The sequence below is a fragment of the Bos javanicus genome, chromosome 26 (genome assembly GCF_032452875.1).
Source record: "Bos javanicus breed banteng chromosome 26, ARS-OSU_banteng_1.0, whole genome shotgun sequence".
In the NCBI taxonomy this organism is placed as follows: domain Eukaryota; kingdom Metazoa; phylum Chordata; class Mammalia; order Artiodactyla; family Bovidae; genus Bos; species Bos javanicus.
The window spans coordinates 49,410,957-49,699,314 of NC_083893.1; the positions used below are offsets into that span (position 1 = coordinate 49,410,957).

General features: G+C 51.1%; 1 protein-coding gene and 1 long non-coding RNA gene across 2 annotated transcripts; one reads left to right on the top strand and one right to left on the bottom strand.

The window, feature by feature from the left end:
- Window positions 1-31,238: 31,238 nt before the first annotated feature.
- Window positions 31,239-34,744, top strand: LOC133239566 (uncharacterized). Its single transcript, XR_009733887.1, has 4 exons — window positions 31,239-32,533; window positions 32,627-32,924; window positions 33,365-33,577; window positions 34,384-34,744. It is a non-coding gene; the product is annotated as an uncharacterized LOC133239566 (long non-coding RNA).
- Window positions 34,745-43,177: 8,433 nt separating this feature from the next.
- On the bottom strand, window positions 43,178-239,412 carry TCERG1L (transcription elongation regulator 1 like). Its single transcript, XM_061403870.1, has 12 exons — window positions 239,065-239,412; window positions 236,859-237,005; window positions 235,963-236,143; window positions 198,676-198,861; window positions 108,441-108,532; window positions 104,173-104,261; window positions 95,235-95,389; window positions 82,198-82,267; window positions 65,882-66,017; window positions 53,294-53,383; window positions 48,076-48,194; window positions 43,178-43,339 (listed from the first exon to the last, which is right to left on the bottom strand). The coding sequence occupies exons 1-12, from the start codon at window positions 239,410-239,412 to the stop codon at window positions 43,183-43,185; spliced, it is 1,770 nt and encodes a 589-aa protein (XP_061259854.1). The 3' UTR covers window positions 43,178-43,182.
- Window positions 239,413-288,358: the final 48,946 nt, after the last annotated feature.

The following is a 288,358-nucleotide window of genomic DNA, read 5'->3' on the forward strand; positions in this document are numbered from 1 at the left end:
CTTCAGTGGCAGGAAGAGACCATTGGGAGGGCTCCCCAGTAACAGTGCTATGGGTTTCACAGACCCGGAACCACTCATCTGACGGGTAATAAGTAGCTCAGCTGGGGTGGGGGACGGGGTGGGCGCAGGCACAGGATGGAGCTCCTGGCAGTGAGACCAGTGAGAACGGGCGACTTGCCCAGAGACTCCACGGCCACGTGGTGAGGAGGCCGGCCAGTGCTGGGAAAGGCCTGCCTCCTGCCTCCTCTGTGTCTGTCTTCCTCTCTGGGGGGTGCCATCCCGGGAAGGTGCCCCCACGGCATCTGAGACCCAGAGGAGACCCAAGGGCAGTACGTTCCTAAAAGGGGCTTGGAGGGGAGGGGACAGACGGGAGAGCATCTGCCTTGAGCAGCAGGATGTAGCGCCCAGTGGAGGGCCACCCACTCGTCAGGAACGGAGCCCACAGCTCGCCCAGCGCAGCAATCACGCCGCACCGACGGGCGAGGTGGTGAAGGGCGGGTGTGGGCGCACGGCTCCTGAAACACGCGTGCGCAGTCTCTTCATTCATGTCCAATTCTCTGCAACGCCGTGGACTGTAGCCCGCCAGGCTGCTCTGCCCATGGGATTTCCCAGGTGAGAATGCTGGCGTGGGTTGCTATTTCCTTCTCTGGGGGGTCTTTCTGACCCAGGGATTAAACCTGCATTTCTTACGTCTTCTACATTGGCAGATGGGCTCTTTATCACCAGCGCCACTTTAAAAACAAAGTCTATTAATTTAAAAAACCTTGAACAAATGAAAAACTGACCGAATGTATTTAAGAACTTTAGAGTCTGTTTCTGATCCAAGAAGAAAAGAAGGAAGGAAGGAAGGAAAGAAAGTTCATACTCAGTAAGAGCGCAGGAAGGGACTTGTATTCTAGAGGGACGGTACCCTCGCAGTACAGATAGAGGTTGATAGCACAGATGTAAATATAATATATAGATACACATATATTATGTACATCTAAAATTTATTTTGATATGGGTTATAAAAGGGACCATAAGTAGAGAAAGGCTATGAATTTCAATGAATAAACCAAACAAAAAATAAATGGAGTAAGGAAAAATGTACTATAAAACCTAAGTTATATGATTTTGGTAGATAAACAGTATTTTTTCCTGGGTGCTAAAATAGAACTCCGGGAGTTGGTGATGGACAGGGAGGCCTGGCGTGCTGCGATTCATGGGGTCGCAAAGAGTCGGACACGACTGAGTGACTGAACTGACTAACTGCTAAAATACTTCATAGACTTTGACCGTGTAGTCTCACCTCTAGGACAATATTTAATCCAGATTATTTAAAAGTGAAAATGAAAGTTTTCCCAAATGTCCAGCCAAAAAGAAAACAGTTCAGTAAATTATTCTACTTTGTTGGAAAGGAAAATTATGGTCGTTGAAATTATGCTTTACAGGTTTTGATAACAAGCTTATTATTATAGTAAGTGAAAAATATATTTTAAAGCAAGGTCTTTCAATGTGACCTCAAATCTATGGAAAACTAAACAAATGGAGGCCCAGGGTCAGAGGAGCCTGCAGGTTTGAGGTCATGACAGAAACGGGCTCTGGGAGCCCCACAGAACCTCCCGAGCCCCTTCCCAGCTTGCTCGTCTTGTCCCAAAGCCCGGGGAGGGACCCTGCCAGGTGGTCACATGTTCACGTGTTTTTAATAAAGGGTGTAAATCTCTGCCAGTCTTCCCCTCGTGTGTATTGCCAGGATCCAGCTATGGAAGAGCTAAGTTTAATGAGACATATTTGCTGGGTTATAGTCAGCTTCTCGGAGAAGGCAATGGCACCCCACTCCAGTACTCTTGCCTGGAAAATCCCATGGATGGGGGAACCTGGTGGGCTGCCGTCTATGGGGTCACACAGAGTCGGACACGACTGGAGTGACTTAGCAGCAGCAGCAGTCAGCTTCTGTCCGGGCGTAGCGGTGGCTTCAAGGCAGCCCGTCCTGCTCACCATGCTGACTCCTCAGGTGTGGGGACGTCAAGATAAAGGGTTAGTCTTCTAGGCCTTGTGAACAAGTGCATGGGCCCCACGCTGGAAGGATGCAGTTAGCAAAGGAGGAAAAAGGGTGGAAATCTGTCGAGCCAGAAGCTGGTCTGGGGGACGTTTCCCCAACCATCACATGGGTAAACTCTAAGAGGAGAACCAAGTCCTCTTAAAAGGAAAGTTTGCCTTCTCAGGTTAAACTCAGTGGCTGAGCACATGTAATTAAAAACATGCCATGGGAGCTTCCTTGCACTGGTGCAGTGGTTAAGAATCTGCCTTGCAATACACGGGACTTAGGTTCAATCCCTGGTCCAGGAAGATCCCACGTGCTGCTGGGCAACTAAGCCGGTGCCCTGGAGCTGTGAGCCCAAGCTCTGCAGAGCCCCGCACCCGGCCACTGGAGAGTCTCTGCGGCGCAGCAGAAGTCCCAAGCGCTGCAACCAAGACACGGCCAAATAAACAAATAAAGCAACTAAGTTTTAAAAATCACATATACAAATGTGTCATAGATATATATCTTCTCTCTGGATGGATAGATGGAGGGATAGACTGAATTCTGTCTGGATACATATTCTATGTCAAATAGTTTCAATATAAACAATTACGTGTATAGTAGATAGATGTGTATATGTATATATTGAGGAGGAAATGGCAACCCACTCCAGTATTCTTGCCTGGAAAATTCCATGGACAGAGGAGCCCGGAGGGCTACAGTCCATGGGTTGCAAAGAGTCAGACACAGCTGAGCGACTGAGCGCATATGTAGGAAAGTATGTACAATTACTCTGACTGAAATTCCATGGAATATAACTTATCCAGATTCCTACTCTACATGGCACACAATCAGCAGCGCTCCCTAAACCCCCGTTACCATCCCCGTGTACTGCTCTCACAGGCTCACATAAACCCACCGGGAAACACTTGCATTCTCTGCTCAAACAACAGGAGAGGTTTACATCAGAGAAGATGCAACTTATACCGCATGAATCAATCAACGACAAGCTGGTGAACAAGCACTGACAACTCAGGGACTGCGTGAGATGAGTGGCTGCCCCGGACATTCAAATGCCCTGAATTATTGGGGTTTATACATGAGAGAAATCTAATGAGATTTTCCCAAATTTGACCACAGTCTTAAATGTACATGACATTTCCAGGAAGTTGGGAAGCTGAAAGAAATTGTCTAAACTATCAATTGAAAAGAAAAGAGAGGGAAAAAAAAAAAGTTTGATCTACCATGCTAAAGGAAAGTGACTCATTTGTCTATTCTATGTAGAAAATATTTTGCAAGATCATGTTAAATTAAGAATCATTGAATTTCCAGGAAGTTGGGAAGCTGAAAAAAATTGTCTAAACTATCAATTGAAAAGAAAAGAGAGGAAAAAAAAAAGTTTGATCTACCATGCTAAAGGAAAGTGACTCATTTGTCTATTCTATGTAGAAAATATTTTGCAAGATCATGTTACATTAAGAATCATTGAAGAGTCCACAGATTCATTTTGATATTTGGCAAAACTAATACAATTATGTAAAGTTTAAAAATAAAAAAAAATTTAAAAAAAAATCAAAAGGATTATATGAATGTCAGGCAGCTAATACATGATTTGGGTGGAGGGAGATTTGTGAGGCTTCTGGCCTTGATCATTATTTACAGGTTTTGTAATTGGTGATTTATCTTGTCATTATACATATGTATTTTGTATCTAACTTACATTTGTCATTTCATTGTCTTCCTCAAAGATTTTTCTTTCCCCTCGCATCAGCAGTGCCTAGTAGGTGATGAAACAGTCAGGAAAAGACGCCTCTCTCCCTAGGGAGTTAAACGAGAGGACACGTGACTTGGATAAAGTGAGCTGTTGTTGGTCCAGACCAGGTGGACAGACGTGAAGGTGAGCAGGAAGTGTTGGAAGAGAAAGAAGAAGGAGCTGGAACCGCTTGCCCAGATGAGGTCCAAGAGGGGAGCTGGGATCCGGACGTGTGATCAGAATGACGTGCACCAGGGCAGAGGTTAGGGCCGGGTCTCAGTGATGCCAGGCTCCGTGGTGACTCTGGACGTTGGGGGGCTCGTGTGTAGAGGCAATGGTATTGGAGATAGGACCGGGGTTAGGATGGCTTGTGCACAGGGACCTACGCCGCCTTGGATGCAGGTCGGAATTATGGCCAAGAAGGACATCATTGTCCAAAAGCCAAGGTATCTGGGAGGCCAGGAGGAAGTCACATGGCAGAAAAGGAAGAGGAAAACTTTTCTCAAGGGAACAGAAGACTTGAAAGAAAAACAGTGTTTTGATGCTCTTGTTTTATGAAGAAAAATGGCATGTTGCCTGGAGGTGAAATGAACACTCTCTCCTACTCTGAACCTACAGCAGCAGGAAGGATCCCAGGAGAAGCTTGGTGTTCAAGTCACATCCTTCCCACCCTGTTCCAGTCTCAGCCATATCAGCAGTGGACAGTGGGCACCATGTGAACAGCTGGAAGGCTGACTGCTCAGACCGCCCCCTGAGCTCCGTGAGCACTGGGGGAGCCTAGAGTCAGGGCTGCAGAGGATGGAGGCCCCCTCGGAATAGCTCATCCTGAAAGTGAAAGCCCAGCAGATGGGCTGTTTACACACACACACACACAGGGGCCAGCTCTTCTAGGCCTGACCCTTTCTTCAGGAAAGATCAAAATCCAAATATCCTCCCCTTACTGTGGCCACGGCGATGATGCTGGAGATACTGCCCATCAACATATAACGAAGCCTGCATAGCCATTCTCATGGCTCCCTGCCTTCATCTGCTCAAAAGAAAAGACACATCACCTCTTAACGGGGAGGTAGGAAGTCTCCACACTAAAGGGTAAACTCCCTTCTCTGAGACTTCACTTTGTATCTGCTCTACTGGAAAGAACTGCCTCTTTGCTCAGTGAATGGATGAAGGGTTTCCATCTGTCCGCCCCCACGGTGCAGGGGGTACGAAACCCCTGTAGCGTCACAAATGGGCTAATGAGCCTGCTCTGCCTCCAGGCTGCACCCCACAGAGTTAATGCTGTCAGAGGCGGGGCACCCTTCAGTGGCTCCGCGGGTGCAGGGGGACGATGACTGGGGACAAGGACAGTATTTTTCAATTACTCATCCCCTGTGTGTGCTTCCCTGCGCTGTCTGGGTGCCTGGTCCCCCTCTCCACACCCTTCCACTGTTTCTTCCTCTAAAGTCTCTCTTGGTCTGATTCTCCAAAGAAAAATAAAAACACTACAATACAATACAGTAAAGTTCTGTGCAATGAGGCAAGCTACGAATACACTTTTTAACATTTTTCTGACAGCCACATTAAAAAAAATGAAACAGGCAAAATGGATTCCAATAGCATTTTATTTAACTCAGCATATCAAAAATACTACTGTTAAAACATGTTGTTGCTGTTCAGTTGCTAAGTCGTGTCCAGCTCTTTGTGACCCTGTGGACTGCAGCACGCAAGGCTTCCCTGTCCTCCACTATTACTCGAGCTTGCTTAAACTTATGTCCATTGACTCAGTGATGCCATCCATCCATCTCATCCTCTGTCGTCCCCTTCTCCTCCTACCCTCAATCTTTCCCAGCATCAGGATCTTTTCCAATGAGTCAGTTCTTCACATTGGTGACCCAAGTATTGGAGCTTCAGCTTCAGCATCAGTCCTTTCAATGAATATTCAGGATTGGTTTCCTTTAGGATTGACAAGTTTGGTCTCTTTACAGTCCAAGAGATTCTCAAAAGTCTTCTCCAGCCCCACAGTTCAAAAACATCAATTCTTCAGTGCTCAGCTTTCTTTATGGTCCAACTTTCATTCCATGCATGACTTCTGGAGAAACCATAGCTTCGACTATGGGCCTTTGTCAGCAAAGTGATGTCTCTCCTTTTAAATACGCTGCTTTTCATTTCCTGCCTGCTGTTACGCTCCACAGTGATTTTGGAACCCAAGAAAATAAAATCTGTCACTGCTTCCAATTTTCCTCCTTCTATTTGCCATGAAGTGATGGGACCAGATGCCATGATCAAAGAACATGCAATCAATATAATAATTATTAATGAAACACTTCTTATTTTTTTTCATATGAAGTCTTTGAACTCCAGCACACGTTTCAAACCTGCAGCACGTCTCAGTCTTGCTCAGCCCTAGTTCAAGGGCTTGGCAGCCTCACAGGCCTCAGGCATACTCATCACAGCCCTCTGCTCAAGAACTTCCCCGACTTGCTGTGTCCTCTGTGGCTTGTAGAGTCGATCACTCGGGTTAAATCCTGCCACAGCTCCTCTTGGCTACCTTGGGAAAGCTGCTTCGCATCTCTGAGGACAGTTTCCTTATCTGTAAGAATACCATGACACCAGTATGCAGCCTGTGGCCCTGATGTGGCATGGCCCTCATCTCGTAGGAGGCGCTGAGTCTGGGCTCCCCAAGCCCGTTGTGGGACTGCGGGGCTGCTCCAACCACAGCCGCGGGTTTGAAAGCAGCTCTTCTGCACTTTTCTTGTTTGCCCATTCCTGTTCCCAGCTAACCTTAAAAGAATCTAGTTACAGGAATGAGATCACGGGGCCACTTAACCTAACTCCTGACGGATGCGCCACTGGACACACACCATGCCCTGCTTAACCTGTTGATTCTTTTCCTAGATTGAAGGAAGTGAGAATGCAGAATTAATAAAGCTTTTGTCAGCAATGACCTTTAAGTGCTTATTAATAAAATAGTAAGTACTAATTTTCTATTTTTCAAGAATGAGTTGCCATCCTCCATGGGGGCTATACTGATATCACTGACCACATAAAAAGCTGAAGACAGGAATCTCTGAAAAGCATCAGCTACTACCTCAAAATTTATTTTCAGAATACTGCCCCCAAATAAGGATTTAACACTTTCAGCTGCACATTGTGTTTTTATACAACTCTGTGTGGTACGACTTTTTATCTAAATCAAATATCTGTTCTTCTCAGTTAATTTCACTTATTTTATATTACACAAGGACTTCCCTTGTGGGTCAGTTGGTAAAGAATCTGCTTGCAATGCAGGAGACCTGGGTTCGATTCCTGGGTAGGGAAGATCCCCTGGAGAAGGAAATGGCAACCCACTCCAGTGTTCTTGCCTGGAGAATCCCATGGACAGAGGAACCTGGAGGACTGCACAGTCCAGGAGGTGGAAAAGAGTCAGACACGACTGAGTGACTAACACACACACGTTATACATGATTCTGGGCATATACCAAAAACAAAGAGAAGCGTATACCAAAAATAAGGAGAAGGCTCTGTGGATTGACTCTGTAAACAAGCAAAAAATGAGCAGAGAATCAAGTAAAGAAAGACTAGCTGTCCACCCAGCAGTCCCCTTAGCAATCCTGTAGGCAGACCATGTGGGCAAGACAACCTCTGAAGACAGACCGTGAGAGGCCAGCAAGTCTGAGTGGAAATGATGCGGAATCCTCCTTCCTGATGGTTTTCTGAGGTTCTTTCTCCTCCTTTGCTTTAAAAGCCGTCCTCATGGCCAAGCAGGATCTTGGGAGCTGGTTTGGGACACAAGCCTGCCTTCTCCCCAGGCTTGCCGGCTCCCTGAATGAAGCTACCTTTCCCTTCCACCAACTTTGCCTCTTGAGTTTTGGCTTTCTGAGCAGGGTTGACAAAAAACAGTCACAACTTAAAAGGTGAATGTTGTTTTATTCAGTGGTGATTTTTAGGACGTTGAGCTTGGGAAACAGCTCTCCCCTGAAAGAGCTGTTCTGAGGAAGTGAGGGGAGGAGCCAGGTTATGTAGAAGTTTTCAGCAAAGGGCAGGTAATCTTAACATCAAAAGATGATTGTGAATTTAAGAAAAACTGACACCCCAAGTTAAGGAATTTAGTGCGTTTCTTTGCCTGGGAACGTCCGAGGATCTGGGTTCTCTGAAGTCACTCCTTTCACAGGCATCTCCGCTCTGCGGGGCCGGCATCCTGCGTCTGTCACCTCCTGAGTTCCTCAGTGCTCACAGTAGGGAGTGGCTGCAGCCTAAAGTTGCCTGATCGCAGGCGCAGGCACCCCTCTCCTCTCTCAGTTCCCTTAGGGCTCGCGGGTTCACATGGAGAGCCTGAGCCCCTGATGACTGTGCCACACTTGCTCACGATGTGGCAGGAATAGCCTCTCTCTAACCAACTAGCAGCCCAACCTGAACCTGAGTTTGGCAGCAGTTTGTGGGTGTGTCTGGGGGTCGAGACTCCAGGACAGACCTCATCCGTCCACCCCAGGCCACTGAACACCATCACACCCCCCATGACTGACCCCCTGGCACCCCTCCCCCGTCTGCTCTCACGCCCCATCAAGCCGGTCCTCTCCCCTCCTGCCACACCCCTCTCTCCTGACCTTCTTCTCAGCCTAGTGAATTCCCACAATTTCTCTTCTCATTGAGGATTTCACTGAACCCTCCTAAAACCAAGTTCCCTTGCTGAGCGTCTGATTAACCTCTCTATCGAAAACTATGCCCTTTCCTGTCCTGCTCCTGTTCTCCTACAGATTGAGGAGTACAAAGGAAACGGGATGAAACCAGGCAGGTCCCTGTGGGCTTCCCGGGCACAAAGCCCCTCCTTGTCCCTGCTTCCTGTTTGTAGAAAAGGCTATAGTCCCCCAGGCTTTCCCTGGGTAACAAAGGGCAGACTAGAGCACTTACAAAACTGGAAGTGTGAGGGTGCAGGCGCAAAGGAGAAGCAGTCACACCGCAACAGCAAGGACAGCAGCTCAGCAGTAGCAGCCCCAGTGCTTCCTGGAGGGGTTCCCGCGACAACCCGACATGTGTCTTTTGAGCAGTGGCTGCCCGCCCTCCTTGCTTGACACCTGCCGTAAAGGCTAACTTCCCGTCCCACAACCCCACGTCAGGTTTGGGAAGGATTGCCAAGTTCTATTAACATATGTTTCAGAGTCTGGCGGATTCCATGTTACAAATTAAGAATGACTGAATGAGTGATGTGCATAGGACTTGGAATACTCGTGCTTGCATTTATCATTTAGGAAGAATGTTCTTGACTCAGCCTCTCAGTCGTCACGAAACACAGGAATCCAAGCAGCTGCGACGCTGGAGACAGAGCGGTCGCTGGTGCAACACAGCTGTGCAGCTCTGGTGTGTGCAGGTCAGTGCAGACCCCGCAGGGCACAGCCCCTGGCAAGACTGCCTTCACCCCCGACGCCAGCTGCTAGCCCACCAGGTCTCCTGCGCTGCCAGCCAACTGGCTACACACCTGAGGTTTCATGATCCTCTCACTTTCAATAATTCACTAGAATGACTCAGAAAACTCCAGAAAGCCGTACACTTATGATTCAGTTTTATTATAGAGGAAACAAATCAGAACCAGCCACGTGAAGAGACTGCAGGAGAGGGACACGATTTTCCTCTACCCTTCCAGGTCCTGGCTGGTCTAGTGATTAAACTGGCATGAGACAGGTTAACAGGAGAAAAATCAAGCAAAAGTTTAACAGCATTTAACATGGGAGAGACCCAGGAAGACCAGGTAAGGCCTCAAAATGGACAAAGCCCTCACATTAAACACCATCTTCAGACAAAACAAAAGGGGACTCTGAGGGCAGTGTTTGGGACTTCAAAGAGGGGACGAAGGCAATTGATGTGGAGACAAAAAAAAAAAAAAAAAGGTTTCTGTGTCCCATTGTCTCTCCAAGGCCCAGTAAATATTTGTTTATCAGACTTTTGCTTTTCTAGGAGTTATCTAGTTAGCATAAGCTCAGATGTGGTCTCTGTACCCACCATGAATAACAAAGACATCTACTCCTATCAGTCAGGAAACCCAAAGGGTTTAGAAGCTCCCTCCCAGCACCTGGGGACAAAGGCTAGATGCATTATTTATTATGCATGTCAGTTATTCAAAATGCATTGGAAATGCAGTTCTTGTTCACTGCCATTTCTAGTAAATCAAGAATTATTACCATCTCAGTTCTCTCTAAAATTATGAAATAAACGTTTTACAAGGGCGCACACATTTCGCATGCATTCAGAGAGCGTTCCCCAAGTGTCCGGGAGGACAGAGCTCCCATATGGTGAGAGAGGGCGAGAATGTCCCATAAGGTGAGAGAGGGCGAGAATGTCCCATAAGGTGAGAGAGGGCGAGAATGTTGCATCAGTTCAGTAGATGGAGATAAGGAGGGCGGGGATTCACACATGCAGTTGTTGAAAACACAAAACAATCATTACGGTATAAAAATTTTGGCAATGGAAAGAGAATTTTGAGCCTAAGGATAATTTTTCAAGTTGTCTACATTGATACCCAGTGACTAAGCGTCGCTTCACAGGTAACAAAGTGGCATTTCCCATAAATTAGTAAGATGAGGAGCCCTGAGGTCCCTGCTACTATTTTGTTTCACTGTGACCATATCACAAGAAAGGCAAAGCAAGAAGACTTTGTGCCGGAAACCTGCAGTTTTCCCCCAGAATTACTGCAGTTTAGAGTCTTGATTTTCTGTTAAAGTGGAAAGTTGCATTTAAAAAAAAAAAAAAAAAAAAACCCTCCATTACTTAGAGGCTTCCTGGCAAGGGAGGAAATTTCAGACTTATGACCTTGATGATTTAATTAACCTGTGAAATGTCTAAGTGCCTCCAGGACCTCCTTTATTTTTATCCTAAGGCCTCTATCAAACCACTTTCGGCATGAAACTCTAGTTTCTGTGGCACAACCCTTCCCGATTTATAACTTTGGCTTTTGAGAGAAAATAAGTAAAGCACTTTCCTGAAGTTCTTCTGGACTTGAGTTCCACTTTAAAGGAAGCTTTCTCGCTGCGTGAATATCCTTCAGAAGAAGAAACCAGTTCTGCACCTAAGGTGTGCTGGGGTGCGTACACCTTATGTGGAATTTTTATAAACTGCAATGTCAAGTAATCTCATCAAATAATCTCAAATGTGGCTTCATTTCTAAGCATGGGATGTATCTGGGCAGAGTGGTTGCAGGAAGGGGGACCCCTTCCAGGGCCCGAGAGAGTGCGCCTGTCCCACACTCAGAAAGGAATTGTCCAAGGAGACATGCGAGCTGACAAAGCATGAGACTTTATAGGGAAGGGCGCCCAGGCGGAGAGCAGGAGGCCAGGGGAGTCTAGGAGGTTTGCTCTCCACGTGGCACGCTGTCCTGAGTTTTGTGGTGATGGGGTTAGTTTCTGGGTTGTCTCTGGTCAGTCCTCTTACTTGGCCCATAGTTGGTCTGGATTCCAGCGTGAAGGACTCTGGGAGATTGGCAGGACATGTGAAGGGCTGGTGTCTCCTCCCCTCCTGGCCCGTCCTGAATTCTCCCAGTTGTTGGTGGCAGCACCGTGTTCCTTATCTGGACCTCCTGTCGTGTGACAGCTTGGCAAGTGGTCATCACTGGGCATGGCCCGGGCAGGGGGTTTCGGTCAACAGTTCCCTAACAGAATCAGGTAAAATACCAGTGATCACCACCGTGTTACGGCCTCTCTTCATCTTTACCTCCAGCCACGAGAATTCAAACAAAAACAAAACTGTTTTGCTATTATTGATGGTTTTCTTCAACATTTCTTTTGAAATAACTGAGATCAGGAAAGACAGACAGGCACAGCAAAGAGGAAGTGAGCGTGGGATTTACTTTTGTCTCTGAGCGGAGCGGAGGTGGAAAGGCATGGAGCTTCTCACCTGTGTCGAGCGGGAGTCAAAGGGCTCAGACTGCTCGTTGCGTGTGTCAGTAGCTGAGTCGTGTCTGATTCTTTGCTGCTTCATGAACTGTAATCCACCAGGCTCCATGGAATTCTCGGGGCAAGAATACAGGAGTGGGTTGCCATTCCCTTCTGCAGGGGATCTTCCTGACCCACGGATTGAACCTGGGTCTCCTGAACTGCAGGCAGCTTCTTTACTGTCTGAGCCTCCAGGGAAGCCGGCTGACACATTGAGCGGCGGTTTGTTTCCGCACATCTGCAGAAGGACGTCCAAGAAGATGGGCCATTTCAGAGGAGCACTGCTCTCTTGTGAAAATCTTGTAATTTAAGCAAAGCTCAAATCAGGCCCAAAACAAAAAACTTGCCTTGAAACTTGCCTTGAAACACCCTGCAAGGCTGCTCATCTTCTGACAAGTGGAAGAAGCCACAGAGGAGCGGGGAGCCATGCAAAACCCGGTCCTGGGAGAAGCCCGGCTTGTGGCTTCGAGCGGGCAGGGGAAGAGAGGCAGCTTCTCTGAGTGGTGCCGCCCTTTGCCCAGCGGCTGGGGTTTCATGTGACGCCCCCAGGCAGGTGTGCCATCCTGAGACGCCCAGGTGACTCCACTGGCTTTCCACTGTGCCCACTTGTTACCAAACACAAGTTCACGTGCCAAGAAGCACGGTGAGGCCAAACTGAAATGGCCGAGTCTGGAGCAAAGTTTTACTGCAGGGCCAGGCAAGGGCCGTGGGCGACTCATGCTTCAGAAACCCTCATTCCCTGATGGCTCGGGAGTGGCGGAAGCGTTCACAGACAAAATCTGGGGTGAGGGCTGGAAGCCTGTGTAACTTTCCTGATCCTTCAGTGGTAAAGCCACAGGGCCATTGTACGGGGATCTTGTCCTCAGCCTGGACTTACCTTCCAGGTGGGAGGCCTCAGTTCCTGCAGAAGAACTCAAAGATACCCTTACATACATCCCTTGACGAAGAACCAGGACCCTGCGTTAATCACTGCACGACTGTTTCCTGACTATTCCTCCTTGTCTCTGTACCCCCTCCCTTCCCTGATTAGCAGCTGTTTGAAGCTGCCCTTTGGAACTCAGGGAAGGCCTGGGAGGCTGCATGAAGCCTGTTTCCTACAAACAAGAAATGAGGGACGCGGAAAGGATTTGTACCCGGAGGGCGCTGCCGGCTTCACTCTCTGCTGTCACAGGATCCGTGTGCAGGCTGTCCTTGTCTTCCAGCCCCTGATTCTTTTTAAAACTTCAAAGGGTGAACCATATCTTTGAAATTGTGGGAAGTTTTCCTTCCTGGAGTAAGTCTGACTGTAATACAAGTCTTAGTATTCAGTACACAGGGAGGACGCCTCCCGCGTCTGGCAACCCATCTGGCTGGGCTGCTTTCGTGTCAGAAGAAGCTCCACACGCCCTCCTGCCTCCTCGCCTTCCCAATCAGGCTGCTCTCAAACACCATCAATAATCTAGAAAGTGTCTCGTCTACGACCACGGGATTTATCAAATTCATAAGAGACAGGCTTGAATTACTGCCTTTCAAGAGATTTTTGTCAAGAAGTGGAAGTAGGTTGTAAGATTTCTCTGCACAGAAATCCTTGTGCCGTTCAGAGTCTGCTCTCAAGCGCTCACTTGAACTTTGCACACACACTTGGCCTTGCGGGAGACGGAGAAGGGCTGGTCTGGGGACAGTTGGCAGGGGAGGTGTAATTCACTGCTCGGCCCGCTCAGCGAGTTCTGCTGACATACGGGCAGGTAAGCAATGTGATTAAAAGCTGTCAGCATCTTGAGTGCGGCTGTGAAGACTTCTGTGGAACAGAGGCTTATCCTGCTTCAGGAACATCAGGGCTGCCCCTCCCGGATCTCTGCAGACAAAAGTCCGGAAGAAAAGAGTGAAAGTGTCTTCCCATTTCTCTTTGAAAAGGAATCTGGGGCTTCTCCCGGCAAGATGGAGAGGATGAACGTTTCCGTGTGCATCTCGCTGAGTCTGCTGCGACCCGGCTGCGTGCATGCTGCTGATGCAGGTAGATTGCGCCCATGCAGGGCGCGTGGATGGTGAGCCTGCGCCTCGGGGCCTGCAGAACAGCCAGTGCTGCAGGCGTCCAGGTCACCTCTGCCTCGTGCATCCAGGCTTGGGACGGAAGAAGCTGGCGGGGGAGCCTAGATGTCCCCCCACATGGCTGCAATGAGCCCCTGGCACCCCACCAGGGTGGTCTCAGAGCCAAGCAGGAAGGCAGCTCTTCCTCTCACGGGGCTGTACCAGGAACTGCCCTCTCCCCTCTCCGGCGTGTTGTCAGTGGAGATGCGGTGCTTTGAGTTTAGAGCAAGTTCACGCCCCAAGGCCCAGGAGTCTTGATTAAAAGTGTCACTCAGCCCCCGCTGCTCCGTGCCCCCGTCGCCTTGCCTAGTGAGGTTGCTCAACTCCCCGAGACATTGATTGACATCAGTCCTGCTTTGAAAATGACCAGCTGTGAAATATCAAAGCTAGAGAGCTTCCCTCTGGGTGACAGTGTTCCAGCCAGGGCCTCTCCTACAAGGGAGGCATCTCTCCAAGTTTTGCACAGGGGCCTCCAGACCCAAAGACCACCACCCACCCCACCCCACCGCCCTCCATCTGGCAGAGCTCTGATAGCTCCCTGTGCTGCCTGTGGGCGTGAACAGGCAGCTTCGGTTCTGGTCTTGGGACGAAGTTCCAGGAGGCCTCGTTTGTTTTCTGGGCTCCCAAGACCAGCGTCGGCAGTCCTGGCAGGGGCATTTCAGGTTACAAAACACTCTCCCACGCACCCCCTGAATTCGTCTTGCTGGGACTCCATCCACTCTGCACTGGCAGAGACCCGTGTTCTTGCCCCCTGGCCCCACGGCTGGCCACCCCTCCCCTGATCCGTCCCATCCTTTGGGGGTCGCCGCAGGCAGCCTCCCTCTTCCCAGGGGCTGGGGTGGGTGTCCTCAGGGAAGCAGGGCCTCTCCTCCTCCTCTGAAGGCGCCCCGCCCCTGGGGAGAGCCCAAGGCAAATCCAGCAGAGGGCCAGAGTGTGGGTACCCAGGGGGTGGGGCGTGGATCGGGGCCCCCTTTCCCTCCTGACCTGTCCTCGGAAGATTCCAGGAGCCCCCTCTGCCCCCGGCAGACAATGCTTCATTGCTAAGGAGAAGAATAAAGAAACCAAAATTGTGTTTCGATCATAAACATAAAATAAAATGAATAACAATAAACCACGAAAGGAAAAAAAGCAGACTGGAAAATTAAGATCTATAAATGCGCAATGATGTACGATGAGAAGCTCTTTAGTCAATAGAGAGCAGAACAGACTGTTGGGACTTTGCAGGAGGCTGAGCCCAGAGGAGAGGCTTTCCGTGGTAACTCTGCGGTTTGGAAACTCAAGCTGCCTAGCTCAGCTGTTAGTGGCAGATTCAGCTTTTTATGGAAAGGACTCTGGTTTTGTCATTACTGTCATTTTTAGCAAGTGATGCACACATGTAAGAAAGTATAAAGAAAAGGCATATTTTAAAGAAATATATTTTAAAGACCTGTAATGCCGTAACCCAAGGGTAAGCACTGTTAAATTCATCTGCATGTTCTGCTGGGCTTATGCACATAGATTTACATAATTGAAATTATACTGCATGTGCAATTTTATATCCTGATTTTTTTCAACTTCATATTGTGCAGTAAAATTTTTTACATGTCGTTGACAATTTTCAAGAAGCATTTTCATGATAGTACATTTATCTGTTGTGTGATCTCAGTTCAGTTCAGTCGCTCAGTTGTGTCTGACTCTTTGCTACTCCATGGACTGCAGCATGCCAGGTTTCTCTGACCATCACCAACACCCAGAGCTTACTCAAACTCATGTCCATTGAGTTGATGATGCCATCCAACCATCTCATCCTCTGTTGACCCCTTCTCCTCCAGCCTTCAGTCTTTCCCAGCATCAGGGTCTTTTCCAATGAGTCAGTTCTTGACATCAGGTGGCCAAAGTATTGGAGTTTAAGCTTCAATATCAGTCCTTCCAATGAATATTCAGGACTGATTTCCTTTAGGATGGACTGGTTGGATCTCCTTGCAGTCCAAGGGACTCTCAAGAGTCTTCTCCAATACCACAGTTCAAAAGCATCAATTCTTTGGTGATCAGCTTTCTTTATAGTCCAACTCTCACATCCATACATGACCACTGGAAAAACCATAGCCTTGACTAGGTGGACCTTTGTTGGTAAAGTAATGTCTCTGCTTTTGAATATGTTGTCTAGGTTGGTCATAACTTTTCTTCCAAGGAGTAAGCGTCTTTTAATTTTATGGCTGCAGTCACTATCTGCAGTGATTTTGAAGCCCCAAAAAATAAAGTCTGACACTGTTTCCACTGTTTCCCCATCTATTTCCCATGAAGTGATGGGACCAGATGGCATGATCTTAGTTTTTTGAATGTTGAACTTTAAGCCAGCTTTTTCACTCTCCTCTTTTTCTTTCATCAAGAGGCTTTTTAGTTCCTCTTCACTTTCTGCCATGAGGGTGGTATCATCGGCATATCTGAGGTTATTGATATTTCTCCCAGCAATCTTGATTCCAGCTTGTGCTTCCTCCAGCCCAGCGTTTCTCATGATGTACTCTGCACATAAGTTAAATAAGTAGGGTGACAATATACAGCTTTGACTTACTCCTTTCCTGATTTGGAACCAGTCTGTTGTTCCATGTCCAGTTCTAACTGTTGCTTCCTGACCTGCACACAGATTTCTCAGGAGGCAGGTCAGGTGGTTGGGTATTCCCATCCCTAGTGCAATATAATTATTCCCTATGGCTGCACATAAGATTTTTGCATTTTTTCACTATTATAGATAATATTAATTTGAGCACCTTTATGAAAAAGCCTTTGGTGGTCAATTTGGTGACTATTTCTTGGAAACAAATGCTAAGGAAAGGAATTACCGAGTCAAATTATGTGAGTCAAAAAAGAATATGCCAGTTAGTTCTTACGTGACAGAAGCAAGCTGACGGTATTCTTCCCTGATAGGCAATAACTATTGTCACTATTTTTAAACTTTTCTAATTTAGTGAGGAACAAATATCTCACCACTGTGATAAATTGTCTGTCCCTAATCACCAGCGAATTTGAATAATTTTTAAGTCGCCTTATCAATAATCTCCTTGTAAATAATCTGCTCATTTCCTTCAACCACTTTTCAATTAAGGAAAACAAAAGAAAGACTATTAATTTCTCTAGAGTTTTTGTCACTTAGGAAGTTAACTCTTTGTTTGGCATATTTGTAGCCATCCTCTTCCCTAACTCCTGCCCCTCAGTTATAAACCCACTCTATGCTTTTCAAATAATGTTTTGAATATTTGTTTAGCCATATCCAGAAGAAAATCATCTTCTTATGATTTCTCTTAACGTTTACAAGCTTCAAAGAAAAAAAGAAACATCAAACAAGAAATTCCACTCCTTCAGATATCAGGTAATAGTTTCCTCCATTTGCCCCCCTTCTCTGCACTGCATTCTTGAATTTATTTTTGGTGTAATCCTGAACGGTAAGCACCCAGAGCCCCCTCCCTCGCCCTTTATTTTTCAGAATAAGAACTGCCTTGGTAGATCGCATGGACCAGCTGTCTCTCCCTGCCTGATCAGCAGTGGCTCCCTGATTAAACAGGAACTCAAAGCCAGTCGGGTCCATCTGTGAAAAGCCCTTCCTGTTTCTCTGATCTCTGCCTTCTTCCAAACACATCCTGCTATTCCAGTTTCTACAGGATTACAGCATCTGAATGCTCCAAAATGGCCCCAGCTGTTCTCACCTGCTCATTACTCAAATGCATTTCTCTGAATAACAGAGTGTAAGCCACTGTGAGGTGGGCCGGCAGCTGAGAAACCAGCGTGCTGCCCCTCCCCTTCACAGGATTTGCATTTTTACAATCCCCTGCAATCCCATGGGGTGGAATGCCAGAGCAAAGAGGCCTGGGGCCACCTAGCCCAGGTCCTAAAGTATTCCCCACTCCAGGGAGGATTCTGGCACCCCGCCTGCCCCCTGCCCTGACCCCCCAGGGTCCCCACCCTTAGGGATTCTCATGTGACCCTCAAGGACTTCCCCCCAAAAGACCTGAGTCCTCCAGGGCCACAGGGAGCAAGTCACAGGGAGCAAGCCTGCATGAGCAGAGTCCTGAGTCTATGGGCCAAGTCACAGGGAGCAAGCCTGCATGGGGAGAGTCCTGAGTCTATGCGCCAAGTGTGAACACAGCCTCCAGGGCAGGGCCTCTCAGGAGGCAGGCGCTCTCGGACCACTTTTTCTCCTTGGATCTATCTCCTAAGGATGGTGTGTCCTAAAGTGACGCCTTCTAAGGACCAGACCATAGCTTTAGCATCTTTATTCAGACCGTGCATTGTATATGTCCCCATAAGGAAGCTGGGCTGGGGAAATTTCATTTCTGATACAGAAGGTGGCAGGAATTGACTGTAAGCAGGTGAAGACATTTGAGGAAATAATAACCTCTAAGGATCCTGGAAGTGTGCATTTTCATCAGGGAACCCTGCGGGCACTCCCTTAAAAAGTCAGAGTGAAAAGCACACTTCATCTGTGTGCGTCTTCCAGTAATAACATGATAAAGTCTGTGACTATTGGAAAGACAGACAAAGCTGTTAAAAAAAAAAAAAAAGGAAAACAGACTATATCCTGCATACATTTTAAAATCAATTCATAAAATGAAGATTCAGGATTGACCAGTGATTATTCCACGAACAATTTTTCTTGAAAGTTTTAAAAGCTGACATTCTGAGAGGAACACAGAAATCAGAGGGCTTCTTTGCCATCGTGTGTAAGCAACTGAAAACAACACAGCACTCGACTTTCAACTCCACGGGACAAGGGCTGCGACTCTCCTCCAGCCTGCTGTCCCTGGTTCCAGATGCTGACTTTGCTGTTGTTCAATTGCTAGGTCATGTCTGACTCTCTCTGACCCCGTGGACTGCAGGACTCCAAGCTCCTGTGTCATCCACCGTCTCCTGAAGTTTGCTCATACTCACGTCCATAGAGTCAGTGATGCCATCTCACCCTCTGTCATCCCCTTCTCCTCCTGTCTTCCGTCTTTTCCAGCATTAGGGTCTTTTCCAGTGAGTCGGCTCTTGGCATCAGGCGACCAAAGTATTGGAGCTTCAGGTTCAGCTAGTCAGGCACAGACCACGTGCTTGATAAACATCGCTGAATGGGTAGGAAGCAGCGTCCTGGCAGCCTTCAGCTTGCCGTTGACAGGACTCTCCAATCTGCGACTTGGCGTCTCCAGCAGGGGAAAGGGAGCGGAGTGCTCGCTGTTTCAGTCTGATGATGCCGGAGCCCATCCCAGCCCCACGTCGACCTCCAGCCCCAGGAACACTTGGGGTGGCAGGCCCGGCTTTCCGGGCCCCTCCCTACAGACAAGGCACAGGGGAGTGTGGGAAGAGCGCTTTGCTGGGACATGCGGTCAGTGGGAGACTGGGGTGACAGCTGGCTTCGTGGAGTGGTGGCCCCTACAGGGTCTGGAGTTCTAGCTTGGAATCTGTGGCGCCTCCGAGCCACCCCTGGGACTCCAGCAAGGCGAGCCCCTGACAGGTGGCCGCTGTGGGTCCTGCCCCTTTCCCGCTCGGACCCCAAGTGCCGGGGGCTGTGCTTCAGCTGCAGGGCCAAGGTCTGCTCTGAGGAGGAGCTCCCCGCCAGGTTTTTGCTGGATGGGAACCGTGGTCAGACGTAGGGTGGTGCTTCCTGAAAGTTCTCCTAGAAGCTTGGCCCCCAGGGCAGCAGCACGGGGTGAGTGCCCTGGGGACCAGCTCTCGGGAACCTCCCACTCAAATACCAGCACTGCTTCCAGAACACTGGCTCCAGAAGGGGGTGCCAGCCACGAAATAAAAACCAGCATATTCACCAAACCGAGAAATTAGTATAGCGTTTTTCCCATTGAACTTATATATACATGCACATTTTTAAAATTAAGGTATACTTGGTGTATGATATTATTGAAGTTTCAGATGCACAGTGGAATTTTTAAAGGTTATATTCCATTTACAGGTATTATAAAATGTTAACTATATTACCTGTGAGGTACAATTCATCCTTGTTGCTTATTTATTTCTTCTGTATTTATTTTTTTATGGAAGCATAGTTGATTTACAATGTTATGCTAGTGTTAGGTATACAACAAAATGAATTAGCCGTATGTGTGTGTGTGCGTGTGAGTCTGCGTGCGTGTGTGTATGTGCGCGCGCGTGCACGCACACGTGTGTGTGTGCGTGAGTATGTGTGCATGTGTGTGTGTGTGTGTGTGTGTATCCTTTTTCAGACTCTTTTCCCACACAGGTTATTACAAAGTACCGAGTACAGTCTCTTGTGCTCTTCGGTAGGTCCTGTGGTTGATCTGTTTATTACACAGCTTTTAAAAGAACTTGGCCCTGAGCCATCAGTGCAATCAGCTGGTGCTCAAACTCGCTGGGCACAATAGGTGCTCATCTAGTGCCTGATTTGCTGAGTGTTGAGGGGCTCAGCATACATGGCTGCTTCCTCTCACAAGAAGTTCTCACAGCAACTGGGCCTCTCCCACCGTAACGAGCCTGGCTGCCACGGACAAGGGCCACTCTGCACGTACGGTCTCTGCTCCTGCAATTCCCTTCTTCCTCTGCCGGTCAGCCCAAGTCCTGAACGCTCAGCTCCAGTATAGGCCCACGTCTCAGAGGCTGCAGAGAAGGGGAAGCAGATACAGTGATCCTCCCTGGATTTCACCCTGTGTTTCCAAGGACACACCGTTTGGAGACAGCCTTGCGTGAACCTTCATATTTGATGTGTGACTTCTACAAACCCGAAGGCCAGTTCCTGATTAAAGCAGCAGCAGCAAAGATGCTCAGGTAGGCAGGAATCAATGCGAACATCCTTGACGTGATAAAATGTCTCTCAGTCTCAAAGCCAAGCTGGTTCCTGAAAAGAAATACCGTGAGGCTCCAGGCTCACCATCTCTGTGTCTCTTGGCAGCAGGAGCCACAGCAACCATGCAGGAGAAAGCAAGGCAGGGACAAGGGAGCCTTCCTGTCTGTGGCTAAGTGCCTCCATAGCGAATCCAGGAGACCGAGGACAAAGCCAGCGGCACTAAAGCAAACCTACACGCACAAGCAAGGCAAATTCACTATCAGGTATAAAATTAGCATAATAACAAGCAGCTTTTGTGTGTGCAAACAATGACCACATAGAGGGGATGGTGGATTAGAGAACACCATTTAAACAGAATAAAAAGACAAGATTAGGAAGAATAAACTTAACAAAACTGTGGACTCATATGAAGAAATCTTTCAAATACCCTTCAGAAATAAAACTAGACTTGCCTCAATAGAAAGTCATGCTCTCTTTTCAGTTCTGTTCATTCAGTCATTCATTCATTCATGTCCGACTCTTTGCAAGCCCATGGACTGCAGCACGCCAGGCCTCCCTGTCCATCACCAACTCCTGGAGCTTACTCATACTCATGTCCATTGAGTCAGTGATGCCATCCAACCAACTCATCCTCTGTTGTCCCCTTCTCTTCCCACCTTCCATCTTTCCCAGCATCAGGGTCTTTTCCAATGAGTCAGTTCTTCACAACAGGTGACCAAAGTGTTGGAGTTTCAGCTTCAGCATCAGTCCTTCCAGTGAATATTCAAGACTGATTTCCTTTAGGATGGACTGGTTGGATCTCCTTGCAGTCCAAGGGACTCTCAAGAGTTCTCCAACACCACAGTTCTAAAGCATCAATTCTTTGGCACTCAGCTTTCTTCACAGTCCAACTCTCACATCCATACATGACCACTGGGAAAACCATAGCCTTGACTACACGGACCTTTGTTGGCAAAGTAATGTCTCTGCTCTTTAATATGCTATCTAGGTTGGTCATAGCTTTTCTTCTAAGGAGCAAGCGTCTTTTAATTTCATGGCTGCAGTCACCATCTGCAGTGATTTTGGAGCCCCCCAAAATAAAGTCTCTCCCTGTTTCCATTGTTTCACCATCTATTTTCCATGAAGTGATGGGACTGGATGCCATAATCTTAGTTTTCTGAATGTTGAACTTTAAGCCAGCTTTTTCACTCTCCTCTTTTTCTTTCATCAAGAGGCTCTTTAGTTCTTCATCTCTTTCTGCCATAAGGATGGTGTCATCTGCATATCTAAGGTTATTGATATTTCTCCTGGCAATCTGGATTCCAGCTTGTACTTCATCTAGTCCCACATTTCACATGATGTACTCTGCATATAAGTTAAATAAGCAGGGTGACAATATACAGTTTTGACGTACTCCTTTCCCGATTTGGAACAAGTCTGTTGTTGTTCCATTAGAACTGTTCCAGTTCTAACTGTTGCTTCCTGACTTGCATACAGATTTCTCAGGAGGCAGATCAGGTGGTCTGGTATCCTCACCTCTTGAAGAACTTTCCACAATTTGTTGTGATGCACACAATCAAAGGCTTTGACATAGTCAATAAAGCAGAAGTAGATGTTTTTCTGGAACTCTGTTTTTCCGATGAGCCAGTGGATGCTGGCAATTTGCTCTCTGATTCCTCTGCCTTTTCTAAATCCAGCTTGACCATCTGCAAGTTCACAGTTCACCAACTGTTGTCGCCTTGGTTGGAGAATTCTGAGCATTACTTTGCTAGTGTGTGAGTTGATTACAATTGTGTGGTAGTTTGAACATTCTTTGGCGTTGCCTTTCTTTGGGATTGGAATGGAAATTGACCTTTTCCAGTCCTGCAGCCACTGCTGAGCTTTCCAAATTTGCTGGCATATTGAGTACAGCACTTTCACAACATCATCTTTTAGGATTTGAAATAGCTCGACTGGAATTCAATCACCTCGTCTAGCTTTGTTCGTAGCGATGCTTTCTAAGGCCCACGTGACTTCGTTCCAGGATGTCTGGTTCTAGGTGAATGATCATGATTATCTGGGTCATTAAGATCTTTTCTGTATAGTTCTTCTGTGTATTCTTGCTACCTCTTCTTAGTATCTTCTGCCTCTGTTAGGTCCATACCATTTCTGTCCTTTATCGAGCCCATCTTTGCATGAAATGTTCCCTTGGTATCTCTCATTTTCTTGAAGAGATCTCTAGTCTTTCCGATTCTATTGTTTTCCTCTACTTCTTGGCACTGATCACTGAGGGAGGCTTCTGATCTCTCCTTGCTATTCTGTGGAACTCTGCATCAGATGGGTAAATCTTTCCTTTTCTCTCTGGCCTTTAGCTTCTCTTCTTTTCTCAGCTATTTTTAAGGCCTCCTCTGACAGCCATTTTGCATTTCTTTTTCTTAGGGACGTTCTTGATCGCTGCCTCCTGTACAATGTCATGAACCTCTGTCCATAGTTCATCAGGCACTCTGTCTATCAGATCTAATCCCTTGAATCTACTTGTCACTTCTACTGTATAATTATAAGGGATTTGATTTAGGTCATACCTGAATGGCCTAGGGGTTTTCCCTACTTTCTTCAATTTAAGTCTGAATTTGGCAATAAGGAGTTCATGATCTGAGCCACAGTCAGCACCCGGTCTTGTTTTTGCTGACTTTATGGAGCTTCTCCATCTCTGTCTGCAAAGGATATAATCAATCTGATTTCGATATTGACCATCTGGTGATGTCCACGTGTAGAGTCTTCTCTTGTGTTGTTGGAAGAAGGTGTTTGCTATGACCAGTGCGTTCTCTTGGCAAAACTCTGTTAGCCTTTTCCCTGCTTCATCTGTACTCCAAGACCAAATTAGCCTTTCCTCCAGGTATTTCTTGACTTCCTACTTTTGCATTCGAGTCCCTTATAATGCAAAAGACGTCTTTTGGGGATGTTAGTTCTAGAAGGTCTTGTAGGTCATCATACAACCGTAAGCTTCAGCTACTTCAGCATTACTGGTCAGGGCATAGACTTGGATTACTGTGATATTGAATGGTTTCCCTTGGAAACGAACAGATCATTCTGTCTTTTTTGAGACTGCATCCAAGTATTGCATTTTGGACTCTTCTGTTAACTATGATGGCTACTCCTTTTCTTCTAAAGGGATTCTTGCCCACAGTAGTAGATAAAATGGTCATATGAGTTAAATTCACCTTCCAATCAATTTTAGTTTGCTGATTCCTAAAATGTCGGTGTTCACTCTTGCCATCTCCTGTTTGACCACTTCCGATTTGCCCTGACTCGTGGACCTAACATTGCAGATTCCTATAGTATTTCTCTTTACAGCATCAGAACTTACTTCCATTACCAGTCACATCCACAACTGGGTGTTGTTTTTGCTTTAGCTCCATCCTTTCATTCTTTCTGGAGTTATTTCTCCACTGATCTCCAGTAGCATATTGGGCACCTACTGACCATTGGGCACCTACTGACCTGGGGTTTATCTTTCAGTGTCCTATCTTTTTGCCTTTCATACTGTTCATGGGATTCTCCAGGCAGGATTACTGAAGTGGTTTGCCATTCCCTTCTCCAGGGGATCACTTTTTGTCAGAACTCTCCACCATGACCCGTCTTGGGTGGCCCTACAAGGCATGGCTCATAGTTTCATTGAGTCAGACAAGGCTGTGGTCCATGTGATCAGTTTGGTTAGTTTCCTGTGACTGTGGCTTTCAGTCTGCCTGCCCTCTGATGGAGAAGGATAAGCAGCTTATGGAAGCTTCCTGATGGGAAAGACTGACTGAGAGGGAAACTGGGTCTTGTTCTGATGGGCGGGGCCATGCTCAGTAAATTTTTAATCCAGTTTTCTGTTGAAGGGTGGGGCTGTGTTCCCTCCCTGTATTTGACCTGAGGCCAGACTGTGGTGGAGGTAATGGGGACCTCCTTCCAAAGGCCCCATGATGCACTGCTGCACTCAGTGCCCCGACCCTGCATCAGGCCACCGCTGACCACGCCTCCACCAGAGGCTCTTGGACACTCATGGGCAGGTCTGGGTCAGTCTCCTGTGGGGTCACTGCTCCTTTATCCCGGGTCCTGGTGCACACGAGATTCTGTTTGTGCCCTCCAGAGTCAGTTTCCCTGGCCCTGTGGAAGTTCTGGCAGCTCTGGGAGGCCAGGCCTCTCAGGTTAATGTATACATTTCCTGAGATGCCAGTGAAAATGCTAGTAAGTTTACTTTGCTGAAACCAAACACATAGATTCCAAATTTCATATGGAAGCGAATGCAAAAGACTTTATAAAAAATTAAAAGAAAAACAATGAAGGGAGACGTATTAGATATTAAAAATATGATAATGTCTCTGACTAAAATAGTATAATATTGGGAAATGAATCAACAGACCACAGAAGAAAATAGAAACCCATAAATAAACCCAATTATATGTGGGAATTGAGCATGTTTTAAAGAGACTATCTGTCAAATCTTTAGGAAGAAGATACATGTTGCTTAGTGGTATTATGGACTTGACTGCCACTGGGAGAATTAGGCCATCAGTGTTCATCATAACACAGCTCAGATAGCTCTGAAGATAAAAATAGATATATGCAAATATTAGGAGAGAGCAGGGCTGAACTTCTTTTTAACCCAGAGGTGAGAAAAAGGTTTTCAATTTGGAACTCAAAATTTAAAGCAACACGACGAAAGACTGACAAGCCCGATGGCGTGCTTTTTAAGTCGCACGGTACAAGTCCTCCCCAGTGAGTTCAAGACGAACAGCGAGCTGTGAGAACGTATGTGCTCGTGAAGAAGGGTCATACGTTAAAGCTATGCGTTGATGCCTTTCCTCGCCTCTCCAAGTAGCACAAATCCAGGAACTTGAAAAGACTCCCGTTGGCAGGTAGGGAGAGGAAGACCCCTTCCCCACTGCTAGTCCAAGTACCAAAGGCTACTTCCCTGTGGAGGAGAGCTAAACTAAATGTCTAAGAAAATGTGTAACTATACACTCTGGCCTCAAGGTGCACTTCAAGGAGTGCCCTCAAAGATGAACTCCCCTTCGCCCACATTTACTGGGCGGCATCGGGCCCTCTGTGGGCCACAGTGGTCCTGCTGCTGGGTGGTCGGGAAACAGCAGAAATGACCGGGGGCCTCTCTATCATAGGGGGCAGGACCTGTTTCACTTACACCTCCTTCAAACTGGAGTACAGCTGATTAGGTAGTGCTAGTGGTAAAGACCCTGCCCGACGATGCAGGAGACTTAGAGTCTTGGGTTCAGGCCCTGGGTCAGGAAGATCCCCTGGAGGAGGAAATGGCAACCCTCTCCAGTATCCTTGCCTCGGAAATCCCATGGATAGAGACTCGTGGGCCACAGTCCATGGGTCATAAAGAGCTGGATGCGACTGAGTGGGTGCCCAACCTATAGCTGATTCACACTGAGTGTCAGCCCAGGTGTATAGAACAGTGAGTCAGATATATATGGATACATACATGCACACATAGATTATATATTCTTTTCCAGATTCTTTTCTGTTATCAGTTCAGTTCAGTTCAGTCGCTCAGTCGCGTCTGACTCTTTGCGACCCCATGAATCGCAGCATGCCAGGCCTCCCTGTCCATCACCAACTCCCGGAGTTCACTCAGACTCACATCCATCCAGTCAGTGATGCCATCCAGCCATCTCATCCTCTGTCGTCCCCTTCTCCTCCTGCCCCCAATCCCTCCCAGCATCAGAGTCTTTTCCAATGAGCCAACTCTTCACATGAGGTGGCCAAAGTACTGGAGTTTCAGCTTTAGCATCATCTCTTCCAAAGAAATCCCAGGGCTGATCTCCTTCAGAATGGACTGGTTGGATGTCCTTGCAGTCCAAGGGACTCTCAAGAGTCTTCTCCAATACCACAGTTCAAAAGCATCAATTCTTTGGCGCTCAGCCTTCTTCACAGTCCAACTCTCACATCCATACATGACCACTGGGAAAACCATAGCCTTGACTACATGGACCTTTGTTGGCAAAGTGATGTCTCTGCTTTTCAATATGCTATCTAGGTTGGTTATAACTTTTCTTCCAAGGAGCAAACGTCTTTTAATTTCATGGCTGCAGTCACCATCTGCAGTGATTTTGGAGCCCCCAAAAATAAAGTCTGACATTGTTTCCACTGTTTCCCCATCTATTTCCCATGAAGTGATGGGACCAGATGCCATGATCTTCATTTTCTGAATGTTGAGCTTTAAGCCAACTTTTTCACTCTCCTCTTTCACCTTCATCAAGAGGCTTTTTAGTCCCTCTTCACTTTCTGCCATAAGGGTGGTGTCATCTGCATATCTGAGGTTATTGATATTTCTCCCAGCAATCTTGATTCCAGCTTGTGCTTCTTCCAGCCCAGCATTTCTCATGATGTACTCTGCATAGAAGTTAAATAAGCAGGGTGACAATATACAGCCTTGATGTACTCCTTTTCCTATTTGGAACCAGTCTGTTGTTCCATGTCCAGTTCTAACTGTTGCTTCCTGACCTGTATACAAATTTCTCAAGAGGCAGGTCAGGTCGACTGGTATTCCCATCTCTTTCAGAATTTTCCACAGTTTATTGTGATCCACACAGTCAAAGGCTTTGGCATAGTCAATAAAGCAGAAATAGATGTTTTTCTGGAACTCTCTTGCTTTTTCCATGATCCAGCGGATGTTGGCAGTTTGGTCTCTGGTTCCTCTGCCTTTTCTAAAACCAGCTTGAACATCTGGAAGTTCACGGTTCATGTACTGCTGAAGCCTGGCTTGGAGAATTTTGAGCATTACTTTGCTAGCATGTGAGATGCGTGCAATTGTGCAGTAGTTTGAGCATTCTTTGGCATTGCCTTTCTTTGGGATTGGAATTAAAACTGACCTTTTCCAGTCCTGTGGCCACTGCTGAGTTTTCCAAATTTGCTGGCATATTGAGTGCAGCACTTTATCTAAATACTGAGTATATTTCTCTGTGGTTACAGTAGGTCCTCGTTGGTTATTTTATATATTGCTGTTGTTTTTTAGTTGCTAATTTACGTCTGACTCTTTGCAGCCCCATAGACTGTAGCCCGCCAGACTCCTCTGTCCATGGGATTTCCCAGACAAGAATACTGGAATGAGTTGCCATTTCCTTCTCCAGGGGATCAATCTTCCCAACCCAGGGGTCAAATCTGCATCTCCTGCATTGGCAGGCGGGTTCTTTGCACTGAGCCACCAGGGATCTATTATATACAGTAGCAGTGTAAGCTCCTACTTTACTCCTCCCCCTACCATCCCTTTCCTCTCTGGTAACCATGTTGTTTTCTGGGACTGTAAGTAAAAATGAAGTGCAAAAAATAGTGTACAATCACTTATTTTGTTACAGAAAGAAGCCCAGGAAGATGAACTGTATGGTGTGGATGGAAATACGGTGAAGGGACAGAACTGAGCCTGAGGGTCCTCTAATTAATGTTTTATGATTTTAATTTTGAGCCATGTAAATATTTTCCATATTAAAAAATGAAATTAATTAAGAAAGGGGAAGTAATAGTGAATTCAAACAGAACTATATGGTCCCAAGCACGCATCAAATTTATAACAAACAGCTCCCAGAAAAATAATTCAAAGATCTTTTAAATAGAGCACCCCGTCTACCCTTTGTGGGATATATTTTGAGAACAATAAAAAAATGTTATGAATTTTAGTTAGGCTTATCGTTGACCATGGCAATGAGGTAGTAATCACTAAATGACATGTGTGTTGGAGGAGAAAGTGGATGAGTAAGTATTTGGTTGAGGACGCTGGGAAGGCAAGTTCTCACCACTGGAGAAGGGAAGGAAAATGGAAGTGGCAGAGGGTGCAGGAGAAAACTGCGATGCTGGTTTTGAAAGAGTCATGTCAGCATAAACCTTTGATCTTAAAGATATACATTCTTTTTAAAATCTAAAAATAAAATTTCATGCACCTGTAATGTAATTGTGTGCATATATGTGTGATGTGTGTGCAGATATGTGCATGTATATGTCATTTTCTGTATCCACTCAGTAAAAGAATCTGCATCTTTGGAGTCTGGTGGAAGCAGAGTGGTTCATGAACCTAGGACATCTCAATGTCTCGAAAATAAAGCAGAACACAAAGGCGAAGGACTGCACAGCAGAAGGACTCGGACGCCCCCCTCCAGGGCCTCCTGCTGGCCACAGGCAAGCCATCTGAGCGTCCCATACTGGAGACAGTGGGTGATAAGTCATTGAAAAACCTATCTGTACAGATGAATGTAAGAGAGAAAGGAGCAGAAAGGAACGTTTTTCTTTACCGATAGTAGCACATACGTTCCATTATTTTGCCACCTGTGGCGTGATGGTTCCCTAAGTGAAGAGTCGTGACCATGGAGGGTGGAGCCAGGTGTCCACACAGACTCAGCACCACCGAGTACATTCCCACAGACACTGCACACCCAGGGGCCAGTAAGGGAGCAAGGGCCGCCATGTGCCTGCTGCCCGGAAGCAGTGGGAAGACACCTCCGCAGAGTCCTGGGCAGAAATGCCATCCCATGGTTAGCCACATGGCACAGTCCTATAACCCCAAGGGCCGGCACTGGCCTGCCAGTGAACCACAGTCTTGGAAAACGAAGACAACGCAGGGAAGTGGACGGAGGGCAGCTCTGGATTTCTAAATGTCCAGAGGGACGTGACTGAACTAGTGAGTGACACAGACTGCATCCTGGGGGAGAAAACATGTAACACATTTTTATAAATAGAGGAGACTCAGATATGGACGTGAGCTGACCACTGTGAGCTAGTGTCGAGTTAATGTCAAAGCACTCTAGGTGTGACAGCGGTGTTCTGCTTAGGTGGGCAGGAGTCCTCACTCTTTGGAGACTCATGCTGAAGACTTTACGGGTAAAATGCCAGGATGTCTCAGACTCACTGAGACATAATTTATGAATAGAAAAAAAAGTGTGTGTGTATAGCTGTGTGTGTGACTGTAGGTGTACACACGTAGAGAGAGAGCACAGATATGACAAGCCGCTAAAATGTATGAATTTGAAAAATGTAGGAGTGTTTGTTTTACAAATTTTAAACTTTTTTTTTGAAGGTTTCAAAATTTAAAACTAGAAGCTGGGTAACAGAATAATTCTACGTGCTCAAAGCTAGCTGATTTCTTTAGTGACTAATATGAAAGGTGAGTCAGAACTGATTCTGGTTGGAAAAGAAAGACTCTCTCAGAAAAGCAAGTGTCTCAGCCCACGACTGGACAGGGACTGGAACTGCTCCCGGGCCCCTGGGGACCTGAAGTCGGAGGGCTCCGGGCATGGGGTGGCGGCCGTGTCCCCCTCCAGTCCTGGGCAGACCTTCCAGGGACTGGAACTGCTCCAGGGCCCCTGGGGACCTGAAATCGGAGGGGCTCTGGGCATGGGGTGGCGGCCGTGCCCTCCTCCAGTCCTGGGCAGACCTTCCTGGGCCCTGCCCGCCCCGTCCTGCCTGCCTGATTTGTCTTCCATGTCCAGTGATTCATCAAAAACAACACCCTTCCTTAAGCTGTATCCTCAAATCAGGCTTGTAAAATTGTTCAGCTCGAAATCTGCAAGCCCACGATTGCATTTATACAACAGCTACACAATGTCCGATGTTTATGAGCTCATTACAAAATGTTTTTATAGCAAAATAAAATTCATATATTGAAAGGAATCGATGTCTTTAATAATTTCTGTGCCCAAATCATCTCACACTTGCATCTCCCAGTGGACACAAGGTGCGCTGGGTCTCGAGCTGCGTGAACCCTCATCCTCCGTCCTCCCCCACCCCATGGTCCGCAGAGCACCGGCATTGCCCTGGGGCTGACTGCCGTTCCATCCCGCATTCCGGGGGTGGACGGAAGGCCCACCGCGTGGCGCTCCTCTGCTCCCCTTTCCACGCACACACATGTGCGCACAAGTGAGTCCTTGCCCCAGAGTGCTCTTGCTCGTAAGTTGCATGCTTAGCCCACGTAGCTCAGACCATGCAGCATCCCTGCCCCGTCCGTGCTTCTAGGGCGTGAGACCTCAGCACACCCCAGCCCCACAGTCCCAGGGACAGTGGTCCCCTCGGCCGGCAGGGGCCCACACAGCTCTCGCTGCCCCTTCCCTAAGCACCCCTCCGCCCACCCTGGCCTGGTCTCCATGGCTGCCCTCCTCTTGAAGCCACACCCGGGAAACTGCGGTCCAGGTAACTGAGAGAAGCGGAGCAAAATCACTGGTGGGGCTTGTGGCCACAGGCACGAGTCCCTGAGTGTGACAAGCCAGCCATGCCGGGAATGGGCCTGGCCCTCAGGAGAGACCCCGTGCGTGACATTCCAGGGAAGGGCCTTAGGCCCTGCTGGACATACGCTTGGCCCTGGTCTCAGCCCCCAGGGACCCTGGTGTCGGGCAGGCGTGGCAGGTGTCCCTATAAAAGGGGCTGCTGTGACCCCTCCAGGGAAGGCTCCAGGTCATCAACACAGGAGGGGAGAGCCCAGAGACACAGACGTTTCCAACCAGAACCCAGGCGGCTCTGCAGGGTCGGGGCCCGAGCTCACTCCTGCACAGGAGCCCCGCCTTCAGGTCACTCCCCTGCCCACCCGGGCGTCACTGCCTGCTCAAGCAGACCCCCAGCTCCCCTCCTCAGGTTTCCGCAGCCCACGTCAGTCCCACTGACCCTGGGATACCTGAGCACTTCCTCACTGCGTCCCTCATCACAGAGAGGGAGCCCTCAAGTCACCTCCACGAAGGGCCCTGGAGCCAGAGCCGCATACCCCCGGCAGCCCCTCAAGCCCCGGGGCTGGACCCAGGGATGGGGGGATGTGCTGTGCTCAGAGCAGGGCTGGGTCCCTCTGGGGGAGCCGGCAAGCACCGGCTGCAGAGGGCCTGCCCTCCCCCGCCCCTCAGAACACAGGCTCTAGGTCCTGGTTTGGGGCCATGTGCTTGTCCTGGATTTCTGTGTTGAGTCTGAACAGGGAAGTTCTAAATGCTTCTCATAAAAAAAAGCCCCGTCTTCCAGTTAATCAATGTTTTGTCCAACAGCTCTGCTGAGACCATCAATAAACTTCTGAAGATGTAAATTGTGTCCTGATCTCATTATTGGGCCTTCATCACAAGGTATACGGTGAGCAACTGATTCTGAGCTCAAGAAACAGCAGGACGGTTGGCTGACCTTGCGTGGTGGTGGGGGGCTAGGCCCTTGAAGACCGAGGGGACCCGGCTGGACCCAGGAGGCTGGACGCACATGGATACAAGCCGTTTCTGTCCCTTTTGAAGTGTGTCGTCCCAGAGACAAGCACTAGGTGGAACCAGGCTGGGGCCACACCCAGCTGTCACCTCCATGGTGACACAGCGCCAGGCAGCCCAAGCAACAGAGGCACAGTAAAATGAAAAGGAGCATGGAACCAGCCAGAGGGCGCAGCGGCCGAGCTGCTGGCTTCCCACCGGCCTGCAGAGGAGAGGCGCGTGGGTCGAGGTGGCCTGGGGCTGGCCATCGCCCAGCTGCAGGAGGCCAGGGCGGGGCCTTGCTGGGCATCCCTGTCTTACGTCACAGTCACAGGGCGGGGCCTCCCTGCTCTGGGCCAGGCTGCGCAGGAGCCGGGGCCCAGCTAGTGCCGGAGCCTCTGGGTCACCACCTGACCCCCTGGTGCTGACTCATGGGCAGCCTGAAGTCTGGTCTGGACGGGGAGGGGCACCTAGGGGACCCACAGTAGTGTCTAGGGCTCCCAACACGAGGCTTGGGTGCTTGGGGGTCGTTCTTCTGTCTCCACTCTTCCACATGTTTGAAAATGTGCATCTTTACGTGTTTTAAAGACCTTGATTCATTCCAGGGCACCATCTCACAGAAGCTCATCTGCGTTTTGTTGCTCAGCAACAAGGAAGGGCAAAAGTGAGGACGTGTACGGGCTTCACCTTTGCTTCTTCTGCTGGGGAGTCCGTCCTCATCCCCTCCCGGGACCTGAGGCTCCCCAGCCGGGTCCCCAGCCGTCCCTCCATCTAGTTCAGCCCATCCCTGCTGCCAGGAGGCTACGTGCTACTCACCATGTGGCCACAGCCTGGCTCCTTCCCTGGCTCCATCAGCTCCTGGGCTGGGCAACCAAGATGAGGCCAGAGCCCATGGTAAACGCGGTTCAGTCAAGGCCCCAGCCCGTGGTCACCAGCATGACCCGATCTGGCCATGACCCCTGCCCTGCCACCTTTGCTCCCAAACAGCAGCTCTCTGTTAAGCGCCAGGACTGCTGAGAAGGTGAGTGATCCTTGAAATATGCATCAAGGTGCCAAGAGGCTACGCCAGGCTCAGAGCATTCACCAAGGCCTCCGCAGCCACTGCATTCACACCCTGGTCATTCTGCCAGAGGCTGGGAACAGCAGGGCCCCTGGAGAAGGAGGCGAGGAAATGACGGAATCCTAACCCTCACCCCCAGGTGGAGAATCGGATACCACAGAGCAGGCGAGACTGACCGGCTGCTGCTGCCTGCCGCTGCCTGCCAGGCTGAGCCGGGCGGAGAAGGTGGTGCTGCAGGGTTTGCGGGGCAGGGGATGGCAGGGACACCCACCTCCCTGCTGCCACCGACCCCACATGCTCAGAGACCCTTTAAAAAGCCCCCCTGCACCTGGCTGGTTATCTCAGCCTGTGACCGAAAGGTACATTTAAATCCCAAATATTTTCATGTGAATTTGTCTTTAGACTTAATACTAAAAACTCAAATGATCATGGAAATGAACACATAGCTGAGAGGCTGTTTTTTTTTTTTTTTCTGGAGATATTTTCATTATTTGATAAGGATTTAAATGGATCTTAACTACCTCCCCAGACAGTTCTTTTTAAATGTTTTAATTTTAAGACCTTCCTGGCTTCATACATTATATGGTGCATAATCAGGTTATATATTCTCTAGCCTAACTTTGCCTGAATAATAAGAAAATGGGATTATAATAATACCTCTGCAGGGGCGGTTAAACACAGCGAACGTGATGCATTGCTCATGTCCACCACCTGCAGAGGCCCCGGGTCCCGGCCAGGCCCAGTGCAGCCCAGACTCCAGAGCCCATGCCCCGTGAGAAGGACTTCTTGGGGGCACAAGACCCCGTGCCTGTGGCATCGGCCTGCTGTCTGCACGTGTGACCCCCCACCTGGCAGCCCCCCGGGAGATGGGAACTGAGGTGAGGTGGCAGAAGAATTGAATCTGGCCTCCCAAGAGTATGGGGCCAGCCCCAGCTCACTGATTGCCCGCCAGCCATCTCTGGCCTCCAGCTCTGTTTCAAACAAGTGTGAGCATCAGTGAAGTCTGGGGGGCCTGTGAGGTTGGGTGTGGCCTGGGTCTGCTGCCCTGGGCAAGTGCCTTCTCTCTGAGCCCCAGAAGGCATAAGAGCAGGATTCTGAGAGCCATGTGGGCTGCTCAGTGGGGAAGGAGGGTGGAGGAGGGGGTATAGAGAAGGAGGTTCAGGGGAAGGGGCTGAGATACAGGAGCGCCAGGCTCTGGGCCCGGCGTGGTCACAGGAAGCTCTCTCTCCCTGGCAGCCACTCCCATCCTGACCGTGGGGGCCATGTGGAAACATGGCTGAATGCCCAGGTCCTCCAGGCAGAGGCTGTGCTCCAGTCCCCGCCCCAGCGCCCTCTCTCTGACTCAGTCTGTCCGTCTATAAAATGGGACGATAACCTTGACCGGCTCCTGGTGCATGTGAGGCTCACAGGAGTGCCCCGCGTGAAGCAGAGAGACGCCTGGGGCAGGGGTCCTGACAGGACACCCAGGGTCATTGCTGCCTCCGGCTCCTTGACCCTCTGGACCCTGCCGCGCTCTATCAGCCAGGCCCCTGTCTCACTCCTGCCTTCCTGCCAATCCAGGTTCTGGAAGCAGGGCTGGCCCTGCCCCTTCATCCCCAGAATGTAACAGGCCCTGGCACTTGGTGGGGACGCAGCATCTTCTTTGACAAATTACGTGTGGGACCCAGTTTTCCACCGTCCACAGCTAGAGACGATGGAGGTGGCAGATCTGGGCAGCCAGAGACCCCTGGACAAGGCTCTCCCAAGCCGGTGACCCCAGAATTGCTGTCCTGACCTCTCAAGAGCTGCCTCAGCTGCCAGAGCTCAAGGTCTCAGGAATCAGCACCAGGAAGGCTTCACCGTGAGCAGCCCAGGTCCCTCTGCCTCCTGGGCCCCCGGCAATGCGGATGCAATCACAGAGGCCTCGCAGGCCCCTGTATGGGTGTACATTTCTAAACTAGGGTGTAAGTTGCCAAGTGATGATGCATGTGGCAAGAAATATTTATTATGTGCAGGACCGTCGTAAATATTCCTTTTATATCCTAAATAAAACCTAAAAATCCTGAGCGTTTTGTGGGCCTCTTTTATGTCTTCCTATTACAGCCCTGGTCCTGTGATTTAGCCAAAATTTAGTGGCTGTGAACATGAGCTACTGTGGGGCTCCCTCTGACCAGGGCAGCTGGTACCCAGAGCCATTCCACCACCTTTGTCCTGCTGGGGCCGGCGTCTGCTTGGCCCCCAACAGTTGCGCAGGGCTCTCTGACCTGAGCTTCCAGAACTCCCAGAGGACTGACGATGTACCCATGCAGAGTCCTCCAAAGGCTGCCCAGGGCGGGGCGAGACGGGCGGAGGACCAGCCTGCAAGGCGGGCACACACCTTGCCGACGACTTCAGTGAGGGCAGCACCGCTGGCGTGAGGCCCTCCCACCGTGGGCAGTGTTCCTGAGCACTTGGAGGACGGAGTTTGGAACAAGGGGATGGCAGCCCTCATGAAAATTCTTCACAAGCAGTGGCAGGAACTCGGCCAGAAGGCCGCTGGGGTAGCCAGAAGAGTGGTCCCTACTGGGGCTAACCTGTGTATGAGACCCTCTGCCGTCCTTGGGGCGACGAGGATTTCCCAGATCACACCAGCCTGGAGGAAATCCAGGATCCTAAGGCGAAATGGAAAAATAAGGCCCCTCTGGGTTAGACTCATCTGCTAACACAGGTGTCCCTACATCATCCCCTCATCCCCACTCCCTCCGATGATTTGGGCCATTTCTAAAAGCATGGCTCTGGTTTGAGAGCGGGTCCTGGGAAGGTTGCTCACCCCTGGTGTTCGGGCTGCGTCCTGAAGCCCTAGGCATGATGGAGAAGGAGCCGTAATTCCCGGAGGGAATTCTGCACGTGCCCAGCTTTCAGGCTATCCTCTCTGTGCCCAAAGCAAAGTGTCTATGCTGGGGTTGAAGAGCAGGAGTTGTAAAGTCATCTGATTGCAAACTTGTCTGTGTTGCAGAAGATGTCTCAGAGCAGAGGAGCAGCTGTCTTCATCTGCCGTTTGCAGGCTGAGGTGCCCAGGTTGAGATCATCTGGGCGAGGTGCCTGGGCTGGAAGGAATCGGTCATCTCTGGACTGTCCATCCAGCGCTGCAAATTCACACCTAGCTGACACAAACTGCATCCGAAAACCCAGAGCCTGTGTGCTGAGCAAACAGGGAAACATGCACAGCTAATCAGCTTCCCAGTTCCTGAATGATCCACAGGGAAGTGGAGGGGACTGAGGAGCTGCCAGCTGGTGTCTCCCAGGCCAGGGACTCAGTCTGTTTCAAATCGCACCTTCCCTGTCCTGGGGTAAGAAGTCACTCACATCCCAGCCATCCGGACCTGAGCCTCGGGATAGGAGGCAGGGTCCAGCCCTGATGAGAATGTCCCCGTGGCTGGACCCGTGTCAGACGTGAGCTGGACTCAGTGTAACACCTCAGAGATGAGATGGGAGCCAGGACCGATTAGATCTGATTCCAACCAGATGGAGGGCTTCGTGCTCCTAAACAGGGGGTGTGAGGATGGGAGAAAATGGGGCGCATGCGACGGTGCCGAGTCAGCTGCCGTCCAGGGTGGAGGCTGGGCCAGATGACCTTGATGTCCAGGGCGCCTGGGGGAGGCTGCCCCTCACAGGGTAAACGTGCAGCTCTCCCCCTGCGGCTGCCCTACAGAGGTGCCCTCTGCTCCCCACTCCTGCCTCATCCCCACAGGAACCTCGACCCTGCAGGTCCCCCACCTCCAGCCACTCTGGGGTGCTGGTTCCACTGAGCCCGTGCTCCTGGACATGCCCGCCCTGTGCCCGCCCGGCCCCACCGTCCCCTGCTCTCACCGGTGCACCCTCCTGGGCCTCCGTCCCAGCCCTGCCCGCTTGTGACCCCACACACTGACCGGGTCATTCCTTGTCCCTTTCGGGGCCTCTGCCTTCTCTGCTCCAGCATGAAGTTACCAGAAGGCAGGGCCACGTCCCTCCGTTTCCTGCCTGGAAACTCAAATGAATGAATGAGACCATCTGACAATACGACCTGACTCTCCAGGGACCCACACGAAACAGACTCTGGAGAAGCCTCCTGGGTCCACCCACTGATTCAGGCTCTCAGTGTGCTTGTGCCCCAGGTGTCCGAGCTGAGGCCCGGTTCTGATACATCAGACACACCCTCGAGGACCACTGATGCTGGGGCGGGACGCTGCGGGCAGTTCCCCAGGCCAACCTCGCTCCCCATCCCTGCCCTCTGAGCCTCTGCTGAGCTGGCCCCTCCTCCCCGCCCCTCCCTTCCCCACTCCCTCCTCCCCTCCTCTCCCCCTCCTCCCCAACCCTCTCCCTCCTCCCCAACCCTCTCCCTCCTCCCCCACCCCCCCTCGCCCTCTCCTGCAGCTCCTGGCTCTGCATTAACTGCTCCATCGTGGGCTGACCCTCCTACCGACCTGAGAGCTTCTGCTGGAGTTTCCTTCCCGCAGGGCCTGGTCTGAAGACACAGAGAAGACGGCGAAAGCCCACGAGTGAAGGAAGGCTGACTGCTTTCAGCCGTGGCAGCCAGATTCTATGTGCCCTGAGGGGTGGGGGCCAGGGAGGGAGTGGTTTGGAGCAAGTTTCCGGAGTCAGATGGACATCTGGGCAAGTCCCGCCTGCGTCAGTCTGGGCGCCTTTGGGCAGGTTGCTCACCCCTCCAGAGCTGAGGTTCCCAGTGAACGGAGGATGGTAGCAGAACCCAGCCCAGAGGGTGCCGAGAGGTCCCATGAGGCCCCCGCTGGCAGCCGGCAGGGAGCGGCGTCTGTGACATCAGCCACCAGGGTCAGCGTGTCCCATCATGTGCCCTGGTCACTTGGACTGAGAAGCATGTCCTGGGTACCGAGTCACCCTGAGCTGCGGTGGCTCAGAACAAGGGCACTTCCTGCTCTGCTCATAGCCTGCGACGTGGGTGGGCTGGGGTCTGCTTTCCTTAGGGGTCGGCTGCTGCCTCCATAAGGTTGGGAGCCAGAAGCACGGCCCCCAGGTGGGGCCCACGACTGGGACGCCTGCACCCGGCTTTTCCACGTTGACAGGGCTTCCAAACAGCCCGGTGGCTCCCAGGGAGGGCTTCCAAACCTGGAGGAGTCACGAGAGGCCCCATCCCGTCCCGTCCTGGCCTGGCCAGTCACAGCACGAAGTCCGTCACACTCTGATGCTGGAGGCGGGCGCAGACCCCTACCCAAACCCCACCCGCTGCAGAGTGTCAGTAAGGTGAGCACGAGGGCTGTGTGTGTGTGTGTGTGTGTGTGTGTGTCGGGGGAGGGAAGGGCCATTTTTGGGACACAACTTGCCACAGAACCACACTGGAGTAAAGACAGGGCATTAAAGCTGCCGCGTGCCGGACCAGGGAACAAAGGACGGTGTAGCCACGTGGTGCCGCCACCCGGACGGGGAGCCCGGCGGGAACGCAGGACAGAAGCAGGGTGCCTGCGTCCAGCCATCGGCCCCTGCAGCCACCCACCCACCTCCACCCCCAGGCACCCTGAGGACACTCAGGGCAGGAAACACAGGATGCCAGCCCCAGAGAGCCCAGGCAGGGTCAGAGGAACAAGTTCAGTGAGCCCCGACCCTCGCGTCTTCCCATACGCATCTCTGAATCAGCAGCAGTCTTTCCAAGTTCCGACCACCCAGTCATCTGTTGTAAGAACTCTTACGTGCGTGCGTGAGTGCTAAATCACTTCAGTCGTGCCCTACTCTTTGTGACCCCATGGACTGTAGCCCACCAGGTTGCTCTGTCCATGGGGTTTCCCTGGCAAGAATGCTGCACTGGGTTGCCATTTCCTTCTCCAGGGGATCTTCCCAATCCAGGGATCGAACCTGTGTCTCCTGCATTGCAGGCGGATTCTTTACCGTCTGAACCACCAGGGAAGCCCTTCACAGAAATGACCCCCTTCGAAATCGTTATTTCATTATCTTGGCAGACATTTCATGAATCATCAGGAGACTTTAATCTGGTTGACACTTCAAAAACTTTATCAGGAAAATATAAAGTTCACAAATTTGGCAAAAAAAAAAAAAAAAAGACACATGAACAATTTTCTCTCACTATTGTTGATGAACTGTTTGAAGCAGATCATCCAAATGAAGCATCAGTGAAGACAAAAACATTTAGTGACAAAGTGAGTACTCAGCAGATCCGGGGTGAGAAATCTGCCATCACTTACATATAAGAGCAACCAGGAGTGAAGCCGCTCGGGCTTGTCATTCTGGCTCCTGTCGGCAGGCGGTCCAAAGCTCCACGCTGTCTCACTGCTCCGGGGTCCAGGCCCCCCGCCTGTCTTCTGAGGACCCTCCTGCAGAGTCGGGGGCCCCAAGGCGGGAGATCAAAAGGGCAGAGTTCTCCAGGGGACGTCTGCCCTGGGCGAGAGGTTCCAAGAGGCTGAGGAAATGGGGCCCATGGCATTACCAAGAAGGACTTGAAGACCACCAGGTAGAGAGGAAGAAGGGTCACTGATGGCCCAGGGGTCACAGGCAGCACCCACCTGTAGGTGCCGTGTAGCAGGGTAGCAGGGGAAGAGGGGTCCGGAGGACGGGTTCTCATCTGGGTGACGCTGGGGCAAAAGCAAGGGGAGGTGTGGGGTGACGGGGACCAGGACCAGGGCCCTGGAGCTCAGGGGCACGAGGAGGGGCTCAGTCAAAGGATCGGGGACAGAAAGGGACCAGGACCAGAGCCCTGGAGCTCAGGGGCACGAGGAGGGGCTCAGTCAAAGGATCGGGGACAGAAAGGGACCAGGACCAGAGCCCTGGAGCTCAGGGGCACGAGGAGGGGTTCAGTCAAAGGATCGGGGACAGAAAGAGCCCCCCTTTCTTCTAGCTCCTGTCTGTCCTGTGACTGAGAGACGCGCTCACAGCCTCCAGGTGAGCTTTGTAAGAGCAGGTGCAGGTGAGGTTCGCTCTTTGTCCTCTACGCCTCACCCGTTCTCCCACCTGCACCCCTGCCTCTGGCGACCGCCATTCGGTGGTTAGCTTCCTGCTAATGTATCGCAGCTTAGAAGTCCCACTGAGTTAACCTCAGCGATGCTAGCGGCATTTAAAATGGATGTGAAATGCGCAAAAATTAAAGGAAGCTATCGTTTAAAAGAAATCTTAGTCTATTATATTTTTACAGCATCCATATATGCAGACATCTAAAAAATATTGATGGTTTCTGCAGCCCGGAAAAGGAGCAAGCGTTTGAAATGCAGTCCATGTACAAAGATAAACCAGCTTTTCTCAAACTTGTGTTTCTCCTGAGGCCTTGTCTGATTAGGCCCTGGGTGCCTTGCCCCTCCTGTGACAAACTGATTGATAAGTGACAGATGTGAATCTAGATGTAGCTATAATCAGAAATTATCTATCCATCTTCAACTATAAATCATTTAATTTTTTTACATTCAACATCACGATTACATGAACTAAAAGGTAAGTTCCCCAATGCTTGGGTGAAAAGCAAAAATGTCTAGATTTTTCTGCAGGGTGTTGGGGAACCTGTGTCTTTCTAAGCACTAAGTTATGTATAATTTAAACTTTTAGTCAATATCCCTTTAGTGATTAATTTGTAACAAAGTCAATAGAATATGCAAAAAAGCAGAACCAAAATGCTGGATTCTGCCCGTGGGGACCAGACTGTCCAGACTCAGAAGCTGGGAAGTGGGAGTAAGGATTCCCTGGGTGGGTCACTGAGCTTAGTAATGAGGGGGCCCCCTCACCTCCCCTTCGTGGTGATGGGGAGAGTCAGCCTAAGAAGACAACCCCACAGCCCAGCCTCTCAGGACTCTGTCCCTCTGGTGGCACCATGTCAGAGCTGACCAGTGCTTCATCAAGCCAGCTGCTCCCAGGGTATGAGGCTCCTGGTCGCTCCAGGGAATCTGGTGGGTGTGAACCCATTGCTGCAACTACTCTCCCAGCAAAAGTGTTCCTTGGTCAAGAGAACTTTCTATGGGAAGCCAGGACGACAAGTCCTTCTGCGAGAGCATGGACTGTGATGATGGTGGAGGCGCTTTGGGCAGGCAGGGGGATTGATATCTGAGGGACTCATTTATTCAAGAGGAGAAAGTGCTGCCCCAGTAACAGAGAGGATCCCCCTGATCAGCCTGGAAAGGCACCGCAGTGAGGACAGAGCCACCTCTCACGGCAGCAGCTACTCCATGCTGACCCGCAGGTTGCTGAACGTACAGGAGTCCCACCCCGGCATCATGGTCTCTCTGCAGGCCGGACCACTGAGCGAGGATCTGGGGAAGGACAGGGCTGACTGCCGCAGGGCCGCCCACCTGGCCCTCCTGGGGTTGGAAGCTCTTTGTAAAGCTCACGGGGCACCAGTGCCTGCAGGCTCTTCAGTGACCTCTCCATCACCTGTCACCCCCGCCGCTGACACCGCATCAACCCCAGCCTGCAGAGCGGCGTGGTTCCTGCCTTGGGCTGGAAAGACAGGTTCTAGAACTGTTGTTCTGAGCAGTCTCAAGCTCCCCCACAGAGAGACCCTCCTCCTCTGGGGCTTTCGGGGGTCTCTCCTGACCCTGGCTATGATGGGCCAGGGGCTGCTCACGTCTGGAGCCAGCAGCTGCACCTTCTAGGTGGTGAGCAGGGTGGTGAGAGGCAGACCGCGGGCGGAGAGCGTCCAGAAGGGGCGTGGGTTCCCTCCCACCTCCAGACCGGCTCAGGCCCCAGCTTGGCTGCAGTCATCCATTTTAAATGAAACACTGCCAGGCACATCCAGTGTCGCGCTGGGGGATCAGACGACAGTTTACAGAGGGCAATCAGGCTGCAGACGTTTGTGTGAAGAACGTGGAAACAGCAGGAGCAGGGAGCAGCCATCCCCCACACCCCACACCCCAGGCTCAGAGAAGCATCTCTGGAACGTGCCTCTCATGAGTGCAGAGATGCAGACCCTGACGGACAGGGCACAGCTGGCTGAGCAAACGCCAGAGAAGCCAATGGGAGCAGCTGGACAGCCACCCCCTAGGGTGCCGGGCCGTCCCTGTGGCCATGTCTCCTGAGACGCACTCCGCTCAAACCCAACCAGAGATGGCGCGTTGGGGACGCTCTGGCTGCCCAGCTCTCAGGGGCTGGTGCTCAGGTGGTTGCCCCCAGCCCCTCATCAGAGCCAGAAGCAAGCAGCTGGCTTGGCAGATGGATCCTTGCTGCTGATGGCAGGAGAGGGCTCCAGCTTCCTAGAAATCCCAGGGGTTCCCCGGGAGCTCCTACATTTCCCAGTTCCCTCCTAATACATTCAGCAAAGTGTTCTTTCTCAGGAATTGTCTGACGAGAAAGAAGTTACGTGGGAGACATTGCCAGGGTTGTGCTGGGGACAAAGACAGGCTATCTGAATAGATACTTCATAAACCTGAAATCAATAAACAGATGCTCAATAATTCACAGAATGCGATTAATTAGGAGGTTTTATCAAATATGATTCCACCTGGGACTGGTAGCTTGAAAAGCAAGACTTCCTTTTGAGTAGTCCTTTCACAGCCCTTACAGGCAATCACAGATGCTTTTATGAATCTTTTGAAATAGAGTATCTTTAAGTAAAAGTGTTAGTCGCTCAGTTGTGTCTGACTCTTTGTGACCCCATGGACTATAGCCCACCAGGCTCCTCTATCCATGGGATTCTCCAGGCAAGAATACTGGAGTGGGTTGCCATTTCCTTCTCCAGGAGATCTTCCTGAGCCAGGGGTCGAACCTGGGTGTCCTGCACTACAGGCGGGTTTTCTACCATCTGAGCCACCAGGGAAGCCACAATTTTTGTTGCTTAAGATTGGAAGTCTAAGCCACAAGATACACTGGTTTAAAATATTTATTAATTCAAAAAAATTTAAAATTTTTTTATACAAAGATGGTGAGAAAAATCTCATGCAAACTCTGGGCATACAAGAAAAATAACTCAAATATTCATAAGATGATTTTGTACAAAATAATTCTTTTTTAAGGAGGACCTCCCACAGACAGTGCAGCCCCCTTCTCCAGGCCCAACACTCCCCGGGGAGAGGGTGGGCCATCACCCTTCGACCTGCAGGTGGTCCGTGGTCCATGTGTCTGATGGTCACAGGTGTCACTGCGATGATGAACAGCCTATGCTACTACTCAGAAAACTAGACTGAGACCCGGGACCCGAGTCGGGGAGTCCCAACACCATGGAACTCCTGAGGGATGGAAGGAACTCACACAGGTTTCCAGAAAAGTTTCGGATAATTGGCTCGACTGATGAAAACACCTTGAGGGGGTTAGAGTCGGTGCCTCTTTCCGCTGAGGTGCAAACCTGCGGCAGACTTAGAGTCTGTCTATATTACAAGAAATCTGCATAAGTAAAACACTTCAGGGAGCGACATATCATGGCAATAAGAAATGCGTCAAACTCAGAAGGCTGTACCAAAGGGAGCTTCAATATGAAACAGTAATCCTGGGAGAATGAAGCCCACGGCCCCGCGGGCTCCCGCCCCCACGCCTCCTCCGCCTCCGCCCTGACGCTCGGAGCCCAGCCTGATCGCTCCTCACACTCTCATCTCATCTTCCGGAGCCTGAGTCTGTTTTCCTTGTCCCGCTTCTTGAGAATAAGGATGAACTGGTTGAAAAAATGCTCCTGGTCCTTCCGCTTTTGGACGAGTCGAAACCTCTGATCCCGGCCGTACTTCTCAGCAAACTCCTTAAATGTGGTCCTGGAAGACAAAAGGCATCCTGAGGGCTTTCCTGGAGGAGAGCGGCTCCTGGGGCTCTGAGCACCTCCTTCCTGAGCCCAGGGTCCCAGGAGCAGGACGCTCGGCAGGTGGATGGGCAGAGGGAACGGCCACTGGGCCTCCGACACCACCTGCCTGCTCCCCATACTGGGCATCACTTCCCACAGGCCCGGCCGAAGCCCGAGCCACGTTAACTCACACAGGTGCCCGTCTCTGCACCCGGCCGCCCTCTGGGCCCGAGCCTGGCTTCGCGTCCCTCCTGGGCCCCGTCACTCCGAGCCCCCGGCGCCCACAGGCACTTCTCCGGCCACACACGTCTTCTTGCTCCCTGTGCTCTCAGCACACTCCTGCTTGCCTTGGGCTTTGCATATGCTGTTCCATCCCCTGGCACACCCTTCCCTCCTTTCCCCACTCATCCTTCAGAGCTCTCTCCTCACTAGAAGTGAGCAGCGGGACATTTCCTGCCACATCAGTAAACAAAGGATGTCACAGGCACCAGCGATTGCAGCCCCCACGGACAGTGAGCTCAGGAAGGAAAGAACCCCTGCCAGCTGGCAGCCACCAGACAGCAGCCACTCCCCACGGCGAGTCCCGAGAAGCTCGGGACGTGGAAACACAGGACCCTGGCCCCAGACAGCCAAGGTGCAGATCAAAGGATCGGCTTCCGGGAACCCAGGCTCTAGCACCTTCCCATGCACAGAGAGGCTCCCTCTCACAGCCCTCACCACAGATGTCATCTTGAAGAGCCTCAGTCGTGCGACTCAACTGGCCTCTCCCTGCGAGTGGAAGCGCGTTACCTGCTTTGTTTCTATGGAGCCTCTTGACGGTCTAAGCCCAGTGGCATGTGCTTAGCACCCGAATACTGACTCACTGAACCTGTGATCGCCAGGTCAGGGAGGCACCTGTAAGGAGCTCAGAGATCCCAGCCAGGCCAGGCCTGAGGGGCCAGGGAAGCTCACAGGGCGGGAGTGGATGCAGCCTTGCAGGGACAAGTGGAACCTCGGCCAGGACCTGGTCCCTAGAGCTGCCTCTCCTCCCAGCTATGAGCTTGAAGCCAAGGGTTTTGACAGCTCCAGGGGGCAGGGGCCCTGGGTAGCTGGGTGCCTGGACATTGGCTATCTGCCTCCTGCCTGGGACTCCTGCAAGAGCTGTACCTGGAGCTGCAGGAAGGGCCCAGAGTGTGTGAGAAACTCACGCACCCTGTGCTGGGGGAGACCTCTTCCTCCAGTTTCTCTTTGCGGACAATTTCATTTTTTATTGCAGAGATTTCATTGTTGCATTGAATTCTTATAACTTAACGTGCTATGCTCAGTCTATCAGTCGTGTCCGACTCTTTGCGACCCCCTGGACTGTGTAGCCCACCAGGCTCCTCTGTTCATGGGGGTTCTCTAGGCAAGAATACTGGAATGGGTTGCCAAGTCCTCCGCCAAGTGATCTTCCCAACCCAGGAATCGAACCCAGGTCTCCCACATTGCAGGCAGATTCTTTACCTTTAATACATGAATAACAAGATTATATTGACACGGCGGTTAAGAGACAAGACCAATAATTAGTAGACCCTTATTGGCTTCCCCAGTAAAGAATCTGCCTGCAATGCAGGAGACACAGGAGGTGCAGGTCAGGAAGATCCCTTGGAGAAGGAAATGGCAACCCGTCCAGTATTCTTGCCTGGGAAGTCCCGTGGCAGAGATGGGCTGCATTGCACGGGGTGGGAAAGTCAGACGTGACTAAGCTGCGACAACTGTGACTGTGTCTCACTAACAAGGTGTCTCACACCTTCCTCGAGCACTCGGGTTCTCCGGGAATGTTCCAGAACCCCGCTTGCTCCCAGGCTTCCTAGACAGAAAGCACTTCTCTCTGGTTGCCAGCATTCTCCCTTCTTGCTTTCCCTCCCTCCCTTCCTCCCTCCATTCCTTCCATGATTTCACAATTGCCTGGTCCTGGACTAACACACTTATTTATACTTCCATCACCCGTCTGCATGAGGAAAGTGAGGCGCTGAGTCACGGGGTGCTTGTCATCTTGGGGTGTCTAGAGGGAGCCTGAGCATTTTCAATAGGGGGCTGGGTAGAGACCCTTCTAGAGAAATCCTATTTCGGGCACCTCTGAAAAGAAGCATCCCTGAAAAGAAAAACGAATCAAAACTCTGTGAGCTGTTAGCCATCTCGAGGGGGCAGCCTGCCTTACTGTTGACCCTGGTGGACAGTCCAGTGAGCCTGAGGAAGTTCTCTGAGCAACTAGCACTGCGGCTTCCTTTCCCTGGCAGGGACTTGGCTGTCCACAGAAGGAGGAGGCTGATCCGGCCAGAGTGCTGGTCCCACAGCCCACAGGGATGTTCCCCCGAGGCTCCTCTCCCTGCCCCCAGACCCTGAGAGCTGGGCAGGGCTGGGAGCGGGCCCTGGACTATCCATGTGGTCAGGATGGGAGCCAGGATGATGGAAGGTGTCACCAAGGGTCCTCGGGACGCCTGCGCTGGGCCAGAGGGCAGCAGCAAGAACGGCCTGCTGCCGCTAGGACACCTGTGAATGGCAGGAAGAGAACGTGAAGAGGATCTGGAAAGGGTTTGAAACGTCCCAGAATTGGCTGCCTGTGAAACGCAAGCCAGCTTTGTAATTACAAAAGTATTGTATGCCCAGTGTACACTTCTAAAAAGTGGCAGGAATTAGATCTAATTTCAACAAAGAGTATATCCATTTATAGCACTGATTTTCCTTCTCTCTGTGTGTGTGATCTTCCTAATTGTCAAATACAGCCTGAATGCTTCTCCTTTGCATTCATGATATGTTCACGGTACGGGGAGACACACTGGCTTATGGTTAGCATCTTGGCAGTGGATGGACAGACACCATGAGCTAACTGTCCTTGAGGCCAGCGCAGTGGTAAGGACGAGAGTCTGAAGGACCTGCCGGGCACTTCGCGTCTTGCCTGGTCTGCCCCACACGCCGTCCTCCTGGAGGCCAGTGAAGCAGGGCAACTCATCCCCTCAGATGGAGACACGTGAGCTGTGAAGGTCCAGGGCCTGACCCAGGGCCAGGACCAAGGATGGGCAAGGCTGCTCTGCACTGATGCAGGAGCTCCAGAACCAACCCCCGACCCGGGGTCACTGACTAGGATGGTGGGGCCATGATGGGGCAAATCCATGGCCTGAACCCAGCGTTCCCGTAGAAAACCGCAATTTACAAATCATTAGACCCACATTTACTTTTCAAGGTTAGCATTTGGCGATGGGGCTAATTCACTCAGGAAGTACCTACCCTCTAAACAGCTGAGAAGTTTTCTGAGGACCCATAGTGAAGTGAAAATGTTAGTCACTCAGTCGTGTCTGACTCTTTGTGACCCCATGGACTGTAGCCCACCAGGTTCCTCTGTCCATGGAATTCGCCAGGCAAGAATACTGGAGTGGGTAGCCCTTTCCTTCTCCAGGGGATCTTTCTGACCCAGGGATCGAACCCGGGTATCCTGCATTGCAGGCAGATTCTTTACCATCTGAGGCACCAGGGGAGGGCTATATAACCAATACAAAATCACATTATCCAATTATTGACCAAGTGAGTTAGCCAGTTACTGGTCAAAATGTAGATGCCAACATCTGCACAGAAAGCAAATGTCAATTAATGCCCAATTAAATATGATCTGCTGCTGCTACTGCTGCTAAGTCGCTTCAGTCGTGTCCGACTCTGTGCGACCCCATAGGCGGCAGCCCACCAGCTCCCCAGTCCCTGGGATTCTCCAGGCAAGAACACTGGAGTGGGTTGCCATTTCCTTCTCCAATGCATGAAAGTGACACGTGAAAGTGAAGTTGCTCAGTTGTGTCCGACTCCTAGTGACCCCATGGACTGCAGCCTACCAGGCTCCTCCATCCATGGGATTTTCCAGGCAAGAGTACTGGAGTGGGGTGCCATTGCTTTCTCCTTAAGCACTATTAAAAATGTACACTATCAGCATTATTATTAAAAATAAAAATGCACAAATGTCCATTAAAAAATAATGTCCTAATTGAAAATTAGGACAAATCAAAATTAATCATTTTTTACTCATAAAATTTATAATTTTATAATTAAAAGTAGTATATGCACGTTAATTTTTAAATGTCAGTCAATTAAAGTTAATTTTGAGAAGAGTTAAGTTTATGCATTATTTTATTTCTAACATCATTTTCATATCAGCTTGTTTTATTTCTCAGACATAATGCCTGATTATCTTAGGTGAATTTGATGGCCAAGTTCACTCCTCCCTTTGGCCCGTGTAGGACCATCTTCATATTACACTCTGGACAGCTGCCCAGGAGTGTGGAACCCAGGCTGGTGGAGTTTATTTTACTGTTGTATGTTATTTTGGATTTTCACTCTCATATCATTTGATCAGGACTTAGACCAATCTAATGAGGGCTGACCTATTGATGAGTTATTTTGGCCTTGGAGTCTGGGCTGCTGACAGGTTGAAAACCATCATGCAGGGTGGACAAAATGGCCAGGGTGCCCTTGGTCAGCAGACAGCACCCCCATTGCCGGGTGCTGCGAGGTAGGAAGCACCTCGAAGCAGGGCTGCGAGGTCCATTCATGAACAGCATAGGGAGAAGTCCTTCCTTCTCCAAAATTACATGCTCGACGGAACACAGGTCACCGGATGTAACCCACACTGATTTTAAAACATCCTCTCACAAAATGCAGTAAATTTCCAGCCCCAGAAATTGCCTGATGTTAACTCTCTCTCCATACCTGGGTGACAGTTTGGATTCCTCTAGAAGCTTTTTGAATTCTTCTTTGGCTAGCAGCAATTTGCTTTTCTTTTCCTTGTATTCTTCTTTTATTCTTGTCTTGACGAACTGCTCAAATATCTTAAGACACACACAAAAGAGAAGTATTACAAGACTGCACATCAGAAGTGAAATCTCGGGCTTCGCACCCAACAGGAAAACAGCGAGGATCTGAGCTAAGCCTGTCTTTTTCACAGCTGCTGGAGCTACAAGCCAGAGCCTTCCATCACGGTCTCTCCATGACACTGAGTGTGTTCACAGTCACACCTGCTCTCCCAGAGACCAGTGCGCTCCGTCTGCAGGTGCGATCTGCGGTCAAACACTGAGTCAGCTTGCTTAGAAATCCCTGGAATGACTCAGGGGTGCTCTCTAGAGGCAGTGGGGGCAGAGGGCAGTTTAGAAACCCAGCTCCAGGGCCTCAGTATCTCTCTTTGGAACGCCTGGAGCTTCCCTTACCGTGTGAGTTTTCTCACCAACTCTCACATCCCAGCCAGCAGTACCACGACACAGGAGAGTATGCAATTTGTTCTAGCAATCCCCAGGGCAACGTAACTGGCATTTGAGTCTCCAAAATGACTTTGAACTTGTGAAAAGAAAGTCAACCCAGCATCTCTCACTTCCCCACCTTGAGGCTCCCAGAAGCCCCTTGTGAAGGGGGGCCTGGTTCCCCAGGATTCCTGCAGATGAGGTGAGCCTCTCCTGGGTGTTATGGAAATGCCCAGTGAGGAGCCCTGACCCTTGGGTCTTGCACTCCCACCCCCGGCTTGATGAGAAGTGGGCCTGAAGGCTCCCTCAACAGGGAAACCTGCCCCTTCACCTAAAAGGCCATGGGCATCATCTGGTAGGCAAATCCACCCACAACTTTGGGGAGGTTTCTCTCAGGAACCAGCAGCTGACATAACACAATGCCATCAGGGACTCCCTCTTTGCAGCAGTGCCTGGAGTGAGCCTCGCTTGCTTGGATTAAGGCTGCTCCCTGTCGTAATATCAGAAAATTGTCAGTTGCAGACGAGGGCCAAAGGAGGTGGAGACAGCTGTGTCATTCCCAGTGCTCTCCAAGCTTCAAGGTCATTAAAAGGAGGATATACTAGAGGTCATTTAGACGGGTTGTTCAGTTCAGTTCAGTTGCTCAGTCGTGTCCGACTCTTCGACTCCATGGAGTACAGCACACCAGGCCTCCCTGTCCATCACCAGCTCCCAGAGTTTAGTCAAACTCATGTCCACTGAGTCAGTGATGTCATCCAACCATCTCATCCTCTGTCATCCCCTTCTCCTCCTGCCTTCAATCTTTCCCAGCATCAGGGTCTTTTCCAATGAGTAACCTCTTCACATCAGGTGGCCAAAGTATTGGAGTTTCAGCTTTAGCATCAGTCCTTCCAATGAATATTCAGGACTGATTTCCTTTAGGATGGACTGGTTGGAGCTCTTTGCAGTCCAAGGGACCCTAAGAGTCTTCTCCAACACCACAGTTCGAAAGCACCAATTCTTAGGCGCTCAGCTTTCTTATTAGTCCAACTCTCACGTCCATACATTACTACTGGAAAAAACCATAGCTTTGATTAGATGGACTTTGTTGGCAAAGTAAGGTCTCTGCTTTTGAATATGCTATCTAGGTAGGTCATAGCTTTTCTTCCAAGGAGCAAGCGTCTTTTAATTTCATGGCTGTAGTCACTATATGCAGTGATTTTGGAGCCCCCCAAAATAAAGTCTCTCACTGTTTCCATTATTTCCCCATCTATTTGCCATGAACTTCTGGATGTTCAAGCTGGATTTAGAAAAGGCAGAGGTACCAGAGATCAAATTGCCAACATCAGTTGGATCATCAAAAAAGCAAGAGAGTTCCAGAAAAACATCTACTTTTGCTTTATTGACCACACCAAAGTGTTTGACTGTGTGGATCGCAGCAAACTGTGGAAAATTCTTAAAGAGTACCAGACTACCTGACCTGTCTCCTGAGAAACCTGTATGCAGGTCAAGAAGCAACAGTTAGAACTGGACATGCAACAACAGACTGGTTCCAAATCGGGAAAGGAGTACGTCAGGGCTGCATATTGTCACCCTGCTTATTTAACTTATATGCAGAGTACATCATGCGAAATGTCAGGCTGGATGAAGCACAAGCTGGAATCAAGGTTGCCAGGAGAAATACCAATAACCTCAGATATGCAGATGACAACACCCTTATGGCAGAAAGTGAAGAAGGACTAAAGAACCTCTTGATGAAAGTGAAAGAGGAGAGTGAAAAAGCTGGCTTAAAACTCAACATTCAGAAAACAAAGATATGGCTTCTGGTCCCATCACTGCATGGGAAATTTAGATGTGTATGTGGACATAAATAAAAAAGACTAATAAAAGCTCACATTGGGTCCTATTAGGCCAATAAATAGCAATTGTGTGCCAACCCAATCAGTGGCCTTTGCAGATCCTGGAATTTGAACCAAGAGTTCAGTGAGTCTCCTGTGCTCTTCCCAAGGATCCTCCTGAGGACACAGAGCCGGAAGTGACCACATGGTCAGTCACAGCCCCCATTGTTCCCCGGGCAGAGTGTGTCTCCTTGGCTCTGCCTGATGGCTTCAGATTCCATTGCAGTCCTGGCAGCCTTTGTGGGACTATAAATCCAAAATGCTTCTCACCTCCAGAAGAATCATCAGCGAAATAAAATATTCACGAACAGGACTTAGATGGAGAGGGTGCATATACGTATCAAGGCAAATGGTAACGTGAGCTCTCCAGTTCTTTAACAATTTCAGCTAATAAAAAAGGTGAATGCAGGGTTATTATCCAAATACAAGCGTGGGGCTCCATCATTAGTCAGAGTTTTGCTCTATTAATTTTAAATCTGGATAGACACCCTGGCTGGCAGTGGTCAGAGCTGTGAGAAAGACCTGCTTCTCTGTCTGCCTGGAACCATTTATCCCTCTAATCAGATTCTGCTCTCTCCGCTGCCTTTGCTCTTGTGCTTTATTTACGCCGCTATAATTTAATGTAACAGGTTTTTTTTCCTCCTGTTTAACAAATTACACTAGTCTTATTCAAAGTGGGGCATGACTTTTTAAAAGACAGACCACTGGCCATTATCCTGTCATGGTGTGTTTCGGTGAAATAAGATGGATTGCCATTTGTTGCCATAGAAACAGTTCTGACACGCGCTCCCCAGAGCCCTGCTCTCTGTCAGGCCCCTTCACCACTCCCCTGCAGCCGCCCGAAGAGGGATGGATGCAACGAGCACACTGAGCCTTGGCTTTTGCCGCGAAACACTAAGGGACAGTGGGTCCCCGCAGAGTCCAGGACCGCTGCTTCCAGCCAGATCCATTCATAAAGAGGACCGTGTTTTCTGAATGGGCCCAAATACCGTCTCCTTCATCAGCTCTGCTTCAGCTCTGTGCCTCTGAGAAATGACAATATGCCGCTTTGCCGGGAGGTGGGTCTCTCTGACGGTGCCGGGTTCCCTCTGAGGCTCTCTGGTGCTGAAGGACGTCAGCTATGGGGAGCTGGCCTCCTCCTCCTCCTCACGGGGCTCGGGGACCACACTGTGGGATGAGCCCCTCCTGTGTGCCGTGTGAACATTGGAGGGCCCGATGTGCCCCCTGGTGATTTCACAGATACCTGTGAGCTCCACGCAAAGGGTGGACTCGGCGTGAGCTGACCGTTCATCTAGTCTGTCTGTCCGCCCCCGGTGCATCCTGGCACCCAAGCCCCTCCTGTCGGAGCCTGCCTCTCTGACCAGGGCTGCGGGATTCCAGCCCAGCTGCTCCTGAGGGTGCTTCTCGTATCATGACCACCCCTCCAGACTCAAGACGGCAGGCAGGAGTCCCCACTCAGCCGGGGAGCCCAGTCCATCCAGCAAGCAAACAGGCCCTGAGCACCCTGCCTTCTGAGAGACAGGTAAACATCAAACCATCAGCGGAGGAGAGTCTTACTTCTTCAGCTTCCTTTAAGGGGCTGATGGCCTCTGAAAACATCCATGGACTGGAGGCAACAGCGTTGACCTCGACGGTCAGTGAGACGCCATTGGCAGCTGTGCTGAGTGTTATCATTTATGGCTTAAAGTGATCCTGTCACCAAATTAAACGAGCTCCTCACCATATGTGGTCATGGTTGGAGAGTAAGCTTTCTGATTTCTAATACTGCAACAAAAGGGGGTGATGTTACCAATGATTAAAGTCGCCCGGTTTTCTCAGCTGAGGGGAAAATAGATATAAAACGCCCAGACTCCAAGTAAGCCCCTCCCCGAGTGCCTTCTCTTGAGCCCCTGGTCTGCACCCTAAGGGAACTTCATGAGCTGATGATAGAATTGAAAACAAAGCCGCACTTTCTGTCCTCCTGGCTCCGGCTTTCCAGGACCCCGCATCTGAAATCAGACGGATGCTTCTGATGGCCCGTGATGCCAGCTCCCTCCCTGAGAGGGCCCTCGAGGGGCTTCTGCTTCCCGGGGTGGCTCCCGGTCACCCACTCTCCACAGGCATCCCCTCTGCACTCGGAAGTCTGGGGGAGAAGCCCGGTTGGGATGGAACCAGAGATGCAGAAGCAGAACCGGAATCCTTCTGGAACTTCTCTCAGGGCCCTTCTTGGCTGTATGTGCTCTGGGAGCCACAGACGTCAGCAGAGCTGTGAGAATTCAGGCCTCCCCACCGGCCCGCACAGCCATCCGTCTGTCTGTCTAACCCTGGAAGCGGCTGTGGCTCCCTGATGGGACTGGTCGGCACGCCAGGGTAGACTCCTACCAGGTACTCATTTAAAATGACCTCCAGGCCAGCTACCTGCAACCCATTCTTGCATTTCTGGGGATCTGTTTTCTAGAGGCGTCCATCCTTTACTTCTGTTCCTGTGTTCCCTGGACCTCTCCTACATCACTGTTCTTACACTGGATCTTAAGTTTTTTAATACAGTCATCTAGGATATGGTTAACACGTCCCCAAACTGAGTTTTTACCTTCGAATATGAGTATTGTCTCTGGGGGTCATGACCAGACATTTCGCCAAGAGCAGGAACAAGGGTAAGCCCCCTCTGCACCCAGGGCACTTTCCCTTCACAGCTCACAGGCTAGCACTCAACCTCACAGCTTCCCCACAGACACAGCGAGGACACCAGGCACCCGCTCGTCCACAGAAACCTCTGGACGGAGCATCAGTTCAAAGCCTCATCTCTCGAGTCTGTCAGCGTGCCTCCCACCACCTTACCTGTTTCCGCTCCTCCGAGTTCAGCAGGAGATAGCGTGGATCAAACACAATTTTGTGTAATTCTTTCTCCCAGGTAGAAAACGCTGACACCTGAAGAAAGATATTCAATAGAGTTGCTTTTAACATCTAATGCTGAGCCTGAGTCACAACGAACTGGTCGATGGTGAGAAACAGCCCTCAGGAACCACGGGTTTGGGGACGCAGCGGCGTTTAAAAGTGTTTGACTTGTCAAACTTTTAAGAAAATCAATTTTTCGAGCATAAGAAAATTTAATTTCTAGACTCATGACACTATGTCTTCCCTGGATATCTTCCAGGACCAAGTGCCCTGATCTAAAGCCCTGATTGTATCTGTGAGTCTGAGACATTCTCAAATGTCACATCTTGAGAAGAGAAATTATACTTGTAAGAATTTTCAGGATGCCACAGGCCTTAACGGAGGGCAGCGTCTTGTAATTAGTCAGAATTTGGCATAATTTTAATTGATTTTTAATCCACATTTAAACCTTTTTCAGGTAGGTAGCTTTTTAACCAAACTACCTTATCTTATAGCAGCTTAGATTTACACAAAACTTGCGAGAACACGATGAAGTCAGCCTCCAGCCCACCCCCGGCTTACTGTCTCGCGGACATCGCAGCACGACTGTTAACAGGAGTCTGCGCCTTACTCAGTTTCTTTAGTCTTTGCCTAATTATTTTTCTGTCCTGGGATCCCCCCAGGGCACACACCACACGGACTCTCACATCTCCTCGGGCTCTCAGGGGTGACACAGCTTCTCACTCTCCTTGGTCTGGATGACCTTGACAGCTCTGAGGGGAGCCAGTCAGGTGTTCCATGAGATGCCCCTCTGCTGGGTTTTGTCCCAGCTTTTCTCACGGTTCCACTGTGGGTTTGGGGAGGAAGACCCCAGAGGAACGTGTGCTTCCTGTCAAGGTCCATACTGCCGACGTGATGCACCACAGCTGGTGCTGACGCTGGCCGCCTGGCCGGGGTCTCTCTTCTCTGCATCTCTTTTTCCCTGAGTCGTGCTGTCCCCTTCGGAGGCGGTCTCTGTGTGCCTGTCCCGCTGTCGCTCGGTCGCGTCTGACTCTGTGGCCCCGTGGACTGCAACACTCCAGGTTTCCCTGTCCTTCCTTATCTCCCAGAGCTGCTCCAACTCGTGTCCATTGAGTCGATGATGCCACTTGAGGGGCCTGACCCACCTCCTGATACGGAAGAATCTGTACAAGTGCCTTGGAATCCTTCTGGGTGGGGATTTATCCATTCTCCCACATTCACTTCTTAGTTCAGCCATCTGTTTGTGTCAGTTTAAACTCATGGATATGTACTTCACGCTTGGGGTTGGAATCTAATCTGACTGCTGGTTTGTGCTCAGATTGCTCCAGGTTGGCTGTTGTTGGCCTCCCGTGTCCCGGGAGCGTATCCCCACTGTTCCGTTTTCTGGGCCCTTGAAGATGCTCCAGGATGATCTCCTATCTCTCCTGCGTTGGCCCTAGAATCAGCATTCTCTGAGAAGCCCTGGTCCCTCTTATCGGAGAAGGTGTTGGGACTTGAGATCCAGGTGAGCAGCTCATTGCTGCTGAGAGGTTGCGACTTCCAGATTCTTAGCTGATGGGGCAGTAAAACTTTTAAGTCATCCAAAAATAATTTATTCACTTAAAAACATTGACTAAATATTGGCTATGTCTTAGGCCCCTTGCTGGGCGCTATGGGTTCAGAGAAAATAAATCAAGGCCACTGACCTTGAGAGGTTGGTGGGGGGTGAGACAGAAAGTGAATTCAGGATCTCCTGGGGGCATGAGTGTCCTTCTGGGTACAAAGAGATGTGCCCAGGAGCCAAAGGCACAGAGAAGGGCCCCCATCGGCCTGGGGGGAGCTGTCTCCAGGGCGGTGGTGTCGGGACCTGGCCCATGGAGGGGCCTGGGAGGGTGTGCAGCAAGGGCTGTTGGTGGTGCGGAGGCCAGGCTCCGGGGACTGCGGGAATGTGGGGGTCTCAGGGGGATGTAGGAGGCTGTGCAGAGCTGGGAAGAAGTGGGAGAGACGGCCTGAGTGGATGTGGGGACACTCGCCGGCCTCCTCAGGAACCAGGGGTTTGTTCTGAGAGTAATGGGAAAAGCCAGATGCGATGTGCGCCCAGGGGCCCGGGCCAGGGATGGACTCAGCGCAGTGGAGAGGAGAAGCTGATGGGCAGGTTTCACAAACAAGGCCCACCCGCTCCTACTTCTGAGCAGGTTACAGTATGGCTGGTAGAAATACTATTTCGATAGACATGGGCTTTGCTTGGAATGGGCTTCCCTTGTGGCTCAGCTGGTAAAGAATCCTCCTGCAATGCAGGAGATCTGAATTCCATCCCTGGGTTGGGAAAATGCCCTGGAGAAGGGAAAGGCTACCCACTCCAGTATTCTGGTCTGGAGAAGTCCATGGACTATACAGTCCATGGGGTCACAAAGAGTCAGACATGGCTGAGCAACTTTCACTTGCTTGGAACATTGTAAAGATTTTCTAAATTTACTGTTTCTGTATTCAATAATAAAAATAAAAATTCTTTTTAAAACTCATGAGCTCTTTTATGGGCAGGGTGAACCAAGCTCCACCCAGGGATCTTTCTCAATTGATTAAGAACATGGTGAAGTATTGACATGTCATGGCTGGGTGAGGGGGTGGGGGGGACTCCAGAAGAACATCAGGGCAGAATGGTCCCTCTGTTTGGCTAGAGCTGATGCTTGACCATGTGAGCATTAAGGTGGACATGAGAGAAGGGATGGTCACCTTCAATTCAGCCCAGTCAGATGGGGTCAGTCCATCACACAGAGCCCTGAAAACCCCTTCAAGGTTCCAGCTCTGTACAAAAGGCAGGTGATTATTAAGAACTGGTATCACATAACTGACTCCACGAGTGTGATGAGAATTTTTGGAGTTCTAGATACAAACAAACTAAACTCAAAAATATATACATATATATATATATATATATATATATATAGAGAGAGAGAGAGAGAGAGAGAGAGAGAGAGATATCATCCCTGGCTCCAAAGGAAATTAGGAAATTACAATCTATATACAAGGCAAGGAGATCAAACCAGTCATTCCTAAAGGAAATCAACCCTGATTATTCATTGGAAGGACTGATGTTGAAGCTGAAGCTCCAACGCTTTGGTCACCTGATGTGAAGAGTCAACTCCTTGGAAAAGCCCCTGATGCTGGGAAAGATTGAGGGCGGAAGGAGAAGGGGGCAATAGTGGATGAGACAGTTGGAGGGCGTCACCGACTCAAAGGACACGAACTTGGGCAAACTCTGGGAGATAGTGAGGGACAGGGAGGCCTGGCATGGCGCAGTCCATGGGGTCAGAGTCGGACACGACTTATACATGCCTGAGCAACTGAACAACATGCAAGGAAGAAGAGTCATTTCCACAAAGACTAATTTGTGATGAGAAGACAGACGTCGTCACGTAACCTGACAGCCATGCCAGCGCATGCTCTGACGTGCGGAGGAGGGTGCAGTGCTGGGGAGGGCAGCCCGGGCACAGGGCCCGTGACTGAGGCTGGAGCCGATGGGCAGGCTGGACAGTCAAGTGTGAAACGGGGTGTGGCAGTGCCTGCAGGGGGGCACAGCCTTGTCCACCAGACCCACTCTTCCCAAAGGACCCTGATGACTGTTGCTGCCTCAACCATGAGACTCACTCCTGATGGAAGACCACCCTCCCCAGGCCTGCATCTCTGCAGGCATGTCCTGGTACGCTTATTCTGTGGGACAGGGCCAAGGCCTCCCCTTTCTTGCTGCAGGCCAGTGGGGAGCCATTCTCCGCTCCCAGGAGTCCCCAAATTCCCTGTCGTGGCCCCTTCTGCAACAGGGCACCTTACTGGAAACCGGTGGGAGAATCTCTATATAGGAGGCCTCATCTTACGTAACATACTATCATAGCATCACAGGGGAACGTCTCCGTCCTATTCGCAGGCCAGCCCCCTCAAGGGACGGGGTCATTTGGGATGGGTGTCCCGGGGTGGGAGTCCTGGGACCACTGTCGGGATGTGCCCACGCAGCAGGTCCCTGAGACGAATGCACCCTCTTGCCTCCAACATGGCCTTCATTCTCCACCTTGGTCTTCATCCCTCATCTGTCTAACAGACCTCCCTTTGATACTATGGCATTTCACATGTGTTTTGGTCCTGGATAGTGGGATTCTTCAGCCCATTTTAGACCCTCTCCTGTGGAAGTCAGTCCTTCCCTGCAGCCTGGCTGGGTCTGGGGTGGTTCCGTCTCCCCTCCTGGGCTGTGTTCTGTGATGTTCACATCATCTCCTGACAGTCGGCAACATACTCCCAGAAGCATCTGAACACCTCAGGGTGCTGACGCCGGGTGACACCCTGCCACGGGCGAAGGTCGGTGCTCCGTGCTGGTGCGAGGGCGTGTGGACGTGGCCCACGCCGCCAGGTTAGGGCTCTGGCTAGCGCTCACACACGTCTTTATTTGACGTCCCCCTGGAGCACATCCTGGAGTATCGCCATCGTTTGGGAACCAGGAGAGCTCAGGCAGCGGTCCCCTGGGCTGGGCTGGTGGCCAGGCCCTTCCTTCCTCCCAGCATCCTGCCAGCAGACTCTCCCCCGCCCCGACTCATCCTTAGTGTCTGAACTGTGCTCCCTGCCATTTCTACAAGGGCCGACACCAGAGCTTGTGGTTCAGAACAGGCACAGGGAAGGAGCCGCCGCGTGGACCCTGGCGGGGGAGCAGTCCCCAGGCTAAGACCACGGCTCCACATCGTGGAACGGGGTCCACCCCTACCGGGGGTCAGGGGCCACCGCCTGCCTGCCTGGCAGAGGTGCCCTCCTGGCTCTCCACCTCCAGCCCCCAGCCTGGTCCCAACACCACCACCTCTGTCAGCAGCGCACTCCACGCCTCCCCTCCCTGCAGGGCTGCCCTCAGCCCCCCCACCCAGCCCTGACCCTGAAGGTCGGGTGTGCACACGCGCCCTGTCTGCCCACCCTCCCTTCCTCTGGGCCTCTGCTCCGTCCTCCTTGCTGCCTGCGGCTCTGCGGATGACAGACGGCGTGTTCCTTGCAATTAGCACTCACACCATTACCCTCTTCATCCAATTTCCTGGAACGCACAGCTGTGTCTTCTATTTCTGGCTCTGGAGTTCCTGACAATTCAAGGCAGCTCCAGGCGGGCAGACCACAGGATGCAGCAAGCAGGCCATGCTCTGAGCTCAGCCTGCCCAGACGCAGGATCGTCTTGACGTTTGGGAGGTAATTCCAGGCATACAGGCCACCGACGCGGGGAAGGAGACGGGCTGAGGGTGATGCAGGAGAGAGCAGGTCCCCGGAGCCACCCCTCAGGGGAACCCTGGAGGAGCACATAGGACCTGCCGGGGCCCGCCTGCGATTCATCCAATCACGGGGCAGGAAGCGGGGGGTTTCCTCCTGACCCACCCCTCCCTGGTGCAGTGTTGCCCCTGGCAATGCTCCAACCTTAAATTTAGAGGGAATGGTCAGCCTGTGGAGAGGTCTCGTGAGCCAGGTGACCCCCAGGTGAATCCCGAAATGACAGAGGGGTTGGTGCCCGCCCCCAGACTCTGGGACTTGTTGACTTCTACCCCATCTCCAAACTAGACAGCATATTCAAAAGCAGAGACATTACTTTGCCAACAAAGGTCCGTCTAGTCAAGGCTATGGTTTTTCCTATGGTCATGTATGGATGTGAGAGTTGGACTGTGAAGAAGGCTGAGCGCTGAAGACTTGATGCTTTTGAACTGTGGTGTTGGAGAAGACTCTTGAGAGTCCCTTGGACTGCAAGGAGATCCAGTCCTGGATGTTCAGTGGAGGGACTGATGCTGAAGCTGAAACTCCAGTACTTTGGCCCCGTCATGCGACGAGTTGACTCATTGGAAAAGACTCTGATGCTGGGAGGGATTGGGGGCAGGAGGAGAAGGGGACGACAGAGGATGAGATGGCTGGATGGCGTCACTGACTCAATGGACGTGAGTCTGAGTGAACTTCGGAAGATGGTGTGCTGCGATTCATGGGGTCGTAAAGAGTCGGACACGACTGAGTGACTGAACTGACTGACTCACCCCATCTCCCAGTGCTCAGAGTGTTCTACCACTTTCTGTATTATGTGTGTATGTGTGTGTGTGTATTTTGATCAGTAAATAAAATCTTGCACTGTTATTCCACAGTATCTCACCTAACTTGGTTTTCACACTACGGCTAGTTATACTCCCATCTTAAGCTTAGAGTGGGTGGTCCATGTGCCCCGCCCCTTGGGTCATCTTCTTGTTAGACCGCTGTCTAATCACTAACAGAGAGGTGACCACAGTAATATCTGCGGAGTGGAATCACCAAAAGCTGTGGCAGTTAATTCAGGAAAGAACCACAGCACAAAAGCTGAGAGAAAACACAAATCAAAGGGAAGGAACCATGAGATTCAAAAAATAATAAGTAGTAAATATTTATACTTCTTACTATTCAGTGGTGGTGGAATGTGCTGAGAAAACAAATTTTCAGGAACTTTCAAACACTGCTGGGAGAATACACTGTGTGAAAACAACTTTTTCCAAAACAATTTGATAACACAGGTCAGATGTTGACGGCACGCAGGAAGCAACCCCCCACACACATAAACCAACATTCATGCATCAGTATGGTCATCGGAATACTATTTAAACTAGCCAAATTGGGCAGAGACTAAATGAATGAAAATGAGGGCGCTTTGAATGGACAATGAACTGACAATTATATCCTCATCAAAAATGTTTCCAAAGGTTTATAATAATATTTTAAAACTGCTTCAAAGGAGAAAATAGTATACAAATGTATAAATTAGGTTGAACCTTATCAAATTACCTATCTTTTAAAAACAAATGGGACTTCCCTGGCTGTCCAGTGGTGAAGAATCTGCCTGCCAATGCAGGGGACACGGGTTTGATCCCTGGTCAGGGAAGACGGCGCGTGCCGAGGAGCAGCGAAGCCCCACAGTGCCACAGCGGCTCAGCCTGAGCTCTAGAGCCCTCAAACCGCAAGTACTGAGGCCCCCGGCACCCTAGAGCCTGTGCTCTGCAACGAGAGGGGCCGCGTGATAAGCAGCCTCGCACCGCGGCTAGAGAAAGCCTGCAGGCAGTGAAGGCCCAGCACAGCCGAGTTAATAGACAAATAAATAAAACATTGGTTCAGCCACGTTTAACCACGGTTCAATCCTGGTTATACTATATAACTATACCGTATGATATGTATTGTACTATATAATACGAATGTTTGATTTTGCTATTGCCTTAAAATCTGTTTCTAGGATAAAAAGACTAGAAGGAAAGGGATGCATTGATGGCAATAACTCTGTCTTAGGACTTCAGGTGATTTTCATTTCTGTTCTTTGAATTTTGCATCTTTCCTATAAAGAACGTGCACTCCTTTGATGGCACAATCTTATTTTATTAGTGGCATGTGCCTGGTGAGACTTTGAAGAGCTGCCATAGGAACACGAAACGGGTAAGCTTCCTAAGGAGCAAGGATCCGTCTCATGGGGAAGCTCCTGCCAGTCTCCAGGACTCCAGAGCCACGACTCAGGCGCTTTGCCTCCAGTGCCATCTCAACCCGGATGTATACCTGCACATGAGGGGGACCGAGCCCTTCCCCGAGTCCTGGCCCAGCGGCCACTACAGCTTCAGGCAACACCACCTACGCATCTGGGCAGAGGGGCACTAGACGCCAGCCAGGGGGAGGTGCTCCTGTCCCCCACCTGGGAGAAGGGAGAAGGCACGGCCGCCGCGCTGGCAGGAGGGCACCAGGGGAAGAGCCTCTCCTCATCTGGGCTGCCTTTGCACCAACAACTCAGCGCAGAGAGAGAGCCCTGTGGCTCAGCCAGGACGGGTGTGTGGATTGTGAATTCCTCTTTCCAACACAGACTCAGATGCAAAGTCCAGGGGTCTCAGCTGCAGGGCTGGCTACTGTGCCAGTCAGTATCCCCAAGGCTGCCGCAGCTGCAAAGCTGGCCAGGGTTCCCCTGCAGAGGGGCCCGACAGTGTCTGAATGAAAATTCAAGGTTATGGAAGAGTCTTTCTTTCCCGGCCTCTGGGAAAGCCACTTCCCAAGGGCTATTTTGCAGAAGGAAGAGACCCTCGATAAAATGTCTCTAATGCATTTATCTAAATAGACAGGGTTAAATTAATCAGCTGCTACTCAATTAATCCTGCCCTTTATAGACTGAAGTTTAAAGAGAGCCCTATTGTGGTTTATACTAGTGAAAGCAGATAAAAACAAAACCTTCCACCTACATATTACAAAACCACAAAACCGAAGGCCTTTCCCCAAGCCAAAATCCCCACAGCACACCCTAAACCATGCCCTTTTTAAACTGCTGGAAATCCACATACCTAGCTCCCTCTTTCTATAAGCACATGAATCTCTGAGCTGAAGCATTGAACAAATGCAATAAAAATTCTTATTAATCACTCAGTCTATGAAAAAGGTGACCTTTTTCAGCCTCATTTTTAAGCAACTAGAAATCTGATGGGCTTAGCCATCAAAGCCTCTTGAGCATGGGTAACTCATAAAATCTGCCGACATACTTTATAAAGTCAAGAGTCATAAATGCGGGCATTGCTTTATGACATCAGCAGTACATTCAGATTGGTCTTCTCTATTCATGAGGGGTATGTGGGCTTCTTCTGAAATCCTTGTAAGATGAGGGTCTCAGCTTCACCCCCGTCTCTGTCTCCTGGGAAAACCCAGAGTACTGGGGCTCCCGTTTCCACATTGTTTTTGCTGATTCTCATACGTGAATATATCTAAGAACCAAGGCTGGATGGAATCAGCTCAATGAGACAAGAATGCACTGAACACACCCTTAGTAAAATCGCTCAGCTGAGGGCTCTGGGGTGCATCAGAGACCACGTAGACTCAGTGTCCTTGGGAGGGCGGGGTGGGGTCTCCAGCAGTCCTCACCCTCCAAGTGGCTTAATATCACGCTGTGCGAGTAAGCTGGGCATGGGTGGTTTCCAAAACACAGAGGTGGAAACCTAGGCATTGATGAGATGAAGGCTGCATATGTTTCTCAAATGCTCACGGTGCCGTCCCTTCTCTGGGAATTCTCAGTTAATTCCACTGGGGCCGACTGGCTGGGTTCATTCAGACCTCGGAATTGTGACTATTTCTGCACTATCCTTGCCAACAGAAGAGGCATGGTGGCAACACTCAGGCGCTTCCACCCTTGTGGTCTGCAGAGAAGAATCCTCTTCTTGGCGACTTTGTGGGGAGAGAAGCCTGCTTTATCATGAGTGATGTCTTATCCTGCAAATGCTTTGGGGCCATATGAGTGGAGGAGAAGGAAACAGGAAGAACAGCTGCTCCAGGAGATACACCCCTCCTCCAGGCTCCATGGGCCTACTCTCTGATCAGCGCAGGGACGGCCCAGGGCACACGCAGCAGGACCAGGGCTTGGACGTGAAGGGAATCCCGGGAGGTCCCTGAGCGGCCCTGGGAGCCAGTGCCTGGATCCGGGCTCGAGGAGCCCAGTGGGGCATCAGAGCGTCCCCTGCCTCCAGGACCCAGCACCACGACTCGGCAACGAGGAAGGCACACTGAGCGGCCGTGAGGCACACGTGTCAGCCAGGGAGTGGGGAGGCCGGGCTCGGAGGGCCCCCCGGGAAAGAGACCTCATGCCAAGGTGCAAGGAGGGCAGGGCGAGTGAGACAGCTCAGGGCCCAGGCCGGCGGTGACACAGGGCACGAGCCTCCAGGACCCTGAGGCTGGCCTGATGGCTGCGCAGCAAGCAGCCTCTTCAGGTGGCAGTGACGGCGTCTAAACCCAGCCAGCTCCATCCTCCTGGAGCACCTGGGACTTGATGGCGGACCCACTTCTCCAGCATAGGAGCAGCGGGCCGGGGCGGCCAGAGCTGGGCACTCTGGCCTGTGTTCCTGGCCTCCTCTCTTTAGCCAGGGGGAGAGGTCACGTCTTTGCTGTTGACATGGGGAGGCTGAGAATAGGGCAGTGAGGGCCGAGCAGGGAGTGAGGGGAGGGCTCGGGGGAGCCCTGCCCATCAGCCATGTGGGGTCTGTGGTGGGCCCGGTAGGGAGTACACACCACACACAGACACACACGTGTATACACTCACAGCACACACACACACAGACACACGTATACACACTCACAGAACACAGAGAGAGACACACATGTGTATACACTCACAGAACAAACAGAGAGACACACATATACACTCACGGCACACAGACACACACGTGTACACACTCACAGCACACACACACACACGTATACACTCACAGAACACACACGGAGATGCACATATACACTCATGGCACACAGACACACACGTGTACACACAGCACACACACACAGAGACACACGCATGTACACTCACAAAACACACAGAGGGACACACCTATACACTCATGGCACACAGACACACATGTGTATACACTCATAGCACACACACACAAGTATACACTCACATAACACACAGAGAGATGCACATATACACTCATGGCACACAGACACACACATGTATACACTCACAGTACACACACAAAAACACCCACAGACACACACGTGTATACACTCAGAGCACATATACACACACATATATACACTCACAGAACACACAAGAGAGACATGCATATACACTCACGACACACAGATAGACACATGTATACACTCACAGAACACACACGTGTATATATTCATAGCACACATATATACACTCACAGAACACACAGAGAGATACACACAGACACACATATGTGTACACTCATAGCACACACACACAGAGACACACGCATGTACACTCACAGAACACACAGAGAGACATGCATATACACTCACGGCACACAGACACACACGTGTACACACAGCACACACAGACACAGACACACACACATATACACTCACAGAACACACAGAGGGACACACACACTCATGGCACACAGACACACACATGTATACATTCACAGCACACACACACAAACACCCACAGACACACACGTGTATACACTCAGAGCACATATACACACACATATATACACTCACAGAACTCACAAGAGAGACATACACATATGCTCACGACACACAGATAGACACGTGTATACACTCACAGCACACACACGTATATACACTCACAGAACACACAGAGAGATATACACACACGTGTGTGTACACTCACAGCACACACACACGCACCTCTACACACACACCTCTACACACAGCACACACACACACACACACACACAAAGATACATCCCTCACAAGAGCATCAGCTGCTTCCAAGGCCATCCCATCCTACAGGATTTTGTGATGAAATCACCTCTACATCTTGAAAGAAAGAAGAAAGTTGCATGGGAAGGGATTCTATATTTGGCAAAACTAATACAATTATGTAAAGTTTAAAAAATAAAAAAAATTAAATTAAAAAAACAGCATTTTAACCTGGTAAATATAACTCTTAAAATCATGTTTTTTAAGAGGCTGCCCTCCGCCCACATCGGGAACGGGTCCTGTGCGTGTGAGTTCATGTGCCCCTAGGCGTCCTCATGACTTCACACTAAACACACGGCATTGCCACTCAGATCACAAGCCTGCTTCTCCTCCAGGTCCTCGCGCCAAGGGCTGTATTTTACTTTTGAGTGTGTCTCCAGACAGATAAAGCGACGCACACATTAAAATTCATGGTGCAGAGGAGACGAGGGGCCCCTCGGAGGGCGGCTGAGATAATCTCCTTCTCCTAGTTCTTCAAGAGCTCACACCGGCTCAGCTCCGGGGAGCCTGTGGGCCCCACCTGCCCAGGTGCCAGCCCTGCTCAGACTCTCCCCAGGGGAGTCAGGGTCTCCACAGACCACCCTCCCCTCGGTTCTCAGCTGCACCTGCTCTGGGAGGGGCCTCCCAGGAGGCAGCCTGCCCTGGGTGCTGCCTGCAGAGGGAATTTGCTTTTGCATTGCCAAGGCCACTTACAGTGTTCATAATAATTATCATTACACACCAGCTCCCATCACTGCCTTCTGCGTTCGGGCTCATCCTACGAAGAAACCCAACTGGGCTGAACTACTGTATCAGGCTCATTTTATACCCAAAAGCCAAACCAGGAAATAAAAGTCATTGGAAGGAGATTCAATTATAAAATGCATGTCCCCCTTCAATTCAAAGGTGATTCAGAAGTCAACAACCATGAAGACATCCCACCTGCACGAAACCCACTGGGCTGACCCAGAGGGGTGCGAGCCCCTCCCTGAGTGAGGTCACCGCAAGGGTGTGTCTCGTGGAGGGCTGGACGTCAGAAGCTGGCTGGGCTCCTGCAGGAAGGCCATTGACACCAACCAGCGCTGCACCCTGCGTCCCCTCCGGGAGACCCACATCTGCTCACCTCTCAGCTGCATCCGTGGACAGGTGGCAAGAACTGCCCTGTGACGCATCGCACCCCCCAAAGCCTCGCCCCCTCCTAGGACTGGTCCCTTTGCGTGTCTTTTGGCCCCTGAATGTCCTGCACGCAGCCTATCTACAGCTCGGTGAGGAAGGGGACATGGTCCTGGGGGGGCGATGGCCAGTTCGCCCCCCACCCCCGCCGAGGCAGCCACGGTGGGGCCCCCTTACCCCTCTCTCCAGAAGCATGTCTCGGAAGTGGGTCGCTCGCTCCTCCAGCGGCAGAAGGATCTGGGGCAGGGGTGTCTTGGCGCCCACGTCCTGTCTCTCCGCCTCCTCGGCACTGGGACTCACGTGGCCTTCCGTCCTTCGGGGCACAAGATACAGAGAGTCAACTGAGACTTTGGAGACCCACCTGATTCTCACTGTGACCTTTCAAAGCCCTCCGGGCCCCTGGAAGGAGCAGAGTCTTTGAACACTTTGCAAAGCACAGCTCAGATGAGACTTGGCTCTTGGGATACAAACTGCTTTGCTGCGTTTGGGGCAGAAAGTGGAGACCAAAGCCCCGACAGGACAGCACGGCCGGAGGGAGACCTCGGTGGGGCCTGAGGGTTGAGAGCGCTCAGAACGGCCTGGGAAGGAGGCCGAGCGGCCCCGAGGCTTCCCCGCCAGCGGCCACTGCCACCTGAGCGGACGGAGCCAATCTGTCACTTGGACCAGTCACTGCATCTTGAACCTGGTTCCACTTTGGCTTTTAGAGATGACTTGACTTTGAACAAAGGCATGGAAGACAGTCATGGGGAAATTATTCTATCTACACCCAGAGGGCAGAAAGCACTGTCTGGGGGTTTAGCCCAAAAGGGAGGATTTAGTGACGGCAGTGAGACAGGACCACACCCTGGGGACTCTGCAAAGGACAGGGAGAGCTAGGTGACCGTGAGCCCAGGGGTGGCCACAGGGAGGAAGCAGGACCCAGCGTGGGCACGGCCAGGGGCCAGGCAGGGCGGCCCAGAGGAAGGAGCGAGAGCCCCCTTTTGTGAATCAGCGACCCGGTAGCTCGCATCCTTTGTCTGACTGCCCATCTGACGGGGGTCCTCGTGGTTCTACTCCTCGTACTGGAAGCACCTGGAAACCTCCCTCTACCACAATGCTCGCTGCTGGAAGAAAGCATCTGACCAAACACACACTGTTACTCCCACCTCCTTCCCTCCTGCTCCCTGACACGGCCCTGCCTGGGAGTGGTCCGCCCAGCACCTCATCCTCAACCAACCGCCTCCCGTCTCCTAAGGTGCCGACTGGACCCCTGCTGCCCAAAAGGCATCCCGGCTCTGACACCCAGACCCCTCTGTGGGTGCAGCCACAAAATTAAAGGACGCTCCTTGCAAGGTAATCTATGACAAACCTAGACAACATATTAAAGAGCAGAGACATCACATTATTGACAAAGGTCTGCATAGTCAAAGATAGGCTTTTTCTAGTGGTCATGTATGGGTGTGAGAGGTGGACCATAAAGAAGGCTGAGCGCCAAAGAACTGATGCTTTTGAACTGTGGTGTTGGAGAAGACTCTTGAGAGTCCCTTGGACTGCAAGGAGATCCAACCAGTCCACCCTCAAGGAAATCAGTCCTGAATATTCATTGAAAGGACTGATGCTGAAGCTGAAACTCCAATACTTTGGCCACCTGATGCAGAGAGCTGACTCATTAGAAAAGACTCAGATGCTGGGAAAGATCAAAAGCGGGAGAAGGGGGTGACAGAGGATGAGATGGTTGGATGGCATCACCGACTCAATGGATGAGTTTGAGCAAGCTCCAGGAGATGGTGAAGGACAGGGAAGCCTGGTGTGCTGCAGTCCATGGGGTCACACAGAGTTGGACAACCTAGTGACTGAACAACAACTCCCCCACCCTCCAGGACCAGGATTGCAGGCAGTGATGTCAACAGGCCAGTGCAACTCTGATGAGAGGCCCTTTCCCGGAAGTCCTAAAGAGAAGTGCGCTGGGAAGCACCATGACTTCCTCGCATCCTGGGTGCTCACAGGTCCAGAACAGCGGGACACGTGCATTTCAAAAGCCCGCTGCACCCCAGGAATTGCGGGGAGAGAGGCACGCACACCATGCACGTCCGGGTTTCCTGATGTAGGTCGCGATCAGGGCTCCCCAGGTGGTCTGCTGCCGGGGGGCCTGTGGCAGCGTCTGCAGACATTTGTGGTTGTCACCACTCGGAAGGTGCTCCCAGCACGTAGGAACAGAGGCCAGGGCAATGCACAGGAGGCTCTGGGCATGTCTCTGTCCCCGCATTTGGGAGGAGGAGACAACCATCCAGGTCACGGGTGCTGCGTGCTAAGTCGCTTCAGTCATGCCCAACTCTTTGTGACCCTATGGACCATAGCCCAGCAGGCTCCTCTGTCTGTGGGGTTCTCCAGGCAAGAATACTGAAGTGGGTGACCATGCCCTCCTTCAGGGGATCTTCCCAACCCAGGAATCAAACTCGAGTCTCTTACGTCGCCTGCATTGGCAGGTGGGTTCTTTCCCACTGGTGCCACCTGGGAAGCTCCATTAAGTCATACAGTCATTTAACTACCCAGCCAGGGCAGTCTCACCCCCTGACACCCACCAAGGCTGCAGCTTCTCCAGCTCTGACCAGGGTGCCGTGAAGACACGCAGGTTAGCAGTTTGGGATTTGCTAGGGGCGTGGAATGTATATAGCATGTGCTACATCTGACAAGGGTTGCCACGCATCAGGGTTATAATGTGGATTAATCCAACCTCACACAGAATGTGCAAAGAAAAACAACCTGCTTGCTCAGCCCATTAGGGAATCTTATTTATAAACCAACAATTTCAGAACTTACATTCTTCGCTTCTTATGCCATTATGTGGAATTTTGAAAAAAGAAAATTGCCAGTGGATTTGCCATTGTATCACACTCCAAAGGGTATAATTAGGATTTCTTTGTAATAAATTTTCATTAGTTAAAAATAGAAGTGTGGAAACAAGTCTTGCATTGTTTTAACTCGAAACAAGACTAATAGGAACATGTGATGATTGCGGATTACAGCTTTTTCCACGAAGTATTTTGTTCAGAACCACTGGACGCCTTCCAGACCGCAAAGCAATCGGTTCAATTAGAGTCAATCAAAAGCAAAGCAAACTTGGCTAAAAATATTTTTTACATCCTAAGTCTGAAAAGCTTGGTACTAAAAGTAAATCCTAATACTGAAAAATAGAGTAAAGTCAACATCATACGGAGGGTGAGAGGCGTTGCCCCCAGGGGCCCGGCTGGGTACCCGGGCCCTGGGGTGGCTGTGCGGATGGGGACCACTGCAGGGCCGGGGTGTCCTCGCTGCGAGGGGAGGGGCATGTCCCCTGCCTCCTGCACCCCCTTGGGAGACAGGGGGCCAAGCCCCGCCCTGAGCTCTGCCCCTTCCTGCTCCCATTCTGCCCCTCCCCCAGAACCGCCTCTGAGCTCCAGCAGCTGAACCGCTCATGAGACATGTGTCAGGGCTTTCTGACCCTGCCCCTGAGCCCAGGACAGCACAGGCTTCCGGTGGATGCTCGAGACCAGACGCAGTACAGCAGGATTCCAGAGGCAGCAAGTTCTTTGTCAGACGACGGACTTTCCTGTGTTTATCTGGTGTGGAGGTACTCGGGCCACTGGCCTTGGTACTTCTGTCCCTGCCTGGAGGCCAGTTCTTGGACCCACAGACTCGCCTTTTCTGCCTCCTGCATGGTTCAGCATGGCCATTCTGGGGTTGGAATGGTCACCTTGGCGAAGAAATTATGGCCACAGACCAGCTGCCTGTTACAGTTCAAAGGAAAGTGTTTTTTGTTTTTGATTTTGTTTTCACTGTCCAGTCTATGAGGGGAGGTGAGGAGAGAGAGAAGGAAGAAAAGAAGGGAGGAGGGGCGGAGAGAGGGCGGGAGAGGTTGACTCAGAAGGCGGCGATCTTCGCAGCAGCCGATAGTGGAGGGTGCGCTTCTCCAGATCTAAGGCCCCTCCCACCGACTCAGCATGCACGCCTGCCGCATGGGGCAGGTGAGGGGAACACGCTGGACCACGTCTTTGGAAAAACAGTTTGAACAGGAAGATCCCGACACGCCTCCATCTGTGATGCTAACGTGAGCCTGTTTTTCAGTCCTGTTGAAATATTTAAACATCTTGATTCTGCCATCAGTTTATTAGCTCTGTCTCCCAATTTTGCAGTCCCCATAGATGTGATAAGCCGGCCTCCTGCACCTCTGTCCAATTTGTTCATAAAAATGTACAGCAGGAAATGCCAAAAGCAGATGCTTCTGGCGGGTCCCACCAGCCTCTCCCTGCAGGTGACAACCTCCCTTTCCTGATGCTGATGAGCAGGGGCAGGATGGCCACCGTGCCCACCAAGAGGTCTGGAAAGCCCTGGCTGGCAGGAACTGTGTCTACTCCTGCCACAGCCATCATCTGGGGCTTGTTGCTCCGAGACCCAAAGGGTTAAGGGTGGCGTGTCCTGCGGCTCCTGCTGCCCAAAACCCTGACTCGCTCCTCTGCCCCTCCTCGTGCCCAGCCAGCGGGTCCACCAGGGTGGGGTCCAGGTCCCTGGCAGCTGACATGAGTTCCCTGCCAGGGCATGGAACTTGGACATGTGGTTATTTATCCTCAAGATCCCGAGGAGCTGAGATCCATAGGCTTGCATCTTCCTAAATGATTCCTGGACATAAAACAACTCCTGAATGCCTATTTCCTTGGCGTGCTTTTTATGATTATTCATTATTCCAGGTGGGGCACCAGATGCCAGATGCCGCCTGAGGCGAAGGACAGAGATAAGGAGCACAGCGCGGCCCAGAGACCCTGCAGCCCCATCAGAGGACGCCTGATACTTGCTGAAAACACGGTCAAACCCTCTCCTCCCACTTTACTTGCACCTCATTTAGTCCTTCTCACAACCCTTTGAGGCTCATTTTACAGCTGGGAGAACTTAAATGAGGCATGTAAGTTCCTCAGCACAATGACAGGTCTGAAAACAGTGATGGTGATGGTGACAAAGCTGATGGTGGTGATGGTGACGAAGCTGATGGTGGTGACGACGGTGGTGATGTTGTGATGGTGACGTTGATGGTGATGTGATGGTGATGGTGTGATGTTGTGATGGTGATGATGGTGTTGATGCCGATGGTGATGGTCTTCATGATGATGGTGATGCTGCTGGTGGTGGTTATGATGGTGTTGGTGGTGGTGGTGGTGGTGGTGATGGTGATGCAGCTGATGGTGGTGATGGTGACGAAGATGGTGGTGACGATGGTGGTGATGGTGATGGTGGTACTGATGTTGATGATGGTGACGTTGATGGTGATGTGATGGTGATGGTAGTTATGTTGGTGTTGATGGTGGTGGTGGCGGTGGTGATGGTGAGGATGGCGGTGACACGACAGTGACAATCACGGTGATGACAGTCGTGGTGATACTTCTCCTTCATTGTCTCTGGCGCCTCTGACGATCCCCACCAACCCTTCCCCAGGCTGGGTTCCAGCCTTCTGTTCAGCCGGATGACATCTCATCTTTTATTTAATTTAATCGATGGGAGAGTCTGTTCTTTCCTCTGGCAAAGAGGGCTAGGAATTTATCATCAAAATGCTGCCAGGCTGTAACTCCGGTGTGAGACATGATATAAAATTCTGCAGGAATCAAAGTTTCTGTGAATCTCTGCCTTGTGGGGCCTCAGACACTCTGTCATGTGGCTTGTAACAAATGGTCTTCGGATGAGGCCAACTTGGAAAGATCTGTGTTCTCTAGTTTTTAGCCTCGCTGTTGTAGCGTAGGAGGGTGCCTTTGGCTGCTGTCAGAAGACTGGGCCATCAGTCAGGTGGTCTCCAGGCCCCCGGCTGGGCTGGGGTGCAGGGCACCAGCTCAGCTGGCACTGCCCACCTACGTGGAGGTCCAGACTCAAAGCCAACGCTGGCATTGAGGAGGATGCCCCCCCAGGATGGAGTCATGGCCCAGGGTACATCCGGGCTCTCACCCCAATCAGGGAGCCATGGGAGCTGAGCAGGAAGTGCTGTCCCCAGCCCAATAGAGCAGCCCTGCTCCACAGTGTGCAGGGACAGGACTCTGACACGGGAGAGATGGGGCCATGACACGGGCAGAGATGGGGCTCTAAGATGGGCAGAGATGGGGCTATAAGATGAGCAGAGATGGGGCTCTAAGATGGGCAGAGATGGGGCTACAAGATGAGCAGAGATGGGGCTCTAAGATGGCAGGGATAGGGCTCTAAGATGGGCAGAGATGGGGCTCTAAGATGGGCAGGGACGAGGTTCCAGGATGGGCAGAGACGAGGCCCTGACATGGGCAGGGACACAGAACCCCCTGGAGGAGAAGGCTGAGGCCTCCAGGCTGTGGCCTGGGCTGTTTCAGACCTCAGGTACTCCTCCAGCCAGAGTTCACTGCCCTCTGCTCTGTCTGACTGCTGACCGCTGACTGCCTGGCTAACCCCCTCATGCCCGCCCCTGCCCTGCTCCCCTCAGCCCTGCTCGTCCTGCCCTGGCCCCACCCCCAACCCTCGATGCTGTGACACCTGCCCGGGAGGGGCTCTGGGGGTTACGGAGCTCCTCTCTGCTCTCTGGAGGCCAAGCAGCCCTTCCACGGGGGTGACCACACTCACCCAGCCTTTCTGTCCACATGCTCAGAGCGCTGTGAACCAGGAGTCACGCGGGTGGAGGGAGGGGATGAGGAAGTGAGCAGACCCCCCCATGACCCCCGCCTCCCTGAAGCCCGGTCAGCGTGGGCCTTGGGAGGGATGGAGGGGTGCCAGCTGCAGGCACGCTTGGTCTCGGAGGCCAGCGTTCCTTCCTGGGGAGGCTGCCTGGGAAGGCGTGTCTCCGTGCCAGAAGGTGGCCCCTCTGGGGTGTGGAGGAGCCCCTGTGAGCACCAAGAGCAGGCTCCCCAGGTCCAGAGACAGGCGACCGTGCTGCTGGAGAAGGCCCGACCCCACATCTGCCCCCAGCCCGACTCTGCGGGTGCTACATGGTCGTCTTAAGGGCTCGTCAGCTAAAGCTGAGAGGACTCCCTGGAGATTAAAGGTCCTCAGGCGGGTCCCGGACCCTGTGCAGCCGCCTCCCTCGTCTGGGGACTCGCACTGGCAGCCTCAGTGCACCAGCGATGTCCCCCAACAGGTGACAGGAGACACTGCCAGGCCAGCAGCGTCCGCCCCACAGTGCCTTTGGAGGCCGTTTCTAGCCGCATCCGTGAGGTCACCACGCTCTCAGCCCTGAGAAGCGGCCGGGGGGCCCTCAGCCTGAGGGCTTGGGGTGCATCTCACAGAGGCTGCTGCGTCGCTTCTGTCCCAACAACAGCGAAACCCAGACCACCCTCCCGCCCCCGCTGGCTGCAGCCAGAGTCACCTTCAGGGGCCCTGGAGGACACGTGACGACCTGATCGCATCTGTCATATAACACACGATGCTTAGGGCTGCCTGTCCTGAGGCTCAAGACCAAACAGACCTCCTGACATGAAATGCAGCGAAGGATAATTTTTAACCTATCCGAGTCCTCACACAGAAGTAGGCAGAGCTGTGAGAACAAGAAGCCTGCAGTGTCCTCACAAATTACGGGGCGAGGGGTCCCCAGAACTTACACTGTGAGCAGGGCACCAAGGACCCTCAGGGCGTTTGCAGCCGCCCAGAGAAGCTGAGAGGAGCCAGAGGCCCATCCCAGGGCCGTGACCCCAGGAGCCTGTGATGCCCTGGACGGAGGAGCAGCCGCTGGCTGTGGCCTCTGAGAGCGGGGACACTGAAGCTGGAGGCGCCTCTGGGCTACTGACTGCGAAGGGGCCAAGGTGACGCACGGGGGTCAGTGAGCAGGGTGCCCCTTGCAGGATAAAAACAGGGATGAACTCAGAGAAACAGACGCAAGGATAATCTTAACACTCCTTAGATAAGATACCAAGGAAAGGGGAGAGGCGGTCCGGGGAACGTGAGGAAGCAGAGGGCACAGTCACACCGCGCGGTGGCACGAGAGCAGGCGCCAGGACCCAGAGCCAGCAAGGCCGTCCTGGGTCTCCATCCTCCTGCAGCCACTCCAGTCCACCTGGAGCTGCAGCGATGGTCACCGTCTGGCCCCACATCAGGTCACTCCAGTCCACCTGGAGCTGCAGCGATGGTCACCGTCTGGCCCCACATCAGGTCACTCCAGTCCACCTGGGGCTGCAGCGACGGTCACCGTCTGGCCCCACATCAGGTCACTCCAGTCCACCTGGAGCTGCAGCGACGGTCACCGTCTGGCCCCACATCAGGTCACTCCAGTCCACCTGGAGCTGCAGCGACGGTCACCGTCTGGCCCCACATCAGGCCACTCCAGTCCACCTGGAGCTGCAGCGACGGTCACCGTCTGGCCCCACATCAGGCCACTCCAGTCCACCTGGAGCTGCAGCGATGGTCACCGTCTGGCCCCACATCAGGTCACTCCAGTCCACCTGGAGCTGCAGCGACGGTCACCGTCTGGCCCCACATCAGGCCACTCCAGTCCACCTGGAGCTGCAGCGATGGTCACCGTCTGGCCCCACATCAGGTCACTCCAGTCCACCTGGGGCTGCAGCCACGGTCACCGTCTGGCCCCACATCAGGTCAGCAAGAGAACAGGAGGAGAACACAGCCTAGACGAGCACACAGGCAGAAGAAGCGGGAAGACAGCCCCAAGCTCCTATGAAACTTTACCTGATTCTTTGAACAGGAGCTAAAGTTTTCAAAGAAGATGGTGGATGCTATGAAATAGCAGCACGTATCAGAACAGACAAATTCAGTGGGAAACGGGACATTGGACCAAAGAAAGATAGGAAAGACATCCCAGAGATCCAAGAAATTGGAAATAAAAGGGGACGAAACACTTTGGGGGCCAAGCAGTGTACTTGGCGTCACCAATATGGAAACTCAAAGCAATGAAATAGAACAAACATTAAAAAATAGTTCAAGGAAAATATCTTTACATAGAAAAGATGCACACCTACATTTTGAAAAAGTGCACATCCTACCTGATAACTACCCAAGAATCACCAAGACAGAGACACACTCTGTCTCTTAAAGGCTAAAATTAAAAACGAAGATGGATTGAAACATACCAACTATGTGTAGATCTAGGAATTGATAATGAATCTGTCATTGCTGGAGAATGGTGCTAGAGAAACGACACAGTATTTTGAGAATCAGTATTACAGGGAGTGAGTGATGAGTGAAAGTCGCTCGGTCATGTCTGACTCTTTTTGACCCCATGGACTGTAGCCCGTCAGGGTCTTCTGTCCATGGAATTCTCCAGGCAAGAATACTGCAGTGGGCTGCCATTTTGTTCTCCAAAAATTAAAGGGAAGGAATCAATAATTTACTTTGGGTATTCTGTTTGAAGTACACCCCCAGGGAACCAAATGGTTTATGAAGGTATGTTTTGCTTTATAAAAGTTGTCAAGGTACTAAATGCAAATGAGATAATATAATTGAAACATTAGCGTGAAAAAGTCCTTTTAGAAAGAAAGGATGAGGGCAAGTCACCTGCTCACATCACAGAAGACAGAGGATCAGACATCAGATGCCTCTTGACAGAAGGAACTCAATACTACCGTGAAGGATTCTTGCCCAAATACTTATCAAACTCAAACTCATACAGCCTCCAGATCTGCTAGAGAGTTGCAGAACCTACCAGGTCAGAAGAACCAGTTACAGCACACCTTGGAGATCCAGTGATATCCACAAGCCAAGGTCCAGACTGTGGGAGATTCCACAGTTAAGAAGAAATTCTGATGTCTTTAAAAACAAATGAAAAAAAAAAAAAAAGCTGGAGCAAAAGGGAACAAACCTACAGATTAAAATAAATTTAGGAGAGAGTCACGGAGAGCTGTGTACAAACAATCTTGACTTGAGAAATAAAGTTTTCAAATAAAACAGTCAAGGAAATCTGAGCAATGTCTGAGAAGCTCTTTGATAACAGTGAGCTGTTTGGTAATATGTGTCGTTTATTTTTTAGGTGTGACTATGATTGCTGTTAAAATGTCTTTATAGTTTCGGCATGTGTCCTGATATATTTACAATAGCTGGGGTTTGCTTCAAACTATTCCGAGTTGAGGGGTAATGAGAACTAAAGGTGATCAATACTGGCCTTGAGATAGTTGTTGAAACTGGGAAATGTGTATCTGGGAGGGTTAAATAGCCTGTTCCATTGTCACATAGAACTTTTCCATAGTAAAAGGTTAAAAATGGGCAAACAAACTTCCTCACTGGGCGTTTGGGGCCATTTGCTCTGTGCTGGGCCTTTCCCCGCGAGTGTCTAACGGCTAGATGGACTCAGAGCCACGGACTGGCCCCGCCCATCATCTGAGGATGTTTGCTGTAGTAGGAATCCTGGCGGCCGGGCCTGTTGGCTGTGCGGGCTGCCTTTCCCCTCCGCTCCCGGGTCTCTCCAGCCCCTCCCGGCGCTGAGAGTACGTCTCCCATTGTGCTCCAGCCAGACACCCTCCCTCCTTCCCTTTGCAGCAGCAAAGGCCACCTCCTCTACCTGCCTCGTGAAGCTGAGCGCACGTTCCAGCAGGAGGCATCACAGACTTGAACAGAACTGAATTATGAATTTATAGTTTAAGGGACTTCCCTGGTGGCTCAGGCGGTAAAGTGTGTGCCTGCAATGCAGGAGACCCGGGTTCAATCCCTGGGTCAGGAAGATCTCCTGGAGAAGGAAATGACAACCCACTTCTGTATTCTTGCCTGGAAAATCCCAATGACGGAGGAGCCTGGTGGGCTACAGAACATGGGGTTGCAAAGAGTTGGACACGACTGAGCGACTTCAGTTTCTTTTTTTTCAAACCATGAATTACCATAAAGAGCGGAAATACATTCTTCCTCATGGGAGATGAGAGGAGAGACTCTCCTAGATGACTGCACACTTACTACTCCAGGAGCATTTGGGTGTGCTCTTGACTGCTGAATGGAGCCCCCGAAGAAGAAGATTCTGCAGCAGACACCCCCCATCCCGGTCCTGCAAGGGCAGACAAACCTGCCTTCATCTCAGAGCCACGCGTCTGCTGCCAGAAAGCAAGGGCCCCGGGAACGTCCCGCCACTCTCGTCGTGTCTGCTACAGGGGGATTCACGATAACCGCTGAAGGCCAAGTGCTTACTGAACGCCAGGGTCAAAGGCGGGAAGAGGCAGGCTGAGATCTGATAAAGGACCAGTGAAGAAGCCCCAAGGTCAAGAGCTCTATTAGAACTGATTCCAGAGTGCAGTGGTCTCCTGGTGGCCAGATTTCAGCGTTACCTCCATGAGGGTGAAAGCTTCACAGAAACTGGGAGCAGAACTTGATCCATTCACTCAAACTCCAAGAAACGACACCTGCTGTAGTGAGCCAGGGGGTGATGCGTGGGTCTCAGGATTTATGCTGACATCTGGTCTCCCTCTCAGAAAGCCACAAGTTTCATAATCTTTTTCAGGGAGGAAATAAATGCCAGGGAATATTGATGCTTCGATCTGAAAGAACAAACTAAAATCTCATGGCAAGTGACCTACGTGCACACAATCTTCTCGTAGCCAGGCATCCATGGAGTGTCCGTCGGCCCAGGTAGGAGGCCCCGAAGACTCAGGGCGCAGGCTATTCACAAAACTGCAAGGCTCTCGAGAGAAACAACTGGTTGACTAGACTCATGACCTGTGTACAAGGTAGGAGCTCGAGATGCTTGTGTGCACAGTTGTGTCTGACTCTTTGTGACCCCATGGACTGTAGCCCGCCAGCCTCCTCTGTCCTTGGGATTCTTCAGGCAAGAATACTGGAGTGGGTAGCTCTGCCCTTCTCCAGGGGATCTTCCAGATCCAGGGATCGAAGCTGAGTCTCCTGCATTACAGGTAGGTCAGCATAGGAAAGTGGATATTAAGTCATTGTCCATGCAAGTCTGAGGCCACAAAAAGATGCACGTGTCCCATCAATCTGATTCTGAAGAAAACCAGACTCCACACTCGCATTGGAGTGCAGCTCATTCTCTTGTTTTCTTGGGTGTTTTAAAGATATAGTTTTACAGCAATCTTAATTTGGAGTCACGTGTTTTCTGGCACTACCTCATAGCATGCAGAGAAGCCATGCTCGCACATTCTCAGTAGCTAATTTTTGGGGGATTCTGGAAACTCATGTATGTGGAAGTGAAAGGGCTCAACTCGTGGTTCGTATGAAGACAGGGTTCAGCACACTGACCCCTCCTCACTGCCCACACTCGCTGACCATAGCCCTTGCACTGGGGTGGGGTGCGGGCAGCATAAACATATACTTTGTCGGAGTATAAAAAAAGTGTTTCCTTTTCTCTCACGCAGTTGACTCTCTCTAGGTGTGGGCTTGATTTGGGGACAGACTCAGGGGTAGTGGCTGCGAAGCCTCCAGACACTAAATTATTTTGTCTTGTCCTGTCTTTTGGGTGATGGTGTTGCTTCTTTCAACCTAGACAGAGGCTCTCTGACCCAGAGTAGGATGCAGAATTGCAGCTCAGTCCAGGGGACATGCTTTGAGTGTGCCTTGGCCATCTTGGTTTGTGAAGAGGAGCATAATGGAGGGTATATTTGGGGAAAACAGAAAAATGCCCCCAGGAGAACTTCTTGCTAATTTCACCCTCTTCAGTCTCCAGATACAGCTGTAGATGATCCCATGGAAGCGCCTGTTTGATGTCAAGGTTTTACTCTACAAGGTCAACTTCTTACCTCCAAGGCCATCAACTGGGTGTCCTCAAAGTTCACCGCAATAAACAATGTTCTGGGATTCCCTGGTGGCCCAGAGGTTAAGCATTTGTCTGCCAGTGCAGAAGCCTCGGGTCAACGCCTGGTCCGGGAAGACCCCTCATGCAGGAGAACAACCAAGCCTGTGCACCAGCTCCTGAGCCTGTGCTCCAGAGTCTGGGAGCTGCAGCTTCTGAAGCCCATGAGCCTAGAGCCTGTGCCCCACAACAAGAGGAGCCACTGCAATGAGAAGCCCACACACAGCTAGAGAGGAGCCCCACTAACCGCAAGTAGAGAAAGTCCGTGTGCAGCAGTGAAGACCCAGCGCAGCCAACAACACATAAGTAGATAAATTTAAAGAAAAGAATAATGTTTCCAGCCGAGATTTCTTTGGGTCACTTATAGTAAAACACTTCTATACCAAATGGCATAAAAACATAAATAAATTTCTAAAGCTGTGGGGCCAATGATATTTGAAAACTCACAAGAGCAATTTCACCCTGTCCTGCTATGGAAAACCATTAATTTAGCAGGAATCCCTTGGCTCAGCAACTGGCAAAACCCGGCACATGGAAAAGGGGCTGTGAGACATGCATGCCGCCGGCAATTTCTTCTCTAACACGTTTTGTGGATAATCTCACTCTAGTTTTTAAACCAAATGGCACACTTTTGCTGAATCCTTCAAATAATTCTACTCAATTATTTGAAATAAATTCTAAGTTCTTTAAATAGTGCATTTGAAAAACAGGTCTGAACTATAAAAAAACCGTCAGGTGGGAAACCAGCAGAACCTCCAGGGCGCTGCACACAAAGGGGAGAGGCAAACAATCAATTTCCCGGTCCCAGGGACGCGTGCAATTGTGCAGCACAAACACCTCCCATGAAACAGTAAATAACAAGCTGTCTGGAACGGCACTCACCAGTAGCTGAAAATATTTGGGTAATTTGAAAGCTTGTCACTATGACATATTTCTCTTCCCAGGGAATGTTAGGAAAAGTATCATTTGGATCTGAATTATAGACACAGCTGATTTAATCCCATTTGCATAATAATGTCCAAAATGCATATGAACGGGCCAGGATGTACCAAGGATGCAGGGAGCAGGCAGCAGCATTCAAAACCTGCCTCGTACTTTAGAGGCCAGGATATGGCAGCTGCAGTCATACTTGGCAGGAGCATTTACGTGCTTTTTGATAAGAGAAATTACATCACACATACAAAAGGAAGGTCAAATGGACTGATTCCGGCAGGTTCTCTGGAGCCTGGCCTATTACTAGTTAGGACAGCATCTGCTACATAAAAACGCACAAAAGCAGATAGACGCTTGAGGAGTCCTTGGGTGTATGGCAATGACCTTCCTCAAAGGCACAAAGAGGCCAAGAGGATGCCAGTGTCAGCCCGCCTGTGACGAGCTCTGAGCCAAGGAGCAGGCCCGGTGGGGAGGGAGCTTCAGGAAAAGCCCCACAAGGGCGAAACTTCACCCAGAGTGAGCGCAGTTTGTGTAAAACGGCCCAGAAGTGAAGGATCAGGACTGTCAGAACATTCCAGATCCTGAGTCCAGCCCACAATATTCACTGAAGCCTTTTCCTCCCGAATCTCAGAGGCAGAACAGAGCAGAGTGACCCGGGGAGTGAGCCCTGAATTGCAGAGGGAACCGGGTGTCTGGGCACTGTCCTCACACACGGAACCTGTGGGCCCAGCGGGCTTGGAGACCCACAGTTGCTGAAACTCCATGAAAACACCTGTGATGGCTTCAAAGTCAGTGCTCAGTCATGGAAAAAGTCACTGAGATGATGAAAACAGAGATGAATGCTTTGACGCTACTTAAAAGCCAAGTGTGCAGAATCTGGGGCCAGTCCCATAGACAAATGAAGAGAACTGGACGATGCGGGAGGACTGCCCAGTTCCCTGGGGCTCAGTGAGTCTTCCCTCCCGCGAAAGTTTAAAAACATCCCATAACGGCTAGATTGCTATTTCTCTTGTGCCTCAGGAAGCTTGTCTTGTTTTTAAAATTATATGCATTTATTCAAGATCACAGAGACTGACGCAGCTGCCGCAGGGTCTGAGCGCAGCAATAAAGCGATCACAATTTGATTCCTGTCCCGAGCCCTTGACGCCAGCGAAGGTGCTTGGTGTCCGTCCTCTGTGGCCTCTGCCACCCCTAAAGTGACTGTTTAAGGACAGGACCTGGGGGCGCGAGAGCACAGAGGCCTGTGGGGAGGTTGGGGTCAGCCCTGCCCCAGCGCCGCAGAAAGTCCAGCCAAGCCGCAGCCCCTGATCTCCGTCAGCTGGAGAAGCAAGCCCTGCCTCCCACCCGGGCTGCCCCCTGGACCAGTGGAGGGCACCGCTTACCCTGCCCTGGACTGCTCTCACAACCTTCTGGCGCGTCTGCTTGGCATCAGTTAAAGTGACCATAAACCCATACTTGGTCAGCAAAATCATTCTGAGGGGTGCTCGTGGGAAAAGGCCAAAGATACCGCAACAAAAGGAACATGGGCTCTTTGTTATTTAGCCACCCAGTCGTGTCCAACTCTGTGACCCCGTGGACTGTAGCCCCCCGGGCTCCTCTGTCCAGGGGGTTCTCCAGGCAAGAATACTGGGGCGGGTTGCCACTTCCTTCTCCAGGGGATCTTCCTGACCCAGGGATTGAACCCGTGTCTGTCTCTGTTTGACAGGCAGTTTCTTTCCACTGAGTCCCCAGGGAAGCCCCAGTTGCGTGGGTTTGTGGCTACTCGGGCCGCCATCAGAGCCCAGCCCTGACCCCAGGCTGCTGGCCCTCTTCCCCAACAGGGGTGCCCTCTCTGCCCCCCTCTCCCACCGTCCTTCCCCAGGAAACCGCAGGGCAAGGACAGAAGAGCTGAGAATGGGCACCGCCTCCGGGGCGAGATCACATCTCCCTTCATTGCTGCGCACGCCTGTTGCTGGAAAAGTCTTACCCCACCTAGGGCACAGTTTAAAAAAGAAGACACGCAGTGCCAACACCCTGACCTCTGCTCTGGGACTCCTGCCGCTGGCCTGGGGTGCCCCCGACGGGAGCGGGCGCTTGGACCCCTGGAACAGGACTGGATGTGCCGCTGGGCGGGACGCGGCCCACTCTGCAGGGTCATCGGCACCACGTCTGCTCAGGAAGTGGCTTGCGGTCCCTTTCGACGCCCCTCATCCTCCCTGCCCCGTGCCTTTCATCCACCTGCCCTTCCAGGAACTCAGACTCACAGACCTCGAATTTTACCCCTTTGCCTGGAAGTGAGTAGGGAAGGGCCACAGACTGGCCTTCCAGGAGGGCTAAAGGGGGAACAGCCACCCCTGGCTTGAGGGGAGGCCGATCTCCTCCCTTCTGTGCTGTGCCTGCAACGGGTCGTAAAGAGCAAACTTGGGCGAGAACGTGTTCTCCGGGCGCCACTGTGGGTCATTGGTCCTCACCCAGGCGTCAGCCGCCTCACTGATGACACGTCTGATTTGAGTTGAGAATCAACCTGAATGGAGTTACTGAATGGAGACCTGGTGGAGTTACTTTGCCCAAAGTCTCGAAGCCGGCAAGCCACAGAGCCAGACCTCTGAGCCAGAGCTGCAGGAGCCCCGGCCCACCCCTCACCCAGCACACGGCCCCACACGGCACCTCGATGGCTCCGTCCACTCCTCAGGGCCCCGGAAGCAAGGCCAGGGCTGAGCATGGGCCCAGGGAGGCCGCGGAGGGAGGTGCCGTCCAGTGTAGACTCGGGGCTCCCAGAGTGGCTGGGATCCCCCACCCTCTCTTTGGGGTTGAACCCGTTCCTGGCTCAGTCAACAGAGTCAAAATGATACTTTTCTTTCTCAAGGAAAGACGCACAGGGAAGGGCGTGGTCACCTACCGATTCCTCTTGGTTTTCACATCTGGGTCTTCCCTGCTGTCTTCAGAGCTCGATCCATCGCTGGGCTCGGCTGAAAGAAAGTCAGGTTGGTACGGTCAATACAGAGCTCGCAGCTTTGGCAAGCCACCAGGAAGCACCTCTTCCAGCAGGCTCAGCTTGAAATTAGGAAAACAGATTTCCCTTAAAGATGGACCTCAGTCCTATAACTATGCTACTGGGCTTCCCTTAAAGACGGACCCCTGTCCTGTAACTATAATAACTATCCTAGGGGGCGTCCCTTAAAGATGGGCCTCCATCCTATAACTGCACACTCCTTCCATACTTCAGCAGGAGAGAAATCTGTGCTGCTCTTGTGCACAGAAAAGTCATCTCTAGCTGCTGGCCGTGGAGAGGCTGTCAGACCCTCCAGAAGGGTGGGCGAGGGAGTGCATCCACCTGACCCCACCCCTCGCAGGACACGGGCCTGGACCGGCCCTTCTGTCCAAGCTGCCTCCGCATCCCTGGGCTTGAACTGCAGACCCAGGCTCCCCCTCTGACTCCTGCAGTGAAGGACCCGGGTTCTCTGCACACAGCCTGTGGACCGCTGCTGTCTACGTGTCTACTTTCTAAGAGCCAGATTGGTTTTGAAGTCAGGTCCCCTCCTTACACTCTGAAGAGGCTGGCCCTGTAAATGTTTGATGAGCTTTCGGAATGAAAAAGTAAAAAGGTTCTTGGGTGTTTCATATTTGTCTCCAAAAGGAAAGAGGAAAAATGAGTATAAAGATGGTTCCAGAGCGTTATTATTTCGGTCCTGACAGGCTGAACGATGCCCAGACACTCCCTGGCATCACAACTGCCTGCTCGCCTGCTTTTCATTCTGCGTTTGTCGTCCCAGGAAGCAGCCTTCACGGAAACTCGTCCCTGGCGGGCCCAGGGACAGGGCTGGACCACTGCCCCCACCGCAAGGCTCGAACCCACGTCCTTCCTGAGGAGGCTCTGTAACAAGCTCGTAACGAATGTGATGTTTATGGGGAAATGTGAATATCCTCGACGGAAAAGCCCTCCACTCCTTTTCTTTTCATAAAACCCAACAGTCCTCCATGCGCACTGACTGCAATCCCAATAATGCCTCCAGCTCCGGCCCCAGCTATTCTCTGGCTGGCTCTCAGTGCCTGGTGTGGGGCTGAAACAAGACGAGGAGATGTGGGTCACACCCTAGAGGCACCCAGCGAGCCCAGTCCACCCAGCCTCTGGGTTCTGGCGGCCTCTTCCCGCCAATGGCTTGTCCACACCAGACCCTGCCCTGCCCAGCGTGGCACAGTCAGGGGACCCAGGAGACTTCCCTGGCGGGCGCCTGAGCCCAAAGCAGGGCCCCCCAGCCCTGGCACCAGGGACATGCGGGCTGGACGACAGGCCGTCCTGTGCCCTGCAGGGTGCTGAGTGGCATCCCTGGTCTCCACCTCCGGATGCCTGGTGTCCCTGCCAGTACTGACAAGCACAAGTCTCCAGAAACCACCCAAACTCCCCCCAGGAGACAGAGCGTCCTAGCCCCCGGCCCTGTTGAGAACCAGGGGTCTAGAGAAAGACCCTCGCGAGAGCAAAGCTAACAGGAGGGGAGGGGCCCGCTCCTTCTCACCCACACTCTCTACCCACACTCCCGTCTGTGGCCCCCCAGTCACATAATTCAATGACAAAGACAACGCACACGTCATATGAATGCACAGCAAAACAAACGGCCAACCAACCAGTCGAAGGGTTCAATTTCTCTCATAATTACAGAAATGCCAGTGGACACAATGAATGGTTTTAGAAGCTTAAGGTTGGGTGATCTACAGTGCTCATGAGAGTAGCAGAATCTATCAGCAGGCGTGTGAACTGGCCCATCTTTTTGGAGGAAGATTTAGCAATATCTGTCACAATGTGAAATGCATGTACCTTTTGAACTGGTAATTCCAATACTATGAATTTATACAATGAAAGTACTCACAAATGCTCCTGAGATAAGTATATGCGTACGAAGGTATTCTTATCAGTATTCTGTGTGTGCATGAAAAACCAGTGACCTGGAAGTCCACCAACTGGAAAGACCTGGTGGAGATGTCGGAGTCCAGTCAAGGTGGGCACGGGTGCGAAGGGAAGGGCTCAGAACTCGTGCATGCACACGTGCTCAGTCGCTCTAGTCATGTCTGACTCTGCGACCCCATGAGCTGTAGCCCACCAGGCTCCTCTGTCCATGGGGTTCTCTGGGCAAGAGTACTGGAGTGGGTTGCCATGCCCTCCTCCAGGGATCTTCTCAACCCAGGGAGTGAACCAGGATCTCTTGCATTACACGCAGATTTCTTTACCACTGCTGCAAACTGGGAAGATAGCCATAGTGATGAGAAGCAGAAAGCGGAGCAAGTCAATTCCTCAGCCGTTCTATTAAAAGCACGCATACACACAAACATCTGCCTGTCTTCACAATACATTGTTTTGTGCATTTAACGGGCAAGGAAGGGCACGTCCATTTGTGAAAAGGTGGAGTGAACAGGATAGTTGAAGCAGGTAGTCAGAGGTCTTCTTAGTCTGAGAGAATCACGTCTTCCATTCCTTTACAACGGCTGCCCTCATCCAGGGCCAGGTGAGCAGGGGAGTGTGAAGCACTGGTTTCTGAAGCAAACTGCTTTGAGAAGTGCTATTCCGGTCTCTCCTACGTCCTGGGCCTCGAAGGCAGAGACAGGACACAACCGCTTTATCAGCACCGATTCAGGGGCATCTAGAAACCTGAACAAGCCTTGGCCCTGCCCATCCAGCAAACTGAAGGTGAGTGTTTACAAAGCATCATTACAGAGCGTTACGGATCCCTGTGGGGCCTGCACGCTGGGCTCTGGAACCTTCCTTCCCATCATAGTTCAGTTCAGTTCAGTCACTTAGCATGTCTGACTCTTTGCGACCCCATGGACTGCAGCACGCCAGGCCTCCCTGTCCATCACCAACTCCCAGAGTTTACTCAAACTCGTGTCTATTGAGTCAGTGATGCCATCCAACTATCTCATCCTCTGTTGTCCCCTTCTCCTCCTGCCCCCAATCTTTCCCAGCATCAGGGTCTTTTCAAATGAGTCAATTCTTCGCATCAGGTAGCCAAAGTGTTGCAACTTCAGCTTCAGCATCAGTCCTTCCAATGAATATTGAGGGTTGATTTCCTTTGAGATTGACTGGTTGGATCTCTTTGCAGTCCAAGGGACTTTCAAGAGTCTTCTCCAACACCACACTTCAAAAGCATCAATTCTTTGGCGCTCAGCTTTCTTTATAGTCCACCTCTCACATCCATACATCCATACATCCTACTGGAAAAGCCATAGCTTTGACTAGATGGACCTTTGTTGGCAAAGTACTGTCTCTGCTTTTTAGTAAGCTGTCTAGGTTGGTCATAACTTTTCTTCCAAGGAGCAAGCATCTTTTAATTTCATGCTGCAGTCACCATCTGCAGTGAATTTGGAGCCCCCCAAAATAAAGTCTGTCACTGTTTCCACTGTTTCTCCATCTATTTGCCATGAAGTAATGGGACCATATGCCATGATCTTAGTTTTCTGAATGTTTAACTTTAAGCCATTTTTTTCACTCTCCTCCTTCACTTTCATCAAGATGCTCTTTAGTTCTTCACTTTCTACCATGATGGTGGTGTCATCTGCATATCTGAGGTTATTGAGATTTCTCCTGGTAATCTTGATTCCAGCTTGTGCTTCATCTAGCCCAGCACTTCTCATGATGTACTCTGCATAGAAGCTAAATAAGCAGGGTGACAATATACTGCCTTGACGTACTCCTTTCCCTATTTGGAACCAGTCTGTTGTTCCATGTCCAGTTCTAACTGTTGCTTCCTGACCTGCATACATATTTCTCAAGAGGCAGGTCAGGTGGTCTGGTATTCCATCTCTTGAAGAATTTTCAACAGTTTGTTGTGATCCACACAGTCAAAGGCTTTGGTGCAGTCAATAAAGCAGAAATAGATGTTTTTCTGGAACCCTGTTGCTTTTTCTATGATCCAACGGATGTTGGCAATTTGATCTCTGGTTCCTCTGCCTTTTCTAAATTCAGCTTGAACATCTGGCAGTTCACAGTTCATGTACTGTTGAAGTCTGGCTTGGAGAATTTTGAGCATTACTTTGCTAGCGTGTGAAATGAATGCATTGTGCGGTAGTTTGAGCATTCTTTGGCATTGCCTTTCTTTGGGATTGGAATGAAAAGTGATCTTTTCCAGTCCTGTGGCCACTGTTGAGTTTTCCAAATTTGCTGGCATATTGACTGCAGCACTTTCACAGCATCATCTTTTAGGATTTTAAATAGCTCAACTGGAATTCCATCACCTCCACTAGCTTTGTTCATAGTGATGTTTCCTAAGGCCTACTTGACCTCACATTCTAGGTGAGTGATCACACCATTGTGTTTATCTGGGTTGTGAAGATCTTTTTTGTATAGTTCTTCTGCATATTCTTGCCACCTCTTCTTAATATCTTCTGCTTCTGTTAGGTCCATTCCATTTCTGTCCTTTATTGTGCCCATCTTTGCATCACAGGGTACCTGGTAAATTCTGTCAGTGAGGGATTCTCTGCAGGGATGACCTGTCTACACTTACCTGCTTTATGCTGGGTCCTGTTACAAGGGCTAATCAGAGTGGGTGCCAATCTGATAATGGCGTTAACAAACAAGAAGCCTGGTTCATTCTTTGTGCGGAGGAGGCGCGGATGAGGCCACCAGCTGGTGTCAGGGTGTGGACGGAACACAGGGCAGGTGATGGCCAGGGTTCCTCCCAAAGAGGGGCCAGGTGATCTGCATGGAGAGATACCCTCTCGCCCGCCAGAATCCTTGTGGATGAGCGGTGATGCTCATCCTTGACTCTGTGGAACAACCAGCATCTGCATTGTCAGCGGTCCCAGGTCTGGCCAAGCACCGGCCACCTGGCCCCCTGTGGCGTGGAGAGTGATGCGTTGTTCCTGGGCAAACAGCACTTGGAAAGTGACCCTTTCACAGGTCACAGCTGTGTTTACTCACAGGCACGGCTTCATGCCCTTCTTGGTGAAATGAAAGTCATCGTCAGTGTATATCTGCCTTGAATAAAAACGGCTGAAATGTTTACAGTTCAACTGAAGCCAAGTGACATCCTGCCAAGTCTATCACGGGTTGGGACAAAGCAGGGTGGAAGTGCCTGGCTCCCCGAACCCAACTTTTCTGTGTCAAGCAGGAAGCAAAATGCTTACCAGAGCCCTTTTTAATCTAATGCGCATAAGACATCTGGCCAGGCTGGCCCTCCTTAGATCTGGAGTCAGACTCTCCACGGTGCAAATCCCTGGTCCCCCGCTCGATAGGAGTGTGACCTTGAGCAGGCCAAATGGTCTGCTTTCTTTAATTCCCTCTACTGTCAAAATAGGCATAAAGACAGAAGATTGCAGACCAATGGCCTCCAAAGAGGTCCACACCCAAACCCTGGAAAAGAAAGTGAAGGTGAAAGTCGCTCAGTCATGCCTGACTCTTTGTGACCTCATGGACTACACAGTCCATGGAATTCTCTGGGCCAGAATACTGGAGTGGGTAGCCTTTCCCTTCTCCAGGGGATCTTCCCGATCCAGGGATCAAACCCAGGTCTCCCACATAGCAGGTGGATTCTTTACCATCTGAGTCACAAGGGAAGCCCAAGAATACTGGAGTAGGTAGCCTTTCCCTTCTCCAGTGGATCTTCTCAACCAGGAATCGAACCCAGGTCTCCTGCATTGCAGGCGGCTTCATTACCAGCGGAGCCACTGTGAATGTCTTAGGTTGCATGGCAGGGGTGAAGGCTCCTAACCAGCCTTGGGGCTCCAGAAACCAGATGCCTCTTGGACTGGAAGACACAGGAAGTGAGTTATGCCTGAGAGCCTCCAGAAAGAAGCAACTCAGACCCACCAGGGAGACTTCAGTCGGGCTTCTGACCTCCGGGACTGGAAAGCAGCAAGTTGGTGTTGGTTCAAGCTACTAAACTTGTGATCATCTGTTACAGCAGCAACAGGGAGCTGATATGGGTGGTGACCAGCTCCTGGGGAGGTGGCAGGCATGGAGGAACCAAGAGGTCCCTTTCCCCCCAGGGCGCCCCCCCTCCTCCTGCCTAGGCAAGCCCCCTGCCCTACCCCACAGCAGCACCCTGTCCACCTTAGCCTCTGGGAGGTGCCCACGGGAGACAGAAGGCAGGGGAAAGAGGCTGGGAGATCGTCCTCCGCCTTGTCTGCCTCCCCACCCTAGAGGACAGACTCACAGGCGTTTTATCTGATCACCCTCTGGTACATCCTACCAGACTGCACCAAACCCCCGGCAGAAGGGATGGGATCCCCATCCTGAATGGGGCAGGTGATGAGGCAGCAGGGGCCAGAAGGCAGGAAAATTTCTACTGTGGACCAAAAGAGGTCACCTGCCATTTCAGGAAACAAAGAACGTTGCCTGCTAACAAGCCATCAGTCACGGCCCTGACGCTGAGCCTTGAGGGGACTTCAGGGCAGAGAAAAGCAGGGCACCGGTCCTCGATAGTGAAGGTGTGCGTCTCAGGAGAGATGTCGCTGAGTCCGACTCTTGCACCTTCCCGCACACAGAAAAGCACAAATCGTTTACTTGAGATGTCTGTTTTTTGTGATTAGCTGTAGTCTTTTGGGTTCAATTAAATTTTTTTTCCTAAGGAAGAACCCCTGTATATCCTGGCTCCTCCCTTATCTCTGGAGAAGGAAATGGCAACCCACTCCAATATTCTTGCCTGAAGAATCCCGTGGACAGAGGAGCCTGGCTGGCTACAGTCCCTGGGGTCCCAAGAGTTGGACACAACTTAGTAACTAAACCACCACCACCTCCTCCCTCACCTTGGTCACCCACAAACTGGCACCTGCCGTCCACCTCTACAAGGGTTACATCAGGCTCTGCTGCACCTGCCAACCTTCAACACCCCTGGAAGGAGCTCAGGGTGGAGAGCGGGAGCCAGGCTCTCTGTGCTCTGAAGAAACTGGCAGGACAGGTGTTCAGGCAGCTGGATATTTTCAGGAGCTGATTTTATGAGCCCAGTTCTTGTACCTCCTCATATCTATAAAAGCACCAAAATCCTTCATGGTGATGACTGCCCCTCGTGACTAGCAGTAACCCTCATGAGACTAGTAGAAATCTTCTGCAAAAATATGTGTCTGATTGCATGGACTCCCCCTTCACCAAAATCACATATATACTGACCCGCCCCCGACTCATCGGAGCTGTCTCTCAGAGCTAGCTACCCGAGATGCTGCCTCCCAGGCTGCAGTCTTCATTTCACCACAAATAAAACTTGACTCACAACTCTCACATGGCGCTTTTTTTTTTTCTGTTTTAAGTCAACACCGTTTGGAGCAGCTCCTCAGAGTGATCTGAGAGGCTCTCTCCCTGGCTACAGTCCTCAGTGAGGTCCCCGAATAAAACGTATCTCACGACTTTTCATTTCACTTCAGTCTCCACTACCCATTGCCCTGAAGAGAGGTCGTTGGTGCTTCAGGTAAACACGGGTGGCAGAACTGAGCCTCTAAGAGATTTGGGAAATGCTGAAGCTGGAGGGAAGACAAACGTGAGTGGGGCGTCCTCACCAAGGAAGAGCCTGTAGCAGCCCCGAATGTCAGGACACGGAGCGGACACGGCGTGAAGGCTGCTCCTTCTCACTTCGCAGTTCAACAGGCATTATTCCCAACTAGCAGCCTGTCTGCTAGAGCCGTAAAAGTCCGGATGCACTGGAGGATGATTAGGAAATAATTCAGGCCTTTAGCTAAACCTCTCAGCAAGGAAAACAGAATGGAGAAAAGGGGGCCTTTTCTTTATCTGTTGAAAGGTTTAGCCCTTCTGGCAGTTCTGCACCCTTTTCCCATAGTTGCCTGACAATATTAACTCCTCCTTCCATGCTGATATTCCTAGTATGCACACAAAATACACACACACACACACCCCTCCAAACCTACTGCAGTTAAATGTGGCAGAAAGTGAAAGTGTGAAAGTCGCTCTGTCCTGTCTGACTCTTTGCGATCCTATGGACTATACAGTCCATGGAATTCTCCAGGCCAGAATGCTGGAGTAGGTAGCCGTTCTGTTCTCCAGGAGATCTTCCCAACCCAGGGATCGAACCCAGGTCTCCGACACTGCAGGGGGATTCTTTAGCAGCTGAGCCACCAGGGAAGTATTTTGTCAAATTCTACTTGCCTCTTGAAAAATAATGAATATCAATTGGAATGCTTAATGGTTCCATTTCAGACAAGAAACAGGTTTTAATATTTAAATCTATAATGACTCATAGCCCAACACAATGTGAAAAACAAAATTCTATACCAAGGACAGTCTTCCCTAGAGCTGATTCTTATAATAATTAGGGTCAGAACATTAGATGAGTCATGACAGGTGATCAGCCAGGGAAAAATTCACCTTGCTCGTGGCCTGAGGTCAGCAACTCTGCCTGCTCATTGCTAATTAGTCTTCCAGAAATACTTCCTGTCCTGTTTTGCTGCAAACAGAATAATTTCAGTGAGTGGATCTTAGGAAATTACAAGTTATCCATTTAAATGTCAATTCCTGCTCTGCAACCTGAAGTTGAGAACGGAGGTCATTTGCATGTCTTTAAGATGCAGGTTAAAGACTTTTAAGACGGCTTAAGGCAGCTCTTCCTCTTTTAATAAGAGTAAGTAAGGTTAAAGCTCATTTTGTAGCTGCTTGTAAATTTATGATCACACATCTATCTGGATAGAGTGGTTCAGGGGCCACCATTACACTGGTCAGACAAAAATGGCTTGATGTGTTAAGCCTATAAGAGTCGGGTATTTCCAGCTGTGTTTGTTAGATTTAAGGCTCCATTCTCCACCTTTTTAAGTGCAAAATGAGATTCAGGCCAGCAGAGTGAAATGAAGCCCTGATCTATGACCCAGATAATTCAGGTCCTTGTTGTAATTAATTATACAAGGAGGCCATTGGACAGACCTCTGAGCCAGTAAAAGCCTCAGGGTTACTGGTCAGTGGGGATGCTGAGGAGGGCCAGCTGGGCAGGAGGCAGGCCTTCCTGGTGCCTGGCAGCTGATTCCCCCTGCTCTGCCTCTGTGCCTGCACCAGGCCAGCCTTCCCTGGCTCCAACGACTTCCGGTTTGGAGCTTCAGGATCAGAATCGATTTTTGCTCACATAAACTCTTCACTTTTCTAACATGCTTGTTAATCTTCTAATACTGTCCTCCACCTCAGAAGCCTGGAAAGGGCAGAGGACTCGGGGTGGGGGAGGACCCTGCTCACCCCTCTGCTCTCGTAGCCCTGGCTCAACTTGGTCCAGGGCAGAAAAACAGGTGACCAACTGTGTCCTGACTGCTAACAAGTTCCATCCTTTCTCATCCCTGCCAGGCCTCCGAAAAATAAAGAAACAGCACCCAATTATCTCTGAGAATGCAAGCTGCAGGAAGGAGCGAGGAGACTGCCCCCATTGTTTGCAAGTAAGTATCCCCGTGACAAGCTGCACCTGAATGTCCTCCAGGGATTGGCAGGTCTCGGGACACCAGCCCCACAGGTGGTGACGGTGAGGACGTTGGGTGCCGGGTGTCTGTGTGTGAGGGGTTTTGGTTCAAGCCTTCATTCAGCACGCAAAGCATCTTTTCAGATAATGGATGCCTCAGTCAAAGGAGGGAGCAAATTCACAGCCCAGTTCTCGCTGTCCCTGAGAACAGCTTGTGTTACAGACTGAGATCTGCATCTGGAACATTCGCTTCTCAGAGTCAGCCGGCTCGAGCTGATGCTCTGGGGGTGCACTCATTATCTTACGAGAGGGGAATGTACCGAGAAACGGAACACTCCCTGCCACACCAGGAAACAAGGATGCCACGGTCGCCAGTGACCACAGCCCTCCAGCGTGAGCCGGTGAGCCGTGAGGGCACTCAGGAAGGAGAATACGGCACCTAGCAGCCGTCAGAAGACTCCCGCTGCCCACGGTAAGCCCCAGAGGAACTCAGGGTGTGAAAATGCAGGGCACTGGCCCCAGACAAGCCGAAGTGCATACGGAAGGAATGATTTCACCGAGCCCACACTCTCGCACTTTCCCATACATGGAAAGGCACTAAATTCCTTACTTTGGGATATCTGGTTTTCTTTAGCAAACAATAATCTTTGGGTGTTCAGACTACCTGACCTTTGCTGTAAAACGTCTATGGAACCTGGCTTGCTCAGAATACTTCTCTCAAGGTCACTTGAGATGCTGTCTCCTGGGCTTGAAGTCCTAAAAATGTCTGCCAAATAAGACTTAACTCTCAACTTGCAGGTGGGGTGTACTTTCTCAGTTGATGGAGTTATGGGTATCCATCACTCCATCTCAGCAGACTGCTGCCAGCTTTGCAAGAGCAACCTGTCCATGTCCGTTAGCACTGATCAAAATGTTGACGAAGCTTTTAAGACACTTTCTCCTAAAGTTCCATTCAAATGCTTCTGGATCCAGCACAGGCTGATCTGTGTTATCTGGGTTAGCATCACTTGAGATGGGCTCAAAAATACTCAAAAACCACTCCAAAGCTAAAGCAAACACTCAATCCAGAGGTCAAGATTCCATTTCCCGGCCTTTCAGCCAAGCTCTGCGGGTCAGTCAGGGAAAACTGTGATCTCAAGATCTCAGTGAAGCCAAGACTGTTTCAACCCACGTGCTCAGGGAGTGCACCGTTCCCAACACAACTGATAAAAAATGTATAAGACCTAATCGGCAGATCCTTTCTGAACACATGGAAGTGTTCTGCTCTGGCTCTCGGGAAAATGAGATTTGCTGGGGCAGCTTCTGAACAGCTATCTCTCTGCCACGCATTGGATTCCTCTGCAGCTGGGAAGGATCTTTTCCCTTCTCCACATGCACTTTAGGTGAATTCAAGCACCCTTCAAACAAAGAGTGGATGGACTTCCTACAAAGCTCTGGAATGGGTGCATGATGGAGAAGGTTCAGTGCAGTTCAGTTCAGTCACTCAGTCATGTCCGACTCTCTACGACCCCGTGAATCGCAGCACGCCAGGCCTCCCTGTCCATCACCAACTCCCAGAGTTCACTCAGACTCACGTCTATCAAGTCAGTGATGCCATCCAGCCATCTCATCCTCTGCCGTCCCCTTCTCCTCCTGCCCCCAATCTCTCCCAGCATCAGAGTCTTTTCCAATGAGTCAACTCGTCGCATGAGGGGGCCAAAGTACTGGAGTTTCAACTTTAGCATCATTCCTTCCAAAGAAATCCCAGGGCTGATCTCCTTCAGAATGGACTGGTTGGATCTCCTTGCAGTCCAAGGGACTCTCAAGAGTCTTCTCCAACACCACAGTTCAAAAGCATCAATTCTTCGGTGCTCAGCCTTCTTCACAGTCCAACTCTCACATCCATACATGACCACAGGAAAAACCATAGCCTTGACTAGACGGACCTTTGTTGGCAAAGTAAGGTCTCTGCTTTTGAATATGCTATCTAGGTTGGTCATAACTTTCCTTCCGAGGAGTAAGCATCTTTTAATTTCATGGTTACATGTTACCAATTATGACATGTAGTCTCAAGAAGCAGTCTTACAACATCTGGAGCAAAAACCAAATGATGGGGAAAAAAAGAGCAAAGAAACTGTTGCAGTAAAAAGGGAAAAAAAGGAATGGGTTTTTTTCTTTAACTTCCCTTGTGACTCAGACTAAAGAACCCGGCTGCAATGTGGGAGACCTGGCCTCAATCCTGGGTTGGGAAGGTCCCCTGGAGAAGAGAATGGCTACCTACTCCAGTATTCTGGCCTGGAGAATTTCATGGACAGAGGAGCCTGACAGGCTACAGTCCATGGGGTTGCAAAGAGTCAGACAGGACTTAAAGACTTTCACCTTTCCTGAGAATAAAGAAGATAAGGAGAACAGTGAGTAGCCTGAACATTTCTAGTTATTATTTTTTTTTTTACTTTAACTGCTTCTAACTCTGCATGTCTATAACTAAGTTTGCTTTTCTGCCCCTAACTCTGCAGGAGCTACACTTCACACCTATTTCCTTTGACCCAATGCTAAATACATCCTGTGTCTGGTGTTTACCCTCAGGACACCCTTCCCCCTGTAGTCACATATCAGAAAGAAGGCTGCGGCCCAGGGGGCTGACAGAGGCGGTTGCTGGGCTGCTGGCACTGGCCTGTGACCGTCTTTGAAACAATGCAAGAGGGGGAAATCAAGACCCTAACAGCTTTGTTCGTCTTCACTGACTCCTGACTGTGAGCCCTCATCTTACATAAGCCCCTAGACTCCTCATGACGCAAAGGGCTGCTTCAATGGAAAAGACTGATGCTGGGAAAGATTGAGAGCAGGAGGAGAAGCGGGTGACAGAGGATGAGATGGGTGGATGGCATCACTGACTCAATGGACATGAATTTGAGCAAGCTCCGGGAGATGGTGATGGACAGCGAAGCCTGGCGCCTGCAGTCCATGGGCTCACAAAGAGCTGGACACGACTGAGAGACTGAACAAGACTCCCCGTGGATGGGGACACAGTTCTGGAGGCCTGAGCCTGCTGTCTTCCCCTCTCAGCCAGGTGAGAATTAAAGCCACCTTTGTATCTCCTCCAAACTCTCTGTATTTTTCCTTTGGCTTCGGTGGGCAGAGAAGGCCAAGATTCTGGCCAGCAACAGAACTAGCACATCAAAGCGATCGCCACGGATGAGTTTACCTGGTGAGACTGCTTTGCATTTTCTAGAATGCTTAACGAATACCCATTAATTTGATAATAGAAAACAACTTTTTAAGAGAGAAGGTTAAATGCAGGCTAATATCTGAGCTGGAAAGGAAGCTCCCGGTGGCTGAAGGATAACCTTCTCTGGGTTTGTAAATTTACGCAATGCAAAGAGAAAGCCAGAACCAATCCCGTGGAAGGATCAAAGTTTCTGCAGAAAGTGCCATAAAAACTTAATGACTAAATTCTGAAACAGGGAGCACGAGTCCTTCAAAATCAACTGCCAGCACAACTGGGCATTGTGCTCTCCTCTCCCACTCAGGGATGTATAGCCTAGACTCTCCTACAGGTGGGTGCCCAGGTCCCGGCTGTCTTAGTTACTTGCTGCCGCCTCCAGCTTGCGCTTGTGCGGAGGGTCTTCGATGATCCTGTTGAGGTCCCCGCGGTTCCTCAAGTCCATCGGCTTCTCCCAGACGGACAACTGCATCGTCGGGTTGAAGAAGAAAACTCGGTCATCACCCGTCCAGACCACACACCTGTGCAAATCGAGAAACTGCTCTTAGTCTCTCTGAGAGGCATGCATCAAAAGACCATAGTGTGTGTTCTAAGTCGATCAGTCATGTCTGATTGTCTGTGATCCCATGGCCTGTAGCCTGACAGGCTCCTCTGTCCATGGGATTCTCCAGGCAAGAAAACTGGGGTGGGTTGCCATGCCCTCCTCCAGGGGAGCTTCCTGACCCAGGGATCAAACCCGAGTCTCTTATGTTTCCTGCATTCGCAGACAGGTTAGTGCAGGCATGCATCCAAACCCAAAATGCCCTTGGGGCTGAAATCCACACATTCACAAAAGTAGTATTTTACAAAGTATGAATAATAATAGCGATGTCTGGCTTTTCAGGGTGATTCTCAGATGTTTCTCATACATCCTCTCATTCTATTCATAGGCAGACAGCAACCTGACCTTCCTTCTACTGGTAAGGACAGCAAAGTTCAGACATGAGAGGCTCAACTGGGTCCCAGGAGGTCTGAGCTCTTCCCAAAGGCCAGCTCTCCTTTCAGTTGGATTCCCACTCTGGCTTTGGGTCCAAGGACCAGGTAACACAGACCTTGGTTCCCAGTAAACTTCCCCGATTGGACGGTGACTGAGCAACAGGGTTCATGGAGCCACACGGAGGCCACAGCCCATCCCTCTCCAGCTGAGAACCAGCAACCCGGCTGCTGGAATCAGCAACCTCAGCCCTGTTGAGGTGTCCCGCTTTGCTTTCAGAAGAGCAAAGAATTAGCTTTGCATTTTCATATGGAGGAAACGAAAATCTCCAAAAGGAATAATATGCAATTTTAAGACTTCATCTCTGTGAAAGTTTATCAGAGAGAAGGAAAGATAGCAAAGGAGAAATAGTGAAGAAAAGAAAAACAAAGGAAAGGAAGAGCTCCCTTTCCGCGGAGTGAGTCTGCAGTGTGGGAACGCACACGGGAATTCAGACACGGCCTCAGTGTGTCCCAGCAACACAGCCGGTCGAGGTCACCGGAGCGGCCTCAGGCTGTCCTGTGACCAGTCTCGTGATGGTGCAGAGAAATGAGCTCTGTCCTGCCTCTGGTCTGGCCCTTCCAGAAGATTCTTCTGGGGTTAGGCCTCTCCCCTCCCGTGACCTCAGCATCCTACAGTGACCTCTGAGGGCCCGGGAAGCTCCAGGACTCTCCCCAGGCTCCTCAGAAGCTGCAGGAATGGGCAGGACTAGTCCTCGTGGACTGAAGCCCTCTGGTCATTGATTTCTTGAGGGATCAGGGACACTTCTGGGCACTTGCCGGCCTCCTGAGCACCAGCTCCTGCCTTACCATCAGACACACCTGGTTGCCTGCCCCCTTTCTGGATCCAGGCAGCACACACCAGTCTGCTTCCCACAGAGAAAATCACCCCCACCCTTGAGCCTCTGTGCTCAGACCAGCTGGCCACTTCCCGTGGGCCAGACAGAGGCTCAGTGCAGGGGCTAGCCTCACGTTCTGAAACTCTGTGCAGACCAGATCCCTACGTAGAAATGACTTTTAGATGGTCTGTCTGATTTACTCCGCAGCCAGGCAGGGTTCATGGGAGTGGTGAGCCAAATAACGACCCCAAAGAGGTCTACATCCTACTCCCAAGAACCTATGAATGTTACCTTACAGGGCAAAAGGGACCTCTCAGATGTGATTAAGTTCCTGTCTTGAGATGCAGGGAGTAGGCTGGGCTGTCCAGGCAAGTTTAGTGTCATCAGAAGGGTCCTCATAAGGGAAGAGGGAGGCTGGGAGTCAGAGTGAGAGAAGGGGATGGGAGGATGGAAGCAGAAGACAGACAGACAGACACACACACAGGATGGGTGGAGACAGAGGTCAGAGGATGCGCCACTCTGGCCTTGATGTTGGAGGAAGTGGCTGTGGATGCCAGTGTCTCTAGAAGCTGGAAAGTCTAGAGCAGTCTCCCCTGAGCCTTGGGAGGGAATCAGCCCCCTCCTCCCCACCTGGATTCAGCCCCGTGGGGTTGGATTCTGACCTCCAGAGCTGTGAGATGTGAGTTTCCACAGGTTGACGACCAGTAGACCTCACCCCTGACCCCTCCCCATCCTGGGCGCCAGCACCAGGGTCTGCATCTGGCCAGCAGCAACCTACACCCTCACACTGTATAGGCCCCTGCTGGCCTGGTCATCCAGGTAGAAGGCCATGACCTGGCTTCTCGGTGGATGCACCATCCAGCTCTAGGCCTGCCCTTGACCTTCAGGTGACCTTGAGAGCTGCCCTCACCCTCCGTGATCTCCGTTCCATCATCTGTGTGGGGGGGGGCCTGCGATGGACATTTGTGTTATTCTAACATGCCCGTCACTGCGGGAAAGCTGAGGCAAACATGAGGGTCAGCCTTTACTAGAGACTGGATGACAGGCCAACAAGGGCTAGGCCTGAGGGGCAGGACTGGCGAGCTGGACAAGGACCTGCCCAATGCACGGGTCTGCCTGCCACCCCCAGCGGGCCCCGACAGGGCACAGGTGACCTCTCGTGGGAGGAAGCTGCCTGCCTGCCTGCCGGTGCAGAAGTCCTCTGGCTTAGGAAGCTTTCACTGTGTATAAAGCTGCAGGTAATTATGCTGTTCTGTACATTATGTACAATTCTGCCACTGTGAGTCTCGCACAGAATTCTGGGCCAGCAGGGACCATAAACCCTGCCAGGAGCACAGCCCCTTCCCTCTCAGATGCTCTGCAGGGTGACGGAGTGCCTCCTGCCGGGTCTGGGGGCTGCGCTCCTGGCAACACTCAGCATGTGTTCTTAGCACCACAGTAGCCCACCTGGGTTATCTGCGCACCAGGGGGTGGGGTGGGGGGAGGTTTGCCTGGTGTGAATGCAGGCTGTTTGCAGCTTCAGCTAGATCAGAATGCAGGCGATGTCGAGTAAGAAGCCAGCAGACCCTCAGCAGTGCAGAGGGTGAAGCCCAGTCCTGGGCACCCTCTAACACGGAGGGCATCCACCTGTCTGGTCTGGTGCACGCAGGCGGCTGGTCACTGCCCACACACAGGCTTCTAAAGCCTTCTTTGGCCAGGCTGCAGCTGGAAAAAGAGCTCCAAGACCAAAGCTCCTGGCAGCGAGTAGGTTGGTTTGTGACAGTCGCGATGATGTCTTTTCACTGTCTGACTGCGCTTGGCCTGAGTGGGAAAGTCCAGATGCAGCTTTGACTCACTGCGCCCTTGTCTATCTATTTACAAATTTAGGAGCTGCTGTGTGACCCCGGGACCCCTGATGGCATCTGCAGTACAATGAACCTTTACAGCAGATACACCGGACAGGTACAGGTGTTCTGGCAGGACGTCATCCTGTGCTCAGCACCCCTCCACCCATACACATGCACACACTCTTGTGTGTGCACACACATGCACACACATACATTCACACGTATGCACACACACACTTGTGCATAAAGGCACATGCACACACACTCACACTTGTGCACGCACACACGTGCATTGACACACAGCATATACACTTGTGTGTGCACACACGAGTACACACTTGTGCATAGATGCACATGCACACACACTCACATGTGTGCACCCACACATGCATCCCCACACGTGCATACACAAGTGTGCACGCACACACAAGCACACCAGTGATCTGGGCGCCACAGCCCCACCCCCAGTGGCCTCAGCATCATGGCTGCCTGGTCTGTCCCCTCCCCCAGAGTCACTGGGGGCACTGAGGAGCCCAGGGGCGTGGAGCCCTGCCTTCCAGGATGGCTTTGCCTCTGTGTGTCTCAGCACCTCAGGCAGTGATCTCACTGCTGTGGACTCGGTGTCCTCATTTATAAAAGCAAGCTGGTGGACGCAGGTCTAGTCCCAGATGATTTCTTAAGTCCCTTCTAACTTCTACTCTATCTTCTATTCTTTTCTGTTAATTTTCCAGCTTTGTCCAGGACCCCAGGCATGGTCATACTAATGCCCTTCCGTGCGGATCAACCTTATGGGCAGGGACACTGTCCCCAGCTCCTGAGCTAGTCTGTCCTGGGCTCTGGGTAGCTGTGCTCAGAGGTTGACTGCTGCACCTGGAGACCGTGCCTGCCCTGGGATTGCTTCCCGTAGCAGCCCGGTGGGGTCAAGTGCGTGGGGCAAACCCTCGGTGATTGGCCTCCTGCTGAGACCACATCCTTTTAGCCCAGCCCTTCCCCCCAACCACCACACCCCGGCCGCCTTCCTCTGCCCCTTTCCTGGAACCACTCCTCAGTACCTCCGGGCTCTGGGAGCTCTGTCCTAAGTGCTGCTTCTGTGGACCCTGACCTAAAGGGGAGGAAGGATGGAGTAGAATCTAAACTTCAGGAGAGTTTCCGACAGCGAGAGGCAGGCGGTGTCTGTGCAGGACACGCAGCCTCACCTCCTCCTTAAAGACCGCACTTTGGGGTTTTCAAAGACGAGACCTGGTCCCACCAAACTTGGCACCATCAGGGCTACAGCGACTGAAGGGCCCGGGGAGTGATGAGTTCCCTGAGAAAGCGGGTCAGCGAGGGTATGCCCACATGAGAAAGTCTGGGGCGTGTGCATCCACCCCCAGGGGACGGGACACTTCAGCCAGAATTACCGAGGGGCTGGCAGCCTCGATCACAGAGGCAGGGAGGGGCTCATGCTCCCGTGGGCGCAGAGAGGGGTGCAGAGGTAGCCCCCTGCCAGCACCCCAAAGGCTGTGTGAGGCCAGCCTCAGCCAACCCATCTCCCCACTCTCGGAGGTGTCCTGGGGTCCTAGAGCCGTGATTCTGCCTGGCCTGAAAAAGTTCTGGATGACACGTGAAGTGGGGCCCGGGGGAATAAGAAGCAGCTGGAAGCAGGTGAGTGATGCTGTCGCAGCCCCTGGTGGGGTGGGGGGCCCTAAGCCGTGCTCCTGGTGGGCGAAGAGTGGAGGGGTTTCAGCCTCCAGCCCCGGTAGCTGCTGACAGCCATCACCTCCCTGGACGCTGGCTGAGGGCAGACCGTGCACCTGGGCATGTATCCTTCGCAAGAAGTGGATACACTCAGACGCAAAGACACGTGGGCTCCAAAAGATCCCCCTGACGGGAGGCCCAGTCAGACTCAGGTCATCATCCCACTGAGCTCCTGGGCTCCTTCCCCTCTGGCTCCAAGCCCGGCTGTTAAGAAAGAAGCTGCACGACTTGGTTCTCCCCAGATGCGGGACGGGTCTGTGCTGTAGGTTTGCTGCCTCTGGGTCGCGCTGATTCCGTCGGAACCGGGAGCCACGAAGACAGATGGTCACACCACACCCTTCTCTCGGAGAGACCCAGTGCCCAGACCGCCGTGCGGGGAGCAGCCCAGCCCCCACTGCCACCACCACCCAGCCTCTCCAGTGACGGGAGAGCGGAGCCAATTAGAGACTTAATGGAGGGTTATTACCCTGGAGACAGAGGAGTGACAACAATTAACAGGCACAGGCTCATCCAGAACAAAGAGCCCGCTTCCTGTGCCACAGGGGCGCCTGCGCAACTGAAGCAAAGAGCTGGCGGCAGGTAAACAACGTGATCCCCCAGGAGAAATCTGCCCACTGGTCACGCCTGGTCTCCACCGGACCGAGCCAGCTGTGTGATGCAGAATTAATTTCACGTATCGTTTATGCACATTTTAAGTAATACATATACATTCCTCTGGCTTAATCACAATGTATGATTCTGGATGGCTGCCATGTTCCCTCTCCTCTTTAACTGTCCCCAAATCCCAGAGGGTACAATTAGCGTGCCAGAGTTAGTTAAGTCTGGTACAAAACATCCACGCTTAGCAGCCTTAGAACACGAAGACCCGTTTTAGCAAATGGAAATGGGGACTGCTGGCTTGCCGTACAAAATGATCCCCCCATTGACTTCACACAGCACACCCCAGCGTTCATGGCTCTGCAAGGGGCAAGATATTTCCGCTCCTCTCTCCAAGCATCCAGCTCAGCCCAGCGGGGAAGGGCTCCGTGCCTCACCCCCTCTCCCGCACGCGGGAAGGCACACCCAGGTCCCTCTGTCCTCCGGGCACTTGTCCCGAGTGCGCTGTCCCAGGAGCAGAGTCCCGTCTGCAGGGTGGACCCGTGCGCCCTGGGTCACAGCCACAGGGCTGAGGTCTCTGACCCCAGAAGGCAGCACCTCTGTGTGCTCTGTTCTCTGCCCCCTTCGCCGTTCTGCCCACCTTTGTCCCCGGGAAGGGGCTGACCTGGGAGAACTGAGAAGCCCCGGCCCCACGGGGCAGGTCGGGTGAGGCACTGTGGGGCCTGCAGACAAGAAGATTCAGGGAAAAGAGGGTGGAAACAGCTCTCCCCTCTTCCTCCTGGGACATGGTGGTATATGCTCAGAAATGCGTATCTGGTTATGGCCTCATTCTGCACAGAGCTCCTGGGTTTCTGGCCGACCTCTGATGTGAGAGCAAGCCTCCCGTGGGCAGGAAGCGAAGCAAACACCTTCTGGGCAACTCCACCTGGACCACGGGCCGGGGCATCCAGGGGCACTTGCCTTCTTGGACAGTCACGGTGCCACCTACTCTGTTGTGACCTCCGTCAGAGTCCAGCTTCGTCACGGCAAGGGCTTCTGACCACAGGGACCCCCAAGCACCTGCTGCCCTGCCCATCGTTATGAGGGCCAGAGCAGGGGGCCCTTCAGGAGCGGGCCTGGAGCTGGGCCAGCGGGGGCCTCTGTGGAGAGGCCGCCCGTCCAGGGGTGAACAGGCAGATCTGAGACGTGAGGGGGCTCAGCACACGGCTGTGACATGTGGACCATCGTGCCGTGCACGCCTCCCAGCTCCTTGGCAGCCTTGCCAGCGCCTCGGGTCACCCCAGCTTCTGACAGCACCCGGGGGCCTGCGGGGTCCCGGGGTTCACGTCTCGCAGACCCGGTCCCCTGCCCCCGTCTCCCTGCCTCGCGGGTAGGGGGACACCCCCGCAGGTTCCTGCTTCTCTGAGAGCTAACGGCAGCAGGCGCCCGCGCGTTCTCCATCTGCGTGAGCTCTCACACGCGGGGGTTAGGACCCCAGGATCCCACGGAGCATTCTGCCCTCAAACACAGCGTCACCGAGAAGTTGAAACCACAGCCCTGGAAGTCTCTACGGCTCAAGGTCAGGTCTCCTACCCAATTATAAGCCCCAGGGCAGCATCAAGTCCAGTGTGACAGGGTCACACACCTCGCTGAATTTACTGCAACCCCTCATATGATTTGCAGTCAAGTGTGCTTGCCTTAGAAACACACGCGAGAGACTTTGGTTCCAGAAGACCCCAGACAGCATCTCTGGCATCATAAAAAAAAATAATAGTTTAAATCTGTTTTGTCCCCCATTCAGTTACTGGCACCAAGCTCCTAAAACCCTTTTAATTAGCTGAGCGACTGGGGCATCGTTTTTACTCCTAAGGAGCACCCCTGACCTCATGTGAGTTCAGACTGATGACATGGTGACTGATACGCCTCCATGTGTGACCATGGAGGGTGGGGGCTGGTCCCAGAAAGACTGACCACGTGATCAGAGGGTTGGTTTTCTGGCCCCACCGCCAGCCTCCAGGAGCAGGGAGGACAAGCCTAGTAATAAGGCATTCAGAAAACTTCCTTTGGGTTCAGAGGGCTGCAGTGTGCTGACCTCGCTAATGTCCTGGGCGGGTGGCAACCCCAGGAGGGCGTGGGGCCTGGAGACCCCCGCCCTGCTGCCTGCCCTTACCTCTTTGCCATCCAGCTGTCCCTGGGCTGCTGCCTGTATAATACAGATGTCATCACAAGTGAATCAATCACTCTCCTAAGTCCTGTGAGTCGTTCTAGCAAATTTTCAAACCTGACGGGAGGTTGTGGGAGCCCGGGACTCGCAATAAGCTGGGGAGACGTGCAGGGGCAGGGGGCTGGGACTCAGCCCTTGGCCCGTGGGGTCTGCGCTAACCCGGGAGCTGGCATCAGACCCGACTTGAATGGCAGGACACTCTCAGCACTGGAAACACTGCATCGTTAGGTGTCACCATCGGGGGCCCCGGACCTGTGAGGCGTCCCCAGCTCACCGAGCACTAGAGCTGAAGGGTGGGAGGCCCTTGGGTGCCCGTGACACCAACCACTGAGCAGAGAAGGAGAGGGGGCCCCGTCTGTCGAGTTAAGAGCAGGGCTTCCCTCAGTAAGCAGATGGCCAGGGCAGGACCGATGCTGGGATCCACTCGGGACATCACACAGGGCAGACGCCACACCCGGGGACCGCGGTCGGCTGCCGCTGCTACCTCGACGGACCTTAGGTGGCTCTGTTCCTGTTCTCTAAATTAGCTGTTCCTCCCAACCGTATCCTGCAGTCTAATCTGCAGGCTTTAAAACTAATTTTACTATAATAACCTTTTTTTTTCTGATTCTAAATTACTCCATTATAAAAGGACATTTTTGAAAACCAGAGTCGGCGGCTCCCTCGCGGAGGGCGCTTTGAGGGTTGAGGCGCGGAGAACGGGAATCCTCACAGGGCAGCCACAAAGAGCAGGCACGTCTTTAATTAACAGCTCCTCGGTTACACTTTTCCTGGAGTCCACGGAAAGGCCTTTGAAGCGCAAGGCGTGCCGCCGACTCTCCAGACACGGCCTTGCTCAGATCAATACACAACGGCCTTCCTACTTTAATGCATATTTGCAAATATATTGGAGCAGGATAACTTATCACTTAAATGCTGTTTTTCTTTTGACAGATGGTGACAACGGTGTGGAACTCTACCCGCCAGGAGCTGCAAATTGCTTTGTGTAAAACAGCATTACCCACAGGGCATGCATTTCTCTTTGGTGGAGACAGCAAGCGCTGGGTCAGGCAGGGCTGTCTCCCTGACCCCCCGGGCCCAGGGTGTCTTACCAGGGGGACCCCGGCACCGGGGTGGAGGCCACGGGCCTCGTGCCTTTGGGCGCACCATCCTCGCTGGCCACCAGGATTGACGGAGGCTCCTGTGAATAGAGAACAGGAAAGCACTTTAAAACAAACGGAACACTCCTCTTCAATTAGAGGCAACCAAGTAAAGACTAACTGGTCTCCTGCAGACAGGCCTGCCCACAGCGGCTGTCAGGCAATGACCGGCTCAGCAGAACCAGCGCGCAGGCCTGGGGGTCACGAGAGCCTTTAGAATTCACAGCACGAGTGACGGTGTTGTGCGACCTAGACTAGGGCCTCCCTGTAATTATCCCAAATTGGCTTGGCTGCCTGCTTCTGCAGAGACAGACACAGGCAGAGCAGCTGAGAGCTCGCTTCTGAACGGCCCGACTCGTCTCTGGAGACAGGCTCACGGGGCCCCCGAGCCCAGCCTCCAGTGGTGGAAACCCTCCGAGCAGTGAGGGCCCCGGGAGGCTGGGCTGGGCTGGCCCAGCTGGTCCCTGGCAGGCAGGGGAAGTGACAAGCCCGTGTCCATGCAGTGTCCTGTCACCCCAAGGACACCCCCCCATTTCTGGAGTGTCCACCTGGGGGCAGAGTTCATGGCCTGTTTCACAGGGTGCAGCTGACTGTGATACAGTGGGGTCTCTGTCTTCATGTAGAAAAGAATGTCTGAACATGATATCCCCTAGAAGAAAATGAAGATTTATTTCCTAAAGTTAAAAAAAGAAACTTCAGCTAGGACACCTGACCATTGCTTATTATGGATAGAATCTGGACAGAATTAAAAGTTTTTCTGAGATCAGAAAACATAGGCAATTATAGCACCAAACATAAACGTGAATCCAAGACTCAGATTGGCCTCTTTAGCTACGCGAATATACAAAAGACACTGGATTTTGTTAAGCAAAGGGAAAGTGAAAAGCGAAAGTGTTAGTCACTCAGTTGTGTCCAGCTCTTTGTGACCCCATGGACTGTAGCCCACCAGGCTCATCTGTTCATGGGATTCTCCAGGCAAGAATACTGGAGCGGGTAGTCATCCCCTTCTCCAGTGGATCTACCCCACCCACAGATTGAACCCAGGTCTCCTGCATTGCAGGCAGATTCTTTACCATCTGAGCCACCAGGGAAGCCCTTAAACAAAAGGAAACAGAACCAAACTCCTAATGGTAGAACTGAAAAATTACCATGAGAAAATTATTTTAAGAAGTCAGTGCTATCTCAAATTTTGAGCAGCTCTAAGAGAAAAATGGGAGAAGGCGATGGCACCCCACTCCAGTACTCTTGCCTGGAAAATCCCATGGATGGAGAAGCCTGGTGGGCTGGAGTCCATGGGGTCACGAAGAGTCGGACACGACTGAGCAACTTCACTTTCAGTTTCATGCATTGGAGGAGGAAATGGCAACCCACTCCAGTGTTCTTGCCTGGAGAATCCCAGGGACAGGGGAGCCTGGTGGGAGGCCGTCTATGGGGTCGCACAGAGTCAGACACGACTGAAGCGACTTAGCAGCAGCAGCAGCAAGAGAAAAATGAAACCACAGTGAGCACAGTAAATTCTAGTGGCAAAGAAACATTTCTTTCCTTCTACCACCTGTTTCCAATATTTTAATCTCAAATTTAGAATGATATAATAAGGACCGCATTTTCTTTCTCTCGAAAAATCGGTAAGATTACAAGGTCCTAGTGCATTATTCCAAACAGCAACCAGGTTCCGAGCTGAGAATGTTCAGTTCAGTTCAGTTGCTCAGTCGTTTCTGACTTTTTGCGACCCCATGAGCCGCAGCACGCCAGGCCTCCCTGTCCATCACCAACTCCCGGAGTTCACCCAGACCCACGTCCATTGGGCAACTAAAGCTCTAGACTCATTTAGAAAAAACTAAATGTCATCCTGAAAGCTGAGATTCTTTTTCTACCACCATCAGCGTCAGCGCTTTATGAGGTAGTGTGGGTAAGGACCTGGTTAGCCGGCTGTCTGAATGATGAAACACGCAGGACGCCAAGGCTCCCTGCCTTGTGGGGCACCGCTGATGGGCAGCCGCGCGAGGACAGGGCCGTTGCACCGAAAGCCCAGACGCTTGTCCAGGGGCCCCTGAGGGCCACACTGGGACTACAGCTCATTCCCACCTCCCAGCTTCCTTTCGAACAGTTGTTAGCGAGGAAAGTGCTGAGTCACAACAGCACTGAAACGTAAGATTCAAATATAGTTAAAAGATCACCAGGGTCTATCTACACCGGTGCGATAAACCCCAAAGAAGTCACTTAAAACTACAGTAAAATCACAGGCAGTGACGTGAGGCCTCCTCCTGCTCACGCCCTAGCAGGGCCCACGTCACCAGGAGTGAACAGCCAGTGTCAGCAGAGCCGGCCAGAGGACGAGCAGGGAGGCCTGGGATGCAAAGGTCAGTGGACCAGGCCCAGAGTGGCCACTGGGAACCCCATTCACTAAACGTTAGATAAGTAAGATCCAGGATTTGAGGGGTGGTCTCTTGCACACTCGACCATCCTGGTCTCTTACTGGGCTCTGCCCGGTGCCCTTCATTCATTGTGACAGGTAATTACACGGAATAAATGGTTTGTAATTTATGTGATTATTCCTAACTTCACGAACAACTTTATTTTAGAATTTTGGGGTAGAAGAAAATGTCTTAGTTTCCTATGAGAAACTAAGTTCAGGATAAATAATGAACATAACAGGGTGTATTCAGAAACAGTTGTGTTAAAAATATAAGGGTATATTGAGACCAGAGATTATATTACTAATCCAATTAGGAAAACGAGGGGAGATTTTCATTACGAAGCTAATTGAACAATGAAACCCAATGAGAAGCCTCTGAGTAGTAGATTCCCCCTGATAATTTTTTCAGGGAAATATGGTGGGACATGATTTGTGATAGAGACTAACACTTAAATTCGGCGATGCTGGGATTCTCCACTGCTAATTACCAAGGTCGTCTTCTGGTGCAGCACGGTGGTTATGATTTCCTGTTGGTGATAAAAATGGCTAATCATGGCATAAAATTCCCCTCCGCACTGAAGTAATAAAAGTGAATTAGACGCACAGAGCGCAGAGATAAAGAAAGTAGTTAAAGCAGAAGAGAGACGATCTGTTTAATAAATATGTAATTCTGGCGTGGATGTTCGTCTCATAGAGAGAAATCCTTCATCAGGAAGCAAGAGATTGATTTGCACTGTTGTTCATGATTCATTTGCACCATCTAGCCCCAGCACTAATGATGGAGAGGATGGTGGGGACCCCAGGTGAGGACGCCCAGGGATGTCGCTAACGGGGAACGGGCTGGACAACCGCAGGAACGGGGGCACTGACGGGCCGAGGTGGAGCGAAGGCTGATAACAGCATGGGAAGAGAGAGTGTTCACACAATCCTGGGGCAGACCCGAGGCCACCGGCGTGTCCGACGGGGCAGACCCGAGGCCACCGGCGTGTCCCATGGATCAGACCCGAGGCCACCGGCGTGTCCGACGGGTCAGACCCGAGGCCACCGGCGTGTCCGACGGGGCAGACCCGAGGCCACCGGGGTGTCCCATGGATCAGACCCGAGGCCACCGGCGTGTCCGACGGGGCAGACCCGAGGCCACCGGCGTGTCCGACGGGTCAGACCCGAGGCCACCGGCGTGTCCCATGGATCAGACCCGAGGCCACCAGCGTGTCCCATGGATCAGACCCAAGGCCACCAGGGTGTCTGATGGTCAGAGCATGTTATATGCCATTTGTGACTGTCAAAGGCAGCAGAAAAAGTTGAGTTCTTGGTTATTCATGGGAAAAGAAATGCACTCAACATGCTCTTGGTCAATCTACAAAATGCCTCTTTATTGGGAAAGACCTGAGATTCTGTGTTCAGAAAACACAGGCGTGCACTGGTTTTCCTGTAACAGTGAAAGCAAGTGCAGATCACAGCTTCGCCCAAGCGGTGTCCAACTGCACAGACTGGCCTCCTGTGTGTACACGCCTTCTGAGACGGGGGGACGGTACACGTGAGAATCCAGGGTTACCACCCAAGCCCCTCTGAGTACAGCCTGCCAGTGAGCTCCGGACTGGACACAGACGGGAAGGCCAGGCTGCTCCTGCTTGGCTCCCAGACGCCCTTTCCTTCTGCTGGGTTCTGCAGCGGTCCAGCTGGCAGTGGCCTGGTACCACAGGGGGACTGCAAAGTGCCCCTGCTGAGAGGTGGGAAATGGGTAGAAGTGTGTGCGGGCCCCCAGGGCCCCCAGCCAGGGGTTTTGCATCTCGCAGCCACCTACCTTGTCCTCTCCTTCCCCCGCCGGGCTCTTCCTCTCTGCGTGCAGCACCAGGGCTGGTGGGCAGGGCGCTCGGCTGCGCTCTCTGCTTTTATCTGTGGGACCAAAACAACCATCGTTAGCGTCCGTTTGTCACATCAGTTTGTAAAACCGGAAAGGGACAAAGAGCAGCCTCGGGAATGCTAAGTGGTGGCACATACAGTGCGTCTCGCAGGAGGCTGTGCCATCCGCACTTCTGACCACGCTGTGCTGACTGAGTCTCCACCAGGGCTTTGTGTCCAGTCTGGCAACCCCATCTGAGCCTGCACAGCACTGGCCATGGAGCGGTTGGCCACGCACGCTGGACCAGGCCATGTGGGCCACGATGGACAGGACCCAGGCCTCTTTGACAAGGACCAGGGGCCAGTGTGGGCGGCAGAGCCAGCAGGCTCTATCAGCGGCTGTGATGGCCACCCTGGTCCCCAATCCCAAGCAGGAATGAGTCCATGCTGGTCACACCCTGGTTATCATTGTTCGTCAGTCACTGACGCAGGCTCTGGCTCCAGAGGCAGCCTTCTCAGTGCTTCGACTGTGCAGACAGTAACTGTCTGATGGAGGAAGTGGAAAGTGCCAAAATCCTGAGGCTGGATATGATAACAGTTAGGCTTCATCTTATTCTAAGACATTGTGTAGCCTCAGATGTCTGTAGGCAGTGATGGGCGGCAAGGTTAACCATGTGGTTAGGACCAAGGATGAGTGGAAACTCCAAGCCACCCAACCACAAACCAGCCTCACAAAGAGATACATCCACCGAGGGGACCCTGCAAGGATCCATAAAGTGTTGCGTGACCTGGAGCTCCATCTGTGCAACACGTCTGGGGGGATCCCCGGGGTGGTTCCTGCCCAGTAGGATGGAGGAAAGAAGGACACAGGGGATTGATGTGTGTGTGTGTGTGTGTTTGCGCGTGCACATGTGTGCACGCGCATTTGTGTGTGCACGTGTGTGCATGTGCGCACGTGTGTGCACGTGTGCATACATGTGTGTGTGTGCGCACACACGTGTGCGTGCACGTGTGTGCATGTGTGCACATGTGTGCTTGTGTGTGCATGTGTGTGTGCACGCGCATGTGTGTATATATGTGTGTACGCGCATGTGTGAGTGTGCTTGGGCTTGGCTCCAGCATGGAGCCCGGCCGTGGTGGCCACAGTGGCATCAATACTCGCCCCTAGTGGCTGCAGAGCTGGGTCCGGGCTCCGGGGCAGCCTTTCCAGAGCCCTGGGTGAGGAAGCACCTCCCTGCGGACACTAACAGCTCAACTCAGAGCTGCCTCGGGGCCCTCAGGTCAGCTCTGGACCCGGACCAAACATCCAGTCCGCACAGAGGAGCTTCATCTGGACAAGGCAAAAGCAGGCGGGAGCCAGCCACGAGGCCTGGCCTCTGTCTGTCACAGGCAGGGCCGGATGGACAGAGGTGGCCCTGGGCACAGCCAGGCCCCTTGTCCGTGACATCATTCTGAAGGGCGGCCGGGCCTGCGGGCTCTGCCCCAGGGCCTGCTGGCTGGTCCTGGCTGCTCGGGAGCCCTGAGCTCAGGCTGGGAGCAAACAGACCAAGTGTGGCCCCAGGACCTCGTGGGCCTCCTGCTGCCCTCGCATCTCCACACTGAGTGTGTCTGGAGCCTAGACAGCACTCTCCATTCGCACATGGGCGGCCAGTGCCAACCACTCGCCTCCCAGGCCGCCGGGACCACCACCCAGAGGCCTGCCTCAGGCCTGGAGACACCACCTACAGGGCCATTTCACCCCCGGACAGGGGGAAGGCGCTCCCAGCTCCTCACTGGACCATAAACCCAGTCTGAGTCAATAGACCACATTTCACACCATGCTCCGTCCTGGAAGGCAGTGGGCCTTTACTTCATCATCCTTCATGGTGATGAGCAGAGCCCCCCGGGCAGCTTCCAGAACCTATGAGAATAAGCCCGCTTCTCGTCAAGACGAAGGGCTGTGTGGGGCCAGGAGGCTGGCTCCAGATGGGACAGTCCTGACCACCCACTTCCTGTGTCTATGAAACAGATCATGCCACCCACAAAAGACAGAGGAGCCGATAGAGGGGGTGATGTAGGAAGATGGTCACTAACTGGGTGACACTGGAGCTCTGCTTGAAAAATCAGAGGAAGAGACGAGAGCAGCCCAGGGAACAGAATCCCACGGGGAGGGTTTCATCATGAAGTCCCGCGGCTGTGTCCCCCACATGTTATGCTATGGTGGGACCACGTGTCCGAGTTAACATAGGCCTCATCATTGCCCACGGCAGGGCCACCCGGCCCATACTGCCTCCTGTGGCTGCTTATTCCTCTCCTCCACGTGGGGACCCTTCAGGACTGCAGACCCCAGAGTTCTACCTGCTGGCAGCTCCCAGCAACAAGATGCTCCTCTGTGGGTGGAAAGAGCCATAAAGTCCCACTGGGTCAACAGTACATTCTCAATGCCCTGGCCCCAGGCCTCCCACAGGCGCTGACAGATAACGCAGTCAAGAGTCAGGGAGCCCCGGCAGCTTCAGTTCAGGCCCCGATCCCACCGGCCACAGGCTCTGTACGAGGCTGGGGCGGGTTTGCAGGAGGCGTTCAGGGGGCAGCCCTGGAATCCAGAAGTTCTCGCTGCTGTAGCTGAGGCACAGAGTGGGGAGCTGGAGCCCAGGGTGGGCAGACGGGGGTTGCAATGACGTCTGGGTGCAGGTGACCTCAGAAAGACGTCTGCACCAGGCAGAAATGTGCAAGCGCCTGCGCTGGGGGAACCACCGAGGAGACGGCCGTGGAAAGCAGCGTCCGGAGACCCCACCAGAGCAGCTCTCCTGAGGAGAGGAGCCGGGAACACGGCGCTCTGCCTTACCCTGGAGATCTCAGCTGGAGAACCTCCCCAGAGCCTCCCAAAGGACCTGGGGCCCTCGACCCCTGCTCTGCAAAGGAGGTCAGAGAACAGGAAGCAGCTGAACGCCCCCCAAGGACCCCCAGCAAGGCCCCAGGAAGGAAGAGGAGAGCTTGAACTTGCAAGGAGATGGAACGGTCTGGTTACGAGCCAGGGCTCTGATTTCCAATTGCAGGGCCGGGCAGCTTCCAGGGGCCTGAGGCATGAACAGCAATGAGCAGATGGCTGTTCACCACCTAAGCACATGGTCTCGGTCCCTTGCCAGACTGCAGGGGTCATTCCAGGATGGGGGTGTGTGCTGACATGGGGGGAGAGGGGTTGGGGGGCTTCAGAGAGAAAACAAAGCGATCAGGTATCCCTGAAACGTGAGGAGCAGATTCTCGTCTCGGGCCGATAATGCACGCTGTAAAAAGCGTGCGAGGAAGCTGATACCATCCGCGCTCATCACAACGTCATTCTCAGTGACCGCGGTCTTGCTCACGTGAGTTCCCTCGCTACCTGAGAAAGTATTCCTTTTTCATTTATTGAAAACACTTGATCCTTGTAAAGAAATTGGTTCTTCAAGTCCAGCATTTGGGCTGCATGCCTGGCGTTGGTCACAGGACGGCTTCTTCGAGAACACGGTCCTGATCATCACTCTAAAGCCCCCTCGCTGCATGGCTGGGCCGGGGCCCAGAGCCCCCTGTAAAGCCTGCGTCTCCCCGTTCATCCTGAAGGGCTGATGTGATGGCTCCCCAAGGGCCACTCCAGCCCCTCTGACCTGCTTCACCCCCTTGCGCTTCGACCTCTCCACAAACCCGATGGTGTAGCCATCAAACACCCCCTCGGGTGTCAAAGAAAACTAGTTTATGGAGGGAAATCAACAAGTCATAAGACCCTGACGAGCTTAGGGGTGCCCAAGATACATTTCCACGCTGCGAGGGAGGCAGGGTGGTCCTATCTTCAGGGCAGTTGGTCTATTGATCCAGCTCAGCTCTGAGTTTGAAGAGCCCTCAGACTGTCTGCAGTTCGCTTTTCCTCCCAGCAGGGCTGAGCAACAAGAAGGCCTGGGCAGGTTGCATGGAAGCCAGGAAGGAGAGTGTCTGCGTGAGAACCACCACGAGATGCATGACACACGCATTCAGTCCTTGTACAGAACCCAGCACAACCCGGGCTGCGTGTGGGGACAAGTGGGGAGGAGAAGCGTGAGAAGTGAGACGCACCTCAGCACGCTGCAGGAGGACTTCCCTGGCAGTCCAGTGGTTGAGACTCTGTGCTTCCAATGCAGGGGACTCCAGTTTGACCCCTGCCTGGGGACCTAAGATCTTACATGCCACATGGCTAGGCCCAAAGATCAGAGGAAAAAAAGACCTTTTTAAAAAAAGAATGAAACAAAAAGAAAAAATACTGCGGGAGTTGATGATGGTGACGGCAGGGGATACACAGCAGCCCTGAGAAGGTAGACAGTGGCGGTAGCTTGTCCGATCCTTCTCATGGGCAAGATAGCTCAGCAGTCGATCAACCTCGCCTCCCTGAAAGGAGAGCCAGGTGGGGTCCCTGTGCCCTCAGCTGAGCTCGGGGCCACCAGCACGTCACCTGTTGCTCAGTAGTCCCCTCGAAGCCACCTGTTCCCTTAGAGGACCAGAGACGTAAGGACTCAGAGGTGTCCGCCAGAACCTAGCATCAGGCCTCAGACCAAAGACGGCTGACGTGTCAGCAGTGGGACAGTGACGTAGCTGGCACTTCAGCCGAAGCTGCTTCTACTGGATAAAGCACGGGATTCTTTTAAACATTTAAAGGTCGATCTTTTAATTTCTAAAATGAAGAAACACTGCAGACAAGTCAGAATTGTCTAACTTACCAAAAATATATGAGAGTATGTCAGCCTCTTCTAATTCAAAAGGTGATTCTGAAGTTGAATCTCATTTTAATCCAACACACTTTGTCCTCTCTTGGTCTCAGTTTCCTCAAGTGTGTGTGTGTGTGTGTGTGTGTGTGTGTGTGTGGTGAGTCACTCAGTCGTGTCCAACTCTTGGCGACCCCATGGACTATAGCCCACCAGGCTCCTCTGTCCATGGGATTCTCCAGGCAGGAATACTAGAGTGGGTTGCCATTTCCTCCTCCAGAGAGTCTTCCTGACCCAGGGATGGAACCCGGGTCTCCTGCATTGCTGCCAGATTCTGGGATTCTGAAAGTCAACAGGACAACTGGAACTGTCTGCGGAATATCACAAGAAACAGAAGAGCCAGCTGGGAACTCGGTTTCTTGCTGGGGAGAAAGGAAGTGGATTAACCCCAAGGAGGAGAACGAAGGAGGCAATTGACCTTTTCTGTCCTGAAAACCAGGAGTGGCTTCTGATGGGTTGTTCCCTGGAAACCAGCCTCCTCTGACCCATTTGCAATCAGTGGGGAATCTCCATTAGACCGAGGGGGCCCTGATCTACAGGTGGTCTACACTGTACGACCCTGGCAGTGACTTCCTGGGGTGCCCGTGAAGTTGCAGGGGGCACCAGGATGGCTTGAGTTCCCTGGTTGTTGCAGAAACGGGCCTTGGTGGGAAGGGTGACAAAGCCTGTGCACACGCTGAACCCCACATGCACGCCAGCCTCCGCCTGCAGAGGCTGGTCCCTGCTGCGGGGGCTGTGCTTGGAAACAGAGGTGAGCGCCACTCCTGGAGAAGCCTCTGCAGGACGTGGGCTGCCAGACGGCAATCCCGGCATCACGGGGCCCCAGCTTTTGTGGTTGCCACAATCTAGAGACCCCACTTCCATACACGAGCGTTCTCACCTCCGAGCACCAACAGTGCATCACCCGCTCAGGAAAACGTCTTAAGGAAAATTATGAATGGAGTTCTAATCTTGAATCCTGTCTCCCTGTAACCATCATCTTAAAAACAATTGCAATGCTTAAGCAGAGTGGAAACAATCACCTCATTTTATACCAAAGTAACTCAGACAAGAGAAGCCGTTTTTCAGGTTGCAAAATTAACCATTGGGGAGGGCCAAAATTATCTGCCAATTTTAGGGGCATTGTACTCCTTTGAAGAACGTGATAATAAAATAAAGGGAGAGATGTGACTCGTGCTGAAGAAGCTAACAGGGACGCCCAGGTCTGCTGTGTGTGGCCCTGAAAGAGGCTGGAGGGGCGCTGAGCCTCAGGTCTCCCCTCCGGGAAGCCACGGCCCCTGGGGACCTGGCTTAAGCCCAGCAGTCCTGCCGCCCAGGTGGCGCCTTCGCGAGAGCTGCAGGCCCTGGGCGACCTCAGAGGCAGGAGAGACGCAGAGATATCCCAGGGACGGAGAGCCGGCCAACAGGAGCACGGTGGGAGGCAGGCAGGGTGCTGGGCTGGCCTGTGCGAGGGCAGGGGCTGCAAGCGGGCAGAGCGAGCACGTCCCTCCAGCCCCATTGTTCCTCAAGTTGCCCCCTTGGGAGCCCTGAGGGTTTCCCGGCTCAGACCCTGGAAGGAGGAGGCGGAGGCTGAACTCCTGGGACCCCGTCTTCCAGGGCAGACTTCCAGGCTGCCGGTCAGTGTGGCCGGGTGCAGACCTGGCCAAGGCCAGGGTCCCAGGGATCCCGTCCTTCTGTTCCTTTCCTCAGGCCCGCATATTGGGGTCACCACAGAGGGGCCGACACAGCCAGAGACCTGCGGCTGCGAGTCAAATCCCGGGGGCCCTGGGAGCCTAGCAGGGGACGTCCACCACCAACACGGTCAGCGGACACGACGGCATCTCAACGCCTCACCGAGGACACAGCAACTGAGCAAGCCGCGGGCCACGCGCCCGTGACAAGGGTCCCGGCATGGGCTGCAGTTGGTCAGTTTTCCCCGAGAGCCCGGAGCAAACTGGGGGTACGGGACAGACACGGGCCAGCAGAGGCTCCCGAGTGACGCTCTCAAGCCCTCTCAGGGGCCAGCAGGGCGGCCTGAGGCCAGGACCCCAGGCTCTGGACAGAGCCGAGGCTCCAAAGGTCAGTGGATGCGGCCTGCGGCTGCGGGAACCCGCTTTAGGCACACAAGCGTTCCGCCCCGCAGCAAAGGCTGGCCAAGGCCTCCCCGCCTCTGCTGTAACTGAAGATCATTTTCAGGTAAGTGGCAAATCATTTCTGAGTCCGCCTGCATTTTTCATAGGCGGTGATTTCTCAGAGTTGACAAGCTGCAGAGAGAATTCATTTTCTAACCCGTTAGTAACACCCTGGGTTTCCCTTTGCAGGAACAAAGGGTTTTAAAACACTCAGGAGAACCTAGCTTCCTCCACAGAAAGGGTCACAGCACAGCCACGTGGCCCCCCTCCCGTAACCCGACTGTCTCCTCTCCCGCAAAGCGACAGCACGGAGCCTGTCTCCACCCCCAGACCCCAGCCAGGACCCCAGACCAGCACTTCCGGATCCTGCCGCTGGCCTGGCTGACGTAACAGGGGTCTGATGTCACCAGCGGGCAGGAGGGCGTGGACAGGACGGGCCGTCCTCAGCGGACTCCTAGAGCCTGAGGCACCCAGCGCTCTTGTGAAGGCAGGCTGCCTTAGACCATGGGCAGCCACGTTACCTGACGGCATCACTGACTCGATGGGCATGAGTTTGAGCAAACTCCGGGAGCTGGTGATGGACAGGGAGGCCTGGCGTGCTGCAGTCCATGGGGTCACAAGGAGTCGGACACGAATGAGCGACTGAACTGACTGACCGACTAAGCCGTGTTAGAACGGAGATGAAGATGAGAGGAACCGCCCGCAGCTCCGTGAGCTGTTGGACTTCGATGGTCAGCGCGCTCCTGCCCCATTTAAGGGCGCAGCTTCTACCTCACCGGGACGTGGGTCTCCCAGTGCAGGGGTAACGTCAGGGCTGGGATGGAGGCTGGCTCCACGCTGTGCCAGCCCAGAGAGCTGCTCCCAAGGTCCCCGGGCAGCGCCGACCCCAGGGAGCAGCCCCAGAGGAAGCTGACACCTGGGACAGTGAGGTCCAGGGATGCTTTAGAGGACCAGCCACCCAGCCCACCCCCTGACCTAGTAAACGTGTGATCAGTGGACGAATGGATGACGGAGCTGCAGGGACTCCAAGGACAGGTGCCCTTTCAAACACATGCTCAAAGTTCTGATCATCATGATTCCTAAGTAGGGATATCAGAGGCAAAACAGATGCGTGAAATGAGACGATTTCTCTAAGAGATGAAAAATCTTCTGTGCACTTCATTAGACGTGTGGTGAGCCAGCTACGACCTCCCCTCAGACGCGGACTGGGAGAAGAGGAGACGGCTGGGTAGAGGGGGAGGTGGGATGGGAGGGGGCGTAGGCGGGGGAAAGTGAGAGACGCCCCTGCAGGCTGCACACCGTCCCTCAGAACACGTCTCTCCAGCCCAGGTAGAGCGTGTGGCAAAAGGGCAGCATTCAACCTTTTCGGACAAGCGTAAATCCATTTCACAGTCCCAGGCTGAGTTGCTTCAGCAACGCCCACCTTTCAAGGCAGCAGGGGAATTACAGGCGCTGAGAGACGGAAAGCACCCGCCCACCCCTGCACCTCGCCCTAGGGCGGCTGGGGGGCGCCTGCCCGGCAGTGAATGCACCCCTCGCGCAGGCATCGTGGGTATCACAGGGGGGCTGGCCCTGCAGGCCCCCCGGGACTCCAGCAGCACAGGGCTCAGGCTCCATCCACCCCACCCGAGAGGCAGCGGTGTGCCCCCAGCACACACAGGCGCAGGCTCACACATAGACACACACGCACAGGAGAGACGAGTGCTCTGATGATCTTTCAGCCGTCACAGAAGTTACACTCATTACACGAAACCCTCTGCTTAGTTAGCTTACTGTCTGGTCTACACACGCCAGGAAGGGATGGGGGAAAAAAAAAAAAAACACATGTGCAGAAAGTGAGATGACTTTTTCTAAAGCTGACATCAAAAATGAGTTATCTGTGCTATAAAAGCTGTTCATCATATGCATCACTTTCAAAAACCGCCACAATATTGTCAAGCAATTAGCCTCCAATTAAAATTAATTAATTAAAAAGAAAAACGTGGATGCACCTTTGGAAACTGTGCTAAGGTGTATCATTTCCCCTCTTCTGACTGCAAGGACACTGGATCCTCTCCTGCGTGGGCACTGACACCTGTGGGCAGGCCAGGGGCAGGTGTGTACTATGCCCCACATCCGGCAAGCCTCCCGAGGCCGCTGCTGGCAGCCACTCTGGGGCTGGCACCGAGAGCAGGCTTGGGACCAGCGTCAGCGGGTGGGCAGGTGAAAGGCGGGAGGGAGGGGTCCTGGGACACCACTCCCCACAACGCCCCTGGATGCCCCCCTCCCGGACGTCTCCCGCCTCCACCGAGGTCTGGCGTTCCCGATGCACACTCCGGTCCTTCCCGTCTCTAACGAGGCTGGCATGCCCGGACTGGAGCTTTGCGGCCCCCCAGCCCCTGCACTGCAGCTTAGAGTCTGTTCCCACGCCTCTGTGCCTCCAACAACACAACCGGGCATGCTGCCGTGTTTTATCTAAGCAGCCCCTACCTTCCCGGGCAGTTATTAAATCTCTTCCCGCTCTTTCATCCTGAGGCTTTTTCTACCTGCCTCACATGTCACGTGAGCTTTAACAACCGCGGCTCCCATAGGGACCTGAGGTCACAGGGGAGGGGGTCTAACTTAATGGAGTCAAAATGGCTAAAGCGGACGCCCCCCAGCCCCCCGGCCGGTGTCGACCTCGGTCATTCTGGGCCCCTGAGAATGCTGCCTCCTGTCTCTGCACACTGAGCCTCCCTGTTTTAATGGGAGGATGAATTTCAGACTAGATAATGGCCTGGGTGATGCTCCTAGGAGCTCAGAACGAGTCTCCCATGCAGGTGCAGGAAACGAGAAAGCTCCCTGGCTGAGGTCCTCAACGTGGTCTCGGACAAGGATGAAGAGGTCTGAGGGTGACTGGCTCTCGTTCCATCAGCTGAGCTTCGACAGACACGGTGAGGAGTGTCTCAGGACTCCCGGGGGCTCCTCTAAAGGGCCCCTCAGGGCTGAGTGTGATTCCAGGCAGGGATCCCCCACCCTGGGGGACAGGACCCCTTGCTGTCGGGGGACTGGCCTTGGTTGAGAACGTGGGGGTGGCCCCCCCAGACCTGTGGTCGCTGCCACCGGGGGCCCCAGGAAGCACGCGGCTCGGGCAGCCTCCCCGCCCCCTTGGTGGCTCTGGGCCCCTGGGGACCAGCATCCGCTGTGTGCAAACGCTGTGGACTGTGGTTTCCGCACTCGCTCGCTCTCTCTTCTGTCACGTTAAAGAGCAGAATCAAGACACGGGACTCCAATGCCCCCTCCAAAGAGCCGCAGGTTAACTGGTTAATGAGAAAGCAGCCTCCCCAAGGGCGCGGGGCTCCCTGCTGCAAAGCCTGGAGCACTGAGCAGCTCCATGGGCTCCCTGCTGCCAGCTTCGGTCCCCCGGGGACACACTCCCGCGTGGTCCTCACCAAGGTGGCTGTAGTTGTCTCACAGGGACACCAGGCAAGCGTCCTACCCTGGGGGGCCGGGGTGGCTCTGGTCACTATCCCTCCTGCCCTCCCCCACAGTGGGGCGGGGGCAGACTGAGCCAGGCCCCATCAGTGGGGCAGGGTCCCGGGGCCACCTGGGCAGAAGCTGCACCTGTGCACAGCCCTGGAAGGAAACTCTGCTTCCTCTCCCGGGTCCTGCGGACACACTGCACTTAGGGGCAGGACTGGCTCCAGTGATAGAAACGTCGAAACTGGTATCATTTAGTTGTAAACTTTCCTCTCTGTTCGGGAATCGACCGAGCAGAGGCGTTCAAACTCTGCTGTTCAGAGTGACCAGAGAGGAGCTCGGTCTGCCCTGCCCCACAGGCCACCGTCCCCCAGGTCCCATGGGCCCCCCTCCCCAACCTCACAGCAACCAGGAGTCCAAGCCAGCCCAGCCCCAGGAATCTGGGAGGTTCGAGCAAAGCCCTCCCACCCCCACCCCGCCAGCAGCAGGACCGCCATGGAGGGCTGGGAGGCAGGGCCTCCCACCAGTGTCTTCCAATCCGGGGTCATTCAACAAGGACCACCGATTTTGGCTTGACTTGGGTTTGGCGGTTAATGAAAAGGTTGCTGATTGCTAACCCACAGCAGCTGAGTAGAACCTCACCAGCACCTCCCGGTGATGGGAACAGTCCTCACATTGCGGTAGGGTCATCATGCTATTGATCATTGCGGGTCCTTCCGTGGGGAGCGCCCGGAAACCCCGATTCCCCAGCAGACGGTTCTGTTCTGACCGCAGAGAGGCGACGGCCAGCGGTTCAGACGTCTCCACATTCTCGTTTCTGCAGCGGGTGACAGCAGAGCTCCCCATGGCTCACAGCCGTTTCTTCCTTTTTTGGCCAAGAGCACGTGGCAAGCATGGCGCTGCTCCAAGGCGGCAGGAGGCAGGAGGGGGTTAGAGGAGAAAGAGAGGCAGGCGAAGCCAGGTGAGCTGCGGGCGGCAGGCACCAACCAGTCCCGCGGCCGGGGTGCCTGGGTGAGGACAGAACAGGCCCTCTGGGGCTGTGACTCCACAGGTGGAGAAAGGGTCTGGAGGTGGATGCAGGGGGGTGGGAACGGCTGATGGAGACGAGGGAGAGCAAGTCCCAGAGCTGAGGCAGTCACATCCAGGACCCAACATGGGCCCAGGTGCCAGGGCAGGCGACCAGAGGCAGAGCCCAAGGGGGAGCGAGGCCACTCAGGTCACCCCTCGGGGGTCAAGACAGGGAGCAGTCAGCGCTGAGAGTCTGAGGACAACGACACCACGGGGACCTGCCAGTGTAAATAATGCTGTGCACACCGCACTATGCAGGATATGTTATAGAGTGCTTTACACATGTAGCAAAATGGTTACATTTGATTTTCACTTTCAAGTTTTCTCCAAGGCGACTAGCTCCTGGTACTATTATTTCATAGAAAAAGAATCTCATGAGAGACCTGCAGTTCTCTTAAGAGCATTTTGGCAGTGGTAAATTAAAAGTTAAGACTCTTAGAGTTCAAATATCGTATTTAACACCTTGGTTATCTTGACATGAGTATTCATGGCTTCAGATTTTAAACCATCCTCAAAGTACCTTTTTATATAACCTTTAGTTATACGTGGAAGAGAAACGCATGATTAAATATATAAATGACACCATTCACTTGTATCAAATAGGAACACATACAGGAAAATCCAATATCAAAGCAATTGTAATATAAAAGGGAGATTTGCGAGATCTCCATTTCCGGAATAGGATTTATGATCACTGAGCTTATTCTATTGTTAGCGATGTCCGTCTCGTAAAAGAGGGTGTGCGTCTGGGCCTCTGGGCTGACCCAGCTGTCGTGGGGATGCTTACTGTGGGGAATTTGGGGTTCAGGAGAAGGGGGCATGGCCTCCCCGAGCACATGGCCACCATGGAACCGAACCAGCCTCCTCTTCCTGGGAATCTCCCTGGTCCGTGCAGTCGGGACACACCCTCCCGGTTTCTGGCCGGGGCCAGGCCCGCCCCTGGCAATGGAGCTCTGATCAGGGAGGAGGCAGCTGTAGTGGGGCTCAGGTAGGGAGCACCCTCTCCTTTCTCCTGATCTGGGGAGCTCAGGAATCAGAGAGGAGGGGCAGCAGCCACCATGTCCTGGGGGTGCCAGGCTAGGGCTGGGCTCAGCACAGGGGTGGAGACAGGAATCAGACTGGCCTGGGAATAGAAACCCAGCTGAGTCGCTTACTAGGCCTGAAATATGGGGACAATCTCTCAGCTCCTTTGAGTTTCAACTTTTCCAACAGACGGGAAAACTAATACCTTAGTTTGCTCAGGCTGCCATAACAAAATGCACAGACGCCGTTCTGGAGGCGGGAAGTCCAGGGTCAGGTGCCAGCACTGTGGGGTTTTGACGAGCAGTCTCCTTCCGGCCCGTAGATGCTGCCTTCGTGTCCTTCTGTGGCAGAGAGACTGCTCTGTGTCTATCAGGGCTCTAACCTCACCATCAGGGCCTCACCCATGTGACCTCATCTGAACCCAATGACCTCCCGAACGCTCCACCTCAGATCTGACCACACTGAGGGTTAGGGCTTCAGCATATGAATTTGGGAAGCATAGGAACGTTCAGTCCATAGCAGCACCGCACGCAAGCTTCGGGCTGTGGACAGAGATACTGAATACGCTGAGCACAGTGTCTGCAAGGCAGGTGCTCACGCAACAGGATCCGAGGGATTACCGGGGCAGAATCCTCCTGAACCAGCCTCCTCTACTGCACAGGGTCTGCCTGCCGCTGAGCAAGCAGAGAGGACCCCAGCCTCTCTGGGGAGACTGGGAAGGACCCCACAAGTCAGGAGCAGGGGTCTCCCTGCATCCCTGCTTCCCACACGTGCAAACTCAGCCCCAGGTCCAAGTGTCTTATGTGCAAAACGCCTGTTCTTCTTGCTGAATCTTATGAAAAATTGTAGAAATTATTCTATAATGAACCTTGTAAGGGAAACATTTGACAGCCCTTTGCAAATGCAACAGGAAAGACCATTCATTCCTCCCCAAGCGTCATTGCTCACATTAAGATGTAGCTGCAAATCAGGACACAGAAGCCAAAACTGTTCTGATGCAGCAGTGAATCTAAGTGCATCTGTGGAGTGTGTGTGTGTGTGTGTATGTGTGTGTGTGTGTGCATGCCCATTTCCAGGCTTTAAACCAAGTCATGCTGCTGAACATTCTAGACCCTTTTACAGGTCCCTGAGTCTCCAGGGCGAGTGGACATAGGAAAAAAGGCCTGAAGAACTGCCAAATACCTCTTTAAAAAGTTCGCCTTTCAGTGTCCTCGTACAGAAGCGAGGGGAGCACGCACGGGGGTCTGTCACCGTGAAGACAGTGAGCCTTGCTGGGTGGCTTCTGTCCCCGCGTCCGGCTGGGGGCCCGGCACCAGGAGTGCTTCATTAAGTGTATCATTTAAAAGGAATTGACATCTATTTTAAAAAATTCTCTTAGATATAAATCATGGTGTGTGATAAATCCATCCTAAGCTAACCCACTGGCATGATCTAAAGAAGCAGATATTTACAAGGTGCGTGCCCGACACACAGAGGTGTCCTTATGTGTCTGATCACTCCGCAGGACTAACGCCAACGGCGTTTTGAGAGGACTGTGCAGACTGCACAGTCTGACTGCGGCGCCTTGGATTTACACGCCCGCTGCTCCAGCATGTGTGGGCCGGCTAGCCTCCAAAGAGCTTCCTGGTGAGGCGGCCTGACTTCTGCAGACGAATCTACATGAGCACGCCGTCCTCACCAAGCTGATTTATTTTCACATTTAGAGGTAAGAAAATTAATCGTGCAGTGCTGTCAGTGGATGAAATTAACTCGGACTGTTTTTTTTTTTTTTTTTTTGGAACAAACTCCTTTCAGTTATTTTCTTTATTTCCAAAAGGGAAGTTATTCCAGTCATTTGATACAAATGGGTTTAATTAGTTTAAGGCAAACATAACCTTTAACAAAAACACAGGCTGGGGACCGCTGGTCTGTGTGCTGCTGGAGAAAAAAGCAGCGCTGTGCTCGAGGCTGATTTTTCACAGCAGCTGTACAGTCCGATTCGGTTCAGCATCAGAGCAAACCACCCGCCACCTAAAACAGCAATTCCTCTGCCGAGGCCATCAGAGAGCTGGCCCGTCCCGACACACAAACACACTTCTATGACAAGGGCAGGCACGTGGGAAGATGGTGAGGGGGACGCGGTCCGTCGCATCCATGCCCTGCGTATTCTCCTGGGTACCACCCGAGACGGCGCTGGCTCTGGCTGAGGGCAGGGCACACGTTTTCCAAGGGCCTTGCATTTTTAATGACTCTCTCTTTGAAAGGTATTAAAAATTTAATAAGAAAAAAAACCCAGTCAATCCCACACTTGCCATGAAGCATCTGCTAGAAAGAGACCCTTGGTTTCGCAAACACTCAAACGGAGGATTCTTATCTTAGGTTTACCCTTCCCCAGGTCTAAGGGGCTGGTTACCACCTGAGTGGTAACCTGATCAGCGAGGATCAGAATTATTGGTCCAGAAGCCAGCATTTCTGCTGTGAATCTGAGCTTGGACACCCATGCCCTTCAACGGCACCCTCTCCTCCGCAGGACAGAACCCAATCCATTCCTCCCTGGTCATGTCTTGTTCTCCAGGACTCCTCCTGCCCCGACGAGCACAGGACGCAGTCCCACGTCTCTGCTGTGTCTGCGGTGACTCCCCAGCCCTCTGGCACGGGGGCTCGGGTCTTATATTCTCCAGTGCTGTTGTGACTCCCCACGTCCACATCTCTGCTGTGTCTGCTGCGGCGACTCCCCCCGTCCACGTCTCTGCTGTGTCTGCGGTGACTCCCCACGTCCACGTCTCTGCTGTGTCTGCAGTGACTCCCCGCGTCCACGTCTCTTCTGTGTCTGCGGTGACTCCCCGCGTCCACGTCTCTGCTGTGTCTGCGGTGACTCCCCAGCCCTCCAGCACGGGACTTGGGGCTTGTCCTCTCTGGTGTTGTCTGTGACTCTCCGCATTGAGCGGGGCATCCCTGCTCTGCCCTGCGCTTTGTCCAGCCCCAGTCTCTTTACTAAAATCATTGGCCGATGCAACTCTCCTTCTTGGCAGATGAACCCTGTGAGGTGAGAGCCACGTACCTACATGCAGGCTGGTGTTCAGTCCAAGTCACCTCCCCACTGGGACTGTCCCTTCTCTCTGCTCCTGGCTGGGCTGTGGGTCTCTCGATCTCCCCATGCCCCTGTACTTGTGCCTCTGCAGTGAAGGCTTCTGTTTGTTGGAGCCCATGTCCCTCTCTGCCTGAAAAAGTTCTTCCCTCCTACACAGTGGTAAGCACAACTGCTCCCTTCTGCCAAGGCTGCACGCAGAGTGCCACCCAGAGAAAAGACCTCTTGTCCTCCTGGTTTTAAAATATGGGATGCATATTTCTATCCCTGCAAGTCACTTTTAAATGACTCATTTCATAGCTGTGAAAAACAGAAGCCACGCCTTTTAATCTTTAAACCTATTTTCAACCAACTGTGTGATTGGCACCAATAGACAATTAATGAGCGTTGAAGGGCTGACTCAGTGTCCACACAGATGAGTGAACACCTATCCGTGGGAGGAGATGAGTGGGTTTGCCTATCTGTCCCCTTCCATGGGCAGAGCAATCAAACCAAAGAGAAACAAATCAGCAGATAAACAAGGAAGTGGACATTATATTTGGCAAGAGCCGAGGCAACTGCTGTGGGGGTTTCCATCTCAGAGCAAAGTCCTCCACAGCGGCCATTCAGGGAGCCCCGGGAGGCTCCCCAGGGCAGCTGCACTCAATCTCAAGTGAGAGCAGGGTCTGTGCAGGAAGACAAGGGATCACAGCCAGGACTCACCCTTCCACTGGCTGATTCTACAGTGTGAGTGGGTAGCCCAGGATCGCGGACACTCGAGCCAGTCTGCAGCGATAAAGAACAAGGTCAGCTGTAGACACAAGCCAAAGAGCGACAGTGGATCTCACGGAGTGGAGAGGGAAAAGGCCAGACACCCTGGCTAGGGCCTGTTCATTTCACAGAGTGTCCTTAAAGGTACTGAGGAAGGCACTTCATTCATTAAGCAAGAATGGTACGCTATCAAAAATTAACAGAAAACATAAATAAGCTCTAGGGAACTATATCGGAGAAGGCAATGGCACCCCACTCCAGTACTCTGGCCTGGAAAATCGCATGGACGGAGAAGCCTGGTAGGCTGCGGTCTATGGGGCCGCTAAGAGTTGGACACGACTGAGCGACTTCACTTTCACTTTTCACTTTCATGCATTGGAGAAGGAAATGGCAACCCACTCCAGTGTTCTTGCCTGGAGAGTCCCAGGGACGGGCAGCCTGGTGGGCTGCTGTCTATGGGGTCACATAGAGTCAGACACGACTGAGGTGATTTAGCAGCAGCAGGGAACTATATATATCATATAATCTATATATGTATATATTATGCTATCTAAAAGACACATGCTCCTTGGAAGAAAAGCTATGCAAAGTAGACAGCTTGTTAAAAAGCGGAGACATACTTCGCCAACAAAAGTCTGTCTAGTTAAAGCTACGGCTTTTCTAGCAGTCATGTTTGGTTGTGAGAGCTAGACCATAGAAGGCTGAGATCCAAAGAACTGATGCTTTCGAGCTGTGGTGCTGGGGAAGGCTCTTTAGAGTCCCCTGGACTGCAAGGAGGTCCAACCGTGTGCTAAGTCTCTTCGGTCATATTTGACTCTGTGATACCATGCACTGTAGCCCGCCAGGCTCCCCTGTCCATGGGATTCTCCAGGCAAGAATACTGGACTGGGTTGCCAAGACCTCCTCCAGGGGATCTTCCTGACTCAGGGATCGAACCTAGGTTGGATTCTTTATAGCTGAGCCACCAGGAAGCCTTGGAGATCAAACCAGTCAATTTTAAAGGAAATCAATTCTGAATCTTCATTGGAAGGATTGACGATGAAGCTGACACTCCAATACTTTGGCCACATGATGTAAAGAGCCAACTCTGAAAAAGACCCTGATGCTGGGAAAGATTGAGGGCAGGAGGAAAAGGGGATGACAGAGGATGAGATGGCTGGATGACATCAATGACTCAATGGAGATGAGTTTGAGCAAACTCCAGGAGATAGTGAAGGACAGGGAAGCCTGGTGTGCTACATTCCATGGAGTCACAAAGAGTTGGACACGATTTAGTGACTGAACAACAATATCTATATGTACTTATATTTACCAAATATATTTATATTAATCTATGACATATATACAAATATGTGTATATATTAATATTCCAGTCTCACTGAGATAAAGATAATGCTCTGTTTACCCCAAGAACAGTTGCCAGCCTAATGCAAGAAAATACTTATGCAAAAGCTTTGAAGAGTTAGAATCTAGAGACTGGAGAGGTATCCGGGGGAGCCATCACCGCCTCTCTGACCCCTAACCCACACCGCCAGCCATAGGTCAGTGGCCCTTCACCCCATGCAGGTCCCTTCCCTCCCAGCCCCTTCCATCACCCCACTCTAGCACACGGCTCTGGCCCTTGTGACCAGAGGCAAGTCCACTAGACTTGGCCAAGTGTGATGGAAAAGCCCGGCTGAGAGCAGGATGAGGGACAGAGGCTTGAGATACCACAGCTGGTGGCCTCGGTGACAGCAGAGCATCTGGGTTGAGTCTGCCGCCCCCGCTGCGGACAGGAGGATCTGCAGAAGCAAGGCTGACTCACACAGAGCAGCAGGTGTTTGCAAGGGTTGTGTGACGTCAGAGCCAGGGTCCACGCCAACCCACAGCTGTCCCAGACCCTCCTGTCATCTGGGACGTGATGACGGATCCGAGAGTCCCAGCACAGAGCATCCCACTTGGCCCATGGCTGCAGGACTGACCCCGCCCCCGCATCCCTCCCTGTGCTCATAAGGAGGGTGGGTCCCCAGGGAGGTGCAGGTCTGCCCTCCGCTGCCTCCTTAACTTGAGATGGAAAACCGGAGGCTGAGGTGTGCGCTCCCGTAGCTGGGGTCTGCACGGCCTCCCTGCGGTCTTCAAGTTCCTGACTTCCCGCTGCCCCTTCACCGCCCCTCACTCACAAAACTGCCCTAAAAGCTGGTGTTTGGGCCATGCGGGCCTCTGCAGCCCACTGTCCCATGCTCTGAAGGACTCAGGGTGTGCAGTGCAGGTCAAAACAAGAGACACACCACAGTGTCCCTTGCAAAGGGTGTGCCCTGCCTACACTGCCCACGCGGCCCACATGAGCCCAAGGCCCTCCCAGTCAGCCTCCCGCCTGACGGATGGCAGGGCATCGACTTGGGGGTGAGGTAAACACGGGCCCTGTATCCCAGATGCTCCTCCCCTCCTGAATGACAGCCTCTGCCCTGCCCTCCAGACTGGCAGCCCATGCCAGTCAGTCCCCAGCACGCTCCGCCCTGGGAGCCCCTCCACCGCCCGCCTTGGCGCAATTAGAGCCAGGAGCACACGGCTTTTGACAAGAAGATGGAGGGCCTGGCTGTCGTGGCGGTTAATTGGGAGTGTTATTTATGTGTTCGGAATGCTTGTGACGTCCCCTGGCTGGTTCTGATGCAATTAGTTCCACTGATGGCCAGGTTTATGAGCTGAAAGAGTGAGAACCAGAGCACCACGCCTGACACAATAGGACACAATAAGAATGAGCAGGCTCTGCTGATTTCCATGCAGAACACCCAGAAAATGGGCTGCAAAGTTTTTACAGGGAGATAAAAGCTCCCTCTTGCCTGCACAATTACTCTATCCGCTTTGGAAATACATAGGCCACAGTCGGGGAGAATTGAACCTCTGAAATAAGAGGCAAATGTATATGAAAACAATTTTACCGGTAGGCAGCCCCAACATCTAATTAGTATTGCAGAAACAGAGCTGAATTTTTACATTTCAATTACTCCTATATTCAGTAATGGACGCATAATTAGCATGAATTCAGGACAATTATTATAGAAAACTTCAAAGGATGTCTCATGCAAACGTTTCAATAGTTTGACTTTGGATTTTTTGCATGTGTCAGTGGGATGGGACCCTAACACATCTTTTAAAATCAGTTTAAATTGTCATAGAGGTAATACCGTATCTGGGACCCAGGTGAGTGAAGACCACACTGACCTTTTCAGCGGCTCACGGTGTCCCGTGTGGCTGTTTTAGCGTTTGTTCCATCTCCTCTGTGGCTATAACAGGTCTTGCTGTCACACTCAGCCCTGCACACACCTGGCTGGCACGTGGAGGGTTTACTGAAGGTCAGTTCCCATGGGCAAGCCTCTGGGTCAGAGGCTACATGGTTTTGTGACTTTGATAATGTTGCCAAATCGACCACCTCATCTTGCATTGTAATGCATGGCTGAGCCTCCCACCTGGAGGGGGCCCTGGCTGCCTGAGTCCTGGCCTCACATGGGGCCTGTAAGACCCATGCCAATCTGAGAAGTGAAAACGCAGGTCTTCATAGAGACTCGCCTAATTTTCACTCCTCCATTCCACAAATATTTTTTTAGAACTTCCTGTGTCCCTGGCACCATCCTGGCCTGAAAGAGCACAGGACAGAATGAAACCTGAAGTCCCCTGCCCCGTGGAGCCTATCTCCTGAAGACTGGGGACAGGGGCTCGTTAGGGTCGTGTCTGAGCATCAGCGCAGGGTTGACGCGGTCGCTGAGCTGTGCTTCCTCTGGTTAAACTGTGTATCCACGGGGGCTGCCCTCTCCCCTTTGGGGTTGTGGCTCAGTCGTCTTATACATTAAGGGCCCTTCTGTCTGGGACGCGTGTGTGTGTCTAGGATAAGGATGGTGAAATACCATTTTCCTTCTGACTTTCCTTGTGACTGCAGTCTCTATGACAAATCCAGGCAGCATATCTAAAAGCAGAGACGTCAGTTTGCAGACAAAGGTCCACAGAGTCAAAGCTGTGGTTTTTCCAGTAGTCATGTATGGATGTGAGAGTTGGACCATAAAGAAGTCTGTGAGTGCCAAAGAATTGATGCTTTTGGGCTGTGGCGCTGGAGAAGACTCTTGAGAGTCCCTGGGACTGCATGGAGATCATATCAGTTAATCCTAAAGAAAATCGACTCTAAAAATTCACTGGAAAGACTGACTGAAAGCCAATAATTTGGCTACCTGAGGCAAAGAGCTGACTCACTGGAAGAGAAAAGACCCTGATGCTGGGAAGGATTGAGGACAGGAGGAGAAGGAGGCTATACAGGATGAGATGGTTGGATGGCATCACTGACGCAATGGGCATGAATCCGAGCAAACTCTGGGGGATAGTAAAGGACAGAGAAGCCTGGGATGATACAGTCCATGGGACTGAAAAGAGCCAAACGTGGTTTAGTGACTAAGCGACAAACACAACAGTAATAGTTTCTGTGCCCCAGGTTTAAGGGTCAGATTCACTGTGCTCTTCTTCTAGAGCTCCTGGGTTCTTGCTGTCTTGAAAGACTTATCTCACTCCAAAGCCTGGTCATAATTCTCCCACGATTTTCCCTAGGAGTTTCACAGTTTCATTTTGCATGCCACGTCTGGCTCCACGTGGACTTTAACCAGGTGAAGGTGTGAGACGTGGATACATCTGTGTAATTCACCAGGCGGCTTCTCTGCTCCCTCAACACCATCACCCGGACCATCCCTGTCACCCTTTCATCTGAAATTCTCTCCTGTTGGCCACTCCGTCCTGTGGGAACCTGCATCCATCCCTGGGCCTGCATGCACCTATTTGTTAATAGACACGAGCAGACCTCTTTCCATTGTACTTTGATTTATGGTGCTTTGAAAATGTTGCATTTTTTACAAACTGAGGGTCTGTGGCAACTCTACACTGTCAAGACAATAGTTACATTTTTAGCAATGAAGTATTTCTAAATTAAGGTATGCCCGTTGGTTTTTTTTTTACACACTACCGTTGCACACTTAGTAAGCTGCACAGTAGTGTAAACATAACTTTTACATGCACTGAGAAGCCAAAGCATTCCAGTGACTGGCTTCATCGTGGCATTTCTTTATTGCAATGGTCTAGAACCAAACTCGCAGTATCTCTGAGGTGAGCCTGTACTGATCGTGTATTTTTGCTCACACACATATGCACACACACGTGCTATTTTAAGATGGAAAAATTTATCTGATGATACACGCATTAGTAAACCCAACCCACCAGGGTTTTCCCTGTTCCGTTTCCTGAGGTCCCTGACAGAGGCAGCCCATCCCAGAGAGCCAGCCCTTCCAGCATCTGTAGGAAATCTGCCTTCGACACGACAGCCCAGGCTGTGTTTCAGGGTCAAGGGCTTGGGACTTGCTCCGACAAGCACGGGGCACAGGGGTGAAGTGGGGATGAGCAACCCAGCCAGGAGCCTGGAGCTGTGACCAACGTGCCCGAATCGCAGTTTGTCCTCTGGCTGGCAGGGGTGCAGAGCTCAGCCCAGAAACAAGAGACCAGATGGATGACCAAAGGGCACCTCAGGCTTAGAACATGGTGAGTTTAACCAGAGCAGCCATTTCCCAATCTAGCTGAAATGGGAACAAGGAACTCCCCAAATTGCAGGGTTACTAGCTTTGGGAATCTCTCTCTGAAGTGGGCCAAAGGAAGGCTGCCTTATCCGTAGACAGTCTCTCCTGGACGGCCCTCCCCACTCCCCATCCTGACAGCATCCAGGGAGGGGCCCACAGAACCAGACAGAGTCCCACCCACCCTGGGTGCCTGAAGCTCCCATAAGCAGTGGGAGGTGGTCCCCCGAGGGGCCCTCCTTGTGGGCCTAGCTCCTCCCCTGGCCTGGGATGGTCCACCCTCCTCCCCAGCCTGTCCTGTCCTCCTGTGGATGCACCCTGGGTGGGATGCTGGCTCAGGCATCGCCTTCTGCAGAGCCCCGAACACCGGGGTGGTCATCTCTGTCTGTGGACGCCTCTCTCATCCCTCCGGCAGTGCCCAGGAGTTGAGTACAGTCACCTGTAACCTAGTCTTAAGTAGACTGGGTGGGGGAGGGGGGTCAGTCCTTGAAAACCATGTCACAAGGGTACATCCTTAGGGCCTGGCTCAGGGCTGGTATGCACTAAACTGGACACACTAAACCAGGAGAAGGAAGGTCAACCACCCTGATCACAGGTGGGCACCCACTTCCGCTAGCCCCACTGGTGTGCTGGTGGGTAAAGAGTCCAACATTCATGAAACTCACACTGTAGGGGGAAAAATGCCATGGGAAAATTAATGGATAAGAAGTTAACGGATAAATGAAATGCATAAGATGCTCAGAATACAGTATAAATCAATAATAGAGCAAGCCCGTTACCAGGCCCTGCGTAGACGCTGAGTGTAAGGGCTGCAGCCTCCTGATCGCCCACCCACTGGACACTCCAGTTTGGGGATAACCTCTTTCTCCAGCAGCAGTGGGAAGAGGATGCTCTGCCTTAGAGAAGAAGTAACTTCCCCTCCCTGTAAAGTGAGCCTCCATCTGCTATAACAGATGGAGCTGTGACCTCTGCCCTGGAGATGGGGTGTTTGTAGGCTCAGCGCCATCTGAATACCTGGTGAGAATGCCCTTGGTCACCACTTTTCAAAGCTCAATGATCACTGATGTCCTTGAACCCAAGACGGAGGCGCACGCACGTGGCCTCTGCGCAGGCACCGCCCATGTCTTCAGAGACGGACATGTGGCCCCTCCCCACCCCGTACCGAGAAGAAGAGGAGGCAGGATGCTGGGGTGTGGGTCAAGGGCACTGGGGTGGCTGGCGCACCCACGCCCAAGCCTGCAGCATTTTCTGCAGACGGCCTGGGACGCCTCCTCTCTCCCGGCTCAGAAGGGTCAGTCTCTACCATCCTGCAAGTCTGTGAACACAGCCTGATCCCCCCACTCCGCCCAGTGCAGACTCCGAGACAGAGCAGGAGGGTCGTGGGAGCAGAAGCCCACCTCCTCACATCTCAGGGTCACCACCCAGAGTCTCAGCTTTTCTGCAGCCTGAACGGATTCGCTTTGCCTGGGGCACCACCACCAAGCAGTTTATCAGAACTAAAGACAAACAGCAAGCGTCTCTGCTGCCATCACGTAGCAACCACTCACCTCTTAGCAAAAGCGGGGAAATCTGGATTGTTGATCCCAAGGACATTAAAAGAAGAGGAAAAACATTTTAGAGAAGGAGGCACTTAGGCAGAGCCCTAACCAGCCCCCAAAACGGAGGGAGAATGAAGGAACCGGGCAACAGGACAGGACAAGAGCAGGGGCTGCTCCTGAGAAGCGGAGACGCAGCGAGGAGCTGCTGCGGGGGCACGGCCCGCCCCCACCTCCCGCCCCCACCTCCCACCTCTCTGCGCGCTGCGCGTCCCTCGTGGTCCTTCAGCGTCAGGGACCGGAAGTCTCATCGCATCTTCCCGAGGGCACCCACCCGGTCCCCTCTTGCCGAGCATCACACAGGGGTTCCCTTCTCCCCACGGGCACCCACCCGGTCCCCTCTTGCCGAGCATCACACAGGGGTTCCCTTCTCCCCACGGGCACCTACCTGGTCCCCTCTTGCCGAGCATCACACAGGGGTTCCCTTCTCCCCACGGGCACCCACCTGGTCCCCTCTTGCCGAGCATCACACAGGGGTTCCCTTCTCCCTGCTATTTTTTCTGACACAAACCGCAAAAAGTTTGTCAAGGAACAAAATGCAAAATAAAGCAAAAAATAAAAGCACGCGTCATCCAGTGTTAGGAAACAAAACTAAACCATCGTGAGTGTCTTGTTTACTTTCCAATCTTTACTTTGGACACATCTACCCAGGCAACATGATCAAGGTAGCAAGCCTGTGCAGAGTGCCAGGCCCTCTAAGAAAAACAACACAAAATTACAAAAACCAACTAGATACAAGCAGGAACCTTTACTTCAGATGAGGAAAGAAAACACACTTTGAAAATTTTAAAATACATGTATGTATATTTCACCAAATCAAGAAAAAATTAAATGATATTTATATCTACAGCCTTTCATACTTCTAAAATTCTCTTCGCTCCTACATTTTTGAGCTGTATCCCTCTCGGACACTTCTTTGTATGATAATTTTGTAACATCATCACATTGCCCTGTAGAAAAAGAGAAATGTGAACGCATTTTGCTGTAGTATCATTGGTAATAGCCACCACACCTGAAGCTGTTTCTGCGCCTGCAGCCAGGCTGGCCGGGGGCAGTGTTCCTGCCCAGGGGCACAAGCGTTCAGGTCAATTCTGCTTTGCGGCATTATCGTCACTGCATTTACATGCTCTGTTATAAACTATAATTGGACCAGGGAGGATTCGTATTTGACTAGCTGTTTTTGTGAAATGAACTCTTATCTCACCGTTTTACACATGTGATGACTGGACGCATTTTCCCCTGACCAGCTCCGCACGCTTCCAGCCTGGTCCTCACGTGTCCTGGCGGCATCAAGCACCATCAGATATTCTCTAGTCCTGCATCCTCATTTCATGACATAGGCTGAGGGGGGGCAAGATGCAGCAGATCCCCCAGAGTCATGCCCACCAGCTGCAGCTGGCACCGCTTTGCTGGAAGCGGGCAGAGATGCTCAGAAACTACCTCCTGCACTCAGGGACTAAATAAGCCCTAAGCACCTTCCCTGCAGGAGGGATGGGTGGTGGTAGAGTGGGGAGAGAGGGACAGACAGCAGCCCAGGAGTGGCAGAGTCTGACGCCTTGGCAGATTCCACATGAAGAACACATGGTCACGGGGACGCGGTGCCAGGAGCTCCCGGGGCCTTGGAGACATCCTGGAAGGGAGGGACCCTGGAGCTCCAGGCTCCTTCTTGTCTCTGCAAACCGTCCCAGAAACTCTGGAAATGCCTGCTGTACTTAGCATGCTATCAGACGTGTTCTCCCTGCTACCCAGAGCTCCTGGCGAGCATGGCTTTAAAGGCTGCTTAATCTTTCAGCAGAAAGACAGACGACTGTGTTCTCAGCCTTCACTGCTGGGCACTGGGGCTTCATTCTCAAGTCCTCTGCTGCCAACCGTGTTCTGTGGGTGTCCTGATGCCCCCTTCGCTGGGGGCCTGGATGATGCTTAACCAGTGGCTCAGATGGTAAAGAGTCCACCTGCAACGTGGGAGACCCCGGTTCAATCCCTAGGTTGGGGAGATCCCTTGGAGAAGGGAAAAGCTACCCACTCCAATATTCTTGCCTGGAGCATCCCATGGACTGAGGAGACTGGCGGGCTACAGTCTATCGGGTTGCAAAAAGTTCACGACTGAGCGACCAAGTGCACACACAAGCTTGGGATCTACCGCTCAGCTTGCCGAGGAGCCTCGCCCTAGCTCACCCCCGTCCTGGGGTGGCCTCAGCTGGCAGTGCCGCATTAGCCTTCTTTCCAGATGAAGGAATCAGGTCCAAGACCCCTCCCAAGCCCCACGGCTATGTGGGGCTGGTGGGTTCACCCCCCTCCCACGGGTTGCGGCCGCTCTTGGGGTTCTGATGACAGCGTGTCTTAAGACAGAGTCCCTGGACTGGAACCACAGGGCTCACTGATTTGGAAATACTGAGTCTCGATTTTTAGCAACCTCCTTTTCTTTTCAGACACATTGTAGCAAATTACATTATCACCAACTACACATGCTGCTTTACCATCTGTATGAAAAAGTGTGTAGAAAACACTCAGAGCTATTGGTAACGGTCCCACGTTAGAAACAGCCTAATGTCCAACAACAAGTAAATATGTTTACGCTCAAACCACGGGATACCCTCTACAGGAGCAGTCAAGACTGGACTTTCTTTCTATGTCACTGTATTTTGATCTTCAAGGTACATCGCTAAGTAAAAAGTCAGAAACACTTGCACTACACGACCCCATGCTAGTTTTAAAATAGCCTTCATATTTTTATGAAAACATGTGAATGCCAAAAAGGGTAGGAAGCATTTGATTATCACACCAAACTGCTAATAGAAGTCTCCTTTAGGAAAAGAGGAGCAGGACCTATACACTTCTAAGCTGCTTCTGTTTTTTAAATAGAATCTATTCACAAATAGAATCTGATTAGATCTACTCTTTAATTAGGAAAAAAGGTAGACATTTAAATAATTAAGTTTCTAGTCTACAGAGACACACAGCTCTGCTTAAGATAGTCTGACAACTTGTATTAATCAATTAACCACCCCCCCAGTGCCAATTTGGGGTGGAGAGGTTCTTCAGGTTCCCTGCCAATGGAGGGAGGCAGCAAAGACCTCCCGGATGTGCGTCTGCTTGGTTTATCACGATGCCTCTGGGAGTGCCGCTTCTCAACTCAAGAACCCCCGTGAACAGCCCTCAAGAGCGTGAATGACTGTGGCGGCCTCTCAAGGAGCCGGAGCCGCATCTATGGCTGATGCTCAAGCCTCATCTCCAGCCTCAGAGATGCGCGCACTTGATTCCCTGCACCCCCTCCCAGAGCAGCCGCGTGGGAGGAGGGTCTGCTCCATAACTCTCAGAGTAGTCCACCGTGGCGTCCACGGGGCGTCTCAGCACTGCTCATCTCGGTGAAGGACAGTGTGTTTGATAAGGCTGATGACTCAGAAGCCCCCAGGACAGCTCTTTTGTCTTATGACAAACTGTTTCCAGTGGATTACCCCAGCTGACCCCAGGCACGTGAAGGTGTTTGCACCTTGAGAAAATGCCTTGTGAACTCCGCCATGAACACACCCCTAGTGTCCACCATTCGGGCTGGAGATTAGTCATCCCGTGTAAGAACCAGTGACTCAGGGACATGGTCCCTCCCTGCAGTCCTCAGCATCTCAGAGGAGTTAGAGTGAAAGGCAGGTGGGGGGTGAGAGCTTGGTCACAGTGCCAGGGAGCTGACCTCATTGCTCTGCCAGTCGGCTGGTCAGAACCAGACTGCAGACCACCGCTGGCCACCTTGACTCAGGACACCAGGAAACACAGTCCTGAGCCAGCAGCCACGATCCAGCTACAACTCTGCCCTGGCAGGGGGTGGCAGCAACCTTGAGTGGATGGCTAGTGTGTGCACACAGCACAGCCAAGGGTGAGGTGGGGGCACATTAGGTGTCAGATCAAGAAGAGGGCTGGCATCACCAGCCCACCAGCACGGTGCCCACAGGTCATCAGGCTCCTAGGCCTCGGCATCTCTCATAACCCTTTGGGGCTCCCCGATTCGGGTCCTCCCTGTGAATGTCCAGGATGGGGGCCCTGGGCATCAATGCCACGCCCTCAGCCCACCCAGTGGCTTCAGGGCGATGCAGGTTGCAGGTTCACAGCCCTGAAACGCTGGCTCAGGGATGCAGGCGCTATTTTTGTGGGAGATGATAAATTATAAAATTTGCTCTAGTCACTGTCAATTTAACTGGGTCATTTGATCTTTGGGTGTGATATACCCAAAGTGGATTCCAGTCGATCATAGAAATAAGCAGGATATTTGATGAAGTTGGCCATGGGCTGTAACTAAGGATGTCCAGCCCTACTGGGCTTCTCTGTTGAATTTCACTCATTCCCAGTGCCATGGCACCATCATCAGCTACTGATGCTGCTGCCAAGCTTCTGACGGCAGAAGTTGCCTGGTCTGCAGGGTGCACACCACTGCCTGTGCAGTAAGAAGGTGCCCCTGGGCCCTGGTTGGGGAGCAGAGTCAGCCTGCTTCCAGGGGTCTGTTCCCGAGCACTGATGACAAGCTCTCTCTTGTCTGTGGCCTGCGCAAACTTCAGTGTGTCCTGGATGGACATGGAGGGGGTGGCCCAGGTAGGATTCCGGAAGGGAACATTGATCATGACCCAGAGCCACCACCAGCAGGCTCTGAAATCCCAGTCAAGCGACTTGTCCTCTTAACCTTCATATGCATGGGTGAGAAATGGGCTAAGAGGGTTAGGCCCTCCTCTACACACTAGCAAGTACCCATCCAGCCCTTTCTAAAGTGGGGAGTCCTGTCTGTCAAATGCCAGCTGGTCCACACCGCCAGCAGAGCTCAGAGCTGAGCACCCCTTGAGCTCTGGGCTGGTGTAAACCAGATGCCTATGTCCTCAAGCTGAAGGACGTTGCTGGGTCATTCTTCCTCTGGAGGCTACAGAAAACCCATAGACCTGCAGTGTGACAAGGGGCATTCTGTTTTTAGAGCAGAGGCCTTTATAGAGAGGCCCCTCTTGGTGGGGGATATTTTCCATCTGCCTTTCTCAACTGGCCTGCAGGGTCAGTGGGTGGACTGGGAAGCAGATCTCCAAGAGCCTGGATTCTAAGAATCCCTAAATAGACGGAGCAGCACAGCCGGGGAGAGGCGGCAGGAAAGGGTGAGAGGGGCGGATGTCTAAGCAGGGGTGGCCACGAGGTCTATGCTGTGTCACAGGCATCACACATCCTCCCAATTAAAACAAAAGTCACACTGTTGAGGACACTTTAGTGTTCTGGGGCTGCTAAGATTAATTACCATGAACTGATTTGTTATTGTTCAGTCGTCAAGTTGTGTCCAACTCTTTGCAGCCCCATGGACTGCAGCATGCCAGGCCTCCCTGTCCCTTGCCATCTCCCGGAGTTTGCCCAAGTTCATGTCCATTGAATCAGTGATGCCATCCAAACATCTCATCCTCTGTCATCTCCTTCTCCTTCTGCCTTCAGTCTTTCCCAGCATCAGGGTCTTTTTCAATGAGTCAGTACTTCTCATCAGGTGGCCAAAGTATTGGAGCTTCACTCAGCATCAGTCCTTCTAATGAATACTCAGGGTTGATTTCCTTTAGAAAGGACTGGTTTGGTCTCCTTGCAGTCCAGGGAACTCTCAAAAGCTCTGTCTTCTTTATGGTCCATCTCTTATAATCTTTGCATGACTACTGGAAAGACCATGCCTTGACTGTATGGACCTTTGTCAGCAAAGTGATGTCTTTGCTTTTAATACATTGCCTAGGTTTGTCATGAATGGGTTGAAGCACCAGAAATTCATTATCTCACAGTCTGGAGGCCAAAAGTCCAAAGTCGAGGTGTCAGCCAAGTTCCTGCTGAGGTTCTAGGGTTTGCTCCTTCCTGCCTCTTCCAGCTCCTGGTGGCTCCAGGCCTCCGTGGCTCGTGGCCGCATCACTCCAGCCTCTGCCTCCGTCTTCACGGGGCCTTGTTTCCTAGGTTTCTGTGCCTCCTTCCTTCTCTCGTAAGGACACCAGTCACTGGGCATACAGTTCATCCCAATCCAAGATGATCCCATTTCAAAATCCTGAGCTAATGACATCGACAAAAACCTGTTTTCTCAATTAAGTCACATTCTGAGGTTCCTGGTAGACAAAAATTTGGGGGGGACGTTATTCACTTCCATCTTTTTTTACAGTCCAGAGGGCTCTACTAGTCATGTATGGATGTAAGAGTTGGACTATAAAGAAAGCTGAGCACCAAAGAATTGAAGCTTTTGAACTGTGGTGTTGGAGAAGACTCTTGAGAGTCCCTTGGACTGCAAGGAGATCCAACCAGTCCATCCTAAAGGAGACCAGTCCTGGGTGTTCATTGGAAGGACTGATGTTTACACTGAAACTCCAATAATTTGGCCACCTGATGCAGAGAGCTGACTCATTTGAAAAGACCCTGATGTTGGGAAAGACTGAAGGCGGGAAAAGGGGACGGCAGAGGATGAGATGGTTGGATGGCATCACCGACTCAATGGACATGAGTTTGAGTAAGCTCCTGGATATAGTGAAGGACAGGGAAGCCTGGCGTGCTGCAGTCCACAGGGTCACAGACAGTCCAACACGACTGAGCAACAACAAGAGCAGCGACATTCACCCCCACAGTCCTCCTGAAATAGATTTCTTCTTAGAAGAGGTACAAGGATGGTTCCTGCTTCTGATTCGGTGCAGACTGAAACCATCAAGGGGTTTGCACAGGAGAACGGCCAGGAATGAAAACACCGAGACAGTCAAGGTGTGCCCGCTGCTCAGTCCGCTGAACTCAGAAGGCGCCTGGGCCTAAAGCTGCCCACCTCCCGGTTTCATTGGTAGGTTCTCCTCAAGGCTGGGGATTCCTGGATGCCAAGGTCAGGTCCACAAGCCCAGGGCTCGGTCTGTCCATATTCAGGACCCGGGCTCTCCCTCTGGGACTGACCCCAGCCCTGCCCCTTCGCTCTTCCTGTGGCCTCTCCGAGAACCAGTCGAGTCACATCCACTGAGCCGTTTCATAATCAGACCCCTCCTCCCTCCATCCAATCTCATCACACCTGGTTTGATTGCCTTCTGTGCCTGATAAGTGGTTCCCTTAAAAAGGGAAAGAAAATGTTCCTCTTAGCACTTTATCCTTTCATCCCCACAGATCTCTTTTGTGGGAAGTGGCGTAATTAGAAAAGGAAAGAAGGTCTCCTCGTGTGGCGTAAATTAAACCCATCCTGGCGACCGGCTGTGTCACTTACCTCAGATGCAGAGCTAGGAAATCTAAGCAGGTTTTCAATTTCTCCTAATGTCAAAAAATGGCAATAAAATCAAAAAGGAAAAGAAAGGGAGAAGGAGAGAGGCTCAGGAGCGGCATCCGCCCCGAAACTACATCAGGTGTGACTTACTGCCTGAGACGCCTTTCTCTGCAGAATTGCCTCCTCCCGCCCCTCGCGCACGGAGATGCTTTCAAAGGCTGAACTTCTGTTTGGAAAAAAAATGAAGACTCCTCGTCAGTGGCCTCCGCTGCAGGGGACGCTGCTTCCTGGGAACGCAGCACACCCCGCCCCCACCCAGGATCCTTGCCGGGGACACGTGTCCCACAGGCCCAGCCTGGCTATCCTGATGCATAGGACGTGGCAGAGCAGAGGCAGAGCCAGGTCCAAGGTGGCGGGCAGCACGCAGCTCTGGCCAGGGCCGGCGTTGGGTCTCTTCCCACCTGCCCACCCACACCCCCTCCCCCCGCCCCCAAGCCTCTGTGGGGCCTGCAGGGCCCTGGGGATCTCTGCAGACACAGAGCTGGGGGGCGTGCTGCAGAGCCCTGAACCCACCCTCAAGATTCCCGGTCTGGGGAACCAGCTGGTGGTTCTGCATTCTAGGAAAAAAAAAAAAAGCACAGACAGTGCTTAAACGGTGCCTCGGGCACCAACCCCGAGAGAGGGTCCTCATGGGGAAGGCTGAGGGGTGCCCACCAGAACAGCTGGTCTGCAGGCCAGGCGTGGTCGCCCAGTGGACTGAGGCGACGAGGAGCAGCGTGGGCCTCCAGAGGAACAGACACAGGCATGGTGACCGACCACAGTCTCAGGGGGCTCTGACCTGGCCTCTTGGACCCTCTGCCAACCTGGAACAGGCAGGCCCTGGTGGGGGAACAGGACAAAGGGCAGAACAGTGACCCTTTGGGCAGGTACCAGGATCTGGAAGGCAGACTGTGAAGCAGGCAGTGGGGAGCTCAGTCCACACGGAGAGGGGCCCTGAGGGCACACCTGAGGTCACGGCCAGTGGCCAGGCGTGCGGAGGCAGCTGCACCCCCGACCAGTGACCGCGGTGGGGACCAGGGCATCGTGGGAAACTGCCTGATGCTCGTGGGGCCCGGAGGCAGGGCTGAGACCAGCAAAGGGTGGAGGGGAACCTGGGGCAGCCCCGGCCACAGACCTCTCCAGAGGCAGCTCAGGGCCCGGCTTCACCACGCGGAGGACTAGGAGTGTGGGGAGAGGATGGGTGGCTTCAGGGAGGGACGCAAGGCAGGGCCTGGGACGCCTCCTCACCCCCCGGGGGCCAGGAAGGGCCGGGAAGCAGATGGTCTCCTCAAGAGCTCTAGGTGGCACCCATGGCTGGCATCTTCCTCAGTGCCCATCTCCAGATCTGGCCCAAGACCCATCAAGGGATGCCCTGTCCTGGTGTGTGACCACAGCAGCGGGTGCCCCACCCTGGCTGGCTGTCAGCAGAGCCTGGAAAGCGCCACCTGGTTATTCATGGGGAGGTTCCCACCCTCTGAACCCAACACATGGGGCCCTGCTTCGAACTCTGCCCCAGGCAGCGGTGCCAGCTTCCCTGGTGGAGTGACGTCCCCTGAGCACCCCAAACCGGCTTAAGTCTGCAAGTGTGTTGCTCATGGAGGGGCCCCTTGGGGCGAGGCGGGCGGTGCAGGGCCCTGGACCCAAGTTCAGCTCATTTCCTTCACCCAGACACAGTCACAGAGGGCCCGTCTGCTTGGGCTGCAGCCATCTCCCCTCTGCGGCATCTGCTTTGCCCTGTCCTGGCTGCTGGGGCTTTGAGGACATGGACGGGCGAAAAATAAAGACCGCAGAGGGTCACACGGAGGGGGGCAGGGCGTCCTGTCATGGAGGCAGGCCCTGTCCCCTGAGGGGGGCTCCCTGTGACCGTCCTCCGACACGGACTCTGCAGGCCCAGCAGTGGGTCAGCTGTGAACAACCAAGGTGTCCAGAACCCCTGCGTGGGTCTCGGCAGGGAGCCGTGGATGGAGGAAGGAAGAGGGCACCAGCATCAGCCTCCACCTCCAAATGCCTGGGCAGGCAGCTTCGGGGCTGGGGCAGGGGGGTGGGGAGAGGCGCTGTGGTCCCCACCGGGGCCTGATGTCCTGCAGACCAGCCCCACCCCCATGCCTGCACAGCTCTGCCCTGTTCCCTCGGGCTCCACGATCCGCACCCCTGGATCACAGCGCCAACCCAGCAACCTGCCGAGTCGCTGGGCCTGCATCGTGCCTTTCTGTGCGCAAAGCCGATCCGGAGTCTACACCCCACAACCACCTCCCCGTCTGCCTACAGGGACCCTGTCTCCCCTGCTGCTGTCACCCCGGGGCCGGGGCCAGACAGTGCAGAGCACCCTCACCCAAGCCCACCAGGACCAGTCAACCCGCGGTCCTGACCCATCTCCTTGGCCCGCCCACTCTCTCGCAGGGCCCACCGTGAAGGCGCGGGACTCGACAACAAGTACTCCAGTGGTACTGGCCTCCCCACATGGTCACTAGTCACCGCTACGAAGTAAGACCTGGACCAGCCTTACCTAAGCCCCCAGGACCCTGGGGGCTGTGGGAGGGCAGGGCTGGATCGCATCAGCCACCCTGAGTCCTGTCATCTGAGTCGCCCCATGCCCCGCGGGTCAGCAAGCCTGGCCTTCCTCCACCACCCTCCTCTGAGGCGCCACCCGACACCGCTCCTCCACGAGGGACCCCTTAAGCCAGTGCCCCTCCTGCAGGGGGACCCCCAGCTTACTGCAGTTGGCAAAGCTCCCTGCCCGAGCCTGTGACAGTGCCGTCACCCGAGTCTTCCGGCCACCATGCCTGGGAGGGTCTGCAGGGCTGGCCTTCCCCAGCGAGGCCGCCTGGCTCTGGCCGTGTCCACATCCACCAGCTCAGCAGAGACCGTGGGTCCCGACCCCAGCTCTGAGCCGACCTCTGTGGAGGTGACGTCTCGGCAGACAGAGCTCCGTCGTCGGGGTCAAAACAAAAGCAGCACTGACATCTGGGTGCTGGGTCACCTGTCCCTGCCCGACCGCTGCTTGGGAGGAGGGAGGACATTCTGGTGGCAGCAAACCCACCTTCCCAGCCCGTTCTTACCAAACATGAGGAAGCGTGGGAAGCCACGTACCAGTCACACACGAATGAAAACCAGATTTACTGATAATTTCTAGTGCAATAGTAAGGGAAAGTGCATACCTGCATACTCTATATTCCAAAGCAGGAGTTTTGTTTAAAAATCATCAAGAAATCACCATGAGGACTTGGAGGAACAGACATTTTTACATGCGTGCGGCATGATGAATAAAACAATTCTATTATCACAGATGTAAATGTTCCAGATAAATGTACTTAGAAAAATAAATAATCCCTACCGCTTGCAAGGCCTGCCAACCTTCTCTGAATAATCACTCAGATTCTGCATGTTCTGGCAGCCAGCCCCCCATATGTCCCCCCATCACAATGACTGCGCTGTGGACGGCGTTACCATCATTACTGTATGCTATCATTATTTGAATACTTATTAAAAGAAGTTGTGAAATAAAATATTTTAATCTACATAAATTAATCTAAATGAATGTAAGTATTGAATTCATTTTAAGCTGAAAGAATATTTTATGTTTTAATATTAATTTTCGGATACATGCTTTATAGACACCATTGTGTGATATATCACAGTCTTAGCAATAAACACCTCAGATAGCTGTATCCCAAAGACATAGTGTGCCTGGAAACTCAGCGTTCATGGGTCAGGCTGTATAATGAAACTGCCATGATTTCACTCGGCTGGCCAGACTAACAAAAGGGAGAATTTTGAAATCTAGATAAATAGTTTTCTTTTCCTAGATACCAGACATGTATTTTTGTAAGGAGCATCAATGGGATAAAGATTAACAGGAGAAAAATAAAAGGCCTGATCTGAAATTCAGTGTAACACACTCCCAGGCATCCTGACACCCTCTGCCTCCTTTTGGCCATCACTTCGAGGACACTGGGAGCTCTTCCTGTGCCCATTCTGCAGATGTGGGCACTGATGCTGAGGGATGTGCTCCCCCCACCCGAGGCTCTGGCTTCACGGGGAGTGTCCACAGCAGTGCCTCCTGGATCCTTGCCACCCCCGGCCCCGACCCCACCCCTCAGCAGAGCACAGAACGTGCCCACCTCACTTTACTCCCTGCCCAGGGCCACCTCTGGAAGGACCCTCCCTGCAAAGTGCCCTCCAGCACAGAGACAGCAAAGTGATCAAAACCAAGGGGGACACAGCAGAAAGAGAAGCCAGGCAGTGGGTGTCCCAACTTCACAGACTCATTTAAACCTGCCAACTCTGACACCGAGGTGACTAAGAACACGCTTAGCCCTGGGAACATCACAGGATGAAATTGTAGGTCAGGAGGAGCCCAGCAGATGTATCCTGGGGCCGGGGTCTGACTCCTCCCCTCTGGGGACCCCTCAACACATCCTCCGCCTAGTCCTTCTTCTGGTTTTGCTAACCCCTCTGTCAGGCCCAGGTTATACATATATTCCACTTATTAGGAATAAATTAAATCTGAAGTCAATAATTCATTTTCCAAAAACTAATTTGGGAGCAGCAATACCCAGCTCCCCAAGTAAAATCAAGTAGGGGCTGAAGCCTGGGCAACCCCAAGCCATTATTCCACATCCTTCCTGAGTTTCTCATTCTCCTCCAGTAAAGATTTACAATTTCCATGAAGAGCTGCCATGCACTTTAATGTTTTAATCAAAATAAAATGTCTGGAGACGTTGCGTTCAATCTCCTCTTCTGATTCAGTCCCACTTGCGGACTCTCTGATGCTTGTTTTGGGACTCTGCCTGCAGGGTTTGCATCCATGCTCTGAGGATGCCAGCAAAGGATCCACAGAGGGGCAAGGGAGACTGGCAAGGGATATTCTATGGGCAGTGCAATGCAGTCAGGCCAGTGAGGCCCCAGGAACACTGAGTGGGAAGTGCGGACCATCAGGCCAGCGTGGCTCAGTGCTCAATGCCAGAGGCACTACAGCCCTCCAGCTGCAAGTAAAAGAACTAGGCTAGCCTGGCAGGGCCAAGGGCCATTCTGGGCCATCATGGGCCCTCAGGCCTCCAGCGGTAGGACTAGCATTAGACCAGCTGCCCCACATCAGGACAGAGTCGTCACCTGACCTGCAGGTACCCACAGCTCTGTCTTACCATGCCATCAGGCCCCAGGGGTGATGGAGGGCTTCCTGCTGCAATTCCCTTCCTGGTGTTCTGGACCCAAACTGTTATGGGGATCCCTCTCTTAAACACAGTGCTTCTAGCTAAACTGACATTCATCATTCAGTGACACCTTTGCTACCAGCTCCACCACCACCACCAGGATCATGACCATCACCTTCACTACCACCACCACCATCACCATCATCATCATCATCATCACCTCCATCATCACCACCATCACCACCATCACCACCATCACCACCATCATCATCACCGTCATCATCACCATCAACACCATCACCACCACCACCATCACCACCATCATCACCATCACCACCATCACCACCACCATCACCACCACCATCACCACCATCACCACCATCATCATCACCATCATCATCACCATCAACACCATCACCACCACTATCACCACCATCACCACCATCACCACCATCATCATCACCGTCATCATCACCATCAACACCATCACCACCATCATCATCACCATCATCATCACCATCAACACCATCACCACCACCATCACCACCACCATCATCATCACCACCACCACCATCACCATCATCACCATCACCACCATCATCATCACCACCATAACCACCATCATCATCACCACCATCATCACCATCACCACCATCATCATCACCATCATCATCACCATCAACACCATCACCATCACCATCACCACCACCATCATCACCACCATCATCATCACCACCACCACCATCACCATCATCACCACCACCACCACCATCATCACCACCATCATCACCATCAACACCACCATCACCACCACCATCATCACCACCATCATCATCATCACCACCACCACCATCACCACCATCACCATCACCATCATCACCATCACCACCATCACCATCAACACCATCACCACCACCATCACCACCACCATCATCACCACCACCACCATCACCATCACCATCACCACCATGACAGCTGCTATTTCCATCTTCACTATAACTCCTAACATTTTTGGAGCTCTACTGTGTACAAGGCCCTGCATTAATTTTCCTCACAGATAGCATTTAATTCAATTCTTCCTTCTACCTTCTGCACTATAAATATCCACATTTTATAGTAAAGAAACAAAAGAAGAGACAGTTAAAGAGACCTTCCTAGGATCATACAACCTTTCCATGGTAAAGCTTAATCCTGAGCCCCAGACCTCTGACTCTAGGACCATGGTGTCTAACCCCTAAACTGCTCAGTAGGGCCTGACACTGTCCCATGCTAACCAGTTCCATTCTCATCTCAGCCTGATGTCTCTTTTCTAGCACCAGACCATGATTTCCGGGAATGCTAGAAAGCCACTCTTGACTCCCCTTTGGCCCATGGTCTGGACTCCCAGCCAGGTCCCATTCTTGGGCATCCCTCAACCCTTGCTCGTGTTGCTTTGTCCTGGAACTGAGTTAGAGCTGTTCTGGTCCTCTGGACAGTGGCCAGTTTCCCTACAGGAGAGTGAGATCAGCAGAGCCAGTTCTAAACACCCACTTGACCTCGCGCCTCTCCTCCTTGGAGCATCCTAAGTCCCCCGAGCGCTGCCATGCACATTTGACTATCACTCAACACGGTTCCTGGGGGGTGATGCATGGCCAGAGACTCAGCACAGAGTCGCAAGGTCAGGGAAGGCTCAGGGAGAAAGAAGGGAGGGCCTGGGATGCTGACACAGGCAGATGCCCACCAGGGAGTCAGGGTGCCCAGGGGAGAGAGCCCACTCCCCACCAAGGCCCACAGGGAAGGGGATCCTGGGAGAAGAGCCCTGATGAGCACATAAGACAGGTCCCGATGGAGCCTCCCCTGCACCCAGCCAGCCTCTCTCTCTCTCTCTCCCTGCCTCATCTGCTCATCTACGGACCCATACACACAGAAGTAGTACAGAAGTCTGGGAGACAGTTACCCCCACCCCAACCTGCCACAGTCCATCAGCAAAATGCGACATTTTATAAGGAAATCAGCCTACATGCAAACTGACACAGAGATCCACAGTAATTGTTGACATGCGGATGAATTAAAGTCCACTCTTGGTGGAGAGCCTACTTGCTTATGATGTTTCAAGTGTCCATCAATCCAACATCCCCAGGTGTTCTGGGAAAGCCCCGCTCCCCTTTCTGCTCAGGGCCTCAGTGATATCCTCCCGGATTCTGAAGTTAGAGACTGGAGAGCAGGGACTCTCCACTGCAGCAACAGAGCCCCAGGTCTGGAGAGGAGGACCGTCTTCCATGTTTCAGAGAGCACGACCCTCACCCAGGAAGATCTTGGGGTGACAGTGTTGAGGTGAAATAAAGCAGCTCAGTGAAGTGACGGTGGTGAGTTCCCATAAAAAGAAATTGAGGAAACAATCCCATTTCAATCACATGAAAAAGAATAAAATACCTAAGAATAAGCCTACGTAAATGAGGTGATGGAGGAGGAAATGGCAACCCACTCCAGTATCCTTGCCTGAAAAATCCCACGGACAGAGGAACCTGGCGGGCTACAGTCTGAAGGGTCATGAAGAGTCAGACGTGACTGACTGAGTGCTGAGCACTGAGGTAAAACCCCTGCGCTCAGAAAACGATAAGACTGATGAGAGGAACTGCGGACAACACAAACACGAAAAGACGCACCATGTCCTTGGGTTGGAAGAACTAACGTTGTGAAAATTATCATAGTCACCCAAGACAATCTATAGACCCGATGCATTCCCTGTCAAAATACCAATCTTTCAAGAGTTAGAACAAATAATTTTAAAATTTGTATGGAAAAATAAATAAATAAATAAATAAAATTTGTATGGAAACACAAAAGACCCCAAATACCTCAGACAACTTGAAGAAAGAACAGAGCTGGAGGAATCAAGCTCCCTGATTTCAGACTATTTCAGACTACAGACTGATTCCAGACTGATCTTGGACTACAAAGCCACAGTAATCAAAACGGCGTGGTACTGGCACAAAAACAGACAAATAAATCAATGGAACACGATAGACAGCCGGGAAATAAACTCACACACTTTTGATCAATTGGTCTTAAACAAAGAAGGCAAGAATATACATAATGGGGAAAATACTGTCTTTTCAGTAAGTGGTGCTGGGAAAATTGAACAGCTATATGTGAAAGACTGAGATCAGAACATTCTTAACACTACGCACAAAAATAAACTCAAAATGGATTAAAGACTTACACATAAATCTTACTGCTATGAAACTCGGAGAGGAAAACATACGCAGAACACCGACATAAAATGCAGCGATAGTTTTTTTTTTAATCTGTCGCCTAAGTTAAAGGAAATAGTAGCAAAAATAAACAAATTGGACCTAATTAAACCTAAAAGCTTGCACAGCAAAAAAAACCATCAATAAACAGAAAGACAATCTATGGGCTGGGATAAAATGTTTGCAAATGATATGACTGGTACATGTCACTGGCTTAATATTCAAAATATATGTAACAGCTCATACAACTCAACATCACAGAAAGAACAACTTGGATGAAAAATGAACAGAAGACCTGAACAGACATTTTCCCAAAGAAGACACAGAGATGGCCAGCAGGCAGGTAGAAAGATGCTGGTTCAGATCTCAACCTTTAGTGCCTAATTTAAACTGGGAAAGGAGCTAGGATTTTGATGCAGTTTATTTTGCAGGCAAAGCTCTTTAAGACAAAGACCCACGGTGTGGGCAAGTTCAGCATGATGGGAGACCCCTGGCTGGTGGAACGTGGCAGGGCCCAGGACTCGGGGCCTAGACTTGCTAGAGCCTCACGAATTGCCCTGACGCGTTACACCTTGAGACACACTGACACCTTCATCCACCTCCCTGACCCAGAGAAGGCACACCAGGCTGCAGCCCACGTCTCAGCCAACGGAGGGAGCCTGCAAGAAAGACAATGAATGAGTTCCTTCATGCGCGCAGCCTATGTTACAACACTCAGAGCTTCCAGCTACTCAGCGCTTCCAGCTGCTCAGCCACAGGGCAGGAATTACACAGTCTGAGGAACATGCCTCTGGACGTGGACTCAGGCCTGAGAGTGGGCCCTGGGTCAGGAAGGGCCAGGCCGCCTGGCCACTCGACCGCTGCTACCGCCTGGACACCCAGTGGCTGGCAGCACGCATTTCTCTGAAAGGTTATGCCAGAACTATAAAACATCTGTCAACAAATAGACCGAAATGTCCATGGCATTAGTCCCGGGCAAAGCCATCTTCGTGTCTGTGCTGTATACGACCACTCACAGGCCTTCTTGTTTCTTTCCCAGGTTATGAAACCGTGACAGATGACGAGACACATGTGATACCAAGGCACTCTGCAGACACACAAGCACACTTAGGGGCGTGCGCTCTCTCTGTGGGAGCCAGGCTGCCTGGGGACACACACAAACACACTTAGGGGCGTGCGCTCTCTCTGTGGAAGCCAGGCTGCCTGGGGACACACACAAGCACACTTAGGGGCGTGCGCTCTCTCTGTGGGAGCCAGGCTGCCTGGGGACACACACAAACACACTTAGGGGCGTGCGCTCTCTCTGTGGAAGCCAGGCTGCCTGGGGACACACACAAGCACACTTAGGGGCGTGCACTCTCTCTGTGGGAGCTGGGCTGCCTGGGGACACACACAAGCACACTTAGGGGTGTGTGCTCTCTCTGTGGGAGCCGGGCTGCCTGGGGACACACACAAGCACACTTAGGGGCGTGCGCTCTCTCTGTGGGAGCCGGGCTGCCTGGGGACACACACAAGCACACTCAGGGGTGTGTGCTCTCTCTGTGGGAGCCGGGCTGCCTGGGGAAGCACAGGGTGTGGGCACCAAGAGAAGCAGCTCTGCCCCTCGGGCCGTGTGGCCCCAGGGGAGAGGCACAAGCTCTCTGTGCCTCGGCATCTTCATCTGGAGAGACAACCACGGTGACACTTGCCAGTGCCCTCCCTGTGGGCACACGAGATAAACGCCGTCTCTGTGACTATCATTCTCGTGGGATTATCACAAAGCTTCCCCAGGAAGCCTGGATTATTTTAGGGAGCATGGTAGCACCCAGAGTTGGCTTACAGAGAATTATATTTCCAGACTGGAAGCTTACATTTCTACCCACTGCTGAAAATCTCTCAGCTGAATTTAATTCTTGGTTTGGTCCTCTGTCTAGCAAAACTCAAAAACACGATGCCCAAAGGCTCTGAGGCTCAAGGTGTAGTGTGGTCACGCCATCCTCATCTCTCAGGTGGACAAGAGACTGTCTCAGCCCCGGGTGATGCACTGAGGTGCAAGCAAGGTCAGCCAAGCTGCGTCTGCTTCCTGATTCCCTCTCTCTGTCTGCTGACAGCATCTTAACTCAGACGGGGACTGGGCAAGAAGGCCGTCCCCTCTCTGCATTGCTCTCAGACACACGGCACCGTTTATCTTGCAAGGTCTTAAAGAAAAGATCTTGAAAATGCTTCTCAGTGTCCACATTCATGACCTGATATTAAGAATATCCCAGATGCATGATGGGAAACTCATTCATCCAGCCAAATGCATGATGGGAACTTTCATTCATTTAGAAATGCCAACTGTAACATGAAAATTATTAGGCCTCACCTAATGAACCTATAATTAAATTTAGCCTCCAAAAAGGAATGGAAAATAAAAGAGGCAAGTTTCCAAATTTGACAAGTGTGTATTATAGAGAATTCTTTGAAGGGTCTCTGGGTCCCTCTAATTTGCACACACACAAATCTGCTATTCCAAGATTCTTAATTATACCTGAAACTACTAAATTAGGCCTGTTGTTTACTGATGGCTAATAAAACAACTAATTAACTTGTGAAGGCTGCTGAGTAACCACAGATGCAAATAAAAGCTCATTTTACAATAAGGTGAAAATGGCTAAGACGTGAATGGTTAGGATGGTTTAAGAGGAGACGGCTGGTGCAAGCCTGGGTGACACGTGCTATGGTAAGTGACAAGGTGCCCCAGGTGGGGCCACGTCCCTGGAGACCTCTTTACAGAAAGGTTCCCAACCCATGCTCCCTGTGCCCACTGCTCGACCTTCAGCTCTTCATGCATCTGCAGATTTCAGCCACTACGTGCACGCGTGCTCAGTTGCTTCAGTCGCTTCCGACTCTTCGCAACCCCATGGACTCTAGCCCGCAGGCTCCTCTGTCCATGGGATTCTCCAGGCAAGAACCCTGGAGTGGGCTGACATTTCTTTCTCCAGGGGACCTTTCTGACCCAAGGATCGAAGCCTTATCCCCTGCATGGCAGGCAGCTTCTTTACCACTCCGCCACCTGGGAAGTCCGCTTTAGTCACTACTGAGCCCCCAGTGCTCCTTTGTGCTCCTGTGAGATGGGCAGTCCAGAAAACCATTTCCTAATCAGCCTCCATCAGCAGTGGCATCAGCAATCGGGGTGCTGAGGAGTGGCTGTAGCACCTCCTCCCAGAGGCCAGGTAGGACCACCCATCTGTGGCCAGCACAGCCCCAACACCTGGAATGTGTCAGATTTCACGGTGGGAAGAAGGATCACCCAGACTCTGCAGAATCAGCACCGGCATGTAGGCTATCCTGAGGTGCTGGGAGGCTGGAGATCTGGACATTTCTACGGAAACTCAAACACTACAACAAATATAATCAGAGTTATAGCTCATGTTATAAAATAATTCTTCACCGGGACCAGCCATTTGCATCCACTCTGTAAAGTATTAGGGCTTCCCTGGTGACTCAGGTGGTAAAGAATTTTCCTGCAATGTGGGAGACCCAGGTTTGATCCCTGGGTCTAGGAAGATCCCCTGGAGAAGGGAATGGCTACCCACTCCAGTATTCTTGCCTAGAGAATCCCATGGACAGAGAAGCCTGATGGGCTAGAGTCCATGGGGTTGCAAAGAGTGGAACACAACTGAGGAACTAACATTATAAGGTACTTACACAGATCAAACCAGTCAATCCTAAAGGAAATCAATCCTGAATATTCATTGAAAGGACTGATGCTGAAGCTGGAGCTCCAATCCTTTGGCCACCAGATGCAAAGAGCTGACTCATTGGAAAAGACCCTCATGCTGGGAAAGATTGAGGCAGGAGGAGAAGGGGACGACAGAGGATGAGGTGGTTAGATGGCATCACTGACCTAATGGACATGAGTTTGAGCAAGCTCCGGATGTTGGTAATGGACAGGGAAGCCTGGCATGCTGCAGTCCATGGCATCGCAAAGTTGAACACAATTGAGCAAGTGAACAGGAATAACATATGATTCTGTTCCTCAAATTCCTAGTGAAATATCAGAGAGCAGCTAAGAGCCCAGACTCTGGGAGCTCTGCAGCCTCAGTCAGGCTCCAGCTGAGCCGCCCTCTGTCCATCTGGCCAGACTGCATCTGGTCCCTTCCTGCAGATCTGGACAAACCCCAGAGCCGTGACCAGGGCAGCTGGGAAGGTTCGATGAACTCACTTAAGCAAAGCACTTAGAAGGGCACCTGGCTCCAGGTAAGCCCTGAACAAACGCCTTCGCTGTATCCTGCTCTCTGCTCTGTTTGCTGAACAAATGCCTGATTCAAGGAGCGATTTACACAAGAACGTGAGAACTTAGGTCAGCAGAAGCTTAGGGCTGCTGGCGTGCTGCGCTCTGGGGATGAAAGGGAGGAAACGGGATGCCTGCCCCATGAGAGGCAAGGATGCACAGCAGGAGGACCAGTTCCTGGGTCCTGAGAAGCCCTCTTGGGTACCGGTCTGTCCTGCATCGAGGATGCTGTGAACCTCAAAGCCAGCAGAGGTTCCCTGTGTGTAAGGATGAGGGCGTGCTTTAATGCAAAAGTAACAAAACAAAACCCAGGGACCCTGTTGACTGCAGAACTGGGCTTTTTTGGTGTGTGTTCCCAGATTTTTTTTTTTTTTTTTTTGCAGAAACAGGTTTTGTGGTCTTCCCTGAATGTGGCTCCAAGGCCCTGCCAAGAGAGAGGCGGGGCTCCCTGGGCCTGGCTCACAGGCAACATAGCTTGGCTGGTCCTGAGCTTCCCTCACAGAGCCAACTCCTCAGGCCCAGAGCCCCTTTCCATCTTCAGACACCCCTCCCTGAGCCCAGGGTGCCGTCAGCCAGTGCTCCGGGAGTCCTCCACGGCGCAAGGCTCACAGCTCCCCTCCGTCCTCCCTGAGCTCCTCCCAGGGCGAGTCTCCAGCACCTTCGCCCAGGTCTCTGCCTGCGGGTGGGGCGGCGAGCCCTGCTCCTAGATTAGGGCCTGTTTCAGGAAACGGATGCGTCAACAGTCTGGCCACGGATGGAGCCTGCGTGGACCTGTTTCATACAGGGCCGCGCTCACTGTCCACACCCTCCATCTTCACTGAACATGGAGCGTCAGGAGAGCAAAGACGCCGGTTCCCACAGAGCTCAGCTCTGCCTTCGGCTCTCCGGAAGTGCCCGATACTAGTTTCAGGGGTGGGGGGTTGGCGGGGGTGCTGCGTCCAGCTAAGGAAGGACTCCAACACAGAGGCAGTCTGAAGACAGCACGGGGGTGCCCCTTCTGTGCCCTGCGCTGCCCGAGCCCTGACAAAAACCTCAATGAATTTTCACAGCAGCCCTAGCGGGGGGCACGCTCACATGGAAGCCGGGTCTCAGAGCTGGGTCTGTCAGCTTCTCCAAATGACGCAGAGCATATTCGGGGGTTTGGGTCAGCCAGGCCATGCCCCCAGTTCCTCATGGATCCTCCTGGGTGTGACACAGCCTCACAGGGATGGGACCTACTCAGCGCTGCTTGGAAACAACACTGCTGTGGGCCCACCAATGATTTCTGGGCATGAGGAGACCTCCAGGCCCTAAGCCGCCCCAGGGGCTTTGCCATCTGCCATCCCTCGACCCCCACGTGGGGTCCACATCACCCCTCGAGCCAGAAATGCTAGATAAACATACTAACTGCTGAGAGAAAATTACCTTAAAATGTATATTTACACATAAATGCACATATTAATTCCAATCCAGTTTGATTGAAATGGAAAAAACACAACTGGTGAAAGCCGAGCCTTCTGCTCTGCAGAGACTGTTAACTGAGGAGATAAGGGGTGTAACCCAGAGGGGCGCTGGGCCCTGCACGGGAGAGAAGACCCTGGCCGGGGCGAGGGCCTCCCGTGAGGAGCGCAGAAGGGAGACGCAGGGTCTGAGGGCATCGGTCCAGCCCTGAGAGGGTGCAGGGTGCTGGCCACGGCCAGACAGAGGGGCTGCGGAGGAGGAGAGGAAGTGGGGCCCCCAGTGCTTCAGAGGAAGTCCTGAGGACCGGGAGAGGTGACCTCTGCAGTGAGGCAGTTCCTGGCCACTTTGCCCTTGATCAAGATGCAGAGATAGAAAAACCGTCCCAACTGCGCAAAGCCCAAGGTGAGATCAGAACTTCTGCAAAGAAAAGGACAAACAAAGTGAGTTGTAGAGAGGCGTCCACACGTTTCCCACAACAAACCTACATGACCCAGAAGAACAGGGACCAAGCCAAGCGCAGAGAGGAGGCCAGTCTGCTGTTGGTGCGACGCCCGGGGCTGAGCAAACCTCCAGTCACCGCGGAGGCCAGGCTGCCAGCTCTGTGCCGGCAACAGCCTTGAAGGCAGAGCTGGGCTGGAATGGAATGGCTTCATTTTCAGTAAGATCAGTTCCACGTTGGCAAGATCCAGCCAACAGTCATCAGTGGGTCAGTGCCCGGTCCCCCTGCCCTCGATTAAGGGGCAGAAACAGAAAACCCACCCCAACCGTGCATACAAAGCCCCAAGGATGCACAGCGTCAGAGGCGGTCAGGCGCGGGACGAGGGAGGCGCGAGACTGGGCAGAGCGGGGCTCCCGGAGGCTGCAGGCGCCGCCACGGCAGCGCCAAGGCTTGGCCTTCGGAGGCTCCGCACTGCCTCTCATCACAGACCGCAGCTGCCTGCTCTTGTCACAGGGTAAGGGCTTCAGTCTGGACAGCAGTTTGCCTCTTCCAAGTGTTTGCTTTGAGAACGCTGGGATAAAATGGGCATAAGCCTCTTTTGGAAACTCTGAGGTAGGTTTGATCACATCATTCTCATGGATCACAAAGAAGGAAACAGAGTCTCCTCCAGGCAGACAGCTGGCTTCTCTGACTCTCACTTTCTCTTTTATTTTACTGGGGCTCAAAGAACAGACTCCCTTGGACTGCAAGGAGATCCAACCAGTCCATCCTAAAGGAAATCTGTCCTGAATATTTGTTGGAAGGACTGATGCTGAAGCTGAAACTCCAATACTTTGGCTACCTGGTGCAAAGAACTGACTCAGTTGAAAAGACCCTGATGCTGGGAAAGATTGAAGGCAGGAGGAGAAGGGGACGACAGAGGATGAGGTGGTTGGATGGCATCACTAACTCAATGGACATAAGTTTGAGTAAACTCCGGGAGTTGGTGATGGACAGGGAGGCCTGGCGTGCTGCAGTCCACGGAGTCGCAATAGTCGGACACAATGGAGCAGCTGAACTGAGAGAGCAGACGCATGAAGATCAGTAGAAAACATTCCTAAGAAAACAAACTGCCAGTCAGCCCAGGGCAGGAGATGCCAGTTCCACTGACCATGGCGGGCAATACCTACTGGCAGCATTTCTGAAAAGACACTTTGTGCCAGCCTCGAGTCGGCCGTGGGAGGTGTGCCACATGCATTGTCCTAGAAGGCATGTGCCTTTGCCCGTGGCTGCAAGGGGAAGACGCTGTTGTCCAGAGACCCTGGCTGGTGGCAAAGGAGATGGGGCGTGGCAAGGGGGAAGGACGGAAGCAGGTCTGGATCTGAGACACAGACCCAGCTGGTGTCCTGTCGCCTGCAGAGCGTCCCCGCATGCAACCTTCCCACGGACAGGGAGGGTGCTAGTGCGCCTGGAAGCCAGGAGGGTGGCCATGTGGCAAAGCCGGGAGGAAAGGGGACAGCTCTGATCTGACCCCAGGCGGTGCTGGCTTCTTAATCAAGGTTGAAACAACCCATCCCCAGGGCATGAGCCACAGGCAGAGCCGGTGGCTGCGATGCTGGGACAATCAGAAGCAGACTCTTCCCCACGCAATGCCCTCCTGGCTCTCAGCCTTCCTGTCTCCCTGAGCGTGTTCCCTGGCCCACTGACCTGCATCGCTGTAACCATACATGCCTCTTATTGTATCTCCCCGTGAAGTTCTGTGAGTGCCATTTAAGAAAGTGCCAGTACATTGCTTCCCTGGTGGCTCAGCTGGTAAAGAATCCACCTGCAATGTGGGAGACCTGGGTTTGAACTTTGGGCTGGAAAGATCCCCTGAAGAAGGGAAAGGCTACCCACTCCAATATTGTGGCCTGGAGAAGTCCACAGACTGCACAGTCCATGGGGTCACAAAGAGCCGGATATGAGTGACTTTCACTTTGACTTTCAATACATCTGAAAGAAATGAAATTGCTAGAGATTCTGTTTCTACAGCACCCGGAGGAGAGCCAGTCACCCTGGTGGCTGCCCGCTGTCACACTGGGAGTAGCTGCCAGTCATTCTTTCTGCAGTGACCCTGGCAGTTTCTGGCTTGGGAGCTGTCATGACACTTCACGTTGACAAAGTTCTCATATGAGAACTCCAGAAAGTTCAGACCTGGCTAAACTTGAATCCGCTTTTGGAACTGTCTCCTCTCTCCATGAGGAAACCACCATTTCAACCTGTTGATTTTGTGCACTGAACGTAGGAAGCTGAAGCATCAGTGGTTTAGACATGAGCCAGCCCATCACCTGGGCCACTGCTCGTCTGGAAGCCCATCACAAAAGCACAAAGATCAGCTGCCATCAAGCAAGGTGAGAAGGGAGAGGTCGGGGGAGATTGTGAGGGCTGCTGGCTCAAAGACAGCCCCCTGGGAGAGACTCTGCACTCGCGTGGCCCCCCCAACACACCCGAGTCTGCGACCAGCCACCGGACCCACTGTGTCCCCTGCCCCTGGCAGCTCAGGTCAGGAGGGTCCACAGTTGGGAAACGAGACCCCGATTCACAGGCAAGCTCCTGCTCGTGTTGCCTCCTAAGCACAGGATTTTGGGGAGAAGCACCCCAACCCTGGGTGGACAGGGCTGTAGGACAGTTTACATGAATTTTGACTCAAGGGAAGAAAGCTTATCACTCAGCCCACTTATCTTCCATTGCATTGCTTCTACTTCTTTACATTGGTTTACAGATGTCAGTGAAATTTCCCAGGTAGATTCCAGGAACGTCTATCTCTTAGCCATCCTGCACATCACGATGTGACTCTCTTTTTAAACCTGTCAGATGAATCCTGTAAAACCTGGAGCCGTTTGTCTCTGCCTCTCACAGGGCCGTCGGCCATCTTCCATCACATGCACACCGAGTGCCAGCTCCACTCCAAGCATCGTGGAGACACCACCCGCCCCACGGCAGCTCTTGGAGAAACATTCTAGTTGCTTCAATTTATAAATGAGATGATCGAGTGGCATCAGGAATATGGGGGGGGGGGGTGTCCCCAGGAGCCCCTGGGCTGGAGGGACCGTCAGTGTAAAGGGACATTTGGCCAAAGCTAAGTGGATGACTGGAGGGGCTCTGCTGTCTCAGATGGACCCGGATCACTTCTAAGGCACCAGGCTGTCCTCCACAGACACACGCACACTTCTGGCAGCCCAGGTGAGTTACAGCCTCACTGAAGCAGGAGCAACCAGAGACCCTGCTGCCCTGGTAGCCCTTGTCCCTGAGTGAGGGGTCCTGCCCATCCTAAGACCCTGACTCCTCCCTTCCGCCCATCTTCAGACCCTGACTCCTCTCACCCATCCTCAGACTTTGACTCCTCCTGCCCATCCTCAGACCCTGACTCCTTCCTCCTGCCCATCGTCAGACCTGACTCCTCCCTTCCATCCATCCTCAGACCCCAACTCCTCCCGTCCATCCTCAGACCCTGACTCCTCCCGCCAGCCCATCCTCGGACCCTGACTCCTCCCTTCCACCCATCCTCAGACCCTGACTCCTCCCACCTGTCCATCCTCAGACCCTGACCCTCCCACCCACCACACTCCAGGGGCCCTGGCCATCCTCAGCCCTCCTCCCACAGACAGCGCACAGAGTGGCCAGTCTGTAGATTTCTGGTCTGAGTGGTCCCCACCAGCACCAGGCTGCCTGGACATTTCACTGTCTCCCAGGGGATGCCTGTGCCTGGTCTCAGAGCCTGGCACAGAGCGGGTGCTCAGAAAATATATGCTGGGGGGTGAGGGACTCTTGGCTCAAGACCACCCTGCAGCCATGGCCCCTGACCCTAAGCGACATGGGGTGTGGTGCTCGGGCCCCAGGGTGGCTTCCTCACTGCCCTGCCCACATCCCCACTTTTCCCAGGAAGGCTTTCCCAGCCAGCCCCAGCCCTCAGGCACCTCCAGGGCAGATTCCTCTGATGGAAGGCTCCCAAAAGCCACAGCCCTCGGAGTTAGGAATCTCCTATTTATGCCACACTAAGCAATTTAAACCAGACTTGTCACTATAAGACAGTCCCACATCACAAGTGGAAGCAAAATTCAAGTCAACAGTTACCTTCATGCTGTGGTTGAAAGACCGCCCTCTGCTGCCCTGGGACCCTCCTGGAGGGTGGGCTGAACTGCAGCCCTGGTGGTGCTCTGCCTGCTGGGCAGGTCCCGGCTGAGCAGAGCACAGGACACACCCTCACACACACACACGCACACACACACACGCACACACACGCACATACACACGCACACACACACGCACACGCGCACACACACACACGCACATACACCCACACACGCACACACACACACATGCACACACACCCTCACCCTCACACACACATGCACACACACACACACACGCACATACGGACACACACACACACCCTTACACACACACACCCATGTAGGCACACGCACACACACACACACACCCCATGTAGGTGTGTGCACACACACACTGCCTGGGTGCTGCCACCCTGCCTCTGTGACCTGGGAAACGCATCGGGTTCTCACTCCACTGAGCCACTGGCAGAACACAAACAAAACACAGAACAGAAGCCGGCAGTGCCGACAACCCCCACAGAGCCCCCATCCTTTCCACTCCACCCCCAACTCCCCATTCTGCATGTTCTACACCAGGGTCAGGAGCACAGACCCCCACAACCTGGATTTCAGTGCTGGGAGTTCCTCCAGAAGCTACCTGGGTCACGGCTTCACCTTCTGTAAACTGGAGACAAGACCGGCGCCTTTCCCTGGGCTTGTTCTGAGGCCACAGGCAGCCAGACGCATAAAGAGTACACGTCACCAAGTAAGTGCTTAATACATGTTGAATTAACACTTCGTGAAGCAAGTGCTGAATGATTGCTCTGTAACCATGACACCAACGCTGGCTAATGCCCCAGACTTGATCAACCGCCTGAGCGTGAACTGACCAGGGAAGCTGTTCCCCGTGGGCCTGGATGATCAGAGGATGAACATAGAGGACATTTGACCAACAGCCTCCTCTCTGCAGACACCAGAAAATCGACTCCAGGACCCATGGGTGGTGGGCAAGTCACCCCAGTTGCAGAGCAGCAGCTTCTGTCTCCAGGTAGCAGGTGAGGATGGGGTCCCTGGTCTCCCAGGAAGAAGAGAGTGAATTAAACTGTGGTTTTTTCCCTATGACTGAGACTCAGCATCCCACTCAATCCTCTAGAAAGCATTCAGCCCAAGGAAACAATGATCATTCCAACATTCAACAACTGATTTCCCAGAAAGCACACACTCCGAATTTTCAAAACTATGCTTTTCAGAGACATTTTGAGCAGAATGCATCTTAAAATTTTATCAAGGAAATCATCTCTTTTTTAGCAGCAGATTGCATTGGTAAGGCCAACTTTATATTTCTATGCATTTATAAGGATTCCCAAAGGACAGATTTTCTGTGAATTAAAAAATTTCACCATGTTTCTCCTTTTATGTTACACTAGTCTAGCTGTGTACATACAAAGGCATTTTCTATTTTGAGAACCTGTTGCTGGTTAAGGAGGAGACGGATGGCAAGAAGATTGAGTTCCGAGATGATAACACCAGGACTCAGAACTGCAGGACTCTTCTCTCAATGTCATCCTCCACAGAGACCTCCAAGGAGTACCCTGGGGAGCAGTCCTCCAGGGAGAGGGCAAGGAAGTCTGCAGAGAGAGACCCTGCCAAGGAAGAAAGAACAGTGTCCCCAGAAATGCCCCCTGCACAACAGAAGGCAGCCTGAGAAAGAGGAGTCTTCCGGCCACGTCCCCAAGCCAGAGATTTCTAAATGGTGTATAATATACACGTGCCATCCACAAGGAATAAACTCATAAAATTTCCCAAACAGGCTAAAACTTATAGGTAGTATCATCATTCATTAAAAACAAATTCAAAACACACCATTTTTCCACAGCTGACCACGTCCCCGGGCAGACACTCCACGCAGACTCCAGGACGCATCACCCCAGACAAGAGGCTGCGTGGTTGCTCACCTGTGGCCTTCACATCCTCCAGGAAGCAGTGGGGGTCCCTCTGCAGAAGGCTCGCCCTACCCTGCTGTGCAGCCACCCCATCCCCTGGGACCCCAACCTGCAGGGTGACAGCCTGACCTCGGGCATGGGGTGCTCCCTGCTTGCTACCTGTGCGCTCACAGGTTCCCAGGTCCTAGTCCTCAGAGGACACAGAAAGACACCCTTCCCCTCAAAACCTGGGGGTCATCCACATCCTGCAACAGCCCAAACCAGGAGCCCGCCCATGCACTGCGTCAGGCGGGAAACAAAATGGGGATTTCCTCCCGGCCACCCTGGCCCGAGGCCCTCCCCCAGCTCTCCCAGATAAAAAGTCAGAAAACACTGCAAATCTCTGCAAATAACCAAAAAGAAAAAGCAAGTCTGGCAAGTTCCAATCTTGATAAAATCACAGTTTCTACCCTAATCAGGGCACCTCTGCTTTAGGAATTCTAAGACAGTGATAAGTAGAACAGGCTTTACGATTGCTGGAGACAGTAATCCTGACTTGGAGAGATGGCAACATGGTTTGTAATAACACTAAACCACTCCACTCTGCAGTCTGTCATGCACTGAGCGCTGTTGCTCATTAAGCCATCGGTGTGTCACCAAGCAGGAACCTGGAATCCCATTTCACAGATGGATACACAGAGGTGCTGGGGGCACAGCCTCTGCTCATCACCCAAGCTGGCAGCGCCAGGATTCCAGCTCGCTCCCCTCAGATGCCAGAGCTCAGGCATCCTTCTGCCTGGTGCAGAGTATTATTACTTTCTGATTAATAATCAGGTGCCTGAGGACAAAGACCACAGGGACAGCAGAACTGATACCAGGGGATGGAGCTTCTGTGTGTGGGACCACGTGTCCCAGATACGAAGGTCCAAAGGCAAAGCCCAGAAGCTGGCCTGGCCGAGCTGCTCAGGTCGAATCGCCAGTGAGGGTCAAGAGGACTGGCTCCCAGGAGACCCCGTGTCTACCCACACAGGTACAGCCAGATGGGGGTGGGCAGAGAACACAGGAGACCCCACGTCTACCCACACAGGTACAGTCAGATGGGGTGAGCAGAGAACACAGGAGACCCCACGTCTACCCACACAGGTACAGTCAGATCAGGGGGTAGGGGAGAACACAGGAGACCCCCCATCACCCTCACAGTTTCAGTCAGAATAGGGGGTGGGGAAGAACACAGGAGACCCCACAACTATCCTCACAGGTACAGTCGGCATGGGGGGAGTGGAGAACACAGGAGATCCCGCATCTACCCACACAGGAACAGTCAGAACAGGGCATTGGCAGAGAACATAGGAGACCCTGTGTCTTCCCTCACAGAAACAGTTGGAATGGGGTGGGGAGAACACGGGAGACCCTGCATCTACCCTCACAGGTACAGTTGGAACGGGGCAGGGAGAACACGGGAGACCCTGAGTCTACCCTCATAGGAACAGTCATAACAGGGGGCAGAGAGAACACAGGAGATCCGGCATCTACCCTCACAAGTACAGTTGGAACAGGGTGCGGGGAGAACATGGGAAACCCTGCATCTACCCACACAGGTACAGTCAGAACAGGGGGTGGGGGGGAAACAGGAGACTCCGTGTCTATCCTCACAGGTACAGTTGGAACGGGCTGGGGAAAACACAGGAAACCCCACATCTACCCACACAAGTATATCAGAACAGGGTGGGGAGAACACAGGAGACCCCGCGTCTACCCTCACGAGTACAGTCAGAACAGGGGGTAGGGAGAACACAGGAGACCCCGCATCTACCCTCACAGGTACAGTCGGAATGGGGCAGGGAGAACACGGGAGACCCCACATCAGCCTCACAGGAACAGTCGGAACCAGGCGGGGAGAACACAGGAAACCCCACATCACCCTCACATGAACAGTCGGAACGGGTCGGGGGAGAACACAGGAGACCCCATGTCTATGCACACAGGTACAGTCAGAACGGGGGGTGGGGAGAACACAGGAGACCCCACTTCTACCCTCACAGGTACAGTAGGAACAGGGTGGGGAGAACACAGGAGACCCTGCATCATCCTCATAGGTACAGTCAGAACAGGGCGGAGAGAACACAGGAGACCCCATGTCTACCCTCACAGGTACAGTAAGAACAGGGGGTGGGGAGAACACAGGAGACTTCACATCTATCCTCACAGGTACAGTCGGCATGCTGCAGTCCATTGGGTCTCAAAGAGTCGGACACAAGTGAGCAACTGAACGACAACAATGAGACAAAATGACTTGAATGATACACACCTCAGAATCATATACTCCAGACTCCAAATGCAAATGTCCCTTAACAGCTAACTTGCCTGATACTTTTCCACTCAGCAGAATTCTAGTCAGTCCCAGACAGGTGACCACCTTTCAAAGAAGAGAGAAGAATCCAAAAAAGGATCGGGCTTTCAAGTTTTCCTTCAGGGCCATAAAAATTAAGCGCACAGCACAGAAATCTGCATTCAGAAGGGGCAGGTTTTCTGCTCCTCGGCTAAGGAACTGAAGCGTGGTCTTATTAAGCAGACAACTAGAGGAAGTGAGAAATAATCAATGCAACAGCTGCTGTGAAAGAGAAAAATACATCCGCAAATTCAATTTCAAGGCATTCAAGGTAAATTAGCCACATAGTAAATACATGTAATCAAAAATAATTATAGTTTATAAGTTTAAAAGCCCAGGCAGTGAAAACTCGGTTCATTTTGAACAAAGAGGAATCCTGTTTTTGCCCAGGGGCATATGGACAGAGAAAATGCTGTTTTTTAATGTTTGTGCAAAATTTGGAAGGAATTGCGATTTCCTGCTTCAAAATAAAAGCCCAGAAACCAAACAAAGGCTGGAATGTGGGCGTTCGTACCCCTGCTGGCCCCTGTGTCAGCTCCCAGGAGGGCTCGGGCAGGGAGGAAGCGCCTCTTCCCCTCCCGGGGGCTCACCTGCTTCCCCAGATGTGTCCCCTGCCTTTGGCCTCCTCACCATGGCCAGGCTGGAGATCCCAGGAGAGAGTCAACCACCTCAAAGGGCTGCTTCCAGAACTTTCCATGGGTGTGGCCACAGATCTCGGGCAGGGAGCTTTCCTTCAACCAGGAGTCACCACCCGGAATGGAAATGGGGCCCCTCTCCCCTTAGGGGGCACCCACCTCTGTGCCCCACGCAGAACGGTCTAGGAAAGACCACCACCATGTCTCATCCTCCCAGGTGGGGTTCAGAACTGGGAAACCAACAAGCAGAAGGCACTTGGGGTCAAGAGGTGTGGGCGCAGGTGGGTGGAGTCGACTCTGCCAGTCTCAGGTTATGCCCCTTCCCAGGTCGGCTGTGGCCTCCGGTGTCAGGGCTGGGGCCGGACGGGTGCCCACCCCACCTCCACACGCACCTGACCCAGACCCGAGACGGCGACACCTCCGAGGACCAGCACGTCCACAGTCATAGATAATCTGTGGTTTTCTGAACTGATCTCTCTGCTCAGCCAAACAACCAGCCCGGCCAACGTGTAAGAATCCATCAGGCTGACTGTCTCTGAATTGGCCATTTAGGACTGAATAGATGGGCATGTTATAGACATGAGCACATGGCCTAGGATGTGCAGTGTGATGATTGCAGAAAGATTATAGTCATACTCGCTAAAACATTGATCACTTATGAATAATGTTCCTTATTCCTCACTTTTTCACAGGAAAGGGAAGCTCTGCTCGTGGTGTCTGCTGCTGCTGCTGCAAAGTCGCATCAGTCGTGTCCGACTCTGTGCGACCCCATAGATGGCAGCACCAGGCTCTCCCATCCCTGGGATTTTCCAGGCAAGAACACTGGAGTGGGTTGCCATTTCTTTCTCCAGTGCATGAAGGTGAAAAGTGAAAGTGAAGTTGCTCAGTCGTGTCCGACTCTAGCGACCCCATGGACTGCAGCCCACCAGGCTCCCCCGTCCCTGGGATTCTCCAGGCAAGAACACTGGAGTGGGGTGCCATTTCCTTCTCCAAAGCATGAAAGTGAAAAGTGAAAGTGAAGTCGCTCAGTTGTATCCAACTCTTAGCGACCCCATGGACTTCCTCCATCCATGGGATCCTCCAGGCAAGAGTACTGGAGTGGGGTGCCATTGCCTTCTCCGGTGTCTGTCTAGCCCTGGAGTATTCATCTGAGCACGCATCTTCAAAGCTGAATTGAGAACCTTCTCTTCGACCTGAGAAAACTCCAACCTGGGGCTCAGCTGGCAGGACCTTCGCGGCCCCATGCCACCTCACCCCCACATCTCAGGTCCTCGCTGGGGCCCAGCAGGCTCCCGCCTGCAGCTGGCAGGGCCTGGGGCTCCCCAGGAGAGTGTTCTCACCCGCTCACTGTCCCCTGTCCCCCAGAGCTGCCCTCCCGAATTCACCTGCAGCCCAGCCAGGCTGCATTCAGACCTTGGCCTTGGATTCCTCCAAGACCTATTACCCTGAACACCAACAAACAGGTAACACAGCAATAAACAGTAACACACCTGCTCGTTAGAGCCCCAAGGGAATCACAGGAGACTAGAAATGGAGCTGATCGCCTCCATGAGCAGTGGACACCAAACACACTAAGACCAGGTTCTCACTTTTGTACCAACAGAAAGACGTGTGTGAGACAGAGGGCACGTGTGTGCATAGGGTGCGTTTATAGGGAAGCCCAGAAGGCTGCCCACCACACTTCCACCAGGACCGGCCGTGTTCCCAGGGAGTGAGGTCAGACAGGACCCACGCGTTTCCATGCGCACTGTGCGTTTGGACTGCCTCCCAAGCACACGTGACTTCTGTCCTCAATCCTGACGGCCACTGCGCCCCCCTCCTGCCCACTCACCCCCTCCCGGGCCAGCAGCCCCACACCGGCTCCGCAGAGGGGACCGGCTGAAGCAGCAGAGTCTGGGCAATTTTCACCTGCAGCAAATCTTGAGCAGGTGGCGAGGCACCAAGTAAAACAACCGTTTTGCAAAAGAGACAAAGATTCTGCCAGCTGGTGAGACTGGTGGTCCCCACTGGAGGGGGGCGCACACTGACTCTCGGCTCAGCAAAGCCATTCGGCTCCATGGGCCACAGAGCCCAGGCTGGACTGGTCGTCAGCAGGCCCGCTGGATGGCAGCCACTCCCAGCCCCCCAGGGGTAGCTCTGAGGCCCCCGGAGCAGCTCAGGGCTGGGCTCCCTGGCCACAGAGAGAGGCCGGCCTGCAGCCCCGGGAAGGCTGACTGGCACATGGGGTCAGTGTGCGGGACCAAGGAGAGCAGTGTGCCCCAGGTCAGCACAGAGGGGCCTCCGGGCGGCGGGGGGGACACGGCCTGGGTCACGATCCAGCACTTGCGCCTGCTTGGGTGCAGGAAACAGGCCCTAAGAGCCGAAAGCATGAGCACAGTCAGCAGGCGCTGCCAGCCCACGGTCGTGTCCAGGGGCCACAGCTGGCGTGACCCTCAGATCTGGAGCTGGACTTCTGCCAGGCCAGGAGGACTCGGTCACCGTGTGCGTCCCGAGGGGAGGTGGCCCTCCACCAGAGTCACCATGGGTGCCACAGCAGGCCTGGGAAAGGCAGCCTCGATTTTAGGGTGGGTGACGCTAAGCATCTCCTACAGTAGAAAGCGACCAGGTCACCCAGCTGCTCCCCTGGGGGTCCCCCTCTGTGATAATACAACCGTCGTTGGCAAATGAACAAGTCAGGCTTGAGCACCTGTGCCAGCAGGCTTTCTCCCTCTCACATGTCTGCATCCTCGTGACGGGGAGCACCTGTCATCCTACTAGGACCCGCCCTGGTCCTGTGACTGCCAGGCAACCTCTCAACTTGCTGAGCAGCTGCCCAGCTGAGGCTTATTGCTGCCCAACACCAGAATTTTGCTATTTGTTACACAGCGTCACTGGGAGGTTGGCTAACTGATGCACCTCAAGTACCTAAAACCGGCACAAGCAAAAGCCTGTGTAACAGAATCCGTCTCCTGTGCTTGGGTCCACAGCTCATTTTGCTTGATGAATCCTGAAGAAAAGTTTTAAAAGAGTTCTGTTCTTTCTCTTTTAAATTTCAGCGTGCAGAGAATTGCCAAGGAAGAGCCGTTATGTTCTAACAGAGCTGGCTCCTCCAGGAGCATGTGCATAGAACACTGTCTGCCGGGAGCCGCTCGATCAAGAGTGCCTGGAAACCCTTCCGTCTCAGCTCCATCACACAAGTGGCTGCCTCCAGCTCACAGGACAGGAGTCCGAGGATGGAGGCTGGCTTCATGGAATTCCCCACCAGCCTCCAGTCTCTGCGTCTGAAAAGCACTGTGTGTGCTTGGCATTTCAGGTCACTCTGCAGTACTGGTAGGTAGCTTTTTCAAGAGGTTACATGAAAGAGTTATTTCAAAGAATAACATATATATATATATATATACACACACACACACACACACACACACACATAAAACCATTGGAGTTATAAATTACTGCCAGATTTAAAACTCACAAAAATCACAGTTCTGCTGAGAGTCAATTTCCTATGTCCTAAGACTACTAACTCCTCCAAGGGAAAGTGTCGGTCACAGGATACCCATGTCTTTTAAGGAAATGATACAATTTCCCAAAATGTTTTCAGGAAGGTACTTTACTCTACTAACAGCAGTCTCTGTTTCCACCACCTTCTCCTGCACTAGGTAATACAATACAGAAGTGAAGGCAGGAGTCACAGAGTAAAATATTGAGATTGCGTTAAAATTTTTCCATTTTTTGATTATTAGATTATTTTTTATTATTTGATTATTATTTTTATTATTCTATACTTTTATTAACTTATGAATTTCAACTTTTGATCCCTTTATTCATAACACTATATTTTTTTTTATCAGTAAGAGATACCATTTATGTGAGTGCTAAATCACTTCAGTTGTGTCCAACCCTTTGCGACCCCATGGAATGTAGCCCGCCAGGCTTTTCTGTCCATGGGATTTTCCAGGCGAGAATACTGGAGTGGGCTGCCACTTCCTCCTCCCGGGGATCCTCCTGACCCAGGGATCGAGCCCTCATCTCTCGTGTCTCCTTCACTGGCAGGCGGGCTCTTTACCACCGTGCACACACATACAAATTCTAGATTAAGCATTCAAGTTTTTCTGGCTTTTTGTGACTTTTCTCTCTCATTTCTACACTTTACTAAATTCTTTTCTCCCAGATGTTTCCCCCAGTGAGCACTATTTTTCTATGTCATTTATATCCATTTTTAATAGTACATTAAAACATAAAGTGCGAAACTATCAAATACATATATACTGCAGTAAAAAAAAAGAATCTGTACTTCCCATTAAACTTATACGAGATTATTTAATTCTTTAAAAATTCTTGGAAGCAGATCATCAGGTATTTTTATTTTATTTCCTGCTCCAATCAGTCCTAATCCACTGAGTCCCAAAGATCCAATGTACCTTGCAAGTTCACTGTTGGAAATACATTTCATAGTAAAGTAAGCTAATTTCACTAATGTAATTTCATGAATGACTGCAATGATAAATAATATTTTTGCAATTTATCACTAGCTGTTAAGAACACCAAATTGCTAAAATTGTGGAATGAAATATGAAGCCTATGGAGCACAATCATTCCAACCTCTAATGTGGAGGTTCTGAGGGAACAAGGGCTTCCTGGCTCGTAAACAGAACTGAAGGGGATCAGGGGTCAGCTGTTAGCTCCAGGAACCATCTCTGAAGGCGATGTTTGCGTCCTTCTATCACAGCAGCATAGCTTTTAGCGTGTTTGCAGCTTAAAAGTGGCATCTATTCAATCACGGCCACCCCCACTGGGTAGAAGAGCTGTGAATCTTTTAATCAGCTCTCTCCCTGTATTGAATCACAGCGGTGGATGACCCAGGATAAGGACACTGCACAGAAGGAGAATCCGCCCAGAGCCCAGACTCCGAGGAGAAAGGCCCTAGAGCAGGTGAGTGAGAGCATCTGCAGGAGCCTATGGCCTGGTTCAAACAGAACCTCTGGCTGCCCCTCTTGTTTTCCACGAACCAACAGCTTGGTGTGAACAGGCAGTGCACTGTTCTAAGACATCTGACCAGGTGAAAGTGTGCCTTGCCCTTTGCCCCAACACTGTCTATTCTTAGGAGCCAGAGAGACACTTCCTAACTATGAAGTGTGGTGTCAGGCCCTTGTCCCAGCCTGGCAGAGGCACCCTTCACTTGCAGTAAAAGTCAGTCTGGAAAACATAGCGTGTATGTGCACGCTCAGTCACGTCCAGTTCTTTGCAACTCCATGCACTATAGCCCGCCAGGCTCCTCTGTCCGTAGCATTTTCCAGGCATGAATATAGGAGTGGGTTGCCATTTCCTTCTCCAGGGGATCTTCCTAACCCAGGAATTGAGCCTGCATCTTCCGCACTGGCTGGCAGATTCTTAGCCCCTGTGCCACGTGGGAAGCCTTGAACTGGTAACAGGGAAGAACAAATCGGCTGCTTATTGGGTCTGTTTCTTTTACTTTAACCTTTGTGTTCTGTTCCTTTTGCTGCAAGTTCAGAACATTGCCCGCAGCCTGAAATGTACATTCTCAAGGCTCTGACCTTTAAAGGTGTAACACTTTCCCATTAGTATAGAGGTAAAAAGTTGCTGAACAGAGAGTAACATGTGTCTTGTTGAGGGTTTACAGGAACACTGTGACCTGACCTTCCTGAAGAGCTGCAAGAACAAGGGATTCCAACACCAAGAAATTTACAACAGCCAACCACACCCACTCCTCTTTTAGTAAAAGAAGCCTGAATTCTCACTTGGGGAACATGGTTCACAGGGACATTAGTCCATTATCTTCTCAGTCTGTCAGCTTTTGGAACAAAGTCAATATTCGCAGCCCCCACAACTTGTCTCTAGATTTACTGGCCCATTGTGCAGGGAGCAGTACAAGTCTGAATTCAATAAAAATATCAAAACTGCTGTGTCCCAGCTCCCTGCCATCTGCCCATCGCCATCTCCCACCACACCTCTCTTAGGCTCCTTGCTGGTCCTTGAGTGCGTCAGACTCACTCCTGACTTAGGTCTCCCTATGGCCATCCCCTCTGCTGGAATGGTCTTCCCCCAGAGAGTCACACAGCTGAACCCCTCACCTCCTTCCAGCTTTGGCCCAGTTTGTTTTCTATAAAGGTGTCACTTTCCAATGTCCCAGGTAACACCCATCACACCTTATCTATTGTCATTTGCCTCACCTGCTATGGTTACGGAGAAGGCAATGGCACCCCACTCCAGTACTCTTGCCTGGAAAATCCCATGAGGGGAGCCTGGTGGGCTGCAGTCCATGAGGTCGCTTAGAGTCAGACACGACTGAGCGGCTTCACTTTCACTTTTCACTTTCAGGCATTGCAGACAGAAGTGGCGACCCACTGCAGTGTTCTTGCCTGGAGAATCCCAGAGACGGGGGAGCCTGGTGGGCTGCCATCTATGGGGTCGCACAGAGTCAGACACAGCTGCAGCGACTTAGCAGCAGCAGCAGTGGTTATACCTCTCAAGGTTTTATTTTGTTTCTCAAGGCTTGGTGGTGGTTTAGTCGCTAAGTCATGTCCAACTCTTGTGACCCCATGGATGGTAATCTGCTAGGATCCTCTGTCCTTAGAATTTTCCAAGTAAGCATACTGGAGTGGGCTGCCACCTCCTTTCCCAAGGGATCTTCCTGACCTCTTCTAGACACCAGAAACAGTGCACAGAAGGTGCTTCGTGAGCAGTTATTGATGAGCAGATGAATGAATAAAGGAAGATGACTTAATGCAGCCACTAATTTAATATCTAGTTGCATTGTACCCAATGAAGTAAAAGTGCAGACAGAGCCTCTGAGGAACACACATAAAATCCCAGCATCTCCCAGAGTACTTCAGGAGGGTGCAGATGTTTTCTAGAAGCAGTCACATCTCCCGGGTGTACCTGACGTGGGGGCCTCTGCTGGTTTGCGGTGGTGGGCGCTGGTCGTCACTGGCAGAACTGTGTTCTTGGCAAGGCCGGGGACCACACCACTGAACTCAATGTCCTCTGTACTGACTTGAAGCAGATGGGCATTAAATAAATCTCTGCTGAACGAACAGAGGATTGAAAGTGTGACCTCTTCTTGCTTGGCTGAGCCCACATTCGAGTGGAGACTGTGGGGCTCCCAACACAGACAGCGGCTCGGGCAGTTTCACGGTTTATTCTGAGACATGAAAACAAGCCAATGTCTGCAGACTTCGGTCTGGAGAGTGTGGCAGATCCCTAATGGCCAGACCTGTGCTCACGCCCACAGTGACTGGAGAGCTGCCCATGCTCTTTGCTTGAGCAGCTGGTCAAGGGGTCAGCGCATCAGGAGAACATCAACCCCACGGTTCCACCGGCCCAGCTGCATCTCTTGTACATATTCTCCTGCAGGTGGGACGGGGCTGCACCCAGTGACACCAGCGGTTTGCACGTTCCAGGGCTCTTTCTTCACATGTAGTGAGAACTGAGCTGTATTTGCTTAGATTCGTGTGTTCTTTGATTGGGTACTTTATCCATTTTCGATTCAGAGTATTACGTACAGCGCCCCCGCCCCTGAAGTCCTATTTCAGAGCATTCCTAACTCAAGAGTGGTGAAATATATGAGTTTATCTTCATCAAAATACATCTTTGTGTTTTGGAAAATCATGGGACGATTGGTGACGTTAGAGTCCGCGCGTCCTGCCGTGTGTCCAGCCTGGCCACAGCAGCCCCCCGCCCGGGCCTGGGTCAGCCTCGCCGCTGAGTCCAGCTCTGCCCACACTGGGGCCTGGGTATGCGGCGCCACTGTCAGTCCAGCTTGAACCAGTTGCGCCCTGGATCTGATATTTTGAAGCATTTCTGCAAAAGGTACAAGCTTTCATCCCAAAAGAAGGTCTAATGGAGCAAGTCAGCGCTCTGTGGCAGAGTGGGCCCTCCTCCAACACCGCCCGAACCAGCACGTGCAGAAACTCACCAACAGGGCGGCATCGCTGCTGGGGGTGGGAGGGCAAGGCCAGCCAGCAGGGCCCCCAGGAAACACTGGGAAGGAGCCACATCCAGGGAGAGGCTTTCCGGGAGCTGCATATGTGTCCACGCCAAGCCTTGCTCCATGTTCATCACTGCTGCTGGCTCAAGGGTCCCGAGACTCCATGGGAAACAGGAAACGATGCTGCACTTAGAAGCTGCAGCATCGGCCTGAGCAGTGAGAACCGGAGCTGGACCAGAAGCTCACACCCAGGAGTCTGATGGAGACTGCTCCAGAAAAGCTGGGCCCTTGAGCTGGAAACAGACCCCAGGTGGTCCAGTCCTCTCATCATCACGAGGGCTGGCTTCAGCCTGGGCCCAGCACTGCAGGCCCAGAGCCCCTCTCCCCATAGACACCGCACCCTGGGGCGGTGGCTGAGCGGGTTAGCTGTCTTTCCTGGTCATGAGGGCGTCCCTGGCCAACACCGCACACCAGCACACGTGCCTGCAGTCCCGGGTGCCCTTGCCCACCGCACACATGAGCTCTGAGAACACAAAAGCAGAGGCCCCGAGGAGCGTGTGCCCCTCCCTCTGCTTTTGGGCAAGCAAAGACCTTTGCCCAAAGGGCAGTCCATGGGGGCACCCACGGCTAGAACACAATGCAGCTCAGAGCAGAGCAGGGACGGACTCACACTCTCCCCGGAGACACACACCATATCTGCAGCCCCCCTACTGAAATGCAGTCCCACACCTTCACTGGAATGCAGCCTTTATCAGACATGAAAAGTAAATAACCATCCCTGAATTGTTTGCTGATGCGGACACCAGAGATAGGCAGACAGACAGAGGGATGGCCACAGAAGACACGTACGGAGCAGCCAGAATAAAAACGAGAATTAAATGTCAACACACATCTTATCTCCCCAAAGTAAAGCGACGTCGAGCAAAGAACATGTTCCCTTGTTATCTGTTTGTTTATTACCTCGAAAGAAAGCTTTTTGCAGATTTTGACAAGTGGTCAAACAGTGGAAACAACTTTGTTAATAATCAGGCATCTTTCCCAAACATCGCAGTCAACAATTTCTGTTTGCAGAGACTGCCAGATGCCCCCGCTGCTCAGAGCCCAGCTGCTGAGCCAGAGTAATGAGAGGTCAGCAGAGTGGCAGGAGCACGGGGCTCTTTACGGGATTGACCTCGAGGCCCTCGACGCCACGCACACGGGTGAGAAATTGCCTCCTGCACTACAGAAATTCTGTCGCTTGACTTTCTCCCAGGAGCCTGCCTAAACAGGGTTGCGGCCATGTCCTATCTGCAGGGTCCCTACAAAGTTGAGGGGGAGCAGTTATAAAGTGTCCAGAACACAGAGAACTGCCATGCCAGCCTGTCGCGCAGAGGTCAGGTGGGGTCAGGAAATGGGACCCTGGGGTGGGGAAAGGGTCCTTCCCCTGCACTACTCCCGCTGTCTGTCCCTCTGATGGGAGGTGACCCTCAACCTCAGAACGTGGTCCCCCAAGGAGCCCAGCAACAGCACGTGACTCTCCTCCACGTCGACTTTAATTCTGTGCAGAGATGTGGCCTTGTTTGGGTGGAGGACACAGCCCCCTGCCACACCAGTTCTGGCTCAGAACGTACAGGGGACGGGGCGGGGGCAGGTGCTTGCCATGTGGCCCCCACCTGCGTCCACCCTCTGGCTGTGGGACCTCTTTGTCATCTGCGCAGGAGCCAGGAATGTCCCCCCTCCACCACACTGTCCCCCTTCATTCATTTACTGAACACATTTAGGGGCTGGTTTATCGTTTTCTCTCCACCTCCTCTTCCTAACCCAGAAGCTTCCTGAGAGCAGAGTTTTTGCCTTTTTCATAAACCAACAACCTCATGCATTGGCACTATCCCTGGGTGCAGACTCAGACTTGCTTGTGAGTGTCCGGGAGTCTCTGGCCGAGGCCTGTGTTGGGCTCCTGCTGCAGGGTCCCCTGCTGCAGGGCCGGGGACACTGTATGCACAGGACCTTTTGAAGGAGGTCACCATTGTCTTCATTACTCCACCGTAGTTTGGTCTCAGGTCAAACAACAGGGAAACAGCTCCACCCATCAACAGAAAATTTGATTAAAGACTTACTGAGCATGGCCCCCCATCAGAACAAGACCGTTTCCCCCACAGTCAGTCTCTCCCTCAGGGAGCTCTCATAAGCCTCTTATCCTTAGCCCTCAGAGGGTAGACAGAATGAAAACCACAATCACAGAAAACTAACCAAGCTGATCACATAGAACACAGCCTGGTCTAACTCAATAAAACTATGAGCCATGCCATGTAGGCCACCCAAGATGGACGGGTCTTGGTGGAGAGTTTTGACAAAACATGGTCCACTGGAGAAGGGAATGGCAAACCACTTCAGCATTCTTGCCTTCAGAACCCCATGAACAGTATGAAAAGGCAGTAAGATAGGACACTGAAAGTTGAACTCCCCAGGTCGGAAGGTGCCCAATATGCTACTGGAGATCAGTGGAGAAATAACTCCAGGAAAAATGAAGAGACGGAGCCAAAGCAAAAACAATCCCCAGTTGTGGATGTGACTGGTGATGGAAGTAAAATCCGGTGCTATAAAGAGCAATATTGCATAAGAACCTGGAATATCAGGTCCACGAATCAAGGCACATTGGAAGTGGTCAAACAGGAGATGGCAAGACTGAACATAGACACTTTAGGAATCAATGAACTAAAATGGACAGGAATGGACGAATTTAACCAGATGACCACTATATCTACTACTGTGGGCAAGAATCCTTTAGAAGAAATGGAGTAGCCCTCATAGTCAACAAAAGAGTCTGAAATGCAGTACTTGGATGCAATCTCAAAAATGACAGAATGATCTCTGTTCGTTTCCAAGGCAAACCATTCAATATCACAGTAATCTGAATCTATGCCCCAACTTGTAATGCTGAAGAAGCTGAAGTTGAACGGTTCTATGAAGACCTCCAAGACCTTCTAGAACAAACACCCAAAAAAAGATGTCTTTTCCATTATAGGAGACAGGTGTGAAAAAATATGAAGTCAAGAAATACTTGTAGTAACAGGAAAATTTGGTCTTTGAGTACAAAATGAAACAGGGAAAAGGCTAACAGAGTTTTGACAGGAGAACGCACTGGTCATAGCAAACACCCTCTTCTAACAACACAGGAGAAGACTCTATACATGGACATCACCAGATGGTCAATACCGAAATCAGATTGATTATATTCCTTGCAGCCAAAGATGGAGAAGCTCTAAACAGTCAGCAAAAACAAGACTGGGAGCTGACTGTGGCTCAGATCATGAACTCCTTATTGCCAAATTCAGACTTATATTGAAGAAAGTAGAGAAAACCACTAGACCATTCAGGTATGACCTAAATCAAATCCTTTACAATTATACAGTAGAAGTGAGAAATAGATTCAAAGGATTAGATCTGATAGACAGAGTGCCTGAAGAACTATGGATGGAGGTTCGTGACACTGTACAGGAGGCAGTGATCAAGACCATCTGCAAGAAAAAGAAAACCAAAAGGACAAAATAGTTGTCTGAGGAAGACTTACAAAGAGTTGAGAAAAGAGACGCTAAAGGCAAGGGAGAAAAGGAGAGATATACCTATTTGAATGCAGGGTTACAAAGAATAGGAAGGAGAGATAAGGAAGGCTTCCTCAGTGATCAATGCAAAGAAATAGAGGAAACAATATAATGGGAAAGACTAGAGATCTCTTCAAGAAAATTAAAGATACCAAAGGAACATTTCATGCAAAGATGGGTACAATAAAGGACAGAAACGGTATGGACCTAATAGAAGCAGAAGATATTAAGAAGAGGTGGCAAGAACACACAGAAGAACTGTACAAAAAAAGATCTTCATGACCCAGATAATCATGATGGTGTGATCACTGACCTACAGCCAGACATCCTTGAATGTGAAGTCAAGAGGGCCTTAGGAAGCATCACTATGAACAAAGCTAGTGGAGGTGATGGAATTCCAGTTGAGCTATTTCAAATCCTGAAAGATGATGCCGTGAAAGTGCTGCACTCAATATGCCAGCAAATTTGGAAAACTCAGCAGTGGCCACAGGACTGGAAAAGGTCAGTTTTTATTCCAATCCCAAAGAAAGGCAATGCCAAAGAATGCTCAAACTACCACACAATTGTATTCATCTCACACGCTAGCAAAGTGAAGTGAAGTGAAGTCGCTCAGTCGTGTCCGACTCTTTGTGACCCCATGGACTGTAGCCTACCAGGTTCCTCCATCCATGGGATTTTCCAGGCAAGAGTACTGGAGTGGATTGCCATTGCCTTCTTCAAGTAATGACAGGACTTCCCTGGTGGCTCAGATGGTAAAGTGTCTGTCTACAATGCAGGAGACCCGGGTTCGATCCCTGGGTCGAGAAGATACCCTGGAGAAGGAAATGGCAATCCACTCCAGTACTCTTGCCTGGAAAATCCCATGGACAGAGGAGCCTGGTAGGCTACAGTCCATGGGGTCGCAAAGAGTCAGACACAACTGAGCGACTTCACTTTCACTTTTCTGCAAACAATGCTCAAAATTCTCCAAGCCAGGCTTCACAGTATGTGCACTGTGAACTTCCAGTTGTTCAAGCTGGATTTAGAAAAGCCAGAGTAACCAGAGATCAAATTGCCAAAATCCACTGGATCATAGAAAAAGCAAGAGAGTTCCAGAAAAACATCTACTTCTGCTTTATTGATGATGCCAAAGCCTTTGACTGTGTGGATCACAACAAACTGTGGAAAATTCTTAGAGATGGGAATACCAGACAATCTGAGCTGCCTCCTGATAAATCTGTACGCAGGTCAAGAAGCAACAGTTAGAACTGGACATGGAAAAACGGACTGGTTCCAAATAGGGAAAGGAGTGTGTAAAGGCTATATATTGTCACCCTGCTTATTTAACTTATATGCAGAGTACATCATGCAAAACGCCAGGCTTGATAAAGCACAAGCTGGAATCAAGATTGCCAGGAGAAACATCAATAATCTCGGATATGCAGATAACACCACCCTTATGGCAGAAAGCAAAGAAGAACTAAAAAGCCTCTTGATGAAAGTGAAAGAAGAGAGTGAAAAGTTGGCTTAAAACTCAACATTCAAAAAACTAATATCATAGCATCTGATCCCATCACTGCATAGCAAACAGATGGGGAAACAATGGAAACAGTGAGAGACTTTATTTTGGGAGGTTTCAAAATCACTGCAGAAGGTGATTTTAGCCTTGAAATATAAAGATGCTTGCTCCTTGGAAGAAAAGCTATGTCCAACCTAGACAGCATATTAAAAAGCAGAGGCATCACTTTGCCAAAAAAGGTCTGTCTAGTCAAAGCTATGGTTTTTCCAGTAGTCATGTATGGATGTGAAAGTCAGACTATAAAGAAAGCTGAGGGCTGAAGAATTGATGTTTTTGAACCCTGTGTTGGAGAAGACACTTGAGTGTCCCTTGGACTGAAAGGAGATCCAACCAGTCCATCCTACAGGAAATCAGTCCTGAATATTCATTGGAAGGACTGATGCTGAAGCTGAAGCTCCAATACTTTGGCCACCTGTTGCGAAAAACTGACTGTTTGAAAAAGACCCTGATGCTGGGAAAGATTGAAGGCAGGAGGAGAAGGGGATGACAGAGGATGAGATGGTTGGATGGCATCACTGACTCAACGGACATGAGTTTGAGCAGGCCCCAGGAGATGGTGAAGGACAGGGAAGCCTGGTGTGCTGCAGTCCCCGGGGTCACAAATAGTCAGACATGAGCAAGTGTAGGAACTGAACTGGGTGCAGTAAGAACTCGAAGCGTATCTGCTGAATGAATGAAAAAATGAATGAAGGTCTTTTCCCACGGCCAGGTGCGGGCAGGTGACAATGACATAAACACAGCCCCCACCTGGATGGAGCTGGGGCTCGTGGGAGGACACGAATCAAACGCCTCAAGGACTACCGCACACCCTGATGCTTGTGGTTACGGAGGAGGTACCTGTGCTGCTGCCCATCCCTCTCAAGATACAGACGCTGACGCACCAGGAGGAGGAGGGCACGAGAGGAGGGGGCTGTGTCCACGGTTTCAGGGCAGTGAGGGGAAGGGGGAGCCTGGAGGCCCCGGGGAGGAGCTGTGGCATCAGGTCCTGTGGCTGAGACTGGAGAGGCTCCAGCCACAGCTGCTCCAGCACAGAGGAGACCTGCAGCCTCAACTGGGAAAGAATAATGGGGCAAGAGGGGGAAATATGAGACCCGCCAGCAAGGAAAAGATGGACTAAGATGCTCGGGGAGGATGAGGCGGGGAGCTGAGCTGAGCTGACAGCGAGGCAGGATGCATGACCATGTCCAAGGAGGGTGGGGAAGATGCTGCGTGAGCCAACGGGACAGGAAGACGTGCCCAGAGGATGCAAAAGCGTGCTCTGATGTGCAGACAGAAGTTTTAAAAAATCCATAGACTTGGAAAAGAAAGATGAGAAAGTCTCCCAAAATGTGGAAAGAAGTCAAAGAAGAAGAAAACATGGGAGAAAAAAAGAAGCCTGGAGGGACAGCCTGGCAGAGCATAGGAACTCAGAAGCAAAGCACACAGAGGGCGATTACACAGGACGGGCCATTTCTGTTACACTGCATATGATATGCATTTATATTACACTGTATATTATGCTGGCTTTCCAGGTGGCTTAGTGGTAAAGAATCCAACCACCAAGCAGGAGACATGGGTTCCATCCATCCTTGGGTTGGGAAGATTCCCTGGAGAAGGAAATGGCAACACACTCCACTATTCATGCCTGGAAAACTCTATGGACAGAGGAGCCTGGGGGGCTATAGTCCATGACACAACTTAGCCACTGAACACCATCACCACCATGTATTATACAGGTGCTACATTATGCTAAAAGTGAGTGAATAAATTCACTCAGTCGTGTCTGCCTTTCTGTGACCCCATGGACTGTAGCCTGCCAGGCTCCTCTGACCGTGGAATTCTCCAGGCAAGAATACTGGAGTGGGTTGCCATTCTCTTCTCCAGGGGAATCTTCCTGACCCAGGGATCAAACCCAGGTGTCCAGCATTGCAGGGAGATTCTTTACCATCTGAGCCACCAGGGAAGCCCATGTTGTACTCTATGTAATGTATAAACTATGAATACAGCATGAAGATATAACATTTAATATATATTGACAGCACATTATTTGTTTGTATAAACCAAAGAGAGCTTCTCAGAGGTAAAGAAGAGCATGACTCTTTGTATTGAAAAAGATGATAGAATTTTTCCTCAAAATTAACATTTTTAAAACGTAATGTTTTTAAAATTAGAGATTTACTGCATATCAGAGATAAATGTGATGCTGTCTCCATAGTATCTTTCCACAAAGAAAATACAAGACACCCATAAAGTAACACCAACTGGACTGTGCCTTTCCCTCTGAGAGTTCAGATCTTAGGTGGTGTTATAGCAGCGTCTTTAAAATTTTGAGGGAAAAACAATCCAAGCAAATGTGACTTCACACGACAACCTATCAGTCAGGTTTGAAGGCAAATGAGAATTTTAAGCATCAAAGACACCTGAAGTATTTTGTATCGGGACATAATTTCAGGATGTTCTCCAGTAGAGTATGGCCATGGACGAGGAGAAGAGAGAAGACTCTAAATTCAAGAGACGGTGGCTCAGGGCCAGCGGAGCGGCGACACGGAGCTCCAGCATCCCAGCCTGGAGGGAGCCACTGGGAGGATGTGAGTCAGAAAGATAGATGCTCTGAGGATGGGAGGGCTTCCGGGAGAAAGAAGAAGAACAGACGGGGAAAGTACAGTGAGGAATCTGAGAAAGATCCTGGCAACACGTCAGAGGAAAAAAACCAGAGAAACGGGAAGAAATCAACCGAAGGTACAAGATAAGCCACCGCTTTATCTGGCATGCTTTTCAGCAATTAGACAGGCCTATCATCTCTGTCTGGCTCTGTTGGTAAAACATGTAGTCCTGAGTGGGGTGGGCGAACTCTCTCCAAACAGCATCTACTAAATTGTCACATTGAAAATCTATTCATTCACCTGTTTACTTATTAACTTGTAGAACCAGTCTGTGAATGATGCGGAAAACGTCCCTGGTGCCTATGGAATACAGCCACGAGGGCCGTTGACCGTGTGAAAGTGTAGCTGCCCAGTTAGCACTGGGGAGGAGATGGAGAGGCCGCAACCCTCGTGCTGTACCGAAACAGAGAGCCATCACATTAGGGAAGAAATGCACCGTCTTACGGAAGAAGAGTCAGTCAAGTCTGAGAGTCATCACATTAGGGAAGAGATGCACCGTCTTACGGAAGAGGGAAGAGATGCACCGTCTTACGGAAGAAGAGTCAGTCAAGTCTGAGAGTCATCACATTAGGGAAGAAATGCACCGTCTTACGGAAGAAGAGTCAGTCAAGTCTGAGAGCTTCATTTCCCTGTAATTCACTGAAAGGGTATTTCGCTTGGAATGCCTAAGACAATATAAACATCTTCGTGTGGGATGGCGTTTGTGGACTCAGAGAAGGGGGTGGCTGTAAACAGTGGACCCCTGTTTGCTCATCCCTCCCTCTGTCCAAGCCCCTTGCACACCCACTCGCACCAGCCCTGGCCTTGACCTCTAGCCCTGCATCCCCAGTGGCACAGGAGCAAGTGTGTCGCGAGCAGACGCTTGAAAACCGCCTGTGGGTGAGGTTTGCTCTCTCGCACCGCCCTAGTGTCGTTCAGCCTCCACGCGGAATACATGGCCTCACGGAGGGGCACGGGCCGTCCTCCCCCTCCTCCCTGCTGAAGCCAACAGACAGGTGTGTGGGGAACACCACCCTCGGTCAGCCACCAGGGGGCACACTGGCAGCCGACAGTGACGCCCGAGGCACCAGCCGGGAGTAACAGAAGAGTCACCCAGCTGAGCACGGGCCCAGCTGCAGGCCCAGGGCACCACAAGCTAGACAAACGGTAGCTGCTTCCAGTCAGTAAGTGTTGCGGTGGTGGGTTATGTAGCAGCAGGTGACAGTTACAGAAAGTGGTACAGAAAGAGCTGCCAAAGCAAAAACCTGAAAAGCATGGCACTTCCATCAGGCCTGGTTGGAAAGTGGATGCTGGGTCCTGTTAGATAGCATCAGAACAATCAGCAAGGCCACGGCCTGTGGTCACTCGGAAGATGGAAAATACACTCGGCGACCCGAGTCACTGACCTCGGAAGATGATTTCCAGGCAAAAGGCTGCAGCTGTCAATCAGCCCCTTGGCTGCTGGTTTCGGGACGTGAGAAGAGCAAGACAAGCGAGGGGAGAGCTGTGCAATCTGTACGTGGGACTGAGAGGGATCAAGACTGGCTGAGCTGGGAAAAGCAAACCGTTTCTCACTCCCAGGCCCCCGGCTGGTAAGTCAGCCTCAAAGTGAAGTGGAACCTCCACCAAAGACCAAATGAAAGAAGTTACTGTGAAGCACCTTGGCAATTAGGCTTCTGAACCATTTGGGGGGGGGGGTGCCTAGCTCCTGTGTTTACTCACTCAGCTGTGGCCACTTGTTTACAACCCGTGGACTGTAGCCCACCGGGCCCCTCTGTCCATGGGATTCTCCTGGCAAGAATACTAGAGTGGGTTGCCATTTCTTACTCCAGGTGCCTTCCTGACCCGGGGACCTAAGCCTCATCTCCTGCAAGTCTTCTACCTTGCAGGCAGATCCTTTACCCTTGAGCCACTGAAGAAGCCTGTGGTGGTGCCTAGCAGCTGGATAAAGAGGCTTCCAAGAAATCGTAAAGGTGCAATCCTACAGAAGCCTAGCCCTATAAGTATTGACAGGTCTATCTCAACAAGACATGTGGGTGTGGCTTTTGTGCAATCTGACACATAGAAAACTCACAAAAATTTTAAGCATGTTGTACCAGCAGAAGGACAACCTGCCTGGACCTAGTCCAGATGGCTGACCTACAATATCAGGAATTAAATGAGTGGTCACTCTTGTAAGCCACTACATGAACTGGTTGGTTAGTCAGCAAAACATCACTTTTCCATTACACCGCTAATAAAATTCTTCACCTTCCATTTGATGTGAATAGCCATTTTCTAAAATAGATCAAGAAATAAAATATCAACAGTCTAGTTCCGATGGAAGAGCTAACCGACAAAATCACAGAAATGAAAAGTAGCAGCTGTGGAAAGGGACCACCTCTGGAGCAGGGATTCCAGGCCCCGGGGCAGGAGACCCTCGTTCTTCATCCTGATCTTCTGTCCCCATGTGCACAGACGCGTGAGTGAACACACGTGAACACCCGCGGGACGAGAGCCCTGGGAAACGCCACAGGTTGGAAGTGCTGGAGGCACCATGATGCGTAGCAGGCCCGGGCTTTAGCTGGGGTCAGGGTGTGTGTCCAGGAGAAAGGGAGCCCCACGAGCAAAGCACCTGAAGTTGGGGGGGTTGGGGTACCTGAGGGAGGCAGCCTGCAAGGATTATTAAGCAGTGATGGGTGAAACAGGACGGTGAGGTGCCATCAGGATTTACAGCGGGGACAGGCACTACAGCTGAAATTAACGTTTGGCTGGAGAGCAGCCAGCAGCCAGCTCACTCAGGACACTGCCCCTGCCGGTCCTGCCAGGACTCAGAGTCGCGGTGTCCCAGTTTGGTGGGACGGCCTCGGTGGGCTCTGGTCAAGATGACCAGTTGAGGAGGGCTTCCAGCAACTCACCTGAATGTGCTTTCCCTCTGGACAGAGTTATCTGTGTGACCTCAGCAGCACCATAGACCAAAGGGCCCTGGTCCCCTTCTGCTCAGCTGCTCCTAGAATGTCAGCACTGCTCTCCTGGCAGGCGGGGGAGCCAGGAAAGACATGGAGCATCTCCAGTCTCAGGAGTACAGCCGAGCTGCGCTGTCTTCCTGCCCAGGACACCTGGCTTTGGAGCAGCAGGCTGGGGACAAGGGGAGCTGCGGTAGTTACGGGAAGGGCAGGTCCTGCAGGGGACCCAGTGTAAAAAGACCCCGCTCAGGGCTGCTGCAGAGGCACCTGGAGAAAGTCAGGCTCCAGCCCCAGAGACGGGGACACGCTGGCAGCATCCACCGCACTGGAGCCCAGGCCGGCCCCGGAAGTGAGCCTGATTTCAGCCCCACCCGCCCCATCAGAGAAATCAGAAACCCCCGGGGATGGATCTGCCCTGATGAAAGAGTGGCAGGACCTCCCGCTTTCTCGAAGGGGCCTCCCTGGTGCTTCTGCCATCGGCGTGCGGAGCAGGGTGCCGTGACCAACACACGCTGGAAGAAGTGTCGGTGAGATGTAATTACAGAGGCAAGTGAAAGTAGGCTGTGGGAGCGACATCAATGAACAGCATTTAATCCGTTAGGCAGTGCTGCCTGCTTAACCTCTTCGGGATTCTTTGAGTTTGTCTATGATTAATTCTTTTTGGAAATAAGAGCCAACATCATAGTTAGCTAATAAGTTTAAAATAATAAATTTATTTTAAAAACCGTGAGAGGTCTACATCGGCTTTGGCTTCCGAAGTGCCTGCAGTAACACCGCTTGTAAAGCGCATGCCCTTCCATCCAAGGAGGCTTCTCTGTCTGCAGCCTCTCCCCACAAAGGCACGGCTCTCCCAGGGCAGGCACCGCGGGCACGCGAAGTCAGCACTCACCAGCCTCCCAGAACACCAGGACCCTCTGCGACCCAGTTCTCCAGTGTCCACACCAGAGGTGGGGCCACCCTTCACAGCCAGAGTGATGAAGCCTGGCTAATAGCATCACGTCCTATCACAGAGCTGGCCCGAGGTCTGCACTGGTGCCGGGGATGCAGTGGGCACTGCACACATGCACTCAATGCTTCCATCTGCTAAGGGAGCCGTGTGCCAGGGGCCGAAGGGGGACAGCTGGAAGACTGGACTAGAAAGCTGGCCCAGCGGCAGAGGTGTCCGTGGGGCCTGGTGTGCGGGCAGAGGGCGCTGGCCCTCAGCATCCCACAAGCATCACACTCCTCCAGGCTCTGAAGTCTTCGCCCCAGGATCACTGCTGGGAGGGGGCGCTGCAACCACAGTGCGGGAGGGTCATTCCAGCCACAGTGCTGTTGACCCCTGGGTGCTGGACTGGGCCGGGCAAGAGGGAGGGTCACATGGCAGGCTCACTCCAGTGACAGTGGACAGCCCCTGAGCAGGACACACGTTCCCCCACGTGCACTCAGGGAGGCTTTCTGGGGGTGATGCCAGCTGAGTGTTCAAACATGAGCAGGTGTCAGCCAGGATCACCATGGAGAGAAGCCTGGGCATCCCGAGCGAGGCAGGGAAGGCTGGGTGTGGTGGGCGGGCTGGAGGCAGGTGCAGAGGCCACTGGGGAGAGGACCACATGCCTGGCCAGGACATGATGCTGGAGCCTGGGGGTGGGGGCGTGCGGGGTGGGGACCACATGGCATGGGGCAGCCTATAGGCTGCAGTCTATGCCTGGCCGTAGGAAGAGTGGGCCAGCTGGGCAGAGGGAGCCCAGAGGCTACACCAGCGACAGAGGGAAAGCTGGGGGTCCGTGAACCCCTCCTCACCCTCCTCTGTGGTCTCTCTGCAGAGCGCTCCTCCACGTGGCTGCCTGTGCCCGCCTGTGCAGAACCCAGGGACCACCGGAGTGCACCAGAGCCACCAGGGGCTTGGCAGAACTTGAGCAGAGGGAAGGGACTCGGTCCAGAGAAGAAGTCCAGGCTCACCTTCGGCCCCGCAGGCAGGACATCTGCATGGAGGAGACGTGTTCAAGCTTCGTCTGCTCTGAGCACCTCAGGCTGGAAGCCACTGGCTGGCACCCGGAGTTACAGGCTCCAGGGACAGGATCACCAGGACTCTGTGTCCAAACGTGCATGCAAAGCCCCTTCCCAACACCCTCGACACCCACCACCCAGGAGCCTGGGCCTAAAGAACCCCCAAGTTCACATGTGCGCAGAGTCACAGGTTTGCCAGTCACTTAAATGCACCTGAGGACTTGCGCATGTGGACGGGGCATGCACGTCTGATCTGGATACAGACACTCTGGTTTTCGGTCCCCTCAGCAGCACTCCCCGCCTCGCCTGTGACAGGTAATGACTTATTCCAGGGGAAGGGGCCGAGAGGCCCGGCCACAGCCCCTCCTGGTCTTCCCTGTGAGGGAGCAGACACTGGCTCCAAGGCAAGCACCCTCTTCCCACCGAGAGGCCTGATGCCCACTGCCCCGAGTCCTCTACCTCCCCCACCACTCCACCCAGGAGACCCACAGCCCCTCCTCCTGTAGACATCTGGACGAACAAGCCTGGAATCGGGGGAATGTGGAAGGCAGAAATTGGGGGTAACACTGTGGAGGTGGCAGTTTAGCCACAAGAGCAGGTGGTTTCATTGGAAGTTGTAGCCGTCAGCTCGGACGACTACGTTGGAGAAACCTAGTGTGGACTGAGAAGGGAGGACCAAGGGCAGAGCCCTCGGGGGTTGGGGGTTGGGGGTGACCAGAGGCACACAGCGTGGGCGCGGGCAGGGTGGCACCCAGGGAGTCAGGATAACCAGCCTCGCGGTGACAGGGAGGCAGATGGAACAAGGACGTGTCAGGAGGTGAAGAAGATTAACTGGTCAAATGCCATAAAAGGCCAGTAACTGGAGGATGGGAAACACACGCTTGGGTTGAGGAAAGTCCAGGTTGTGACCCCAATAAGAGCAAATCCAGCAGAGTGGAGAAGCAAGATCCACTTGGATTGAGCGCAAAAGAAAACAGGAAGAGAGAAATAGGGCCGCGTGCAGTGACATGGACGGACCTAGAGATTGTCACGCCGAGTGGAGTAGGTCAGAGAAAGGCAAGTATCAGATGGTATCACTTATGTGTGGACTCCAAAAAAAAGGGACTTACATAACTTCAAATGAACTTATCTACAAAAGAGAAACAGTCACAAATTTAGAAAATAAGCTTATGGCTACCGGGGTGAAGAGGGGATGGATAAATTGGGAGACTGAGATTAACATACACACACTGCTGCTGCTGCTGCTGCTAAGTCGTTTCAGTCGTGTCCAGCTCTGTGCGACCCCATGGACTGCAGCCTACCAGGCTCCTCTATCCATGGGATTTTCCAGGCAAGAGTACTGGAGTGGGGTGCCATTGCCTTCTCCGAACATATACACACTACTATATACAAACAGATAAGCAACAAGGACCTATTGTATAGCCCAGGGAACTCTACTCAGTCCTCTGTAATGGCCTGACCTCTGTAGGAAAAGAATCTGAAAGAGTGGAAACGTGTGTGTGTTATAACCGACTCACTTGCTGCACACCTGGCACTACCACACAATGTGCATCAATTACACCCCAATAAAAGGTTAAAAAAAGGAAATCCAGATGGTCCTACATGCTTCACCCCGGCAGAGCCCATTACCAGGAGCAGATCTGAGTGGGTCATCCCTGTCACCTTCGCCAATGTAACATTCCAACTACAAAACAGGAAAACGAAGACAGCTGGCTGGGAAAAGCCGTCCTCCAGGCCCGTGTGGCAGTTAAATGTCAGGGATGCTGAGAGCCAGCTCCACAGGGCTGTTTAAAGCCCAGCATCTGCAAGTCCCAGACAAGAGCCACCCTCTCCAGGGAAGGCAAACACTAGGGTCCTTGTCAGAAGAAGCAGCAGCACGCTCTATCCTTCTGGTCGCCATCACCCTTTCAGTTCCTTCTTGAGAAGCCTCAGATGTACATGAGTGTTCCTTCCACGTGTGTACACTAGTAAACTATGGCTGCTGTTCCATCGCTCAGTCGTGTCTGACTCTCTGAGACCCCATGGGCTGCAGCGTGCCAGGCCTCCCTGCCCATCACCATCTCCCAGAGCTTGCTCAAACCCATGCCCATTGAGTGGGTGATGCCATCCACCATCTCATCCTCTGTTGTCCCCTTCTCCTCCTGCCTTCAGTCTTTCCCGGCACCAGGGTCTTTTCTAATTAATAGACTCTAACACATACCCAATCCCGTCAGAACGTGGATGCGCGAGTCCTCACCATCTGCCCTGGTGTCCCAACCCCAGCCTCCACCACCCTCCTGCACACACCAGCAGCTGGTCTAGGGGGCTGCAAAAGCCACACCCCCCTCCTCCCTTTCTGATCTTTGCAGGACAGCACGGGCCGTCAGGCCAGCAGCTGGGAACCCGGGTGCAGGGCAGTCCTGTCCGGCCACTCCTAATTCAGACACGGCCCTCCTCCCTGAGGAGAGCTTTGCCTGCAGAAAGCAGCTCATACCTGCCCAAGCCCCTGGACTGGACCCTGCGCCCAAGCCCCACCCCCGGGCCTGTGGTTTAGCCTCACGCTTGACCACAAGGGCTGCCCGTTGACCTGGCCAGAGGGGAGAGCAGGAGGCTTTCCAGGGCTGGGCAGGCTGGGGCTGGGCGGGGTCCGGGCCATTTTGTCAGCTCTTTTCCAGATGATCAGAAACTGTTTCTCTGTCCTGAAGTGATGGGCTTCCCTTCCCCTCACCCCCTGGCATCCCTGGTCTCAGCCCCCACCTCAGCCACCCAGCCCTCCCTGAACCCCTCACCCCCGTGGGGCCAGTGGCACCTGGCTGGTCCAGGCTCCTCCCCAGCCCACGCCTGGGTGCATGGTGATAGGTGATGCGGGGTGACTTCCCAGCCCCCCTCAAGGTGAGCCCCCAGGCATGGTCCACACCTGGGTGCGTGATGATAGGTGATGTGGGGTGACTTCCCAGCCCCCCTCAAGGTAAGCCCCCAGGCACAGTCCTTCTCGTGGCCTCTGCCTTTGATGCTCTATGATGCTGAACTCCAGGAGCAGCTGAACAGCTAAGAGCAGTTCAAAGAGCTGCTTTGTCTCCAGCAGAAAGCAAACGGGACACAGCCGATGCCACCTTCTGTGGCTGCAGGTGGGATCACAAGCACCCACGTCCCCCGCGTGAGCTGAGCAGCTGTGCCCAGGAGACAGAACAACAGCTTCAGGAGGAAGTGAACCCAGGAGGACCACTCCTCTGTTCGGTCAGGAGGACTGTATTTACGTCGGGGAGAACAGGAAAGGACTGTTCTCTGCAAGCTGTATGGACAACGGAGGGGGCGAAGCTACAGAGTGATTTAATCTTAGCCGTCCGGCCTCACCTGACCGATGGATGTTCCCACCTGTCTTCTAGCCACCGAGCCTCCTGTTCAGGTAACACCCTTGGGGCCAGTCTAAGTGCCGATCAGGGAGAGACAGCCCCATGGGTGCTTAGCCTGGGGAGACGAACCATAAACTGCAGGGCTCACAGTCAGTTAAGCGGCGAGTGAGAGAAGGACAGGACAGGAGTGTGAAGGCTGCACCAGCTGCGGTGGGCCGAGCGGTCAAAGCGGGCGCCGTGGACAAGGTCGGCTGTCAGCCGGCTTTCAGTGAGGTCTTGGATGCAGACAGAGCGAGAGGAGAGGCCGTGGGACAGGCTGGAGGGAGCCCAGCAGGGAGGCTGCAGGAGGCGGCTCTGACATCCAGCCCCTCTCCTTTCTGAGCACCCTCCCTCTTCTCATGAAGATGGCCCTGTGGCCCTTCCCTGGGTGGGCCCAGCCTGCACCGAGGTGGGGTGCCTGGGGAGCCTGGACCCGGCAAGAGCGGGTCTCCACGCTGCTGCTGGCCCACCCCCACCAGCCCCCTGCCCCTCACGGGAAAGAGGCCCTGCGCATCTCATCTCAAGAACCCGGGAGACACCAGGGTGGCGAGCGCACCTCAGACGCGACTCGTAACCCAGGGTCCAGCTCAGCCGCTGCCAGGCACCTCGGGGGATGGGAGGCCAGCGGTAGGAGCTACGCCGCCAGGGGGGCTGCTTCCCAGCCACGCTGGCCTTGTGCTCCATGCAGCGGCCGACGGCTCAGCTGTGAGCCAACCTCCCAAGGAAACGAGGCACTCACGCCCTACTCGCTAAGGAGGGTGGCCCTCAACTTCAGCATCCACAGGCTGCAAACTACCAATGCGACGATTCAACAACCCGTACCGCCCTTAGCTAAAGGCTCCTAAGTGCTGACTTCTTTTTTTTTTTTTTAGTTTATTAAACTTTTTATTTTTTTAATTAATTTATTTTAATTGGAGGCTAATTACTTTACAATACTGTGGTGGTTTTTGCCATACATTCACATGAATTAGCCACGGGTGTACATGTGGCTGAATGTGTACATTCTGAATCCCCACCCTGAATCCCCGTCGCACCTCCCTTCCCATCGCGTCCCTCAGGGTTGTCCCAGTGCACGAGCCCTGAGCGTCCTGTCTCATGCATCAAACCTAGGCTGGCGATCTATTTCACATGTGATAATATACATGTTTCAATGCTATTCTCTCAAATCATCCCACCCTCGCCTTCTCCCACAGAGTCCAAAAGTCTATTCTTTACATCTGTGTCTCTTTGGCTGTCTCACATATAGGGTCATCATTATCATTTTTCTAAATTCTATATATATGCATTAATATACTATGTTCATATATTTCTTTCTGACTTACTTCACTCTGTATAATCGGCTCCAGTTTCATCCACCTCATTAGAACTGATTCAAATGCATTCTTTTTAATAGCTGAGTAATAATCCATTGTGTATATGTACCACAATTTTCTTATCCATTCGTCTGCTGATGGACATCTAGGTTGCTTCCATGTCCTGGCTATTGTAAACAGTGCTGCAGTGAACACTGGAGTACACGTGTCTCTTTCAATTCTGGTTTCGGCGGTGTGTATGCCCAGCAGTGGGATTGTGGGGTCCTATGGCAGTTCTATTTCCAGTTTTTTAAAGAATCTCCATAGTGGTGTTCAGTTCAGTTCAGTCGCTCAGTCGTGTCCGGCTCTTTGTCCAACCCCATGGACCGCAGCCAGGCCTCCCTGTCCATCACCACTCCCAGAGTTTACTCAAACTTACGTCCATTGAGTCAGTGATGCCATCCAACCATCTCATCTTCTGTTGTCCCCTTCTCCTCCTGCTCTCAATCTTTCCCAGCATCAGGGTCTTTTCAAATGAGCCAGCTCTTCGCATCAGGTGGCCAAAGTATTGGAGCTTCAGTTTCAGGATTAGTCATGCCAATGAATATTCAGGGTTGATTTCCTTCAGGATGGACTGGTTGGATCTCCTTGCAGTCCAAGGGACTCTCAAGAGTCTTCTCCAACACCACAGTTCAAAAGCATCAATTCTTTGATGCTCAGCTTTCTTTATAGTCCCACTCTCATATCCATACACGACTACTGGAAAAACCATAGCCTTAACTACACAGACCTTTGTTGGCAAAGTAATGTCTCTGCTTTTTAATATGCCATCTAGGTTGGTCATAACTTTTCTTCCAAGGAGTAAGCATCTTTTAATTTCATGGCTGCAGTCACCATCTACAGTGATTTTGGAGCCCCCCAAAAATAAAGTCTGCCATTGTTTCCACTGTTTCCCCATCTATTTCCCATGAAGTGATGGGATCGGATGCCATGATCTTCGTTTTCTGAATGTTGAGCTTTAAGCCAACTTTTTCAGTCTCCTCTTTCACTTTCATCAAGAGGCTTTTTAGTTCTTCTTCACTTTCTGCCATAAGGGTGGTGTCATCTGCATATCTGAGGTTATTGATATTTCTCCCAGCAATCTTGATTCCAGCTTGTGCTTCCTCCAGCCCAGCATTTCTCATGATGTACTCTGCATATAAGTTAAATAAGCAGATTGACAATATACAGCCTTGACATACTCCTTTTCCTCTTTGGAAACAGTCTGTTGTTCCATGTCCAGTTCTAACTGTTGCTTCCTGACCTGCATACATGTTTTTCAAGAGGCAGGTAAGGTGGTCTGGTATTCCCATCTCTTTCAGAATTTTCCACAGTTTGTTGTGATCCACACAGTCAAAGGCTTTGGCATAGTCAATAAAGCAGAAATAGATGTTTTTCTGGAACTTTTTTGCTTTTTCCATGATCCAGGGGATGTTGGCAATTTGATATCTGGTTCTTCTGCCTTTTCTAAAACCAGCTTGAACATCTGGAAGTTCATGGTTCACGTATTACTGAAGCCTGGCTTGGAGAATTTTGAGCATTACTTTACCAGCATGTGAGATGAGTGCAATTGTGCGGTAGTTTGAGCATTCTTTGGCATTGCCTTTCTTTGGGGCTGGAATGAAAACTGACCTTTTCCAGTCCTGTGGCCACACTGCTGAGTTAATTTGCTGGCATATTGAGTGTAGAACTTTCACAGCATCATCTTTTAGGATTTGAAATAGCTCAACTGGAATTTCATCACCACCACTAGCTTTGTTCATAGTGATGCTTCCTAAGGTCCTCTTGATTTCACATTCAAGGATGTCTGGCTCTAGGTGAGTGATCACACCATCGTGATTATCTCGGTCTTGAAGATCTTTTCTGTACAGTTCTTCTGTGTATTGTTGCCACCTCTTCTTAATATTGTCTGCTTCTGTTAGGTCCATATCATTTCTGTCCTTTATTGAGCCCATCTTTGCATGAAATGTTTCCCTGGTATCTTTAATTTTCTTGAAGAGATCTCTAGTCTTTCCCATTCTGTTGTTTTCCTCTTTCTTTGCATTGATCACTGAGGAAGGCTTTCTTATCTCTTGCTATTCTTTGGAACTCTGCATTCAAATGGGTATATCTTTCCTTTTCTCCTTTGCTTTTCACTTCTCTTTTTTTCACAGGATTTGTAAGGCCTCCTCAGACAGCCATTTTGCTTTTTTGCATTCTTTTTCTTGGGGATGGTCTTGCTCCCTGTCTCCTGGACAATGTCAGGAACCTCCATCCATAGTTCAGTAGGTACTCTGTCTATCAGATCTACAGTGGCTGTACTAGTTTGCATTCCCACCAGCAGTGTAAGAGGGTTCCCTTTCCTCTGCACTCTCTCCAGCATTTATTGTTGTAGATTTTTTGATAGCAACCATTCTGACTGGCATGTGATGATATCTCATTGTGGTTTCGATTTGCATTTATCTGATAATTAGTAATATTGAGCATCTTGTCATGTGTTTGTTAGCCATCTGTATGCCTTCTTTGGAGAAATGTCTGTTTAGTTCTTTGGCCCCTTTTTTGATTGGGTCATTTATTTTTCTGGTATTGAGCTGCATGAGCTGCTTGTATATTTTTGAGATTAATTCTTTGTCAGTTGCTTCATTTGCTATTATTTTCTCCCATTCTGAATGCTGTCTTTTCACCTTGCTTATAGTTTCCTTTGTTGTGCAAAAGCTTTTAAGGTTAATTAGGTCCCATTTTTTTTAGGTTCCATTTGTTTATTTTTGCTTTCATTTCCATTACTCTTAGAGGTGAGTCATAGAGGATCCTGCTGTGATTTACATCAGAGAGTGTTTTGCCTATGTTTTCCTCCAGGCTCACTTCTTATTCACGTGAGCCAGCATCTCAGGCTGTATGGACACTGGCCTTTGAGGCATCCTTGCCCTTCCTGAGCTCTTCTCCACAGCTGGAGCTGCCAGAGGACCAGGCGCCTTGAGGATGCTTGTTCAACCACCGTCCCACGGGCTGCCGAAGTTTCGGCACCAGGGGCAGAAGGCCAGCTCCCTCCCTGACTCGGGCCAGCGGTAAGCACAGGCCCACCCTCCCCCCAGACAGTCTCTTCGTGGCCTTCATCTTGCTGGCCCAACAGAGGGGTCTGTTTGGGCCTGAAGATGCTCCCAGGGGCTTCCTGGACCATGGTCTCCAGTGAGTGCACATCCAGCCACTGCGTCCCCTCCCACACCCTCCACCACTTGCTGGGATACTGTTTCCAAGGCGATCTCATCACAGGTCAGAAGAGATGGCCCAGCCCGGGAGGGGGCTGCTGCTCTTGTTACAGCAAACTTGCCAAGACAAGGCTCTTGTCTTATCTGTGACTGTGGCAACAGGACCTAGCGCAGCAACCAAGCCTCTTAAGGATGCGCTCCATTAAAGCCACAACCATCGGGCTCCTTCTTCCTTCTGCAGACCAAGCTAATCTTCTTAGTCCTTCGGGGCTCTCTTCTAAAAATGCCCTTCCCCAGCCCCGAAGAGCTCACCCAGCCCCCTCCCTGCCCCAGGAATCGGACAACATGCATCACGCTTGTGAGTGTGCCTGGGCTGTCTGCCTGGGCTGGTCAACGTCCCTGCAGCCCCAGGAGCCTGGCCACAGCCCTGGTCATCAGGCCACATGTTCCAGCTCAATGGCTCTATGGCTGAATGTGAACTGTGGCAGGTGGGTGGGACCAGTGGCGGGAGTCACGGATGGTGATGCCTACAAAAGAAAGGGCAGGCCCTCAGAAAGGGGGTTGAGTTCCAGGCTCACTTGTCTGTTATCCTGGTCTCCCATCCAGTGGGTGGAGGGCAGCAGAGAGAAAGAAGCCGGAAACAGAGATGGAGCTAATTCCAGACAATGAGAAATGCTTCAGGGGAAGTGAACAGGTGAGTCAAGAAGGAGTTGATTCCTGAGGGTCCTTCGGGATGAGACGGCAGGACCGCACCTCAGCTGAGCCTGAACGGTGGAGGAGAGCCTTGAACGGGGAACGGCCGGTGCAAAGGCCCCGAGGCAGCCAGGCTTGAGGTGTCTGAGGCTCAGCAGGAAAGCAGAGATTGGGAGGAGCAGTAGCAAAAGCACAGGCTGCAGTCACAACGGGGGCTCCAGAGACTCCGGAGAGAAGCCTGGGGCTTGTACTGAGCTGCATGGGAGACAGTCACCAGGGTCCTGAGCAGAGGAAGGCTTGGTCTCATGCACATTTTGAGACCTGAACGCTGGCTCCTGTGGGGAGAGTGTCCGACAGAGACGTGTGGAAGCAGAGGGGTTGGGGCAGCAGTCTCAGCTGGGAGGTCGTGTGGGTTTGGATGAGGAAGTCAGACGTGGGGAGCAGGTTGGGAGGGACTATGATGCCAGTGGGTGGATGTGAGGCTTCAGGTAGAAGGAAGACCAAGGATGAGTCTGGGTCCAGGGCACAGAAAATGGGCAAGTTGAGCGGAATTTATGAATTAGGGAGAACGAGTAGACAGCACATTAAAAAGCAGAGACATCACTCTGCCCACAAAGGTCTGTGTAGTCAAGGCTGTGGTTTTTCCTGTGGTCATGTATGGATGTGAGAGTTGGACCATAAAGAAAGCTGAGCGCCAAAGAATTGATGCTTTTGAACTGTGGTGCTGGAGAAGACTCTTGAGAGTCCCTTGGACTGCAAGGAGATCCAACCAGTCAATCCTGAAGGAAATCAACCCTGAAATATTCATTGGAAGGACTAATGTTGAAGCTGAAGCTCCAATACTTTGGCCACCTGATGCAAAGAACTGACGAATTGGAAAAGGCCCTGATGCTGGGAAAGATTGAAGGCGGGAGGAGAAGGGGACAACAGAGGATGAGATGATTGGATAGTGTCACCGACCGATTCAGTGGTCGTGAATCTGAGCAGACTCCTGGAGACAGTGAAGGACAGGGGAGCTTGGCATGCTGCAGTCCATGGGGTCTCGGGGTCAGGCGTGACTTAGCAGCTGAACAACAGCGACGGGATAAGCGCACTTGGGACACGGCAGAGAGCAGGGCCCTGCACTCCTGGGCTCTACAGGTCTGTGCAAAGACGCCCCTCCCAACCCGGAAGGACTCTCAGAAGGAGCGGTAAAGGCTTCCAGAGGAAAGGGGGCAGCTGGCCCGACACCTCCCACAGCGGAGAGAACTCGTGTGGACTCACACAGACCAGTAAACACGACACCACAGTGAGCGTGACTGCACTGCAGCTGCCAGCACCGGCAGGGACTTTACAGAAAAACAACAACAACAAAACGCCACATCATTTTGAGCAAAAAAGGCAATCACAGGAGGATGCACGAACTGTGATTACATTTATGTGAAATTCAGAAAGCGCCTAAACCCGGAAACACATTGTTAGAAATAATGCTTATACGTAAACATGCTTCTGAAAAACAGCACAGCGGTGATGGGCCCCTATTCAGGAGATAATTATTCCTGGGGAGGGTCACGGCTCCCAGGGATGCTGGGGTATGGAAACGGCTATTTTTGGGCTCAGAGGGAGGTACTGGGGGGTCTGTTGTATCAGCGTTCTTTATACTTGGCATAAACATAGACATGTTTTTGTGTGCAGGCCGGATTGCCAGTTCTTTTCAAAGGAAGAGTGAGCTGGAGCTAACAGTGTGGATGGCAAGTGCATCTCGAGTGACGGGAGCTCCTCAGGGAAGGTGGCGCCAGGTAGGTCCCAGGGGAGTTTTCTAGATGGATCACCTAAAACAGGCTGGCTTGTCGATAGGAAGGGTTCACAGCTGGATCTGCACTGAGAAAATTCTGCACTCGATGTGGCCCAAACGTCTTAACACCTGCTTGACGAGTTTTATCTTCATCCATAACATGAGTTCACGTGTGGGTAACAAACTAGACAAAGTCCTCTCTTGTCTGTGTAAATCCAGTAAGTTTTCTCCTAAAAGCGGCTCATTCTCCCCATTAAAAACACATATGTCTTTCTCACGGAAGCCAGCTGAGTCTCCGGCACTCTGGGGTGTGAGTAATTCTGCTGCAGCGGTATTTCTGCCTCTACAAACCTCTAAAATGTTAATATGTATTATGACATGTTTGATTAGAGTGGAGGAGGAAACAACTCCCGGGTAGAAAGAGAAGAGGCTGCATGCCCAGACGGCTGGGTTACTGTGGTTACACAGCCTGGTTCGGCAGCCGCGGATTCTGCTGATGCGACAGGCGGACGGCTCCGCAGAGGCCACGAGGACTGTCTGGCTTGGCGACTTTGCTGCCTGGTTATACAGCCTGGCTGGTAAGTTCCTGACAGAGAAAAGAAGAGTCACTTCCCAGCTGTTCTGTGGCAGGACAAAATGTTAAATTTAGACCATGAAATGGCTCTGGAAGCAAAAGAACAGGTGGTAAATGGCTTCCGAGGCAGATGGCACACTAACGGCTGTGTTCACCAGTCACTTGCTGAACCAGAGACCGTGGTGGCCACTCACGCGCTGCCATTTTCACTTGAACGCTCACGGAATGGGGGGAGAAGTCTTAAAAATAGCTGCCGTCATTCTTAAAAAGGATCACTGTTTCATCAGACAGGAGCAGACGCTGGTGTGGCAAGGTGGTTTTACCCTCCCTACGGTGGGTGCCCACTTCACACCCCGCTGTAACATCGAGGGGTCCGCCGAGGGGTGCAGGTCAGGCCCCCCCGGAGAGGCCCCCCCGGAGAGGGCCAGGAAGCAGGTCCTCCCCGCGGATCCTCTGGCACAGCTTCAGTTCTCCCCTGACAAACTCCACCTTCTCCTTAAAAACTAAAATATAGGATACAAGGCATGCTTTTCCCTGAACACGTTCCTTTCTCAACCTGAAAATTCCAAGGCTTCAGGAACAGTTGGGAATAAGGCGAAGCGTGTTAGCTGAGACCCGCTGGAAGGAAATGAAAAGAAGGGCAGCCAGCCCTCCCCGTCTGCTGACCCTCTTTAACCAGCTGCCCGCCCACGTCTGAGTGTCCTCCAGTGAGGTCTCTCCAGGTGAGCCCTCCTCTTCCCACCCTTTCCCTGACCTCACCCCTGATTCAGGAGCAAGCATGAGAGAGACGGCGTCAGAAATTACAGCAATCACGTGAACAAGTGGAAGAGTCCGTATTCATCCCATGGAGAACGGACGCTGAGGTCCAGGCAATTGCTGGAGGGTTAGTCTTGGATGGTGCTTCAGGGCAGGCAGGGAGGGGACAACATGTCCTGCCAGCAGGTGACTCCCAGGCTGGGCAGGGGGGCGGCGACCGCACAGACTGACGTGAGCCAGTGGGAGACCCCGGGGCGCGCGGGGTCGTCCAGAAGAGCAGTGGCAAGGACTAACTTGGCTGCACGTGCCAGCAAGGCTCTCGAAGAGAAAACCTGCTTTTGAACTGAATTGGAATGGGTCAAGGGTTCTCTAGGGTATCTTATTTGAAATCCTAAACCATGACCAAGGCATATCATTCAGTGGTGCTCGTGGCTGATCTTCTTTCCAGCACCAAGCCTTCTTTTGGGTCCTTCGGTTACTGGATCAGAACTCTCCAGGGAGCTTCTTCACACACTGATCCTGGTCTCCACCAGGTAGGCGGACATCTAGACCATGAACTAGGCCTCCTCCATGGAGGCACCTCTAACATCTGGGGCCAGATTATCCTTCCCATGGGGCTATCTCAGAATGTCACATGTGTAGCTGACTCCCTGGTCTCTACACCAGCAACAACCACCAGGTCTCAACAAACAAAGAGCACTTCTGGCCGTGGGTGAGAGTCCCTGGGAGCAAGCTTCCCTCCGCTGAGAATCACACAGCTAAACCACACAGGCCTCCTGAGGTTATCAGGCTTTTACTACCAAGCCAAGGGCACAAATAAAATAGTCTAAATCATTTATCTAAAACGGAATTATCTTCTAAATAGAAACAGGTCACTCAACTGTAGATACATTGAAGTTTACACACTTCTGTGACTTCCCTGGTGGTCTAGTGGGTACGAATCCAACTTCCAGTGCAGGGAATACAGGACTGATCCCTGGTCGGGGAACTAGATGGCACATGATGTAGAGCAACGAAGCCCGTGCCCTGCAAGTACTGAGCCCTGTGCTCTGGCCCCCAAGAGCCATGGCTAGACATCCCAGTCCAGTTCAGCATCATGTGGCTGAAGTATTGGAGTTTCAGCTTCAGCATCAGTCCTTCCAATGAACACCCAGGGCTGATCTCCTTTAGGATGGACTGGTTGGATCTCCTTGCAGTCCAAGGGACTCTCAGGAGTCTTCTCCAACACCACAGTTGAAAAGCATCAATTCAAAAGACAGCGCAGGCGCCGCAGAGGAGTCTACGTGCTACAACTGAGACCCAACACAGCCAAATGAATTCATATTAAAATCAATTTGAATACGGAGCAGTCTTCACGGGGAGGTGATCCTCTGAGGCTCTGAAACCTTTGCTGGCAATGCCACTCGGTCCCCTCAGTCGCCCTCCCCCCACCAGCCCTCCTTCCTCCCAAACCCCTCCCTCCTCCTCCTCACCTGCCTCAAGTGGGTTAGGGGTCTCCCAGCAGAAAGCACAGACCTCCATTGAGAGTCAGGACCATCCACTCTTCAGTCTCACTGGATCTCATTCCATGGGCTGCTGACAGTGGTTAAAAGCCCACCCTGACACACACTATCTGCCCTCGGTCTCTTTCAAGTCTTGGTTTCCAGAAAGCACCCCAGGGAAACACTGGGAAGGGTTTCCCCATGGGCACGGGCAGTCCCTCTCAAGTGCCTTCTGCTGACGTCAAGAGGAGCGAGCCGGGGCAGCCGGACTAGGAGCAGCTGGTCCTGCTTCCCCAAGAACCGCTTCCAGGGGCAGCCCTGGCAGAAGCGCATGCGCCACTGATGCCTGGGACTGGCCAAAGAGCCCAGAGGGCGCCCACCAGGCTGAGGTCATCGGCCCAGACAGACAGCCCCAGTTCCACCCCTGCAGTTATCAGGGTTTCCAGGAGAGAGGGACCAACGCCCTCAGCACAGAGCCTATTTCAGCAGCCGCCTGTTGAGTGCGGCCCGTCGTGCTCTGAGAGCCACTTCGGCAGTCTTCTAGATCCACGGATACCGCCTTCGTCTGACTGAACGCACATGATGGCACATTTGATTATAGAGCCTTATAAAATGCCAACACGGAAAGACGCCCGATGAGTATGTCGCTTTATAAATCACACGAGACATGAAGAGTGAAGCTGCCCCTGGGGTACACAGGGTCTGGTTTGGGGTTCTTTCTAAGATTAATTTGCTCAGAAAATAGTAAGTCATCCTTAATAAATGCCAATGGACTGATGGATTTTAACCAAAATCTTGACACAGCTGTAAATTATGTTCCACACAAGAGATTATCTGTGCGTTTTATTTATTCCCCCCATCACACCCAGAATGCATGTTCACTGACATGCTGTTCTTGAGAATACAACTTTCTATTGACCAACTAATTTACCAAATTAACACAGAAACATGCATGCCCAGGCCCAGTGTTGAGAAGACCACAGCACTTACACTAGGAACAAGCCCAGAAAGCCAGTAACACTCCCCGGTCTGGAAGTAATGAAACCAGGTTATCTCTAGTTCTCCCACAAAGATGCATTTTTGTGTGTGTGTGTGTGTATCACAATCCAGTGGTGTCTCTGTCACTGATAACAGAGCCATCAATGATATAACCCTGGAGAAGGAAATGGCAACCCACTCCAGTACTCTTGCCTGGGAAACCCACAGACAGAGGAGCCTGGCAGGCTACAGTCCACGAGGTCGCAAAGACTTGGACACGACTTAGCAATTAAACACACAATGAAACTATACTAGTATACAATTCTAGGATTAACTCTGGTATAGAATCAATAATCCCACAGAATTTCTATCCAAGTCTTACTGTATCATGTGAAAAACTAGAACTCCAATAGATAGTACTAACTCACAAGACTCCAGCACTTGCTAAGTGTCCTCCAGATCAACCCTGCTTTTGTGACATTTAAGGACCGACCCAAACATGCACTCGCCAGGATGGCCGGGGCACACGCCTGCTGGTGACAGTGAGCAGGCACGCATGTGCAAGCTGAGGACAACCAGTCCAGGACCAGGCACTCCAGCTCCCTCATCCTCATCCCTCTCCTTCCTGAGACCCTCATCCTGCACCTCAGCTCACAACACCCGTGTCCGCCAGCCCCGCCTCGGCCCCGAGGACTTCGAACAGCAGGCCCACTGCACGGCGGACTCAGAGCCTTGGTGCCCCCTTGGCGCCCGGCCACGGCCTTTGGTGGGCCCCTGCACAGGCCCTGCCGTGATGGGGGACCCACCCCTCGTGCTCATAGCAGGCCCGGGCCAGCCCAGGAGGGACGGCTCAGGGAGAGCCCCAGGCGAGTCTGCGCTGTGTACTTTTTCATTTCATTAACTCGGATGCATGGTTCTTTTCCAGCACATTGCCTGTGCTTTCTTCCAAGTTCTGCCTCAGACAATTAGATATTTCTCTGTTATGTGTAACATTCCCATGAAGAGTAAGTAAAGGCGTGCCTCCTTTCTTCAAATGGAAACTTGACACTGTTTCATGGCAGGAAATGCCCAGGTTGACCCACTGACCCACGCAGCCTTGGTCAGTGGGACTGAGGTCCATGGGTGGTCTGAGGATGAGCACACCCGGGAATCCCTCCCCAGTGCGCCCAGCACCAGAACCCAGGGAACCATGGACCTGGAGGCCAGCAGGGCCCCACCTGGGCTGCCATGCTGTGGACTCTCGCCAGCCCATGGCTCGGAGAGACGGGGCTGGGTACTTACCGGGGAAGGGTGCGGTCCGCAAGGGCATTCTGATGGGCGCCAGGGTCAGCAAGTGGCAGGGCTGCACCCTGGAGGGGGCCGGGCCCCCGAGCCCCTCAGGATCCATGGAGACCACGGCTGTGGCGGCGGCTGCGACGGCCACGGTGGGGCCGCTGCCCAGGGGCCTAAGGCTGCTGTGACAACCACCTGCAGAGGGGGACAGGGAGGTCAGCACAGGGTGCCCAGCGTCCACCGCAGATAATGCCATTTCATTACGGAGCATGTGAGCACCAAGAAAACAAGAGTGTGGTGACCCCTTTCTTGGAAGCCCATGACCTGGCCACTGTCCCTGAAATAAGTGTGATGAGCTCTCAACCCGCCCAGATGCCACCTGTGCACAGAGCTGTGTGCCCTCAGGGCCACAGTCTCCAGAGGACAAGCCTGCCTTAGACAGAAGGCACTTTGCTGCCGCTCACAGTATGAGGGTCAGTAAACAAAGCCTCTTACACGCTCACCTCCATTTCTACACAGCCGCTAGGTCAACCAGTCTTCACTTGGTTGAATAGATGCCAAGCATGTTCTTGGTCTCAGGGACAGAGCTGCACGTCTCACACTTTGAATAGCAAAGGGCACACTTGATGCCAGATTCCTGCGTTTCTGTTCATTTCTGTCTTTCTGTATTTTCCAAGTGTGCTGTGATGGCATTCACAGACTTTTTAAATTTAATTTTTTATAAAGCAGGTTTAGAGTTACAGACAACTTGAGCAGAAAGTACAGAGAATTCCCACATACTTCCCTCTTATCACCCGCTTGGATCGGGTGCTACATTCATGAACCAACACTGATACGTTATGACCCCAAGTCTATATTTACATTACGGTTCACCGTTCGTGCTGTACATTCTACAAGTTTCATCAAAGGCAGAACTAAAAACCCTGTGTGCTCTGCCTGTTCATCTCCACAAGCCAGAAATGACTGAACACAATGAGGAAGACATGTCAGAAGCTGAGATGGGTTGAAAGCAAGGCCTCTTGCACCATTCGTCAAGGTGTGAAGAACTGATGCTTTTGAACTGTGGTGTTGGAGAAGACTCTTGAGAGTCCCTTGGACTGCAAGGAGGTCCAACCAGGCCATCCTAAAGGAGATCAGCCCTGGGATTTCTTTGGAAGGAATGATGCTAAAGCTGAAACTCCAGTACTTTGGCCACCTCATGCGAAGAGTTGACTCATTGGAAAAGACCCTGATGCTGGGAGGGATTGGGGGCAGGAGGAGAAGGGGACGACGGAGGATGAGACGGCTGGATGGCATCACTGACTCGATGGACATGAGTCTGAGTGAACCCCGGGAGTTGGTGATGGACAGGGAGGCCTGGCATGCTACAATTCATGGGGTTGCAAAGAGTCGGACATGTCTAAGTGACTGAACTGAGCTGAACTGAAAGCAAAGGAAACGTTCTTGAAGGCAATTAAAAGTGTTGCTGTAGAAGCTGCAGCAAGTTATTCAGAAGATCTAGCTAAGATAACTCATGAAGATGACTATACTAAATAATGTATTTTTAATGTAGGCAAAACAGCCTTCTATTGAAAGAAGATGGCATCTAGGACTTTCTTAGCTAGAGATGAGAAGTCAATGCTTCAAAGCTTCAAAGGGCAGGCCGACTCTCTTGTTAGGGGCTATCGCAGCTAGCCCCTAACTTTAAGTTGAAGCCAATACATTCACCATTCCAAAAATCCCAGGGCCCTTAAGCATTATGCTAAATCTACCCTCCTGTGCTCTACAAACAGGATAGCAATATCACATCTCTTTACAACAGGCTTACTAAACATTTGAAGCCCACTGCTGAGACCTACTTCTCAGGAAAAAAAAAAAAACAGATTTATTTCAAAATATTACTGCTCATTGACAATGCTCCTGGTCACCCAGGAACTTTGACAGACAGGACATTAATATTCTCATGCCTGCTAATGCAGCATCCATTCTACAGCCCATGGACACAGGAGTCATTTGGACTTCTAAGTCTTATTATGTAAGAATTGCATTTCATAAAGCTGCTGCTGCATGCTCAGCTGTGTCTGATTCTTTGCAACCCCATGGACTGCGGCCACCAGGCTCCTCTATCCATGGGATTTCCCAGGCAATAATACTCGAGTGGGTTGCCATTTCTTCTTCAAGAGGATCTTGCTGACCCAGGGATTGAACCTGTCTTCTGCATCGAGAGCTAAATTCTTTACCACCGATCCACCTGGAAAGCCCCTCAGAAGGCTATAGCTGCCATACATGATGATTTCTCTGGTGGATCTGGGGAAAGTCAACTGAAAGCCTTCTGCAAAGGATTCGCCATTCAAAATGTCATTAAGAATATCTAAGATTCCTGGGAAGAGATCAAACCATCAACCTTAACAGGAGTTTAGATGAAGTTGATTCCAAGCCTCGTGGGCGACTTTGAGGGCAGTAGGGAGGGAACCGCAGATGTTGTGGAAAGAGCGGGAGAACTCGAGTGAGACGCGGCACCTGAAGACATGCGTGAACTGTTGCACGTTTGTGCTAAACTTTATGGATGAGCACGGAGCTGCCTCTTAAGGATGAGCAGAGAGAGCGGTTCTTTGAGATGGAATCTACACCTGGTGAAGGAGCTATAACAACTGCTGAAATGACAGCAAAGCATGTTGACTATCGCATACACTTAGCGGAATAAGCAGTGAGAAGGTTCGGGAGCACTGACTCAAGTTTTGAAAGAAGGTCTACTGTGAGTAAAATGCTATCAGATGACACTGCAGGCAAAAGAGAAGTCATTCTTGAGAAGAAATAAACTTATGCGGCAAATTCACTGCTGTATTATTTGAATAAATGGCTGCTGCCACCCCAAGCTTTGGCAACATCACCCTGATCAGCCAACAGCCGTCAGCATCACACAAGTTCCTCCAGCAAAAAGGCCACAACCTGCTGAAGGCTCAGATGACGGTCAGCAGTTATTAGCAATAAGGTACTTTTTAATTAAGGAATGTATGCTGTTTTACACATAATGCTATTGCACACTTAATGGGCTGTAGGATAATGCAAAGATATTGTTTGTATGCATTTGGAAGCCAAAACGTTGCTTTATTGCTGTATTTCTTTTATTGCAGTGGTCGGGAACCAAACCCGCTATATCTCCCAAGTGTGTCTGTTTGTATTTAAAGTCCCCTATGTCTTTTCGTGGCTAGAGGGCTCATTTCCTTTTATTACTGAGTAATATTCCACTGTATGGATATACCACAGTTCACCCATTCACCTGCTGAAGGCTTTCCTGGTTGTTTTTAAGTATTTAACATTACGAATAAAACTGTTGCAAATGTTTGTGTGCATGTTTTTGTTTGGACATGAGTTCTCAACTCATTTGGGTAAATATCAAGGAATGTGACTGCTGGGTCACACAGTAAGACACCTTTTGCTTTATAAGAAACTGCCAGACTGTCCGGCAAAGCAGCTGCACCTTTTCACTCCCCACCAGCCATGAAGCAGAGCTCACGTTGCCCCACAGCCCATCCGCACTTGGCGTCAGTGCTCTGGGTTTCAGACATTCCAGCAGGGCGCAGCGGTGTCTCATCGTCACACACAGATGTAAAGTCAGGGGAAAACCCACTGTTCAATATATATTGTCTTACTTAATAAAAACACATTATAAAAAGGTATAAAGTGGAGAAAATAAGTGTCTAAAAACATCCACACAGCCCCCGCAGCTGAACACTGTGGACCTTCTGCCGTGTAGCCAACCAGAAGTTTCCAGAAGCAAGGTCTGGACTGCGCGTACACTGCCTGCACTGCTCCTCCACGAGGCATTAGAATAAACATGTCCCCCGTCATTAAATGGCCCTCTCAAGTCCAGTTATTAACTAGAGTCTAGTATTCCCAGCAATGGACCCACCGCACAAAATTGCCTGTTCACTTAACCAGCCACCCTTACAGCAGGGGTTGCCCGGTCAATAGCTCTGTGGGTACAGATTCCGCCGGCAATGCTGGAGACACAGGAGACACAGGTTCAATCCCGGGGTCAAGGAGATGCCCTGGAGAAGGAAATGGCAACTGACTACAGTATTCTTGCCTGAAAAAAAAAACCCTATGGACAGAGGAGCCTAGTGGGCTACAGTCCACAGGGCCGCACAGAGCCAGAGCGACTAAGCATACAGTATAAATAAGCATGACTTATATGACTGTGTTTAAAAAAAAGTTACTTTCTGCATTTCGTGCCTAATCCAGGATGACTGTTCAGGGTCAAAGCAGGGTGAGCATTTTAGGGTATGCAGGGTCAGTTTAATAAGGTAATTCTGAGAAAGCCCACACACGGTGAGGCTTCACACAAAAATTTCTTTGTAATTTCAGCTTCTCTCCTTCAGGACTCCTGTGTGTCATCTCACCGCCGGTGCTGTCAGCGGAATTTAACTCCTTGGCCATGTTCAGAGTCAGGTCTGCCGCTGTGACACAGGGCTTCAAAGGACTGCGATTCTCGAAGCCACGGTCGCTGACCTTGGTGGTAGGCTACTCTCGAATTTGTTGAATAACTGGATCTTTGGTTCAAAATGAAGATGGTCTTGAAGCAAAGGATGAGAGAGTAACTAAGAGTGAGTTGAACAGTTGCCAAGGCAAGAGCATTTTACAGATGGGCATGTGGGAACAGCTTTATCTTCGAGTGATTTTGCTGTCAAAAATGATGATTCAACCAAAGGAAAAAAAAAAAAAAAACCTTATCTGCCTCTTAAAAAAAAAGAAAAAACCTCAGAAAGATAGGTTTTAACCTGCTTTGCATCCATTTGGATACATATAAAAATGCACCACTCACTAGTTAGAGCACAAAATTGACTGCATAATATCAGTGGAAATAGAAAGTTAATAATCAATGTTGCCAAAATTACTGTCATAATTGGTGGACGAGATGAGACGGAAAGAAGGGATCTTGTCACCGCCAGGCTCCCACCAGCTCAGCCTTGCTCAGGCGCATCGAGTGTCGATGCTAGAGCCAGGTACTAGGTGAGGGAGGAGGAGCTGGTTCCCGGCCTCCAAGACATGGAGCACAGGTGAGCGCAACCCGGGCCGGCAGCTGGAAGAGGCAGCACGTGCCGGGAGGGGAGCGGCTCAGGAGCCCCCTGTGACCCCTGTCTGGAGTCCAACACGGGCAGGAGTCACTGGCAGCGTCCCTCCGCTCTCCATCCCCCGGTGCCCCCAGGACAGGTGTTTATGGAGCGTCTCCACCTGTCAGCCTGCACGCAGCCTGGGGCAGGAAAGATGAGGCCATGGGAGGCACTGATGCAAAAGATGATCGCCCGCAGGGACACGCTGCCCGTGGGCCCCAGCCAAGAGGCGCGCAGGGAGGACGGGCCCCGGGAAGCCAGCTGCTCCTCGGGAGAGGCCTCTGAGCCGAGCCTTGGAAGATGAGCAGGCACTCGATAAATTGCGTCAACTGATAAGTCATTATCATAACTTGCTTTCCCCAAAGGACTGCAGAGAATCCCTTAGTTGAGTAAATAAACTGAGATAAGAGGTCCAGCCAAAAAATAAGAAAAAAAAACTGCTAAGCCAGCTAAGAGATAAGCCAGAAATGCTCTCCCATAAGGATTACTTATAAAATCAATGTTTTAAGCAAAACAGTAATTAACCGTGTGCTTCCCTTGGAGGCGGCCGGCAGCCGCGGGTTCACCGGTCGGGCTCACGGACTTGTTCTGCCACTTCCATCACGGCCGCCACCCCCCAGCCCCGCCTCCGATGGCCAAACGTGCAAAGAAGCACTGCCTGCGCTCTACTCTGAGTGACCCCAGGGGAGCCACGCGCAGGAGCACCTCCACGGCCCTTGTTTGCAGCCAGAGCGTGGGACTCACCGCGATTCGGGGAACTCACAGGGGCCCTGGACAAAGTCCGCACTGACCCCCGGGCCAGACGTGTCTGCCCCGGGCAGGGTGGGTGCTGGGGCCCCTCCGGCTTAACACACCCTCCCTCCCCCTGGGTGGGCTGCAGTGTCGGCATGGGGGTCTCCTTCGAGCCGCCAGAGCCCACCCTGTGGTCCGCACGGGGGCCTCGGGTCACTGACACACCGAGGGAGGCCTCACAGGACATGGAGCATGGGCTCCGTGTGGACCACTGGCCTCTCCCATCACCGTCCTCCAAACCCAGAGCCCAGCCAGCAGCTAGAGTCTGCTTTTCCCAGGATTCAACAGAAAAAAAAGGAAGAGAAAGGCCGGTGGCCCTGGGGTGGCGGGACAGACAGGGGCTCTGGAACCATCTAGGCTGAGCTGCCAGTCAGGCGCTGTGAGCTCTGGGGTATCCACGCGGGCTGGGTGGCCCAGTCTGTTCCGGTCCCCTGGGTTTTCTCTTGCTCTCAGGCCTGCCCTGGACTCTCAGCCCCAGGGTCTCCATCAGTGGCCGCGTTCAGCGGGGGGCAGGGGAGCGGCAGTGCTGAAGAAGACCCCCGCCGTGTCCCTGCTGTGGAGGGCCTGCCCTGGCACTGGAGGGTCCTCGGAATTTTGACCACCAGCGGGCTGCAGGGTACGTAAGCCGCTAGAGACCTCACTCCCGTATCCGTCCAGAAGAGCTGGGTAAAAGCCTCGCCTGGAGCATCAGATGCTGAATACACTGTGGAGAGGAAGACCCTTGTCTTGGGCTGCAGAGGGTGCGGCAGAAACAGCAGGACGGGGCGGGTCTTCTGATGACGAGGATGCGCGCCTGATGTGCAGGAGATGCCGTGCTCTCCGCTCGGCCACGGCCCCGAAGAACAGACAGTCATCAGTTTCTTTCTTTGTTCAGTGCACGATTCAGCTGCTGTGGAATCCTCCAGGTGAGCTATCTGCCAACTGGTCATAATTTCTGCAAACACAAGTGCGTGGTCGAGAGGAGACTTCACGCAGCTGTCCGCGTGCGGGGCTTCGCCTGTGTTCACACATGGAAGGCGGGTCAGGGGTCTTCAGTGACACTTGTGGCTTTGACACGTGAGCAGAGGGAAGGACAAGGGGATAGAGTCAGAACTCAGGCTCGTCCTTCCTGCCCTGTCCGCTGCGGGCATGTGTCCCTGCGCCCTGACCTCTAGCTGTGGGGAATAAGGAAATCCGTCAGCCTTTACCCGGCTGCTTCTAGAAAGAGCAGCGATGGGTCTTGGTGTCTACAGGACAAGCCAGTGCCCAGCTCCTGCCCGTGTGTTTGATTCTGTTTGCCTTTCTTGGTGTTTGTCGTTCTGGCGGTTTTCTGAAGGAGATGTCCAATTCCTGGTTTTGGTCAAGTTTTCCACATGCTGAGGAAGCAAACCCAGGAGCTGGGCTGGTTGGTCACCAAGCTCCAGGATGCTCTCACGCTGCCCCCAAAGTGTCTGTCTCTGGACCAGCTCTGGCTGTGTGTAAGCTGCCCAGGATGCCCACCACGTTTGTCTTCTCTGCCCCCCAACACCCAGGCAGCACCCCTGTGATGACGGAATCTGTTTGCCGGAACCCCACAGGGGTGGCGAGTCAGTGACCCTGCAGTCCAGCCACTGACATCACCCTGCTCCCTCCTCCAGACTGTGGCCCAGGCATCCTAGTAACCTGAGCGCAGAGGAGACTCCGCTCCCCTTGCTAGGACTGCCGGCCGCCCACCACCGTGGAGTGAGCACCACCCCTTCCCGAGGCAACTCTTCCCGGCTCCCTGCAGCCCCCAGTTACACGCAGACCCACAAGGAACAGGGTCTCATACACACCGCCTCCTGCCGCAGAGGGGGGCTCTGACACTGCCCTTGACCCAGCACCCCCTTCATGCCCACTTTAGACGCAACCGCTGATGTGTGTGTCTGCCTCCCCAGGGGTCCCAGGGACCTGCAGTGCTCAGGCCCAGCCCAACCACGATAGGAGGGCACACAAGGTGGGGACGTTCTCAGAAAGCTCTCTGCTCCATCTTTCCTGGAAAGAAGAAAATACTGTCAGGATTTGCCCCCAAGCAACAGTCAGTGGTCAGAGGGCTCCCAGAACCCAAATGACAGTCTGCTGTGAGGAACGCCCCAAGAGAAGGAAAACTCTCCGTTCAAATCCCCCATTTCCTACCGTCTGGTGTCAAGAACAACTGCATGTTGTCTTGGCCTGTCGTACAGGAGTGACCGTCCTCGGAGTCTGGTCCCCTCACTGCCCTGCCGGGCTGCCAGTGCACCAGCCTCGGGCTCCTAGACCCGGAGGCCCTGGAAAGCGAGGACTGGGAGCGGCATGTCTGGAAGGACCTACGTCTCCATATTCTAAAGGGTCATTCCGTTCCTAAAAAGACACTCCGTGCAGAGTCCAGCCTCTGGACCCACGGAGCAGGGTGATGTCTGCTCGTGGAGGACACACGAGTGTTGCCAGGGCTGACTCTGGATCCTCCATCAGAACCTTGCCCCCTGCCCCCCAATAGGAACTAAAGAAAGTGGAAGTGAAGTCACTCAGTCATGTCTGACTCTTGGAGACCCCAAGGACTGTAGCCTACGAGGCTCCTCCGTCCAAGGGATATTCCAGGCAAGAGTACTAGAGTGGGCTGCCATTTCCTTCTCCAGAGTATCTTCCCGACCCAGGGATCGAACTCAGGTCTCCCGCATTGGAAGCGGGATGCTTTACCGTCTGAGCCACCAGGGAAGTCAATAGCAACTAAGGCGAACCTTTAAGTCCTGGTCTGGAGACCAAGAAAGGAAGCTTCTCTTTCAGAGAGAAAAGCAAAAAGCAGATGGAACCAAGATGGGAATGAACTTGAGCTCATTCTCTGCAGACGTTACTACATTAACAGCTCAATGTCAGGTACCAGTGGCCTTGACCAGAAATCACAGAACCAAAAACAGATGAACAAGGAAGGTTCCCCAGTCCCTTGGAACCCCCGCCTTTCCCAGGAGACCTCATTAGCCTCACACTTCCCCCGTCTTTACTCTTAAAATCAAATCCCTCACCATGTGGACGAGAAGTCCATCTATGAACCAAGTCCCTGCTTCCCCATTCTTTGGCCATTGAATAAAGCTAATGCTCCGTGCATGTGTGTGCTAAGACACTTCAGTCTTGCCCGACTCTTTGCAGCCTCATTTACTGTAGTCAGGCTCCTCTGATCATGGGATTTCTCAGGCAAGAATACCAGAGTGGGTTGCTGTTTCCTTCTCCAGGGGACCTTCCCAGCCCAGGGACTGAACCCATGTCTCTTACGTCTTCTGTATCGGCAGGCAGGCTCTTTACCACTAACACCATCTGGGAAGCCTGGCGCCGCGCAGGTTTCGGTTCCGGTTTCGTTATTCGGCTGCATGAGCCCAAGTGTGAAAGAACATTCTTCCCCGGGGCAGAGGGTCTCGGCTGGGTGAGGGGTCCATCGACTTAATTCTATAACACAAGCCTGGCTCCCAAGTGCACATGTTCACTTCTGTTTGCCTCTCTCAGTTCAGTTCAGTTCAGTCGCTCAGTCATGTCCGACTCTTTGCAACCCCCATGAATCGCAGCATGCCAGGCCTCCCTGTCCGTCACCAACTCCCGGAGTTCACTCAGACTCATGTCCATCAAGTTGATGATGCCATCCAGCCATCTCATCCTCTGTCATCCCCTTCTCCTCTTGCCCCCAATCCCTCCCAGCATCAGGGTCTTTTCCAATGAGTCAACTCTTCACATGAGGTGGCCAAACTACTGGACCTTCAGCTTTAGCATCATTCCCTCCAAAGAACATCCAGGGCTGATCTCCTTCAGAATGGACTGGTTGGATCTCCTTGCAGTCCAAGGGACTCTCAAGAGTCTTCTCCAACACCACACTTCAAAAGCACCAATTCTTTGGCGCTCAGCCTTCTTCACAGTCCAACTCTCACATCCATACATGACCACTGGAAAAACCATAGCCTTGACTAGACAGACCTTTGTTGGCAAAGGAATGTCTCTGCTTTTTAATATGCGGTCTAGGTTGGTCATAACTTTTCTTCCAAGGAGTAAGCATCTTTTAATTTCATGGCTGCAGTCACCATCTGCAGTGATTTTGGAGCCCAAAATATAAAGTCTGACACTGTTTCCACTGTTTCCCCATCTATTTCCCGTGAAGTGATGGAACCAGATGCCATGACCTTCGTTTTCTGAATGTTGAGCTTTAAGCCAACTTTTTTACTCTCCTCTTTCACTTTCATCAAGAGGCTTTTTAGTTCCTCTTCACTTTCTGCCATAAGGGTGGTGTCATCTGCACATCTGAGGTTATTGATATTTCTCCCGGCAATCTTGATTCCAGCTTGTGTTTCTTCCAGTCCAGCGTTTCTTATGATGTACTCTGCATATAAGTTAAATAAGCAGAGTGACAATATACAGCCTTGACGTACTCCTTTTCCTCTTTGGAACCAGTCTGTTGTTCCATGTCCAGTTCTAACTCTTGCTTCCTGACCTGCATATAGGTTTCTCAAGAGGCAGGTCAGGTGGTCTGGTATTCCCATCTCTTTCAGAATTTTCCACAGTTTATTGTGATCCACACAGTCAAAGGCTTCTGCCTCCCCTCATTTCAGACACTCAGAAGATGACTTTCCCATCAAGTCCTCTCCATCTACCACAGAACCCAGTCTCGGCGGGCATGTGTGGTGCAGACCTGCTCTGCAAAGGGAGGATTGCAGTCCGCTTGTCTGTCTTAAAACTTCAGGAACCAGCCCTTCCCAAGGAGGCTCTACCACCTGACTTGTCTTACTCCACCTTCGTCTGCACATCTGCACACATTTCCACTTGCATCCTGGCGCTGGGCTGCCCTGTTGGCCCCTGATACATGCAGGCTGTGGACACAGACCCTGAAGACGCCACGGCAGTGTCAGAGACCCCCTGCCCCACGGTGACTGAGGATCCCTCCAGCTCCTCGTCCCTGACTGGGGGATGAAATGCCCTCCCCACGCTGATGCTGGCACTGAGCCCCAGGTAGGAGTAGTCCGGCCCCTTCCCCTCCCATATGGAGAGGAGCAGGTGTGGCTTTGATACATGTCTCTGTTGGGGACACTGAAGACACGCGCTCCGACGGTGCCCTGGGCCCACCTGGTTGGTGACCCAGGACCTGCCCGCCCTGGGCACAAGCCCACACGCCTAAGCAGAGCCACCCTTGGAGCCGCATCACAGCCCGGGAGCCCCCCGCCCCCACCACAGACGGTACAGGCGAGCACGTATGAGTTAGCTCGCGCTAAGAGGGGGCAAATTCACTACCTTTGTGCTCGGGGTAGACATCCTAATTTATTGCTGTTTTTGTGATTTCACGTAACTTGGTGTGCAAGTTTGAATATCCACTATTAAAGTCAGAGATTAATTACATGGCCCCAAAGAACAAATTGCTGCTAATACTGGGTGATCTAAACATCCTGATGTACTGAACAGTCAGTGAAGAAAAGGGGAGGAGAAGGGCCAACTACCATCTTCATTAGCAAACGATGGACTGAGGGGGACAGTAACGCCTAAGGGGCCGACAGCCCAGCCTCCCCCTCCAACTCCCAGCCCCTGGGGGGAGGCGTGGGGTGTGCGGCTGGTGGGGGGCGGCGTGGGGAGGGACTGTGACAGTCCACGCGCCCAGCCGAGCTGGACCCCAGGGCAGGCTCAGCAGAGCAACGGCCCCCACCAGCCTCACTTTCCATGGAAACCTCCAGACCTCGCACTTTAACAGCCTCCTTGAGGGCAGGACAGTGTTCTCAGGACGCGTCCAGGTGGATACAGCAGGCGCCGAACCAATGCACGGCAACCCTGTGGCTCCCAGGCAGCACTCGGCTCCGGGTGGATTCATTCCAGACGCGCTTGAGTGACCTCAGTGGGTCCAAGCAGATTCTCCACCCTCTGAGTTTACTCCTAGAGGGGTCACCTGAGGGGGAGCGGGCCACGCCTGCCCCATGGAGCGTCCCAGGGTGCACACAGCTGTCCCTGAAAAGACTGTCATTTTCTACGAATGCAGTGGCAGTGGCAAAAACACAGCCTTTTGCCCGGAAACAAAGGCATTTCCCTGTGAAAGTCACAGCAGGTGGATTCCGTCCCTCCCACCAGCCTGAGGTTTTGGTGACCTTGAAAAAGACATGGCCTGTGTGTCTGCACAGCAACAAAAGGCGTGGGGAGGGCTTCGGTCAGACGTTTACTGACACGACCTGCCCATCACCCGGCAGCTGCTGTCCAGCTGCTTCATTATGTTCAGTGCACAGGACTTACAAGCACCGCTTACGGGTCTCATCACCTCCCACAGCAGCTGTGAAGCCCAGGAATGATGCCCAGCCCCGTCTCTCTCTACAGAGAAGCATTTAGACAGTGACGCCATCAACGAGCTGACGGTTTTCAGGGATTTTCCTGCTTGCTCGTGTGTCTCTCCGTTATGAAATTAAGGTGATTGACTGCCTCGTAATGGAGACACCAACCCACCTTTCCCTTCAGCCCCGGCCAGCAGTGGGTGCTGTCCTGAGCCCCCAGGGGATGGTGTGAGGCCGTCACAGGGCTGGTCGGAGGGTCTCATGGACCCTCGCTGGACGGGGCTTTCATAGGTCACGCCCACATGGATCGCGCCACTGCTCAGAACCCCAGCACTCCCAGGAGACAGCCTCTGGACCAGGGCTGCATCCATACCCCCAGTGAAGACGTATGGTGTTTGAGGACAGGAGCCTCCGAGACAGGAACTGGCATAGACATGTCCTTGCCATCTGTAGCTGCTGCTGAAATGTGCTGTGTGGAACCATGGTTCAGCAAATAGGGGGCACTGGTGCCTGTCCTTGTAGAACTGATACCCTGGTGAGATGAAAACGTGAGTTTGCAGAATCAAAGTGTGCGTCGGGGTTGGGGTCTGACATCCTTGCTGATGCAGGAGCAGTAGGGAGCAGCTCTTCTCTCACATGCAGACCGGTCCAGGGAGCCGGGCAGCCCAGGTGGTCTGGTTCAACACTGCCTCCCTGGAAACCAGCCCAGCATCCCCGGGAAACAAGGGTCCCCCAGGGCGGTGAAGACGCTCTTCCTGAGTCACAGAGGCTGTGAGGGTTCGGGGAGCTCAGGCCCGTCCACGTCAAGGGCCTCGTAAGGTGTCTGCACACAGTCCATGCTCAAATAAAAGGCCGTCAGCCTCCTTACAATTTTAAGGCATCTGCACAGGTGCTGGCCCCCTATTTGCTGAACCGTGGTTCCGCACAGCACATTTCAGCAGCAGCTACAGATGGCGAGGACATGTCTATGCCAGTTCCTGTCTCGGAGGCTCCTGTCCTCAAACACCGTACGTCTTCACTGGGGTATGGATGCAGCCCTGGTCCAGAGGCTGTCTCCTGGGAGTGCTGGGGTTCTGAGCAGTGGCGCGATCCATGTGGGCGTGACCTATGAAAGCCCCGTCCAGCGAGGGTCCATGAGACCCTCCGACCAGCCCTGTGACGGGGCAGAGGGAGTGGTGGGGGAGAAAGGAAGGGGCAGGGGGCAGGAGCATAGGATGCTTGGTGAAGGGTATTCACCCATAACCGTCATTCCTGCCAGGGACTTCCAGGGAGCCTGTCGCCTCGCCCAGACTGCTCGTGGCCTACAGCAGCCCCAGGAAACGCCAGAGAAGACCTGTAGCATCAGGGCCGAGAGCGAAGTGAAGGGTTCCTGGGAGACGTGACACTTGGTGAGATAGCTGCACGTTTACTGTGCCCAACGCAAAGAGAAGACCACGGCCGCGTGAGCCTGGAATCCATGAAAACTCCAAACAAAACATGGAAAGTCAAGATGAACCCAAGAGGAAGGCGGGTCATCCTGTGTCCCCGAGGACGATCAGGCTTCAACAGACCCGCCCGACTGCATGAGGGAAGCTGGCCTCACATGGTCCGAAGGCATCAAACACGGATGCGTTCAGGGCTCTGGGTCTCAGGCAGCCATGACCCTCAAAGCAAACGTGTCCAAACCCACTTCCAACCACTCCTCCGCCATTCATCGCCTGGGGAAGCCACTCGCTTAGTGGGCAGCTCCTCTTTCCATCAGGAGTTTCCACTGGGAGTCCCCGGATGAGACAGCCTCCCTTGGTCCCCAGGCAGAGCAGAGGCAGCTTGCAGCCTTAAACACTAAGCTACGTGTGACACCACGCCTGCAGGAAGGTGCACGCACACACACACACACACCCGGTCTCTTCGTGTGGACACAGCCACACGTCTTGCATAGCCTTGCAGAGGCACCTGTGACCAGCCCCGGACAGCAGTGCTGGGACCTGTCACCAGAGGCTCTGCAGCCAGAGGCACCGGGTCCGTAAAGGACAGTTCATCATCCACGGAATCCACATGGACGCTGCGGCCCCTGCCCTCCCCTCCTGTCTCGACATCCGTGCCCTGACCTTCGATGTCCAGCACAATGCTGCAGTTACGAGGTGGCATGGTCCTCCGAGGACGCCTTCTCTCTCATCCATCAATGTCCATCCATGTGCCTCTTTCTCAGGATCTCAAGGGCAGCAGTCTGCCCACAGTCACTTGCCTTCCTCCTTCTGTGATAAATGGTAGAGCCCCACCTCTGCTTCCCAAGGTGCCTCCACTCTTCCGTTTCCTGAATCAGGGGACCTTCCTGAGTGTGCATCACGGGCGAGGTCTCACAGCAATGTCTCTGATGCGTTCCCCCAACTTGCCCACATGGCACGGGAAATCTATGAGCAGGTTTGTCTATCACAGGGAATGAATGCAAATAGGCCAATTAGATCAGGTGAGAGTCAAGGTTCATTTCCAACTTAAAAAAAATCCCCTCTACTGAGGATAATGCGGCCTGAAATGAATACTTACTTTCCTTAAAAGAGTGAATAATATGTTGTTTCTATAAAAGGTGTTTGTGTTGATGCCAGAGGAAAAGGAAGCTACAAGTAAAACTCAAGACCAGCAGGTTATCATCACAGGGAAACTCAAGACTCGATCCTCAGGGAAGCGCTCACACTTCTCTACTTCCCGAGCGCAGGGCTGCCTGGGCTGATGAGCCTAGAGCTCCAGGGCCTTTGTTCAACAAACTCTCCCAAGGCTCCAGCCCTAATTCCTACTGGTGACTTTGTATTCTTTTCCTTAAAGCACACACTGCTGCTGCTGCTGCTAAGTCACTCAGTCGTGTCCAACTCTGTGCGACCCCATAGACGGCAGCCCACCAGGCTCCTCCATCCATGGGATTTTCCAGGCAAGAGTACTGGAGTGGGGTGCCATTGCTTTCTCCGACAGTGATTTTGGAGCCCCCCAAAATAAAATCAATTACTGTTTCTACTTTTTCCCCATCTATTTGACATGAAGTGATGGGACAAAGTGCCATGACCTTAGTTTTTTAAATGTTGAGCTTTAAGCCAGCTTTTTCACTCTCTTCTTTCACCCTCATTGAGAGGCTCTTTAGTTCTTCTTTGCTTTCTGCAGTTAGAGTGGTATCATCTGCATATCTTAGGTTGTGGATATTTTTCCCAGCAATCTTGATTCCAACTTGTGATTCATCCAGCCCAGCATTTCACATGATGTACTCTGCATGTAAGTTAAACAAGCCGGATGACAACATACAGCCTCGACATACTCCTTTCCCAATTTTGAACCAGTCCATCATTCCATGTCTGATTCCAACTGTTGCTTCTTGACCTGCATACTGATTTCTCAGGAGACAAGTAAGGTCTAGCTCTTTAACTGGCTTTCAGATCACAATCGTATATAATCTGAGAAAACCATGTACAGTCTAATGGGCGTTTCTTATTATGCAGCTCGACAGATAAGTGGTTCTGGGCCCTGGGCTGACCAGTCTTCTCGGTGTCTCTACCACAAAACATCCTCACAGGCAAACGGGGAGTGGAATGTGCTTTTCTAAGCTCTTTGATGGACAGTTAACAGAATCTACGATCCCTGTCAGTGCTAGAGGGGAAGGATTTAGGAGCATCCGCCGGGAACGAGAACCGAGAGTGCCTGCTGCCACTCCCCATTACGAGCTGCGCAGAAAGTTTGAGACAGTGAAGGTAAGAACAGAACTTTAAAAGTAAAATCAATGCACTCGAGGATGGAAAGGGAGAAACAGATCCTTTTCCCGATCAACACGTCTGTAGTTCTACAAGGCAGTCTTACATCCTTTAAAGCAAGTGAAAACCTTCAATGACTTAGATTAAGACATCTAAGAAGTCTCAGAAATTATTATGAAGAAATGATGCTCAATTGCCTACAGAGTATTCATGGACAGTGAAAACTTGAAACTCTGACTCATCAGTCAGATTTTAAAAAAATTAAAGATGACAGTTGCTAGTTTATACTATGATGAAGAAAGCTGTATTAAAATATTGTCGCAGGAGAGCACAAAACTACGCTACAATAGTGTATCAAGTACGGCAAAGCAGCAACACATTAGCAATGTTTGCAAGCATACATGTACTGGAGCCGTGGGTGTCTTTTTTCTTCCATCTGTATTTTGGGAATTTCCAATTTTTCTACACCTAACAAATATGAAGTATTCTTAAGCTGGGGAAAATGAAATGTATTAAAATCGGCCACTTTTGCATATAAACACCATATGTTTACACCTTTTAAATATTTTAGTTATAGGAAAAATGGATGCTTTAACTATTTTTATAAGGTCACAAATTCATGAGCATTAATTAAATTTCTTTGAAATAATACCTTGACACCTTATTGAGTAGTCATGCTAAAATACACACACAAAGAGATCTTCAAGATTGTCACAAATAAATAATAAGTAAATAAACCTTCCCACGCTGCCCTGTCCCCCTCGGGGACTCCAGTCACGCAGCAACTGAGCACTTGAGATGGGCTGAGAGTGAAAAGACACACTGGATTTTAGACAATATGAAACAGATTAATGTGACTATCTCATTAATACTTTTATACTGATTATCGATTACATGTTGAAATGACAGTGTTCTAAATATACTGGGATAGATAAATTACTAAAAGTAATTTTATGTTAATTACTAAAATTAATTTTACATTTTACATATGCTACTGGAGATCAGTGGGGAAATAACTCCAGAAAGAAGGAAGAGATGGAGCCAAAGCAAAAACAACACCCAGTTGTGGATGTGACTGGTGATGGAAGTAAAGTCCGATGCAGCAAAGAGCAATATTGCATAGGAACCTGGAATCTTAGGTCCACGAATCGAGGCAAATTGGAACTGGTCAAACAGGAGATGGCAAGAGTGAACATCAACATTTTAGGAATCAGCAAACTAAAATGGACTGGAATGGGTGACTTTAACTCAAATGACCATTATATCTACTACTGTGGGCAGGAATCCCTTAGAAGAAATGGAGTAGCCATCATGATGAACAAAAAAGTCCAAAATGCAGTGCTTGGATGCAGTCTCACATTTCCAAGGCAAACCATTCAATATCACAGTAATCCAAATCTGTGCCCCAACCAGTAATGCTGAGGAAGCTGAAGTTGAACAGTTTTATGAAGACCTACAAGACCTTCTAGAACTAAGATGTCCTTTTCATTATAAGGGACTGGAATGCAAAAGTAGGAAGTCAAGAAACACCTGGAGTGACAGGCAAATTTGGCCTTGGAGTACAGAATGAAGCAGGGCAAAGGCTAACAGTGTTTTGCCAAGAGAACACACTGGTCATAGCAAACACCCTCTTCCAACAACACAAGAGAAGACTCTACACATGGACATCACCAGATGGCCAACATTGAAATCAAATTGATTATATTCTTTGCAGCCAAAGATAGATAAGATCTATACAGTCAGCAAAAACAAGACCAGGAGCTGACTGTGGCTCAGATCATGAACTCCTTATTGCCAAATTCAGACTCAAATTGAAGAAAGTAGGGGAGAACACTAGACCATTCAGGTATGACCTAATCAAATCCCTCACGATTATACAGTGGAAGTGAGCTGTAGATTCAAGGTATTAGATCTAATGGACAGAGTGCCTGATAAACTACGGAAGGACACTTGCGACATTGTGCAGAAGGCAGGGATCAAGACCATCCCCAGAAAAAGAAAGGCAAATGGTTGTTTGAGGAGGCCTTACAAATAGCTGTGAAAAGAAGAGAAGTGAAAGTCAAAGGAGAAAAGGAAAGATATACCCATTTAAATGCAGAGTTTCAAAGAACAGCAAGAAGAGATAAGAAAGGCTTCCTCAGTGATCAATGCAAAGAAATAAAGGAAAAAAAATAGGATGGGAAAGACGAGAGATCTCTTCAAGAAAATTAGAGATACCAAGGGAACATTTCATGCAAAGATGGGCTCAATAAAGGACAGAAATGGTATGGACCTAACAGAAGCAGAAGATATTAAGAAGAGACGGCAAGAATACACAGAAAAACTGTACAAAAAAGATCTTCATGACCCAGATAATCACAATGGTGTAATCACTCACCTGGAGCCAGACATCCTGGAATGTGAAGTCAAGTGGGCCTTAGAAAGCATCACTACGAACAAAGCTAGTGGAGGTGATGGAATTCCAGTTGAGCTATTTCAAATCCTGAAAGATGATGCTGTGAAAGCGCTGTACTCAATATGCCTGCAAATTTGGAAAACTCAGCAGTGGCCACAGGACTGGAAAAGATCAGTTTTCACTCTAATCCCAAAGAAAGGCAATGCCAAAGAATGCTTAAATTAGCGCACAATTGCACTCATCTCACACACTAGTAAAGCAATGCTTAAAATTCTCCAAGCAAGGCTTCAACAGTACATGAACCATGAACTTCCAAATGTTCAAGCTGGATTTAGAAAAAGCAAAGGAACCAGAGATCAAATTGCCAACATTCGTTGCGTGAGCAAAAAAGCAAGAGAGTTCTAGAAAAACATCTACTTCTGTTTTGTTGACTATACCAAAGCCTTTGACTGTGTGGATCACAACAAAGTGTGGAAAATTCTGAAAGAGATGGGAATACCAGACCACCTGACCTGCCTCTTGAGAAATCTGTATGCAGGTCAGGAAGCAACAGTTAGAACTGGACATGGAACAACAGACTTGTTCCAAATAGGAAAAGGAATACATCAAGGTTGCATATTGTCACCCTGCTTATTTAATTTAAATGCAGAGTATATCATGCGAAATGCAGGGCTTGTTGACCCACAAGCCAGAATCAAGATTGCTGGGAGAAGTATCAACAACCTCAGATATGCAGATAACACCACCTTTATGGCAGAAAGCAAAGAGGAACTAAAGAGCCTCTTGATAAAGGTTGAAGAAGAGAGTGAAAACGTTGGCTTAAAACTCAACATTCAAAAACTAAAGTCATGGCGTCTGGTCCCACCACTTCATGGCAAATACATGGGGAAAAAGTGAAAACAGGAACAGATTTCACCTTCTTGGGCTCCAAAATAACTGAGGGTGGTGACTGCACCCACAATATTAAAAGGCACTTGCTCTTTGGAAGAAAAGCTATGACAAACCTAGATAGCATGTTAAAAAGCAGAGACACTACTTTGCCAACAAAGGTCCATCTAGTCAAAGCTATGGTTTTCCAATAGTCATGTTTGGATGTGAGAGTTGTACTATAAAGAAAGCTGTATGTCAAAGAATTGATGCTTTTGAATTGCGGTGTTGGAGAAGACTCTTGAGAGTCACTTGGACTGCAAGGAGATCCAACCAGTCCATTCTAAAGGAAATCAGTCCTGAATATGCATTGGAAGGACTGATGCTGAAGCTGAAACTCCAACCCTTTGGACACCTGATGCGAAGAACTGACTCATTTGAAAAGATCCTGATGCTGGGAAAGATTGAAGGCAGGAGGAGAAGGGGGCGACAGAGGATGAGATGGTTGGATGGCATCACTGACTCTATGGACATGAGTGTGAGCAAGCTGTGGGAGTTGGTGATAGACAGGGAGGCCTGGCATGCTGCAGTCTGTTGGGTCACAAAGAGTTGGATACGACTGAGCGATTGAACTGAACTGACTGAATTTTACATCTTGTTATACTTTTTAAAGAAAAATGAGCACTGAAGAATTGCTGCTCTTGAACTGTCGTGTTGGAGAAGGCTCTTGAGAGTCCCTTGGACTGCAAGGAGATCCAACCAGTCAATCCTAAAGGGAATTAGTCCTGAATATTCTTTGGAAGGACTGATGCTGAAACTCCAATCCTTTGGCCACCTGATGCGAAGAACTGACTCATTGGAAATGACCCTGATGCTGGGAAAGATTGAAGGCAGGAGGAGAAAGGGACAACGGAGGATGAGGTGGTTGGAAGGCATCACTGACTCGATGGGCATAAGTCTGAGTAAGCTCCAGGAGTTGGTGGTGGACAGAGAAGACCTGGCGTGCTGCAGTCCATGGAGTCTTACGAAGAGTCAGTGGACATGACTGAGTGACCGAACTGAACTAAACTGATACTTTTTAAAATGTGAGTACCAGAAATTTTTAGTTTCCATCTGTGGTTCTCACTGCATTTCCAATGGAGAAGACTGCTTTAGAACAGCTACTGGCATCTAGAAGCTTCCAATGACAGGAAGGTAAGGTAATAATCATACTTCGTTTAGAAACACACGGGTAACCCACGACCTGGCGTTCCCTCCATCCTTTGTTTGCCGCGTTTCATCGCTGACGCCACAATTCAGGATCACGTCTGTTACTTACACTCGCATGTTTCGACAAAGTCATTCATTACTTTGTGAAATGTCACCAGTGGATTCAGGGGGAAAAAACGATCACCAGGACATAAATTCCTAGTTCTTTAAAACGATGTGCGTCACATTGATAAGCACAAATCTCATTTAGTTTTTTCATTATCTTGGCCATCTCTCAATTTTAGTTGGTGTCTGAATACTTTACCACTTGATCTGGGGGCACAGCCAATTTTCATACCGATGGGCCCTTGAAGTACAGTCTAGAAAAGATAAAGTGACCACGCTTGATTACTGCCAAGAAGGCACCTGCCTCCATCCCGTCTGGAGACGCATCATGTAGGGAACATCTCTGCAGAGCCGTGGGGATGGAGCTGGCATCAGAGATGCACTGAGGATGTCAGCCATTTGTGTGGATCACTAACACTGCAACGATAATGCAGTGAACTCTTGAAATAACTGCACTTTACAGGTGAGAAAGCTGAGGCACAGAAAGGATAAATAACCTCCCAGAGTCACACAGCTGCGGAGTGATTCCAGGCAAGAAGCGCGGAGAAGGCAATGGCAGCCCACTCCAGCATTCTTGCCTGGAGAATCCCATGGACAGAGGAGCCTGGCAGGCTACAATCTAAGGGGTCGAAGAGAGTCAGACACGACTGAGTGACTAAACAGAAACAACAAAAGCACTTATTAGAAGACAGCTTTGGATTAATGTTTCTCACATGCAAGTATTCTGATTTCTCCCAGATGGCATAATCCACGGTACTTCTTGCGTTCTCTCTATCGATTTCTCAGCAGCCGGAGGAAGGTGTGAATACATTAGCTGGCTCGGGGACAGATCCCAAACTGGGAAGCGCAGGCCTGAGGTGTCCATGAGGGCTTCCTGTTACCTCTAAGAGTCAAATGCCTTTTTGTCTTCTATTGAAATATCTGATTTCTGTGATAGGAAAGCAGTGTGTCTCCCCCAACTTTCTAAGTAAAATCGGGAACCTGAAAGATGATCTGTTTATCCCTTTTCCTCCAGAAATCGCTGGGCTCGGGGTGCCCCCCAGTTTGAGAGCTGAGGCCAAGGGACAGCAGTGACATCATAGTTTGACTTCCTAGTAAGTCGAGCTGAGTCCTGAGTAGGTGTGGCCAGTCTGCTTCTGTTTACTCCGCCACATCCACCCATCACTGGCATCCGGACGCACAGTCTCAGGTGAAGGCAGACCAGACGCTCCAGGACGGCTGCTCTGTGTGGACACAGTGGTCAGGGAAAGTCAGTGCTCACCTGCGCTGGACCCTGAGGCTCCCCAGGGCAGCTCCAAGGAGGAAACAAAAGACCTCTTCCTGAGGTTCTTCCAGACGTCTGACCCTGTGGCTACAAGATGGAGAAGCCCTCCTTCCCCAGACACGTTGTTGTTGCTGTTCATCGCTAAGTCATGTCCAACTCTTTGTGACCCCATGGACTGCAGCACACCAGGCTTCCCTGTCCTCCACCATCTCCCAGAGCTTGCTCAAACTCTTGTCCATCGAGTCGGTGATGCCATCCAACCACCTCATCCTCTGTCTCTCCCTTCTCCTTTTGCCTTCACGCTTTCCCAGCATCAGGGCCCCCAGATATAATGAGTGGTTAAAAACCAATCAAGCTTTGGGTTGATATCGGGCTATTTCTCTGTGGAACAGATGGCTGTGACTCCATTATGGTTCCATCAGAGTGATACAGCCAATGGGAGGCTCAAGCAGCATGTAATGTTCTCTTTTTTAACACCACAAAGAAGAAAGGAGTATTTTCATGCATTTTATGGCATTCTGTATTACATAAGTAATACATGCTCATTGCAAATGGGAAATGAAAGAAACTACATCATTGGAAATAAAAGTGGCCCCTCATCCCAACATCCAGTAATAACCCTTACATTTTCTGATGTTTCCTTCCGTCCTTTATCAGCACGTGTGTGAATGAGGACGTGTGTGCACTGCCTCTCAAAACTGGCATCATCTGGCTCACAGAGGTTGCAATCTGCTTCTAAAAATTAATAAAACAAAAACTTTTTCTTTTGTCTGATTCATCTTCCAAATCACTTCTACTAATGGTTGAAGAGTGCTCATTTTTATTGATACGTGGTAACTGACTTAACCAGTCATTTTAGTCATGGGCAGTTGTGTTTTTTTTTCCTTTTGTTGTTATAAATTGACTACATGTTTGTTCTTTATTTAGCTTGCCATACGAGAATCACTGAGTGAAATTATATTAATTTAAAAAAACCTTCCTTGGAGCACAGCTGATTTGCACTGTTGTGTTTCTGGTGCAGTCGGGAAGATTCCCTGGAGGAGGGCGTGGCAGCTCACTCCAGTGCTCTTGCCTGGAGAATCCCATGAACAGAGGAGCCTGGCGGGCTGCAGTCCCTAGGGTCACAGAGAGCTGGACATGACTGAAGTGACTCAGCATGCACATACAGTGAAGTGAGTCAGTACAGACACACAAGGGTCTATGCTGGGCTCCCCACGTTGCTTGGTGGTGAAGACTCTGCCTGCTACGCGGGGGACATGGGCTCAGTCCCTGGGCTGGGAAGATCCTGTGGAGAAGGAAAATGCAACTCATTCCAGAGTTCTGGCCTGGAGAAGTCCACGATCTCTATAGTCCACGGGGTCACAAAGAGTCAGACAGGATTGAGTTTCACATCCAGAATTCTTGCCTGGGAAATCCCACTGACAGAGAAGCCTGGAGAACTCCAGTCCTTGGGGTCTCCAAATAGTCGGACACAATTTAGCAACTAAACAGCAACAATATCCACTCTATCTTTTAGATTCTTCGCCCAAATAGGTCGTTATAAAGTGTTGAATAGAGTGCCCTGTGCTACGCATACATGCATGTGTGTGTGTTAAGTTGCTTCAGTTGTGTCCGACTCTTTGTGACCCTGTGGACTATAGCCTACCAGGCTCCTCTGTCCAAGGGATTGTCCAGGCAAGAATACTGGAGTGGGTCGCCATGCCCTCCTCCAGGGGATCTTCCGACCCAGGGATCAAACCCATGTCTCTTTTGTCTCCTACATTGGCAAGTGGGTTCGTTACCACTACCGCCACCTGGGAAGCCCCCTATGCTATACAATAGGTCCAAGGGTCCGTCCAGTCAAGGCTATGGTTTTTCCTGTGGTCATGTATGGATGCGAGAGTTGGACTGTGAAGAAGGCTGAGCGCCAAAGAATTGATGCTTTTGAACTGTTGTGTTGGAGAAGACTCTTGAGAGTCCCTTGGACTGCAAGGAGATCCAACCAGTCCATTCTGAAGGAGATCAGCCCTGGGATTTCTTTGGAAGGAATGATGCTAAAGCTGAAACTCCAGTACTTTGGCCACCTCATGTGAAGAGTTGACTCATTGGAAAAGACTGATGCTGGGAGGGATTGGGGGCAGGAGGAGAAGGGGACGACGAGGATGAGATGGCTGGATGGCATCGCTGACTCAATGGACGTGAGTCTGAGTGAACTCTGGGAGTTGGTGATGGACAGGGAGGCCTGGCGTGCTGCGATTCATGGGGTCGAAAAGAGTCGGACACGACTGAGCGACTGAACTGAAGTGAACTGAATTATTTATTTTATATATAGTAATGGCACCCCACTCCAGTACTCTTGCCTGGAAAATCCCATGGATGGAGGAGCCTGGTGGGCTGCAGTCCATGGGGTCGCTAAGAGTTGAACACAACTGAACGACTTCACTTTCACTTTTCACTTTCATGTATTGGAGAAGGAAATGGCAACCCACTCCAGTGTTCTTGCCTGGAGAATCCCAGGGACGGGGAGCCTGGTGGGCTGCCGTCTGTGGGGTCGCACAGAGTCGGACACGACTGAAGCGACTTAGCAGCAGCAGCAGCAGCAGCGGTGTGTGTATGCCAATCCTGATCTCCCAATTTGTCTCTGCCTCCTTTATCCTGGTAACCGTGATTTTGCGTTCTCTACTCTGACTCCACTTCTGTTTCGTAAAGAAGTTCGTTTGTACCCTTCCCTTAGAGTCTGCATGTAAGCGATGTCGTGTGGTATCTGTCTTTCTGTGTCTGGCTTACTTCTCTCAGTGTAACAGTCTCCGGGTCTACCCATGTTGCTGCACATGGTATTATTCTGTTCCTTTTTATGGCAGGGTAATAGTCCACTGTACTTATGCACCATATCCTTTTTTGCATTCCTCTGTTGATGGACATCTAGGTTTCTTCCATGTCCTGGCTATTGTAAATAACACTGCAATGAACATTGGGGTACATTGTTCTTTTTGAATTACGGTTTTCTCTGGATTTATGCCAAGGAGTGGGGCCGTTGGGTCATAGGTAGTTCTATTTTTAGTTTTTTAAGGACCCTCCATTCTGTTCTCCATCGTGGCTGGACCAATTTACATTCCTACCACCAGTGTAGGAAGGTTCCCTCTTGTCCATATTCATTGTTTATAGATTTTGACCAGTGTCAGGTGCTACCTCATTGAAGTTTTGATTTGCATTTCTCTAATAATTAGTGATGTTGAGCATCTTTTCATGTGCTTTTTGGTAATCTGTAGGTCTTCTTTAGAAAAATGTTTATTTAGATCTTCTGCCGAGTTTTGATTGGGTAATTTTTTATACTGAAGTGCATGACCCATTTGTATATTTTAGAGACTAATCCCATGTCGGTTGTTTTGTTTGCAAATATTTGCTCCCATTCTGAGAGCTATCTTTTTGCTTGATTTATGGTTTCTTTTGCTGTGCAAAAGTTCTTAAGTTTAATTAAATTCTATTTATTTAGATTTGTTTTTATTTTCATTACTCTAGGAAGTGTATCAGAAAAGATGTTGCTGTGATTTGTGTCCAAGAGTGTTCTGCCTATGTTTTAAACTAAGGCTTTTAGAGTGTCCAACCTTACATTTAAATATTTAATCAGAAAGAGAAATCAAGGGAACAATCCCACTTACCATCGCAACAAAAAGAATAGGATGCCTCGGAATAAACCTACCTGAGGAGGCTCTGTTCTTCTTTCTCAAGATTGTTTTGGGTATGTGGAGTCTTTTGCATTTCTGTACAAATTTTTTAATTTCTTCTTTTAGTTCTGTGACAAATGCCACTGGTGATTTGACATAGACTGCACTGACCCTGATCTCCATGGTTAGGATGGCCATCTGAACAATATTGATTCTTCCAGCCAAGAGCACAGCAGACCTTTCCACCTGCTTGTGTGTCTTCAGTTTCTTTCATCAGCATCTTACAGCTTTTGGAGTATGGTCTTTTCCTCTTCTTAATTCAGTCGCTCAGTCGCGTCCGACTCTCTGTGACCCCACGGTCTGCAGCACACCAGGCCCCCCTGTATCACCAACTCCCGGAGCTTGCTCACACTCATGTCCATCGAGCTCGTGATGCCATCCAACCATCTCATCCTCTGTCGTCCCCTTCTCCTTCTGCCTTCAACCTTTCCTGGCATCAGGGTCATTTCCAAAGAGTCAGCTCTTCACATCAGGTGGCCAAAGGACTGGAGCTTCACCTCCAGCATCAGTCCTTCAGTGAATAGATCATGGTGTATGATCATTCTAATGTATTGCTGGAGCTGGTTTGCTAGTATTTTGTTGAGGATTTTTACTCTATGTTCATCAGTGATGCTGGCCTGTAATTTGTGTGTGATATCTTTGTTGGCTTTCAGCATCAGGGTAATAATGGCCCCACAGATGAGTTTGGAAATGCTCCTTCCTGTGCAAATTTTTTGGGATAGTTTCAGAAAGACAGGTGTTAGCTCTTCTCTAAGTGTTTGGTAGAATTCACTTGTGAAACCAGGTCCTAGAATTCTGTTGTTGTTCAGTCCTAAGTCATGTCCGAATATCTGCAAACCCGTGAACCGCATCACGCCGGGCTTCCCTGTGCTTCACTGTTTCCTGCAGGTTCCTCACATTCATGTCCATTGAGTCGGTGATGCCATCCAACCGTCTCTTCCTCTGTCGTCCTCTTCTCCTCTTGCCTTCAATCTTTCCCAGCATCAGGGTCTTTCCGATGAATCAATTCTTCACATCAAGTGGCCAAAGTATTGGACTTTCAATTTCAGCATCTGTCCTTCCAATGAACATTCAGGACTGATTTCTTTTAGGATTGACTGGTTTGATCTTCTTGTCAAAGAGACTCTCGAGAGTCTTCTCCAGCACCACACTTCAAAAATATCAATTTCTTGGCCCTCAACCTTCTTTACGGTCCAACTCTCACATCCATACGCGACTACTGGAAAAACCATAGCTTTGACTAGATGGACCTCTGTTGGCAAAGTAATACCTCTGCTTTTTAATATACTGTCTAGGTTTGTCTTAGCTTTTTGTCCAAGGAGCAAGTGCCTTTAATATCGTGGCTGCAGTCACCAACCTCTGTGATTTTGCAGCCCAAGAAAATGATCTGTCACTGTTTCCACGTTTCCCCCATGTATTTGCCATGAAGTGGTGGGACCAGACACCATGACTTTAGTTTTTTGGATGTTGACTTTTAAGCCAATGTTTCACTCTCTTCTTTTACCTTCATCAAGAGGCTCTTTAGTGAAGAGCCTCTTCACTAATCCTTTTAGGATTTGAAATAGCTGAGCTAGAATTGTAGTAATGCTTCCTCTTCACTTTCTGCCATAAGGGTGGTGTCATCTGCATATCTAAGGGTGTTGATATTTCTCCCAGTAATCTTGATTCCAGCTTGTGAGTTATCCAGCCCAGCGTTTCTCATGATGTACTCTGCATTTAAGTTAAGTAAGCAGGGTGACAATATGCAACCTTGACGTACTCCTTTCCCAATTTTGAACCAGTCCATTGTTCCATGTCCAGTTCTGACTGTTGCTTCTTGACCTGCATACAGGATTCTCAGGAGGCAGATAATGTAGTCTGGTATTCCTGTCTCTTTAAGAATTTTCCATTGTCTGCTGTGATCTATACAGTCAAAGGCTATAGCATAGTCAATTGAGCAGAAGTAGATTTTTTTTTTCTGAAATTCCCTTGCTTTTTCTATGATCCAATGGATGTTGGCAATTTGATCTCTGGTTTCTCTGCCTCTCCTAAATCCAACTTGAACATCTGGAAGTTCTTGATTCACATACTGTTAATGTCTAGCTTGTAGGATTGTGAGCATAATTTTGCTAGCATGTGAAATGAGTGCAATTGTATGGTAATTTGAACATTCTTTGGCATTGCCTTTCTTTGGGATTGGAATGAAAACTGACCTTTTCCAGGCCTGTGGCCACTGATGAGTTTTCCAAGTTTGTTGGCATGTTGAGTGCAGCGCTTTGACAGCATCAACTTTTAGGATTTGAAATAGCTGAGCTAGAATTGTAGTAATGCTTCCTAAGGCCCACTTGACTTCACACTTAAGGATGTCTGTCTCTAGGTGAGTGACCATCACTGACAGTTGAGGGGGCACAAATATTAAGACACAGAGTGGGCACAAAGTTTACCCAGGTCATTAAGATTTTCTGTACAGTTCTTCTGTGTATTTTTGCCTGCTCTTCTTAATCTCTTCAGCTTCTGTTAGGTCCATACCATTTCTGTCCTTTATTGTGCCCATCTTTGCATGAAATGTTCCCTTGCTGCTGCTGCTAAGTCACTTCAGTTGTGTCTGACCCTGTGCGACCCCATAGACAGCAGCCCAGCAGGCTCCCCCGTCCCTGGGATTCTCCAGGCAAGAACACTGGAGTGGGTTGCCATTTCCTTCTCCAATGCATGAAAGTGAAAAGTGAAAGTGAAGTTGCTCAGTCATGTCCGACTCTTAGTGACCCCATGGACTGAAGCCCACCAGGCTCCTCCATCCATGGGATTTTCCAGGCAAGAGTACTGGAGTGGGGTGCCATTGCCTTCTCCGGAAATGTTCCCTTAGTACCTCCAAAGTTCTTGAAGAGATCTCTAGTGTTTCCCATTCTATTGTTCTTTTTTCTATTTCCTTGCATTGTCTACTTAAGAAGCCTCCTCATCTCTCCTTGCTATTCTCCGCTCATGAGTCACCACAATAATTCTGCATTTATGATACCATGTTTTATTTTTGTCCAGTATTTTCCTTTTGCTTTTTCATATTTTCCATTACTGTGATGAAATTCTCTATTTTTCATCCATGTTGCCATCCTTGTCCATTAGACTCATAAATATATGAATCATAGTTATTTCAAAGTCCCTGACTGACAGTTTCAAAATATGTCATCTTAGGATCTGATTCTACTGTTTATCTTGTCTGTTGACCATTGCTTTCATTTCCTGCTTTGTGTGTCTTGTAGGCTTTTTGTTCAAAGCCAGACATCACGTATTTTCACAGGTGGTGCTAGTGGTAAAGAACCTGCCAGCAATGCAGCAGAGACTCGGGTTTGATCCCTGGATTGGAAAGGTCCCCGGAGGAGGGCGTGGGAACCCACTCCAGTATTCTTGCCTGGAGAATCCCATGGACAGAGGAGCCTGGCAGGCCATGGTCCATGGGGTCATGAAGAACTGGACACGACTGAGTGAATCAGCACGCAGATGTCATGAGCAGAACAGCAGAGAATGAAGTAAATAGGATCCCCCTGGAAATGGGCACTCCTGTCCTCTGCCAGGGCATTAGTGAACAAGTGTGTCGCTGGGAGTTGACCTGCTTGAGTGTTTCTGCCACAATCGCCTGCCACACCCACAGGCCCCTTAACAACGTCTTTTTCTTAGAGTGAGTTCTGGGGTGTCTACATCTTAATATTTGTGCCTCCTCCACTTTCAGTGATCCCCATATTCCTGCGCGACACAAAAGCCACTCTCCGTGCCCGCCCTGCTCCAGGGGCAGATGGCTGCTGCATTCACTTATATGTGAAAGGTTGGCTAAAGGGCAGGAGTCCTTGGCCGGGGTCAGTCTTGGATAACCTTGTTATCTGGCTTCCAATGCAGAGAGTTTCCTAGTGTTTCAGCTTCTTTTATTCTATTTGAGGGATTTTTAAATACTTTGTATCCTCACATTTCTCACTTCTCCTCTTCCCAATTTTACCAACATAATTTGAGGTTATATATTGAGATTATAGTTATTTTTCTCAGCTTTAGTTTGGGGAGAAAAAACTTGTCAGAATTTTTCACTCACTTCTTAACCAAATTAACAAATATTTACATATATTCTAAATGATTGAAAAAAATTGTTGACAATTACAGATATTTTGGAACCTGTCACCACCCCATTTTTAGCTGTTGCTTTAGGTTAATTTGTCAGTTAGAGGAAACTTAAGAGAAAAAAATAAATTTTTATGATATAAAGTTTTCCAAAATTTTCATACTCTATAAAAAATTCTAAAGGGATAGCATTGTCATGATTTGAAAATTAGAGGAAACAGAGAGTTAACCTGTTTTTTCCCTAAATCTTACTGTTAATTGCTTGACAAAATAGAATGAGTAGGAACAGATTCCAAATCACCATGTAAAACTCGAATAAACAAAACCAGACAGAACATACAAGGCAGAGCAGAAGAACGAAGACAGACTAGAATGAAGCGATAACAAAAGACCACAAGAAACAGGAACATACAAGGCAGAGCAGAAGAACGAAGACAGGCTAGGATGAAGCGATAACAAAAGACCACAAGAAACAGGAACATACAAGGCAGAGCAGAAGAACGAAGACAGGCTAGGATGAAGCGATAACAAAAGACCACAAGAAACAGGAACATACAAGGCAGAGCAGAAGAACGAAGACAGGCTAGGATGAAGCAATAACAAAAGACCCCGAGAAACAGGAACATACAAGGCAGAGCAGAAGAACGAAGACAGACTAGAATGAAGCAATAACAAAAGACCCCGAGAAACAGGAACATACAAGGCAGAGCAGAAGAATGAAGACAGACTAGAATGAAGCAATAACAAAAGACCGTGAGAAACAGGAACAATAACGTGATAGAGAGGATACAAAATCAGGAAGTCAAATATAAGTATGCTGACGTATAATATCGGAGAAGGCAATGGCACCCCACTCCAGTACTCTTGCCTGGAAAATCCCATGGACAGAGGAGCCTGGTGGGCTGCAGTCTATGGGGTCGCACAGAGTCGGACACGACCGAAGCAACTTAGCAGCAGCAGAAGTATAATATAAGTATCCACCTTTAAAAAGCAAAAGCAGAAACTGTGCCTTTAAACAACAGACCTAAACTTAAAACAATTGCAACCGATTCGAATTGCTGTAACGGCAGAAAACAGCACGATAGTTTAAAGCAACTTTCCTCCAACTAAAAAATAAATTAGAAAGGTAAGGAAAACACTGATGAGCAAAATAACCTAGAAATGTGGAATGGCAGCAACATTAATGTGAGACGAAGTAGAGCTTGAGGCGAGAACATTAGAAGAGAAGAAGGCGACCCATCAGTGGCTCGAGGATGTCTCTTCCTTGCTGACACGTACGGATGACTTCTTGTTGGGCATTTATTTCTTTGATCACAAACTTTTCCCCCTCCTAACTCCCTAAGGCTTTCCCCACCAGGGGGTCACATCTCACGCTGCACCCTGATCTGAAGCTGTGTCCTGCAGGCATCGGCTCTCCACTCATACGCTTCAGCGAGACACAGGGAGCCAGGCCCCCAGTTTGGCCACACTAACACATCTGCCGCGTTAGATTCGTGTTTAAAGGAGTTCAAATCAATATTGATGTGCCATTTGCCTTCTACCTCACACATCACCTTGTCATGACCCCACCTCTGTTTGCTGTCGTAGCTAAGCGTGAAGAAGCCTTTCATGCCATCTTCTGCCACCTGATCCAGACCCCCTTTCCGTGCAACTTCATACCTCCGCCAGCTCCCTGTTGATTTTTCTTTTATTGCTTTGCTACACCATTCTTTTCTTCTTATTAAGCTAAACCAAGCACTGATTTATACAAAATGTTTACAAGTTCCTGTGCAGAAGCCTTTTCCCAGATCTGCCTTCCTTCTGTATGTTTTGAGTAAATGCATCTTTCTTGAAGCAGAGTAGTTTCCGGGGCTCCACCACATCTCCCATTTTCTCTCCCTCTCTCTAGTCTTCTTTGAAAGTCACAGTCAGTATTTTTTCCCCAGCAAGATATTGGTAGAATCCGGCTCTTTGATCTCAAGCTGAAGGGCATTGCGATACAGACAACTTTTAGACAAATCTCCAGTTTCCAGCAGAGTCTCATGTCTTGTGTCTTTACTGCACAGAAGCTGAGTTTATCATTCTCCAGCTTGATATGCTGAGTCTGAGTTGGTGTATTTCTGAATGGCTTGAAAGACACTGAAGTCCTATTTTTAGACGTGAAGAGCAGAAACTCTTCGGAAAGGACCATTTCCATGCTGGTCCTGCTCCCATCTCCAGCTGTGATAAACCTCACATCCTCAGAAGCGATGCAAGTCCATTCCTCCCTGGAATGAAGAGGGCCCCGGTGCTGCATGGGAGAAGGGAGATGCTGGCAGCAGAGACACAGGATGAGGCCGCCCCCCAAGTGCAGAGACCTTCAGAAAGAAGGGTGTCTCTGAGGCCTAGAGTGCTTCCCAGTGCAGTCCATTCACACCGTGATGAGGGATTATCCCTTAAAAAGCCACTAACCCATTCACTTTGGTTTCTAATACAGTTGGAGCATTGCATACGTTGGTACGCTGGCACACTGGCATTTATTTTTCAGTAAGGACGTGCTGCCTTCTCTTTGTCTGCTCTGCTTCCTGAGGATGGATTCACACTTGCCTGGAGAAACCACGGCTCCAGAGCTGAGGAAGGGTGGAAAACCCCGACACCCTGGAGAGGGCCCAGGACTCAGCAAGTCCTGCCCAATACTAGGATTCCTCTTGCAAGGAGAGGCCCCGAGCTGGGCCACCGCTGCCCCCACGCCACCACTCCCCTCCCGAGGCTTCTCACCCGATGAAACGTTTCCTAGGGGTTTATGTGACGCTGCCTGCTCCACTCCTGTGCTGGCTCTGCCGCCTCTGGAGATCAAGTTCTCTGATCTCCGTGTGTTTCGGCACATCGTCACCCCACCCCTCCTGCAGAGACCTTCCCTGATCACCTCCTGAGACGCTCTGCACATGTCTGCAGAGAGCCCCCAGGACCGCAGCACTGGGTGGTCATCTACCGACTGCACGTGCCCTGGGAGAGCGTGAGCCGTGAGGGCATCTTTGCAGCGTCCGTGCCTATGTCGCCGGCAGGAGAGGAGGCGCCTCCGATGAGTGCAGACGGGAACACGACTGACCTCCACTCTACGCTTCTCAGGGGCCAACAGGCTCTCTTCAGGTCTGCGTCTAACAACAAATCACCATCTTTATTCTCAATACATCAGTTTAATATATACATAAAAATGAACTCCTTCAAAATACGCATTCAATTTTAGAGGATTTACCCCAATTTGATCAAGTTGTGCCAATATTATATAAGACCCTGTTGTGGTACAGTTACTGCTTAACCAACCACAGACCAGAAGGTGATATCAATGGGATTCTCAGAGGTCACAACATCCCTACCCACCCCAACCTCTAACTCACTTCAACAAACCACATGCTCATTCAGAAAAAGCCACTTCTGAATGTCACAGCATTTGAGCTCATGGTACATTCTGCCATTGTCAAGACTGATCATTACACAAAGGCACTATCTTTCCAAGAAAGGAAAATGCGCTGGGCCTGCTAGCCCCGTTTAAAACAAGGCAGGTCTGACTCTCTCCTGGTTCTCCTGGAGTTCTAATAGCACTTCTTTGATGAATTTAAAGTGCATTAATAAAATATATCTATGATCCTAAGGCCATTTACTCTGAACATAATTTATAAGCAGATCAACTTAAGATATCACTTATATAATATATTCATATGTAATTAACATATGAATATACTATACATTATATGATATACCTGCCTCCTGAGAAATCTGTATGCAGGTCAAGAAGCAACAGTTAGAACCAGACATGGAACAACAGACTGGTTCCAAATTGGGAAAGGAGCATGTCAAGGCTGTATATTGTCCCCCTGCTTATCTGCAGAGCACATCATGCGAAATACTGTGATGGATGAAGCACAAGCTGAAATCAAGATTGCCTTGAGAAATGTCAATAACCTCAGATATGCAGATAACACCACCCTTATGGCAGAAAGTGAAGAAGAACTAAAGAGCCTCTTGATGAAAGTGAAAGAGGAGAGTGAAAAAGTTGGGTTAAAACCCAACATTCAGAAAACTAAGATCATGGCATCCGGTCCCATCACTTCAGGGCAAATAGATGGTAAACAGTGTAAACAGTGAGAGACTTTCTTGGCTCCAAAATCACTGCAGATGGTGACTGCAGCCATGAAATTAAAAGACGCTTGCTCCTTAGAAGAAAAGCTATGACCAACCTACACAGCATATTAAAAAGCAGAGACATTACTTTGCCAACAAAGGTCCATCTAGTCAAGGCTATGGTTTTTCCAGTGGTCATGTATGATGTGAATTGGACCATAAAGAAAGCTGAGCACTGAAGAATTGAGGCTTTTGAACTGTGGTGTTGGAGAAGACTCTTGAGAGTCCCTTGGGCTGCAAGGAGATCCAACCAATCATCAGTCCTGAATATTCACTGGAAGGACTGATGCTGAAGCTGAAACTCCAATACTTTGGCCACCTGATGTGAAGAACTGACTCATTGGAAAAGACTCTGATGCTGGGAAAGATTGAAGGCGGGAGGAGAAGGGGATGACAGAAGATGAGATGGTTGGATGTCATCACCTACACAATGGACATGAGTTTGAACAAACTCTGGGAGTTGGTGATAGACAGGGAAGCCTGGCATGCTGCAGTCCTTGGGGTCATAAAGAGTTGGACATGACTGACTGACTGAACTGAACTGATATTTATAAATGTATAAATTTATCTAATATAAAACAAAATAATAAATTTATCAATTTATATCAAGTATAAAATTTAAAACAGTAACTTTCCATAACATACCTGAAAATTTACATGTAAAATGTTTTAATGGGGCTATCTGATATTTTCTCACAAATTATAATAACATTGAAACAATAAATCTTTTAACTACCTTCCCACTTTACTTGTTCCCCTTTCTAAGTTCTCAGTCAAGCAGTCAGTAACATATAAACAATCCCCTAAATGTACTCTTTGGGGCTTCCTGGGTAGCTCAAATGGTAAAGAATCTGCCCGCAGTACAGGGGACCTAAGTTTGATCCCTGGGTCAGGAAGACCCCCTGGAGAAGGGCATGGCAACCCACGCTAGTATTCTTGCCTGGAGAATCCCATGGACAGAAATGCATTATTTGGGCTAAGGGTCATTTAACTCATGTTTTCCAGATTACTAATTTCTAAGAATTCTGAAATGTATCAAGAAATCAAAACTTCCATATATCAGTTCAGAAACTTCCATCTCAAAACAAAAGCGTTTGACTTAGTAAAATAGCTCTGATGACAGATATATTACTCCCCAAAAGATATGTAAGCCATATTACATTCTTATGGTTCATAATTCCAAAAAACAGCCCAAGAATCAAAGGAAGAGACCTGAGAAATGGAAGATGAGGTGGAGTTACTCTACAATCAACCATGTTAGTAAGAAGTGATTATTTTGTTTCATCGTTTAATATAGCTTAGCCAAAAAAGTCAGGGGCTCCCAGGCAGCGCCAGTGGTAAAGAATCTGCCCGCCCACGCAGGAGACGCGGGTGTGATCCCTGCGTCAGGAAAAGCCCCTGGAGGAGGAAATGGCAACTTGCTCCGGTATTATTGCCTGGGAAATTCCATGGACAGAGGAGCCTGCTGAGCTACATGGGCTGACCGGAGTCCATGTCACCAGAAGTCCATGGGGTGACAAAGAGTCAGACATGACTGTATGACTGAGCACACATTACAAAACGTCAGGAGGTAAAATTTACACGGATATGCTTCAAGTATGAAATATGTGCCACAAAAAGTAAGTAAAAACACCCTGTGATAGAAAAGCTATGATAATTTGCCAGAAGCTCCTTCAACTAAGTAGATATTTAGCATTCCCACAGTATGGGTTTTCTAAGAAAATTCAGGTATAATGCAAATGTCAGTATGATATTCAAGAGTGAGCCGACAGGAGGAAAGGTCACTCAAAGGTTTTGTTCGAACAATGAACTAATTTCACTATTTTTTAAACTGTATGTGCTGATTACTTTGGTGACAGCGTTGATAATGCACTGCTGCTGCTGCTGCTGCTAAGTCACATCAATCGTGTCTGACTCTGTGTGACCCCATAGACGGCAGCCCAACAGGATCCCCCGTCCCCGGGATTCTCCAGGCAAGAACACTGGAGTGGGTTGCCATTGCCTTCTCTGATAATGCACTAGGAAAGTAAAAGATCCTACTTTCAAGTCCCAAAGAGACGTCTGAAGCCCTGGATACCTGTATATTACACGCTCTCGGACCCTCTCTTGTCACCATCCAATTAGAAAGGAAACGTGACCACCTTAGTGTCAACTAAATGTATGCTCATACGACGCTTGCTCAGACCCTAGTAACTCAGTGATAGACGACGACAGGGACAGAGGCACGTTGCAGTCAAGAATCACAGCTTCAGCCCGTGAGAACACACAAATGCAGTAAGGCCCCTCCACAGGCCCCTTCAGCTGCGAACTTCCAAAGACGTGGACGTGGGTGTTCACACGTCCAGTCAGGTAAGTCAGCCTGTGTCGGCGTGTGCTGTCACACGCCCGCGTCCTCTGCGAGTGGCCACGCTTTTGTGGACTTTGCGGCACTGTGCTGGCTAGAGGACAGGAGCACAGTGTCTTTCTTTCAAGCCCAAGATGTCCAGAAGCAACGATAAAAGCAGTGGTGAGGCAACCGGAACGACCGTACTTTTCACGGTACTGTACTGCAAGATTAAAGATGTTTTCTTTACTTTTTCTGTTTGTTTTTTTTTAATGTATGATTTGTGTGAAAATATTACAAACCTATTACAGCACAGTGCTATATAGCCCATGGTGTTGGCTGGGTACCTAGGCTAAATTTGTTGGATTTATGAATAAATCAGCCTTATGAATGCACTCTCAGAACTGAACTTGCTCATCTGTAGGGGACTTGCTGGCATTGAGTGTTCTTTCTGACTTATTGATAAGTAGTGCCCAGAGCAAATTAGACTCATGAGGCAGAAGAAGAGGGAGGAAAACAAATACGTCTCCCAAACCAGCAATGAACTTCCCACAGGTACATGTCCTTATTGCTAAATTTTAGAGCCACACACTGAGACAATCTTGGTAGGTAGGAAATTACAAGGAAGATAATGAAATTCTGAAGTCATAAAGTATCCTGTAATGGAAGGTGTTGCGAGATAATTGTGGCATGGGTAACATTTGCTTTTGTAATATGATCATATGTTAAGGTGATTTTTAAAATCAACTTAAAAATTCATAAGATGATTTTATTCTCTTGTTACTATATAGGTTTATTATATCATCTTTCAACCGGAGATTATTTCATGGGAGTCTGTTCCAGGACAAATGTTCTCTCAGGTCACTAGACTCCAAAGATAGAACCGAATCCGTCTCCCAAGCAGCACACTTTTATAGACCATCGCCAGTATCACCCACACCCCTCCAAATCTTATGTGTGTCTGTGTCCTGTGGACCACAGAGCTGTGAACCTTTTCCTACATAAGAAACACTTTTAAAAAGAGTTGCCTGATCAATTAGGGCCCCTCTTAAGAGCTATCCACAGAGGATTTGGTCCCATTCTAAAAACAGAGCACCAAAAACGTGATTCTGTGCAAATTGTTTCAGCCATCTCTTCACCTTAAAACAGATTCCATTCTCCAAAAATACAGTGAATAATCAAACCCAAACTCAATTTCTTTATGAAAAGGAATCCTGACCACAGAAAAGGGATTATATTTTCCTGGAAGAATTATGTCATTAAATGACAAAGATAGTTTTCATACCTAGAACTAGTCTGTAGCTAAAGCTAGCAAACAAACGCAAAACCAACCGCACGCTGTCACTGCCGTTTGGGCACCAACCTGGCAGGGGCTGAGGAGCTATCAGCACTGTGGGCAGAGGCCTGGAGGCGGGAGCTGGTCTGGACAGAGACACGGCTACTTGGTTTGTCAACAGCTGAGGCTTTTGGGGCCCATGAAACAATCTTGATTCCTCAGGATATATCCACGTTGAGTCCAGAGCCAAGGAATTATTTAAAAAGATCTGTCCAAAGAGAAAGCAAGCATAACATGTAAGACCATGAAGGCTGTAAAATGCTTATCCTGTCTAACGCTGAATCCTGAAGATTCTATGGGTGGGACTCTTCAGAAGCACTCCTGATGCTTGGGGTTTTGGCATCAGTCACTTTCTGGGCCTGGTCTTCGGCTACTCACTTGGTCAGTTCATTCCAGCAGCCAGTTAACAGATGAGCGAGTCGCCTCAGGAGGCGAGCAGCATGTGGGGGAACAAGCCACATACTGCTTTCCCTTGGTTTTCAAGTAAACAAAGTGTGGCCAGTATATGTGAATTCAAAAGTCAGGATAAACCATGAGAAAGATGAGCACTCAAAGCGGTAGTGGCAAGGAAAATGCTTTTCAAATGTATTTTCGAGTTATATAATGTTTAAGGCTAGATTCTGATCAATGGGTACAAATTTAAAAACCGAAAAATTCAAAAGGTAGATTCTGATTCAGAAGTAGAACTTTTCTGTTTTTCCGTGGAATCCAAATATTTTAAGCTAAAACAAAATCCCCCACCATCACCATCTACTGGTGCTTTTGAACAGGCCAGTCTTATTCTGAAAAGGTTTCTCTCTAGAGCTAATGGTGGATCTACTGCAATAAGAAACTAGAAATATACCATAGTTTTTGTCGTAGGAATACCCAACAACTTAGTAACAAGTAGCCCATCTGTCCAATCAAACCAACTGAATTTTTACCTTACAGTTAGGGATCCTTTTGTCTATCCAGCTTTTCCCAACAGGAAGTGGAAGAGCAGATGTGCAGACATGTGGGAAAATGGGCACCAGTTCCACAGAGGAAGAGGGGGAAAGTCCAATCGATGGGGAATGACCACCAAACAGCCACTGGAACCCAAGGAAAGAGAAGGGCATGCTCATTAGCCTGTATCAGTCGACTCTACTTCGTACCAAAAGATGCTGGGGTAGCTGCTTTAAAAGGGAATTTTAAAATGCATGTGTTTGGTTATGAGAAAAATTTCCTCTTTCCAGTCCCCAAACCCCACAAATATTCAAAAATTCTAAAAATTTATAAAAGTTTCTGTATCTGAATCATCACAATGCATTGACAACACCGCATCCTTTAACATTAGGAAAGAACTTCTAAAGCACAAAACCACAAGAGCATGGTAAGAAATGAATTTCTGCCCTGAGAACAAGACAAACCACAGTGGAAAGGGGACATGCTGGGTATGCCTTTTATAATTCTTGAATTTTCTTCATAAGCAAGCAGAGAGCTATATTTTATTATATTCTTTTCCATACAACATCTCATATTAGTTATACCCATCACCTTAAAAGCAGGGACTGGCAATATTTTCAAAATAAGAGGTTAAGATTCAAAGTTTTCCAAGGTCCACAAATGCAAATAGATTCCAAGGCAAAGAAAATGTGAGTGAGATCATCACGTAACTCAAAGTCCCGAGGCACAGAATAAGGCAGCAAACGTCGAAAGGGGACAGACGGTTTAGGAGAAAGTCTCTCTAATTTACTTAACTGAATCGTTATCAGTGGAGAATAGGTTCATTGTTCAATGATATGGAATGCTTCAATATGCATTTGTTTTAAAATCATAAAACCATTTTTGAATTTCCTGTTATGTGAAAATGTTCTTCTAAGATAAATACTGTTTTTAACAGAAAATATGCAGCACACAATATTTTAAAGATTAATATTGTTTGGGAGAGGTTTTGTGTTTTAAATTTACACAAGAAAAAAAATGCAGTTTTCTATACAGGAAAAAAAAATTGTAGTTCCTTGACATTATATACCTCTAGTGGTAGTACTGGGATATCACAACCCCTTCAAAATAGCAAAAAAAAAAAAAAGAAAAAAGGAAAAAAGAAAGAAAGAAAAGGAAAAACTACCAATGCTTATTAAAATATATATATATACAACATGAACATGACTGCATCACACGTCAAAACACCATATCCATTACCACATATGTGATGTATCATTATATCCAAAGACCAATTTAGGAAGAGTTAACCACATCTTTTAGAAAAGCTTACAATAGAATGTTGGAATTAAATTAATGATGTTGTGTATTCTGTCATCCACTCATTTGAATATGCTATGGATGATAATCAATGGAATAAAATACACATTATTCCCTGATTTAAATCCATCTGCATAGTTAGCACACAATGGATCTTGCCAAAACCAGCTTGTCCTAGTCCGTTGCACCATTAATCAAAGGTACAGTCACTTTCTCTTTTTAATTCCAGGTTTGCAACGCCAAACTCCTCTAAAGTGCAATATGACAATAGCTAATCTAGTGGACTTGGGCAGGCTAGGGTGGGAGTGGAAATCACCCAGTAGCATTTCTCAGTATTAAAGCCAGGGTTTTCCTGCAGGCTTCCACTGGTTTGAATTTTCTTAAGCATTGTCCTGAGTCTACTTTCAAATGGAAAAAAAAAAAAAACACTAGATCAGAATCAGAAATAGCTATTGATTCCCAGCTTGGTTTTCAAGGCTGGCAGAGGCTGTAAAAGTATTAACTTCTATCCGCTAAGTCGGCCACAGTCCGCAGAGGCAGCGCTGGGCTTTCGAGGCGCCGACTTCAGCACCGCGCTTTGGACAGCGACCCCGGCAGGGGCCAAAGTTGGGGCGGGCAGTCCCGACTCTGGTTTTGAGGCGCGGGTCTCCAAACTGCCCAGCGAGAGACCGGGGAGAAAGACTTGCAAAAGCTGCCAGAGGCGGAACGGGACGTCGGAGCGTGAACTTTGTTGTCCATGCATGGCTGCCAGGCTGCGCCCTGATGAGCTGGGGGCCCGAGGACCACTGCGGGAGGAGGGAGTGCGCGCCAAGGGGCCGGGGCCGCCGGAGTGGGGGCAAGGGCGGCGCCCAGGGGCAGGGGGACGCCGGCCACCCCGAGCCCGGGTAGGGGCCGGGGACGCGTTACCTGCCCGTTGAGCACGGGGTAGCGGTGCGCGGCGGCGGCGGCGGCGGCGGCGTGGTCTGGCGCAGAGGGCAGCGGCAGGAGCGGCAACAGGGGCTCGCCAGGAGCTTGCCAGGCGGGCAGCCCCGGGAGAAGCGGGCCGGCGGGGGGCTGCGCCGAGGCGAGCAGCACGGGCGGGGGCGCGACCCCCGCGCCCAGCCGGAGCAGCCCGGCCGAGCCGGGCACCATCCAAACCCAGGGCGGCGGCGGCGGCGGCGGGTCTGCATTCATCGGCCAGAGGAGAGGCTGCCGCCGGCGGGGCTGGTGCTGCAGCTGCCGCCGCCGCCGCTGGAGCCTGGCGCCCACCAGCATCCTACATCCCGGCGCGGGCGGCGGCGGCGGGGGCGGCGGGCGCCCGAGGTGCTGGCCGGCGGCGGCGCGGGCTCCGGAGCCAACTCACTTGGTTCCGCGGCGCGGCCGCTCGCTCCGCCCCTGCCCCGCGCGGGGAGCCCCTCCTCCCGCCCGCCGCCCTCCTCTCCGAGCGCGTTCGCCCCGCGCCGCCGCCGCCCCCAGGCCCCGGGCCGGGCTCGCAGCGTCTCCGGATCCCGGGCTCCGGCCGGCGCGCGCCCCTGAACCCCCGAGGCCGGCGGCGGGAGAGGGGGATAGGGGGCGGGGAGAGGGCGGGGGCGCGGGGCGCTGAGGGCGCGCCTGGCCGGGATCCCGCGGATCGCGCCCAGGGCTCAGATGTGGTCACCGGAGGCCTCCGGCTCTCGCGGACGGAGCGCACGCAGGGAAGGCACGCACGGCTCGGCCCGGAGCCGGGGTCCACCAGCAGCAGCGAGCGGAGGCCAAGGTGGCGGCGCTGGAGCCTGGCACGTCCCGCCGCCGGGCGGGGCTGGGGGCGCTGGCGCGGACCGCTCTCTGCCTGGTTTTATCGGGGTCACCCGCGGAGGGCCCCGAGGGGACGCTGGCTGCAGCCTCCGAAGCCGAGCGGGCACCAGTTTCCACCCGGGGCGGGTAGATGACACTCCCTCTTTGGAGAATCTGCCAAACACTTTCCTCGGCCCTCAGCGCGCCCTCCGCCCGATGGCCCCTACCCCGCGCCTCAGCACCCAGGTGCCGCTCTCCGGGCAGGTCGCCTCGGGGCCTTTGCACAGGACGTCCGGTGGTCGCTGGGATTGCCCGTTGTGAGCGGGCCCTGGACTGTACTGGATCCAGAATTGTGCGGCTCCTTTCCCCACCGCACGCGGCCTCCGCAGTGCAGCCCTGCGCTGCTTGGGGCCAAGGACCACCACCCCTCCTGCGGGGACCCTCTCTCGGCCTGCACCGCGGAGCCTGGCTTGGCGCTGGTCACACGCAGTTGCCGCCAGGCGGCGCGCGCCCCTGCTGACCTCCGTCCTGCTGCAGACCCGAGTCCCGCGCGGTCTCTCCCTGGGATGCCGGCCCTGAGACCCAGCCCAGCTCTGGGCAGCTCGCACAGATAGCTGGATGGAGACTTCCATGTGCTAATGAACTCCTTAGGGCACCGGAGAAACCTCAGCGCAGCCACAGCGCAAGCCCAGTGCTTCTCAGGAGCATTTGGTGAAGGGCTTTCCTGCCGCCTGAAGCAGAGGGAGGTATTATGAAGTGTGCTCTTCAGAGCTGGCATGAAGGGTCCACCCTGACCTGAGCAGGAGCGCATGCACCCACCCAGGTACACCCGCGGGCACACCTGAGACTCCAAACACCAGCAGTCCTCACCTCCAGGCGGGTCCCAGACCCCCCTCCTGAGATAAGCTGACCGCGCAGAGTGCTTTCCATTTGCTTCCAGGGTGGTTTCCTCATTCTCCTAATTTGCTTAATTTCCTCCTGGCCTGGCATGGTTTCTTTTCCATCAGGGCATATGCTAATTTACATAGCTGGCATCTCCATGTTTTCCTCCATGAGAACCATTTTTCTTTTCTTTCTTTTTTTTTTTTTTTTGAGAACCATTTTTCAATTAGCAAGTTGATTTCTTTCTTTGATGCAAAAAGCCTGGCAAGATTTTGTTTTTTCTCACCTACCATCAGAAAGCTCTGCAGATTAGGAGCCTGTTACTATTCAGTGTAAGCCTTTAATTCATGCGCACCCCTGGTAGGTGTCTTGATCTTGGCGGCCACAGCCCGGCTAAGGAATTGGGCCTGGCGACTTGGGGCAGGCCAATGTGGACCCCTTGAAGGGTCCTGTTTGAATAGGAGTTATCCACCTTTTCTCCACTGTTGGGAGGCTGGCAGTGCCCAGATTGCGTGCTGCTCTCAGCAAAAGAAAAAAGCACATGCACAGACCCCACGCTTCCGGGAAGCAGGCCTTAGCCGTGATCTGGGGGCGCTTCAGCAGGCACTCTGGGGGCAGTGCCACCCCTTCCCATGCAGCCCTGTCTTTGGAGTGGTTCTGCTAAAGTTAGCTTTTGTCAACTGGTGATATTTATTCCCTCCCTGGCTTTTTGGTGCCTTGAGCACAGGATGCCTTGGGCAGCTGCTCGGCTCTGAGCAAGAGCTGGGGAATCACAAGTAAGTTCACTCAAAGGACCTCAAAGTAGCCCAAACTCCTCTGCTGCTTCCTGCCATGGGCTTGACTGTATTCGTTTATCACAGCGCTCGAGCCCCTTTCCCTCCATACTGTGTGCTGGGTTCTGGGGACACAGCAGAGGACAACACGGGTGCAGAGCGATTTGCACGAATTCGTTAATTAATTGATATGACAAGGGGCCAGGAGATGGGCTTATCCCCTACTTCCGGCTCCTGTTTCAATCACATTCATCTCAACGTTTTCCCTACACCACCCCCACTCAACCCAGGAACAACCAGACACCCTCGTGGACAGGAGAAGCCCCCCCACCCCCCAACGCTCTCATTCCAAGGGGTATTTAAGAGGACTCTTGTAAAGCAGGGAGCCCTGTTCTCCTTCAGGACCGGAAATCACCACCCGTCTGTGAGCGAAGGCTCCGTGTCAGGTAAACGTGAAAAAAGCGAAAGTGTTAGTGTCCCATCGTGTCTGACTCTTTGTGACCCCATGGACTGTAGCCCACCAGCCTCCTCTGTCCATGGGATTCTCCAGGCAAGAATACTGTAGTGGGTAGCCTTTTCCTTCTCAAGGGGATCATCCCAAACCAGGGATCAAACCTGGGTCTCCTGCATTGCAGGTGGATTCTTTACCGTCTGAGCGACCAGTGAAGTCCTGGTGCTCAGGTGGAGGCCAGGTAGACCTGTGCACCCCTGTCAGTGACCCAGGGGGTCAGCCCTGGGCTAGCACCCCATAAACTCAGGCCCTATTTCTCCCTGTAAAAATCATTGAGAAATTCTCCTCGTAAAGGGTTTTACACACAGTCTAGTCTCAAGTTCTCCTAAACAATAAAAGCAAGCTTCAGTCTGTCTGTATTATTCAGGCAGAACCAGCAGAAATTTCCAGCTAATCTGTGACAGACTGAAGAAAGGAGATCCATGCCATGAGAAACGTGTGAATTAGCCTCATATGCTAATAAGTTCTGAATTGCTTATTACCTTGCAGGGGAAAAAAACAGTTGAGTGTTAGGGAGAAATCAGTGGAGTAAGATTTTGCAGCTTGTAGAATGATTTATTTTCAAGTTTTTAAAAAATCTTTTTCTAAGTAGAATATAATAGACCTCCCCCGACTCCTCGCAAAAGAGAGAGAGACAGAAATATGAAGGTGCTTTCTCCAGGCCTGCGGAGTTAAAAATAACCCTCAGGGGGAAGGGGTGGAGGGGAGGGTGGAGAACTGAGTTGTCACCTTGCAGCACCCTGCCCCACCCCCTGCTCACACTGCCAGAACGTCTTTCCAAAACAAATGCTGATCCTGCCAGGTCCTTCCCTGCTGAAGGCTCGTCAGCTGTGATGTGACGAGGCCCGGGATGGAAGCCACGGACGCGAGCCACCATCTCAGGGGCTGGCATCTTCAGGACGATTGGTGGTTTGATACCTGGCTTAGTGCGGGGGAGAAGGGGCTGGTGGAAGAGTACTTTTCCTACCTTCTGCTCGACTCAGGAGTCTGACTCGAGCATCTTTTCCCGGGACGAGCACCCAAGAGGAAAGGCTGCTCTGGGCAGGACGGCTTGGGAGGCTCACACCTGCAGTGGGAGCAGGGGGTGGGGCAGGGTGCGCCAAGGTGACAGCTCAGTTCTCCACCTCCCCTCCACCCCTTCCCCCTGAGCATTAGTTTTAACTCTGCAGGCCTGGAGAAAGCACCTTCATATTTCTGTCTCTCTCTCTTTTGCGAGGAGTGGGGGGAGGTCTATTATATTTTACCTAGAGAAAGATTTTTTAAAACTTGAAGATAAATCATTCTACCTGGAAAGATCCACCTGGGATCTGTTGTGATTGTAAGCTCCAGTCTGGGGTCAGGAACAAAGCCTTGGCTGGAGACACAGAACTTGAGTTAGCAGAAGAGTGGAGAGGGGCGGCTGTCTTCGGCCTCTGAGACAGGATGTGTGGATGGGGTCACCCCAGGCGAGCACAGAGTAGGAGAGGCCGCCGCCAGGGGCCAGAGATGGAGATGGTGCTCTCTGGGAAACACAGAGGAAGACCAAAGGCAGGCGGGGGCGCAGAGCCACCTGGACGGGCCTGAGTGTGCTTGCTTGTTAAAGGGTTTTATCACTGCTTTTTATTATAAATGTGGTACTGCAGACTATCTGGAAAATACGGAAAAGCATCATGAATCAAACCCACATGGGGAAAAAGGAAAATGAACCTTTTGTTGACCTCCCTCCGCAGTGTGTTTTTTTCTACTCATCTCTATCGTAATCATGTCCATTATACACAGTGCATCTTATTACATTTTATGTCAAATTGCATCTTATAACAAATAATTCAAACCTTATTTTTCACTCAGCATTGCAGCATGAAGTGTTCCCCACATTGTTGGAAATCCCTAGAGGAACCCCGTTATCCACAGCAGAGCAGACAGCCGGTGGAGGACGAGCAAGAGTGGAGGGGAGTCTGCCCGACAGGGGTGGGTCAGCAGTGCACCCCACTCAGCGGCCTGTCCATTTTGTAGTTATAAAGAACTGCCCATCTACCCACCTAACTTCCTACCCAAAGACTGGGGTGCATAGATGCGGTGTGGGGCACATGAGCCCTTGAAATCAGTCACCTCCCCAGTGGATATTTGAGATTTTACTCCCAGGATGCCCAGGACAAGGCAGACCCTGCCCCCTGCCGCTCCCCCGTACCCTCAGCTGCTACCTTCTGCAGCCATTCTGAAGTCCACACTGATCCCCAGTCAGCTCAGTGGGGCCTGGACAGCAGGAGCCAAGCGCTGTCCTCCCCTTCCTCCACCATACCTAGTAAGAAGCTCCCAGCGTCCAGGGACTAGACCAGAGGATTCCTCATGCTAGAGTGAAGTCCAGCCCAAGTCACTGCTGAGCCCCCAGCAGGTGCAAAGACAGGTCAGCGATGTGACCTGTTCCGTCCAACCGACAATCACGCAGCCGGGTCCTGCCTGAGGGCGCTCAGCCAGGAGGAGTGGAGAGGCGAGGGGCCAGCCAGGCCCCGGGAGGTGTCCAGCCAGAGAGGCGACTTCCTGGGACCCAGGCCACGGCAGCCTGGGCCCTGGGCTCTAGAGATTGACCGTGAGGAAGAGAGATGGCCCCCGCGAAGCTTAGAGTCCAAGGGGTGGTGCCAACATGACAGCACCAAACAGGCAGCCACAACAACACGTGACCCCTGCTCATCCTAGGTGCCCGGCCGGAGAGCCAACGGGGGCAAGGGGGCGGGCCCAGCATCCTCCCCGAGGCCCCGCCCCCCTTTGGCCCAGCATCCTGCCTGAGGCCCACCCCCCACCCCCCACGTCTCAGCATCCTCCCTGAGGCCCCGCCCCCGGCCCAGCATCCTCCCCGAGGCCCCACCCCAGCCAGGCCCAGCGTCCTTCCCGAGGGCCCACCCCCCTTAGGCCCAGCATCCTGCCTGAGGCCCAGCCCCCCCCCAGGCCAGCGTCCTTCCCGAGGGCCCACCCCCCTTAGGCCCAGCATCCTGCCTGAGGCCCACCCCCTGCCCCCCCCGGCCCAGCATCCTCCCCGAGGCCCCGCCCCAGCCCCCGCCCCAGCCCCGCCTTGCTTCTCCTTAGCCCCGGGTGCACCCGAGAAGGGATGGCAGCCAGAGACCGAGGGACCAGCTGGGTGCTCACAGGCTCCCAGGGGCGGTGGGGGTCCTGCTGCCCCGCCCCCCCGGCCCCTTCTTGTGCCCTTTCCTGTCCGCGGCAGTCTGCTGACCTCCGCTGCGGGCGGGGGCTTTCACCCTATCAGAATATGTCTTATGGACACTTAGAAAGGAGGGGCCGATGGCAGTTGGCGAGGTGCCGTCTCACAGGCCACACGTTGCATCAGCTTCTCGGCACTCACATCGCCTGGTGTGATTTACAAGGTCTGGGGACTCGAAATCCTTCACGTTTTCTCTACAGGCCGGACGACTAGGAAGCCGTCTTAACACGTGCTAAGTGGGCCTTTCGCCAGTCAGAAAACGCCCAGACTTCCTCTTTGGGCACACACGTTTGTGCTTGGGTATAGTTGCATTTTGTTCCGTCAAAGCTTGCCGACCCCACCTCAGACGAAGCCAGCGTGTTAACCCCGCTCCAACCTGCCCGACACTGAGCGCTCGTCCCCGGCTTTCTTAATGAGGGAAGTCCCATCACCCGTGTCCCCATGGGGAGCGCCCTGGCCGTCCTTCAGCTTAATGACACAGTGGCCGGGCCTCACGCTGGCTCGTAAGAGGGGCCAGGAGTGGAAGACGTGTTACAGCAGCCCGGCTAATTGGGAGTAGTTCAGGAGGAGAAGCAGCTTGGTGGGAACTGGGGAAGAATATAGATTATCAAGAGCGTTCCTAATGCAGTCTAACTGTTTGGGGGCATTGTCCAGAGCACCAGGTGATGGGAGGTCAGGGAAGCCCCGCTGGACTGGCCTGGGCCAGGGCAGGTGAGAGGCCCCAGCAATTAGCGTCTGGAAAGCATTCACTTCCCTCCACAAGCTAATCGGCCTCTTCGGTGCAAGGCTTTGCTTGGCAGTTCCAGCCAGGGGCAAACGAGCACTGAGTCCACAGCATGGGCCTGCGTCCAGCACACAGCCAGGACTGTTTCCCTAGAGGCTCCAAAAGAGCAAGATTCCTGGGTGGAGGACCCTCCACGGTGTTCCCAGCAGCAGAGCTGGCCAGAATGCCGAGCATCACGATGCCCTTCCCCATCTGTGAGCAGCGACCCTGGTGCCCGGGTGCCAAGCCCCCCACACAGGCTCACTAGGCCAGCCGCCAGCGGGCCAAGCACCTCCTGACGCAGGCTGCGGCGGGAGCTGAGTGCCAGGGCTCAGAGTGCTGAGAGGGGTGGACATGGGGTCCTTCACAGACCAGGGCTCAGGCCAGGATGACACGTCCGGCCTTGACCTCATACATGCCTTGACCCCACTTCCCTTCCCGTTGGCAGGGTGTCAAACAGCTGTTCTCCAAAGTCTTTGATTTCACCAAGCAGCTGGTCTTCCAGAGAGGTGACAGTCTGAACACAGTGGTCATCATCCTTCAAACCCCGATTCTCTGACCTCAACAGTGAGTTGTATCCCAACAGGAAAAAAGGAGGAGATGTTTAAATGCTCTCTGTAATTCTCACCTTGATAAAATATTCTTAGGGTAAGGGAAAAAAAAAGTTCACAGAAGATGGTCTGTGTTTTTTCTTCCCTGAACTGTTAACTTAAATAATTCTGTGAATTCAGCAAATTCTGCCACTTAACCTTTTCTCTGACTCTTCCAACTTATTAATAAATAGAGTGAAATAGACTTGCTCTGGGACCAGTCTCTGGGGCGTCCAACTTCTGACCTTTTTCTCTGTTCAGAATCAGACAGGGCAGGAGTTTTGATTATTTAAGGAGCTAAGTAGTGAGATAGAGGTGCCTCCATGAAACCCGGGTGTCCCAGGAGTGAAGCTTCTGCGGGGACACTGGGGGAAGAACAGCTGGGCCATTGTGCTGCTCAGCAACCTGCTCTGCGAGCTTCCTGGAGTGAGCAGGAGACCAGACAGGGCGGGTGGGCTGGCTCGGCAAAGTGGCAGCCGGTAGCCTGCCCTCAGCCACGCCGTGGGATGTCTGTAAGTGCTGGGGGCAGGGGCCCCACGCCAGCTCACAAGGCTCCTCTCTGCTCCACCACCTGGCACTTCTGGCCAACTCCCTGACATCCTTGGACCTCAGATGTCCACAGGTGAGAGGGGCTTGAATCAAGTCAGCATTTCACACAGTGTGAGGTCTCTGAGCTCAGTCTGAGCCCGTGTATCCTGAGTGGCCACGTGATTCTGGACAAGTCCACCCACCTTCCTAGGCTCAGTATCCCCCGGTGGCAACCAGAGGTAGGTCACATAGGATGTATCTGATGGAGGCAAAGTGGGGGAGACCCTCTGGGGACATTTGCCAGCAGAACCCACTGAGTAGGATGTCACCGAGGCTGATGGAGGCAGATAAGGCACACGTGTCCCAAGTTCGCTGTTTGTCCCACAGCACGTCCCTGACCTCAGCCCCTGGTCAGGCCTGTGTCCCCACTGTCTGGAACACAGCAGCTCAAGGAGAGAAAAGACGTCACAGTCCGTCAGCTGGGCGACAGACTGTCAGAGGTTCGCGGCTTGCACAACAAGCCTTTACTTGCCAAAGTTCAGGAGGCTGGTGAAGCCAAGACGGAGACATGGGTAGATCCCGCACCTGGTGGGGAAGGGCTTCCCGGCCGGCAGACGGCCGTCTTCTCGCTGTGCGCTCTCAGCCAAGGGCAGAAGGAGAGCAAGGTCCCTGCGGCTCTGCAAAGGACACTGATCACTCCTAGGGCTCCATTTCCACAAGCATATCATCCGTTCATCTCCCAGAGGCCCCGCCTCCAGGCACCAGTACACTGGGGGTTGGCTCTCAACCTGTGACTTAGGGAGGCACATATGTTTTCTGCATTCGTGTGCAAAAGTTTCTGAATTCCATTCCAAAATCAAAATGTGCCAGAGCCCAAGGAGTTTGCACTGTCGAGGGGCCTCCCTGCTGTGACTTGCTGATTGGACAGCAGCCTCCCTGCACTCCCAGCCAGCAAAACTGGGTCAAGACCTCGCCCTGCTCTGGGCCCCTGAACTCTGGAAGGCCCACCCACTGCCTGGGGCCCTTGGACCAGGTGCCAGGCCGGCCAGCCGTGGCCACCCCTCTGCAGCCTCAGATGCCTCAGAAGCGGCACCTCACTTGGCAGAGAAAAAGGCAAAGGTCATGAGCTAAGACAAAACAACCCTGAGGGAGGGCCAGAGCAAACACCCCGGCCCCAAAGCTGTTTCCGGAGAGAGTGCCGTCCGCCACACCAGGTGCAGGCTCATCTGCTCCAGAAGCAAGCCCAGGCTGGGGAGCCCAGCTCCGTCTGGACACTGCTGCCACCTCGGCTCCAGTGAGAGGAGACCCTACCTCACATGGGCAGCGGCAGGGCTGCAGGAGCCCAGGAACCGTGTTTCCACTGGGGACACCGCCCCCTGCTGCCCCGGGCGCCCGAGGGCCCTCCAGCGGGCCTGGCTTCCTGGTCCCTGGACACCCCAGGCTCTTTGTCCTATCAGCAAGACCCAGATGAATTACAGAGGGCCAAACCGGTTTGGGGAGGAGAGAGGGTGCCCACAGGGCTGCCACCCCGAAAAGTCCTGCCCTGCGGGACCCGGATCCACCCTGAGCCTGCTGTGCCCCGCCCCGCAGGTCCAGCCCGTTGCGTGGTTCTGAGTGCGGCGCCCCTTCTCCCATGCTCCCTCCCCGCTCCCGCTCTCTCTTTCTCCATCTGAATCTGTGAAAGTCAGTATTCCCCCTGAAGTGGAGCCTGCATGGGTAGGGCTGGGAAGAGCTGAGCGGCATCTCCCTGGGCCAGCACTGTGACCCTGCCGAGCACCAGCGGCGCAACTCAGACCCAGCTTCTGGAGCAAGTCGGGTCCACCAGCCTTCAGGCAGAAGCGCCCTCAGCCCTGCAGCAGCATCGCCTCCTCTGGTTCTGATAGAGCAGTCGTGTACCGCCGGGGTGTGGGGCCACACGGGGTCTCATCGCCTTCTCAGGTCGTAACAGTGCAGTCGTGTGGTGCCTCGGTGTGGGGCTCCTCTGACCATCGAGGGTACTAGCCTGACTGGGGGTACAGGCCAGCCCAGCGCCAGGGTCTGAGACTAGGAGCAGATCTGAGCCCGGGCGGCCTGCTCCCCAGGACGCCAGCTGCCTCTCTGCCTGTCAAAGCCCCTCCCCGCCCTTTCCCTGTTTCTCCTCCCACACAGTCTTCCTCCAAGCCCTAGCTCTGGTCCCACTTCTCCACCTGGCGCTGGAAGGCACCCCTGGGTCCTTGGCCCTCAGGGCCTGTCCAAGGCCACCCCCGCCCCCCCCTTGTCCTCCTGCTTCAGGTGGAGCAGCTTCAGGTGCCCCAGGGTGTGCCGGAGACCCCCTGGGGGTGGGGAGGACCCAGAGCACTCCAGGGGGTCCACAGCCATGAGGACACCCCCTGCCCTCTGCCCAAAGAGTCTCTGGCTCTAGACAGCGTGCATGGTGTTCATGGAAGCAGGAACATAACAGACGGGCACTCTTCCACACACTGGTCAAATGACTTGTGTTTTCAACACGGTTTCTAGGACGAAACATTTAGACAAAAGTACGGGCCTTCCCAGGTGGCTCTAGTGGTAAAGAACCCACCTGCCAATAGAGGAGACATAAGAGACGCAAGTTCAATCCCTGGGTGGGGAAGATCCCCTGGAGGAGGGCACGCAATCCACTCCAGTACTCTTACCTGGAGAAGCCCAAGGACAGAGGAGCCTGGCGGGCTACAGTCCACGGGGTCGCAAAGAGTCGGACACGACTGAGTGACTTAGCAGTAGCACGAGCACATGATTATAGCTTAAAACAAAAAACAAAGAAACAACAGGGCTGATTCGGGAATAAATGAAAGGTAGAGGGATTGCTAGAAACACGATGAAACTGAAGGCACCACCTGAGCTACACACTTGCCGTCCACGGAGCCAAGGCTTCTGCCTTCTTGTGCTGCTGCCAGGGAGAGCAGACTGCCCGAGACGCCAGGCAGGGCTGGGAACCAGGAGGACTCTCCTGCAAAGGAGATGGTCAGAAACCTGCTGGCCAAGCAACGGACTCCAGCTGGCTGGTGGGGAATGCATCTTTGGGTAATTTATAACCACCAACTGTCCTACATGGGGAAAACATAGTCAAAGTGGTCCCTGATGGGAGGTGGCCCCAGGCAGTAAGGAACACAAACCCTCTTGAAGAAGACATAGTAAAGGCCCAGAGACACGACATAGAAGAAGACTGAAAGGGCCATTGCCAAGCAAGACATACAGGAGGAAAGAGGGACGGAGGTCTGCAGAAAAAAGATTAAAATAGAAGCATCCCACCCCAAAAGAAGGAGAGTGTTAGAATTACAGGACATGGAGTATGAAATAGGTGTGGTTGACATTTAAATATTTCAGTGTATGTTTTTAAAAATATTTTAAAGCAGTGTACTAAAATTCCTCTAAAAAAGTAAGAGATTATAAAAGGCAAGTAGATGAATTTGTAAGTTGATTTAATAAACCTTTTAGAGAAGGAAAAACACAGTGTTTGAGGTTTAAAACACAATTTGTGGATTGAAAAGCAGATTAGACAGAGCTGAAGAGATAAATGAATGAGATAGAGGAAGCATCACCCAGAAACACCACGGGGGGAGTCACCGGCCGAGGTAAAAGTGGGAAGAACCAGGAAGAGGAAAACAAAATGGCTAATGTGCGTCCAGGAAGAGTTCCAGGAGGTGAAGAAAGGAAAAAAGAAAAGAGGAGAGACGATACTCAGAGATGATTGCCAAACCTTTTCCAGAATGTACGGAAGTGACAAGTCCCCAGTTTCTGGACTTGTGGCAGGCCCCAGCAGGTCCCCTGTGTGCTCGGGAGGAGACCAGTGTGTGTGGTCACCATCGAGGAAGCCCAGGGACAAACTCTGAGGGGCTCGTGGAAGCCAGTGTTCATGGCACCAGGATGGATGGAGCAGTTTCTGGAGTGATGGTGCAGAGGGCAGAATACAGAGGCCCGGGCTGGTCCAGACACACAGGTCCCGAGGGCCACGTACTGCAAGGCACAACAGCATTGCCACCTTTCCCTCCTTTTGAGAGATGAGGAATTGGCCAGGGATGGTGCACTTGGCAATAAGTCACAGAAATAAGACTCCTGCACCTGAGCAGAAAGAGACGGTGTGTCCCAAGGACCAAGCATCTTCATGCATGCTGATTGGAGAATAAACCTACCTCTCTGTCCATTCTGAATCTTGATGGATAAATCACGATACCTCAAGAGGACCATGTTTCCCTAATATATTTTTAATTTAAATTATTCTTATAGGCACTACCCCACATAAAATATTTGCCCAGGGTCTCACCAACAATAGGGACAGCCCTGTGTATAAATAGTAGCCAAAAGAAAGCTGGTTTTGGTACGCTGATATCAAGATATAATTTAAGACAAGAAACATTATCAGATTACAGAGAAGTGGCATGTAATGATATAAGAAGATAAAGTGTTAGTCCCTCAGTTATGTCTGACTCTTTGGGACCCCATGGACTGTAGCATGCCAGGCTCCTCTGTCCACAGAATTCCCCAGGCAAGAATAATGGGGGATGGGGGTTAGCCATTCGTTCTCCAGGGGATCTTCCCAACCCAGGAATCAAATCCAAGTTTCCTGCTTTGCAGGCAGTTTTTTTACCACTGAAGCCATCTGGGAATGTATATGTACCTAACAAGATAACCTCAAAATATAAAAAATATTTAACAGAAGAATTTTTAAGTAGACAAAATTAGTAAACTCACTGAGAAAATTTAACACACCTCTTTTAGTAACCAATAGAACAGCTTGACAAATATAGAAATCAGCAAGTGTATGGAAAAAATTTAAAAGGTGATAACAAAATTCACCTTTTTCGATAAATCTGGAACACAGTACCCAGAATACAAAACGTGCAAAACCAAGACTTGTGGAAACAGGTGCAAACCGAGAGAGCTTCCTCCAGACTCACTACAGGGAGTCAAGATGAGGTTCCGGAGAAAGAACATGCGTGATTCCAGGAGGAAGGTCAAGGACGACCACAGGAAGCGTGAGCAGAGAGGCTGGGCAGGTGCGGGCAGGATGCAGACCTGCATCCCGGGATGGTACTTGGTGGAGCGAAAATTAAATTAGGAACAACTCGCTGCACAAGAATAGCATGTAAATCTGGGATGAAGTAGAGATACTTATTAAATTTTAACTTTGTTAAGTTAAATATGCATGTTAGACTTTCTAGAGCAAATACTAAAAGAATAAAAATAGAGTTTGGCAAGTTTTGAAAAATCAATATATAAAAGTTATTTGCATTTTCATAATACATGCAAGTGGAACATATAATTTGGAAATATGTAATATTTAAAATAGAAACAAAAATGATGAGGTTCCCAAGAGTAATCCAGCAAAAAATGTATAGTTTCTTTATGGCTAAAATTGTATAACTTTCTTGAGATATATATCTTAAAAAAACTTTTAAATTGGATAGACCATATATATGGATAGGAAGATTCAATTCTTCCCAAAATGATGTACAATTTTAATGCAAACAAAATAATCAAAAGTGAGGATATATGATATACGTATAAAATATACACTTTATATATACTTGATATGCTAATTCTAAGATACATATATAAGTGTAAAAGGCCAGAATAGTTGAAGCATGACAAACTCTTGAACAGGGAGAACTTTTCAACAATCTTTTCAACAAATGGTATTGAAATGACTGGATAAAAGTATAAAACACAATACCACAAAACAAGTATTAGAACCCTACCTTATCTTACATAAAACTTGATGCAAGATGTATCATATAACTAAAAATAAAATCCAAAAATATTAGGCTTTTTAGAAAGAAACACATTACCTCCAACCTCATAGTTGACGTAAGAGGATACAGGAAGCATGAAATAGAACAGAAACAACGGGTGGGTTAGTTTCCATCAAATTTTAGAACTTTTGCTCTTTAAAAGACACCATCAGGAAAATGAAAGCACAATCCACAAACGAGTAGAAAAAAAATAAATAACACGTATTTTATAAAGGATCCAGAACAGAGAGAGGATATCCATTATACACACACGTCAACAGCAAAAGAGTAAGTCTAGTAAGAAACCGGACTAGTCATTTCACAGAGTCAGGTATTCAAGCGACTGATGCAAGTTAAATGTTAAGGTCATGAAAATTTGCTGAATATTGTTAATTATCAGAGATGGTGTGGATTAACACCCAAGGGAGATACCATATCACGCCTCTCCAGGATGGCTAAAATTAAAGAAAGAAACAAACAAACAAAACTGACCAGCTGACCACACCAAGTACCATGAAGATGTGGAGTAACCAGAACCCAGGCTTTATGGAGGAGAATTCTACCAGTCATCCCCACTTTGGGAGTTTATCTGCCATGTGACCCACAATCTTACTTTGAACTCTGTGCCTGAACCGTGTGGAAACGTTCATCTGTCATAGGCTTGCCCGAACTGTCTTGGCAGATTTTGTCATAACGCAGTCCCAAATTGGAAACACCCCAGGTGTCCATTAGCGGGAAAAGTGGGAAACAATGGCAGCATTTTCAGATGATGGGTTACCACTCGGCAGTAAGATAGTGTGTTTCGATACCTCTAAGATTAACACCAAAAAAAGTTACATGGAGCAAAAGAAATCAGACATAAGAGAATACCAACTTTTAGGTCCATTTTTTACAAATTCCAAGAACAGGGAAAATTATGTAGAGTGACAGAAATTAAGATGCAGGTTGCCATGGAGACAGAGATTGACTTGGGCAGGCCCAGAGGAGTCTGCTGGGATGTTGGAGGTGTCTGTATCTCAAGTGGGTGGGGTTACCTGGGTGTGAACATACATCAAAACTCACCAGAATTTACACTTAGGATCTCTGTGTTTCCATATAAATTTGTCTCCTAAAAATGTAAGCAAATGACTCTTAGGAAGGATAAGCTCTATTTGGTAGAACCACTTGTTTCATGCTTTTAAAGATTAAGCTTTTAAATTGAGATAATTGTCAGTTTACATATAATTGTAAGAAATAATCCAGAGAGATTCTGTGTTCTTTTATCCAGTTCCCTCCAAAGGTAACAGTTTGCAAAACTATAGAACCTCATCACAACCAGGATATTGATAGAGAGACAGTCAAGACAAGAGGCGTGTCTGCCATCCCAAGGACCCCTAATGTCACCTGGTTACAGCCACATCCACTTCAGAGCTACTCCACTCTTCCTTAACTCCTGGCAAACACTAATCTACTCTCCATTTCTATAATTTTAGGAATGTTATGTGAGTGGAATCATGTGGCCTGTGGCCTTTGTGGTTGCTCTTTGTCCATGTGATTCTCTTGAGGTTTGCCCAGGTTGATGTGTGTGTCGGGAGTTCATCCTTATTTACAGTTAAGTAGTGTTTGATGGGTTTAGAAAAGGCAGAGGAACGAGAAATCAAATTGCCGACGCCCATTGGATCATAGAAAAAGCAAGGGAATTGCAGAAACACATCTACTTCTGCTTCATTGACTACACTAAAGCCTTTGACTGTGTGGATCACAACAGACAGTGGAAAATTCTTGGAGAGGTAGAAATACCAGACCACCTCACCTGCCGCCGAAGAAACCTGTGTGCAGGTCAAGAAGCAACAGTTTAAACTAAACATGGAACAATGGGCTGCTTCAAAAGTGGGGAAGGAGTACGTCAGAGCTGTGTATTGTCACCCTGCTTATTTAACGTCTAAGCAGAGTACATCATGCCAAACACAGGGCTGGATGAAGCACAGCTGGAATCAAGACTGCTGGGAGAAATATCAACATCCTCAGATATGTAGATGACACCACGTTAATAGCAGAAAGCTAAGAGGAGCTAAAGAGCCTTTTGATGAAGGCAAAAGAGGAGAGTGAAAAGCTAACTTAAAACTCAACATTCAAAAAACTAAGATCATGGCCTCTGGTCCCATCATGGCAAATAGATGGGGAAAAAGTGGAAACAATAGCAGATTCCATTTTCTTGGGCTCCAAAATCACTGAGGACAGTGACTGCAGCCACGAAATTAAAAGACACTTGCCCCTTGGGAAAAAAGCTATGACAAACCCAGATAGCTTATTAAAAAGCTGAGACATCATTTTGCTGACAAAGGTCCATCTAGTCAAAGCTATGGTTTTCCCAGTAGTCATGTACAGATGTGAGAGTTGCACCATAAAGAAAGCTGAGCGCTAAAGGATCGATGCTTCCAAACTGTGGTGCTGAAGAAGACGTTGAGAGTCCCTTGGACAGCAAGGAGATCAAACCAGTCCATCCTAAAGGACATCAACCCTGAATAGTCATTGGAAGGACTGATGTTGCAGCTGAAGCTCTAATAAATTGGCCACCTGATGCAAAAGTTGACTCATCAGAAAATATTCTGATGCTGGGAAAGATTGAGGGCAGCAGGGAAAGGGAATGACAGAGGAAGAGATGGTTGGATGGCATCACTGACTCGATGGACATTTGAGCAAACTCTGGGAGATAGTGAAGGACAGGGAAACCTGGTGTGCTGCAGTCCATGGGGTTGCAAAGAGCTGGACATGATTTAGCGGCTGAACCCTAAGTATCTCACGGAATGGGTGCATCACAATTTCTTTAACCATCTATCCTTGGAAGGCCATCTGGATTTCGTCACATGCTTGCCTGTTATGCATAAAGCATCTGTAAACATCCATGCACATGTTTTTGTGTAAACATGTTTGCATTTCCCTGAGATAAATACCCAGAAATTCAATTTCTGGGTGATATAATAGTTTAACTCTTTAAGAATCCATCAAGTTATTTTCCATCGTGCCTATATACAGTTTTATATATTCCTGTGGGAGAAATCGGATTTCCCTTCATCCCCACCAGCATTTGGGGCTGGTACTTTAAAACCAGAATTGCCCATCCTGACTGATGTGTAATTGGTGGCTTTAATTTTCATGTTCTGAACTGACAATATTGTTGGATTTCTTTCACGTGCTGGTTTGCTGTCATATATCCTCTTTCATCAAACATCTCATATCTTTGCTCATTTTCTAATGGGATTTTTAAAGATTGTGTTATGAGTATTCTCTATATGGTTTACATAACAATCCTTTGTTGTACAGTTGAAATTTGGAAGCATTTTCTTTTAACGTTTACCTTGTCTTTTCATCCTCTAAACATGATCTTTCATAGAGCAAAATATTTCAATTCTGTTACGTTCATTTTTATTATTTTTTCCCTCTTCTGTGTCATATTTTTGTGTCAAGTCTAGGCATTCTGTGCCTAGTTCTAGTGTGCTTTTTTCTCTTTATTAAAGTTTGGTGTTATTATTTTATGTTAAGTCCATGATGCACTTTGAATTAATGCTTGAATAAGCTTCGAGATTTTGATAAAGGCTTATGCTTACTTGTTTGTTTTGCTTGTATTATTTCAACTCCTCCTGCACCATTTATGGAAAAGGATGTCTTGCCTTCCTCAAGTCACTTTTGTACCTTTGTCAAAAATTAGCTAGGCGAGCAGAAGCAAGTTGAACGTCCGTCGGTTGAAGAACGAATAAACAAAGTGTGGCCTCTCCGTACAATGGGCCTCAGCCATAAAGGGAAGGGAGTCCGCACAACGGGACCTCAGCCATAAAGGGAAGGGAGTCCGCACAACGGGACCTCAGCCATAAAGGGAAGGGAGTCCGCACAACAGGACCTCAGCCATAAAGGGGAAGGGAGCAGTGGCTCCTGTGACCACACGGGTGGACTGTGGAAACAGACCGCTAAGTGAAGGGAGCCCGTCACGAGGGGTCACACACAGCACCATTCAGTTTCGTGAAACGTCCGAAACAGTCAAGTCTGTAGGGACAGAAAGTAGACTGGCAGTTGGTTAAGGCTGGAGGAGATGTAAGGATCGGAAGGGATAGCTAAGTAGTTGGGGGTCTTCTCTAAGGTGATGAAAATGTTCTAAAATTGGTGATCGTTGCGCATATCTGTGAATACACTAAAAAGCACAGAGATGCACACTCTGAACGGGCAATGTATTCTGCATCTCAATGAAGCTGTTAACTGCATTAAAAAAAATCCTGAAATAGACCGTTCTCTCCTGAGTTGCTGTCGTGGCCATTGTAGAATGGTTTGGAATCTCTGTAGCTTCTCCCCAGGGGGTATCAGTAGCAACCCTCCAATTCATATTCATAAAAAAATGCCCCCAGACATTGACAAATCTCCCTTAAGAGGAAACATCCCTCCACCCAACACCAAGATCCAAAGTCACAGAATAAGAAAATAGCAAAAAAAAAAAAAAAACTAGTAGAGCCTTGAAGCCACGTCCATAGACTCACTGTGAAAGACAACCGCAGTGCCATCCCGGGGAGTCTGGAACGGGTACGGGAGTTATCGCAGACTCCAAGACAACCGCAGCGCCATCCTGGGGAGTCTGGAATGGGTCGGGGAGTTATCGCAGACTCCAAGACAACCGCAGCGCCATCCCAGGGAGTCTGGAACGGGTCGGGGAGTTATCGCAGACTCCAAGACAACCGCAGCGCCATCCCGGGGAGTCTGGAACGGGTCGGGAGTTATCGCAGACTCCAGTGTGCCTACACGGGTACCACCGGGAGCCACACGGGCCACTCGGTGACGCCCGCTGAAATCCGGCTTCTCCCTCCCTCACCGAAGCCCCATCTCTCTGTGTCCAGCAAGTGCAGGACCCTCAACCTTCCTGCTGCTGACTCTGATGACAAGGTGGGCATGGCCTGGCACTCTGCCCTAAGCCAGCACCATCCCAGTGGCTGTCAGTCCACCTTTCCCAGCTCGTTTTAACCAGGACAACCCAGGCTGTGGTGCCCTGACTGACTCAGCATCCTGCCCTGAAGGAGGGTCTAGCCTCGTCCTCTTCCTCGTCCATCCTGTTCATTCACAGAACATCTTCACTCTCAGGGACCATCCGGCGGCCTTCCTGCTGCAGAGGAAAGGCCCTCCCTTGAACGACATCCAGAAAGGAGACTTCCTTGTTCAGATACCTTGAGGAAGAGCATGAGGCTGAAACAGTCCACTGAGGATGCCACTCGTGTTATTTCATTCAAACTTGACCTTCCTTAGGAACAAGTATTGCAAAGTCATGCTTAGAGATTGATGAGTCGCACTATAAGAATGGTTCCGCTTTCACTATCAAGTGGCAGAGGGTTTCAAATAACATCACTCGAGCTGTTGTGGACGTCCCCTGGGAGCCTGCTTCATGAAGGGCCTATGAATAAAAGATGCAAAAGCAGGCCCTCCTCCTTGTGCTTGGCAGAAGCGGGGGGCGTCGGGGAGGAGCTGGGGCCTCACACAGGGAGCCCCAGTGCAGCCGTCCACCTGTTCCACCCCAGAGGGGTGTGCACTGCCCTGAAGACGGCCAGAGCAGCCTCTTGCTGTGAAGGAATGCTTGCTTCACAGCCAAGTCCTCCTGATGGGCATGGGGTGTCCCTCAGATTCTTCCTGGAGGACTCAGCCCAGGGAGGAGCTGGGAGCAGCAGGATAGAGCATCATAAGTAGGATGGTACCATTCTCCGGAGATCTCAGCACAGAGCATGTGCTGTGTTCACAAGGGGACAAACCTGCCCCGGAAGCCCAGAGAGGAAGAATGGGTTTGAAGCCACACAGTCAAGGCTGCGGTTTTTCCAGTTGTCATGTATGATGTGAGAGTTGGACCATAAAGAAAGCTGAGCGCCAAAGAATTGATGCTTTTGAACTGTGGTGCTGGAGAAGACTCCTGAGAGTCCCTTGGACTGCAAGGAGATCCAACCAGTCCATCCTAAAGGAAATCAGTCCTGGGTGTTCATTGGAAGGGCTGATGCTGAAGCTGAAGCTCCAATGCTTTGGCCACCTGATACGAAGAACTGACTCACTGGAAAAGCCCCTGATGCTGGGAAAGATTGAAGGCAGGAGGAGAAGGGGATGACAGAGATGGTTGGATGGCATCACCGACTCAATGGACATGAGTTTGAGTAAGCTGCGGAAGTTGGTGATGGACAGGGAGGCCTGCAGTCCGTGGGGTCGAAAAGAGTCGGACACGACTGAGCGACTGACCTGACCCACTAACCGATGGGCTCCACTGAGACTTCCGGGGCCGGAGTTTCTCCTTCTGCTCCTCTTCCAAAGACTTATTCCCCGGGACATGACTTTCTCCCTAGAAGCATGCACTGCTGTGTGAGTGAAGCCAGGAACCTACATGACAGGCAAGCAGAGGACAATGATCTGGCCGAGAACTCAGAAGAGGGGGGAGGAGAAACGGGGCGGAGCCTGGGCAGACCCACAGAATCCCAAAGGGCGAGTCCCACCCAGTCCACCTGGCCAGGCTCTCCGCTCCTGGGACGTGCTATCCCCTCCGTGCGGGCACTGCCCTCTCTGCAAGTCCACCTCAAAATCGCTTCTGTGTGGGCCTAGCACATCGAGGCAGGACCAGTCCCTGTCTTTTGCATGCTCATGTAGCGTTAGCACAAGTGGTCATGGAACATTGTAATGTTGATTATCCCTTCCCAAATGGGAAGAACTTCGAGCCCCCAGACCAGCGCAGAGCTCGATGTACAGCAAGCAGTTTTACCAATACCTTATGGCATAATGGGTGGACACGAGAATGAATGAATTAAATGACTTTACGCTGTCAACACAGTATGAAATACATGGGTAGGGATGCAATCAACTTGTTAAGTGCACATCCTTGCCACCTCCAAACACTGTTACATATAAACAAACAAACAAGAAAATGCAAAATCTCTAAATAAATAAATACCTTCAACGAGCAAATAAAACAGCTCTGTTCCTCTACTAATCTGTCAGTCTATGCACAAAACCTTCCTAGCATACATAAGTTGACTTTGTTGCAGCAGTAATATCAAGGATCCAGACAGGCAATTTGAAAACCAAAAGGGATCCTCTGGGTTGCTCTGGCTGTCAGGTGGGAAGACTCGAAGGATCGGAAACCCACCACCCAGTCGCACCGCCCGCACCGAGCCAAGCCCACACTCCCTCCGCTTGTGGGGAGGGAATGGTATTTCATACCAAGGACAGACGTTTTCTGAGGCATTAATTACCATCATCCCACACACTATTTCATCATTTCTCTCAAATTGCCAAGAAGGGGTTGCCGTGCGAAACCTCAGGCTCAGAGGACATTTGGTAAGCGGATCGTTGGAAGTTATTTGGAATATTCTCGGGGGCGGATGGTGGGAGGCAGACGCTGAAACACGTTACATGTACTTACTTTCCATATCATTTTACAGTTACTTCTGTCCACCCAGTGACCATCTCCGCTCTGGCAAAATGCACACCAGCTTCAGTGCTTCCAAGGCAACTCCCTTCACCCCCTCATTCATGCTTCCGTGTCTGAACCAGCTTTTTCTCTTTCCTTCCTTCAGCTTTCCATAGGGGAAGACGCCCAGTCCAACCCGTCCATCTACTTCCACTTACGTTCTTTTGATCTTTCATTTTAATTTTTAAAAACTATGGCAAAATACACAAAACATAGTCCCTTATGATCTCAAATATTTTAAGTGTAAATTTTGGTGGCATTTAGTGCACTCGCATTGTTATGCAATCATCACCAACATTCCATCTAGAACTCTTCTCAGTCTGCAAAACCGAAATTCTGCTTCTTAAAGGACGAATCCCATTTCGCATCCCCCAGCCCCTGGAAACTACCATCTACTTCGTTCTCTATGAATCAGAATAGTCTGGGACCCTCATAGAAGTGGACTCCTAAAGCGTGTGTCCTTTTATGACCAGCTCATTCCTCTTACTGTAATGCCTTCAAGCTCAGTCCGTACTGCAGTATGTGTCAGAATCTCTGATGTTTTTAACACTAAATGATGTTCTGTGTAGTAAAGACTACACTTTGTTTATCCATCATGCATGGGTGAACTTGAATTGCTTCCACTTTGGGCTACTTGTGAATAATGTTGCTATCAACGTAGATACATGAGACCCCGCTTTTCAATTCTTTGGACGATATACCCAGAAGGGGAATTACCTTTAATTTTTAATTAAATTAAGAATTTTAATTTAATTTACTTTTTTTGAGGAATCATCATCTTGTCTTCTGTTGTGGCTGCCCAGTTTCCCATTCCCAACAGTGCACAGGACTGTTCACTTCACTGTTTCTTCACATCTTCACCGACATTTCCCGTCTTCTATTTTGTCTCTTTTTTTCCCGGTAGCTAGCAGGGAGGGTGTGAAATGGTATCTCGCTGTGGCTTGTGTTTCCCTAACGATCACTGATGTTTCCCATCTGTTCATGTGCTTTCTGGCCGTTTGTGTTATCCTCTTTGGAGAAAAGTCCATTCCAGTCCTCTGTCCATTTTTCACTAGGTGTCTCGTCTTCTGTTGTTGAATTGTAGGAGCTCCTTATGTATTCTGGATGTTAAGCCCTTTATCAGCACACGATTTGCAAGTGTTTTCTCCCATTCTCTGGCTGCCCTTTCCCCTATTGAATCTGTCCTTTGATGCATGAATGATTTTGTTTTCAATGTCGTCAGTTTATGTTTTTATTCCGTGTCAGCCTCCCTTCCTTTTTGCAGCCCCATGGCTCTCTCTGCTCTGCCGCCCTCTCCTTCACCCTCAGTGAGCTAGTGAGCTCCTGGAGGCCTCGGGCTTTCCGGACAGCCTGTGCTTTGTAGCCAGACTCTTGGGTTACAATCCTAGTTCAAATGCTTTCTGAGTGACACCAAGCAAGGCAGGAAACATCTGCAACTCCATCTTCTCTGGGAAGCAGAACAGACACCCTAACATTTACCTTAGAGTGTTGTAAGGACGACGCAAAGCCAGGGTAAATTTTCCCTCTGGGCAGAGGCCTTTGAATCCCGTTCCCAGGGGCACACAGGCTGGGTGTTTATAGTCACTGGGGCCCCACGGACATGCGGTGTTTAGTGAACACCGGGTAAACAGGGAATCCTTGCCCTGCCCTGTGTGACAGTCTCTGCTGAGGCCGTGGGGTCTCCTTTCTTTTTCTCTCTGGCCCCGCTCCATTTATGCACAGCTGGGGCCACAGAAGTAAAGAAATAGGTGATTGTCTCTCTAAGTGCACCTGATGGAACTATTTCCAGGTTAAGATAGTCCTAAGAAACAAAATTGCAAGTACTTTCCTACCAACAGTTCAGCAAACTAGCAGAAAAACAAACATCTGTCTGATTGCCCAACTGTTTTGTTTAAGCACTGGGGCTGGGGCTGGCTTTCGCGCATGTACAAGTGCTGCGTGCAGCTGTCCAGGGCCAGGTCGGGAACGAGTCCTCCTGCTTTGTCCCAGATGGTTCCGGAGAGAGCTCCAGCTAGAGGATAAGAGAATGAGCAAGGACAGGAGACCAGTTGACAAGTGCACACTGGGACCCACTGAGGGTCGATGGCTTAGTATTTAGTTACTTTGCCATAGCTGTCTGCAAGGGATTCTGGGAAAATCAATGTTTAGACCGACCTGAGGGGAGGGCATCTCAGCTAAAAACCTGTTACTCTGCAGGAATGAAGGGAGGTTTTAGATAACAACTGATAATCCTAGCCTTGGGGAACATTGTATGGGGATTTACACTTTGCAAAAACACAAGTCTACAGTCAGCTGTGTTCACGGCTGCAGAGCAGACTCACGTGGACAATCACACACACAGGACTGAGACAGGAGACACGAGAATGTCCCTCTGGGAGACGTCACACTCTGTGCTTCGTGGTCAGCTGCCAAGGTCTGCATCCTGAGGCGTCTTCTCTGTGAGCGTGAGCAGTGTCCCTGGGCTCCCTGGGCCCGGGGCGTCGCAGGCAGTCATATCAGCGTGAGAAACACGCCGCCACAGGGGCCATGGCTTTGTCTCGTGACACCAGATGAAACTGGCATGGAGAGGACCGCCTTGCTGGCCTTGTCCACGGGCTGAGAGGCGGAACACCTCGCTTTGTGCCGGGGGCAGGGGACAGTAGAAGCTGCAACGCCCAGCGCTTTGGTTGGTTGGCTGTCTCAAGATCAGTAAGAACGAATTAATGCCATCTGCAGCCACATGGATGCACCCAGAGACAATCACACTAAGTAAGTGAAGAAAGTCGGATGAAGACAAACACTGTGTGATATCACTTATTTGTGGAATCTAAAATATGACACAAATGAATGTATTTGTGAGGCAGAAGCAGGCACACACAGAAAACAAACTTATGGTGACCAAAGGGGACAGAGGGTGGAAGACAGATAAATCAGGAGTTTGGGATTAATTGTTGTTGCTGGTCATCGCTAAGTCGCGTCTGACCCTGCGACCCCATGGACCGCAGCGTGCCAGGCTCCTCTGTCCTCTACTACCTCCCAGAGTTTGCTTAAATTCATGTCTCCTGAGTTGATGCACACTACTATATATAAAACAGATAAATGAGAAGGATTTTCTGTATAGCACAGGGATATGGAAAATAATATGAAATGTATATATATTCAACAGAATCATCTTGCTGTACACCTGAAACTGTCACAACATTGCAATTAACCACACTTCAGTTTTTTTGCTGAGCACAATGTCAGGATTCATGCAGTTTTTTTGGGGGGTGGTGAAGATTGGTATTTTTTTTTAACATACGGTATTTTTTAACATTGGTATTTTTTTTTAACATACCAGATTCCATTATCAATTCACCTACAGATGGGTTTTGGCTGTTTCTGATTTGGAGTTCAATGAGTAAAATCGCTCTAAACCCTTGAGTGCAGTCATTGTCTGATGCGTGTCTTCATTCCTCTTCAGTAACGTTGAGTCGAATTTCTGGGTTATGTGAAAGTGTATGTTTAATTTTTTAATGAACTGCCAAACTTTCCCAAAATGGTTGTACCTTATTCAATCTCCCCAGAAATTTAGGAAGTTTTAGTTGCTTCTTGTTTTGTCTTGGGGGCTTCCCTCATAGCTGAGCTGGTGAAGAATCCACCTGCAGTGCGGGAGACCTGGGTTCGATTCCTGGGTCAGGAAGATCCCCTGGAGAAGGGAAAGGCTCCCCACTCCAGTATTCTTGGGCTTCCCCTGTGGCTCAGTGAGTAAAGAATCCACCTGCAATGCGGGAGACCTGGGTTTGATCCCTGAGTTAGGAAGATCCCCTGGAGAAGGGAAAGGCTCCCCACTCCAGGATTCTTGGGCCTCCCCTGTGGCTCAGTGAGTGAAGAATCCACCTGCAATGCGGGAGACCTGGGTTTGATCCCTGAGTTAGGAAGATCCCCTGGAGAAGGGAAAGGCTACCCACTCCAGTATTCTGGCCTGAAAAATTCCATGGACTGTATAGTCCATGAGGTCGCAAAGAGTCAGACGCGACTGAGCGACTTTCACTTTTCTCTCACTCGTTTTCCCCTAAAACTCTTACGTTTACGTGTGATCCGCGCCAGCTGGGTCTGCAGGCCTTTCCCACTGGAGCTTCATTTTGCCTTTGCTCCTTACTAATGACGTTGAGCATCTTTGCAGGTGCTTATTGGTCATTTACATATATTGTTTTGTCACACAGTCCCTGAAATATTTTGCTAAGCTTTTTAAAATTAATTTATCTATTTCAATTGGTGGATAATTACTTTACAATATTGTGATGGTTTTTGCCATACATCAACATGAATCGACCACAGGTATGCAGGCCACAGGACATGTGTCCCCCACGTTCTGAATCCCCCACCGTATCCCTCTGGGTTGTCTTAGGGCACTGGCTTTGCTGAGCTTTTAGTATAAAATTTGAAATCAATTCCACTCAGATTTAACTTCCATAGAATAAAATGCAGTCATTTAAAGTGTATAGTTCAATATGTATAACAATACTTTCTTGTTGAAGTGTCCAAATCTTCGTCCCACTTTTTTATTGGAGTGTTTATCTTCTTCTTATTGAGTTGTATGAGTTATTTATGTTCAGGATATGGGTCTAATATTCAGCCATTTTTCTTGAATAAATACTCCTTAGACTGTCGCAAGCCTCTGGTTCATTTACAAAGCCCTGAAAAGAATCGGTGTCGATGGTTCTTCAGTGTTCTTCCTGCCTGCCTGGAGTAGTGGATTCCCAGAGGTCCTGCCTATTCTGGAAGCAGCTTCTGAAAGGCCTCTTCTCCATTGAGTCACCTTGACCTTATACTCTGTTCAGTGGCCCTATTGATCTAGCCTCATGCAAACCGCACCGTTTTTTTATTAAGACTTAGCGCATGGTGGCTCAACAGCAAAGAATCCATCTACAAGCCAGGAGCCACTGAAGATACCAGTTCAATCCCTGGATCAGGAGGATCCCCTGGAGAAGGAAATGGCAACCCACTCCAGTATTCTTGCCTGGGAAACCCCATGGACAGAGGAGCCTGGTGGGCTACAGCCCATGGAGTTGCAAAGAGTCAGACATGACTGAGCAACTGAACACACACACACACACACACACACACACACAATCTCGAAATTAGATGGTATGACCACATGACAATTAAAAATAAATAGAAGAGCCAAAATAATTTCAAAAAGAAACCAAATCAGAGAACTTATAAATGAATTTAGCAAGGCCAGAGTACACAAGGTCAGCAGTTTATTGAAAATGCCCTCGAGCAGGGTGAGGAAATTCCCTTCTGTTCACAGTTTGTTGTGAATTTATTTCTTGTTCCTCTGGGATGAATGCTGAGTTCTGTCAAACGCATTTTTCACATATATTGAGGTCGCTTTTATTATTCGTATAATATGGTGAATTAAATTGATTGATTTTTAATGTAAAATCTCTCTTGCATTCTGAGAATAATCGCCACTTGATAATAATGTATTATTCTTTTATATATTGCTTGATTTGAATTGCTAATATTTAGCTAAGGATTTTTACATCTATATTCATGAGGAATATTGGTTTGTAGCTTCCTTTTCTTGTAATTTTTTTCATAAATGACTTGGGAAGTGTCCCCCTGCTTTATTTTCTGAGGGAGTTGATGTAATATTGGCATTACCTCTTTCCTAAACATGAGAAAATTCACCATTAATGCCATCTGGTTTGCAGTTCCCTCTGTGAGTAGATTTCAAACATAAATTTAATTATATTACTAGGTAAGAGATATTTATTTTGTATCATTCTTGGTACAATATTGCTTTTAAAGGAATTTGCCATTTCATTTATATTTTCATGTTTATTGAAATACAGCTGTTCCTATTAACCCCTTATTATCCTATGAATAGCTATAGGATCTGAGGTGAAATCGCTGCTTTTACTCCTGATATCCATAGCTTGTATTTCTTCTGCTTTTAAAAAATAAGTCTAAGTAGAGTCATCAATTTTATTGATACTTTATCACTTTCTACTTATTTTTGTCTTTTCTGTCCATTTTAAAAATTTCATTGATTTTTCTCTTATCTTTATTATATCCTTTCTTCTACATACTTTGAGTTATTAATATCCTTATTTTTCTCAGCTTCTTAATGTAGTTTTTTATTAATTAAAAAAATTTTCTTCTCTGATATAAGCATTTAAATATCTGTGTCAGCTCTACCTATAACCCACAAATTCTGAGTCATGTTTTTTTACATTGAACTTTAAGTATTTTCAACTTTTCAAATACATTGATATTTTCTAGATTATTTATTTCTAATTTAATTCTAGTTTACTCAGAGAAGATACCTTGTGTGATTTCAATCCTTTTAAATGCATTTTGGTTTGCTTTGTCCCCATATTTAATCTCGATATTTCATGTATACTTGAAAAGAAATTTTGGGTCGAGTGTTCAATGAATACAAGATTTATTTGGCTGGAAGAATTGTTCAAGACTTCTATGTCCTTACTGATTTTATGCCTACTTGTTTTCAAACAACAGAGAGGAGCTAAGAGGTATCTAAAAATAACTATTGATTTCTCTATTTCTCCACTGAATTCTTAGTGTTTATTCTTTAGGTATTATTGGGTGCATGCACATTTAGAACTAGTAAGTCTTCTTGATGAATTAACCCATTTAACATTGTAAAATGTGTAATTTTTCTCCTATAATATACCCTCTTTCTGAAAATTTTGTCTAGTAACTACATTGCCATTTGGTGACTTATAAAATTACTTAATGACTCAGTATCTATAGTATTAATATAGCAGAATTGATCATCTTTCTATTTTTTAATGTTTCTTCCTTCTTACATTGAAAGTACATTACATGAAGACATCATATACTTGTGTTGCATCTGTTTCTGGTCTAATGATCCCTGCCTTCTCACTTTAATTTAGACCATTTACATTTAATGTCCTTATTTATATAGTTAGGTTTAAGGTCACCATTTTGCTATTTTTTTTCTATTTGTTTTATCTGTTCCTCTTTAATGTTTTTCCATTTTGCTTTTTTTCCCCACCATTCTTTTGGATTGATTGAGAAATTTTGGTATTTTTTCTCTCCCACTGCCTTATTAGCAAAACTTTCTTGTTTGTTTTTCAGTAGGAGCTGTAGCAAATATGCATAATTAAATATGACACCAGTCTTCACTAATCCACAATGTCACGTTTTAAGTAAGAAACCTAGATTGGTGTATTTCAGTCTTCACTTTTACACTAATCCACAATGTCACGTTCTAAGTAAGAAACCTAGATTGGTGTATTTCAGTCTTCACTTTTACCCTTTCTGTGGTCTTCATTCATTTTACTCCATTACATGTAATGACTCCACCACATACTCTTGTTTTCGCCTGTGTCTCTGATAAATGATCTGGTGCCAAGTAAGGCCACCCTCCTTTGATTGGCCAGTCAAATATCATCCCGCTGTGTGTAAGCTGTGGGAACTGTTCATTTTACAGCCATGCACCAGTTATCCTTTCTCTAATTTTTCGGAGCTCTGCATGGTGTCTGTACAGGTTGATATTCAGTCAAATATACAGTGGGGATCCCATGGAAGTTTCTGGAACTCCTCCGTACAGCTCCCTCCTGTCTGGTGAACTGCTCCGTGAATTCCGGCCACGACAGCCTTGCTAAACTCTGATCTGTTCCTTGGCTGAGTGAGGTCTTCATGCACCACGTGGGTTTCCGCTCTCTGTGTCGTAGTCTGGAAATGACTCCAGGGAGGAAGGCAGGGGAACACAGGGCTCCCTAATCTGCTCACCGTCTCTCAGGGACTGCACTTAATGACAGACTCCAAAAACTTATTTTATATATTTTGTTAAGTTTTCTAGTTAATGGAGTAAAGGTGAGGCCACATAAGCTAATCTGTCATAGATGGAAGTAGAATAGGAATCATATTAATTTATGCTTTTCTTCACCACATTTTGAAATGAAGCCAAGTGAAGTCACTCAGTCTTGTCCAACTCTTTGTGACCCCCTGAACTGTAGCCTACCAGGCTCCTCAGTCTGTGGGATTTTCCAGGCAAGAGTACTGGAGTGGGTTGTCATTTCCTTCTCCACATTCTAGTTTTATTTAAATGCATTTATATTTACAATTATCTAATAGTATTTCTAATCATTATATATATTCATTTGTCAAAATCTTAGACCTCCACTTTTTTTGCACATTGACTTTCACAAAGTTTTACTTACATAATCTTGCCTTTTTTTCAAAAAAATTTGTCTAAATCCTGGTTCTCTGTGCTCATGTTTTTAAGCAACTAGTCTTGACATCCATGGCCCTCGTCATCTCTTATCATTCTGCCATCCTATGGAAATCCTTAAGGAGTAAGACAAGGTAAGTTTTGTCTTAAGTATTTAAGATATGTAACAGATATACACCTTATCTACTCACAGCTGCAGAAATACCCATTTTCAGTGAATATATGTGTTCTAACTATTACTCATTACAATCAACCCAAATCTGACATTGCATTCAAACTTCTTCAAATAAATACTTCTTTTAAAATTATCTTTTACTTGTTCTCTGTCTTAAAAATAAATACATGCTGATGGAAAGTATTTGTAAGCATTCAGACACATAAAGAAGAAAATGAAATTCAACTCTAAGTCCACAATAACCTAGAGATAACTGCTGTTAAATTAGGGTTATTATCACTAATTTTACTCCAAGTGTATTGTGGGAAGTTGCTGGCTGTCTACCCAGCCACCATTACTCCTTAACTGGCAAAAGTCTCGACCCTGTTCAGATATTGGGTGGCAGTGTGCTCAGGAACCATGACTCCTCTCCACATCAGAAAGGGAACGTTAGATTTGTTTTGTCCCTTCCCATCAGCAGGAGTAAGTTTCAGCATGGACACTTTGAACCATAGTCAATAAAATGTAAGGTTGTAAGGGCTGGTCTAATGGGGACTTGGTCAAAAGAGGAGAGTTAAAAAACAGAAAACATGCATTTTATATTTCACAGATATGTAAAATATTTGAGAGAGAAAGAGGAAGGGAGAGAGAGAGATGACTGCTGCTTCCGCCTCTCTTGACACGGCTGTGTGAGTCTGTGAGTCTGTGTTACTTGCATTCATCTTGTGGGCGGCAGGAGGGACCAACCTGAGGATGGGACCAAGACAGTAAGCGTGGCAGGTTGGAAAGATGGGAGTGTCAAGGGCTTAAAAGTGCAGCTCACTAATCCTGGGGCCACCTACATCCACATGTCTTGCTATGGATGATAATAAACTTACTGTGTAAGGCACTCTAAGTCACATAGTTGCATCTGAAAGCATACACCAGGATATACATCCTTTATGAGGCTATGATAACATTCATTATGCAATTTTGTAACGAGTTTTATCCATCAATATTTTTCCATGTCACTAAACATTTCTTACAAACATGATTTTAAACAGCTTCCCAATAATCCATGTTATGAGTGTTCCATATTCCTGTGGTTAAATATTTAGGGCTTCCCGATTTTTCCAATGTGACAATACCGCATGACTGCTCTTGTGAATAAGTCATTGTCTTTAGATTATAGATGCCAAGGGTACACGCTTTGTTAAAATTCATGACACGTGTTGCGAAGTCATGGTGTTGGAGTGTGGTCAGTTCATCTCAGCCTCTCGTGGAATGCTATCATTTAGAAATCCTTAGACTCTGGCTGGCAGCACGACACCTCTTTTTGTGGTTTTAATTTACATGTATTGGATTCCTGCTGAAGCTGAATCAGTTTTTAAAAGATGTTTATTCACTGGTGTCCGTATGTAAGTCTCCTGCCGTGAATCATGACCCTTGCTCACTTTCCCACAGAACAAATGTCTTTTCCTCATGTGAACCCTGCCTGAGAAAGCTGCCCCACCGTTTTTTCCTCCTCATCATGCTTCAAGGCCTAAGTCAGACATCCTCACCTGTGAAGAATTCTGACCCCACGCTCACTCCTCCCATAGCTCATTGCGTGTCTTGATGACACAGCTGCATACTCTCTCTTGTGCTTGAGGACAGAAGCCCTATCTCATCTGCCTGCACACAGCAGGTCCTCAGGAGACGCTGCCTGGATTAAGGAATGAAGAAATGAATGGGTGAGTCTGAGCCTCCCGCCTGGTGGGACCGCGGCTCCCGACAGTGCTCACAGGTCCGGAGCAGGGGCAGGGATACCTGGCTCTTCATCTAGAGAGATGCTGAGGACACCGGCCATTGTTCTCCTGCAGCAGATTTGAGACAAAACGGGGAGACTGGCCTTAGGCAAGGATGGAGGCAAAGATCGGAACCCAGAGAGTCTCAGATCCAAGGGGCACTGGGAAGCTGACCGTGGCTGTCGTCAGGTTCAGCCAGAAGACCCCAGGGCTCCTTCAGCAGCCTCAGCCAAGCGGGTTGGTGGGCTTGGGGGCAGAGGCGCAACCACGTGAGGCTCTCGCCAGCCGTCCACCGTCCTGGCCCTGCAGATGCCATGTCTGGGGCAGGCACTGAAGCCCAGGGCCCACAGATCCCCATTCACAGGCCTGCCTGAGAGCAAGTTTGCAAGGAAGCAGGGCCCGGGTTCTCCCTGAGAATTCAGACACCCCAAAACTTCATCTCAAGTTCAGGGGGCCCCCCTCTCTTCCCCTGATGAATCTCCTGAAGGAGCCGAGTGCTCTGGGGTGCTGTCTGTATGGGGCTCCAGTTTGTGACCCCGTGTCCATGGGACGTGTTCATTTGCACTTTCTTTCCACCCCTCTATTTCGATTAAGAAAAAGCAAGATTACTGTGATATTTTTCTTAACTCTGAGAAGTCCTCTTGCAGGTCAACTGAATGAAAGGAGGGGTGAGCACTGGACGACATGGGTGCACGTGTTCCAGGTAATGGGAGATTTCACACAAGGTCGATCGTATATGTGAATTTTCCTCATTAAGATAGAGTCAGCTTTATGTTTTCCTTTGGCACTGAATAGTTAAAAGAAAGCCGTTTTAAATTGCTGACTTGTCTCATTTTCAAGAGTAATTGAGATCCTGAAAAAAACAGGATGAAATCTTTTTAAAAAATGTTTACAGAAATGAATTTTTCTATAGCTCGAATAATGGGAAGTTAGTGTCTGCTTCTGCTTCAGATTTTTGTTTAATTTAATTCCACCAATCCTGTCCTGCTTTGGTTCATCACTGTCCAAATGCATCATTTTATCTTTTTAGTATTGATTATTATATCACCATGCTAGAAAAGCTCGTCAAATCATGCAGCTGCATTTATGGTGAGATTAGACACTCCGCTTCAGAAAGAAAAGCCAGGCTCTGCCTTCGCTGTGTTCATGACTGTGATTCATTCTTCCCCTGCCAGTACAGTTTGCTCCCACTCTCGTTTCGTGAGAGGAGGCGCGGCCACCCTTTGGCTGTTCTTTCCCCATAAAGTACTTGGTGTGATCATTCAAACCACAAAAAGGGAAAGAGCAGTTCTCTAGTCACCACCGGGAAACCTGGAGCAGACAGCTATGGCAGGCAGCCCCTGTCTCCTTCTGTGATAAGCAGTGCTCCCTGAGCTCTGTCCTCGGCAGGGAGAGCCTCAGGTGCCCCCATAGGCAGGTCTCTCCCAGCCCAGCTCCTCTGGCCTAGGTCAACACCGGCTCCCTTGGCAGAGGCACCCTGGGCGTGGTTTTCAGCTGTCAATGCAGAAGTGCTGGCGTATCAGTTATCTCCTGCCACAGGCCTGCTGCGTAACACAGATCCCCCATACTCAGTGGTGTAAAACAATAAATGCTTATTTAACCCCTGAACGCATGGGTTGGCTGACTGATTGGACACCATGTCTGGAATTTGGGTGGCACAGTGGGTCTATGATGGTGTCAAAGACCCCTGAGGGACCTGTTTCCATCCACGTCTCACCCTCCAGTGCCTCCAGCGGCAGCAGGAATGTGGCAAAAGCAGGGGGGAAGGAAGGCTGGGAAGCGCAGCCCTCCAGGCTCTGCTGGCAGCATGCTGGCCGACAGTCTGTTACCGCACACATCCGCTCTGGGTCTGGGGCCCAGGGTCAGCCGGGGAGGCGCCACCAGGGGCGGACGACGATCACGGCAGGACCCGCTTCTGGCCAACAGATGGCGGGCTCCATCCTGACCACGGCCTCCCCATCACAGGGCGGGCTTGGTCTCACGACCTCAGGGTCGGGCTGAGGGAAGGGCCCAGCTCATACAGGGTCCTGGGACTCTGATGGTTTCTGTGGACCAGAGTAACTTTCCTTTCCCTCCACGGCCTGTCCAGTGGACCCAAAGGCCCAGCCTTGGCTCAGTGTCACCATACTTCAGTCATCAGCCCTGAGGGGTCATGAGAGTAAGAGACGCTAGGGGAGAGTGGGACTGGGGGTCAGGAGATGGAGCTGTGGAAAGGCCGGGGCCTCTCAAACAGCGAAGTCAGGCCTGGGGTGCCCAGTGCTGGGCCTGAGACTGACCCTCTGCCGCTGGACGGGAATCGGAGGAAGGACCCTTCCCTCAGCTTCACTTGAGGACACTGTGATTTTGAAAGGCCACCTGACATGTGATTGCTATTCTATTTCTCTCTGCCAAATATATCTGTATGTGTGTGTCTGTACACGCATGCACACACGCACATATAATCTCTGTTTCTCACAATGATCCTGAAAAGTAGCATCACCAGTGGGATGGCAAAGATGGGCCCTCACTTGCCTGGTGAAGGCCCCTCTCCCCTAGCAGGGCTCTGGGGATAAGGGCCCAGGGTCCCTCCTTTGAAAACCCCAGTGTCCCCAGGGACACAGCTTCTGTCGTGGTGAAGAAAAGTTCCTTCTGGATCCAACAGCTGCTCACCTTGCACGCTGGCTCCTGGAATACTGGCTTTGTGGTCTTAAGTTCTGTAGGAAGGCCTGTGGCTCTTTCACTCCATGTCCAAGCTGGCAGATAAGTCCTTCTTTTCAGGATCATTGTGAGTGACAGAGATTGTGTGTGTGTGTGTGTGTGTGTGTGTGTGTGTGTAGAGACACATACGTACACAGGTATATCTGGCAGAGAGCAAATAGAATATCAATCACATGTTAGTTAACTTTCAAAATCACAGTATCTTCAAGTCACAGGGAATTAACATGTTTCCTGGATTTGGGACTGTCTTTGTGTTTCCTCTGTGTTACTGTTGCTCAATAGTATGGGGACCAGAGAGGTTCCAAGGAAACCCAACTGCTCAGAGGGAAGACACATGTATCTGAGCATCAGCCTCACCATGAACGCTCATTGTACTCTACTCAGGCACTTCTGAAGGAACATCAGAACATCACCGGGGCCCCACCCGGCGTTGGTCTGGGGTGACAGAGGCTCTGCCTGCAAAGCTTGGGTCTTCTTGTATTGAAGGGATCCTGGGGTGGACGACTCGGGTACCAGGTCAACCAGACAAGGCAGTTTTGTTCACATCACAGCCGGCAGCTGGCACAGAGCTAAGTGGAGAAAAACCTGTTAAGTATTTGCTGAACAATCCAACTTGTTTGTTCAATGACAGACCTTCATTAAACACCACTGGGCCAGTGTCACAGAGGTTGGAGTCTTAGAGTGTGGAGATCTACTAAGCAGCTTTGAAGAAATCACCGATATTGGACGTGACAGGAAATAGCAACCTCGGCACCGTCTCTCTGCCTCTTCCTTCCTCTCCCTCCTCCTTCCTCTTCCGCCTTCCTCCATTTTCCCCTCCCTTCCCCCCACTTACCTCCTTCCCCCCTCCCCCACCCCTTCCTTCCTCTTCCTTCCCTTTATTCCTTTTTTCCCCTCTTCCTTCTTCCCTTTCCAAGGCCTGTAGCCCAGATTTCAGCGGACTCGTTCTCCATTCAGGAGTCACAGAGACAGTAAAGACAACCAGGCAGGCAGCTGTTCATGATCAACTGGAAAAAAAAAAAAAAAGCTTTCCTTTCTTTTACTTAAAATCAGTTACCACATATAAAGCAGATATCATATGATAGAAAAATTTCTGATCACTGTAGCAGGTCAGAATGCATAAGGGTCTAAAAACGAAAGCACTTTCATTGATAAATCTGAAAAGCACAGGTGCAGGAATAACTCAGAGGAATTACTAGTGCAGGTGTTAGCCTGATGGGCTGGCTGGCTTTCTAACGTGATCACATGCTTTGCATCAAGGTAGACGAAGTTCGTGGCAAACCCTGTCTTCCTGCGGCTCTTGTCCACAAGCCTCCAGGATTTCCCAGCAGGAAAGCAAGCCCAGCGGTCTTTAAGAGACCAGCCCCTTGCAGACTGGGAGCCCCACGATGCTCATGACCCCAGGCTGCCGAGGCAAAGAGGAGCAGGTGATGGATGGCTTAGAAAGCCTCCACTTCGTGCACCTCCATAGAGGCTCATCTGCAACTCCCCACCTGAGCAGCCCTCCAACACAGACTTGGGACTGAGTGCCTCTGGTCAGGGCATGGTCATCAACTGAGATACCCTCAGCAGCACCCTGGGGCGATGGGGCAGTCAGGAAGAGGCAGGTGGGTCCTGGCTGGCTGATCTGACTACCCTGGGTGGAGCCTTTCCACCAGAGGCCCTGGCAGAGACCCTCCAGGTCTCAGGAAAATGGTGCTCAGATGTCCTCTAGGGCCAGCTTTGTCCCAGTGATGAAAAGGCAGCATAAGCTTCCCAGGCAGAGCTCTCGTGCACCATCAGGCTCCTCTCACCAAGTTGCCAGGTGATTCCGAGAAAAGCAAGCAGCAGCTGGACACTGGGCCTGGGCCTCTGACCTGCCCAGACTGCATCACTCGACTGCCACCCGCCCTGGCTGCAGCTCCTTCTCCAAGAGCAAGCGAGGCCTCTGGAGGGACCTAGGGTGGGGTCCAAGCTGCCCCATCCAGCTGTAGCTGGACCTCATGCACTAGGCCAAACCTAACTGCCCCTGCTCGGAGTGGTGCCCTCCTGTCACCCTGGGGTTCTTCCCCACGTGGGCTCTGCAGGTGGCAGAACACCAAACTCCCATCCACTGGCCAGAACTGCACTCACTCTAAGAAAATTATTACCAGTGATCCCGTTTTTCCAATAGTCATGCATGGATGTGAGAGTTGGACTATAAAGAAAGCTGAGTGCTGAAGAACTGATGCTTTTGAACTGTGGTGTTGGAGAAGATTCTTGAGAGTCCCTTGGACTGCAAGGAGATCCAACCAGTCCATCCTAAAGGAGATTAGTCCTGAATATCCATTGGAAGGACTGATGCTGAAGCTGAGGCTCTAATACTTTGGCCACCTGATGTGAAGAGCTGACTCATTAGAAAAGACCCTGATTCTGGGGAAGATTGAAAGCGGGAGGAGAAGGGGACGGCAGAGGATGAGATGGTTGGATGGCAGCACCAACTCGATGGACACAATTTTCTGGTCAACCCCAAGGAGCTGCCCTCATCAGGTCATCCTCAGCTTGCAGCAGCCCCTCCGGTCCTTCCAGCGCTTGAATGCCGGGCCCCTTGGCCTCGGTCCTCTCTAGGAGGCAGAGCTTAGGCGCCTGGAAGAGCAGACAAAGGAGCTCCCCCGCCTCCCGCCTCCTCCAAGGCAGCGTTTTCACGGAGGGTCTGGCCTGCTGCGTCTGATTCGCCTACCTGGTCACTCACTAGAATGCGGGTTCCGGGTTCCTGTCCCAGGCTACCCGAACTCCATGGGTAGCTGCCATGTATGTTACCCCCTGAGCGGAAGTGCTCGGGGTTCCTATTTCCTTTTCAAAACATCCCACTCCCCTCCCACCAAACTGGAGGGGAAAGACCGCTCTTAGGACAACAGAGCCGTGGGGACTCAGCCTGTAGGGCCAGGAGAGGCTTGACTTGCTTTAACTCTCTGCATCCTGTCGCTTTGGGTCAGACCCGTGCAAATACATGGGCATCGTGCCGGGCCCCTCATCTGGTGGTGGTTTGCAGACGGGAATCCAGTCAAACTTTAAGGGTGAGTTATGCAGGTCACCTTTGAGGAAAACCTTTGTGCTCAGTCTTTATTACCGAGGGATCAATTGCGCTCCAGAGGTTAGCTGTTTGCTGCAATATTTATCCGTGGACTCTGGGCTATTGTTTAGTCAAGCCCATTTCTCTGCGGAGCCCTCTGACTGTCCTCCGGCTCCTGCGACCCACTGAATCATGGTGCATTTACATTCCTCACCATCAACACAAACAATACACCCAGAGGTTAAAAGGTAGAGGGATAACAGAACGCCCTCCTGGAGACATTCCTTCTGCTCTGCATTCTGCTGCTGGACACGTCATGTGGCTGCCAGGAGCATTTCTTTATGGGGGCAGGCTTTTTTATTGTCCATAAATCCTGAAGAGCCAAACTGCAGTTGTCCTTGTTGGGAGGAAATAATCTCCTGGTGAAATCCCGTAGTCTCGGAAGAGACTGCTACTCCCAGGAGTGGAGGAGCCACCGGGGGCAGGACCGGGAGTCTGGGAGGGCTGCCTCTCTCGTGGCAGGGGGCCGTCCTAGGGTCCCCCACGTCGCCCAGGAGCAGGTGGGAGCAGGGAAACCCTGGGAGTCGTGGGGGGGGCAGGGCTGCCCCTCTGTCTCCCGGGCCTCCACAGGGTGGGGTGCAGGGCAAAGCCTCCAGGCCCCGGGTGAGTAGCAGCCCTGCCAGGACCAATGTCAGTTCTGGCGAGGCCGATGGTCCTGGGAGGAGCCCAGAGTTGCTGACTTGCCACCAGCCCTGACTCTGTCCCAGCAGGCCAGGGACCTGCCTGACTCAGCCCTGCCTTTTGAGGCCCTTCCTCATCCAAATCCTCCTTTCTTTCTCTCTGGACCCGATGAGAACCTCCAAGGGCTCATTACAGCTCGGCACTGAGTTATCGGCGGTGGACACCATGTGTACCAGAGACAGAAGCTGCAGCTGAGAGCTCAGGGTGTGTGTATCACCTCCACACCCTCCTCTCCTCTCCCACACCGTCCTGTCATCTTCTAAGGAGGAAAGCCCCTGTAATACCAGAATTTCTTTCTATTGTTTTAATCAATGTGGGTCCTTTTCTGTGACGGAGGCATGCGATTGAAAATGGACCATGTGGAGCCCCGTGGCCTTTTCAGGATGTCTGGCACCTCCATCAGCAACCTGAGATGTGGCTCCGTGCTCCCCCGAGAACTGAGCCACAGGCCCATCTTCACCACAGTTTCCAGATACTTCGGAGAGTCCTCTGAAGAACAAGGCTGGTTGGAAGCGGGGCCGTTGGGTCTCAAGCAATAGCAGCAAACACAGACAGTGCTCAAGGTGCCAGACAGTGTTCTGACTTCTTTTCAGGCATAACTCCTTCTATCCTCATAGCAGACCTGCCAAGAGCCTGAGGCCCAGAGAGGTCAGGTAAGCTGTATAATGTCACACAGCGAGGATGGAACAGAAATGGGGTTGAAAACCAGGCTCAGAGTCTGTGATTCTACCCCCTACAGTCTCCAAACACGCCATGGAAACTGCACGAAGTCAGGATGGCAGTTCTGGGCTTGCATGCGGCTCACCTTGGTGCCCTGTGAGTTTAGTCCACCAAGGACCTCAAAAACCATTCCTGAATGTCACGCCACACACATAGCAGCAGGGTTAATCCAGCTTCATGGAAACCAGCTTTCTGAAGAAATAAGAACCTTAATGAACAGACAGGAAGCTTGGCATCAGATAGGGATGGTCTAGTTCGACGCCAATTTCCTATCCCATCAGAGCAGACCTCCCTGGGGACAAGGCTGCTCCTTGGGCCTTGCAGTCTGGCTGGCGTTGGACCCTGTAGGCTGCTGGCCGTGAGGAGCTGGAGTCCACGGGGAGTGCAGTGCAAGGCTCAGGAGGACGCCGTGAAGGGGAGGTTAGACGGTGCTTCGGAGCAGGGTGGGTCAGAGGAGCCCCCTTGGGGGAGAGTCAGCAGGGCCCCAAAGAGAGAGGGCACACTTCACAGGCAGACGACTGTCAGGAGCCGGCATCACCGGGTCTGCTTCCTCCAGCCCAGGGACACAGACAGGGCCCGCTCAGTCATGGCTGCCTTGTCCCCGGCGCCAGCCTGACCCTGAAGACGCTCAGTCCTGCCTCTCCTAAGGCTCCATCCCTGACCTCACCCACGGGCCCTGAAATAAGCACCTTGGATGATCTGGGACTCGAGACAGCCATCCCTGGCTCATCTTCACTTCTGACCATCGCCTTAGTTTTAAACTGCATCACTGTCCTTGGTGTTGATCTACCCTGAATAAGAGAAAGCAAGCCAAATAAGCTCCTGTGACAAACAACTTAAGAATTACATGATTGCTGTTGTTGTTTCATCTTTTCTTTCTTTCTTGGCTCATTTGTCAGACGTGGGGTGTATCAGCGCATCAGATACCAAGTCTTCAATTTCTGACACGACATGCCAGCTTCTGGGGAATAAATTAAGTGGTGAGTGACTTGGACTCAAGAACATTCAAAAAATCTATTTATAATTTCACTTTCAGAGTTGTTATTTTCACATAAAATTCTCCCACATGGGGAAGCAACTCAGGGTGACGTGGTCCTTTCTGAAACAGGTGACAGATGTCTCAAGCTCCCTTTGCCCACGGCCCCAATTAGATCCATTTTGTTTGACATCTGGGCAGATGTCTGAGGGGAAAGGTTAAGGTTCTTCTGATATTTGCCAGGAGAAAGTAATAGGAAGTCCATATGCATTTATATGTCTTGTTATGACTAATTGTATCTGTCAGGGGTTCTGAGAAACCACCAGAACTGAGAGTGTATGTATGTGTGTGTGTGTGTGTGTGTGTGTAGACGCAGAGAGAAATATAGATACAGGTGATGTAGTTAAGGATGATGTATTATAGAAAGAGGTGCTAGAGATGGATTGTTAGGGAGTTAAGGTGTCGTGGGACCAGCGAGTCCTCAATCTCTTATGCATGGGAGACTCAGGCAGGAGCTGGTGCTGCAGGCTTGATGCAGAATTCCTTCTCAACAAAACCTCGCCTTTGCTCTAAAGCCTGCACCTGACTGGATGAGGCCCACACACTCCGGAAGATGATCTGCTTGCTTAGAGTTAACAAGGGAAGGTGCTCAGTCGTGTCCGACTCTTTGCAACTCCATGGACTGTAGCCCTCCAGGCTCCTCTGTCCATGGGATTCTCCAGGCAAGAATACTGGAGTGGGTTGCAATTTCCTTTTCCAGGGGATCTTTCCGAGCCAGGAATCGAACCTTGGTCTCCTGCACTGCAGGCAGACTCTTTACCATCTGAGCCACCAGGGAAGCCTCAACACCAAGAAGAGTCAACAAGAGAAGCTGTTAACCAGGGTCCACGGAGTGCCTGGCCAAGGGCACACCGACTGCCACTCGCCCTCATCGAATGTTCAGGGTCCAGTGTGAGGACAAAGGCATGCCTCTTCTGTTCTTTCCAGAGTTAGAAACAGGCTAAAGGTCTCCCTGCCGCGACTGGACCCATCTAGAGGCACGTGGAGCAGGAGGGGCTGCCCAGGGCTGTGCATCCAGAGCCCCAGGCTCAGCCCAGAGACGGCCAGCTGTTCTCGGCGCCAGACAAGCGGTGTCCACCAGACCCCCGTTAAGCAGACGGCAGAAGGCAGCCCTGCGCCACAGAGGAGACGCTGGTGAAGGAAGGGCACAAGCTGGAGAGAGGGACCCTGGGACCCACAGAGTGCCGTCTTCACGCTAGGAGGAGGGCGGAGCCAGGTGGCAGGTGTGACTGACCACAGAGGGCTTACCCCCCAGAGCATAGCCAGAGCCGGTCCCGGGACCGGGGTGGAGGCGCTGTCTCCTCCTGACCCGTCTGCCTTCACCCAGGTCGGCCAGGCCCCATCCTGGACTCACAGCCACTTCTCAAGATGTTCTCCCACTAGTCATGGAAAGAACCTGAGAAGCAGCAGAGAAGACTCAGGTCTGTGTCCCAGCCCCGCTGAACTGGCGCCCTGGGTGGGTGTAAATTCTCTTAGCATCGCGTTCTTTACTTAAACATAATCAGTAGTGCCAGCCGACCTGCCCAGCAGCTGAGGACACACAGGTGCATTGACCAACTGTGGGTTCTGCCCCCAGCAGTGTAATGGTATCTGATGGTGGGACGCTCTCCTGCCCCCTGCCACAGCACCCCACAGCTGGGGCTTCTGCCCACCACACTCCCACCTCTGCTGGGGGTCAGCAGGTGGTGGACGTGTGGAAGGTGGTCTCTGCACAGCGACCGCTTCTGATGCAGTCCCTGGAGTTGGTCCATGCAGCGTCCACCGCCCAGCAGCCAAGGCCTCCGGGTTCACCCCTGGGCTGGAGAGCACCGGCCCTTCCCTTACCCACGGGAGCCCGAAGGAGCCTGGCCTCCGAGGACTGGCAGTCAGTGGGCCTCCCTCCAGAGCAGCCGCTGCCAAGGTCTAGTCCGGTAGCCCCACACCCACCCCAGCACTTGGCAAAGGTCACTGCTGCTCTCTCCCATGACCCCGCCTGAGGCTGTGGTCACTTCAGCTTCCACCTAAGTGAGCCACCCAGCACGCGGGTTTCCTGGGCTTCCCGCCCCCAGAGCCTCCTCTCCTGCCCCTCTGTGGCCGCCCCTCCCACACTCACACATCTGGCCTCTTCATGCGGAGAGCCACGTTGGCTCCTTTCAGCCCAGGCTTCTGACACCCCTGCCCCCGCCCACACGAGTATTGCAGGGTCTCCCCCTCCACCCACGTCCTCACCACAGCCCTGCCAAGCTGCCTTCTCCCGCATCACCACTGGTCACTCCTCTGCACGTGCCCTCCTGCATTTGCCCTCTTTTGGGCCAACTGCCCACTGGATTCACCCCAACCCAGGTCCTCTGCTTGCTGCCCCTCTTCCTGAGTGTGGCTGAGGGGACGCCACACCAGGCGGAATGCTCTCGCTTCGGATCCAGGACCCAGCCGTCATGTGGCCTGACCACTGACCAGGAGCCACCCTACCGCCGCTCGTTCTCCCCGTCCTTCAACACTCGGGCTGCAGCCGCAGGGGCCCTGGGCTCCTCTCCAGCCCCGGCCGCTTCCTCAGCGCGCGCTCTGTATCCCCTGCGGGACGTCCGGCTCCAGCTCATTGGCGCCCCCTGCAGCTCTCACCTCATCCTGCACCAGCCCAGCTTCCTTCGCCTCCTTCCTCCACTCTCCCGTCTGTGCTCACCCTAGAGGGTCTTCCCAGTGGTCACAGCCAGGTCACAGCACTACTTGGTCAGAGTCCTCTCATGCGTCCTCCGGCCCTCCTCCCCGCCTCCTCCACGCCCCCTTCCGCGTGGCCTCGCTGGTCCTCTGTGTTGCCAGGCGCCCACTCATCTGGAGCCACGCCCTTGCCCTCGTCTCTCTCCTCCTCCACATCTGCTTGGTTCTCCCCGTAGCACTTACCATTGGCTGTATCATGGCCTTCGTATATTTTCTGTTTCTTGTCTGTTTCTAGCATGGAGATGTCAGCTGTGCATTCTAGGAGGAAACAGACGTTGTTGTTGGATTACTCTTGTCTTAACACGTTATGTATTTATTATTTTGCAAGAGTTGCATAGCTTGGCGAGTGGTCCTGTGACCTGGGCCAGTCTTCTGGCTGCATTCATTCAGGACCCTCTAGGGTTTATATTGTCTTTCCTTTCAGATTGTACCGCCAGCACCTTGGGCAGCACCGGGCACCAGCAGCTGCTTGACGAGAACACTGGTTAATGAAGGAAGCCTGGCTCAGATCCACCTGCCGCGTGGGTTTTCTTTTCGCTGCAGCCCACTTTTGCATCCTCTCTAAACTTTGGGCAGCAGCTTCCTCTGCCATCTCGTCACTCACCGACACAGAAGTCAAAGGGATCTGCAGCTCTAGAGCCTCACTCGTCTGCTCCTCTGTGCTTAGCCAAAGATAATAAGCATGGTCACTGCACCGATTAAAGACCGAGAGTCATAGGGCAACTCAAGAGCCATCTAGATTATCATTTAGAACCTCTTCACCTAACATTTGGACACATTTTTATGGTAGAGAATATCTGAAGAGATTTTTCACTTTCTGAGCTTAAAAAGAAATTTGTGGTTATTTTCAAAGTCACCTTATTAAAATAGAATCTGAAAGTGCTTTGAAGCAATGCCAAACACGGCAAGCCTCCCATTTATTGAGGATTTTTTTTCCAGCCTGAGCCAACAGTTTCTCTTCTCCCCTTTGCCATGTAGGGAGATAACTGTCCTCCTTCCAAATGGGCTTATCTCAGTCTGTGGCAGCTTATAGCTCAGTGTCAGGGTGAGAACTCTTCCCTAGGAAGTGTTTCAGCATAGAATTGAGGATGACAGCCAGAAAATGCCCTAAACACACCTCTCCCCACCCTGCCCCTACCTCTCTGTAGTAGTAAAATGTGGGGCCACAGGCCAGAAAGAGACACTTGGGTTCATAGATGGGCTTCCACCCTGAACTCAAGCTCCCACACAAGGCACATCACCAGAAGTCCCTTCTCCATTCCCATTCAGGCTATTCAGGTCTGCTCTGGGACCATGGACCAGCCATTTCTTCATTCTAGTGTTCCGTATTCTCAATCTCAAAATTACTAGCTCAAAACTGGGAGCCTGGGGTTAGCAGATGCAAAGCGCTATATATAGAACGGATAAATAACAAGGTCCTACTGTGAGGCGTGAGGGGCTGTGATTAATGTCCCATAGACCATAATGAAAAAGAACATTTAAAAGAATGTATATATATATATATATATATATATATATATATATATATATATTTATACACACACACACATATATAAAACTGAACCACTTTTCTGTACAACAGAAATTAACACCACATAGTAAATCAACTCTACTTCAATAAAAAAAGCAAAAATGTAATAAAAGTGGGTTCATATTTTAAAAAATGGAAAATGTGCTGTGTCATTGAGCCGCAGCATTAGACAGTCCCGCTCTGAACTGTTGTTGAACTGTTTTCCTAACACCGAGATTTTGATGAGTGGGCATTTGACAAAGGTCAGCCCAGAAGAGCAATCTCAGGGCACACAGGTTCCAGGGACACTGGTCAACCAGATCTTAAAGGCTGGAAACTAACCTTGTAAACCCTGCAGGGCTGAATGTTCTGGGCACCATTAAAAAATTTAAGCTAAGAGTGGATTAACACGACATAGGTTTTTTGTTCCTTCAGTGAGGATACTTCCTAAAAACATAAAAGTTCAACCGAATGCATGGCTGACGTCTGGCACTTTTCCCACTGGCAAAAACACCGCTCTCCTGTGCTTGCATTTCTGTGTGCACAGACTCTGCTTGTTATCAATTCTCTTCCAGCTTGAAGCTCTGAGTGAGGGGTCCAAGCCCTCACTAAGCTCCACGTGGACCTCGGTTATCCTGGCCCTGTCCTCACTGTCGGCTTGGTGGCAGACCCAGAGCAAATGGTGATTAGCACAGATGACAGCACTCTCAAGATGCTGTCACACGCACGATTTTAGACAAACCGCGATGCTCACGTCTTGATCAGGGAAGGCCCCGAGTTACCCTGAATCGAGTGTGCAGCTCATTATAATCATGGTTTAACGTGGCATCCTGACACCTCTTGGGGCCAGTCGGGTCGTTCCACATTAGAGTTTCCAAATGACTGTCACGGGTTCAGGAGATGGGATGTATTTTACTTTGCCAAGAAATATTGAGTAAGCAGAACCTCTCCTCTTTACTAATTGTCAGGCACTCAAGAATCGGTCAAGCATTCACATCATGGCTCCGTCATTTTGCAAAGATAGTCTCTGATCTTTAATTTCCAGATCTTCTCAGGCAGGCCCTATAGTTACAAATGAAAGTTAGGTGAAGAAATGTGAAGGTATATTCTAAAGAATCAGAGAAAATTATTAGTTATTGCAGGGAGAGACAAGGGGATGGGATCAGAAATGTGCTCACAGGAAACCACAGTTTAACAACAGAGAAAAGAACGGGAAAGCTGCCTTCTCTACAGAAGCTTTAAAAATCAATTACTGCACATTTTCAGGGGGAAATGTGTCTACTCAGCATAATCGTGTTCGTCCTCCACATTAACAAGGAATATCCTGCTGATTTCTGGCTCTGGAGATCACCGTCAAGCATGCTCGGGTCTGAGGAATGTCTTGTTTGCCCCCAGAGGGAAAGGTTGGTAGGCTGTTTCTCCCCCTTGCACTTGGAGCTCAGATTCTGTTCCCTGGATCACGGGCTTTGTCTCCCAGGCAATCACTTTGTTTCAACAGCATAAACATTCAAATGCTGTGGACGTCGGCGAAGGGTCAGAACAAGGAAGGCCCAGAGGGGATGGCGGCGGCCCTGTCCACGCCCCAGTTGGTGTGGGTCCCTCGCCTGGTCATCACTTGCTTGTGGCTGCAGGAGTGAGTCGGGCCTCGCTGCCACCCAGCCCGGCACGCCCCGCCCCACCCGGCACCAGCATCCTGCCTTCCTGCCCAAAGTGAGGATTTGACAGTGAAGACGTGGTTCCCTGCAGGAAGAGAGCAAAACCGGCGGCAAACCTTCATAGGCACCACAAGGGGGCTCCGCATTTGAGGGTTCTCTCCACCCTTTTGTGTTTTCCTTTCCAAAAATTGTGATTTGAAGTCTCCTAATAGAGTCGTTTGAGTCAGTTCCCACTGGAAAATTTCAAGCAAATGGGATGAGAGGCACCCTCCTTAACTGCAGAAGTGTGACTGTTTGGATCATATGACCAGGCAGCCCCTCAGTTTTCAACCCTCTCTGAAACAGAGACTCCTGGGAGCAGAGGGTGGCCCGCCGAGGAGGCTGGCTGGGGCAGCCTGTCCCCGTCTGCTCTCCGCACAAGTCGCCACATATCAGCGGCTTTCCCTCTTGAAAGCAGTTGATTATCGCCTCACATGGTCTGCAGCCCGACTGGATTTTCTTTTGAGGTTGAAAAGAAAAAGCACTCGGTGAAATTTCCACAAGCGGTTAGTGTCCCCTCCGCTAAGTCCTGATTGCAGTATCGGTGCTCAGGGGGAGTGTCAACACCACAGTGACAGCAGGGCTGCTGCCTGGACCAAGACCCCTCTGTGGCGCAGGAGGCTGCTCGGGAGGCCGTGGTGGGGAGCTCGCAGGATGAGCTGCCCCGAGCAGGGCAGCCACGGGGACCCCCACGCTCCCACCCAGCTGAGTCTGCAGGGGGTGTGCACGTGTGTGTGTGTGTGTGTGTGTGTGTGTGCTTGTGTGTGCATCTCTGTACATGTGTGTTTATGCCTGTGGGTAGGTGTGTGCGAGTGTGCCCTTATAGGTATGTATGTGTATGTGTGCGTGTGTGTGCATTTGTGCCTGTGTATACATGTGTGCCTGCACACCGTGTCTCTGTGCACACGTGTGTGTATGTGTATGTGTGTGTGCATGAGTGTGTGCACGTGTGTGTGTGCTTGTGTGTGCATCTCTGTGCATGTGTGTTCATGCCTGTGGGTAGGTGTGTGCAACTGTGCCCTTATATGTATGCACACATGTGTGCCTGTGTATACATGTGTGCCTGCACGTTGTGTCTCTGTGCACACGTGTGTGTGTGTGTGCATGGGCATGCATGAGTGTGTGTATGTGTTCCATGGGGAAGGGCTGCGTGTCGATGCTCTGAGCATATGGAGGAGCAGAGACAGCACATGTTTCGGGGGGAAGGGCTGCATGTCGATGCTCTGAGCACACGCAGGAGCAGAGACAGCACACGTTTCGGGGGGAAGGGCTGCGTGTCGATGCTCTGAGCACACGGAGGAGCAGAGAGAGGTCTCCTGGGCACCTTGACGACAAGAGCTGGGCTTGCTCACTGCGGACCACGAGCTGCCCCCAGGGAGGTGAAAAATGAGTAAACAGGTGAATGTGGGGACCAGAGAGCAGTCACTAAGACCAGACAAGACCCCGCACCACAGGCTCTCATCCTTTCATCTGGAGAGAGACACCCCTCTCCACTGCAGCTCCAGCCCCCAGCCCATCCGACACCCTGGGAAGAGAACCACCACCAGGACCCTTAGGAGCCCCACCTAGGAAGGTGCCTGCTCACATCTGAGCTAACTGCATTTTGAATCAAAATCCGAGATCTGTTCATGAAGGTCAAGCCACCTTCCAGTCTCCCACACCGCTGGGAAGGAAGTAACAGGCAGAACTGTGCGGGAACAGCGTGAGACACTAAAGGATTAAACCAAAAGCACCTTGGCAGAAGCGTCTGCTTAATTAAGACTGAGCTCCGGCAGCAGTGGAGTGTGTGTGTCCCATTCAAAACAAACCCAACATGAAAATGCTCCTGATTCACATAAACAACAAATTAGAGAGCAGGCGCCTGCATCACACAGTTTTTCTTGTCTTCATGAAGCCTTCATTCATTCATTTGCTTGGCAAATATCCCTAAACACACACTGGGGCTATAAGAATAAATAAGACAGACACAACGCCTGTCCTCAAGGAGCCTGTGCCAGAGAGGGAGAGACAGGCGTGCAAACAGGCGGTTGTAATAGAGTGTGACAAAGTGCCCCGTGAGAGAGAGCTCAGCAGTGACTGTGGCTTGGGGACAAAGTGCCCCGTGAGAGAGAGCTCGGCAGTGACTGTGGCTTGGGGACAAAGTGCCCCGTGAGAGCTCGGCAGTGACTGTGGCTTTGGGACAAAGTGCCCCGTGAGAGCTCGGCAGTGACTGTGGCTTTGGGACAAAGTGCCCCGTGAGAGCTCGGCAGTGACTGTGGCCTGGGGACAAAGTGCCCCGTGAGAGCTCGGCAGTGACTGTGGCTTTGGGACAAAGTGCCCCGTGAGAGCTCAGCAGTGACTGTGGCTTTGGGACAAAGTGCCCCGTGAGAGCTCGGCAGTGACTGGCTTTGGGACAAAGTGCCCCGTGAGAGCTCAGCAGTGACTGTGGCCTGGGGACAAAGTGCCCCGTGAGAGAGAGCTCGGCAGTGACTGTGGCTTTGGGACAAAGTGCCCCGTGAGAGCTCGGCAGTGACTGTGGCTTGGGGACAAAGTGCCCCGTGAGAGCTCGGCAGTGACTGTGGCTTTGGGACAAAGTGCCCCGTGAGAGAGAGCTCGGCAGTGACTGTGGCTTTGGGACAAAGTGCCCCGTGAGAGAGAGCTCGGCAGTGACTGTGGCTTTGGGACAAAGTGCCCCGTGAGAGCTCGGCAGTGACTGTGGCTTGGGGACAAAGTGCCCCGTGAGAGCTCGGCAGTGACTGTGGCTTTGGGACAAAGTGCCCCGTGAGAGCTCGGCAGTGACTGTGGCTTTGGGACAAAGTGCCCCGTGAGAGAGAGCTCGGCAGTGACTGTGGCTTTGGGACAAAGTGCCCCGTGAGAGAGAGCTCGGCAGTGACTGTGGCTTTGGGACAAAGTGCCCCGTGAGAGCTCGGCAGTGACTGTGGCTTTGGGACAAAGTGCCCCGTGAGAGCTCGGCAGTGACTGTGGCTTGGGGACAAAGTGCCCCGTGAGAGCTCGGCAGTGACTGTGGCTTTGGGACAAAGTGCCCCGTGAGAGAGAGCTCGGCAGTGACTGTGGCTTTGGGACAAAGTGCCCCGTGAGAGCTCGGCAGTGACTGTGGCTTTGGGACAAAGTGCCCCGTGAGAGCTCAGCAGTGACTGTGGCTTTGGGACAAAGTGCCCCGTGAGAGCTCGGCAGTGACTGGCTTTGGGACAAAGTGCCCCGTGAGAGAGAGCTCGGCAGTGACTGTGGCTTTGGGACAAAGTGCCCCGTGAGAGCTCGGCAGTGACTGTGGCTTTGGGACAAAGTGCCCCGTGAGAGCTCGGCAGTGACTGTGGCTTTGGGACAAAGTGCCCCGTGAGAGCTCGGCAGTGACTGGCTTTGGGACAAAGTGCCCCGTGAGAGCTCAGCAGTGACTGTGGCCTGGGGACAAAGTGCCCCGTGAGAGAGAGCTCGGCAGTGACTGTGGCTTTGGGACAAAGTGCCCCGTGAGAGCTCGGCAGTGACTGTGGCCTGGGGACAAAGTGCCCCGTGAGAGCTCGGCAGTGACTGTGGCTTTGGGACAAAGTGCCCCGTGAGAGCTCGGCAGTGACTGTGGCTTTGGGACAAAGTGCCCCGTGAGAGCTCGGCAGTGACTGTGGCTTTGGGACAAAGTGCCCCGTGAGAGAGAGCTCAGCAGTGACTGGCTTTGGGACAAAGTGCCCCGTGAGAGCTCAGCAGTGACTGTGGCTTTGGGACAAAGTGCCCCGTGAGAGAGAGCTCGGCAGTGACTGTGGCTTTGGGACAAAGTGCCCCGTG

Excerpts from the sequence above, each read along its gene's own strand:
- TCERG1L (XM_061403870.1), bottom strand. The coding sequence starts at position 239,412 with ATGCTGGTGGGCGCCAGGCTCCAGCGGCGGCGGCGGCAGCTGCAGCAC. Across the intron at positions 82,268-95,234 it reads CAAGCTGGAGGCGGCAGCAA|CCGAGCCCAGCGATGGATCG; the intron begins GTAACTAAGACA and ends ACTTTCTTTCAG. Across the intron at positions 66,018-82,197 it reads GTGAAAACCAAGAGGAATCG|GACGGAAGGCCACGTGAGTC; the intron begins GTAGGTGACCAC and ends TGTGCCCCGAAG.